The sequence below is a fragment of the Saccopteryx leptura genome, chromosome 6, assembly GCF_036850995.1.
Source record: "Saccopteryx leptura isolate mSacLep1 chromosome 6, mSacLep1_pri_phased_curated, whole genome shotgun sequence".
In the NCBI taxonomy this organism is placed as follows: domain Eukaryota; kingdom Metazoa; phylum Chordata; class Mammalia; order Chiroptera; family Emballonuridae; genus Saccopteryx; species Saccopteryx leptura.
Window position 1 is genome coordinate 191,404,324 of NC_089508.1, and position 284,824 is coordinate 191,689,147.

The 284,824-nt window shown below is 50.4% G+C and overlaps 5 protein-coding genes, 1 long non-coding RNA gene and 1 other non-coding gene across 8 annotated transcripts; 2 read left to right on the forward strand and 5 right to left on the reverse strand.

Moving 5' to 3' along the window:
* The first annotated feature begins 20,714 nt into the window (after positions 1–20,714).
* On the forward strand, positions 20,715–102,232 carry BAIAP2L1 (BAR/IMD domain containing adaptor protein 2 like 1). Its single transcript, XM_066342315.1, has 14 exons — positions 20,715–20,983; positions 49,169–49,244; positions 58,478–58,564; positions 83,992–84,053; positions 84,158–84,229; positions 85,779–85,916; positions 86,562–86,714; positions 88,985–89,152; positions 89,876–89,960; positions 91,901–92,108; positions 92,903–92,980; positions 93,665–93,848; positions 101,451–101,488; positions 101,932–102,232. The coding sequence occupies exons 1-14, from the start codon at positions 20,933–20,935 to the stop codon at positions 102,005–102,007; spliced, it is 1,476 nt and encodes a 491-aa protein (XP_066198412.1). The 5' UTR covers positions 20,715–20,932; the 3' UTR covers positions 102,008–102,232.
* Positions 102,233–104,130: 1,898 nt separating this feature from the next.
* Positions 104,131–112,365, reverse strand: BRI3 (brain protein I3). Its single transcript, XM_066342327.1, has 3 exons — positions 112,038–112,365; positions 111,409–111,511; positions 104,131–104,537 (listed from the first exon to the last, which is right to left on the reverse strand). Exons 1-3 carry the CDS (start codon positions 112,177–112,179, stop codon positions 104,405–104,407), a joined length of 378 nt encoding a protein of 125 aa, XP_066198424.1. The 5' UTR covers positions 112,180–112,365; the 3' UTR covers positions 104,131–104,404.
* Positions 112,366–121,756: 9,391 nt separating this feature from the next.
* LOC136376358 (uncharacterized) lies at positions 121,757–126,498 on the reverse strand. The gene is made up of 3 exons (XR_010746177.1): positions 126,246–126,498; positions 124,638–124,766; positions 121,757–121,893 (listed from the first exon to the last, which is right to left on the reverse strand). It is a non-coding gene; the product is annotated as an uncharacterized lncRNA (long non-coding RNA).
* A 2,765-nt stretch (positions 126,499–129,263) lies between these two features.
* Positions 129,264–156,275, forward strand: TECPR1 (tectonin beta-propeller repeat containing 1). The gene is made up of 25 exons (XM_066342292.1): positions 129,264–130,109; positions 134,497–134,732; positions 135,151–135,333; positions 135,586–135,708; positions 137,082–137,198; positions 138,878–139,052; positions 139,155–139,255; positions 140,273–140,374; positions 141,615–141,760; positions 144,786–145,264; positions 145,588–145,733; positions 146,614–146,769; positions 147,217–147,366; positions 147,470–147,627; positions 148,530–148,657; positions 149,654–149,756; positions 150,357–150,453; positions 150,525–150,604; positions 151,884–151,940; positions 152,450–152,630; positions 152,951–153,086; positions 153,627–153,719; positions 154,428–154,534; positions 154,676–154,795; positions 154,957–156,275. The coding sequence occupies exons 2-25, from the start codon at positions 134,508–134,510 to the stop codon at positions 155,104–155,106; spliced, it is 3,513 nt and encodes a 1,170-aa protein (XP_066198389.1). The 5' UTR covers positions 129,264–130,109; positions 134,497–134,507; the 3' UTR covers positions 155,107–156,275.
* An 84-nt stretch (positions 156,276–156,359) lies between these two features.
* BHLHA15 (basic helix-loop-helix family member a15) lies at positions 156,360–160,193 on the reverse strand. The gene is made up of 2 exons (XM_066343035.1): positions 160,113–160,193; positions 156,360–159,454 (listed from the first exon to the last, which is right to left on the reverse strand). Exon 2 carries the CDS (start codon positions 159,399–159,401, stop codon positions 158,835–158,837), a length of 567 nt encoding a protein of 188 aa, XP_066199132.1. The 5' UTR covers positions 159,402–159,454; positions 160,113–160,193; the 3' UTR covers positions 156,360–158,834.
* A 1,641-nt stretch (positions 160,194–161,834) lies between these two features.
* LMTK2 (lemur tyrosine kinase 2) lies at positions 161,835–235,137 on the reverse strand. Of its 2 annotated transcripts, none has more exons than XM_066342291.1 (14): positions 234,740–235,137; positions 207,504–207,628; positions 207,019–207,163; positions 206,002–206,075; positions 201,081–201,199; positions 198,564–198,651; positions 187,319–187,452; positions 181,014–181,098; positions 179,600–179,721; positions 176,404–176,553; positions 171,791–174,776; positions 167,187–167,319; positions 166,706–166,948; positions 161,835–165,838 (listed from the first exon to the last, which is right to left on the reverse strand). In XM_066342291.1, the coding sequence occupies exons 1-14, from the start codon at positions 234,834–234,836 to the stop codon at positions 165,810–165,812; spliced, it is 4,530 nt and encodes a 1,509-aa protein (XP_066198388.1). In that variant the 5' UTR covers positions 234,837–235,137; the 3' UTR covers positions 161,835–165,809. The 2 variants fall into 2 exon arrangements, with proteins under 2 accessions (XP_066198388.1, XP_066198386.1); XM_066342289.1 differs by having other exon boundaries at positions 234,734–235,137.
* Positions 206,356–206,514, reverse strand: LOC136377692 (U1 spliceosomal RNA). The gene has a single exon (XR_010746368.1). It is a non-coding gene; the product is annotated as a U1 spliceosomal RNA (small nuclear RNA).
* Positions 235,138–284,824: the final 49,687 nt, after the last annotated feature.

Here is a 284,824-nt window from a genome sequence, read left to right on the forward strand (position 1 = left end):
GGGAGAGGGGCGAGCCCGCCGGGCCGCATGGGGCGCCCACCCGCGTGACATCCCTGAGCGTGAGTCTGAAGTGAAGGGAGGCCAGCAGATGGCACGATGCTCCCCACGGATGCTCAGCCACCTGGGTGTGGGAAGATAGGGGCCGGTGTGTGTGTGTGTGTGTGTGTGTGTGTGTGTGTGTGTGTGTGTGTGTCAGCGAGCTGGGGTGTGCTCACAGCGGGGCCCCAGGGCAGGAGAGAGAGGTGAGGGGGTTGATTAAATAAAGGACCGCGGCCCTGGCCGATTGGCTCAGCGGTAGAGCGTCGGCCTAGCGTGCGGGGGACCCGGGTTCGATTCCCGGCCAGGGCACACAGGAGAAGCGCCCATCTGCTTCTCCAGCCCTCCCCCTCCTTCCTCTCTGTCTCTCTCTTCCCCTCCCGCAGCCAAGGCTCCATTGGAGCAAAGATGGCCCGGGCACTGGGGATGGCTCCTTGGCCTCTGCCCCAGGTGCTAGAGTGGCTCTGGTCGCGGCAGAGCGACGCCCTGGAGGGGCAGAGCTTCGCCCCCTGGTGGACAGAGCGTCGCCCCTGGTGGGCGTGCCGGGTGGATCCCGGTCGGGCACATGCGGGAGTCTGTCTGACTGTCTCTCCCCGTTTCCAGCTTCAGAAAAATACAAAAATATAAAAATAAAAATAAATAAAGGACCGCAAGTAAGGAAGGGAGTCATGCAGTGAAGAGATCGTGGGAACTCTGGATGCGGCCAGCGAGCTAGTGGGGGTGGAGGTGGGAGTGGGGGGCTGCTTGGCTCTCTCTTCTAGACCACGAGGGGTCCCGGGTGTGGCCATAGGAAGAGGTGGCCGGTCGGAGTGTTGGAAAGATCACTGGAGGAGAGGAAGGAAGCGAGAGACCAGGGGGTAGGGACGGCCATTCACGTGGGCCACTGAAATAAGACGGGAGGACAAAGGAAACCGTTGGCCAGGAGTGGGAATCTTCAGTGAGTGACCAGAAGACCAACAGATGGCAGTCAGTCACCAAGAGGGACAGCAGGTACATGGCTTGGTTTTGAATGAGAAAGCAAGAAAAATGTCTCAGAAGCAGCCATGAAAAGTATGGAGGATACCAGCCCAGCTCCAATTCTGCAGGTTGGGGAGCGAGACGGGGCTGTAAGGAAAGAAAGGGTCCGCATGGTCACGCGTGGACACGGCGGTGAGCCAGGTACGCGGGAGCGGAACCTCCCAGAAGAGGCCGAGGCTCGAGGGGGCTTGCAGGTCGTAGGTCTCGTACGCCGTCTTTCCAATCTGAGGAGGCGAAAGGGACGGGGGTGTGGGCAGGCGGGTTGAGTCAGATTAGAGGACGTGCAAACCTGGAAAGGGGGGAGGGAACCCATGAGTCGGAGGCTTGATCCTTTGAGGGCGGCGGAGTGAACGGGGCGAGCAAGGCATGATGGGAGTAGCCCTGCGTGGCCGTCGGTGGGAAACCCCGTCATTTCACACTGTGGGAGCTTAAAGCAACGGCTAGGGTGACAGCTCCCCGTGGTGGCCGAGGCGAGTGGAAATGGTCTAGCAGAGTCATCTCCAAACTTGCACCTGGGGAACCGGCGGCAGGCGGCCGAGGCACCGTGTGCCCGCCACTAAAGGGTTGGGGCGGCCCTGACAACAGTAGCCATGACGACAAAGCCCAGGGGCACAACCTGTGCTTTCCCCATTATTGTCACCTGTGGGAAGAGTCCCATAAATTCACTGTCAGGAACAAAACCCAAAACCAGCTCCCAATGTGAGCGACGTAACACCTGTTACCCTTGAGAAAGAAATGTATCTCCCTCCAGTGGTAGAATTTTTAATTTAGGAAAGATCTTGATTTAATCAATGTGGGCAACAAGGTACCGGCATCAGAATTCTCCTCCAACGGTTTATTATAAAATTTTAAATCTTAATAAAAAAAATTGAAAGAATTTTATAGTAAATTCCCATATAACTCACCACCTGGATTCTCCAATTAACATTTTATTATACTCACTTTATTGCATAGCTATCCGACTCTCCTTCCCTCTACCCATCCCACAAGCCATCTCTTTATTTTCTTTCTTTTTTTTTTTTTTTTTTTTTTTTTTCTGAAGCTGGAAACTGGGAGAGACAGTCAGATAGACTCCCGCATGCGCCCCACCGGGATCCACCTGGCACGCCCACCAGGGGCGAGGCTCTGCCCACCAGGGGGCAATGCTCTGCCCCTCCGGGGCGTTCTGTAGTGACCAGAGCCACTCTAGCGCCTGGGGCAGAGGCCAAGGAGCCATCCCCAGCGCCCGGGCCATCTTTGCTCCAATGGAGCCTTGGCTGCGGGAGGGGAAGAGAGAGACAGAGGAGAGGAAGGAGGGGGTCGGGGGTGGAGAAGCAAATGGGCGCTTCTCCTATGTGCCCTGGCCGGGAATCGAACCCGGGTCCCCTGCACGCCAGGCCGACGCTCTACCGCTGAGCCAACCGGTCAGGGCCACATCTCTTTATTTTCGATGCATTTCAAAATGAGTTGTGACATTACTGCCTTTCACCCCCAAACACTTCAGCACAAATATTGACTAGAGTCCAAAATTTGTTTACAGTCCTCTCTTTTCTTTTGAGGTAAGTATGCATGCAATAAAATGCACAAACCTGAAACGTACCATTCAGTAAATTCTGACAAATGCATACCCCTATGCAACCCATATTTACCGTCGAGAGAGAACAGCACCGTCACCCCTGAAATTTCCTTCCTGCCCCTTGCCCATCAATGCACCCCACCTCTTCCCCCCCCCCCCCCCCCAGGCAACCACCATCTCTGACTGTCCCTCCACAGACTAATTTTTGCCTGTTCTAGGTTCATGGAAATAGAACTCTAGCGGATGGGTGCTTTGGTGCAGCAGTGTCTGACTTTGAGAAGCTGCCCACGTGGTTCTGATGAGCCAACAGGGCTGGGAACCACTCAGGCACAGGCCCTTCTCGTGGTACGGATGAGGAAACTGAGACTCAGAGCGATTTGGTGTTAGGTCACAGCTAATGAGTTACAGACCGGTCTCAGAACTCGGGTCTCCTCGCCGACAGCCCCTTGTTTACTGTACAACCACGGGGCTCCAGGGAGAGTGGTTCTCCAACACGGGCATCATCGGAATCCCTGGAGGGCCGTAGCTCTGGGGCGGGGCCCAGGAATCTGCATGTCTAACAAGTTCTCAGGCGAGGGTGATGTTGCTGGTGGAGGGACCATGGTTGAGAACAGCTGTTAAGAAGCCAGGAGTGAAGGTGCCCCGTTGGAAGCCGACCACGCCATTTCCACCGCTGGCCACGATGGGTGAGCATCGGAACAGGTAGGAGGAGCCGGAAGGGAAAGAGATACGGATGGTGACCACAGGGCAGCGGAGTGTCCTCACCCCAAGCTGGCTTTCGGAAGACCTTTCTCAGCGTCTCCATTCAGCAGTCACTCTGAAGGGCTCTGATGGGTGTGTTCCAGCAGAAGTGTCCCCACTTCACCTCATTTCTTTTCTTGAATTGAGGGGGGGAGTGTTCCCCTCTCTCTGCTGAATCATTTGCATGGGCACCTCCCTGAGGCCAGGGCCCTCCTCCCTTCCTTCAGCCTAGTGTATCCAGGTGTATTCAAGACCCACTGGCTACTTCCAAAGGCTGGGAGCAGCCTGGTCTGGAGCTCCCCGCCAGGACAGGACCCCTCGCTTGTTGTATGGGCAGCACGGGGGTTGAGAGGAGCTTCCAAGGGGGGCACACCAGATCACTTTTCATTCTAACACTTACAAATTGCTCTTAATGGGCATTAAGAAAACAGCGAACCTCTGAAATCGCACCGACCGTCTTAGTATTTAAACGGTTACCCTCCTTAAATGCATTGAAGTTTAAAAGAGGAATTGGCTCAAAGAACCGATACGGACAGACCAACGAAGCAGGTATGTGGCAAAGCGAAGGCCTGTGAGGCTGGCTGGCGTCTGAGAAACGCGGCTGGGGTGGACTCCGGGAGAACGCGGGCGCGGAGTCCCGCAGAGCGGCGTGCCCCGCAAGAAAACGCACATCCTTTCTCCTGCAGCCTTGCGATCGAGCGATCGCTCGATCCTTGTGCTCAACACACACACACACTCACACACACACACACACACACACACACACACACACTGTCCTTCTTTTGCATTTGTATTTTGTGGCTTATTTTGCATATTATTCTCAGTATCTTACAATAACTTCTTTCTCTAAAATATGTGAATTTACATATTCGCTGCAATTTTAAAGTGAGGTTTTTACAGCGCTTTGGGAGGAGAATGCTTTGTCCCCGAGGAACACATTTCTCAATATTATAATGAAAGTCAGTTGGAAGATAAGACTCTGCGTTTGGAAAATTGCTTTAGAGACAAATTTTCAATATCTTTTTTTACTTAAAAAAAATGAGTTGTGTTGTTATTAAAAAGCAACTTTATTCAATTATGTTTATTCCTTTTCTTTATTTTACACTCTTTCTCATTTCGTGTAGATTCGAGACGACTTCAGAAATAAAAATTTAAAAAATGAAAACTAGGCATCAGAAGCAGGAAGTCAAGGTGAAGAAAAATAAAAAACGCCAATATGCAGGTTCTACAGACCCAAGTGGTTAATATGTTACTATAGCTGAGTTGAGCATTCAGCTCTGAGCTCCTTGGCAGCTGAAGGAAAAAGAGACACCACCTTTCCTTGACTTCCATTTTGGGAAAAGAGGAAACATATCAGTTCCTCAGGGAAAGCAGAGCCTTCTTGTGGGACTTAGCAAAAGATGAAGTTTATTATGACGGAGGGAGCATTGCATGATGTAATGGACCATGACCTTGACACTCTTAAAGCAAAGAGAACACGATTTCTTCCCTGACACCACACCGTGTTCCATAATGCTCACCTGAAAGTCCTCTGTGCAATGCTGCACTTGAAAGTTTCTATTTACGACCAACCAAAGTGTTTTTTCAAACGTTTAACTGTTGACACCGTCTTCCCAAGAAGGACTCCCAAATTTATATTCTCCCAACTCCAGATTCATATTCTCAATGTGTCCCCACATATCTCTTCTTGGGCTCTAATCCTAACCAAACACACATACTGCAAAAATGTAAGAAGGAGGTTCTTGTGTGTGTGGCAGGGACAGAGAGAGGGATAGAATGACAGGAAAGGAGAGAGATGAGAAGCATCAATTCTTCGTTGCGGCTCCTGTAGTTGTTCATTGATTGCTTTCTCATATGTGCCTTAACTGGGGGGCTACAGCAGACCGAGTGACCCCTTGCTCAAGCCAGCGACCTTGGGGCTCAAGCTGGTGAGCCTTGCTCAAACCGGATGAGCCCGCGCTCAAGCTGGCGACCTCGGGGTCTTGAACCTGGGTCCTCCTCATCCCAATCCGACGCTCTATCCACTGTGCCACCGCCCAGTCAGGATCCTGTGCTATTCTTGAAGCTCATGAAATTATTTCCAAACGTTTTCCAAGGAGAGGTCCCATAGGGTTCCCCAGGTTGCCAAGGTACCTTTAAAACGGATCAAGGACTGATCCATGAAGGTGAAGATGTGGGGGGTGTCAGGTATCACGCCAGAACGCGCAATCAATATTAATGAGGGACTGAAGGATAGCAGGCGAGTCGCTTCACCTCTCCGTGCCTCAGTCTCCTCACCTTGGAACTGGGCTGCCTGTCCCCACAGGCACAATGAACAGGCACTGCCCACGCTGGCAAGGGTCTTACAGAAGAAGCAGCTGGACTCTCCTAGGGGAGGTGTGCCGCTCTCACCTGTGCAGCCAGCGCGCCATCTAGTGGGCACTGAGGGCCGTGAGGGTGGCCAGCATACACACACCTGGCCCTTTCCTGTCCCACGTGGCTCCATGTCTATAGAAACCAGGAAGTCAGACGAGTCTCTCCGTCTTCCGGGCAGGGCAAGGTGGAACTCCAGGGCTGGGCTGCCTGGGGCAACCACCGCCTCTGTCCCTCCATGCCTCACTGGTTCTCAGACAGTGACCCACCAGGGCTGGTTCAGAAGGAACAAGACTGGACAGGTGAGGTGAGCGAGACCCTTGACTCAGCACTAAACCGAAGAGCGTGCCAAATGACTCGGTCATCAAGACATTTTTTAAAAATTTTTTGTTATTGAATTTATGGGGGTGACGTTGGTTCATAAACCCAGATATCTCCCTGTAACATTTTGGAAAAATCCAAATTAGTGCAAAAAAAAAAAGATAACGGTGAACAACATTTCCAATGTTAAAATCAAGGCTGGCTGAGTATTCCCGACCTCTCCATCGGCCCCAGGTTATGATAGGGCCCCCAGGGCAGGGGGACAGATCCTATACCTTGTCACCCTTTGTCACCCTGGCCCTGGCGGGACCAAGAGACTCCTGCCACACCAGCTAGGTGGCCAGGCTGGGCCAGAGCCTGGGGCCCTGCAGCATGCCGAAACCAGGAATGACCCAGGAATGACGTGACCCTGAAGAAACTCCAGTCCCCTGTGGGGACTCAGCGTAGAAGGGGGAGAAGATTGGTTTAAGCTCCTCCTGCAGTGAGGAGGCGCCCACGATGAGAGGGGCCGCCCCTGCCCTCCGGGACCCACTGTCTTTCTGCTGAGACGTACAAGAACAGGAGCAGAGCAGTGGGGACCTCTCTGTCTGGGCTTTGAAAATCAGCGACCCTGGGGAGACAGCGCCCAGCCTCAAGCAGCAAACTGGGTCTCAGGAACAGCTGCCACCTGCCTAGCGGCCCCTTGCGGCAGACAAGAACACACCACCCCCCACCCCACCCCACCCCATCACTGTAGCAAAGTCCCTGAGCCTCCTGGATCCCTTCACAGATGCGTCATCGCATCGTCAGACAAGGTTAACGCCCACGGGCTTGGTGTGCTTTTCCCACCCTGCGGAAGCCCAGCCGGGGCAGGGGGTGGGGGTGAGGGTGGGGGCAGCGGGCAGCCTGTATCTCCAAGGCAAACAGAGCTGCCTCCATACCTGTGACTGGTCATGTTTACCTTACCGATGATATCACCTCCGTGGGGCTTCCTGATCGGTGTGACTCAAGCTGCTGGTCAAGGTGACTCATGCCCTGAGCCACCCAGACAGGCGAGAATCTGGCTGGCTCCGGGGCGGAGGGACCCAGTCTTGGGAGAACCAAGCTGGAGGGAAGCCCAGACAGCAGCTTCTGTCAGGGGAGCATGTGTGTAAATCTCACGGCATCTCATCACCATTTCTCAAGGGCTCCGCACTGGGGGGGGAAGCGTCTTGTCCAAAGACGCACGGCAAGCATCAGGAGGATTTGCTTACTGTCTGGTGGCTCAGGCCGCCAAATCGGGCCAGGAGCCATGACTGCAAAAGGCAGGGAGGTGACAGGGGTACTACTCCAAGGAGAGGCAGGCAAAACTAGGTCGGAAAAAGACCTAGCAGTCCCAAGGTCACAGCATTCCCCTGGCTTTCTCCAACGTAGTCTCCTCCCAATGGTGACCTGGGAGCCCCTGGTGACCCAGGAATAGTGTCTTTCGGCCTGGTCGCCTGACCCAGCTATGGCTGTCCCCTTCTCTACCATAGCAACTGCTAAAGGTGGGTGATTCAGATTGGGTGGGTCACCAAAATGTAATGAATCAACAAGTGTTATAAAGGGTGGAAAAGGTGGAGGGGTTAGGACAGGGGTCGGGAACCTATGGCTCGCGAGCCAGGTGTGGCTCTTTTGATGGCTGCATCTGGCTCACAGACAAATCTTTAATTAAAAATAATAATAATAACATTAAAAATATAAAACATTCTCATGTATTACAATCCATTCATTTCCTACCACTCATGTTCATGGTTGCGAGTGGCTGGAGCCAATCACAGCTGTCCTCCGGGACAACACCAAATTTTTATTGGATAATGCCTAACGTACACGGGTCGGGTCGTTGTATGGCTCTCACAGAATTACATTTTAAAATATGTGACGTTCATGGCTCTCTCAGCCAAAAAGGTTCCCGACCCCTGAGTTAAGAAGTACAAGTTGGTTGTCACAGAATAGTCACAAGGATGTCAAGTACGGCACGGGGAACATATAGTCGGTACTATTGTCACGACTACGTACGGTGTCGGGTGGGTACTAGATTTATCAGGAAGATTACTTAGTGGGCCCTGGCTGGTTGGCTCAGCGGTAGAGCATCGGCCTGGCGTGCGGGGGACCCGGGTTTGATTCCCGGCCAGGGCACATAGGAGAAGCACACATTTGCTTCTCCAACCCCCCCCCCTTCCTCTCTGTCTCTCTCTTCCCCTCCCGCAGCCAAGGCTCCACTGGAGCAAAGATGGCCCAGGCGCTGGGGATGGCTCCTTGGCCTCTGCCCCAGGTGGCAGAGCGACAACCCAGAGGGGCAGAGCATCGCCCCCTGGTGGGCAGAGCGTCGCCCCTGGTCGGCGTGCCGGGTGGATCCCGGTTGGGCGCATGTGGGAGTCTGTCTGACTGTCTCTCCCCATTTCCAGCTTCAGAAAAAAAAAAAGATTACTTAGTGCAGGGGTCCCCAAACTACGGCCCGTGGACCACATGCGGCCCCCTGAGGCCATGCCCCTGCCGCACTTCCAGAAGGGGCACCTCTTTCATTGGTGGTCAGTGAGAGGAGCATAGTTCCCATTGAAATACTGGTCAGTTTGTGATTTAAATTTACTTGTTCTTTATTTTAAATATTCTATTTGTTCCCGTTTTGTTGTTTTACTTTAAAATAAGATATGTGCAGTGTGCGTAGGGATTTGTTCATAGTTTTTTTTTATACTCCGGCCCTCCAACGGTCTGAGGGACAGTGAACTGGCCCCCTGTGTAAAAAGTTTGGGGACCCCTGACTTAGTGGGTTATAGAATGTCTAACAACTGGGGTGTGCACCTGAATCTGATATAACGTATGTCTACTGTAATTGAAAAATAAAAAATTATTTAAATTTTTTTTTAAAAAAAGTGTTACAGAGACTAAGCTGATGGTTGCCAGAAGGTGGAGGGTTGGGAAGGTAAGGAGAAATAAATACCTTATGGGGGAAAATAATATCGGCTTCTGGGATGGCTAGATCCAGGTGAGCCAGAAAGAAAAAGAGAAGTGTTAACTCTGCAAAAAAAAGTGATGGTGATGATGGTGATAATAACAATTACTTGAAATGCATCTGCACAGTAGTTGCGCAACCTGGGAGGAGTGGGGGAATTCCATGTGACTTCACCAACCAGAGGGGTGCCTGAAGGGAGAGGGGGCCGGTGACAGAGCCGGCCAACCAATCCCAGCATGAGCTGTAATCTCTGTTGGCAGGGGAAAAGGGATGGAGTGATCTGGCGATCAAAGGCGGATTCAGAAAGGGGAGGGGCGGGGAACAGGCGGCTGCCTCAGAGAGTAAACCCAGGATCCTCTGGCCGTCTCCACGGAGCCCGCCCAGCCACACCGGGCCGCCTCCTGGCCAGCAACCCCAGGAGCAGGGTGACTGCCCAGCCACACCGGGCCACCTCCTGGCCAGCAACCCCAGGAGCAGGGTGACTGCCCAGCCTGTGTAGCTGCTCATCACCCCTGTGTCTTCTGAGGAGGAGCCTGGCTGGGTGGCTGTGTCTCTGAGCAAGAGCCACCTGGGAGAGCAGGCCCCTCGCTGCCCTCAGGGTCATCTGGGGTACTGTCCACCCCCCCCCACTCCTATTGATCAGGACATGGAGGCTCGGGAACACGATATGACTTGATCCAAGTCACCCAGGGATCGTTTTCACCGAGTGAGAAACTAACTTCACAAGACCTTCACCCTGCCCACTATGTCAGTGTGGGTCAAATCAGTTTGTAAATATGATATATATGTTTGCTCGTAGGGTCGTTACAGCCTAAGGCAGGGGTCCCCAAACTTTTTACACAGGGGGCCAGTTCACTGTCCCTCAGACCGTTGGAGGGCCGGACTATAAAAAAAAACTATGAACAAATCCCTATGCACACTGCACATATCTTATTTTAAAGTAAAAAAACAAAACGGGAACAAATATAATATTTAAAATAAAGAACAAGTAAATTTAAATCAATAAACTGACCAGTATTTCAATGGGAACTATGGGCCTGCTTTTGGCTACTGAGATGGTCACTGGCCGGTTCCATATTTGTCACTGCTAGTAACAAGTGATATGACGCGCTTCCGGAGCCGTGACATGTGCATCCCGCATCACCAGAAGTAGTACTGTACGTGAACGACACTGCGCTTTGCAGCGCCGCCACATACAGTACTCCAGGAGTACTCACTGACCACCAATGAAAGAGGTGCCCCTTCCGGAAGTGTGGCAGGGCCGGATAAATGGCCTCAGGGCCACATGCGGCCCGCAGGCCATAGTTTGGAGACCCCTGGCCTAAGGCTTAGTTTTAACGCTAAGCCTTTCCCACCCTTTTAATACTAAGATCTTCTCAACACTAAGCTTTTCCCCACGCCCTTGACTGTTGCATGATGTGGGGTGGTGCACTCTCATGAGGAATCCCATTATGCCTCAGATAAGTGACTTTGTATCAGAGACTTTCTTGTTTGTATATTGGATTAAAGGTTTTGATTTCTACAATATAAAATGGGTCAGAGGAGCCCATGCTAGAGGAGAGCAGAGAAAGGCCATGTGGAGGAGAGGAGAAGCAGCCAACATGGCGGAGTGCTGAAGGAGAAGCCAGTTTGTGCAGAGTTTGTGCAGAGAGAAGGAGATGGGGAACATAGGTGAATAAGGCTGGTGAGGTAGAAACCTTTGATTCTAGGAAACTCGGATAAGTCAGTGGCTTTGGGAGCCCTGAATGGAAAGGGAAGTGTTTTCCCACTGTGTGTATTTCTTGCCCACCGGTGCGAGCTAGGATTAAATGTAATGGTCCACTAGTTCTTGGTTCCGTTGTTTCATTACAGTCTGTCCGAATCAAATGCAAACCTGCATGGGCCAGGTGGCTGTGATGGTGGCCGTGGATACTGGCTTTACAGTCAGGCACCCTGCCCTCGGGCCCTAACTCATCTCAGTGGTGGAGGAGACCCATCACCAATGCACAAAGGGGACAGACCCCGGAGTATAGGGCTACTCTGATGTCAATGTCACGCTTACCATGGCTTGGAAACGTTACAAAGCACCAATGCTTCCTCCTCCCAGCTGCCATTTCTACCCAGAGGGAGAATTCACTGAGTCTACACTCAAGAGTCTACTCCAAAAAAAAAAAAAAAAGAGTCTACTCCATCACCCAGCATCGAGTTCAATCAGAATGAGAGGAAATGCAAGACACACAAGTGTTTTGTCTGCAGAGTATCGAAGATCCAACCTCTGGAGCTCTGGACGACATGGTGCCATAAAATCTCATCTCCTTTCACGTTTGGGAGAAAACCACTGCGTGAGGAGAAATCTTCCAAGAATTATGAACTCAATTACAGGTCCAGAGACGGGTCATCATTTTAGCTAATAATAACGCAGCAATGCTTTCCTACCCGGCGCCCGTGGGGATACTGTCATTGTTGTTGCTGTTGTTGTTTTGTGGGAACAATAACTGACTCCAAAGCAAAGCGGATGATTAGTCCTTACGAGATTTTTATTTGCCAGGTTTGAAAAATGATCCAGAAACATTTTATTTTCTTGGAAAAGTGGGTGTAAAATGATGTTCTTCAAAAAAAGTAAAATAAGAGTGTTTTTATCAAGTAGCCTAAGGAAATGAACTCACAGATAATCGGAGGTTTTCCCCGGGAGTGTCCCAACGGTAATAACATTCCCCGCTTTGTCTCCATAATTTTATTCTTATTTGGCAGTCCATGGGTCTTTTTGTTTTATCTCCAAAATATGGTTATCTCCCAAATAAAGAAATCGAAATGTATTAAAATTTTAAAGAGCCATCTCTCCCCATTTGGATTTTTCATTGGGAGATTCATTCCATTTGTGTATGTGGACTTCAACACAATCTCACATTCCTCCCAATTTTAATAACAATATATGTCACTCGTGAAGGCTTTCAGCTGCAAAGAACACAAAACGAACGCTGTGCTCTCTGACGCTGTCGGGCTCCCTTCTCTCCCTCTCCACTTACCATTCTCAATTTGTTCATTCCAGCCTTATTCGCTGCTGCTGCTTCCAAGCTTGCAAGGTGGTGGCTACTTCTTCTTCTTTTTTTTTCTTTTTTTTGTATTTTTCCAAAATGAGAAGGGGGGGGGGCTGCAGACAGACAGACTCCTGCATATATGCACAACCAGGATCCACCCGGCATGCCCACCAGGGGGCGTTGCTCCATTGCAACCAGAGCCATTCTAGCACCTGAGGCAGAGGCCATGGAGCCGCCCTTACCGCCCAGGCCAACTTTGCTCCAATGGAGCCTTGGCTGCGGAGGGGGAAAGAGAGAGAGAGAGAGAGAAAGGAGAGAGAGAAGGGTGGAGAAGCAGATGGGCACTTCTCCTGTGTGCCCTGGCCGAGAATTAAACCTGGGACTTCCACACGCTCTACCGCTGAGCCAACTGGCCAGGGCCAAGATGATGGCTACTTCTTACACAGACATCACATCTGCTTCCTAGGAAGTTATTAGGGGGTTGTCTGAACCCAGCTGTCTCACTTTGGATCCTCTCAGCAGACCTTTGTTTACTTTCTCTCTTAGACACAGAATAGAACTATATCTATTCTGCCACTCCCAGCTGCAAGGGAGAACAGGAAAATCATGGGTTTTTTGCTCTCCAGCCCCTACCCGAGGAAAGAGGGATGAAATACCTGCAGTCATAGGTCTGTTGGTTGCCTTACCAAGGCTATACAGCAGCTACAGACTTTAAATGAATCTGAATACAACAACTAGTGCACAGAATGCATGCTTTTCATTGGTCAGTGCACCCTACTGAAGACTATTAAAATAGTGAAGCACTTTCTGCTAGTAAGAGGTGTTAGACCGCGGGCCTTGAGTTCGGCTGAGAAAGAATTCAGAGCTAAGAACTCTAGTGAAAGAGAAAATTTATTTAGGAAGTCAGAGGTAATAGAAATGAGCCCGCTGGGCTGCGTGGACCCAGGACACAAGTCACAGAGGCAAAAGAAGGGCTCGTGGAGCTTAGGAGAAAGAAAGCAAAAGATGCATACCTAAAAGAAGAAGGGGGAAAGGCAGGGGTATGCTCTAGAGAGAGAGAGAGAGAGAGAGCACATACTGGGTTATTTGCCTTAGGGTTTTTATCTGTTTTCTAAAGGCAAGAACCCTAGAGGAAGTTTCAGAAGAGAATATTCATCAGCTTTCCAGCTGTGTTGGTTCATGGTCAGGGTCTCTGCTGACTGGCTGGCACTAGAGTCGAGGGTCAGTGGTCACTGCAGCTGATCCGGAGGTCAGCCATGACATGACTCCATCTGGTTTTGCTGCTTCTCTGGGCCTGGAGCTGAAACACAAAATGAGGCCTAGATGCTATCTCTGGTTTGACCCAAACTCTTTCTTCTCTGTGCTCAACTGACCTGGCTGAGACTTTGTTCCTAAGATCATTTGATGTGGGTCAGAACTCTACTGTCCTGAGGGCTGAATGCTTAAGGGAGAAGGAGGCAAGTGAGTCGGCTTGAATCAGCTGTCTGCCTCAGTTTCCCCATTCCACTTGCCAAGGAATTCTCTTTGCTTCTTACTCTCCTGCTTCATTTCCACCGCGAAGTTGTGATTTCCACTCCCGGGCCCCGCGTGCTGCCTGACATCATAGCCAAATGCACGCTAAAAGTTTTATAGTGATTAGAGACTCATGGGACATTACCACCGGCTTAAGTGGTGAAGCCTGCCTCTCGCACTCAGCAGACTTTCCATTGATTCCTAAGCCTTCTTGGGCTCCCTGCTCAATGTCAATATGTTGGGGACATTTTTAAAGAAAGACATAAATTACCGCTCAAGGCTTTTGCTTAATTATTTATAATTGCATGCATTTGCCTAATGGAAATTTTCATTTCATGCTGAATTTCAAGATCCTCGGGAGCTAATACTTCCCCTTTGAGCAAAAACTCACATTCTCTCATCATGGATTGCTCTCATAGACCCACGGAAATTCAGAGTCAGAGCAGAGAGGCACAGCGACAGACACCGGGAAAGGTTACAGAAGGTCTGAGCTGTTTTCTGGGAAAATTGCACTAGCAATGCCAGAGCCCAACGTTGAAAGGGCTTGCTTGTGTGGTGAGGTGGCACCTGGCAGGTGTATGGACACAAACGCAGGTGTGTGACAGGTGGGAGGTTCAGACAAACAACAACAACAACAATAAAAACGTTCATCAAAGGCCAGCCTTTACTCTCCCTGAAAGAGAAAGTGTTGGAAATCGACTCATCCTCATGGAAAAAGAGTATTTCACTATTTTCCACCCCTTCCCGCCCTCTGCTGTTCACTCTAGGGAACTGCTTGGCAGTCCAGTTTCAGCCTTCACCGCGGTGAGGAAGGCCATAGGGCAGAAAATGAGAATTGTTGCTCCTCAGGCTGAACAGATTTCTGTAGAAGCAATTCGGAGTGTCTTTTCCCAAGTCTTCCCTCTCAAGAAAAGCCCCAGCTGAAGGTAAACGTGTCCCGGAACGTACCGCACCCGTGGATCAAGAAAAAGTATTGGGTACGCTGCGCAATGATTTAAGTGCTATAAAAGAGGAAATTTGCCGATGCGGTCAATGCCTGGAACTTGCTAAATAGAGAAAACAAATCTGCTTAGGAAAGCAAAACCTGGAACTTTCTCTGCTGACGTTTTCCCACGGGGGTAAAAAAAATATCAAGACAAGGCCAACGAAGATTGGCGGGATCCCCTTCCACGCATCGACCGTTTCCCCCCATGAAAGCCAAATCTCCGAGGCGTTTTCAGGACAACAGCCCACCCTGCGTCTCTCCCTTCCTGCCCTTGGAAAAGTGAAGGACGTTCCGGTTATCCTGGCCCCTGGCGAACAGCCTCTCTCCCCAGCGGGTCACCCGCACCCGGAGGTAGACAGCCTTCAGACTCAGTGCTGGGAACAGTGTAAAAAAGACAAAACTTTTTTTTTTTCCTTTAATGTTAAAATTAAAAGTAACTTGAAGACCAGCTACCCTAGCTCAGAGGTGAAAAAACTGGGGCCAAAAAGTGGAAAACGCCTGGCCCGGTCCTACTGCCCGGGTCCCACTTACTGGGTCGAGGCGAACGGGAACACGATCCCCGGCCTCCCGGCCCGGCCCTATCGCTCTAGGCGCTGTCTCAAGTGGAACCGACAAAGGGCCTTTCAGGCTTCTGGGTAGACAGAAAAGGCAGGATTCCTCCGATTACGAGCATTTGAAGTTATGGGTCAGAGGTAACAGAAATATTTTAACACATAGCTGAGTTTGCAAGGAAAAAAAAAAAAAAAAAGGAAACCTCTCCAGTCCAAAAAAATCACAAAGAGGAGAAAAACCAAGCCCTGGAACAGATGATGTGGCCACCTCGGGGGCGCGGATGGCAGGACTGGAGCCGGAAGTGGGCCCAAACGGTTGGACGTTTCAAATGTTACCTGTTTCACGGGTGTAAGGACTTGAGACCTGTGCAAGGTGGAGAGTAGACACTATGGCCCCTTTACACAGGTGGGGGACCTCAGAAGACGGCACGTCAGCCAGTAGGAGGGGCAGGAGGGAAGGACAGAGGAGTTTGACTTAACTGAAGCATTATTAGGAGAAAATAACATCCTAAGAGAACTTGTCTCATTGAGCCTGTGTCAGGGGGGGGGGGGGGGCAGAGTCTATATTTTATACTTCCCCGTGGAATGCCTGCCAGGAAATAATGCAAAACTTTTCTGGAGAAATACTTTACAATTCAGGTCCACAGGGTTCTTCTTACAGAGGAAATGGATCACCACCAAAGGTGGCTTCATGATAACAAGGAGAAGGACGCAATCCACCACGACAGAGAACCAGCAGGCACAACCGTGGCAGAATAACACAACACACGACCAAACAAGATAAAACACACAGAAACCACACAGAGACACCTGGTAGAGACTATAAAAGAATACTGTAAATGATTAAAGAGACGAAGGAATAGGAACCATAAGGAAATAACACTCTGAAAACGAAACAAAGGCCTATATAACAAGAGACTGGATTAGTCATTTAAAACCTTTCCACAAAGCAAAGTTCAAACCTAGATGGCTTCCCTGGTGAATTCTACCAAATACTTGAAGAAAAATAAATACCAGTTCTTCATAAAGTCTTCCCAAAAACAGAGGATAAGGGAACACTTCTCAACCCCTTCTATAGGGCTGCTATTACCCCTAATATCAAAACCAAAGACTCACAAGAGAATAACAGATGACTATTGCTTATAAATATAGACACAGGCATCACCAGCAAAATATAATATTAGCAAACTGAATCCAGCGATAATATAGAGGGATAAATACCATGACTAAGTGGAATTTAATCCAGAAATGGAAGATTGATTCAACAGATGAAAAATCAATCATTGTAATAATATGTCACATCAACAGAATAAAGGACAGAAACCATATGATCATCTCAATAGACACAGAAAAAACATTTGACAAAATCTGATACCCTTTCATGGTAACATTCAGTAAACTAAGAATTGAAAGGAATTTCCATTGTTTCTCGACCTTCTGGCTAAGATGAAGTGTAAAGGGAAATTCCTCAGTCTGGTGACTATTAGAACTAATAAACAAGTTTAGGCCTGACCAGGTGGTGGTGCAGCAGATAGACTGTTGGCCTGGGATGCTGAGGGCCCACATCCAAAACCCTGAGGTTGCTGGCTTGAGCATGGGCTCATCCAGTTTGAACGCAGACTCACAAGCTTGAGTGCAGGATCATAGAGACATGACCTCGTGGTCGCTGGCTTGAAGCCCAGGATTGCTGGCTTGAGCAAGGGGTCACTGGCTTGGCTGGAGCCCTCCAGTGAAGGCACATATGAGAAAGCAATCAATGAAGAACTAAGGTGCCACAACTATGAGTTGTTGCTTCTTATCTCTCTTCCTTCCTGTTCTCTCTCTCTCTCTCTCTCTCTTACTCGCTAAATGCTCACTAAAAAAACAAACAAAAAAAACATGTTTAGCGATGTTGCAGGTTACAAGATCAATATACACAAATCAATTCTATTTCTATACACTCAAAATGAACAATCTGAAAATAAAAATAAGAAAACACTTTCATTAACAATAGCATGAGAAAAATACTTAGGAATAAATTGAACAACAACAACAAAAAAGTGCAAAACATATACTCTAAAAGCTAAAAAAACATTGTTTAAAAAATATGTGAGAAGACCTAAATAAATGGAAGAACATTCATGTTCGTGGACCAGCAGACTTTTGATAAGGATTTTATCTGAGTGATTAGGGCTGAAATCCACATGACCAGAAAAGGCTGTGCTGTGAGGGCGGGAGAGGGGGGTAGAATGTTTTTTAGGCAGAGGCAACAGCTAAGGGAAAAACTGTGCAGCAGAAATGAGCTGGGCATGCTGGAGAAGTTAGTGCTGCCTGGATTGGAAGAAAGTTACAAGAAAGTAAATGAGTGTTCAATTCCCATTTGCTTTTTCATAATAAAAGCACTCCTTCCTGCCTGATAGTTTAGCTGTGTATAGAAATCATGCCTCTCTTTCCCATCCTCTCTCTTAGTATGTTATGTAGGAATGTGCCAAAATGACTGTTATCAGCAGGGACCTCCTTTGTCACAGACAGTAGAATTCTCGTGGACACCCCAGGGTGCCCCTCACGGCAGAGAGCCCCTCAACAGGCCCCACAGTAAGTTCCGAAGAAGACATCAACCTCAAAACCACAGCCTGTTTGGAGCGTGGCTTTTCAAAACCTCACTGATATTATCACCGGCAATTGCGTGTTACAACTTTTGTTAACGTAAACAGGACTTCTGATTATTTCATCTCAAGCAGGATCTAACCGAGGAGGAAAGCAACCTTGGTCGTCGGGCCCGGGGAAGGTGTGCTACCGATTTCCTCTTCTTCAGGTCTGTGTTCTGGGCCATTGGAGAGCTGCTACAGGGCTGTCTCAGCACATAGAGAAGACTGGTTTGTGTTTGCTTGTTAGGTTTTTTTTTTTTTCCCCCTAGTCCGAGGCAGCTTAGGCCCGGCGGGTCAGAGTGTGATGTCACCACATCGATCTGGAGACCTGTTAAAGCCAGAGGCCACTCCTTGCCTTCTCCTGAGTCATTCCGTTCTATTGATTCACTTCCCTTCACTCTGAGCATCATGAAGTCTCAGGACAAAGATGTTGACCTGAAACTCACAAACATACTTTAAAGAACCGCATGCGAGTGGCCTTTTTGAGAGTGCTCCCACCTTGTGACACCTCTAGCACGCCTGACTGCACCTCTGCTGCAGCTGCCATTGCCGTGCCCCTGAAATTCTGCCTCCTGCACACGATATTACGGGCTTGGGTCAAGCCCTGTTCAGTCTGCACTCCTGCGGCCCCAGCAGAGCGCTGGGCACAGACCAGCGTATCAACCCTCACTTGTTCTTTTGTTCAACAAACACCTGCCAGGCATTCGTGTGCCAAGCACTGAGCCGGGGGGGCTGAACGGCACTACCCTTAAGGTCGGTACCAACCAAGAACTGATGCTTCTTGAAGACTTCTAAAGGAGCAGATTGGTCCTGACCAGGAAATTGTTTCTATAAAGGAAGAGTTTTTAAATGGCCAAATGTCTGAAGATTTGCATACCATTATGAACCTGGTCGATCGATCAAATTCCAACTTTGGCAATCAAATCGGGCCATCTGAGATACTTTCCAGTTTTATGGTGGTTTGTTAATCTGTCTCTTCTGGCTCTAAATCACACTGCTGAGCCTTAGGGCGCTAAAGGTTAAGCCTCTGCTCTCTTCCCAGCTCCTCAGGTGACTGCCTGGCAGCTGAGGTCACATGACCCCATCCATCAGAAGGCACAGAGGGAAGTTCTAAAGCAGGGGTCCCCAAACTACGGCCCTGCGGGCCACATGCGGCCCCCTGAGGCCATCTATCCGGCCCCCGCCGCACTTCCAGAAGGGACACCTCTTTCATTGGTGGTCAGTGAGAGGAGCCTAGTTCCTATTGAAATACTGGTCAGTTTGTTGATTTAAATTTACTTGGTCTTTATTTTAAATATTGTATTTGTTCCTGTTTTGTTTTTGTTTTTACTTTAAAATAAGATATGTGCAGTGTGCATAGGGATTTATTCATAGTTTTTTTTTTATAGCCCGGCCCTCCAACGGTCTGAGGGACAGTGAACTGGCCCCCTGTGTAAAAAGTTTGGGGACCCCTGTTCTAAAGGGTGATCTTCAAAGGCAAGGCAGTGATTTTCAAGTTTAAATGAAAATGGAGATTTTTGAGAACCCTAATTCTTAACGGAGGTGATTATAAGGACACAAGTATATCTCCATTGGCAAGTACAAACCCAATTGGCAAATATTATGAGCCTAACGCTAGGAACCTGTTAAAATAGGAGGCAGCTGCTTCAGCTGCCCGAAACCTAGATTGATTTCCCCCAACATCCAAGAACATGTAACCTTTTGGTTGCTAAGCGTGATACATTTTATACCTTGCAAATCTGATAACATCGCCCCGGAGTCCAAGTGTCTGTTTCTGTTCTAAGTCCAGCAGCATCTCATACACTTGGAGTTCTCACCTGGGCCACACAGTGCCTTCTTTGTCTGCATTTCCTAGTGAACTTTATCACAGCAGCAGCTGAGACGCCTCTTATCCTAACAGCCCATAAAAGATGCAATTGCACCCAGATAAGAGTTTTAAAAAATGAGACTATCGCCTCCCACCAAGTTTGTTGAGTGAATGTTTCAGAGGCTAAGTGGTGGTTCCGACTGGGAGACGCCTGGTATAGGGTATAGGCTGGGGCGGGGTAGAGACAGAACAGGAACTGTCAGGAGCCACTGCACCGGCTCAGACTCTTGAGTCCTGAAAGGAGTTGCCTCCACACCTCAGCTCGGCATGGATTTCTGAATCTTGTCAATATCATGGTGAAATTGCACTGAGTTAAAAGGTCGTTCCTAACGTAGAGTTTAAACACGCACTCCCATTCCCGTAACCAGATCTTGGCATTTGTTCATGTTTGACTTTATGAGGAGCTTCCCAAACTGCACATGGTAGGCTCCCTTTCTTCGTCCATGGAAACCCGGGCCATGGGGTCCCTCAGATCTTTGGAGTCAGCGAGAGGGTGGCGCGAGGAGGGGGCAAGAGGGGAAATCCAGGCAAGTGGTGGACGGGGGCCCCTCTCCCCGCGGTCCGCAAAAGGCAGGGCTGGGAGTAGGAAGGGAGAGCCTGCGGAGAGGGTGGTCTCGGGGCCTCCGAGACCGGCTCCGTGCGGGAGCCAAGAGGGTTCTAGGACCACAGAGGTCTGATCGCCCAGCGCTGGATCTGTCCAAGCGGAACTGAGCCCAGGACTTACGGTGTCTGCGCCACCAGGGGCTTCCCGCCGGAAGCGAAAGGGCACAGGTTGGCTGCCTCCTTCTGCCCTCTGCCCGCCTCCGAACCAGAGCGCCACAGGTGAGGGACGCCCCGCCCACGTGGTCCACCGCGCCTCCGCCCCGCCCACCAAGGCCCCGCCCATTGCAGCCGCAGGTGGGACGCCCCGCCCATCCTGGCCGCATCCCCCCAGTGCCGCCCCGCCCACAGGGGCCCCGCCCACGGCCGCCGCCGCAGGTGGGACGCCCCGCCCATCCTGGCCGCACTCCCCCCCGTGCCGCCCCGCCCACAGAGGCCCCGCCCGCCGCCGCCGCCGCAGGTGGGACGCCCCGCCCACCCTGGCCGCGCTCCCCGTGCCGCCCCGCCCACCCCGCCGCTTCAGGTGGGGCGCCCGGCCCGGCCCGGCCCGCCTGTCCAGCTGGCGTCAGGCCGCGCCTCTGCGCTCCTCCGGGTCTTCCGCGGCGACGGCGGCGGGGCGGCGGCGCTGCGAGTTTTTGACATTTCGGCGGCGTAGACGCGCGCCGGCGCTCGCGGGCCCGCGGCTGTGGCGGCGGCCGACCCTCGAGGGCCCCTCCGTCGCGCCCCGGAGCTCCTGCCGTCCCAGGTCGGGCGGCCACGAGGCCCGGCCGCGTCCTGCCCGCGCGCCCGGCGGCCGCAGCCATGTCGAAGGGCCCGGAGGACGTGAACCGGCTCACCGAGAGCACCTACCGGGTACGCGGGCCGGAGCCGGGGCTTGGGGCCGGGGGGTCAGAGGAGCCGGGACGCGGGACGGAGGGTGCACCGGGGCCGGGACGGGGGACGGAAGGTGCACCGGGGCCGGGACGCGGGACCGTGGGTGCAGAGGGGCCGGGACGCGGGACCGTGGGTGCAGAGGGGCCGGGACGCAGAGAGCGCCTCCCCTCCCCGCCCCCCGCTGCAGCCGTCGGAGCCTCGCCGGGAGCTGCTTCGTTTGCCGCCCGGGGGCCTCGGGGGAGGCGGCGGAGGGCGGGCCGGTCGGGGCCGTGTCGGGGGCCGCGCGCGGCTCCCAGCGACTCCTCACAGCCGGGGCAGCACCGGAGCCCGGGACCAGAGTCCCGAACCGGAGCCCCGGGACCGGCGCTGCGCGCGCTTCCCCGGGGCCGCCCCTCCGACCAGCTGCACTCGGCCTTCCGCACGGGCCGTCCCCTAAAGTCCGCGGGGTCGGAGGAACGCCCGAGGGCGCCGTCCCGCTGACCGGACCTCGCGGGGCGCCGTGGTGGCCGTTCTCCGAGCCTGAACAGTCCTCATGACACGACTCTTCCAGTAACAGACAGAGACTTGGGATTAGCGGCCCGCGGAGGAAGTTTTAAGTCCTTCCTAAATGAATTCCCATGGAAATAAGATACGTGTGTAATCATCTGCTATTAATAGAACACAAAACGACTTTTGTTTTACGTGCGGCTTAGGCTCGTGGAACCCCGGAGACTTTTCACCCTTTTCCAAATTTATTTATAGTCCTTTCTGAGGCCCACAGAGTGATCCTTTTTATAGACTTTTTGGTGGTGGTGGTAACCCTAAAACGTGGTGTCTAGATTTGCAAGGTCTGTGTGAATGAATTCCTGAAGGAAGAAGGGTTGGTTGACTTTTGTAGGTTAAGGATTTGGAAAGAGCATGAAAATATATTCATAATCCATCTTGAGAAGTTCCAAGAATTTAATTGCCTTCTTCTGAATAAAAAGAAGTGCTGTAACCTGGGAATTGTAATCTGTAGATACTTGGGCACCGCGGACACAGTATTGTGGGGCTCATGACGTCACTGTGACCAAAATCTTGTTTCTTATGTGTTTCCTTAACAGAGGGGTTTAGAAACCCCGGAAATTAGAATGTTAAAAGTTTTACATTTGTATTGGGGTCGTTAATATTTAACTTCCTGAAGATGCCGGGTCAGGCCGCAGTGGTGCCTTTTCAAGCCGCGTAAATGAAACAGTCTTAGTTAAACTTGGGGGTGGGGAGTAGCAGCTACTCTGATGATTTATCAGTTAAGGAAAAACTGCATGTAATTGAGGAATGCAGATCATTGCAAATTTGAGGCAGAGCCCAAGATTCCGTAGGGCCACCAAAGCTTTAAAAAGTGAGCAGACAGATTCCTCTCCTCCTGGCCCCTCTCCCTCCAAGAATCTGGCACATTATCTTTGCTATCTGAGAGGAGATAATCAACTGGAGACAAGCAGTCAGGTGCTCCGAGGTAACTTGGCTTTGCTTTTCTCCTCCACTTATTCCTGACTTTCACTTTCAGGGATGACTCAGTTATACCCAATTACAGTAGTGCCTCCAATGCCAATCACGTGGGCATGTCACATCACCCAAGGGACTGGGGCAGGAAGGGAAAAGTGTGGGGTTCATGGTTTTGGGTTACTTTACATGTATTTGTAGATGTCAGGCAATGTAAATAGTTTGCATAGTTTGCGAAGTTATCCCACACTGAAGAACAGAGACCAGTACATCCCTCATGGCTGTTCATTCCCGGGTGATTTAAAACATGCTAAACGCTCACAGATGGTTGTTGATGGATTTTTTTTTAATCTTTTACTTTTCTTGATTTTTAGAGAGAGGGGAGAGAGAAAGAGAGAGAGAGAGAGACAGAGAGAAAGGGGAGGAGCAGGAAGCATCAACTCCCATATGTGCCTTGACCAGGCAAGCCCAGGGTTTCGAACCGGCAACCTCAGTGTTCCAGGTCGACGCCTTATCCCACTGCGCCACCACAGGTCAGGCCTATTGATGGATTTAATCGCCATTTCCTTGTTAATATTTTAGGGTCCTTTGTTTTGTGTTGAGATGATGGAATAAGATTTTTCCGTTTACTCTGGCCACGTGGCTCAGTGGATAAAGCTTCTAGCCAGTGCACCAGAAGTCACAGGTTTGACCCCCGGTCAGGGAACAGGGCACATTAGGAGAAGCAATCAATGAGTACACAACTAAATGGGACAACCTAGTGAAACAATGAGCTGATGCTTCTCTTCTGCCCTCTCCCTCTGTTCCTCTCTGAAATCGATGGAAAAAATTTTTTAAATAAATTAAAAAAGAACTTACAGCTCCAGACAAGTGTATATACAATCTGTGACATGAATGCTGCTAGCTAGCTCCTGCTTTGGCTGTGATAGAAGTGCACAGTGAAATTCTACATTCCTGGGTCTAACTGGAAGCCTGACTGACATCTTTCACCTCCTGCTCCTGGGGTTCCTGTTCGCCAGGCCGCTTCCCCACTACCAAAACGGAAAACAGTGTAAGCCTAATATGGTAAAAATCTACTGGCAGTGTGTTCATGAGTCTAGCTAGGTCTTAAAAAAAAGAGGGAGGGAGACTTCCTTCTTTGTTACCTAGCAATCTACAGTGTTTTACTAATTGAACCATAACCTAACCGGGTGTGTTTACAAAAGCCGCCTGCAAATGAGATTTTTATGACTTGCTTGTTTGGTTTTTTTTGTTTTTGTTTTTTAAATACTCAGATTTCTCCAACTTTGAAATAGGGGTAAATTCTTTAGAGAAAAATGGGGATTGTAAAGTAGCGCGATCTTCTGTATGCAGTATTAAATATCTTTAAATATTTACACATTTGCAGAGTTTTCTAAATATATACTTAGACAAATGGTTACTGGAGAGCCACGCTGAATCCCAGGAGGATATGTGTTTTACGGCCTCACAAACAAATGGCATGATAATAAGCCCCAAAATGTCAAGTAATGTTATTGTTGCTAATGAAGAATTAAACCAAAGATTCTTCCCTTTTCCCACACTTCCGTCTGTAGTATATCCCATAATTTGCAGCTTGCTTGTGACTTTGCGTGGTTTTCTGATGAGTATATGTATATGGTTTAGTGGCATGAGAATGATATAAAGTTCAAAAAAAAAAAGTCTTTCATTAAGAGTAACCACAACCTTCCTAGAAGTTAGATTTGGTCAGTCTTAGGAAATTGAGGAGGGATGAGTGTGACATCATCCAGCGATGTCATACCTACATTCCTCTCGCTAAAGCAGCAGTGAAGGGGGAAGATTAAAAGAGAAAGAAGGAACCTTCTTGGGGAGGCCTGCTCAAACAACTGTTTAAAATTGCAGACAGCGAGTGTCATCCATCTTGTGACCCTACCTGACTACCTGTTCCCTCGGAGCTCTTACTGCCTTAGGGTATAATATATTTATTATGTTGGTCTCTCTTCCCACACCAACTAGAATGTGAGCTCCCAAAAGAAAGGGCTTTGTTTCGTTGTATTTGACCACTTAGAGCAGGTCCTGGCACATAGTAGGTGTGCGTGTGTGTTGAATTTATGGACCTTTAGTAAGCACCTATCTTATGCCAAGTTCCCACCCTGCCTTGACACTTTATAGAGTGTTTGTTTCATTCTAAATATACATCTGCTGTCAAGGTCATTTGTTTACCATGGAGAGACTGAGTCCCAAAGCCTGTTTGAGTGGCCAGTGCCCACATGCCATTTACCCTGCCAACCTCTGCCCCTCCTGTTTTTGTCTAGTAATTTAGTTTTTAGAGACTAACAAATGCACAGACCAAATACCTTTTTTTGATGTGGTGATCTCAGATGTCACCCACATTTTCTGTCATTCTGATACTTCATCATCACTGGCATGTTTTCAACAAAACCTTGTTGTTGTTGTTTTAAAGACTTTATTAATTTTACAGAGAGGGGAGAGGGAGTGAGAAGTAGCAAGTCATAGCCGCTTCACTTTAGTTGTTCACTGATTGATTGCTGTATGTCCCTTGACTGGGCAAGCCCAGGGATTCGAACCTGCGACCTCAGTGTTCCAGGTTGACACATGATCCACTGTGCCACCACAGGTCAGGCCTTTCTTTTTTTTTTTTTTTTTTTTTAAGAAAATAGCCCTGGCCGGTTGGCTCAGCGGTAGAGCGTTGGCCTAGCGTGCGGAGGACCCGGGTTCGATTCCCGGCCAGGGCACACAGGAGAAGCGCCCATTTGCTTCTCCACCCCTCCGCCGCGCTTTCCTCTCTGTCTCTCTCTTCCCCTCCCGCAGCCAAGGCTCCATTGGAGCAAAAATGGCCTGGGCGCTGGGGATGGCTCCTTGGCCTCTGCCTCAGGCGCTAGAGTGGCTCTGGTCGCAATATGGCGACGCCCAGGATGGGCAGAGCATCTCCCCCTGGTGGGCAGAGCAACGCCCCTGGTGGGCGTGCCGGGTGGATCCCGGTCAGGCGCATGCGGGAGTCTGTCTGACTGTCTCTCCCTGTTTCCAGCTTCAGAAATGAAAAAAAAAAAGAAAAAAAGAAAAAGAAAATAAGGTCCTTTGGTTTCACTAGATAAAGCAAACAATCTAGGGATGTGTGCTAGGTGTTGTTTATTTGTTTAATGTAAGTGGTTCTCAAACTCTTTGAAGTCGGGGCGTATTTAAAATCCTACAAATAATTGTAGGCACACTATATACAGATGTCTGAGAAATATGTTATAATAACTAAGTCAAATATTAAAGAAAAAAATATAAAGTCCAAGTGTGACTTTATGGTAATTAAATGAAATAAATACGACAAAATTAAATTTATTCTGACATTAAAAAAACATTTTTATGTTACCTTTTTGAGTTATGCTTTTTAGAGTTTGTTTAAAGGAGTTAAAAATTAAAAAACGACAAAAAAGTTATCTTTTTATTTATATAGCTACACTCTTAGTAAGATTTAGTAAATTCGGTTGGTTCCGGTGCAAATGTGTTCAAGTTTTTTCATTCTTATGTTTATGAGAAACATGAGCCTGATGTGTCCTAGCAATTTCTTCAATGTTTGGGCATATATTGAAAGGCAAACTCTCATTTCCTCCCCAATACATTGAAGAATTCCTCTTTTTACTCTTAATTGTGTTGAGTGCAGAAAACCCCCACCATACATATCATCTTAACTTGACACCAAACAAAGGCTAGAAGAAACTTGCCTCCAGTCTTTCTGGGGAACATGGGGGGTAGTGTAAACAATCCAACACCACAACTTAACAGTCTTTTGCAACCTAATCAGGCAAGTGAGGTGGGGGGTTGGGCAAACTGTCAGCTTACAGCTAATTCCCCACACCTCTGTCCCCCAAAAATCTAAACTCCAAAAACTCTGTTGGTTTTTTGGCCCCCAACAGGCACATATTTCTCTGGAATACCACAGGGCACACCAGTGCGCCGTGGCGCACACTTTGAGAACCACTGGTTTGATGGTTCATTTTCTCCACTTGGGTTTAGTTGGGGATGTGTAAGTGACCGTCCCTGCCTGGTTGGTTTCAGTGTGGCCTGTGCTGCACAGGTCTAGCTTTTGAAGCTTAAAATTGCCTGTTAGGTTTATTGTTGGAACTTTACACGATGTCTGATCATCTTCGTCCGTTCCCATCACACTGCTGTCTTCGGGTGTGCTGAAGATAAAATGGGATTTGCAAAAGCCCAGCCACCTTGCTCTTGGCACCATGGTGATTAGAAAAAGGGGGATAGCAAAGTCACGTGCTGGGCACAGGCAGAAAGGCTGCCAGGCACCACTGTTAAGCTGAACGGGCCCCATGTCGTCGCCTTTTGTCTGGGGAAAATGGAAATACAGAGCCAAACAATAGATATCTTTTTCTGTCATAACATTTTTTTCTTGGTTAGAAAGAGGTTTTAGAACTATGATAACATGATTGCCCGGCAGATAGAGCAGCAACCTTTATTACGAAGCCTGGGAGACTGGGACCACTTGGACACATGATACCGTTCGCAAGTGTCAGGTTGCTTCCAAGTTGACATTGGTGACATTATTCCAGTTTTGGGTATGAATTCTTGCCTTGCACGTCTGTTGCAACGAGCCCCTGGGAGACTTGCAAGGGAGTCCTGATGTCTGTGGAATTGCAACAAATTGGATTTTTGTTTTCCTCAGCATTCCACACAGCTGTTTTCCTCTGCAATTCCAAAGTAAAAGTGGTTCTAAAAGCGGCACAAACATTGGCTGCTGTCGGCATTTGCAAAAGTCTTTTTGATTGCTAAGGCTTTATTACACTATAATATACGCACAGAAAGGTGTACTTTGGTGTGTGTGGGTCACTAAATTATCACAAACTGAACACACCTGTGTAACCAGTACCCAGATCAAGAAGCGGACCAGGGCCCTGGCCGGTTGGCTCAGCGGTAGAGCGTAGGCCTAGCCTGCGGAGGACCCGGGGTTCGATTCCCGGCCAGGGCACACAGGAGAAGTGCCCATCTGCTTCTCCACCCCTCCCCCCCTCCTTCCTCTCTGTCTCTCTCTTCCCCTCCCGCAGCCAAGGCTCCATTGGAGCAAAGATGGCCTGGGCGCTGGGGATGGCTCTGTGGCCTCTGCCTCAGGCGCTAGAGTGGCTCTGGTTGCAACATGGCGACGCCCCGGAGGGGCAGAGCATCGACCCCTGGTGGGCAGAGCATCGCCCCTGGTGGGCGTGCCGGGTGGATCCCTGTCGGGCACATGCGGGAGTCTGACTGTCTCTCCCTGTTTCCAGCTTCAGAAAAATGAAAAAAAAAAAAAAAGAAGAAGCGGACCAGGACCAGCTCCGTGGACGCCCCTCACATCCCTCCTTCCCAGTCCCAGCACCCCTCCCAAGGGCGTCTAACTTCTGAGAGCACAGAAATTAGTTTGGCCTGTTTTGTCTGCCTCTTTTCACTCGGTGTGCTCATCGGATTCGTCCATGTTATTGGAGTGATTGTAGTTAGTTCGCTCTTTCTTGCTGGATAGTATTCTGCTATGTGGATAAATCGCACTTTATCTCTTCTCCTGAGAGGCATTCGGATAGTTTTCAGACTCCCCTAGATTTTATGAACATTCTAGTACGTGTCTCCTGGGCATAGGCCTTCCTTTCTCTTGGCCGTATATATAGACGTGGATTTGCTGGGTTATGAGGTATTTGAATGTTTAGCTTTGGTAGGAACGGCCGGGCAGTTTTCCAAAGCGATTGTACCAGTTTACATTCCCATCAGCAGTGTGTCAGAGTGCCTGCTGCTCTCTGCATCCTCGCCAGAAGTTGATATTTTCCTTTTCACTTTGGCCACTCTGATGGGTGGAAGGAAGCAAATGAAAAATTGTAATTGAAAAACAAAACAAACAAAACGGTTTGACCCACGCTTACCAGACATCCGCAACCTCAGCAGAAGCCTGATGTCCGTATGAGTTACTTAATGTCAGAAGGACAGAACCAAGACCTGAGAACGGGGTTCCGAGACAGGCCTACGCTTGTGGTGTTCAGTAGAATGAAACACAAAGTAAACTTTCGTAGACTCTAAACCTATCATAGCTGAACACATCAAAAGGTTTGTGTAAGAGGTGTTGGCGGAGATGAGCCATATTTGAACAAACTGGAATGGCTGGGGGGCATGCAGAGTTAGGTTAATTGAGTTTTCCTCTGTTAATTGAGTATTAATGAAAGTACCTTTTACATTTTCTATGTGACTTTTCTTGACACTGTTCCTACTTTACTGTTAAAGGCATGATCGACTAGTTTTTAAAAAGAACTTTAGTGAGTTGCTGTTGAGTCAGGAAGTTTAAAGGCTAGTACTTTCTAATGTTTTTATTTATCCATTTTGTTTTGTTTTGGGGGGGGGGGTTTGTGCTTTTTTTTTTTTTTTACAGGGACAGAGTCATAGAGAGGGATGGATAGGGACAGACAGACAGGAACAGAGAGAGATGAGAAGCATCAATCATTAGTTTTTCGTTGCAACACCTTAGTTGTTCATTGATTGCTTTCTCATATGTGCCTTGACCGCGGGCCTTCAGCAGACTGAGTAACCCCTTGCTTGAGCCAGTGACCTTGGGTCCAAGCTGGCAAGCTTTTTGCTCAAGCCAGATGAGCCCGCGCTCAAACTGGCAACCTCGGGGTCTCGAACCTTGGTCCTCCGCATCCCAGTCTGATGCTCTACCCACTGCGCCACCGCCTGGTCAGGCCTTTCTAATGTTTTTAATTTGGGACTTCTCCCCACTTAGGTTGTACATACTTGAGAACAGGTCCCCCAAATTATCCCTCTTAGCATTTACAACATTCATATTTTTGTGTGTGTGTTTCGGTTTTAATCTGTTTCTCAAAACCGTATTTTTCTCTGATGCCAGAAAATTTCCAAAATTTCTCTTGAGTATTTATTATGCTGCAAGTAAGTCATGAAACCCACAGCCCAGAGATAACAGTATTCGTTCTTGTTGACCCTCTTTTTAAAATATTTTTCAGTACATCTTTCCATGTCCATCAGTAATTCTGTGCCTTGTTCTGATGGCTCTACAGAACTCCGCTCTTTGTCATAATTTATTGATCCTGTCCTGGGTTGCTCGGCATAAGATCGTTACTGGTACTTTGCTGTTAAAGCACTGCAGGGAACATCATTGCGGGTAAAGCTTTGCACAGATCTGTTGGAGTCTTCCTTAAGCTAAATCCCCAGGAGGGAGTGTGGGTCAGATTGTAGGTACAAGCATGTTTGCTACACAACACAATGCAAAAGTCCCTCCAGAAAACATACCCCAACCAGTGAAGTGGACCTTTTCAAACCACTTCCTTTTCTATAACCCCACGAGGACTTTTGAACAGTAGTAAAACAGGCATACTTGTAACATACAGTAGTTTATGGATGTTGGCCAGGAGAAGACTCGATATTTTGTGTCTACCACTATTGGGTATAATTTCCTCCATAAACTTTGTACGTGTGGACGTGTACAGAGTAATTACAGCTCTCTGACCTTTCAGGCTTATATACTTTTGTTATTTTCCTCAACCTTGACTTGATCTTTCTATTTATGTTTTCCAGACCTTGAGTGTCTTTCTAGTTTATCGTTTTGGGGGGGAACTGTGTTCTGGTTGTAAGGGCTGCCTCAAATCATTGTAGATAAAGTGGAGATGTGTAAATAAGATAAAATGTTGCTGGTTTTTCTCATTCAAAACTAAATGAAAAGTATTTCCGGAATGTGTTTCCCAGCCCAGGGAACAAAAATAAAAGAACACCCCACGGATACCTAACCAAGGGTTCTCAGCCTTCTGTTAGAGAGCTACCTGTGCTTTCGGGGGAGGAGCAGGCAGGAGAAGGTGCTCAGGTGTGTTGCTTTTATTTATTTGGTACTTTGCAGGTTTAAAAGTTCCTACACAATGGCAGTTCCTTCACTAAAACTATCAAAGCATAGTAGTTGTTAACTCCTGAGTTAAAGTTAAAGGAGACTTTACTTCTCACTTGTAGTCTACCTTCTGGAGTATTTACATTTTCTTCTGTGTGTGGATGATTTTTATGTTTAAGTAAGTTTTTTTTTTTTTATCTTATTTATTTTTTTTAGAGAGGAGAGAGAGGGGGAGAGAGACAGAGACAGAGACAGAGAGAGAGGAGAGAGAGACAGGGGGGAGGAGCTGGAAGCATCAACTCCCATATGTGCCTTGACCAGGCAAGCCCAGGGTTTTGAACCGGTGACCTCAGCATTTCCAGGTCAACACTTTATCTACTGCGCCACCACAGGTCAGGCATTAAGTAAGCTTTTAAAAAAACATTGATTTATAGATTCCATTTTAATGGATAAAAAGTTCTAAAAAACTAAACTAAATGGTAATATGTACCATTCCCATTCTCCATTTTGCAAATTAGTATTTCAGAGAGCAACTTAATTTAAAATCTTACCCTTTTAATTTTGACTTGTAGGGAGTGCTTTTTTTTTTTTTCTTTTTTTTTTAAGATTTTATTTATTGATTTTAGAGGCGGGGAGGAGCAGGAAGCATGAGCTTGCAGTAGCTGCTTCTTGTTCGTGCCTTGACCAGGCAAGCCCGGGGTTTCAATCCAGCGACCTCAGCATTCCAGGTCGATGCTTTATCCACTGTGCCGCCAAGCAGCAGTAGCCTCAAAAGGTGCAAAAGCAGTGAAGACAAGGGCAGGAAAAGGCACAGAGGAGTAACAGCCTGCCCAAAGTAAGTAGGGATAAAAGTTCAGCTGATTAGAACACACGGCCCAGAGTAAACATGAGAGAGATTGGGGTTAGGGGTCAGGACAGATCTCAGATGATGAGTCAGCCGTCAGGCACCGGAAGTGCTCCTCTCCCTCCGCCCTTCCCTGGCCCTGGGTTATGAGAAGGGAACCCCCTGCTAATAGCGGGAGGAGAAGGAGAAGTACAGGAGATGGCCCTGGTCACCTTCCTGTGCTTATCTGAGACAGATGCCTGGGACCTGAGCTAACAGACCCGTTCATTTCTGGCTGCAAGAACTCAAGTGGCAAAAGAAAATCAGGAAAATCACAATGATGATTCCTTATACTTAAAGAGCTGTGATTTTTCCTTTTTTTCTTTCTTTTCTTTCTTTTTTTATATAAAACTTGAATGGTTTTAATAGGCTAAATAGCATTTATCACAGCTTGGGCTTCATGGTTAAGGTGCAAGGCACCAACTGTGTCTGACAGTGCTTTGTATTTCAAGATGTGAAAACGACTTGAAACATGCAAGGCATTGCTCCTATTAGACACTCATTCCGGCCCTTTGAGAAGACAACTTCTGCAGCTAGCCGATCCATCCTTCCTGCTATCCCAGATTTTTGTACATACTTGATTAATGTCATATTTCTCCACTTGCCCTTGGGCCCCAATTTTCTTATCCAAAGTAAGGGTGATAACAGTACCCCCCTCCTATGGTGGTTGTGAAGATTAAATATGGTAATACGGGAAAGCACTTAGAGCAGGGTGCCAGATGTTAGCAGGTGGTGGCCTGTGTTTGCTACACTGTAACCACCACAAGAGCATTCGTTTTCATCTGTTTACTGTTTATCCCTGGTATCTCATTCCCGGGGTGACTGACACAGAGGCAGAGCTGAGCAGGCATCAAAGAGTACTGAACAGTTACTGACAGAATTTCCTCTCTGTCAGTGAGCTCTCCACTCCTTGAGAGGTTCTGGGGGTTTCTTTCTTTCTTTTTTTTTTTTTAAGCCTTCATTGTGCTGTTGCACAGTGAGAACTCAACCATCTGTTGAATAAACACTGAAGATCTATGCTTATCACACAGTTGTAACTAAAACCCTCAGCTACTCTGTTGTCATCGGGACTAAGATAGTGCTCACAGTGATAGCTTCCCTGGTTTGAGCACCTGTTACAGATGTGCCTGGCTTATGCCACCTACACTCCTCCTCTCAACATCCTTTGCATCACAGCTGTGCCAAGCGCAGTGGTCACCACTGGGACCCACCCTGCAGGAAAGACAGTCTGTCCTTATGAGAGGACAGCAGGGCCAAATTTTAGTATCTCGGGCCTTTCCACTCCACCTCGGCCTGCCCGGCGCCATCAATTAATTGTGTCCTTGCCCCTGCCCCACCCTCTCTCCCAGATTTCTCTGGACTCTATTTTGTCTCATAATGGAAATACTGTAAGAGAGAAGGAAAGGGATAATATATCAATACATGCAGGTTACGTTCTAAAGGAGGTGTTTTTTTGCCTGACCAGGCGGTGGCGCAGTGGATAGAGCGTCGGACTGGGATGCTGAGGACCCAGGTTTGAGACCCCGAGTTCGCCAGCTTGAGCGTGGGCTCATCTGGTTTGAGCAAAAGTTCACCAGCTTGAACCCAAGGCCACTGGCTTGAGCAAGGGGTTACTCGGTCTGCTGAAGGCCCGCAGTCAAGACACATATGAGAAAGCAATCAATGAACAACTAAGGTGTCGCAATGCGAAACAAAAAACTAATGATTGATGCTTCTCATCTCTCCGTTCCTGTCTGTCTGTCCCTGTCTATCCCTCTCTCTGACTCTCTCTCTCTCTGTCTGTAAAAAACAACAACAAAAAGGAGGTGTTTTTTGGTTTGTTTGTTTTTTAAGGCAATTTGTAAGAAGTCTTCGGCAAGTTGGACAACAACAAAGGAGAATTTTGAAGTTTTGCTTCCCCTTGCTGGTATCTGAGAAATATCAGTAATAAGCTGGACCCATTTTTAAATTATTTTGGGGTTTAGTGCTCAGATAGTAAGGACTATTATTTTCATACAAAGCAGAATGACCCTTCTCATGGAATCTGGTTGAGGGAACTTTTCTAGAGTTATTCCATGTGTTATTATTATTAGAGACATTTGGAAAGAACTGGTGAACTTTAAAAAAACAACAACAATTGGCTCAGTGGTAGAGCGTCGGCCTGGTATGCAGGAGTCCCGGGTTCGATTACCAGCCAGGGCACACAGGAGAAGCGCCCATCTGCTTCTCCACCCCTCCCACTCTTCTTCCTCTCTCTCTCTCTTCCCTTCCCGCAGCCAAGGCTCCATTGGAGCTAAGTTGGCTCGGGCGCTGAGGATGGCTCCATGGCCTCCACCTCAGGTGCTAGAATGGCTGCAGCTGCAACAGAGCAACACCCCAGATAAGCAGAGCATCGCCCCCTGGTGGGCATGCTGGGTGGATCCCAGTCGGGCGCATGCGGGAGTCTGTCTGACTGCCTTCCTGTTTCCAACTTCAGAAAAATACACAAAAAAAAACCACAAAAAACAATGAATGTCACTTGCTATATGAAATCAGCAACTTACTTTGATCTAGGAAAGTTCCTATCACCTGTTACATACATATTTGGGGGCTTTCTAAACAAATGATAGTGCCCGTAAGACATTCTGTCCTGTAAATTCATTGCTTGCTCTTTATTCCGTGACACGCCTTTTAAAAACATCTAGGCAGGCGGGAACCCTTAGCCAAACAGTCTAGTATGCTGCATAGCCTTCAAAGTGTGTGTCTTTTGATAGCTAGTTAAAACCCAGCAACTAAAGTTGCTCTTTCCTTAACCTGTGACATTTGCCTGTGATAAAGTTATGTATTTCTAAGTGATATTCAAGTAAGAAACACTAAAGGTGTTTGCATTTCTTATTTTTGTCACATTAATCTGGATTACCTTGGTATTTTTTTTTTTTTTCACTCCTGTCTCCCTAACAGACCGTGCATTATTTTTCAAGAGCCTGGCCCTGTCCTCATTTATCTTAGTGTGCTCTAGAGCCCGTGCGGGGCTGGACTCGGCTCACTGTAGGTGGACAGTAAAGATTGAACAAGTCTATGTTGTTTCGAAGGCCCAGATGTGAGAAGGACTTGACAGAGATGGTGGAGTGAATTGTAAATGCACAGGTTATCTAGTACTTGCTGTGATCTCATCCGTCCCCTCTCTCTCTCTCTCTCTCTCTCTCTCTCTCTCACACACACACACACACACACACACACACACACACACACACGAAAATACCAGAAAAGAAGCACATTTTCAGATTCTGATGGAAAGTTCTACAGTAGTCGTCGTCCTGGTATGGAGCTGGCTATAGGAAGGATTGTGTTTCCATTCTTTCAAACAAGAACACGTACCTCTATGCACCAAGCAAAAATGGATGCTCGTATTATCAGAGTTGGAATTTGAAGAAGTGGTTTTCACTTCCCTCTCACTATTCTGAAGTTTAAGGTCCAAAAATTGCTTGAATTCTGGGACAGGGTCCCTAAATCTCCTGTCCAGTGGGAGCCAGTGTGGACTGGGTGTTGTTACAATATCTGATATCTTGCTAATTGCTAGGTTTAGGAATGCCTGCATTCAGCCCCAAAGCTTTCTTGGCACTTCCAAGAAATGTGGTGTGTGTGTGTGTGTGTGTGTGTGTGTGTGTGTGTGTATAACTATGTGCAGTCAAAGGACCTGCTGGACTTGGACCCAGTGTAATCGTCTGCACTTAAACTACAAGGAAAAGCAGTTTCAAATGATTCCCCCCTCAGACAACTGTAAAACTTTTGTCTAGTGTTAAAAGTAGAATGAGACTTTCTAGTATTAAACGAGGTTTAGACCATTAGTTTTTCTCCGGGTAATTTTATCAGATGGTCATGAACTCAGATTGCCTGCAATTTAGTTCTCCCTCCCTCATTTAAAAAAAAAAAATAACAATTGAGAACATATATTCTTACACTAATTTACTGGGCGGTGGAGCTCTGGGACTTAATTTTCTAGATACGCTTGATAATTTCTGCCACGAGGTTTGAACAGTTTCTAGGGCACACTTCTTGCTTTTCCCCACCAGTGTGTGGTAGCTGGGCGGAGGGGTGGAGAAGCAAATGGGCGCTTCTCCTGTGTGCCCTGGCCGGGAATCGAACCCGGGTCCTCCGCACGCTAGGCCGACGCTCTACCGCTGAGCCAACCAGCCAGGGCTAAGGAGGTGTTTTTTGGTTTGTTTGTTTTTTAAGGCAATTTGTAAGAAGTCTTCGGCAAGTTGGATAACAACAAAGGAGAATTTTGAAGTTTTGCTTGATTATACTTCTGCTTCAGAATAGTTCCTGCCACCTAAATGAGGAGGGAAGAGGGGAAGTGGAGTGTGTCACAGAAATCTCTTTCTTTAAACAAAGAAGTAAAATGGAGGTGTGCTTTTAGTAGCGTATCGATGTGGCGCTGTACACACCTTTCGGAGTAATCGCACTGGTTCTGATCACTTGGCGGGTATTTAAGGAGCTCAGGATCTCGTAGGTGTTTTCAGAACTCTCTGAGAACACGCTAGGAGAGGGGAAGCCCAAAGAGGTGGCTCTGTGCCTGCTGACCTCTGGCCCAGGGGCCTCTCATGCTCGGTCATGTTGTGAAGGATGGAGCCGTGTAACCCTGCAGGCCTCCTGGCTTCATTTCTAGCATGCCCTTTGCGCTCTGAAGGACCCTTTGGCAGAAATAACATTGTATCAACCAAAGCCTGGGTTATGGGTAAAAGAAAGGAAGAATGAAGGCAGGACAGTGATTAAGTCATGGAAAGTTTTCATGGAGCGTTTTCTCTGGGGGCTGAAGATTTCCTATGAAAGTCTCTTAGCAGGACACAGTAATTACCAAAACTTAATTTATTTCCTGGAGACACATATGCCAAGCTCCTTCCCCTCTCACACCTGGAAAGACAACTGCTAATCCAGCAGGAGATCTGTCTCAAAATAGCTGGGTTATCTTTTTCTACTAATGGGTCCAGTTGATTTTCACCATGGGAGGGAAAGGTGCTGTGATAGCTACCTGGGCATAAATGTTTTTGCAGACCAGGAGCACTTTTTCTGGCAGGTCGAGAAGAAATAGCTTTATTGAGGTATGAGCTATGAATGTAAAATTCATTCATTTTAAATGTACAAGCCACTTGTTTTTAGTATAGTCACAGAATTGTATAACCATCATCACAGTCCAACTTGATAACATTTCCTTCATCCCCCAAAGAAGGTCCTTTGTGCCTGTCTCATTCTCGGCCCCAGGCAATCACTGATACAGTTTTGGTCTCTGTAGAGTTGACTTTTCTAGACATTTCGTAAAACTGGAGTCATACAATTCGTGGTCTCTCGTGACTGGCTTCTTTTACTTAGCACGGTGGAGTTCCTCTGTGCTGGCCGTGTGTGTTAGCTCTGTCTGTTTCCTTTGGTGGCTGGATAATATTCCACGGATGAATGTAGCAACATTTCATCTGTCCACCAGCTGATGGGCATTTAAGTTGTTCCCAACAAGGTACTTTCTAAGGGCCGTATTACTGTCTAATGCCTAAATCATTGAAGTGTCAGCTTGGGAAAACCATAGGGTTGGGAAGCAGAATTCACAAAGGAAAGCTGTGGTGTTTTCAGACGTTGTAAGCCCATTACGACTTCATAGGTCGAGACAGGGCAGAACCTTGCAGCTTTTGTGACCCTTGGTTGGAGCTGTTAAAACGGTGAGCTAATTAAGTTGAAAACGGTGGCCCCATTATGTCATCCCCGATTTTCTTCTTCTTTTTTTTTTTTTAATGTAAATCACTTTTTTTTTTTTTTTTCATTTTTCTGAAGCTGAAAACGGAGAGACAGTCAGACAGACTCCCGCATGCGCCCGACCGGGATCCACCCGGCACGCCCACCATGGGGCGACGCTCTGCCCACCAGGGGGCGATGCTCTGCCCATCCTGGGCGTCGCCATGTTGCGACCAGAGCCACTCTAGCGCCTGAGGTAGAGGCCACAGAGCCATCCCCAGCGCCCGGGCCATCTTTGCTCCAATGGAGCCTTGGCTGCGGGAGGGGAAGAGAGAGACAGAGAGGAAGGCGCGGCGGAGGGGTGGAGAAGCAAATGGGCGCTTCTCCTGTGTGCCCTGGCCGGGAATCAAACCCGGGTCCTCCGCACGCTAGGCCGACGCTCTACCGCTGAGCCAACGGACCAGGGCTTCATCCCCGATTTTCGAGGCTACTTGGCCCCCTGGATGATTGTGTGTGTGGCAGTGTGTTCAGACGAGCTGAAGTCACATCATGCAGCTGATTCATCCATGAGCACGTATGCTACATTTCTTATCTAACTGCGGCTGCTGAGTAAGTGCACTCGGGGCATTCGATGGTTCTTGGTGCTGCCGCTGCAGTGGTCCTTGGCCTTCAAGCACAGGCAGTTCCCACTAAAGACACGGAGTAAACAGATAGTAATATTAGGTGAGGTAGTGACAGGCCTTTTTAAAAAAGAGAAGCATAGAGCAGCGAGAGAGGGGGAGGCTGGAGCTGCCACCCTCCATAGGAGGGGAGGCTGGAGGGAGGTGTCTGTGAGAGGTTTGGAGCCGAGACCCAGCTGGGTGGGTCCCCAGGAGAAGAGCTTTCCCGCGGGAGAGCAGTGTGATGGGCTGGGTTTGGCCTGCTCCCAGAGTACCCCAGAAGGGAGCCCTTGTGCCCGGAGCAGTGATGGGGTGAAGGCCGAGTGGCCACAGCCCAGACCTGCTTGATGGCAAGAAATACCCACCTGTCTTTAAAATGACAAGTCACTGTTGACATCTGTGATAGACATGAGAGTGGAGGATAGCTTTTACAGTCACGCATCGCTTGACAAGGGAACCACAGTGAGAGAGGCATCACTCGGCAGTTTCGTCACCGTGTGCACATCAGTCGCACAGGCCTGTATGATACAGCCTACCACACACCTAGGCTACAGACCCGCACAGCACGTCACTGTACTGCACGTTGTAGGCATTTGGAACCCAAGGGCAAGTATTACATTTGTGTATCTAAGCATATCTAAACATAGAAAAGGTCAGGTAAAAATGCAATATAAAAAAAGATAACAGGTGTGTAAGAGCACTTACCACGGATGGGGTTTGCAGGGCTGGAAGTTGCTGGTGAGTCAGTGAGTGAGTGGTCAGTGAAGGTGAAGGCCTGGGACATTACTGTACACTACTGACTGTAGGCTTTATAAATACCATACACTTGGGCTGACCGGATCGCCCGGTTGGTTAGAGCATTGTCCAGAAGCACAGAGGTTACTGGTTTGCGCCCCGGTCACGGTCCAGAAACAGATGTTCCTGTCTCATGCTCATTCTCTCCCTTCCACTCTCTAAAATCAATAAAAATAAAAATAAAAACATTTAAATTCATTTTTAATAGGGTTATTTTATTCGATAATAAATTAATGTTCGCTTAATGTACCTTTTTTCCCCATTGATTAGGCGGGCGGTGGAGGGAGAGAAGCATCACTCTCGTTCCACTTAGTTGTGTGCTCATTGATTGCTTATTTGTTCCCTGGCTGGAATCGAACCCATGACCTCAGCACGCTCTGTCCACGGAGCAACCGGGCCAGGGCTTAATGTAACTTTTTTACTTGATAAACTTTGCAATTTTTTAAAAAGCTTTTTGACTCTTAGAACACTTAGTTTAAAACAGAAATATATTGTACAGTTGTGTAAAAATTTTTTCTTTATAACCTTATTCTAAAAGCCTTATTCTTATTTTAAAATTTTTTATAACTTTAAACTTTTTTTTGTTAAAAACTAAGACACGCACAGTAACCTAGGCCTACACAGGGTCAGGGTCAGGATCAGGGTCAAGGTCATCGTTATCGCTGTCCTCCACCGTCCACCGTCCACCTCCACACCTTGTCCCACTGGGAGGGCTTCACGGGCAATGACCTGCGGGGAGCTGGCTCCCCTCTGACGGGGCCTTCCTCTGGAATACGTCCTCAGGGGCCCGCCTGAGGGTCGTCAGGAGCAGGTGCCACTCTTCAGAAACCTGTCCTTGGTGCTGGTCGGTTTTGTTCCTTCTTTCAACGTCGACTTGCTGACAAGCAGAAGATTCACCTTGCACATTCCTAGTAGTGAAAACCTTTTTCATGTCGGCGTCCCTGTTTGAAACTTTTTAAGGAGCTTGTTGAGGTCTACAGAAGTTTCTGCTAAACGCTTCACTTGAATTCTCTTGGGGGTTCTTTTTCTTCTGCAGTTTCTGGGATACCATACATAAGTTAGACAGGAATAAAGTCAGTCAGTATGTACTGAGCTGGACAGGTCTCAGAGGCGTAATGTTAAATAAAAAAAGTAAGATGTAAAAGTGAAATTATTACATGATGCCATTTATTAACTGCACAAAGCAACATTATATGTTAATTATGACTAGTATACATGTGTGTATAAAAGTATAAAATACTTCTTGGTAAATTAGAAGGTTAACAGTCTTAATTAGCAGTTCCTTCTGGGGAGAAAAAAAAAGGGTTATGAGACTTGGCTGAGGTGGTTAAAACCTCATGTGGTTTTGTACTATAGTTCTGTAGTATTTTAATTCCTTTTCAGCAAAGGAAATCAGTATGGTTTCCATTATTCTTGTGAGGTAGTCTGGGAATCTTCGTTTTCTTTTCTTCCTCCCCTCCTTGTTTGCCCGGGCCGAATTGGTCCCCTATATTGTGATGCTGTTAGATTAATTAGAGCCATCAAAAGAGCAGGAGCAAGATTACAAGAAAGCTTCTGAAAAGAAAGTATTGTAGACACTCCCCATAATTTCTTACACTGAAATGGTGCTCCATCCTAAGCGTTTTTAGCTCACTTTGCTGCATAGCTCACTTTAAGGCAGTGGTCCTCAACCCCCAGGCTGCAGACCGGTACCGGGCGTGGGCCATTTGGTACCAGTCCGCAGAGAAAAAGAATAAATAACTTACATTATTTCTGTTTTATTTATATTTAAGTCTGAACGATGTTTTAATTTTAAAAAATGACCAGATTCCCTCTGTTACATCCGTCTAAGACTCACTCTTGACGCTTGTCTCGGCCATGTGATACATTTATCCGTCTCACTGTAAAGGCTGGTCCGTGAAAATATTTTCTGACATTAAACTGGTCCGTGGCCCAGAAAAGGTTGGGGACCACTGCTTTAAGGAACATGTACTGAGGCCGAGGGGTGAGTGCAAAGATTCGTAGGAAGGTTCCCCGGGGCCTGACACCGCTCCTGCTGCCTGTGGGACCTCCCGCAAGGCTTTTAGATATAATGCCTCAAAGATTTGGTGTCTGGTCTGTAAAATGGGGATAATAGTAGTCATGTTGTTAGGATCTAGTGAGACAACCCGTGTGAAATAGTAGACTTCGAGCCTGAAACATAGTAGCACCCCTTAAATGTCAAAATGTATCTCAGATGGAAAAAGGAATAAAATGTTCTTAACTGAATAAAGCAGGTAACATTTTCAATGTCCTATGTACTGCCCACTTCTCTAGCGGTTTTTGTATTCATGGTCTCTCTCATCCTAAGGTGACACTTGGAGTGGAAGAGCCAGTGTCATTTGTTTGCATGTTACAGAGCAGAATTTGAGGTGCCTGGAGACATCTGTGGAAACAGGAATGTTCATTCACTTGAAGACTGGACTAACAGTTTAGAGCTCTTGCGGGGATAATTTACTACACCTGATATGGTATGCACTAAGTGTCAAGTGCTTGGAAGAACACATAGGAAGTGCTCCATAAGCATTAGTTATTATCTCATTGAATCCCCGCAGGCCTCATGAAGTAGAAATGATTGTTACTCCCATTTTGTAGGGGAAGAGACTGAGGCTTAATGGGGTGGCTATGTGATTTTGCTCAAGGACTGGAGACCAAAGTTCTTTTTCACGTCGTGTCTCCTTATTCCCCACACCAGCCCCAGGCCCATTGCTTTGGGGATAGCGTGTTACACATTATAGACAATACAGACTGATTTGTAATGCACATTGATAGCTAGTAGCAAAAATATATCCATACAGGCTGAAGGGGAACCAAAACCTTTCTACATTTGACTGATAGGAGACATTTTTGGGGTGTTTATATATTTGAATCCTAGTATTTCTGCCCCAACTTGATATTTCTTCAAACAAAAACCATCTCAGTTGTCTAATTTTCCTTTACTTGGCTTGTGCACCCCATTCAAGATGGGTACGAAAAACACGGCTCTTCTCGCCATCTGTTAGCCCACAAGCTGCTGCCTTTTTGCCACGTTTACTCACTGACATTTTCCCTAAAGGCGGGGACATAATCAAGTATTGACAATGTTAGTCGAGTACAGCGGCTTTCAACTCCACAAGGAAGGAGGAAGTGAGATTTTCTACAAATGAAGTCTACCTAGAGATGTTCTTAAATATGTAATCCTTCTTAGCAGATGGTCTTGTCGCATGCAATTAAATTATGCCTTGATTGGTTTAAGCATTTGCAACATTGCTGAATTAATTTTAATTTGTGTGAGGTTGCATAGAACAAAATAATCTGGAAAGTTTCATGAGTTACACGTACTACCTGAATCAGGTCATAAAACAATATTTATATAGAGAGTCTTAAATCTTTTTTTTTTTTTTAGAGAGTCTTAAATCATTTTTGAAGCTTATGCCAGGGTGAATATTACCCACATTTTTTTTCAACTGAGAAAAATAAAGCACTCAAATATCAAATTATTTGTCCTTGGTTGTAGGGAGAAGTGAAAAAAGAAATAGAGAAAACCAAGTTTTCGAAATTTAAAGTTAGTTCAGTTTAACTGTCTAGCTAGTCATAATTGTATTCATTTATGCTTCATAGCATAAATGAATTGTATTCATTATGCTCTAGGTGGGTACAAGTAACAATTTTTCAAAACTGCAAGAAAAAGTGGTGAGGCCATTAAGGCCATCATAAGATTGTATAATTCATTTTATTTATTTATTTATTTATTTTTAATTTTTTTTTTTTCAGAGACAGAGAGAGGGATAGACAGGGACAGACAGACGGGAATGGAGAGATGAGAAGCATCAATCATTAGTTTTTTGTTGTGCATTGCAACACCTTAGTTGTTCATTGATTGCTTTCTCATATGTGTCTTGACCGTGGGCCTTCAGCAGACCGAGTAACTCCTTGCTCGAACCAGTGACCTTGGGCTCAAGCTGGTGAGGTTTTTTTTAATTTTTCTGAAGCTGGAAACGAGGATAGACAGTCAGACAGACTCCCACATGCGCCCTACCGGGATCCACCCGGCACGCCCACCAGGGGGCGACGCTCTGCCCACCAGGGGGCGATGCTCTGCCCCTCTGGGGCGCTGCTCTGTCGCGACCAGAGCCACTCTAGTGCCTGGGGCAGCGGCCAAGGAGCCATCCCCAGTGCCTGGGCCATCTTTGCTCCAATGGAGCCTCGCTGCGGGAGGGGAAGAGAGAGACAGAGAGGAAGGAGAGGGGGAGGTGTGGAGAAGCAGATGGGCGCTTCTCCTGTGTGCCCTGGCCCGGAATCGAACCCGGGACTTCTGCACGCCAGGCCGATACTCTACCGCTGAGCCAACCGGCCAGGGCTAAGCTGGTGAGTTTTGGCTCAAACCAGATGAATCTGCCCTCAAGCTAGTGACCTCGGGGTCTCGAACCTGGGTCTTCCGCATCCCAGACCAATGCTCTATCCACTGTGCCACCGCCTGGTCAGGCTATATAATTCATTTTAAAATTATGGTCTGTCACTCCACAGAAGTAGAGGGGGGGGGGGAATGCATGAGAGATACGGACCAGCTAGAAACCTGGTGAATAGCGCCTGTAGGATCCCAGTGGCCTGTTGCTCAGCATTTTGTGTGGACTAGCTCCCCGCCGAGTCCCCAGTGCTGGTGAGATTGTGCCATGGAACCAGCCCCTCCTCACGTGAGAACTGGAGAAGGTAGACCGGTCAGGTTGCCAGTCATTTCAGTTCAGTCTAGACTAGCCATATCCTTCTCTGAATGGAAATAACACATTCTGGTTGAAACGAGTTTGGCGAATTACCCTCCCTGCCGGGCAGTAACTAGTGGAATGCATACTAAGCTTTTGTTATTGGGTATAATAATAAAACAGGGCTTCCTGGCCTGTTACTACCTTTTATAATTTATTTTGTTTTTATACTTGGTATCCTAAACCCTTTACTCCTGGTTTAAATTAAAATGGGGTTTGTTCATTACTACTAGTGATTCTCTCTAACTGTTAGTAGGCTCTGTAAAAAATTCAGGTCTTCACAAGCCGTGATACAGCCTGACCTTTGACCCAGCTGCTGTCCTCTCCCCAAAATATGGGACCCGTTCAGTTCACAGACACCCACTGCTGCGATAGAATCTCACAGGTCGCGGAACACGAGGCAGCACTGCTCTTCTGTTTCTGAGTTTAAACATACATGTACTTCAGTTAAAATCACTAAATGAATGGCCAAGAGCCAGCATAGAAATGGATTTTCCACTGTTCAAAGAGGCCAGATTTTTTACAGGGGAAAAATTTCTGTAGCTAAACCTAAATAAGAAAGAATTGACGTATATGTTGAACTTTCCAGCTTAAAAACTCTTGTATTTATTTTCTGTGAACTGATTGTACTCTCAAGTCTTAAACATTTTTTCCCCAGTAGAATCATTTTTAGATAGTGATTTATGCTTGATGTTAATTTTTGAAAGTTATCATTAATTCATTGTTGTTGACATTTTTTAGATAAGTTATATGTCACCATTTCAAGAATTATAGAAATACATCAAATTATATTTTCCCCTTATTTGAATACACTAAACTAAGAATAATCTTAAGACAGAGCAAAGATCTGGGCTTCTTCTTGTGACTTCTTATATGCTAGAAGACAGGGCTAGTTCTGCATCAGTTTCCTCATATTCTTGCCATCCAGACTCAGCCTCATAAGATTATTGTAAGAATTTTAAATGAGGCCCCAGCCCGGTAGCTCAGTTGGTTAAAGTGTTGCCCCAACATGCCGAGGTCTTAGGTTTGGTCCCCAGTCAGGGCATGTACAGGAATCAACCAGTGAATGCATAAATAAGCAAAACAACAAATCATAGTTTCTCCCTCTCCCTCTCTCTGCCTTCCTCTTCCTCCCTTCCTTTCTCCCTCAGATCAATTAAAATTTTTTTTTAATATTTTAAACCTAGCTTTATTTTTTATTAAAACTTATATTCTTGCCTGACCTGTGGTGGCGCAGTGGATAAAGCATCGACCTGGAAATGCTGAGGTCGCCAGTTCAAAACCCTGGGCTTGCCTGGTCAAGGCACATATGGGAGTTGATGCTTCCAGCTCCTCCCCCCTTCTCTTTCTCTGTCTCTCTCTCCTCTCTAAAAATGAAAAAATAAAATAAAAAAACATATTCTTACCCTCTAGACTTGGTCTCATAAGATTATTGTAAGGCTTTTAAGTGAGATATTTGAAAAATAGTTTTATCTTTTCATGATAAAGTAACCATTTTCTAACAAAATTATTAGATTTTAAAAATGTTTGAAATCTCATATATTGCTGGTGGGAATGTAAAACACAGCCACTCTTGAAAATCATGTGGCAGTTTCTTATAAAGTAAAACATATCCCTACCGTATGGCACAGCAATTGAAATCTCAGGTTTATCTCGGAGCTATGAACGCTTACAGTTACACAGAAACCCATTATGTGTGGTTGTCCTATCTGGTTTATTTGAAATTGCCAGAAACTGGAAACCAACCCAAATGTGCAGTGGGTGAAGGGATGGAACTCGTGGTACCTCCTTACTACGGAATACTTCTAGCAAAAAAAAAAAAAAAGGAAAAGGAGGAAACTACTGATACACTCAACGACTTGGATGGTACTTAAGGGCTTTAAGCCAATCTCAAAAGGGCACATGACTCCGTTTATATAACATTTCACAGTGACACCGTCATAGTGGTTGAGATCAGTGGTTGCCAGGGGTGAGGCTTGCTGGGGGTGCTGTGGCTGTGAAGGGAAGAGGATAGAGATGTTTTGTGTTAATGGGACGGTTCTGTGTAATTGTGGTGATGGTTGTACAAATCTGTATATGTGATAAATAGAAACACTGCCTCTCTTTAAAACAAATGAGTGATACAGAAACTGGTAAATCCAAATGAGGTCTGCAGTTTAGTTAACAGCGTACCAGTGTCAGTGTCCTGGTTTTGATACTGTGCGGTGGTTACGTAAGGTATCCTTGGGGGGAGCACACAACAGAACTCTCTGTGCAATTTTTACAACTCCTTATGAATCTTAAACGATTTCAGAATAAAAAGTTCCAAACAAGGAAGTTGAGGAAAGAGGTAGAAGGAGCAGCCGGGGGTGCAGGTTCCGAGTTCAGGTGCAGAGGAGGCCTCCCGTCCGGCAGAGAGGTCGCGAGGCGCTGGCTGCGGGCTTCGCGGCTGCGGGCTTCGCGGCTGCTGTCGTGAGTGAGGCTCGTCAGTTGGCTGGCTCGCCTGACACAGGGTGAGTGGACTTCAGTGCAGCATGGGAGACGGACCATGTGTTATTCTACCCTTTTGTTATGAGAATACGTTAAAATGGTGGCAGAAGAACTTTAAAAATACAACACAAAACCCTGTCAATCCATAGTGTAGAGACCTGAGAAAGAAAATTATCAGTTGACCAAAGGCCTAAAGAAATTTGGGGCGATAGAGAATGGGTAGAGGAGTGGTAACTCCCCTGAGAAAACCCGCGGAGCAGAGCGGAGCCGAGCACTGAGCCTTCACTCTGCAACAGGAGTTGTACAAGGTCGTTCGACTGCCACCTTCCCTTCCCGACCCCAGCCACCACTGCTGCCGGCTGACTGGAGATTTAACCTCAGTACACCGACTGGGAAACACCAGCTGAGTAAAACGCAGGGATTCAGCAAAAATCAGCTCAGTAAGCCCTGGCGGGTTGGCTCAGTGGTAGAGCGTCGGCCTGGCGTGTAGAAGTCCCGGGTTCGATTCCTGGCCAGGGCACACAGGAGAAGCGCCCATCTGCTTCTCCACCCCTCCCCCTCTCCTTCCTCTCTGTCTCTCTCTTCCCCTCCCGCAGCCAAGGCTCCATTGGAGCAAAGATGGCCCGGGCGCTGGGGATGGCTCCTTGGCCTCTGCCCCAGGCGCTAGAGTGGCTCTGGTGGCAACAGAGCGACGCCCCGGAGGGGCAGAGCATTGCCCCCTGGTGGGCAGAGCCTCGCTCCTGGTGGGCGTGCCGGGTGGATCCCGGTCGGGCGTATGCGGGAGTCTGTCTGTCTCTCCCTGTTTCCAGCTTGAGAAAAATACAAAAAAAAAAAAATCAGCGCAGTAAACTGTGGAATTCCCAACCCCCTTCCTGACTGGGAAAGTGGACCTCCTGGTGGTTGCCCCTCCCCCCACCCACCCACTGATTGGGAATTAGAAACATCTCTGGAATGACCCAATGGCCTCTGGTTACTGTTGCATGGCCCGTTTGTCCTCAGCTGACCTGCTGTCCGTCATTCCACATGAAGCCTGTGAGGCCGCAGCCACCCTGCACACGCACCCACACCTGCAAGCTTCCAGCCAGCATTTTAGGGTTTTCTCCTAAACCCCAATTGATCAGGGGCAGCAGGCAGTTGAGGAGACCCTCCAACACAAGAGACAGGTGGATACCAAACAATGAGAAGAAATAAATGAGGGAGGAAGTAGCATGGGGAACTGGAAGAAAATACCCCAAACTACAGTTTATTAAAATAAGAGACAATATTGCATCCATAAAACAAGAACAAGATGCTTTTAAAAAGGAATAATCAAAAATATTTGACAGAGCCCAAATTGAAAATATATCAAAAGTTTTTAAAACATAGGTGAGTTGGAATGTAAACTTGAGGGTATCTGTCAGGGATATAGAATAAAAGGTGGAAAATTGAGAAGGAAAGGAAAAATCCTTGGAGAATAATTCCAGGAGGTGTAAAGTCCTCATCAGAGCTCCATAAAGAATGAAGAGATGAGGAACTACACAGGAACATTTTTCAATCCTGAAGCACATAATTTTCTCTATAAATTAGGGTGTTTTGAGTGCCCAGTAAAATAAATGAAAAAAAATACCTGCACTGAGACCGACCATTACATGGTTTCAGAACACAGGGATAAAGAGAAGGCTTCCAGAGATAAGCTCCCTCCCCCCCCAAAAAAATATATATATAGAAAAAAGAAATGATGGCCTATTTCTTGATAGCAAAACGGGATAGTGGAGCAGCATCTTTAAAATTCTAAGAAAAAATCACTTCACTCTCTAATACCCTTGCCTGCAAAATGTCAATCAGATGTCAAGATAAAGGTAATTTCAGCCACGTGGGTACTCAGACTTACCTCTCACACATCAGTTCTTAGGTCATTGGAGAGTGAGCTCGGGTAAATAGGAGTAAAAGAAAAGAAGATGTGGAATCCAGTTCATGAGACCTCTAGTCCAAGGGACCAGAAGGGGACACGCAAAGCCAGCAGTATAGCAGGGACACTCAGGCCACACTGAGCTCGAGGACGGAGAGTCCTTGGAGGAAGTTCTGGCGGGGGGTGGGGGGGTGAGGTGGATGGAATGGCAGATTGGCTGACAGCTTTGTGTGTTTGAAGAATACTATTGGTAGGCTCTGTCGATAGATCCCGACAGAGTGTGTGGGGAAACTTGAAGGTAGACATACAGAAAACTAAGCATAGGGTGAGGAGGTATTGAGACGGTTGTTGTTCCCAGGAGAAACAAAAAGGCTGGACCAGGAAAGGAACTGTAATCCTCAGTACATTCCTTGCTTTGTTGTAGTGACCAATATTTACAAAGTAATACCAAACCCTGACTATTGACTTACCGGGAAATTGCCGTTTAACTGTGTGGGAAGGACCGGGGAAAGGAGAGCGGGGTGGGGTGAAGAGCCACGTCCGCACCTCCTGCCGCAGAAAGCCTGTAGTTACTGCCCAAAAGCGAGACGTTAGACTACTGCTTAAAATGAAGGCCATAAGTACGAGAAGAACAGCATAGTTGGGAGTACTCTTGGGAGTAAGGCCGGGGGTGGGAGAGGTAAGGGGGGGGGGGGCATTGGTAATGAGCCTTTATCACTGTTTGACAGTGGACCCTTTGTCTCCCGAATAGCCTGTGTCAAGTAGCTGCCCTGTTGAGTGTTGCTTAGTTTTTCATTCTTTTTATCACCTGGTCGTCTCGGGAATGTTACACATTTTGGGAGAGGGGCTGAGGAGACTTGAGTAGTCTGGAATGATTGATACTGTGACGTGAAGCTTGTGGTTCGTAGGTGGAATAAATCTATTCAGTCACTGCGTGTTTGCACTCAAGTCAGAGTCCCTTAGGAATGATTCCTGTCTGGGCTTCAGATTTAGGATATTTTAAATTTAGACTAACATTCTAAATAATTGCCTTATACTTGTCATAGCATTTGTCTCTAAGTTTATGAAAAACGTGACATTTGCAGAGAGCTGTGGCACCATGAAAGCCATGGGGCGGGGGGAGGAACCACGTGTTCCCATCCACTGCTGTGCACGGGACTTCGTGCACAGTGGTTACCCTGTAAGTACCGAATAAAGTGGTTACTGGGGGAAAGCCAGTGACCACCTAAAAGCAAGTATCCTGGAGCTATCAGCCACGCTCTCCCCCACCCCCTCCCCTGGTAGTTTGGCACAGGCAAAATGAGATCTCTGGGAAATTTCTGCCTAGGTGACAGCGGAAGCATTGCCCACGTAATGAAATCCCCACCACTCGAATGACAACCAATGAGCTGCTTAAACCCAAAAAGGCGGCACCAGCTGATGGGCTCACAGCCCCTGCGGGGTCTGCTTTGCAGAGACAGCCTGTCGGCTCCTCGTTCCGTTGACAGTCAGATCTAGGCGACCTGTGGGCAGTTAGAAGACAGCCCGGGGTCAGGGACACCTAGGGAGGGCGAGCACCCTGCCCCGTCCACCAGGAAGGAAGGGCTCTCTTCACTCTCAGGTCAGTATCCATGACCTGTAGGCTGTAAAGCCAAGTGTGCACAGGCATCCCGGGCTACATGGTCAACCATCTAACGTTACTGGGTCTACTGTCCGCTTACTGTATTAATTCGCTTGTTTTGTTTGTTTGTCAGAATGTTATGGAACAATTCAATCCGCGGCTACGGAACTTAATAAACCTAGGGAAAAATTATGAAAAAGCTGTTAATGGTAAGTCTTTCTGTTTTCTAAATTTATAAATATAGAGCACATATAAAAGCCATTCAGTAAATAGTTTACTTAATTATTTTTAAATGCTCAATATTGAATTTTTAAACTATCTTGAAATTGGTGGAAAACATTTACAAATAATTTAATCTACAGAACTTTGCAATAATAGGATGTTAGTATATTTGAAATGAGTAAATTGAATAATAAGCTGCTGTGAGTTATGTATTTTAATTATCAGATCATATTTTATTGACTGATTTGAAATGGTTCGATCTTTAATATCATTGCCATAAACATGTTTTCTTTTTCAACCTAAATATTTATGAACTAATAACATACTTAAAATATTTATGTTAGTATCCTGCAGCATAAGAAGTATTCTCCTTTTATTTGTATAGAAGAGTTTCTTGCCTTAGGATGTATGACTTTGGATAGTAACATGAGCAGTAAAACTCTAGCCTGAATGGAAAACCATCTAAAATAAGGGTTGAACTTAGATTCTCAATTTAGAATGAGTGCTTTCTTTTAAATGAATGTGAACATTGGCTGTTTTCTCTCTTTGAGAACCAGAGGTGTTTGCTAGTTTGAAGAGGTTTCATTTGAGGAGGCTGACACGCATCTACACATGCATTTTCCTACTTAAAGGTGAATGTTGTCGATAATCACCTTAAAAACTTCAGTCACCAAATTCTAACATGGTCAGAACGGTTTTCCCTTGGTAGCAATCATCAGCCCCCAAATACTCAGGTCCTGGTTCACGAAGACCACCGAGGAACAAAAGTAGAACACTTAGGTTTCTAATGGTTAGATTTGAAAAAGCCTTCAGGTCAAGTTTTATGTCTTTTCTATCTCTCTGGTTTTTCTCTCTCACCATGCCCGGCCTTTGGGTGTTCCCTCTTGGTATTTTGAAAATACACTTGTGGCCTCACACTCCTTCCGCAAGAGCATGCCCCAGATTGGGGGGTGGGGGGTGCTGACCTGCCTTGTGATGATGGGTGCCCTATTGTTGCAGTCCTTGGAAAAGCAAACTGCTTATTTACTTCTGGATCTCTGTGCTGTTTGCCAGACGTTTCCAGTGTCAGGAAGTGAACCAGGCCTGGGATTGGTTCTTCCTCGCCCTCCTGCAGTATCAGTGACTTCGGGGACTTCTGCGGGTGCCCCTCCCGCTTCCGAGGAGCCAGCTGACTGCCTTGATATGACGGCTTAGTCACAAGGCTGCAGAGTCATGGCTTCCGATGCCCCTGTGAAGAAAATCATCGTGACCTGCAGTGATTTTTTTTTTTCTTCCTTTCTAGCCTTTGTGCCTCTCTGGGGCAGCGTTTTACAAGGCGACTCAGTGAGTAGCCTGCCGCTTAGCCTCCTGCCGAAAAGGCTTCTCCCTGAGGGTGCTTGTCACTTTAACACCCCTGGGGGACTATTCAGCACTTGGTAAGGTGTTTCCAGAATTTCTGTAGACCATCTGGTCTTTTCACTGAAGCCATTGAGAAATGTAGACAAATGTGTGAAGTCCTTGGTGAGGATTTGTAGGACGGTTAAGGATGCCAGGTGTGCAGTCAGCAGTGAGGTTATAACTCAGGGTGACATGCGCAGCTAAGGAAGAGCGTGGGACGAGCAAGGTCGCTGGAATTGGAGCCGTGGGGATGGCAGGTGAGCAGGCAGGAGGCCTTGTAGGAGCTGCGCGAGTTGACGGATGTTAGGTTTCAGCAGGCAGACGGCTGCGTCCGAGTACTTCAGGCAGAAAGGCCAGTATCCACGCCAGGTGAGCACGGGGGAGAGACTGTTGGGGAATACTAAAATATGTGGTGGAAGAGGGTCAGATTATTAATGCATTTCAGTGTAACATCGTAGGGAACTGCCCGAAACATGGAGGCTTAAGACAACAATAATTTATTATTTCTTAATATCCTGTAAAGGCAATGCCGTTCTCTGGACCCCTCGGTCTCCCCCCTGCAGACATAGCAGGTTTCTTGAAGAGCGCAAGCCCCTGTGGGAGTTAGACTTGCTGGTACCTCATTGGCCAAAGCAAGTCACATGACCAAGCCACCCATTCATGTATAGGGGCTACACAGGCTGGGAACTCTGGGAGGTGTGATTCATTGAAGGCCGTTATGTAAAAATCTGTCATGAATTCTGTGCAGTGTGGGCTTACTGTTCCAGCAGTAGGAAGCCCTTGAAGGTTTTTGAGCAAAACTATAGCCTAATGAAATCCTATTTTAAGGAAAAATTACCTGAGAAATATATACGTAGATTAGACTGATGAAGTACTTGGTCAGCCACTAAAATAGCACTAATATGAGAGTGACCTCAGCATTGTGGCAGAGTAAGAAGACTCCATTGTTTCTCCTCTTAAATTTACAAGTCAGAGAGCTGTTAACAAAGGGTGCCCCATTCAACACCCAGACACCTGAAAGAGTCACGCGTGGGGACAGCTGCAGGCAGGCCTGCCACCGCTGCTCCAGCTGGCACGGCAGCTGAGCAGGAGCTGGGCAGCAGTGTAAGAGCTCCTCTCCCTGAAAAAGGATCTCCCTTCAGTGTTCCTCGTCACAGCGGAATGGGAGAGGTGGCCAGGAATCTGTAGATAACACGGTGATGCCGACAGCCGTGACTGGGAGGGGTCGGGCAGAACCACGAGATCGCAGACATGCCTCCTCTGCCCTACGCACTCCGGCAGAGCCTGGTGAAGCCAAAAACACAGCCGGAAAGGGAGGTGGCTCTGGGAGCTTACAAAACCATTTCCCCACCGCAGTGGTGGTGCCCCCATAACCGAGGTGAGCTGGTCACAGAGAGGACACCGTGATCCCAGAGATGCAAACAGTGCAAGTAAGAGAAAACAAAAACTTGCAATATAGCACCATCTACTGGAAAAACAAAGTACCCTACCTGTCAACCTGCTGCACTGTTGAAGCACAACAGTATCTAGACAAGAGAGCACCACCTCCAGTGCTCAGGCAGAGAAACAGCCCTTCAAATACCGGCAGCAACAGAGGCAACGTGGAAGCATAGCAAAAAATGAAAACTTCCCCGGAAACCAACTCAAAGTCATGGAAGACAGTGATTTAAGTGGCAAAGAACCCAAGATTGCAATTATGAAGAAACTCAAGAATATACAAGAAAACCCAGAAAAGTCGTTTCCTGAACTCAGGAATAAAAATAATGGAAAAAAAAAAATGGAGTACTTCACCAAAGAGATTGAAACTATAAAAAAAAAGAACCAAACAAATCCTGGAGCTGAAGAACTCAATAACTGGAATGAGGAAGGCATCAGAGAGTATTGGAAATAGAGCAGTCCAGGTGGAAGAGAGAATTAGTAAACTCAAAGATATAAACCTAAAGAGGAGCCAGGAGGAAGAAGAGAGCTAGGAGTTTAAGAAAATAAAAGGAAAACCTCGACAGGGACTATCTGATGACACTGGAAAGAGCAACCTGAGGGTAGTGGGTGTATCAGAAAGAGAGGGAGAAAGTGCGCTCAAGGAAATAATTTATGAGAACTTCCCAAGCCTCTGGAAAGAACTGCATTTTAGAATAGAGGAAGCTAAGAGAATATCTAATTATGTCAACACAAAAAGACCTTCTCTAAGATATAAGTTACTCAAACTGTCAAAAATTAATGACTAAGAATTCTCAAGGCAGCCAGGGGAAAAAAAGTACTAAACTACAAAGTAAACTTCGTTCGATTATGATCAGATTTCTCGGTAGACACGTTATAAGACAGGAGAGAGTAGAAGGAAATATTCAAAATATTGAAAGAAAATAACCATCAGCCAAAAATAACATATGCAGCAAAGCTATCCTTGAGCTATGAAGGAGAAAGAAGGTTTCTCCAGACAAATAAAGGCTGAGAGAATTCGCTACCACAAGACCTGCATTACAATAAATGCTAAAAGGAACTCTTCTGCTGGGAAAAAAAAATGTATGAAAAACTTTGAGTAAGATAATTAACAGGGCTCTGGCCAGTTGGCTCAGTGGTAGAGCATGTGGCAGTCCCGGGTTCGATTCCTGGTCAGGGCACACAGGAGAAGTGCCCATCTGCTTCTCCACCCCTCCCCCTCTCCTTCCTCTCTGTTTCTCTCTTCCCCTCCCACAGTCAAGGCTCCATTGGAGCAAAGTTGGCCTGGGCTCTGAGGATGGCTCTGTGGCCTCTGCCTCAGGTGCTAGAATGGCTCTGGCCACAGCAGAGCAACGCCCTAAATGGGCATGTCGGGTGGATCCGGGTCAGTTGCATGCAGGAGTCCGTCTCTCTGCCTCCCCACTTCTCACTTCAGAAACCACCCCCCCAAAAATTAACAGACATTGAGAGAAAACTGCAAATCTTCAAAATAAGTTATTAAACACTTACAATATAAAGGTTAAAGGGGGGAAGGGACATTAAAATAACTACTACAACTTGGTTAATGAATTAACAACATAAAAGGGGAAAATTTATGGCCCTGGCCGGTTTGCTCAGTGGTAGAGCATCGGCCTGGCGTGCGAGAGTCCTGGGTTTGATTCCCGGCCAGGGCACACAGGAGAAGCGCCCATCTGCTTCTCCACCCCGCCCCCTCTCCTTCCTCTCTGTCTCTCTCTTCCCCTCCCGCAGCTGAGGCTCCATTGGAGCAAGGATGGCCCGGGCGCTGGGGATGGCTCCTTGGCCTCTGCCCCAGGCACTAGAGTGGCTCTGGTCACGACAGAGCGACGCCTCGGAGGGGCAGAGCGTTGCCCCCTGGTGGGCGTGCCGGGTGGATCCCGGTCGGGCGCATGCGGGAGTCTGACTGTCTCTTCCGGTTTCCAGCTTCAGAAAAATACAAAAAGAAGGAAAAAAAAGGGGGGGGGGAGAATTTATGACAAAATCATAAAAGGGAGGAAAAGGACTGATCAGTTACAAGTGAATGAAAACAGGCAATCGGAAGAGAAAGGACTAGTGTTCGGATGAGGTATTTCACAACCATAAAACAGAAGTCCAGCATGAGGCCATGAAACATACAAAAAGGAAATGAGAAAAAAAAATCATAGAAACTGCCTAACTAAAACAGCAGACAGAATCACAAGGGAGAAACAGAGCAACCAGAAATGAAAAGATAAAATGGCTGCAGTAAGTCCGCCCTTATCAGTAATCACCCTAAATGTCAATGGACTGGACTCACCAATCAAAAGGTAGAGCAGTGGAATGGATTAAAAAACAAAACCCAATTATTCGTTGCCTGCAAGAGACTCATCTCGGCTCCAAACAAGAACATAGGCTCCAAGTGAAAGGGTGGAAGTTGATACTTCAATTCAAGTAAAATGCACTCACTAAGGAAGCAAGAAAAACGACTAGAAATCAGAAATGAAACAGAAGTTAACAATGGATACTACAGAAGACTAAGAATTATACCAGAACACTGTGAAAGGCGGTATGCCATCAAATCTGGCAACCTGGAAGAAATGGTCGTAGTCTTAGAGCTATAGAACCTTACTGGGCTGAACCAGGTAGAACTGGAAAACCTACGTCGTCTGATTACTGGTAAGGACATTGAAACAGGAATCAGAAACTTCCTGAAAAATACAAGTCTGGAACTGGATGGCTTTCCTGGTGAATTCTACCAATCATTCAAAGAAGAAGATTTACTACCTGTCTTCTCAAACTTTTCCAAAAAATTGAAGAGGGAATACTTCCTAACTCATTATATACATAGAAGGCCAATATAAACGTGACACCCAAACCAGGCAAGTTCAGCACAAAACAAGAAATTACAGGCCAGTATCTATGATGAACATAAATGCAAAAATTCTAAAGAAAATAGTACAAATTGAATACAACAATACATTAAATATATAAGACATCAAGATCAAGTGGGGTTTATTCCAGGGATGCAGGGATGGTTCAGCAGCTGCAAATCAATCTTGTACAACACATTAACAAAATAAAAGCTAATCAGATGATTATATCAATAGATGCAGAAAAAAGCATTTAGCAAGATACAACACCCATTTATGATTAAAATAATAAAATGGGTACAGAAGGAAAGTAGCCCAACATAATGGAGGCCCTAGATGAGAAATGCTTAGCTAATATACTCAGTGGTGGAAAACTGAAAGCTTTTCCCCTAAGATCAGAAACCAGACAAGGACGCCCACTCTTGCCGCTGTGATTGAACGTGGTACTGGAATTTCTAACCAGAGCAATCAGGCAAGAGAAAGAAAAGGCATTAAATTGGGCATGAAGCAATAAAACTGTCACTATTTGCAAATGACATGACTCTATCTAGAAAACCCTTACAACTCCACAAAAAATCCACTGGAAACAATAAACATAAACAAGTTGCAGTATCAAAACAAATATACAGAAATCTATTGTGTTCCTATATACTAACAATAAAATACCAGAAAGAGAAATAAAACAGTTCTATTTATAATTGCAACAAAAAGCATGAAATACCTAGGAATAAACTTAACAGAGAAGGCGAAGACCTGTACTGAAAACTACAGTACATTGTTGGAAGGAATTGAAGAAGATACAAAGAAATGGAAAGGTGTTCCGTGTTTGTGGGTTGGAAGAATTAACATTGTTAAAGTGGCCATATTGCCTAAGTCAATACATAGACTCAGTGTAATCCCCATCAAAATGCCAATGGCATTTTTTCACAGAAATAGAAAAGTACTCAAATCTGTGGAACCACAAAAGACATCAAATAGCAAAAGCAATGCTGAGGAAAAAGAACAAAGCTGGAGGTATCACGCTCCCTGACTTCAAACTATACTACAAAGCTACAGTAAGTAAAACACTATGGTATTGGCAGAAGAACAGACACGAAGTCCAGTGGAAGAGAATTGAGAGCCCAGAAATAAACGTAGACATATATAGGCATCTAATTTTCAACAAAGGAGTCAAAAATATACCGCCGGGAAAAGGAAGTCTCTTGTATAAATGGTGTCGGGAAAACTGAAAAGCCACATGCAAAAGAATGAAACTATACTATTATCTGATACTATGCAAAAAAAATTATCCAAAAAAGGATTAAAGACTGGATGTAGGACCTGAGACAATAAAATACATAGAAGACAACATAGGCACTAAATTATGGAACTTGGGTCTCTGAGGGGTTTTGTGAACTTGACTCCATAGGCCAGGGAAGTAAAGGAAAAAATAAATGAACGGGACTACATCAAACTTAAAAGCTTCTGCATAGCCAAAGAAACGATCAACAAAAATAAATGACAGCCAGCTGATTGGGAGAAGATATTTTCAAACTATATAAAAAATATAAAGAACTCCTACAACTGAACTACAACAAGAAAAGCAATTGATCAAAATTGGGCAGAGGACCCAAACAGACCTTTTTCCGAGGAAGACATCCAGGTGGCCAACTGATAACAGGAAGCGATGCTCAATGTTACTAGTTACAAGGGAAATGCAAATCAAAACACAATGAGATGCCACCTCACACCTTAAAGACTAGAACTACCGTATGACCCACCAATCCCTCTTCTGGGTATCTACCCCCCAAATTTGAAAACGCTTATTTGTAAAAATGTGTGTGCCACTGTGTTTACTGCAGCATTATTCATAATAGCCCAGACACAGCAACAACCTAAGTATCTTTAGAAGATGATTGAATAAAGATGTGGTACATATATGCAATGGAGTACTACTCGGCCATAAAAAAATATGAAATACGCCTGACCTGTGGTGGCGCAGTGGATAAAGCGACGACCTGGAAATGCTGAGGTCGCTGGTTCAAAACCCTGGGCTTGCCGGGTCAAGGCACATATGGGAGTTGATGCTTCCAGCTCCTCCCCCCCCCCCGTCTCTCTCATCTCTCTCTCCCTCCCTCTCTCTCTCCCTCTCTCTCTCCTCTCTAAAAATGAATAAATAAAATTTAAAAAAAATATATGAAATACTACCTTTTACAATAACATAGGTAGATCCTGAGAGGATTAGGCTAAGTGAAATAAGTCAGGTGGGAAAGGGCAAGAACCGAATGATTTTGCTCGAGTGGAATACAAACCAAAAGCAATAAACAAACTCGTAAGTACAGACAACAGCTGAGTGTGTGTGGGGCGGGGGGGGCGGTGGGGGGGGAGGACACATGGTGACACATGGTGACGAAAGGAGACCAGGCTTCAGGTGGTGAGTACACACTGGAGTAGATAGATGTCATATCATGAAGTTGTACGCCTGTCATTTATATCATTTTATTAACCCCCCAAATTTAAATAAATAAAACAGAACTAACAGGCTTCATTTCTTAAAACAATAAGTGGTAGAAAAATATCTTAATGTGTTCACAGAAGGGGCCAAAGTTATGAAAATGTTATTCTATTTATTCTGGATAAGTTGTATGATTTTTTAAAGTTAATTCAACTTTATCATAAAAACAAGGATATTTTACTAGACTTAAGAACGTTAAAGAGTTTCAAATGTAAGTCAACAGATAATGAAAAATTTCACTTCCATGTGTGGGTTCAAACCAAAAATTTTGTTTAAATATTGTGTAATCCTGTCTCCCACAAATTTGTTTTTCAGCTTGTCAGTGCCTTGGCAATTTAAAATCTTCATACTGAAATATTACATATATTAACTTGACAGGGTACTGGCTTCAAGCTTGTTTTTAGGTGGAGTCATCTCTCTTTCAGTTCTCAGGCCAAAGAGTCAAAAAAGAAACACTGTAATTTAGCTGAGGAAATGCGGTACCTGAGCAGGAGGGGTGTGGACTCCCTCTGACTTGCCACTGACCTGGGGATATCTCAGACTATCTCCACTCCCCTCCCCTCGGTGAAGCAGGATAACATCACTGACCCAGGCACTGACCCCCGTCAGTGTTGTCGACTGCTAGACAACTTAAGTGTAGTGACTTGGGAAGTCTACATAAATGCTACTTATTGTTCTTTTTTAATGGTTATACTTTAAGGTTGTCCTCAGCCTTAGGAAATAACTACAATTTCCCACACTTGCATATGTAGAGCATAAAGGCTGTGACTTTCAGATTGGGAACCCACCGCTTCTGGCACTGGCATCAGGAGCAGGCAGGGCCTCCTCTGGGCAGTTCCCCAGCGCTGGTCCGAGACGAAGACCCCACAGCTCACCAGTGGCGGAGGCCTCTGCCCCTGGCACCGCTACCATGCCCCAGCCCTGCCTTCTGAGAGCCACCCCTGTCGCAGCCCAGACCCGGCTGCAGCAGGAGGGACTGAGGGAACCCTGAAAGTAGCATCTGTGTCGCTCCCTCCCTCCCTTCCTTGTCTGAGTGATGATTTTGTGTGTCGCCTTCCCTGTCTAGCTATGATCCTGGCGGGAAAAGCCTACTACGATGGAGTGGCCAAGATCGGTGAGATCGCCACCGGGTCCCTTGTGTCGACAGAGCTGGGTGAGCTGACCGTCATTACGCGTAAACCCGACCTAAGTCGCGTTCCCCGGAGCCTTTCACCCTGGTAGTGCCGGGAAGAGCGTGCGAAGTGGGCCGGAAAGGAGAGCTCGCCCAGCGCTCCAGCATGTCCACTTCCGGCCTGAGTCCTGGGGTGTGTCGTGAGTGGGGCTTAGGGGGCAGCGCAGGGCACAGCTGGTGCCCGGCCCCCGGGTCCCTGGGCAGTGGGCTTCTGCCTCTGAGTCTTGGGCTCCACCCTTCCCCCTTCCCCCTTCCCCCTTCCCTCTTCCCTCTCCCCCCTTCCCCCTGCAGCTCAAAGCCCCGGGATCCTTGACCTACATTCTGAGCTGAAGGAGATGGGGCCGGGCCTCCGGCCCTGGCAGGACTGTCTCCTGTGACTCACCTCACGGAGTCCGAGTCCTTGGCGGTCTGTTCTTGGCTCTCGTGGCTTCCACAGTTGCTCTTGGTTGTGATTTTTCCGGTCTTGCTGGTATGAATTGGTCTCCTGTGCACACGTGGAGGGCAGCCACACCCGCGGCGGTGCCAGCTGCCAGAGAACCTGGGTTTCTATTTACAGAGCCAGTTCTCTCTGTACCATCTCCGAAGGGGGCAAAGGTCCGGGGTTTTTTGTTGTTGTTTTTTTTTAATAGCCCCACACATCACCATCAGTTTTTAAAACTTGTTGACTATGTTTTATTTTGCAAAGGGTAAAAGTTCTGGCTTCAACATGTTCTAACTTGGAAGGTTCAGAAAGCCAGAGGGAGAGGTTGGTAAAGTGTGTGTGGTTCAAGGAAAGTGGGTGTGTCGCCAAGTCAAAGGTGGCAAGGGACAGCCGGGGACGGGCGTAGGAACCTGCACCGGAAGTTCCGGTCATCCACCCCATTCCTACATCCGCCATCTTGAGGACAATTCCTCACCGCCCCGTGGAAGCAGAGGAACACCCGTGCGGTGTGAGCACAGTGCCGGGTCAGAGGCCGGGCTGCCCGGTGTGCTGTGGGTCTGGATGCTCGTTCACCTCAGACAAGTTTTGTGCTTGGAGTATTGATCCGGAGCCTTGAAACCTGTAGACACAGCCTAAGCCTGAAGTGTTGCTTTGGGATGAATAAGTCAGTACTGCGGTATTTAACGGAATCGGCTACACCCAGAACATTTTCAGAACCCTCCCTGACTGGGTCCTGGTGGTGCCGTAACTTCCACGTGTTCTGGGGAGGCCTGACCTAGAACCACTCTGCCTCAGCGGGGTCAGTTTAACGAAGTACACACGGCGACATTTGAGGGATGGCTGAGATGGTTACAGAGTCCCCAAAACACCCAGTTTGCATTGGACACGGTGGGGGGAATGTGTGACCCTGGCATTAAAGCGTTTGGTGCTCTGACTCCTTCCTTCCATATCTCCTTTTTGTCTTATGATTCTTGTCGCTGTTTAAATGAGACCTCTGTTCCTTCCGCACCACGTTGTACTCCGCTGTGAGTTCATAATGTTGATTCGGCTGTTTCCACAGCAACCAGGTTGCTAGGAACACAGGCTTTTAAAACTTCAGTTTCGGTAAGGAAAATGTGTGGCAATGGTGAAGCTTCAGTGGATGTGTATTTTATTCAGAGGGGATGGAAATGAGTTTTAGAGGTCTAAACTTTTGCGTTGCTTAGTTGTTTGTTTTTGTTTTTTTATTAAAGTGTAGACTAAAATACCCTATATCCATTTAAATTCCATGTATGGAACTGGAGTGGGCAGTTCATAGCAAAAGAGGTAGATATATGGTAAATTGTGTTTTTCTTATTTTTCAAGAAGATTTGATTGAGTTACTGACTCTTGGTGTTGGTATGCATAACCTTTCTTATGAAACAAGTGATACATTCCATTGGATAAAACTGTGAAAGAGGTCTTACATATGTGAAGATGAGTCATTTAAAAATGGTCATTCCTTAAGAGTGCTGTCTCTGGAAAGGACATTGTTTACCTGCACAGGAAGACCCTATCATTTAAATTTTTTTTGTTTAAAAATATGACCCTAGATGAAGAATGGGATGCTGAAGAATTCCTATCATTTCTAAAACTTGGATTTTGAAAGTAGTTTTTATTTTGATGTGAATTAATTTTTTTTTTTTTTACAGAGACAGAGTCAGAGAGAGGGATAGAGGGATAGACAGACAGGAACGGGGAGAGATGAGAAGCATCAATCATCCGTTTTTCGTTGCGACACCTTAGTTGTTCATTGATTGCTTTCTCATATGTGCCTTGACCATGGGCCTTCAGCAGACCAAGTGACCCCTTGCTTGAGCCAGCAACCGTGGGTCCAAGATGGTGATCTTTGCTCAAACCTGATGAGCCCACACTCAAGCTGGCGACCTCGGGGTCTCGAACCTGGGTCCTCCGCATCCCAGTCCGATGCTCTATCCACTGCGCCACCGCCTGGTCAGGCTGAATTAAAATATTTTTAATGTTACTATAGAACACATAACATTTCTTATACAGATTTTTACATGAAACTTCTGTTGAATTCTGATATTTTTGTACTTTGGGAGAAGGTGAAGAAAATAGACTCTGAGTGAAATATTTACTTACTTCATAGAAATCTGTAGAGGATTCAACTTGGGAAACTTGGCCAAATACATTGTGAATGTTGGTCAAGGCGGCCAAGCTAAGTGTTTGTCTCTTCCTGCTTGGACAGGGTGGTTAAACACTGCCGGAGGAAACAGACTGGGCTTTTCCTTTGTCTTGTGGCTCAGCCTAGTGAGGCGGCTGCGGCAGTTATATCTCCGATTTCTAGTTCTGGGTGTTTCCCATGAGATACCCGGCTTTCAGCATCCGCTCACCCGATGATATGTGAACAATTTAAGATGTTTTTGCCCAAAAGTAACAAAATACCCAACTAATAGTAGTTTAAGCAATAAAGATGTCTTCATTATCCCACATAAATAAAAGCCGTTTGTTTGTGAACAGCTTTCTTGAGATAGTTAACATACAATACAGTTCTCCCATTTAAAGTGCACAGTTCAGTGGTTTTTATTATACTCACAAGATTTAAAATTACTACCACAATCAGCTTTAGATTATTTTCACCATCCTCAGAAGAAATACGATAGCTGTTAGCAGTCCCTTCCCGCTCACCCCCAATGCCAGCCATAGGCCACCATTAATTGCCTCTTTAGATTAGCTTATGCTGGACGTTTCATATAAATGGAATCGTACGTAGGATATGTGGTCTTTAGTGACGGGTGCCTTTCACTTAGAATAATGGTTTCAGGGTTCATTCATGCTGTGGCGGTGGCATGGATCGGCACTTCCTTTCTGTTTGTGGATGGTTAGTGTTCCACTGTATCTGTACAACACATTTGGTGTATCCATTTATCCTCCCTTTAGCTACTTGGGTTGGTTGTTTCCACCCTTTAGCTATTAGAAATAATGCTGCCATCAACATTCATATACAGCAGGGGTCCCGGGCTGCATGCGGCCCCCCGGTGGCCATTTATCCGGCCCCCGCCGCACTTCCGGAAGGTGGTCATTGGTGGTCAGTGAGAGGAACACTGTATGTGGCGGCGCCGCGAAGCACGGGCGTCTCTCGTGTACAGTACTACTTCCGGTGACGAGGGACTCGCGCGTCACGGCTCCGGAAGTGCGTCATAACGCTCCTTACGGCTAGCAGTGACAAATATGGAACCTGACATTGACCATCTCATTAGCCAAAATAGGCCCATAGTTCCCATTGAAATACTGGTCAGTTTGTTGATTTAAATTTACTTGTTCTTTGTTTTAAATATTGTATTTGTTACCGTTTTGTTTTGTTTTTTACTTTAAAATAAGATATGTGTAGTGTGCATAGGGATTTATTCATAGTTTTTTTTATTTTTATTTTTTTATTTATTCATTTTTAGAGAGGAGAGAGAGACAGAGAGGGAGAGAGAGGAGAGAGAGACAGAGAGGGAGAGAGAGGAGAGAGAGACAGAGAGGGAGAGAGAGGAGAGAGAAACAGAAAGAGAGAAGGGGGGAGGAGCTGGAAGCATCAACTCCCATATGTGCCTTGACCAGGCAAGCCAGGGTTTCGAACCGGCGACCTCAGCATTCCAGGTCGACGCTTTATCCACTGCACCACCACAGGTCAGGCTTCATAGTTTTTTTTTTATAGTCCGGCCCTCCAACGGTCTGAGGGACAGTGAACTGGCCCCCTGTGTAAAAAGTTTGGGGACCCCTGATGTACAGCTTCTGTGAGTACCTATGCTTTTCTCTTTCTCTTGGTTATATACTTAGGAGTGGAATTGCTGGCTCATGGGGTGACTAAATTGAACCTTTTGAGGAACTGCCAGACATTTCCAGAGTGAGTGCACCATTTTACATTCCCACAGCAGAGTGAGGGTTCCAGTTTCTCTGCATCCTTGCTGTTGTCTGCCCTTTTCCTTCGTCATCTGAGTGAGGTGAAGTAATACCTCATTTGAATATTGTCTCCCATTTCCCTAGTGGCTGATGATCTCGAGCCTCTCTTCACGTTCTTACTGGCCATTGCATATCTTCTTTGGAGAAATGTCTGTTCACAACCTTTGCTAGTTTTTTATTGGGTTATCTTTGAATTATTTTTATTTTATTTTATTTATTCATTTTTATTAGAGAGAGGGGGGGGGAGAGATAGAGAGAAAACAGGGGGAGGAGCAGGAAGCATCAACTCCCATATGTGCCTTGACCAGGCAAGCCAGGGTTTCGAACTGGCGACCTCAGCATTCCAGGTCGACGCTTTATCCACTGTGCCACCACAGGTCAGGCTATCTTTGAATTATTGAAGTTGCAAGTTAACTTTTTTTTTTTCTTTTTTGTATTTTTCTGAAGCTGGAAACGGGGAGAGACAGTCAGACAGACTCCCGCATGCACCCGACTGGGATTCACCTGGCACGCCCACCAGGGGGCGACGCTCTGCCCACCAGAGGGCGATGCTCTGCCCCTCCAGGGGGTCGCTCTGTTGTGACCAGAGCCACTCTAGCGCCTGGGGCAGAGGCCAAGGAGCCATTCCCAGCGCCCGGGCCATCTTTGCTCCAATGGATCCCGGCTGCGGGAGGGGAAGAGAGAGACAGAGAGGAAGGAGAGGGGGAGGGGTGGAGAAGCAGATGGGCGTTTCTCTTGTGTGCCCTGGCTGGGAATCGAACCCGGGACTTCTGCACGCCAGGCCGACACTCTACCACTGAGCCAACCGGCCAGGGCCTGCAAGTTAACTTTTAATGTAGTTTTGCTTTTATGGTTTGATTCCTTTTATGGTTTATGCAGTAGTTCCATTGCATGAAGTTCTTTAGGGCCTGAAATTCAGATGATGCTATCTATTATTGTACCTCCTGATTCTCATTCTTGAAGTATTCTTCCTGTAAGGGTTTCATTGTCATCTTATTGTTCTCTTCCGTGTTGGGGGTCATCTGTGGAGGGTGTTAAAGTTTTGCTATTGGAAGTTACCAAGAAATGAAAACGGAACATACCAAGCAATGGTGCGGCTTCTCCAGTTTAAATAATATAGTTTACTTCTTAAAAAATAAAAATAATTGATGTCCTATGGCTTGCCATTTGATAAAATTCTTGTAAATTATTTAGAATTTGCACAGCAGTAGAAATGGCCCCTTTATTTTCTTTTGTCTCCATATGAACAAAGGCATTCCGAAAGTTTTGCAGGGAAAGTGATTCAGACTTTATGGAAAATACTTTAAAAATCTAAAATTTATAAGTCATTCTAATTACCTGAAAGTTAAGAAATAAAGGCAGGTTTTCATTTTCTATAAACCTTCCAGATACACAAGCTTCCCCCAAAATAGTCATTTCATGATCGTTTTCTCTTAAAAATAAAAGGTCCTTTATGAGTAAGTAGTCTGTTCCATTTTGTAGAGAATATTCAGAAAATGTATCATTGCTTTTTTTTTTCAACTATAATTAAAAGTGATAGGAAAATATTAATGATTCAAGAGAAATACCAAATTCTAGTCGTTTATATGCTGGAGACTACAGTAGGAATTGACATACATTTTGAAATCTCCTTCAAATTTATTTTGCTACAGCATCACCTTGTATCAGTTGCACTTTAACTGAGGAATGAGCAAACTAGAGCCAGGGGGCTGGCCAGCACCTGTCTGCATATAAAATTGTATGCCCAGAACGTGGCCATTTGTTCATGTGTTGTCTATGGCCGCTTTCAGACTACAGTACAGAGCTGAGTGGTTGTAACAGAATTTTAGCCCTAAGGCCTAAACTATAGAAGACCTGGCCCGTTACAGGTCCTTACCGTGATGGTGGAAGACCGTTAGTGTCATACAAAATCTCAAATGTGAAGACTGAGTGATCTTGTGAGGGATTTGATAATCTTTTTTCTCCAAAGACAAAGCAGTTTCTTCCCACCTGCAGTCTAGGTGCTTCGGTATGATATACATGAACAGTATGATCCTAACAACCACGGTGGTATAAGATCAGGCCCTGGCCGGTTGGCTCAGTGGTAGAGCATCGGCCTGGCGTGCAGAAGTCCCGGGTTCGATTCCCGGCCAGGGCACACAGGAGCGCCCATCTGCTTCTCCACCCCTCCCCCTCTCCTTCCTCTCTGTCTCTCTCCCACAGCCAAGGCTCCACTGGAGCAAAGATGGCCCGGGCGCTGGGGATGGCTCCTCGGCCTCTGCCCCAGGCGCTAGAGTGGCTCTGGTCGCAACAGAGTGACCTCCCGGAGGGGCAGAGCATTGCCCCCTGGTGGGCAGAGCGTCGCCCCATGGTGGGTGTGCCAGGTGGATCCCCGTCGGGCGCATGCGGGAGTCTGTCTGTCTCTCCCCGTTTCCGGCTTCAGAAATATACAGGGGAAAAAAAAAAGAAGAAGATCAAGAGTTAAACCGTCTTGCCTGACCAGGCGGTGGCGCAGTGGATAGAGAATCAGACTGGGAAGCAGAGGACCCAGGTTCGAAACTGCGTGGTCGCCAGCTTGAGCGCAGGCTCATCCAGCTTGAGCACGGAGTCACTGGCTTGAGTGTGGGATCATAGACATAATGCCATGGTTGCTGGCTTGAGTCCAAAGGTCATTGGCTTGAGCCCAAGGTCACTGGCTTGAGCAAGGGGTCACTCGATCCCCCCACCAAGGCACAGATGAGAAAGCAATAGCGAACAACTAAGGGGCCACAATGAAGAATTGATGCTTCTCATCTCTCTCCCTTCCTGTCTGTCCTTATCTGTCCCTCTCTCTGTCTCTGTCACAAAAAAACCCACAAAACCAAAATCATCTTGCCTTGTTGGGAGCAGTGAACAAACAACAAAGAGACAGAAACCAGAGGTCTGTAGTCAGGATTTGGCAGGTAAAATATTTTAACCCACGGTGTTTTAACTGTTAAATAATACGGCATAGGAATAATAATTCACGTGACTCAGGTTGTCAGGGTGTGTGCCTGTTGTCACACACATAAATCTTATCACATGTGCACAGTTCAACGCAAGGAACTGTACTCATTTAAAAGAGGAAACTGAAATTTGTGCAAAACTTCCAGTTTTGTCCCCAAATCAAACAACATTTATTTTTAAAAACTTCAAAAATATTGAAGAGGTAGAAAAGAAAAACACATGGTCAGGGAAAATGTTTTGGCAAAATATTTAAAAGAAGCTTTGAACCTGATTTAACATCTTTAAAGCATAGGAAAATAAAGCTTGTTCTCATTTATTTCTCAAGTAATAACAGGAGACTTTCTTTGGGGAGTTTACAGATTTGCTTTGAGGTCCTTACGGCTCACCATTACATAAATTTAGACTGTTATTTTGTCCCTGTTTAGTCAACCATTACATTATTTTGAATCAATTATTAAATTGCTTGGGCCATTTTCTTAAATTGGGCCCAAAACAGAAGATTTTTATTCCCTCACCACCAGGGAACATAGGAAATCATAGGTTTTCTTTTGTTATTGATAGACTATTTATAGGTCATGCAATTTTTAAAAATATTTATAGTTTTGCCTTATTGATACAATTCAGCTTGTCAGTCCTTAGGTCTTAAAAGTAAGAGAAAAAAATCTGAAATATTTCAAAAGAAGTGTTAAGAAGTCACAAAAACATTACAAATATATTCTTAAGGTCTAGATAAAATAAAAGAATTCATACCGGAGTTGATGAGAGAGCTAAGTTGAGCCAAAGCAGTTATTACTGGCCAAAACCATTTATGTTTTAGTTGCAAGTTGGACTCACTTTAAGTGGATTAAAATTCATTCTGCAAAAACAGAAAACAGTCAATAGGGAATTTATTTTATTTGCTGAACACAGCCCCTGCCAGCTGCCAGGCACTGGTCTAAGCACCTAACAGATATTAACTCCTCCACTTATCGTTACAGCCTTGTGAAGTACCTACTACAGTGTGTCCAGGTCCGTAAAGTCATGGTGCACTTTTGACCGGTCACAGGAAAGCAACAAAAGACGATAGAAATGTGAAATCTGCACCAAATAAAAGGAAAACTCTCCCAGTTTCATACCTATTCAGTGCAGTTCGATGTGGCCTCACGCACAGATTTTTTAGGGCTCCCGTATAGCCTGTACAGACTCGTCACTGACTGATGGCCTACCAGAACGGGGTTTCTCCACCAAACTGCCGGTTTCCTTCAACTGCTTATCCCACCGAGTAATGTTATTCCTATGTGGTGGCGCTTTGTTATAAATGCACCGATATTCATGTTACTCTTTGGTCACGGATTCGAATATAGCGAGCCACAGAACACACTGAACTTTCTCTGTACCGTCCACATCGCGACTGGCATGGCTGTGGGCTGCTCCGCTTAATTGTCTACCTGTCGGAACGATGTGCTTCTTCTTCTTTTTTTTTTTTTTTTTTTGTATTTTTCTGAAGCTGGAAACAGGGAGAGACAGTCAGACAGACTCCCGCATGCGCCCGACCGGGATCCACCCGGCACGCCCACCAGGGGCCATGCTCTGCCCACCAGGGGGCGATGCTCTGCCCCTCCAGGGCGTCGCTCTGCTGCGACCAGAGCCACTCTAGCGCCTGGGGCAGAGGCCAAGGAGCCATCCTCAGCGCCCGGGCCATCTTTGCTCCAATGGAGCCTCGGCTGCGGGAGGGGAAGAGAGAGACAGAGAGGAAGGAGAGGGGGGTGGAGAAGCAGATGGGCGCTTCTCCTATGTGCCCTGGCCAGGAATCGAACCCGGGTCCCCCACATGCCAGGCCAACGCTCTACCGCTGAGCCAACCGGCCAGGGCCAATGTGCTGCTTCTGACATGCTTTATTTTGAGGCAGTCAGGGTAATCCTGCCCACTGTCGTTTAGCGGATAAAAGATCATGTAAATAGCACAGCATCATGTAGTCTGAAACTGACTTAACATGTATTAGTCAGTATTTTGTGTTTCCTTCAGACATAATCATGAGTTGTTAAAAGAAAAGCACTCCTCTCAGCTTTGAAGTAACTAAATGTGGAAATGATGTACTATAATTAGTTTAAAAAAGTACTAGGGATGTAAAAGCTAAGTTGCCAAATCGACATTAGTCAGGTTAACATTTATTGCTTCCCGACGACATGATGGACACATCCTGAGTGTAACCTGCTGTGTTGCTGCCTGTTTTTCTTGTTACAGTTTATTGTACTTGCCCGTTCTCTTAACTCGGAATTTTGAAGTGCATGAAGAGCCAATGATCTTGTTTAAACCCAGTTTTCACAATTATTTAAATTGGTCTTTCTTCTTGAAGGATATCAAGTGTCCTGTCAACTCGAGACGGGGAGGCTGTAGGGGGTCCTTGTTCTCATGCTGTCAGCCATTCCACAGAACAGCTGGTCATGGGTGGGGGGGTGGCTCAGGGGACGCAAGGGACTCGGCCTCACCACCGCCACCGTCTCTGTTCACGAGAGCCACTCTCATCCTCTTACAAGTGTGCAGTCTCCTGTTTTATGTGTGGCACTGTGCCAGGCCTTCAAGTATGTGTCAGAAGTAAAACCGCGGAGTTCCAGCACAAACACAGGCCGGCAGGGGGCCTGAAAGCATGCCAGGAGAGGGATGTGGCCCCGTGACAGGCTGAGGAAGGGGGACACGCCAAAGATCAGGAGAGGTTAGAATCGGGACGTGAGTGAGGCCTGTCTAGGCACACCCCCCCAAGCCCGCCGTGATGTCATAGAGGACGGTGACGGCCTCGGCTGGGACGAGGTGGATTCCTTGTTGGTGCAAGTGGAGCTCTGGAAGCTGGAGGAGTGGATGCGCTTCCTCTGGTCCTCTTTCCTGGAGAGTTATTGAAAGTGAAGACGCCGATGGGCACATGAAAAGATGCTCAACGCTGTCGGCCGTTAGGGAAATGCAAATCCTAAGCATAGTGGGGCACCGGTGCACACCCCGCAGAGCGACTGCAGTTACAAAGACGGACAGTAACCAGTGTCGACAGAGAGAGATTGGAACCCGCAGGCCTCGCCGGCAGGAATGTAAGAGGGAGCCTGGCAGTTAGTTAGTCCCTCTGAATTTGAACCGAGGTGCCGTACCCAGCAACGTCATTTCTTAGATTCTGTTCAAGAGGCATGACAGGACCTGGTCAGTTGGCTCAGTGGTAGAGCGTCGGCCTGGCATGCAGGAGTCCCGGGTTCGATTCCCGGCCAGGGCACACAGGAGAAGCGCCCATCTGCTTCTCCACCCCTCCCCCTCTCCTTCCTCTCTGTCTCTCTCTTCCCCTCCCGCAGCCGAGGCTCCATTGGAGCAAAGTTTGCCCGGGCGCTGGGGATGGCTCTGTGGAGCCTCTGCCTCAGGTGCTAGAGCAGCGGTTCTCAACCTGTGGGTCGCGACCCCGGCGGGGTCACGACCCACAGGTTGAGAACCACTGCGCTAGAGTGACTCTGCCACAGAGCGACGCCCCCTGGTGGGCGTGCCAGGTAGATCCTGGTCGGGCGCATGCAGGAGTCTGACTGCATCCCTGTTTCCAACTTCAGAAAAATACCAATAAATAAATAAATAAAAATAAAAAGTACAAAAACAATAAAAAATAAAAAGAGGCATGGCAGCTGCACCCGTACAGACTCAGCAGCACTAGTCACAGTCGCCGAAAGGTGTTAACAAGCCCTGGGTCCAGCAGCTGATAGAAAAGGTAGTGTATCCACACATGGAGAAATGAAGTACTGACGATACACGTTGCGACATCCTCGGGGAAAGCAGCCAGATTTAAAAGGTCACGTACTGTATGACTCCCATTTATATGGAATTTCCAGAGTCATCAAATCCTTAAGGGACAGGAGGCAGCTTGGTGACTGCCAGGGGCAGGGCAGGTAGAGAATGGGAAGTGACTGCTCAGAGGGTCAGGCTGTCCAGTTTGGGGGGTGGAAATGTGTGACCTGGACACTGGTGACGGTTGTACGGCATTGTGCGTGTACTAAATGTCACTATTGGTACATTAGGTTATGCGTGTTCTGTCACAACCCTGCCCACACACACACAAAACCTTAAGTGTGCCCCCTTTGAGAAGTTCCCAATACGCAGTGTGTAAGTGAGTTCACACTAACTACATTAGTAGAGAATGTCCCAGTTCAGGGGGCCCGTTCCCCCGCCTCCCCGCCCCCTAGCACGTGCACTGGGCCAGCAGCCGTGTTACCGACATCCCAGCCTGACCTTCTCCTCTGCTCTCCAGCGCAGGAGAAATCCAAACACCTGGATTGGAGCCCAGGCTGCTCAGAACTCCTGGCCACACAGGTGGCTCTGGGCTTTATAGCACGTCCCACCCGTGCCACCTTACGTCCTCAGCACAACCCCGTGCAGAGGATTCGCTGGCCCGACTCGGCATGAGCAACGCAGTAAATGTTGGTATTACTGGAAATACAGAATTCAGGAGTCTGACTTAGTTCTCACAGCGGTCCTCTGGGGTGGGGGGTGCGGTCCTTTCGCAGCGTCTGTTGTAGGGGTGCTCCAGAGGGTGGGGTGGTAGCAGCTATAGCAGATGTGCTGTCCCTGCCCCGCGCAGTGACACTTTTGGTGAGACAAGGACGTGAGGGACAGATTTGGAATGTTGTTGATCGACTAAATGAGTATGTCAGATGAGAGCATCAGATTCTTCCATTCTAACTCTGAACAAGGTTTCTCTAGTCTCTCTTGAAGCCATGGCTGTCATTTACAGCATGAATAAACTTGGTCCCCACCTTCAAGATACCTGCCACAGCCTGGCCAGGTGGTGGTGCAGTGGATAGAGCATCGGACTGGGATGCGGAGGACCCAGGTTCGAGACCCCGAGGTCGCCAGCTTGAGCGTGGACTCATCTGGTTTCAGCAAAGCTCACCAACTTGGACCCAAGGTCGCTGGCTTGAGCAAGGAGTCACTCGGTCTGCTGTAGCCCCACGGTCAAGACACAGGAGAAATCAATCAATGAACAACTAAGGTGCTGCAACGAAGACTTGATGCTTCTCATCTCTCTCCCTTCCTGTCTGTCTGTCTGTCTCTCTGACTCTCTCTGTCTCTGCCACACACACACACACAAAAGACACCTGCAACATGCATAGTGAGGGCGAGGGAGATTATGAAAATGTACACATACATGGCTTAACACGGGACCACAGGCCAGGGGAGAGGCACAGAGACTACAGGGTGTCACGGGAACAGATGACCACCCCGCACATAGGGTGGAGGAGGTCAGAGGAGGCTTTACCATTCCTGACGGTCAGCATTGCAGGCCGAAAGGATGGTTTTCTCCGGTGGAGGGAACAGAAAGAGGACAGGACATTTCAGTTTGCCTGAGATTTAGGACTCATGAAAGGGGTGGTGAGAGGTGACAGGTGCAGAGTCAAACCGGAGCCTTGTGATGTTGAGTGCTGAGGCTGCGGATTCTGTTTGCATGTCTCATTTCAAGCAAGAATTTGTATGGTTAGGACTGAAAGGTTCTGAGTTACTATAAGCTGACTAATATTTTAGGAGCATGGGTTCAGATGAAGTAACGATTACAAGGTGACTACCGAGGCAAATTACCTGGCAGGCTCCTGACGACTACAAACTGGACTCACACAGTCCAGAGTGAGCCCGCCCCTGTAACTCCTGAGAGCGGCAAAGCTGGTGTGTGTGGGGCAGGTATTTATGACACAGGCCCTGGCCGGCAGGCCGCGGCTCCCGTGGTGGTACCGACAGGAATGTGTGACTCACTGAGGTCCCTCTTGTCTCTGCACAGATATGTGAGTAAGTATCTTCACCTTCTCTGCTTTTAGGCTCTGCCTAATCCTGCCCAGCTTCCCACTGCATGTTCATATTTTGAAATAGCTTCTAGTCCTTTATGAAGTCTAGAACTGTACTTTCATTCTATAATCAGTATTAAAATTTATTTTGTTTTTTTTTTAATGAACCTAATAAACAGTTTCATACGATATATTACGTTGTTACATAATTAACACCTGTGGTTGTACAAAAACTTGTGCATTGCTTTTTAAAATTTAGCTATTTGTGCATATTTATTTGATTTCATAAGTAATTCATTTACTTATTATTTTTGACAGCTACCTACATTTCACTTCTTTGAATTTTTCCTCTGTTGGTACTAAGGTGGAGTCCCTGTTCTGGTGAAGGGGTGAATTAATAGAGTTTGTCTCTTCTTAGCTTTTTTTTTTTTTTTTTTTTTTTGAGAAATTGCTCCTTAACTGGAAAAACAAAAGTCATTCTATGGTATTCTGAAAAGCACGTAAAACTAAATATTCAGTAATCAAAGGATTGCAGTAATTTTTCTTTCCTCATTTAAATTATGCTATTCATTCACATGAGCACCTACTACCTGAGAATCACTGTTCTAGTCACTACAGATAAATCAGTACATCAAAGTCCCTGCTCCCTAAGGTGCAGGTGGGGCCCAGTTTGGGTAGAGCGGTCAGAGACACGCAGTAGGGAGGGAGCGATGTCTGGGGAGACCGTTCCTGTGGGGGCTGGCAGTGCAAAGGCCCTGAGGCCTCCTCAGCTTGGGTCACAGCATGGAAGCCAGTTGAGATGTAGTTAAGAAGGGAAGAGAGGGGGCGATGAGTCCTTGAGGCAGAGCAGGCTCAAGGTGGGGGCAGGTCTCATAGTAGGGCCTTGTGGCTCATGGTAGGATGGTTGCCTGGGTGGGGTTGGGGGGCCTCTGAAGGTTTTGAGCTCAGGAGTGCTGTGGTTTGACTTAACATTTTATTAAAAGGTTCTTCCTGGCTGCTGGTGGAAAGAGGGAGACGGGTTGGGAGGTGGCTGTGGCTGTTGCAGTCCCAGTGAGAAGGAATGATGGGAGGGAAGGGGGAGACAGCTGGGCTTGCTGGGCGTTGATGTCAGGCGTGGAGGAGGGAGGACAGTGGTGTTGGGTCAGCAGGCTTTGCTTTCAGACGTGTTAGGTTTGGGGTGCCCGTTAGACTGAGTGGAAGCGTCGATGTGGCAGCTGGAAATGTGAGTCTGGCGTCCATTGTGTGAACGTGTAGCTCTCTGTCCCTGGGAACAAGACGGGCCCTGCTCTGCTTGCCCAGCGACACTGATACTTAACTCTCCGTGCCCTGTGGCTTCCCTCAGCCCCAAACCAGCAGTTACTCAGGGTCACATCAGGTCAGATGCTTCACTTCTGCGTTCTCATTTCATCCTCGCCGGGTCCTATGAGGGGCTATCAGTTTACATGACCATCTTCCAGATGTGGGGAGGCCTACACCCAGCCCTCCCCGCCCCAGGGAGCAGGGCCCGCCGGTCAGAGGCAGCCCAGCCCTCCCCCTGTGCCCCTTCTCCAGTGGGAGTTACATGTATGCCAGGCAGTGGGGCTCCCTGCCATCTGGACTGGGTCATCATGGTTTTTAATATTTTATTTATTGTTTTCAGAGAGAGGAGAGAGAGAGGGATGAGGAGGAGCAGGAAGCATCAGCTCGTTGCTTCTCGTATGTTCCTTGACCGGGCCAGCCCTGGGTTTCGAACCAGCAACCCCAGCACTCCAGGTCGACACTTGATCCACTGCGCCACCCCAGGTCAAGGCTAGATAATCACGTGTTGATGCCTCCTTACTTCCTGTAGTGTTTCAGAATTTCAGGTTCATCCAGCCAGGTGCCCCTGGACCACTCTGTCTGACTTGGAGTTAATTCCTCTCTCTGTGTCAGCGGGCCAGGACAGGTGGGCCGCAGAGGGACTGGTTTTCACGGGTCTGGTACTTTGGGGAGTAGTCTCACCACCTTGGTGTGACTTCCTGCCAGACCCAAACACACTGGGCTGAAATGGCCTAGTGACTGGGCCGGCCCTCAGCCGATGGACTCATGCCTCTGATGCTGCCCAGCCCCACAGGTGGCCGTTCCCTTTGAAAGCAGCCCTGATAGTTCAAGTGTTCTAGCCAATGAACACTCTAATTGAGTAGACATCCCTTCCTTGTGAATCGCATATACTGGGCATCATTCCATCCTCGGGCGCCAGGTAGAGAAAGTTAGATTTCCTTTCCTCAGGGTTTTCCTTCGCACATGTGATCGAGGCTGCAGAGTGGTTGAAAGGGCAGGCTCGGGATCAGATGTGGGTTCAGATTCGGACCGCACCGCCTGGATGTGTGTAACCTTGGGAAAGTCACCGGAACACCTCAGTCCCCTCCTCTGCGTGAGGAGAGGGATAGCACCCTCCCTCTTAGGCCGTGAGGACTGACTGAGGTCGTCTCCGTACGGCAGGCAGGCAGCACAGCGCTGGGCATGGGAGGAGCAGGTCCCTGCCAGCTGTCGCTCCCTTTCGGGACCCCACAGGGTCGTGCTGGTGCCAGTCTGTCATCTTCCGCTCTGAGGGGGAAGGAGGATGGCGTTTGAACTGGGCGACAGCACAGGGCTACTCTGTTTGTTCTTGGTCTGTGTGTCAGTTGTCAGTGTGGAGTAAGAAATGTAAGCTCTGACCTGTGGTGGTGCAGTGGGTAAAGCATCGACCTAGAACCCTGAGGTCGCCAGTTCGAAACCCGGGCTTGCCTGGTCAAGGCACATATGGGAGTTGATGCTTCCAGCTCCTCCCCACCTTCTCTCTCTGTCTCTCTCTCTCTCTCTCTCTCTCTCCTCTCTCTCTAATAATAAAAATGAATAAATAAAATTTCAAAAAAAGAAATGTAATACTAAAAATGGATACTAAAGCTTGTGGAATCTCCCCTAAATCCACATCAGAAGAGGATCACCCAATGTTTACGTGGGGGGTATGGTCTTAGATCAAAGGAAAAAAATAACTTTTGACTGAAAGTTGGAATCTGTAGCCTTGTTTTGTTCTTAAACTTGTTCAAGTAGAAGGGATTGATTTAAATAAAACAACAAAAGAAACCATAGTTTGGTTGAAAAAGTTCTTCACTTAAAATATGTAAGATGGGCCCTGTCTGGATGGCTAGATTGGTTAGAGCATCGTCCCGAAGCACAGAGGTTGCCGGTTCGGTCCCTGGTCAGGGCACATAGAGGGCCAGACTGATGTTCCTGTGTCTCTCTTCTCTCCTCTCTCAAAAATCAATAAAATAAACATTAAATTTTTTATTAGTACGTAAGATGGTTTTACTCAGTAACACTGAACTGAAACTCGCTTAGGACCCTCTCTCCCTGTGCACTGTCTGCGTCTTGGTGACTTCGGGTCCTCTTTAACATTCATGACGAACTTTTCAAATTCCAAATGTAGCAGTTTTAAGCTTGAATGGAAATGTTAATTAGTGATACCATAAGGAATAACTAGTTACCGGCCTTATTCATTATTAGTATCTCTGCTTTCATTTCTGTTAGTATCAAAATGGTTATATTTTAGCCTTAGTCTACTAATCACTGACAAAGGAAGATGAATTATTAATGTTAACCTACCTCACTTGGTATAATAGCTTGTAGAATTAATCTTTTAGTGCTGTATTTTACATTCAGATGTAAATAAAACAATCACTTGCAATTTCTATAGGGATGTAAAACTGATAAATTATTTCTGTGTGTTATATAATTGATAAATTTGAATAAGTCGGCATTGTCCTTTTAGCTAAGAGTAGTACATCAGAGTCCTGCTTGGGAAGTAATTGTTCTTCATTGCAAATCCTGTACTTGAACTTGAAGGCACTGGCGTACAGCCGGCAGGCTAAATTAGTTTGCTAGTAAGCAAAACTGAAATGGTAATAAACGTTTCATTTGTTCTCCGAATCAATTTGTCATTATTAATGACAGGATCATCACCTGAGCCCTGAGTCTCCGGGCTCCTTGACATGACATTTAGTTACAGTTTCCAGAGAGCACCTCTACTAGGTATCCACCATGGGTATAGAAAGGCTAGATCTCGGTTACTCTACACTTGTGCTCTACCCGGCTGACAAGACTTGATTTGATAATATCCAGAATATTTTATTTTTAAAGCGTTTCTTGCATACAGATTAAGAATTCATATGTCGGCCCTGGCCGGTTGGCTCTGTGGTAGAGCGTCGGCCTGGCGTGCAGGAGTCCCAGGTTCGATTCCCGGCCAGGGCACACAGGAGAGGCACCCATCTGCTTCTCCACCCCTCCCCCTCTCCTTCCTCTCTGTCTCTCTCTTCCCCTCCCGCAGCCGAGGCTCCATTGGAGCAAAGTTTGCCTGGCCGCTGAGGATGGCTCTGTGGCCTCTGCCTCAGGTGCTGGAATGGCTGTGATTGTGGCAGAGTGTCGCCCTAGATGGGCAGGGCATCGCCCCCTGGTGGACATGCCGGGTGGATCCCAGTCAGGCGCATGCGGGAGTCTGTCTGACTGCCTCCCCGTTTCCAACTTAAGAAAAAGAAAAAAAAAAGAATTCATATGTCAGTCACACAGGGTTTGCTGGTTTTCATTCTTCCCTCAAACCTCAAGTCATCCCCTTTCTTAAAGAAAAGAGAGAGTTGACTGTTGCTGTCTGGCTACCTCCTTACGTCACTTCTCTCTGATGGCCAGACTTGCGGAAGAAGTGGTCTAGACGCGCCAGCTTGGTCCTTTCTGCTTCTCCTCTCCCCTCCTCTCCCACTTTGCACAGGAAACCGGGGACTGGAAGGGCTCGGACACTGGGCGTCTGTGTGTGTCCGCTCTTGGCCTGGCTCCCTTGCTCGGACTCGTAATCCTCGCAGCGCGGGCTGCCAAGCCCCCAGTGCTGCACCCACACCGCCTGGTCTCGTAGCCTCTTGTTTGGCAAACTGAACATTTTGTAAACAAAAATGTCACTTGTTTCATTTTTGGTTTTTTGTTTTTTGAATTATCCTGTTTGTGATTCAGGATCCTCTGAGACTGGACCTCTGTGTCAGTAAACCTTGGTTAAGTAAGAGCTGCCAGGAATTTGTTCCCAACGACTCCGAGGCTGGAAACCGCTCCGTGCGGGTGCCGGTCCTGCCTGGGGGCTCGCTTGGCGGGCCCCCGGGTCACGTGGACAGATGCCGGGCGCCCACACGCCAAAGGCTGTCTCACAGAAGCCTCTCTCTTCACCTAAAAATAGCTGTTTCGGTGGGGGAGGGAAAGGATGGCAAAGGGATGACCGGGCATTCAGGTTCAACAGAAGTAACTTGTCCTGTAGCAATTTCTATTGGTAAATATCGTATTTACTACAGCAACAACAAAAATACGATATTTATTACAGAAATAAAATCGGTACTACAAATGTCACCTTTGGAGGGGTCGGGCTTTTGCTGGAGTTTTTTTGAACTGCTGCCCCTGTACTTGATCCTGTTCACTGCGGTTACCCTTTCGTTCATTTGTTCCGTGTATTTATTTACTGACCAGACTTTTAAGACCTGTCATATGCCAGACCGGCACTGGGGGCACACAGGGAACTAAGAATCACATTGAGTTCTTGTCCAGGGATAACTTCCAGAAACATCAAGCACTGCGTGTTTTGTCCCCAGAGCAAGGGGCTGGCTCCTCATTGCTGCCAGTTGCAGATGGCTGCTGGGATGTTTGTTGCTGTTGTTAGTTCACCGTGTTTATTTATTTAGAGCAGTCATCGGTTTATAGAAAATTGAGCAGAGCTTCCCCGGAATTCCCACACACTCTTCTCTCCCTCCAGTCTCCCCTGTTCTTAGTATCTGGCACTGGTGTCATGTATTTGTTATCAGTGAAGAACCAATATCAATACATTATTATCAACTAACATCTGTAGTTTACATTAGGGTTTACTCTTTGTGTTCTGTGAATTGACAGATGTTTAATGACATGCACCTACCATTATATTATAATATCCACTCCCCACCTCCCCCCATGCTTGGCAACTGTCTTGAGAATGTCATTGTCTGTAGTTCTGAGAATGTCATGTTGTAAGTATGTCACCTTTTCGGACTGGCTTCTTTCACTAAGCGTGCACTTAAGTTTCCTCCATGTCTTTTTGTGGCTTCACAGTTCGTTTCTTTTTTACCTCTGAACACTATTCAGTTGCATGGCTATACCATCGTTTGCTTATCCATTCATCTCGGTTGCTTAATTTTGGCAATATGGATAAAACTGCTATAAACATTCTCATACATGTTTTCCTCTGGACATAAGATTTCAGGTGATTCAGGTAATGGTAAGACTGCCTTTGTAAGAAACTGCCAGACTGCCTTGCAGAGTGGGCGCCCCATTTCTCATTCCCACCAGCAATAACTGTGAGTTCCTAGTGCTCCACATCCTAGTCTGCAATTGATGTCGTCTGTTTTATGGAGCTTAGCCGTTCTGATAGGTAAGTACTGACATTTCATAGTTGTTTTCGTTTCCAGTTCCCAATGGCATGTGATGTAGACCCATCTTTTCACATGCTTATTGCCATCTGTATGTCTTTTTTGGTGAGGTAATCTATTCAGATCTTTTGCTCTTTTTTAATTGTTTGCTTTCTTATTGTTTGAGTTTTAAGAGTCCTTTATATATTTTGGGTACAAGTCCTTTATTGGTTGTGTTGTAAATATTTTCTCCCAGTTCATGATTTGTCTGCCGTATATCTTACTCCATTCTCTCCCTTTCAACCGTTCTGTGTCTGTATTTAAGATATCTTGAAAGCAGAATAAAGTTGGGTATTGTTGCTTTTTTAATCCTAATCTTCATCTTTTAATTGGACTGTAATTTATTACATTTTTGCTTTCTATTCTCTTTTGTTCATTTCTTCTCATCCTCTTTTTGCCGCCCCCCCCCCCCGCCCCCCATTAGCTTGGTAGTTTGTTCTTTTAGGTACTGCCCTGGAGGTTTTCAATGTGTGTCCTTTCTTTTTTTTTTTTTAATTTTTATTTTTTTTTATTTTTTACAGAGACAGAGAGTGAGTCAGAGAGAGGGATAGACAGGGACAGACAGACAGGAATGGAGAGAGATGAGAAGCATCAATCATTAGTTTTTCATTGCACGTTGCAACACCTTAGTTGTTCATTGATTGCTTTCTCATATGTGCCTTGACCGTGGGCCTTCAGCAGACTGAGTAACCCCTTGCTGGAGCCAGCGACCCTGGGTTCACGCTGGTGGGCTTTTACTCAAGCCAGATGAGCCCGCGCTTAAGTTGGTGACCTCGGGGTCTCGAACCTGGGTCTTCCGCATCCCAGTCCGATGCTCTATCCACTGCGCCACCGTCTGGTCAGGCGTGTGTCCTTTCTTATCAAGGTCAGGTGTTAGTGGCACTCTGCCTCCACCTCAGACCACGAAGGAACCTTAGAACACCACGTAATCGTAATTCTGTTGTGTGACTCCTGTCTGTCCCACTTGTTTTCATAAGATGGGCTACATCGGGATCCCTGGCAGAATAGCAGTAGTCTGAGCACAGGGCGTTAACTAGACCTGGTGCTGCAGTCGGTTAAGTCAGAGGCCGGACCTCTGGAGGAGTGTTCTGCGGTGCTCCCCTACGACGTGTTTAGGGTGCTCCCCTACGACGTAGTCCGCGGTGCACCCCTACGATGTATCCGCAGTGCTCCCCTATGACGTATTCGCGGTGCTCCCCTACGAAGTATCCGCGGTGCTCCCCTACGACGTAGCCGCGGTGCTCCCCTATGACTTGCTTGGCGTTCTCCCTTCATGCCGCACGTCATTGACTGGTACAGTGTCAACACAGACCAGAGGAGGGCACCTCCGATTCCATCTGGGGACTGAGTTTAAATAGCCACTGGGAGCTATTCTTAGGTGCTGGCAAAGCCTTTTCAAGCTGGGTCATATGTCCGTGACATAGTCTGCCTCTGTACTAATTCCAGGTTGGTGACTCTAATCTGTAGACCACATACGTGTGTCTTTAACATCTCCCATCTGTGTGCAGTTAGCTCTTGTTTCCATTCTCTCTTCTCCTCATCACATTTCTATTGGGGAAGTTGTCAGAAAAGAGTATATCCTCTGACACGTTGGGTCAGTTCTGCTTTAATCCGTACAGTATAACTTCAGGCCGGGTTGACCTCCACCCTGTCATGTTAGTGTCTGATTCTACTTGAAGTGACATGAGGAAGTAGCATGTGGCTCCGTCATGGCACTGCGCTCTCTTGAGACAATAAAAGCATCCTGATTACCCATGATCAGGAAAGAAACACTGATGTCTTTGTGTGCAGCATGTGTTCTGGGGTCCTGGGGTCCATGAGGAGTAGTCTCCGCTCAGTTCCTCTACGTTTATACGTTTATACTGTGAATTAATGAGGAAGTGGGTGATAGATTAATTGTCCAATGACTAAGCTATATCTCAGATGAAAACTATGTGTTTATACCAATAGTCATTTAATTTTCATTTGAATTTAAGTCCACACTGCCTATTATCTGAATATATACCTTTAATACTATATTGTTAAAAATGTTGGGGCCTGACCTGTGTTGGCGCAGTGGATAAAGCGTCAACCTGGAAATGCTGAGGTCGCCGGTTCGAAACCCTGGGTTTGCCTGGTCAAGGCACATACGGGAGTTGATGCTTCCAGCTCCTCCCCCTCTTCTCTCTCTTCTCTCTCTCTCCTTTCTAAAATGAATAAATAAATAAAAAAAAATAAAAAAAATGTTGGACAGATTTGTTCCTAGTTTCTAAAATTAGTTATTATTTATATGACTTTTAGGGGAAAGTTGGTGGCAGATAATTGACTTTTAATTACATCAAGTTCATGATTTTAAAATACATATTTAAGTTCCTGTAATATTGCTATTTAAGAATATAATATGTTCAGATTGAGTCACATTACTGTTCGTACGACGAGTTTCTTCCCAAAATGTTTTTCCCAGGAGGGGAAAAGGGAAATGGTAGATTCAGTACCGACGGCGCTGTGACCTCTGGGACCAGCACGTTAACTCCTGTTGGGGTGTGTATTTAGTTCTGTTCCATTAGAATCTGGGCTCTGCTTTCTCAACTCCACCCATTTTTTTTTTCAAAAAAAAAATTTTTTTACTTAAATGTAATTTATGAAAATTACAGGTCTTTTCATTATGAAATTATGAAAAAGTAGGTTACAGGGCTGAGAGTAAACAATTGTGTGTGATACCAGCTTCAGACATAAAGTGACACGAGGTGTTGAAGAATAAACTTCTGTAGGTTAAACGTAAAGACCGTTTTAATTTTCTGTGTCAAGACACACTTCTGGCAGTTTGCATAGTCACAGCAAGGATGTTTTTTAATCCTTCTTATGGCCAAGGGCTCAGTGGCCGCTGCCAGGAGGTTGGCGTTGTAAGTTCCGGGCGTGGTGCGGGGCAGGAATAACAAGGCCAGGGTCAGGTGGTCTGTCCTGCTGCAGAGTGAACGGGCTTTTCACCGCGCAGCCTGCTGGGAGGAGCTGGGGTGGAAGGGCTGAGAGTGACAGGGTTGGGGTGGGGGGCATGCGGAGGGGGGGCCTCTAGGCCAGAGCACCCAGTTCAGCAGCGCCCACACTGGCACATGCTTCTGAGAGATCCACCTTATTATTAGATGGTCGAAATCAAGCTCATGATGGAAGGAAAACGTGGGAATGCCTTGGTTCTAGCTCTTAACTCACTCTGACAGATTTAAGCAGAAATTTTTAAGTAGATCCAGTTTGCCAAGAATAGAATGCTTGCTTGATCTTCAGATCATTGAAGTGGGCTTTTTGTTGTTTCTCTTCTCCAAGCAGGAGTTCTTTATGGGTCTAAAACAAATGTTCAAGTAACTGAGATGATTTCAATGTCTGAAATGACTAAATGATCTAAAGCAATATTAATGTAATTATATTCTTGGTCAGGCGAGGGCTTCCTTTGTGAAGCACTTTGTTTCATGTTGAACTTTAGGAGAACTTAGTTGTGGGATAAATGAAGTCAGTATTAATGAGGATGGAGAGGGGGTATTTTGATAACTTGGCAAGGGGGCCCGAGTGATGGAGATATGTCTGCCCTCCCTCTCAGTTACCCAGCAGGCTCCTCTGTGAGAGGTTCCCGGAAGCACACCATGCTTCCAGTTATAGGCTATGTTCCTATAACCTTAGAAGGTTATATCTTTAGAGGAGCTTGATTTTTTTTTTTTCCATTGATGGGGGAGAGAAAGAGAAGCATCAACTCATTCCACTTAGTTCTTCCATTTAATTATGCACTCACTAGCCTGACCTGTGGTGGCGCAGTGGATAAAGCGTCGACCTGGAAATGCTGAGGTCGCCGGTTCGAAACCCTGGGCTTGCCTGGTCAAGGCACATATGGGAGTTGATGCTTCCAGCTCCTCCCCCCTTCTCTCTCTCTGTCTCTCCTCTCTCTCTCTTTCTCTGTCTTTCCCTCTCCTCTCTAAAATGAATAAATAAAAAATTTAAAAAAAAAAAGAAAGAAAGAATTATGCACTCACTGCTTCTCCTATGTGCCCCGACCAGGGATCGAACCCATGACGTTAGTTCACCAGGACGACGCTCTGTCCACTGAGCAACCTAGCCAGGGCCTGCCATGATTATTTGAAGCAGCGCTATTCACAGTGGGCTGGCTTCATGCTGAGGAGTTGTTTATCTGGGACACACAGGGAGGGGTCTGGGGGAGTGACAGGTTACATTGCATTTGGAAAGATCCCTGGCATCTGTTAGGAAGAAAGTCCAGAACAGAACGAGCTGGGAGCCAAGAGAAATGACAAGAGCGTAGATGGGGAAGGGGCTCCTTAGAGGTCCGGCTGGCGGGTTCCAGTGTGTTGAAGGTGGGCAGACTGGGGAGAGTCCTCCACCTCTCGTGGAACATAGACTGCCCGTGTCCTTCTCTCCTGGGTGGGGAAGGGCAGGCACGTTGGTTACCCAAGGCAGCAGGATGAGTAAGGGGCATGGTTCTACCCTAGAAGTGGCCCAGACGATGGCAGCACCCGAACAAAGGAAAGAGTCCTTGTCATTGGGTGTCACACCGGCATGACTGGCTGGCAGGCAGCCAAGAGCTGGGGCTGGAAATGAGGGAGAGTTTACTTTTAGATGAGGTGCCTATTAGGACATCCAAGCAGACGTGTCCAGAAAGGGGTTGAATTTCTGAGACTGAAGATGAGGGAGAGATTGGACTAGTCGTTTCAAAGTCAGGTGAATTAAAAGGTCTGGAGGACAGGGCATAGTAGAGTCACCATCTGAGGTGGGAGGTGGCTGGAGTCACCGTCCAATCAGATTCTCTCTCCTTCCTCTTGTCCTGCTGCCCTTGTCGTGTTACCTCTCCCTCAGGTGCAACCTTTGTTTCACCTGAAGAATCCCTTTCCATCTGTCCCCTGGACCGTGGGGTGGTCTGCCCGGCACATTGTGTGGATTGGTATGGTCTGGTGGTTGTCCCGTATGATCCTCTGGTTCTCCCAGTTCTTCGCTATCGGACCTGTTTGGTTCCTGTGGATAAACTGGCAGCAAGAGGTTCTCGTCCACCTTTATCAGAGTTCAGGAGGCAGAGCTTTTTTTTTTTTTTTTTTCTGAAACTGGAAACGGGGAGAGACAGACAGACTCTCGCATGCACCCGACCGACCGGGATCCACCCGGCACGCCCACCAGGGGGCGACGCTCTGCCCACCAGGGGACGTCGCTCTGTCGGGACCAGAGCCACTCTAGCGCCTGGGGCAGAGGCCAAGGAGCCATCCCCAGCGCCCGGGCCATCTTTGCTCCAATGGAGCCTCGGCTGCGGGAGGGGAAGAGAGAGACAGAGAGGAAGGAGAGGGGGAGGGGTGGAGAAGCAGATGGACGCTTCTCCTGTGTGCCCTGGCCGGGAATCGAACCTGGGACTTCTCGGAGGCAGAGCTTTGCTTTGCAGATAAAGTGGTCATCTTGCTGCTTTTTTGGAATAAGGCTCTTTGGTCTTGGAACATTGTCTTCTGTCATGTGAGATGTCCCGAGTATTGGCGTGGTCCCAGGAGACGCGAGGCAGAGAAGTCATTTGTTCCTATAGATCGTAACTGTAATGACCAAGAGAACTTTTTGTAAGCAATTTTAAAAATTAAACCAGGTCAAGTTGGCTCAGGGAATGAGTGAACATAGAACAATGAGTCCTACTATGAAGTTGGCATTCTTTTGATGACTGATGTTGTGGAGTGAGTTTGGTATCAGCTACAACCCTCTGGCATCCACCCCCACTGTGGGGACGCGGTCTGGGTGTCGGGGACGGGACGCTGACAGGCTCTGAGGGCAGCAATGGGCTGGACTTCACTGCTTTACTTTGTCTCTTAACAAAAACCGCAAGGTGGCTTTTCCCCTAACATCTGGTTTTGTTCCCAGGCCATGTCCTCATAGAGATTTCAAGTACCCACCAGAAACTTGATGAGAGTTTTAAAGAAAATGTATGTGAACTCTTTTTATATTTACAAGATGTGTTTATTTTTAAATTTTATTTCACTTAAAGTCTCAACTCTGGTATTAGTTTTTTATCATCTGTTGTTAACAGTTCAAAACATTCCATAAAGAGATTATACAAGAGCTGGAGAAGAAGACAGAACTTGATGTGAAATACATGAACGTGAGTACCTGGTTCTGTCCTGCCTCCGTGGGTGGGGCTGGGGGGCGGGGCAAGGGGCTGTGCTGGCCTGGTCTTGCCTGGTGCTGAGCCCGAAGGGACCTTCCCCACGGTGTGAGCAGATACGGATGGAACTTGGTGTTGAGTGTGGACACAGATGCACATGGCTAACAAGGTCCCCTGGGGTTGAGTGGGCTTGTTTTTGCTAACACTTGGGATCTTTATTGAAAAACATAGAACAAATATTGGAAGGAATCAGACCACTTCTGGAAAGCATTGCTCTCAGAGAACACACGCACGTTGGTGGCATCTGAGCCTGTATTGGGCAGCTGTTGCACACGATGGGGGGAGGGGCTTGGGAGGACACCGTCTGGGGCTCGAGGTCTGGCTGTCAGAGACCGCTCCAGCTGGGTCTCCTGCTGCCGCCTGGCACTGTCAGTTCCAGCGGTTTTCTCCTGCCACCTGCCCCTTGCCCCAGCACACAGGGCTCTTGCCAGCCCCCCCCCCCCCAGTGCCACCCAGGGCCCCCTTTCCTCTCGGGAGGCCGCCCGGTGGCAGTAAGCCACGCCCCGCATGCGCATGCGCTGTGTACCTGGAGGAAGGCTGCAGGACCGCCTGTCACTACTGCGGGCAGTGATGCCAGGCATTTGACACGCACCGTCAGATCTGTGTCCTTACGGAAACTGTCGTGGAGGTGTCGTGTTATCCTCCCTGTAGAGAGTAGAGGGCAAAGATGGACCTCAGGGGAATTAGTGATTGCTGAGGTCACATGGGAAGTGAGGGAAGAACCCATATTGTAACCCAGGTCTCTTAGGCTCCAAAAAACGGTTGCACAGCACCCAGATAACCAGAAGTGGTTGTACCTACTCATTTTCTGTCTTGAAATGGTAAGTCATAAAACAGGAATATGAGATTTGATATTGTCGGTTTATTCACCAAAGCACTTACCACCCAATGTCCAAGCGCCTTTGAGGCCAGAAGAAAAAAGAGAAGGAAAGGCGTTGTTGTCCTCTGGGAGCTGCCCTTCTGGGCAGGAGCCCGCCGTGGGACCAGAACTGTAGGACAGAGCAGCGCGCCTGAGAGATGAAGGGAGGGGGGTGTGAGGCGGGGTGTGCGGGGCTGCGCCTGGTGAGGGGGTGTGGGGTGTGAGGCGGGGTGTGCGGGGCTGCGCCTGGTGAGGGGGTGTGGGGTGTGAGGCGGGTTGTGTAGATCCTGCCAGGTGAGGGGCGGGGTAGGCAGGGTGTGCAGGGGCCGTGCCAGGTGAGGGCGGGGGATGCAGGGTGTGCAGGGGCCACGCCAGGTGAGGGCGGGGGATGCAGGGTGTGCAGGGGCCACGCCAGGTGAGGGCGGGGGATGCAGGGTGTGCAGGGGCCGTGCCAGGTGATGGGTGGGGTGAGGTGCGGGGGATCACGCCAGATGACGGGGGTGGGGAGGGTGAAGGGGTGAAGAGTGGGGGTGCGTGCCAGCCACGCCCAGTGGAAATGTAACACACCTCTGCCTGGGGGTTCCTATCGGCCGCTGCAGTGAAGTGAGTGCAACATTTAACTTGCAGGCCACTCTGAAAAGATACCAAACAGAGCACAGGAATAAGTTAGATTCTTTGGAGAAATCTCAAGCCGAACTGAAGAAGATCAGAAGGAAAAGTCAAGGAGGACGCAATGCACTCAAATACGAACACAAAGAAATTGAGGTGAGCTCTTCGCCGACTTGGTTTTGTCGCTGATGGTCTGTGCCGTCTACCGGGAAGCAGGCCCCTCAGTCAGCCCCTCTGTATCCACTTAGTGCTGGGCTGCCCCTGAAGCTAGAAATAAGCATTTTGACCTAGTCTGAGCTGCTGCAGTTTCCCAGAGGTAAGGAGAATCAGTCCGTGTCCTCCTGAAAACAGGCATTTTCTCCTCACTCGGGGAGGAAGCCTGGGTGTCCCCACGTTGCAGCTAGAGAAATGGGGCTCCGGGTCAGTCATACGGTTGACACTTGGAGCTGGGGTTTGAACTCGAAGTTTCCGGTTTCCAAGCCCACAGCTTTCCAGTAGAACACGATCTTACCCGAGGACCAAGTAGTAGTTTGTGCAGATTGCCCAGTGGAATGTAAGGCCTCTGGCGTTACAGAGCGGCCCCATAAACCCCATGTGTGAGTCAGGGTTCCTAACGAGAAGGATGCTGCCTGCTTAGGTCAGGTTACACCTTTGTTATTTCTGTCTAATGTTTATCTGCGCTTAGTCGTGGCTCCTCTGTCAAAATAAACCAACTTTACAGGTGGGAGGAGATAAATGTCAGGCTGTGTAGCTGTTTGATTCCTCACGTCACACTTGTGTAATTATTATCTCTTTTCCTAGTACATAGAAACCGTTACTTCTCGCCAGAGTGAGATTCAGAAATTCATTGCGGATGGCTGCAAAGAAGCGCTGCTGGAGGAGAAGAGGCGCTTCTGCTTCCTAGTGGACAAGCACTGCAGCGTGGCCGGCCTGCTGCAGCGCCACCACGTGCAGGTGGGCGCGGCCGCGTGCCTCGGGGTCCTGTTGTCTGGGCGCCCTTGCGATGGCCCCGCCCCCGCCCCGCTCCCCCCCCCCCCCCCCCCCCCCCCCCCCCCGCACGCCCCAGCGGGAAGATTTCAAACACATAGTATCTGGCCAGCTTGAACACGTAAACTTTTAGAAATGTAGATGAAATGTCAAATGGCAGCTTTTATCATATTTAATTAGTTTAGAATACATCCATTTTGAAAATCTTTCAGAAAATAGCATTGAATGATTGAGAAAGGGCACTTTTTCCCTCTTCTCCCCCGGGAGTCTGCTCTTCTCCGGCTCTCCGGAACGCGCCTTGGGCTTAGGCTTTGTGAGAAGCACAGAGTGAGTGTCCCCCCAGAGGTCTGAGGTGCTTGCTCCCCTTGAGGGTCCCTGTCTGTGGTGTCACTGGAAACTGTGTCCAGGCCACAAACCCCAGCTGTCACGGCTTCGGGACAGCTGGCCGGAGCTTCCGGTCTGCCTCTTCAAGGTGGCCACAGTCTCGCAGCTGGGCACCTGGCTTCACTGCCCTCCTTCAGCTTGTGTGGCCGTGAGCTCCCGTCCCCAGAAACCTCTACCAAACGGGCTAAGTTTCCATTCCTCCCTTTGAAGAAATAAGTTTGTTAGGCTGATGTAAACACCCGGAAGCAGCCCTAATGGACGTAGATTATTCATTGTTATTCATCACAATGTGTGTGGACAGTGCTCTGTGATCCCGGATGCTGTGTGAGAGCCTGAGTATAAGGCAGCTTCCTGGCCTTGTACGTATGCTGTTACGTAATCTATCAAGATTTTTGCAACTTTGAAGAATATTCTGCCACCACATTACCTAGATCTAAACTTGTTATAGGAAAGACTGCTGTCAGAGGCGACCCCTTTTGTCGGAAGCGTGGGTGTGCTGGTTGCTGTGGTGAGGGTGTCTGCTGGGGGGGTGTCGGCCTTTTGTCGGAAGTGCGGGTGTGCTGGTTGCAGTGGTGAGGGTGTCTGCTGGGGGGGTGTCGGCCTTTTGTCGGAAGTGCGGGTGTGCTGGTTGCAGTGGTGAGGGTGTCTGCTGGGGGGGTGTCGGCCTTTTGTCGGAAGTGCGGGTGTGCTGGTTGCCGTGGTGAGGGTGTCTGCTGGGGGGGTGTCGGCCTTTTGTCGGAAAGTGCGGGTGTGCTGGTTGCCGTGGTGAGGGTGTCCCGCTGGGGGGTGTAGGAGGAGCCCTGAAGCCTTGTCCTCTGGCGACACCCTGTCGGCACTGGAGCGCCCACCTTGTCGTGAGGCAGCCTGGCCGATTCCCCAAGAGCCCCAGCTGTTGGCAGTCTTTTCTCCCACGGAGCCCTGGGCCCCACTGAGGCTTTGTAGAGTGGTACAAACCAAATCTGCGTCTTTCTGTACTCAAGTCTGAAAATCCCATTGTGCCTCCTCTTACCTCTGCTGACACACCCTAGCCCTTCCAGTGGCTCCTGGGTAGAGCAGGCCAAGCACTGGGGGTGTCGGGGTGACAGGCAGGACTGAAAGGGTTTAGGGGAGGCGCTTTGCCCTTGCTTCGGATTTCCATCAACACCCCCAGCCCACACCTGATGAACACAGAACGGTGTGGTTGCTATGGAAACAGCTTCAGGAAAGGCTCCCTACTTCCCTTTCCCAACCAGATGGCTGCCTTGGAAACCAGGGTGCCCTGAAAGGCATTTGGGGAACCCCCAGTGGTGAGGAGCAGCGCCTCTGCTGCCAGGGCATGGGACACAGCCCAGCCCCTCTGCAGAGCCCGGGGGTGCCAGCCCGGAGGACCAGAGCGTCCCCTCGGCTCGGCTAGTCCCTCGGTCCCAGCACAGGTCTGAGTCACTGCCCGAACACGTCAGCCCAGTCCTCCTGCGTCTGAGTCCGCCCCCGCCCTGTGGCCCCGTGGAGGCGCCTCTTACAGGAGTGGGAGGGAGCAGGTGCTGGCTGGCATTTCTTGGGCCCCAGGGAAAGCAGTGGTTAATACAGATTGCTCCGCCCTTCCTTTTTAGTTTTTGAACTTGTTCTTAATCATTGACTATCCTTGTATTAGTCATAAACTCTATTCACACAGAGGAAGAGGATAAATGCTTCTAGAACAGAAGCCTGCATCCTTCTCAGCAAATAGCAGATACTCCGAGATGCTTAAACTGCTCACTGAACTTAACTCCAGTCCTTCTGGTGATACGTGATCAGTGATACTATTTGATGGCATTTTTGTCAGCTCTTTAAACAGTATGCATTTGTCTTCAGTTTTGTTTCCTTTGGATTTACAGTCTGCAGAATTACTCAATTCCAAACTGCCCAGGTGGCAGAAAACTTGTTGCGATGCCACCAAAGTACCAGAGGAAATCATCAACATGATAGAAGAAATAAAGACCCCTCTCCCCACCCCAGCCTCCTGGACGCCGCAGCCTTCCCCAATGACCGAGAGAAGCAATGTGGTAGGAGCCGGTTATCTGAGGTTTCAGTTGTGTATTTACAATACGATCTGCGTGCCGGGCCAAGGCTGCCTTTGTTAGTGGGAGCCACGGTCCCCCTGTATTCGCAGGCCAGCTCTCCTCACTTAGTGCAGTCGGGATTAGCTGTGCAGATGCTTCCTACTATGTGCAGCTCTGTCCTCTTTTGTTTTAGAAACTTTATTGTTACTGTTCTGAATTGTAATGATTCCAGCTTCCCAAGTTTAACCTCAGTGAAGGACATAACAGGTGTCTTAGAGAATAGATTTGCAGAACTCTGATCATATAAGGCACTTCAGGGGGGGAAAAAGTCACCAAAATAGTGGGTCTGAGCGGTTTGCTCTTCTGTGAACCTGAGCGTTAGTACGCTCCACGCTTTTAGGTGGAGATACTAAAAGCCGTAGAAACAGACATCAGTGGTTGCCAGGGGGCGAGAGGGTGGGGGAGTCACTGCTTTGTTTTTTAAAGATAACTGCTTTAAAAAAAAAAAAGACAAAAATGGGGGAAAAAGTGGTATTCTTAAAATAATTCAGAACGGGTACAGCCCTCCAGTCACTAAGAGAACCTGGGGGAAAGGGGCGGTGAAAGCCTGTACCGCAGACGGTCCGGGGAGCTGTGATCCCGCTGCTGTCTCGTGCTCATACTAGGCTGATGGGGACCGCACGGGCTGGGAAAGGTCGTGACCCTCCATCTACATGTTCCCCCAAGGTGCCCCCAGCGCCGTCAGCCAGAGCGAACACCAGCCCTTTGATCGATATGTTTAATAACCCAGCAACAGTTGCACAGAATTCAGGTAAGACATTCCTTTTAAAATAACTTGAAAATTTTTAAATATTTTAGATACATGTATCGAGAGGTAGAGATAAATGCACGTGTGTGTGTGTGGCTCACGTCATGTGTGTGGCACGCGTCCGGCATTGGCGTGGGCAGGCTCAGACCCCAGAGCCAATGAAGGTCAGCGTTTATGGTAAAACTCTGAGACGTTGTGCCAGTGACGCGCTTCTGACACATACTCATTCTCTGTACTGATGGGTGTGTACAGGAGGAAGTAGTCTATTGAAAGGTGTTATTTTAAAAATAGAACATAATGTGCAGAGAGCCTCCCACTGTGTCCCGTATTTGGTGTCAATTGTAAATAAAGTGTCTTTTTTTTTTCTTCAATATAACAAGTTGTAAAAGTTCAGGTGACAAAATTACGGTTATTAATCTTACTAGTTGGCTCAGTTTGAATTGCAATCAGTGACTTTCATCTTCTCGAACAGCGGCACATTGTGCTTTCTGGCAGCGTAAGTTGTAACTGCTTAAGTTTCTGAACTCCGTTGATTATATTTCAATGTATTGAGACCAGTTATTTTTTTTTTTATTTTTTTTTTTTCATTTTTCTGAAGCTGGAAACAGGGAGAGACAGACAGACTCCCACATGCGCCCGACCGGGATCCACCCGGCACGCCCACCATGGGGCGACGCTCTGCCCACCAGGGGGCGATGCTCTGCCCATCCTGGGCGTTGCCATGTTGCAACCAGAGCCACTCTAGCGCCTGAGGCAGAGGCCACAGAGCCATCCCCAGCGCCCGGGCCATCTTTTGCTCCAATGGAGCCTTGGCTGCAGGAGGGGAAGAGAGAGACAGAGAGGAAAGCGCGGCAGAGGGGTGGAGAAGCAAATGGGCGCTTCTCCTGTGTGCCCTGGCCGGGAATCGAACCCGGGTCCTCCGCACGCTAGGCCGACGCTCTACCGCTGAGCCAACCGGCCAGGGCCGAGACCAGTTATTGTTTGCAGACATTTCAAAGGGTTTGGTCAGACTAAGCTCTGCCTACAGCAGAGTCCCTGGCACCCGGGACCCTGGGGACTGTCTTGGTGGCCAGCCTGTCTCCATCTGCGGTGTCTCCCAGGGCCCTGCGTGTGAAAGCCATGGCATCTGAGCTTGTGCTGGAGACCCCGAGTCACCCACATGCAGCTGTTGGGGGAGAGAGACTGCTGAGTGGCAGCTGGGAAGATAATCTGTAGTCATTTGCCTTTGAAGGAAGGACTACAAGTTACTTGCAACATAAAGTTAAAATAGATAATGTTGCACGCATCCCAGTCACTCACATGATTCTTTTCGGTAAAAGCGAAATAAAACACTGGTGGATTCGGCACCGCTCAGGTAACTAGAGAGCAGTGCGAGAAAGCAGGTTATGTTGTCAGTAAGACTGCAGGAAGGAGGCAGAAGGAGATCTTTTGCTGTAAATACTAGGTTTGCAAAATCGGACCGGAATCAAGTAGCTCCGTGCCAGTTTCTGTGGGAGCGGCAGGTGTCAGTCAGTATTTGAATGGAGACACAGTGCAAAACAGAACGGAGCGCCTCACACACTGGCCGGGGTGCCAGGCCGCCTGCTGCGGGTGCCCGGCTCTGCCCCGTGCCGGCAGCCCGCGGAGGCTTGAGAGCGTGGGCCGGTCACTGGGGTCTCCATGCAGGTGCCCGTGCTCACGGCAGCGCTCCCAGCTGCCTGCTGCTTTTTGTGGCCCGGGTCGGGTGGGCCCCCGCCTGCGGTTTGTGGGGGAGGGTCCCCTGAGCGTCCTGCGAGGCCGAGTGCGGGTGGCGCTTGCAGCCCCTGTGTGACCTCTCGCGGAAGGATCCCCGGGGGAGGCCCCGGGCCGGGCTCCGCCTGTGCTCTGTGCAGTCCCTGCCCGGCTGGGCTGGGCTGGGCTGTCACTCAATAGAGAGCCGTCCCTGCCACGTTCGTTTCCGGCAGCTGCTTCGGAGGACCCCAGTCTGCAGCGGTCAGTTTCTGTCGCCACTGGACTGAACATGATGAAGAAGCAGAAGGTGAGAACCATCTTCCCACACACGGCCGGCACCAACCAGACCCTGCTGAGCTTCGCGCAGGGCGACATCCTCACCGTGCTCATCGCCGAGGACAAGGACGGCTGGCTCTACGGGGAGAACGACGCCACCAGAGCGTGAGTCTCAGGCGGCCGCGTCCCGGTCCGTCTGTCTGTCCCAGGCTGTCCCCGGCACGTGCGCGAGTATAGGGAAGGCTGGTGCACGAACAGAGCATCAGATCCTGAGGTCGCCTCGGAAAGGAGGTTAACTGTCCTCTGATGTTTCGTTTTATTCTTTTAACTTGAACCCGCAACCGCGGCAGCCTGGGATGACGCTCTATCCACTGACACCAGACAGGGCCAATTTTGATTTTTGTTTGTTTGTTTAAAAAAAAAAAAGTGAATGTCTGACCTATGGTGGCACAATGGATAAAGCGCCACCTGGAATGCTGAGGTCACCGGTCAGAAGCCAAAGCTTGCCGGGTCAACGCAGATACGATAAGCAACTACAAGTTGATGCTTCCCACTACCACCCCCTTTCCTCTCTCTCCTCCCTAAAATCAGTACCTAAATCTTTTTACCAATCAGTAAATAAAAGGTGGCTGATTTCTCCAGGATGTTCTGCAGATCAGATGTACTTTGGGACGTAGCATGTAGTTTAAATGCATCCTGAATTCAACCATGACTGTGTGCACAGTATGTTAAATTGATTTTCTGTGTAGATTATTCATCTATTAAATAAGACCAATACAGAGGGCAAACGATAAAGGGAATCCAAATAAAATTAACACTATATATATTGATAAAATACACATTGTGTCACGTGGTGAAAATGGACCCGTCAGCCCCTGGGTTGTCCTGGGTGTGTGTACTGTTCACTGGTCTGCGGCTGATGGCACACCCAGCTCTTGTTTCTCGCCCCTCACGCGTAGGAGGGGCTGGTTCCCGTCCTCCTACACGAAGCCGCTGGAAGAAAACGCGGAGGAGACAGTGAGAGCGCCCTCGCCGAGGTAGGCCCGGACTGTGGCTCGCGTTGCCCAGCAACAGGAAGCTCAGCCTGCTGTTCTCAGGACCCTTTCTGTGTCTGTGGGAAAGCCCTGATCACGGGACCAAGCGGGAGGCTGCCACTCCTCTCTCACTCCTAGAGATTCTGTCCCACGGGCTTCACTGAGGCCACGGGGAAGTCACACCCCAGACCCACCGGCCAGCCCTCGGGAGGCCCCACAACCCACGTGGCCTCCAGGCCCACCTTTCCCTCAGGGCCATACAGCCTGTGACCCTGGGGACACGCTGCTGACACGCCTTCGGGGTTTCCTGGCCTGGCCCTCTGTTTTCTTCTGCCTCCCCAGCCTCCCCCTCGAGCTCCTTATGGGCCCCTCCTGCCAGCCGTTGGCACACAGCTGTTCCCGGGTCCCTCGTCAGTCCTTCCCTCCCTCTGCTTCCCGGGCCGGCCGGCCTGCTCCGTGCTTTGAACTACATGGGCGGGTAGAGCCCCCTGAGCACCTCTGCCTGATAGCCCCTAAATCTGGGCCCCCCTCCAGATGGTAACTGTCACACGGTGTGTGTGCTGTAACCTCCGCCCTCACTCACCCTTCCGGGCTCAGTCTGCCGTAGTTGTGATCGGGAGGTGTGCTGGGTCTCTGTGTCCGGCGGCGGGATCCGCCCTGACTGTGTCCTCTGGTCTGGGCTGGCAGCCCCGCCCCAGTGAGGAGCGTGAGCACGGTGGACTTGTCCGAGAAGGTGTCCGCGGCCGTGGCCATCCCGCCGCCGGACTACCTGGAGTGCCTGTCCGCAAGAACAGCTGCGGAGAAGGGAGATGTTTCCAGGGCTACTTCCACCTTCAAAGCCCCAGTGTCCGGGCCGGAAACCACACCTCCTGTGAGTAGAGCCAATGTCCCGTGGACCCAGGTCCCGTGTAGGGGTCTGGGGGCGTGGTCGTTCCCGCCGGAGCGTGGAGGCGGGGTTTCTGCTGCTCCCGGAGACCCCCTTCACTGGCATACGGCCCTGCCACTCCCCGCTCCGGACCCCCGGCTTCTGCCTGACCCATCAGCCGCCACTGACGCTCAGCAGGTGCCCGGTTTGCCAGCTTGTATCAGGCCTTACTCTTGCCTCGCTTGTGGTCATGGCTGCAATCCCTTCGTCGCGTAAGTCACCTTTTTCTGCACTTTCTAAAATGTCCCTGTTACTCTCTGAAGGAAGGTTTAAGGTTAAACGTGGTGACCTCACATCTGCATGTTGAAGAAGTGTTTGCTTGGTGCCGCGTGCTGTGTGGGCATCACATGTGTGTCAGCTCTCATCCTGAGCGGCCCTGTAAGCGCGTCAGGGGACAGCTGTCATTCCTTTGACAGCGGTGTCTGAGTGCCAGGCCTGGGCGGGCTCCAGATGTTGTGAACAGAGGGCCACATGCCAGCAGCACCCCTGCAGCCGGGAGTCAGTCCCTCAGCCCTGAGACAGGGGGGCGTGCTACAGCAGAGGCTTTCTGAGAGGGTGACCCTGTAGCTGACGCCTGCATGGCAGGGAGCCCCCCGACAGGTCAAGAAGACGAGCTTCCAGACGGAAGGAATAGATTTAACACTCCCGAGCAGGGCACGTGCTGGGTGCTTTTTGCGATGTACACTGCACAGTAGAGGCGGCAGCTCGGAGGCGAGGGTGGCTCAGGGCAGACTGGGGGCGCCCGCCTGACAGTGCCCGTTTGCTTGGCGGGGGGGGGGGGGCGGGGCGGGGAGGGTGGCTAAGGGCAGACTGGGGGGCGCCCGCCTGACAGTGCCCGTGTGCTTGGCGGGGGAGTGCGGGGCGGGGAGGGTGGCTAAGGGCAGACTGGGGGCGCCCGCCTGACAGTGCCCGTGTGCTTGGCGGGGGAGTGCGGGGCGGGGAGGGTGGCTAAGGGCAGACTGGGGGCGCCCGCCTGACAGTGCCCGTGTGCTTGGCGGGGGGGGGCGGGGCGGGGAGGGTGGCTCAGGGCAGACGGGGGGCGCCCGCCTGACAGTGCCCGTGTGCTTGGCGGGGAGTGCGGGGCGGGCAGACTTAGTGCTGAGCAAGTGTGAGGACAAACACCGGTCAGGTCGGCGTTCTGAAGGGTAAGGAAGGGAGCCTGCTTGCGGGGCTGAGGCCAAGGGCTCATTTACAGTTGGGGGTCAAGGCCCTGGCCAGTTAGCTCAGTGGTAGAGTGTCGGCCTGGCGTGCGGGAGTCCCGGGTTCGATCCCCAGCCAGGGCACACAGGAGAAGCGCCCATCTGCTTCTCCACCCCTCCCCCTCTCCTTCCTCTCTGTCTCTCTCTTCCCCTCCCGCAGCCAAGGCTCCATTGAAGCAAAGTTGGCCAGGGCGCTGAGGATGGCTCTGTGGCCTCTGCCTCAGGTGCTGGAATGGCTCTGATTGCGGCAGAGCGTCGCCCCCTGGTGGGCGTGCTGGGTGGATCCCGGTCCGGCACATGCGGAAGTCTGTCTGACTGCCTCCCCGTTTCCAGCTTCAGAAAAATATAGTTGGGGGTCAAGATCTAACAGGAAGCCAGCCCATGCGCTGGTGCCCCGGCCTGGTGCAGCTGCTCTGCTAGAGCTCAGGGGTCAGGGAGGGGGTGGAGGTCAGGGGGCAGGTGGCCACCGCACCCAGCCTGCCAGCCTTCCTCCGGAAACACGCCCAGGGCACCGTCCGAAGTCCAGTTGGTGTGGTAACTGCGTTTTGTTTCGGTTGTGGTGTGGCCCTCTCTGCAGAGCATGTGGTAGCCATCACCCTGCTTCTCATGGGGGGGGGGGGCCTGACCTGTGGTGGCGCAGTGGATAAAGCATCGACCTGGAATGCTGAGGTCGCTGGTTCGAAACCCTGGGCCTACCTGGTCAAGGCACATATGGGAATTGATGCTTCCAGCTCCTCCCCTCTTCTCTCTCTTTCTCTCTCTCTCTCTACTCCTTCTCTCCTCTCTAAAATGAATAAAGTCTTAAAATAAATAAATAAAAATTCATGGGGGGAGCTGCACAGCTCTGTCCTCACTGTCACCACTACTGGTAGTCTTGGTTCATCTGTGAGCGCTGCACAGGGGGACTCTCGGAGCAGGAGCCGTCCTAAAAACGTGGCCTGTTTCCACGTGAGCTAGCACATGTGATCACTACGAGTCAGCAGGAGGTCCAGGCTGCTGCAGGGAGGACAGACCAGTTCTCCAACGAGATCACCCGGGGGAAGGTGAACCGTGTCTTTCATAGCCTCAGGCAGCAGCAGCGGGAGGCACCCAGTCTCCTGCATGGCAGGGAGCAGGAGTGACAGCAAGGGCTTCTTCACAAATGACATTGGAGAATTATGGGTCAGACAGAAATGTCCCAGAACTGCCCCGTCCAGGACAGGAGCCACTGAGCACAGGGGCAGCTGAGCACCGGAAAAGTCAGTAGTGCAACTGAGGGGCGGCATTTTTATTTGGTATTTCTTGTGAGAGAGATGGGGAGCGTGATGAGAAGCATGGACTCATAGTTGTATCACTTTAGTTGTTCCTTGATCACTTCTCATACGTGCCCTGCCTGGGGGGCTCCTGCCAAGCCAGTGACCCTTTGCTCAAACAAGTGACCATGGGATCATGTCGATCCCATGCTCAAGCCAGCGACCTCAGGGTTTTGAACCTGGGACCTCAGTGTCCCAGGTCAACGTTCTCTCCACTGTGCCATTACTGGTCAGGCCAGAATTTTTCATTTTAAATTTGTTTAAGTGTAATCTGGTCATACAGCTAGTGGTTGCCATGAGTTAGGTGTAGATCACACAAACGAGAGCAGTGTTCCATTGAAAAACCGGATTCAGAGCAAGGTGGCCGGGAAGTACAGACCGCGCGGGAACCCTGCCCAGGAGCCCTCGAGGGCGGGGGACACAGCCCTGGAATTTTGTATCTCAAAAGTTCTTCCACCCAACGGGACTGATCGTTTCTTTCCTAAACTGAAATGTTTAAACCAGCTGATGATGTTGGCGAAAAGTATGCTCTCTCTCAGCCAAATGCAGGGAGTCCTGGGAGCCAGCAAAGTATTTTTACGTGTCGCTTTTACATATAAGCAACTGTCAGTTACTCTCAGTTACACATTGTTTTGTTTAGACAGCAGGTCATTTAGACTTCAGTACACTAAACACCCCATACCGTGGGATGGAGCATTCCTAAACCCACCAGCCTAGCCAGCGCTCCCAGCTGCCCTGTGACCTGGGACAGTCTTCTCCCTCCGGGCCTGAAGCACGTTGTTCTCTGTATGCTGTGTAAAATGATCAGATAACGGGGCTCTGAAAGGCTGTTGAACAACTAAGCCCTCCTTCGTTTCAAAGCGTGCCTGTGCTGAGCCGGACGGGCGAAGTTCTGCCTGCGTGCGGGCCCTGTGAGCCGCCTCGTTTGTGTCTACTCTGCTCCGTGAAGTGGGCACCTTGGTCTCAGAAAGAGCCTGTGACCCAGCCAGGGCAGTCGGCTTTTCTCTGGCTGGGCGTCTGTCCTCAGTTTAAGAAGGTCAGAGGTTCTGAACTGGGAGGTGAGTCCAGCCCACAGCTGGGAACTGGCATCTGCGGTCATGTTTAGAACGAGCGTTCGGGCTGCTCCTGTTGCAGATAACAGCTGACCTCTGGCCAGCTGCAGAGAGGAGGAGGCAGCAGTCCAGGGAGGACCGGCAGCAAGCATGCTCTCAGGGCCGACTCGGCACCAGCCCGGCCCTCTGCAGAGTGGGGGCCCACCTCACCCTGACTGGGGGCCGTAGAGGTCCCTCTTCCTGAGTGTCTGCCTGCCCCCTGGGGAGTGGGCTGTGCTGGGTGATCTGAGCTGACCGGGACCTGTAAGCTGGGACCAGCTGGTACCCTTCAAGGCCGGTGGGCCTGTGATGGGCCCCCATGCAGAAACCTGGGTGGAATAGAGATACCGTGTGAGTCAGCAACTCGGGCTGAGGGGGTGGGGGTAGGGGAAACCACAAGGTGTCCTTCATTCTGCCTGTCCCTGCTTGGCCACCGTCAGCGGCTGTGGGTGGTCTTGCTGTGTGGTGCCAAGGCCTTCACTGTCCTTACTGTCCCATGAGTGGCCCGTCCCACTCTCCTAACAACATGCCTGGTCTCCATCGGCACCTGGTTTTGTGCCCTGGTGATCTCTTGTGGGGACACAGAACGTGTACCAGGCCGTGCCCACGTCCGCAGGTGTGGGCCCAGCCAGAGGGCCCAGCACCTCCAAGCCTTGCTTTGTCAAATGTGAGCACGTGCAAGCGAGGACTGGGAGCGAGGACCTGGGGGCGTGCACGCGGGGGCGAGGACGCGGGGGCGAGCACACGGGGGTGAGGACGTGGGGGCGAGGATGTGGGAGCGAGCACGTGCAGGCGAGGATGTGGGGGCAAGGACGCGGGAGGAGGACGTGGGAGCGAGCACGTGCAGGCGAGGATGTGGGGGCAAGGACGCGGGGGCGAGGATGTGGGAGCGAGCACGTGCAGGCGAGGATGTGGGGGGAGGACCTGGGGGCGAGGATGTGGGGGGAGGACCTGGGAGCGAGCACGTGCAGGTGAGGATGTGGGGGGAGGACGTGGGGCGAGGACGCGGGGGCGAGGATGTGGGAGCGAGCACGTGCGGGCGAGGATGTGGGAGCGAGCACGTGCGGGCGAGGATGTGGGGGCGAGGACGCGGGGGCGAGGATGTGGGAGCGAGCACGTGCAGGCGAGGATGTGGGGGCGAGGACGCGGGGGCGAGGATGTGGGAGCGAGCACGTGCAGGCGAGGATGTGGGGGCGTGCACGCGGGGGCGAGGACGCGGGGGCGAGCACACGGGGGTGAGGACGTGGGGGGAGGACGCGGGGGCGAGGATGTGGGAGCGCGCACGTGCAGGCGAGGATGTGGGGGCGAGCACGTGCAGGCGAGGACGTCAGGCGAGCACCTGCGCTGCCCGCTGGGGGAAGGCCTGTGGCGTGTGCAGGATCGGTTTTCCTGCCCACTGGCTGCGCGGCCTTGAGCAGCAGCTCCACTGGTGTGGCTGAGGCACGTGCTGTGGGGACAGGGACGAGCGGTGGCTCCTGGACCCAGCAGGAGGCATACGGAGCCAGCTAGGTCCAGGGACAGAGCACCAGGAAGGACCTATGGAAAGAAACCCTTCCTGCTGGTCACGGCAGCTTTCGCCAGACAACGGAGGGTGAGACCAGATCAGGGGGTGCAGAAACCAGGACACCCCGAACCCTGCTGACGGCCTGAGGGACACTGTTGGGGGGGGGCTCAGACCAGAACTTGAGGCAGCAGATGGGCCGGGTGTCCCTCCGAGGGCTCCCTGAGTCAGCTGGGAGCAGGCGGGTTGGGCTGTGCTGTGCTCAGGTTTGGGAGTGGAGGGTGGGGGGCTGACGACACGCCGGCTCTAACACGAGCTTTCCTCGCTGATCGCAGAGGGCAGTGCCGTGTCCAGTGTGGGGGGGGGCCTTGAGGGGGAGAGGAGAGAGAGCAGGCAGGCCTGGGGACCGTGCAGAGGGACTTCACAGAGCTGGGACCAGCTCCAGATGAGAACCAGAACATGACCCTGTGCTCAGCCCCACACTGGGCGGCTTCAGGCTGTCAGCTTAGGTTACTTAGTCCTCGGCACTGTTACTTCTTGTCGCTTTCCTTCGAGATAGACTAGTGTTTCTTGTCCACCTTTGTTCCTCTCCAACGCTCTTCTCTGAGCAGCTGTTCTCTAAGCAGCTGTTCTCTAAGCAGCCCGCTGACACAAGGCTCCTAAACCTGTTCTAAAGCTCCGTGGGGGTGGGGCCTCTGGGAACAAGCCGAGGCTCTGCCTTGGTGCTCAGACGGTGGGGTTCTGGCTGCTAGATCAGGGCAGAGCCCCCCTCAGACGTGACACCCATGGGAGACGGTCCCGCAGACGACGTGGTTCCCAGTGTGTCACGGCGAGACCAAGCCTGGGGACCCAGTTTGGCAGGGAGTGCACTTCCCAGGCCGAGAGGACTCAGCTGCCCCTCCTCCTGCCCCGGGACCTCCGCACGTGGGGCTCCCCGGCCTGGGCCCGGGCCCCGCTCTGGGCTTTCTGCTCAGGCAGTCCTTTTGAGCACGAGTGGGATTGTGTGACACAGGCATCCTGGTGTGTTTTGCTCCCTAAATCGTCATGTCATATGCACGCTACACCAGGAATGCTGGCTCCGGCCGGCGGGGGGCCGCACGTGCCCTGTGGGAGACCCCGTTCAGAGCCGGCTGCGTGCGCTCAGCAGGCCGCTCCTCGGTGCTGTAGTGAGGAAGGCGGAGTCTCTGGACTCTGCCTCCGGGTGCTGGCGCTCCCTGTCAGGATGACCTTGCTGGCCCTGGGGTTCAAGGTCAAGGTGTGAGGTCCTCAGAGGCCCATGGACAGCAGGCCCAGTGTCCCTAGCCCTCAGCCCTGAGAGCCGGTAGGTCCAAAACCCAGTAGACTCTCCCAAGGAGCCCTGGTCCGGGCTTCCTTCTGGCACCGTGAAGTCCAAGCTCAGTGGTCTGGACCCCGACCACAGGGGGTCCTGAGCTCTCGGGATGGTCAGGTCGCCTGGCGCCCCTTGGTCAGACAGCGGCACGCTGCCCTCTCTTGGGCAGCCGTCAGAGCAAGCCCTGCGGGCTCAGACCAGCTGTGAGGTGGATTCCTAAAGCCTGCGAGCTGTTTGGAGTGAGGGCAAGAGGCGCCACACCTGGTCCCTGGCCCCGTGGGAGGTGAGGCCCAGTGCTGGTGAGGGCGGCTGGGCACCTGCAGGGCTCAGGTGGCCCCTGGAGACAGAGACAGCGTGGACTCGTTCGCCTCCTCTCTTCCTCACTTTGTGGACGTGCCTGCAGGACCGCTGGGTGGCAGGCGGCACCAGCCCGTGGGCACGGAAGCCCACAAGGTTTTCTTACTCAGTTTTTCACGGCTTCACCCAGGATGGCCCCCAGGTTCTGCACCTGGAAGGCCGTGGCGAGGAGCAGCAGGCCCTGTCCCCTCCAGGTCTGAGATGTCCCAACACGTAGGAGGGTCTCTCGCCATCTTTTAAAATGTTTTCTGTTCTTGATACTAATTCTTTCAAGTGAATGTAGATATGCAGATAAAGGAATTGAGACTCCAGGAAACCTTTCAACACTTGTAACTTAAGAGTCCTTAGTGGTTTAGATGCCTTTACCTTCGGGTCTTATTTAAAATGAGCCTTCCGGCCTGACCAGGCGGTAGCGCAGTGGGTAGAGCGTCAGACTGGGATGCAGAGGACCCAGTTTCGAGACCCGAGGTCGCCAGCCTGAGTGCCGGCTCATCTGGTTTGAGCAAAAAGCTCACCAGCTTGGACCCAAGGTCGCTGGCTCGAGCAAGGGACTGGTCTGCTGAAGGCCTGTAGTCAAGGCACATATGAGAAAGCAATCAATGAACAACTAAGGTGTCGCAATGCGCAACAAAAAAACTGATGATTGATGCTTCTCATCTCTCTCCATTCCTGTCTGTCCCTGTCTATCCCTCTTTCTGACTCTCTCTCTGTCCCTGTAAAAAATAAAAAATAAAATAAAATGAGCCTTCCGTAAACTCCACCTTTCTCTTTCTCACAGGATAATACAAATGGGACTGCAAAGCATCCCTTCCTCAGGTATGTTCACTCTCTCCAGGAAACCCTGCCAAGCTGCCCTCCCTGCTGCTCAGCGACCTGGCAGTGGTGTCCCCAGGAGGCCAGGCCTGTGGGGTCAGGAGAATGTGGCCACCTTGTTCCCATCACAGTCTACAAAGGCGTCTCTCTGGACCCGGAAGGGCAGTCTCCTGATCACATGCTGCACTTAGCAACTTAATCCAGGCCTGGCCCAGGTGGCTGTCCTACCTGACTCTCCCATAGAGGACTGCAGAGACCTAAGCTCTCCTGTGTCCAAAATGTTTGCACTTTCGGACAGCTCTCTACTAGGTGGCTTAGTTAGAAAATGCTATCTGAATTTACATAAGGAATATAATCTTAGAGAACAGGAACAATAGTTTTTAGCTCCTTTAAAGCCTAATTCCCCATGTGATATTTCTGCAGACATTTTTCCTTCTTCCCCACAGTGGAGAAAACCCCTTTGCTACTGTGAAACTCCGACCAACGGTGACAAATGATCGATCAGCACCAATCATTCGATGAAAACATGGCCAAGGAATTCTTCTGGATCTTCTAATGTTAAGTTCTCACTTGCAAAATGATAGGTTGGTTTTTGCTGTAACTGTTGTAACACTTCACCAGAGGGTGCCTGATTTTAAATGTATTCTACCTGAGCAATCAATATGCAGTTTCACATAGTTGGGTTTATACATTTCTGTCTTTAAGATAAATCAAGTGACCAACTCAATCATTTAAAGTATTTTCTTCCTATTCTGTTCAAAAAGCCGTAAGTTTGGTTCCAGTCCTTACTGGATCGTTCTTTAAATATCCTATGATTATTTTTTAAATAGAATACGGGATAGTCTGCTTTCATGACTGGCTTTCTGCACCTGAATGCAAAAGAGAACAGTTGCACCTGCTCTTAAGTATCATTATGATGTTTATCTGAAGAATAATCTTAAGCTATATAAATTATGAGGATATTATATAAAATTTAATTTTTAACTTTTGCATAGTGAAACGCAGAGCTCCCCAGGATGGAGAGATCCCCTCTGGTTTAGACTCGGCTGTAGCGCTGAGACGTCTCCCTGTCACAGCTGTAATACCTAGTATTCGATCGTGCCCGAGAGCTGCTGACCTTGATGGTTCTGAGTAACCAACCAGAGTGACCCGTGGAAACCCACCAGGCCATGACACACAAGCCTGGCTCATAGGGTCACACGTGCACCTAAGGAGTCCACGTGTGGAGACCAGGGTGCTCTCGCTAAGCTAGGGGACGAAAGCTGCCACTGTCACCGACCTACCCTGACACCTTCCCATCAGGTACCAACACACAAGCAGTGCCCCTAAAGCCAGGAGGCTCCCCGGGAATCTGGTGGCTGGGAGGGTCCGCGTTGAGCTCTGCTGTCCCGCGTCGGGCCCCGGGCTTCTCGGGGAGGGGACTCGGGGCAGGTGGCCCGGTGCACCAGTGGCCGTTAGGGATCAGGCTCTGTTTTGGAGGAGTGGTGAATCCTGAGTAAAAGTCACACCAGGCCACTTGCTGTGCGGGCCGGGAAGGGGGCTTGCTGCTCACAGAGGTCCTTTGGTCTTACCGTAAATGATAGCATCTTTCTGTAAGCTTGAAGTGGGCCAGACAACTACAGGTAAAAGCAGTGTGAGACTTTAGGGTCATTGTCCTATCCTCATCCTGGCTGGGTCACCAAGGAGGGCGATGACCCCGATAGTCCCCCAGGACTCAGGCAGTGCAGTGTCAGGCAACACCTGTCTTGAGAAGATGCTCCATCCAGCCAGCAAAGAAACCACATTCAAACTCAGTAAGCGGCCTGCTGCTCCTCCCACCATTTAGGGAAGAAGAGCGCTCACAGAAGCCTGTCTGTTGCCTGACCAGGCACTGGCGCAGTGGATAGGGCATCGGACTGGGATGTGGAAGACCCAGGTTCGAAACCTCGAGGTTGCCGGCTCGAGCGCAGCTCATCTGCCTTGAGCTAAGGCTCGCTGGCTTGAGCAAGAGCATAGGGGTCAGTCTGCTGTAGCCCCCGGTCACGGCACATGATGAAGGCCAATTCAAGGCATAAGGCACATATGATTCTCATAACCAAGAAAGTGCCGCCAACAAGGAATTGATGCTTCTCAACTCTCTCCTCAACTCTCTCCTCAACCCTCCCGTCCATCATCCCCTGATCCCGATCCCTGTCCCTTCCCTCCCACCCATCCATCCTGCCTGTCCCCTCCCATCCCTCGTCTGTCCTCTCTATCAAAAAATGAAGCCTATCAGAAGGGGAATGGGATACAGGACCCCACACAGGTTTTTAGAGGCCCCGCCCCACCTCTACCTTCTGGCTTGTTACAGGGATGTGTAGGCCCACTGACTCCCCCACCCTTCACAGAAGGGACTCCAGTGGTCACTTCCCGGCCGCACACAGGACGGGAGGGGAGGGCTAGCCTTGTCCTTGGCACTGAGGTGCATCTCTGTAAATGTCAAGGTATTATGTTTCATTATAATAAAATATAGACTTAAAAACATTTTTGAGCTACAAACGCTGTCAAGAAATAACAGAACAGAACCACGCTGCAGCTGATGACGGGTATGTTGTCTAGTCCCTGGTTTCTCCTAACAAAACTCTGTAAGCGGCAGTGTGCAGACACTAAATAAGCAGAACCCGGTGAACAATGGTATGAATCTCATTTATTTAAAACAGTATTTCTCACCTTTCTCAAACTGAAGACTGCAAAAAAATAAAAGCAGTGCTTTATTGAGTTGTCGTTAATCCTGGGAGCAGTGTCGCTGTGTCCACACTCCGTGACCCGTACCCGTGAACCCCTCGCAGGCCAAACCCGTCCCGCCTCCCTTTACAAAACAGTCCTGAAGCTTCATCAGCTAGAGCTATGCACACGACATTTACACTAGAAAAGGCCGTGGGTGGGGAGCCGGCCGCTCCTTCAGGTGAAGTTGGCTCCGCAGTTGGGGCATCTCCGCTTCCTCAAGGCGAAGCAGCAGATGAAGCCGAAGGGGAACAGGACGATGGCCAGGAAGATGCCCAGGAAGGTGAAGGAGTCCTCCAGCACCCCGACTCTGCAGAGAGAGAGAGAGAGAGAGGAGGGCCCCCAGGTTAGGGCCCCGCACACCTCCCTGTGCAGAGAGGACAGGCCTGCCACCAGCCACCACCCAGAACGGGAGGAGGGCTCCGTATAATCTACAAAAGCAGCAGCACATACTGGTTTTATAAAAAATTCTTGCATCTCTGAAAACAACTAAGTATATTTTCTGTGTAGAAGTTTTCTAGCCCTTACAGAGAAATTTCAAAAATAGGGATAGTGTTAGAATCTTGATTTTTATATTGGGAGGGGGACAACAGGTTTTAGTGAAAGACTAAAATCAACCACATTCACACAATTCTGAAAGACCACTTATCTTCAAATATTTCATCTCAAAGCTTCTTGTTTCAAAGAAGAGTCGCGTTGACCTTAAATGTACACAATATGTAATTCTTAAACCACCTTAAGGAGATACCACCCAAATCATGTGCCAGTGACTACAGGTCAGAGACCTAAAGCCACCACTCAGATTCAAGGGTCCTTTTCAAAGGCCCCAAAAGTGGAAGTAACCCTGGCCGGTTGGCTCAGTGGTAGAGTGTCGGCCTGGCATGCAGGAGTCCCGGGTTCAATTCCCAGCCAGGGCACACAGGAGAAGCGCCCATCTGTTTCTCCACCCCTCCCCTTCCTCTCTGTCTCTCTTCCCCTCCCGCAGCCAAGGCTCCATGGCCTCTGCCTCAGGCGCTAGAATGGCCCTGGATGCAACAGAGCAACAGCCCAGATGGGCAGAGCATCACCCCCTGGTGGGCGTGCCAGGTGGATCCAGGTCAGGCGCATGCGGGAGTCTGTCTGACTGCCTCCCTGTTTCCAACTTCAGAAAAATACAAAAAAAAAAAGTGGAAGTAAGCTGTGTGCTCAGCGCCACCTCTACCCTTCAGGCTACTTTTGAAAGTTCTGGACATGCCTTGAAATTAAAATAAGTACAATAGCCAGCTCAGCTTCAAGAAGAAATGCTTCACTCCCACCAGACAGACCTGGCAGCCAGAGCAAGCTCACAGGACCCAGCTGCTCCCTGGGAACCCGGGCACCTCCAGCCTCGCCCAACACGCCAAGGTCACCTGCAGGTGGGGAGGACGTGTCACAGGCCCCTCAACACCCCTTCTTGTGCCCCTTCCCCGCATGCCACCCCAGCCTCCCTGGTCCGTCTCAAGTCCCCTTCCCGCCCCTCAGCCCGCTGTTGGCGAATACTAAGATTTCCTGTGCCCTCCACACTCGGAAGCGCCACCTTGTGTGGAGAGGACGAAGCTTTAAACAGAAGAGCAAACAACTGTCAAGGTGAAAAGTGCCAGAACAGGGCTCCCACCCCTCAAAATGCCCGAGCTGCTGCAGCCCCGAGTCACAGGCCAACGTGAGGGCTGCCACCGTGCACAGCTGCCGGCCAGCGCGGCCTGCACAACCCCAGCGCTTGCTTCCTGCAACACGGAGTCGGGAAGAACTATGCCAGACTGGAAAAGAAATACATGCTGCTCACAAAACTAGGATATTTCAGAAGGAATACGAAGTGATCAAGTATCCCCTAACTTGTGTGAGCAGTGTGTATACACACACACCAGGCTAAGAGGAAGTCTGGTTTTTAGGTTTTTAATAGCAAGAAGTCACACTCAGTCCCCACCTCCCTCCCACCTGCTCAGGAGGGCGTGTTGGCAGTTCCTATGTCTTGTATTCTGAGTACTACAAAGGCTGGCCCTGGTCCCTCAGCCCTCCTGGTGGCTGGCCCTGCCCCTGAGGGTCCAGACCCCCAACTGAGCAGCACCACACCACGCGGCCCAGCCTCAGGACCCTCACGGACCACGAGTCAGGACAGGCAGCACAAGAGCCAGCTGAAAAAGCACCTCAGGCCCATTGCCCAAGGAAGGGATGAGGGCTTCAGGCAAGTCCTGCCCACCAGCTGTGTCCCCACACACAGCTGGACACACACCTCTGTCCTCAGTCATGGCCAACAGTGCCTACAACTAATGATGCAAATCGGGCCCATCCCAGAGCAGCTGGAGGTGGCCCGCCAGCCTCGGCCCACTCAGCGCTGGCCCCCCGTGCAAACTCCACATCCCTGCTGTGTTCCCCCAAGAGCACGGGAGAAGCGGAGGGCAAAGCAAACCAGGCCTCCCGCCTGAGCACCCTGCGCCAGCCAAGGACCTTTCAGAGGGGACGCTTGCCCAGCACCCCCTCCAGGGCAACGAGGCCCAGAGGACTGTGACGACCTGGCCAAGTGCCCACCTGTACTGGACATGCTATGTCAGCTCACATGACAATCATAACTGTTAGGAGGTGGAGCCTAGAACCCAGTGTGTCCCCTCTGCCTTCCAGCTTGCTGTGGTCTCCCCGTGACCCCGCCCACGTGCACTGTCCAGTTGACTGGTTGCCGCTGTTCTCTTCGGTCAAACATCCAAGGTGGCAGCCCCCACCTGCCTCTTCCCTCTTTCTCTATCCAGACCCCAAACCGAGGTCAGTCCTCAGGTGCCAGCCCTGCGGCCCGGGCCTACACATCTCACCCACCATTCCAAACACCAAAACGCTCTGAAAGACTGCTCTCCTAAGTTTCCAGCAAACTCACCAGCAGCCACGTGATCTGCACTGATCTATCCGCTTAATTTGAATATTTGTACCCTGCTACAGAAATATTCATGTTTTGACTACAAGCACCGACTGCCCCAGACCTCAAAAGCAGTATTGGTGTCGTTTACAGCTTTTTAAAATCCGGAACACTCTGAACTGAGAAACAGTCTGGTCTCGAGGCCAATCCTGATGCAACATGCGGGTGCCTGGTGCTGTGGGGACCCCATGTGGGAGGGAACTCCCAGCTCAGGCCTGGGGTGGGGAGACCCTTGCCCGGGGAAGACATGCTGCCCCCTATCGGCCTCACAACCCACTCTTCCTTTCCAAAACCCAGAAGCCCCCAGCAGCCCTAGATGGGTGAGTGTCTCAGCTGGCTCAGACACACTGCACAGGAGGCTTCCACTGGGGCCGAACCCCACCCCCACCCCCTGTGAGCTGTGTGGGGGAAGTGGGCACAGGGGAGGGTCTGGAAGCTGGAGAATTGGAGAACTCCTGAAAACGCTCATTTAACTCCTGACTGACCTTCCGGAGAAAGCGGCCACTTGATTCCACTGACAAGCACGCAGATCGGGCCTGGGTGGGCCCCAAGGTGAAGAGGAGGCGGCCCTGCAGGCCACATGTCCCCAGAACACCCCAAGGCCAGGCACCCAAGGAAGAACATTGTCCTTCCCACCTGAGTCCCCACAGCAGCCCACCAGGTACCTTCCCTGGGCCCCTTGCAGGAAGCTGGAGCCCAGAGGAAGGAGGGCCCGGTCCTGTCCGGGCACCCACTGGTGGAACGGGGCCAGCCCCCAGGGCCGCCCACCCCTGCGCCTGAGCAGCCCTCACACAAGGACAGCCCCCAGGAGGCCTTCCTCCAGGTGGCCCAAAGCCAGTCCCTTCAGAGACCAGGTCCCATGTCCCCTGTGCCCGGAGGGGCAGTGCTCAGGACCAGAGAGCAGCCAGCCACTCCGGGCAGCTGGGGACAAGCCCAGTGACCAGGGAACCTCAGAGCCGAGTCCGGGCCTGGCCAGGACAGGAGCCACGGGATCGTCTGCCCCCTGACCTCCCAAGGATGCCGGGCACAGCTCTGCGTGAAGGGGGACCTGTGGGGCACACCGGACAGCGGGGTTGGCCTCTCGCTGTGGGCCACCCAGGCTCGGTCCAGGGGCAGCCAGGCCTGGAGGACCAGCAGGGGACAGCCGGCCCTGGACCACAGTCTGCACAGCCCGGAACAGGAGTCCAGGCTTCTGTGTCTGCTGCTGCCCCGCAGGCCAGGCCAGCCCTCAGGGCTGTGACAGGGGCAGGGCACATCCCGGCCATCTGTGTTCTAGCTGGTCCAGCCACAGCCAGCTCCCCAAGGCTCTGTCCCAGGCCCCTCCTCTCGGCCTTCCACCGTCCGCCCTGCCAGCCCGTGCCCTGTGTCACGTGCTCGCGGCCGCCTCTGCTCCCAGAACTCTCCCAGGGTCACCAGAGTGCCCTTGCTGACCGCCCAGAGCCACCATCCTGGACCCTGAGAGCTGTTCCTTGAGCCTCTGACTTGGTTTCCAAGATCCCACTTGTTCCTGGATTCCCTCCTACCCCTATGGTCACCCCCAAAACTAAATACCCAATGACATCCAGCAGGGGGGGCGCAGGCCATGCCCCACACCTGCTGCTCCCGCCCCATCCCAGCCCCTGACCCCTGCTCAGCAGGTGGAAAGCCCAGGGTGAACCCACCTTGCCAGGCCCAGATCCCCGGCCCACGGTGCTGCCCCTCCTCCTGCCTCTAGGAGGCGCCACATCCCCACGGGAGGACCAGTTCAAAGAGGCCCAGGGGCCTGGCAGCCGATGGGGTGAGATGAGGCGCACACTCATCTTTTGGAATCTACAGGAATGCTCATGCAGTCGGCTAAAAAGAGAAGACGGGAGTCAGGCTGCCTGAGGGAAGGCTAGACATGGCAGAGTGACAAGCAGCACCTCGCACACAGACCTCACTCAGAGGAAGTCAGCCGTGTGACTTCAGCGAATTCCTGCCAAGCTGCCAAGGAGGGAAAGGGACGGAGCTTGGCGGGCTGGACGGAAAGGGAGGCAGCGGTGTGGTCACTGAGAAGTGGCCCGTCTCCCAGCCTTCCGATGCCAGGCAGACAGTGGCCGCATGGCCGGCGCCCAGGGGAACCTCTCCCTTCTCCCGGAGGACTGGCATGCGCACCCCCACACCACTGCAGAGAGAGCGCAGCCTCGGGACCCAGCTGTGGAGAAACCAGCGGCAGGCAGGCCCCTCACTGCTGGCACCCAGCTTCTCCCCCAGCAGGAGGGCCCCAGGAGGACAGGCCTCAGAGGGAGTCAGTGTTTGCTCCCAGCTCGGTCCCCCAAACTTGTTCTCAGAGCACCCACCCCCCTCACTGCCTGCCCCCTGCCCCCTGCCCCGAGGCAGGAAGATGGTGATTCCAACCTGCAAGAACCCTGGTTCCAAACGCAGCCCCTGCCCTCAGCCAGCTCCAGACCCTCCCCAGAGAGGAGGGCACAGCCCGACCGCGGCCCTGACTCGGACTGACGGGGCTCAGGGCAGAAGGCATAGGCCTCCCACCCTCGGGGAGGGGAGCTATCAGGAAATGCTCCCCCTCCCAACAGCCCAGCCAGTGTCCTAGACCCTTCGCGGCCCTGGGGACATCTCAACCTTGGCTCCCGGCCTCCACCGGCCACTAGGGCCTTGTTGCTGGTTTCCACTCCTCTGAACTCAGGGGCTTGGGCCAAACCAGAACCTCACAGACCAACCACCCTCAGACATCCCCACCTCCCAGGTGGAGAAACAGGCCCAGCTAGTGACCGGGGGGCCGGGATCTGTACCCAGCTCCTCGGGAAGCACTGCTGGGAGGCAGTGGTCAGACATGGTGGGGACACGCTGAAATCCCAGCCAGGGCCCTCTGCTTTGGGCCTTCCTGATCCTCCCTGCAACGCCAGCCTGCACTCCTGCTTAAAATGGGAGGTTGCTTGAACACCCTTCCCTCCCTCCAAAAAACAGGCCCTCGAATCCTCCTGCTAGACTCAGTGGCAGCAGAAGAGCTGTGAGCACACCAGGGCTGAGCACCCAGGGCCACCCTCCGCCAAACACAGCGGGTTTCCCGTCACCCACCTTTTTGTGCAACTTCCCAAGATTCCAGATGGCTCTGTACAAGGGACCAGGCCTCAGCTCTTGCCCTGCCCCGCCTTGTATGACCAGCCTCCCAGTCCATGCCCCTCCAGTCTACCCACATCCCTTCAAACCTCAACAGCTCTGACGCCCCCTGGTGCCACACAGAGCGAGGTGCATTCAGGAGACGGAATACCTGCCTTCCCCACCCTCCACCTCCCCCTTCACCTTCTCTAAAGGCCTAAGTTTCCCCAGCTGCCTCAGAAGACCCCCTTCCTGAGTTTACAAATGGGGTCCTGTGGCAGGCACACAGCTCCAGGGGCTCTCCCTGCCCACAGTCCCCCTTCATCAGGCACACGGTTCACTGAGGGGGTCCAGTCTCTTGCCCCCATCTCGGCCACACCGCTGTCCCAATTGACTCCGATATCATTAATGTCCCTTTGATTCCATTCCGGGCCTTCTACATATGCTTTTGAAATTAAGTCTAAGTGTAAACCAGGGTTTCTCAATCCCATTTCAGAGACTTGAACTTCCTCCTCCCAGACAGAAAACAAACAGTCAGTCCTTGCACCGACTTTCTAAACTGTCCAAGCACTCGAAGCAACCAAGGGCAGGGACCAGGTCGTATCTCAGTCTGAAACCTCAGGACCCACGTGGAACAAGCATCTAGCCAGCTGTACTTCAGGCCCCACCGAAACTGTCATGAGAAGACTGGGAGGCTCCACTTCAGGACATGAAATACTACTCCTGCCCAGGAGAAAGAACCACGGGTTTCCATCCCGATTCAGCTAACAGCCCTGCCGAGCACGAAGCAGCGCTGAGAGCTGTCCCTCCCTCGGACCACCAGCTCTTGAACATGCCACCAGAGTCGGGGCTCCCCTGCACACACGCTTCAAATAACCCCTTCCTGGGAAAAGGAAACCTTCCGCCACCTTCCAGAGAACCAGGGATGAGAGACTGTCAGAACTGTTAACATTTCTGTACCCCATTCACTCCAGACACAATGACTCAACTCTCCAAGAAACGGAACCCACCCGGCTGCCCTGGAAACACATTCAGACTCAGGAAGACTGGGCCCACTCTTGCCCACCACAGTTTCTCTCAAGTCCAGACTGAGCACCCCAATGACTTTGCCTTTACGGGACTGTGTGTGTGTGCGCGCGTTCTCAGAGGCTTCTGGGTGCCTGCCCCCAGGCCTGTGACATACCTGCAGACCGGGCAGCCTCCGACGACAACGATGGAATTGGCAGGGTACCTGGTGACGTTCCGACTGTGGATGTTGTAGACCCTGGGGTGGTGGGTAGGTATCCCTACGGGCAGAAAGGCACGTCAGCAGAGGGTCGGGAGAAAACACGGGAGCTGGAGAACCACTCCTGCCCTTCCTTCCTCCCCCGCCACAAAACCCTCTCCTTTTCAAAATCAAGACAACAGCTGCCCCCACTCAGGGCTTCCTAGGCGTTTTATCAGGTGCTAACGTGCAGACAGAGCCTCGTTAATCAAGTTCATCTGAAACGGGGCTGGGAGGCTTCCCGGGAAGAGCGGGCCTCCGGCGTGCAGCCCCCCGCCCCCCCCAAGTGGGCTGCGGGCGCTCGGGCAGAGCCCAGACGCAGGGGCCCAACAGGCTTCCCGGTGCGGGCGCCTTCCCCGACCCTCGCCCGAGCCTGCGGCTCCGCGTTCCCCGAACCGCGCGCAGGTCCCGGGCAGCGCCCGGAGAAAAGTTGGTGTGGGGTTAAAGGTCGCCGGAGGACTCGGCCCCAAGTTGGCTCCCGGGGCGCCCTGCGCGCTCAGCCTGCCCCGCTCCCCGGAGCACGGCGCCCCGGCCCGGCCCCGGCCCACCTGTGACGAGGTAGGGGTAGGGCGGCGGCGGGGGCGCGGCGGGGATGGCGCCGTAGCCGTGCGGGCCGCACGCGAAGTCGCCCTGGCCGGCCTCCAGGTTGTAGGCGGGCGGCCGCTCCTGCAGCAGGGGCTTGTGGTCCATGGCGGGCGGCGCCCACCGCGCCCGGCCCGGCTCCCTCTCCGGCTCCCTGTCCGGCGCCGACTCGCGGGGACGCCCGGACGGCGCAGCGGCGGATCCCGCTCCGGGCGGGCGGCGGCGGCGGCGGGGATGGCCCCTAGCGCGGGCGGCGGGCGGGCTTCCCCTCCGCGCCTCCCCCCGCCAGTCACAAGACCCGGGTCACGTGGCACGGCTGCGGGCGGGGGAGCAGCGCCCGGCGGAACAGCGTCTTAAAGGGGCCGCCCGGGACCTCCCTGCAGGCCACCTGTTGGCGGTCACCCTAGTGCCTGGTCTCCCTGCCTGGCATCCACGACTCCCAGACCTCCCACCGTGATGTGGAGCGCGCACGCAGACGCTGCCCTAGGGTCATGATGACCTTTATGGCCCGCTGACACTCAGCCCAGCGCGAGGGCCGCCCACCTATCTCCGAGGGCCGGGCCCACCCACCACGGGTCAGGAGCCTGGGGCCGGGAGGGCCTGGAGAAGAATACTGGCTACTCGAGTACCCCCGCCGCCCTGTGAATGTCACCGCCCCAGCCGAGGTACCAGGGCTTCGCATACTTAGTCACACGGGATCCCAATAAGGGTGTGGCCAGAGTCAGTGGAGCAAACTCCTGCAGGAAAAAGGCCGGCGTGTATCGGAACCCGGCCTGCTCCCACTCAACTGGGGTTTGTTTCTTGACAAACGGTGGTTTCCAATACAGATTACAAATAACTCCCGTTCTGTTAGGACAAAAACCCCAAATACAGTACTGGGCTCCTACTGTGTGACAAGCACTGTCCCATTGTTGTTTCTCAATTTTGCTAATTTTCACAGCAACTCAGGAGTTATTCCTAATTTACACACCAGAGACAGGTTCAGAAGAGGGGACCTACCGTATTTCCCCATGTATAAGACGCACTTAATTTGGGGGCCCGAAATTTGAAAAAAATAATGTAGTACATAAAGTTATTGAACTCAACTTTTATTCATCTATAACCATGAACGCAAAAACAAGTGCGAAGAGGCAGGAAATGCAAGTAAAAAAATCTACAACTGTATAAGACGTACCCAGTTCTTAGCCCCCAAATTTTTCCAAAAAATGTGCGTCTTACACATGGGAAAATACAGTAACACACATTTCAGGAGAAGACTGTCAGGCTCCCTCACTGAAGCTTTTTTTTTTTTTTTTTTTTTTCTTTAAGCAAAAGAGACAGAAGACAGTAAGGAAGAGAGAAATGAGAAACATCATAGTTCCGGCACCTTAGTTGTTCATTGATTGCTTTCTCCTATGTGCCTGGGGGGGTGGGGGGGGGAGCCTCCAGCTGAGCCATTGACCCTTTGCTCAAGCCAGCAACCTTGGGCTCAAGCCAATGATCATGGGGTCGTGTCTATGATCCCACGCTGAAACCAGGGACCCTGTACTCAACCAGGCCAACGCTCTATCCACTGCACCACCACCTGCTCAGGCAAAGCCTTTTTGTTGTCACACCTAATGCTTAATTGGTTTGTAATAACACTTAAAAAAAGATCTGCAAGCTTCACGCCCCTCACCTTACTAGCTGAAAGCTCACGGCTTAAAGCTAATTTATATAGAAGTTCCCACCCACCCCCATCCCCGATTGGTCCATTTTCATGCAAATTAGGACTCCAGATCTTCAGTTTGACTGGTCCAAAAGAGCACTGTCCCGATTGGTTGGATGGAGTTGCAGATTGCTCAGCTGAAAATGCTAATAAGGATACAGCTGCGCAGCTCTGATTGGATGGAGAAAGTCTCAGTCCTATTGGTCCAATTTTGATCCGAGGTGCTCTCTTAGGAGGATCAGCCCAGCTGGGCTAAGAAGACACAGCAGGAGACCTGGAAGACCAGTCTGTAGCTTTTTCCCTGAAATGCAGGGCGTGTGAGGGACCTTGATGTAACAGTGGCTGCTAGACTTGGGTTATTAATTTGATCCCAATTAACCATGAAGAGTCCTTTTTGGCAGGATCAACATCGTCATATTTCTTTATTACAAGGTTAGCTCCTAAAAGCCCATTCCCGCCTGACCAGGTGATGGCATAGTGGATGGAGCATCCGACTGGGATGCAGAGGACCCAGGTTCGAGACCCCAAGGTCACCGGCTTGAGTGCAAGCTCATCTGGTTTGAGCAAAAGCCCACCAGCTTGGACCCAAGGTCACTGGCTCCAGCAAGGGGTTACTCGGTCTGCTGAAGGCCCATGGTCAAGGCACATATGAGAAAGCAATCGATGAACAACTAAGGTGTTGCAACACGCAACGAAAAACTAATGATTGATGCTTCTCATCTCTCTCTGTTCCTGTCTGTCTGTCCCTGTCTATCCCTCTCTCTGACTCACTGTCTCTATAAAAAAAAATAATTATTTTAAAAAGCCCATTCCCACCATCCTGCCAATCCTGGGGGTGAGGAATGAGGGGTGGACCCAGTAAGGGTGTGGCTAGCATTCCAGGGAGAGCCAGGTCAAGAACAGAGACTGGCTGAGAGTGGCTAAGGCGTTCAGGGTCGGGCAAGGGCCTGGCCTGGAGTGGCGTGGCCCTGGGCTCCTTGGAGCAATTGTGAGACATGAATCATAGGGTCAAAGCAGCTGAAGGTGAGAGCCCCTGCCAGCGAAAACTGGGGTGCAACCCCATGCCATACCTCACTAGCCAGTGAGGAAAAGTGGGCTTGAGTCAGACCTCCTAACACCGGCACAGCTGTGGACACCCACATGGGAGCCCGTTCTTCCCTGCCTTGCAAACTGCTAACAAGCAGCATCAGCTAGCCCAGTGATGTTCTGCCCTGTCAAACTAAATAAATGTAAGTTGGCAGCTCTCCCTTCAGTTTCATGGTTAATTTCCCCTTCCTCACAGGCCTATGTTTGCTAATCAAACTCCACAAAATCTGTAGCCTCTGGCTCCCTTCTCTTCCAAAAATTGATCTCCCCACCCCGTCCCAGAGGGGCCCCCAGGCTGGAAATCCTTATTAGTGAATGACACAGTGAGGCTTGGGGCTTTCCCAACACCACTTTGACAGTGACTGCTAAATGACAGAGCAGGATGCTCCCCTTCATTCATCCAGCAAACTGAGTGTCACCTGCTATCCCTGGTTCCACCATGACAGGCCTGGTGGAGAGAGAGATGACTGACCGGGAACACAAAAAAAGGAGCCTGGTAGGGAATCGGACAATAAGCGCACGACATTGGTGCAGAGAGAGGGTCAGAGGCGCCTATGAGCCCCGGGAATCTGAGAGTGCCACAGAGGAAGCCCTCCCTGCCTGGAGGGCCGGTGGTGACTTGGCCTGGGAGACCGAGGGATAAGCATTCTGAGCAGAGTGAACTGCAGCCCCAAAGGGTATGCCGCAGCCCACGGCCTGCCAAGACTCTGAGTCACTTGGTGTGGCTGGAGCCCAGGGAGCATGTGCAGGAGGCCAGGGTGAGGCCGGATGGGGGAGGCAGGTCCAGATACTGGGGGTGGGGTGGCATCCTATAAAAGCTTATAGCAGAACTGCAGTTTAAACGGGAAGAAGAGCCTGACCTGTGGTGGCACAGTGCATAAAGCATAGATCGACCTGGAAATCCTGAGGTCGCTGGTTCGAAACCCTGGGCTTGCCTGGTCAAGGCACATATGGGAGTTGATGCTTCTAGCTCCTCCCCCTTTCTCTCTCTCTGTCTCTCCTCTCTCTGTCTCTCCCTCTCCTCTCTAAAATGAACAAACAAAAAATAAATAAAAATTTATAAACGGGGAGAAGAAGCATCAGAACAGTGACTTTGGCCGCAGTGTAAGGAGTAAAGAAATGGGGGGTGGGTCAAGGAGAAGGGGCAGCTGCAGAGATGGAGAGGAGGGAAGGTGTGGAAGAGGCGAAGGACCCACTCAGACTTGATGGCCTCCTGGGTGGACTGGAAGACTCAGGATGCTCAGGTTACAGCGGTGCCGGAGCCAGGGTGTAGATCAGAAGAGGCAGGCTGAAGGGGGAGGAAGGAGGCCGAGTTCGCACCTGCTACTTGGAGCGTGCGTTATCCAGAAGTGGTACCTAACCCAAGGGCTGCCACGCAGGAAGGCACCTGTGAAGGATCAACCTACGATAAAAGGTCCGAGACAATCTCAGTCACTTACAGCCGTTCACCCACTCGACAAATATTTTGGAGCACATATTTTGCCTGAGATGCAACAAAACTGGCGACATTCTGCCTTGTGGAAGCCACGCTTTAACGGGGTGGGCAGTACTGGAGAGCAGTAGGGCTGGGGGAGGGGTAGAATAAGCAGGGGCCAGGGCGAACAGAGTAAGGCAGACAAGGTGGTGGGTGGCATTTGATGTTTCCGTGTGTGTGACAGAGACAGAGAGGGACAGATAGGGACAGACAGATAGGAAGGGAGAGAGATGAGAAGCATCAACTCTTTGTTGCGGCACCTCAATTGTTCAATGATTGCTTCTCATATGTGCCTTGACCAGGGGGCTACAGCAGACCGAGTGACCCCTTGCTCGAGCCAGCGACCTTGGTTGGGCTCAAGCTGGTGAGCCTTGCTCAAACCAGATGAGCCGGCGCTCAAGCCGGCGACCTCAGGGTTTCGACCTGGGTCCTCCGTGTCCCAGTCTGACGCCCTATCCACTGCGCCAGCGCCTGGTCAGACTGATTTTTACATCGGTGCCAGAGTGGGCAAGTGGAGGTGAGCAGAGCCGTGAGGCCAGGGGGACCAGCTTCTGTGTGTGTTTGCTAGTTTGTTTTAGGAGGTGGGAAAGGTAACAGTCTGTTGACAAGCTGGTGGGAACAATCCGATCCAGAAGAGGAAGAGGACAGGAGGCGGCAAAAGGGGGCGGGGTCTAGACCGGGAGGAAGTGACGCTTGGGCACCACCCGGTGCTGGTAGGTGGCTGACAGGAGGGGCTGCTCTCTCCTGATGGCTTGTTTTCTGTATGAAATGGGAAGCAGGTCAGCACCTGAGACTGGGAACAGAAGAGGAAGGGGTTTGAGAAGAGGGGAGGTATGAAAGTCAGCGAGGAGAAGGGTGCTCACCCAGGCTAGAGAGCCAGGATTCCCGGTGTAAGAGCTGACTGAGGTTGGCCATGCTCACTGCACAGGGAGACCAGGATAACCTCGCCTACAGCATGCTTTCTTCTTTTTTTTTTTTTTTCTTTTTTCTGAAGCTGGAAACAGGGAGAGACAGTCAGACAGACTCCCGCATGCGCCCGACCGGGATCCACCCGGCACGCCCACCAGGGGCGACGCTCTGCCCACCAGGGGGCGATGCTCTGCCCATCCTGGGCGTCGCCATGTTGCGACCAGAGCCACTCTAGCGCCTGAGGCAGAGGCCACAGAGCCATCCCCAGCGCCCGGGCCATCTTTGCTCCAATGGAGCCTTGGCTGCGGGAGGGGAAGAGAGAGACAGAGAGGAAAGCGCGGCGGAGGGGTGGAGAAGCAAATGGGCGCTTCTCCTGTGTGCCCTGGCCGGGAATCGAACCCGGGTCCTCCGCACGCTAGGCCGACGCTCTACCGCTGAGCCAACCGGCCAGGGCTAGCATGCTTTCTATCTCAGTTCGTCCTCCGGCCGTCCCATGAAGTAGGCATTGACATCCCCCAATGGCTTGATAAGGAAACTGAGGCACAGAGATGACTCCCAGCCAGGAAAGGTGGCTCTTCAGAACCCAGCACCAGCACACGGGCCGGACCCTAACGATCACAGTGTACTGACTGCTTCCATGCAAGGTGCACAAGAAAAGTCAGCCACCATTTGCCATTTTAACAGAAATACATTTTTTTTTCTTTTTTTGGTATTTTTCCAAAGCTAGAAGTGGGGAGACAAAGAAACAGACTCCCCCATGTGCCCGCCCAGGATCCACCTGGCATGCCCACCAGGGGGCGATGCTCTGCCTATCTGAGGCGTTGCTCCGTTGGAACCGGTGTCATTCTAGTGCCTGAGGTGGAGGCCATGGAGCCATCCTCAGCACCCCTGAGCCAACTTTGCTCCAATGGAGCCTTGGCTGCAGGAGGGGAAGAGAGAGACAGAGAGGAAGGAGAGGGGGAAGGGTGGAGAAGCAGATGGGCGCTTCTCCTGTGTGCCCTGACCAGGAATCAAACCCGGGACTTCCACACACCAGGCTGATGCTCTACCACTGAGCAAACCGGCCAGGGCCCAGAAATACATTCTTCTTTTTTTTTTTTTTTTCCTTTTTGTATTTTTCTGAAGCTGGAAACGGGGAGAGACAGTCAGACAGACTCCCACATGCGCCCAACCGGGATCCACCCGGCATGCCCACCAGGGGCGACGCTCTGCCCACCAGGGGGTGATGCTCTGCCCCTCCGGGGCATCGCTCTGCTGCGACCAGAGCCACTCTAGCGCCTAGGGCAGAGGCCAAGGAGCCATCCCCAGCACCCGGGCCATCTTTGCTCCAATGGAGCCTTGGCTGCGGGAGGGGAAGAGAGAGACAGAGAGGAAGGAGGGGGGGGATGGAGAAGCAAATGGGCGCTTCTTCTATGTGCCCTGGCTGGGAATCGAACCCGGGTCCCCCGCACGCCAGGCCAACGCTCTACCGCTGAGCCAACCGGCCAGGGTCGAAATACATTCTTCTTGAAGCCCTGGAACATACCTTCCTCTGACCATATTTTTTTGTTAGCTCAAATTCTGCTCTTCATCTATTTTTATACCATGCCTCCATTAAAAGAAATTTTGGTATTGCCATTTCCATTAAAGTGAATATGATTTAAGTGCCACGTGTACGTGTTTCTGCTAAGAGCACTCAGCAGGGGACCTGGCGGGGCAGTGGAGCCAGAGGAAACCCACACAAGGAGCGTGCCCTTCCCGGCAGGCTCGAGGAGGGCTAATAACCCATCACATGAGCTTCTTGCGCATATAAGCTAGCATCTCACATGGCTGGGATTGTGGCAAAAAAAAAAAAAGGAAGCAAATATTATTTCAAAATCTAAGGCTGTAACCAATTATAAGTGCCCAACTCAGAGAAAGGTCTCACCAAATATTTGCTGAATGTTTGCTAAATGTTTACCTTAGACAAACACTGAGTTTTAAGTTTTATAGTAAGCCTATGGTAAGCCTTACAATTCTATTAGGCAAATATTTCTAAATATTTTATAAGTTTAAGCACAGACATTTCTACGTGACATACAACTTCATGCCAAGTCACAAGGTAAGTCTTATCACAAGTAATATATATGTTACTACGTTAAAATCAATAGTACACCCTCCATTCTCTAAGAAGTGATCCGCGCTATAATTCTGCCCATAGACCGCACTACTTGTGCAATAAAACCTAGAAATCATCTCCTTAGGTCAACATTTGCTAGCAATTCTCACAAAAACAGAGAGTAAATTGAGGATGGCAAGTTCCTGGCTGAGTAAGTTTCCAAGCAGCTGTACTCAAAGCCCTGAAGAGCCCTGCAGTATTCATAGGTGTACTGACGTCATACAGACTAGTAAGAGGCTAAAACATGGAAGACAACACGTTTGCCGCAACCACACACAAAATTAATTTAAACACCTTTTATCTCTGTCATATTCAGAGTAACAGTACAGGGTGCTTTTCCAAGACCTTGTGATTGGAGGCAGGGGGAGTCCCAAGAAAACCTCAGCTAAATTTGGATATTGAGGCATAAAAAGCAAGTGGCTTGTGGTTGGAACGACACCTGGTTCCCATCTGGATTGTTCTACAAACTCCCTGTGTGACTTGAGCAAGTCACTTTTCCTCTACGAGCCACAGTTCTTACACCAAGATTTCAACATCCTTTCAGAACTGCGTCTCCTCAGAGGAGGCACTTTTACCTCTTCACCTTCCAGAATGACAGAATCCCCGTTTCTAAACAGAACTTCAAGGGAGAAACTGCCAGGCTTGGACACTGCCGTGTTGGACACTGTGTAGCTCTCTTATCAGGGCCACGGCAGTCAGATATTATTGCCCCAGATTTACAGGTGAGTTAAGAGCCCACATCCCCTCTGCATCAGGTCCAGCGATTCCCCCTGTAGGCCAGGATAGTGTCTTATCTCTGTATCCCCAATGCCTGGAACACTGTAGCTATTCAGTAACTAACTATCTAATTGCCCAGGGTCATTTGGCTAGCGAGTGAGGACTCAAGCCTAGGTCCTCCCGCCTCCAGACTTGAGCTCTGGCCCATAGACTGTGAAGTGTCCTTCCTTAGGCTAAAAATAGGTGGCCATTCCCAGTCTTAAATAAACCTTGAGTGCCCAGATCCTAGGGAAGATGCCCATGGAGGCTGACTAATGTTCTTTGGGATCTCACGCTGTGGTGGTTGTGATCACGGAGTATCGCTCAGGGGAAGTGTGCTGCAACTGAAACTTTTCTTCCCTCTGTCAATGGAAGTTACTCAGATTTACAGAAGGTAATTCCCTTTGAAATCTGTCACCATGGCTTATGACAGAACCCACGGTGAACTTGAAGTGACCTTGTTACAATTCACAGAGCACTGAATTTGGTGACAACCAGGCATCTTCTTTGGTTGGGGGAAGCAAATGCTCACTGCCAGGTTGAGATGGAAAGGTCACCCCCTGGGTAAGACCTGTGTAAACCACCCCCAGATGGTGATTTCCACAGGGCCCCGGCCGGCCCTCCTTCTCTCAGCCCTTCGTCTACTTTGCAGCAACAGGCAGAACTCAGCTCTCCTGCAGGACGCAGAGTGAAGCAGGGAACCGAGGCTCTGGGTAGTGCTTCATAGAGCCTGGGGTTCAGAAAACTGCCGTGGACAGGAGTCCTCAGGAAGAAGAGAGGCCACCTCTGCTCCCAGGGCCTCCTCCTGTCCCCTCGTCCCTTCTCCTCCTCTCAGATCCCTTCCTTCTCTCCCCTGTCCAGGACCACCCTGCCCACCCTCCCTGGCCCTGTCCGATGGCTCCTACCTGCTGCTTGCACTGTGGACATAGCTGGCTTCAGTGTGCCGCCCCTGGGCGGAGAGCGGGAGCCTGAGGACCCAACTGGGAAAAGCCCTCTCACGCTCCAGCCAAAGACAAGCAGAAGCCAACGACATGAAGGAGTGAAGGAGGAAAGAGCCACGGGAGAGGAGCCATCTCGGGCGGGTGGGGTGGCCTAGAAGGAACTGGGCAGGGCCCGGCCTCCCGGCCTCCCGGGGGACAGAATGCAGCCTCACAATCTGCCCTGCTGCGAAGATTCTCAGGTTCTGAGCCTGGAGTCCCACCGCCAGGAGGAGTCTCACGGCGCCACCTACCGGATTTCACTCGGGGAGCTGGAAAGTTTCGGGGAAATTACTCATTTAATACCACTGCCAAGGGGATCCTTGATAAAAACTGTAACCATCAGAGGTAGGGACAATGGGGACAGCCAGGTGAGGACAAAATTTAACAGGCACCAAAGACAAAGTCCCAGTGTCAGGTTTTCCCTACGTCCCTAAAAACCGTCAGCAGAAACAAGTGGGGGTGAGGACTGCAGCCCTGTCTATGACTTGGCAAGAAAGACCCCCTGGATTCCACAGACCAAGCCCCCCTCAAATGAAACCATCATGCACGCGTCTGCTTTTGTGGGTCATTTCCCTGACTTTCCAGGACAAGTTCCTTCTGCGCTTCCAAAGGAGCCCTAAGAAAAGGGGAAGCTCGGTTCTGTACCTCTGCCCGGAGGAAGCAGGTGCCCAGGCGCCGTGTGTAGAGGGGGTGTCCGCGCCTGCGCCCAGAGAAGCAAGGGCTTGTGGGAGGGGCCGGCGGGGTCTCCTCTGTGGGCTTCTGCTCCCCGGCTGGCAGTCCTTCAGGGTGGCCGCTGCAGGTTCAAAATCGGAACAGGTGTGAAATGCAGAAGAGTTCTCAACTGCAGGCTACATACTATACACACTGCCTGAGGAATCCGCTTCCAAATCTGAGCTATCACCCGAGTTCACGATTACAAGTAAACTTCGGTCAGCAACCTTCGGCCCTCGTTAGTTTCAGTGAAAACATACGCCCTTCCTATATTTCTACATATGGGAACCGGGACCGGTAGTTTGTTCTTTGTCTTCATTTTTTAAACAGCCTTATTGAGGTGTCGTTGTGCATTCTGCCTTTTAAAGGCGACACAGCCTTCCTTTCCAGCTTGTGACTGCAGGTCCTGGTCTCTGTCATATCCAGTCTCTCTGAAACCACTTCACACCAACTATCAGAAGAATCCTCTTTCAGAGCCATTAGCTCAGCCCTGCTTCACAGCACTCCCTGCTTAGAACCCTCAGTGCTCTCCGCTGCCCGCAGTATCAAGTCCACACCCCTCTGTGTACCAGCCGAGATCCCGTGCCCCTGTGAGAGGCACCCTTCCCACCCTGCTCTGAACTCCCATACCCCTCACTTGGCACGTTTCCACGGGAGCCTGAGTTCACTGGTGTTGAGGCAGAGAGGGGGGAAGGGCCCTCCCACAGCGTTCTGATTCAGCCTAGGCTCCAGGAGGCCAGGCTGCCTGGGTTCTAGTCTTCCATGTCCTTGACCTACCAACGAGGAGACCCGTGATGCAGTCTCCTCTTCTAGAAGATGGGGCAGTCACTGCAGCTCCTTCAGTGGATTTTTGTCAGGGGCAAACAGGGCAGTGGGTGGCTCCTGCCTCTGGGTACCAAGTGTCTGCATGAGGTAAAACTTGAGAGTCCCCTGCCCCTCCACAGCTGTCACAGGGAAGGCTCTAGCGTGGATCTTGTCACTGTTTTCCATTAGTTACATGTATATGCAATTTACTAGGATGGACTTTCTCCCCATATGGGATCACACCATGTTTTGTTGTACGATTTGCTTTTCTCATTTGGTAATTTTTGCAAACCCATCCAGATACCAAGGTGCCAAGATGCTGATGATCTGTCTTCTGTCTTATTACCATGTAAAAGATGTCCACCAGCTGGAAGGCCAGATCCTCCACGCAGATCCCAGAGCCCCCTTCTTGGTTGACTAGGTTACGAACTGTCCCAGGAGCATCTGGTACAGAGAGGACATCCACAATCCCTGTACTGTTTAATGCTCGATTTAAGCTCTTAGGCCTAATGAACCAAATTTTACAAATCTTTGTGGGATCTTCCTGCACATCTAAATAACAATTGCAAATATATTAAAGTAACTCTTTTTTTTTTTTTTTTTTTTTTTTTACAGAGACAGAGAGTCAGAGAGAGGGATAGGTAGGGACAGACAGACAGGAACAGAGAGAGATGAGAAGTATCAATCGTCAGTTTTTCATTGCAACACCTTAGTTGTTCATTGATTGCTTTCTCATATGTGCCTTGACCGTGGGCCTTCAGCAGACAGAGTGACCTCTTGCTCGAGCCAGCGACCTTGGGTCCGCTGGTGAGCTTTTTTGCTCAAACCAGATGAGCCTGCACTCAAACTGGCAATCTTGGGGTCTCGAACCTGGGTCCTCTGCATCCCAGTCCGACGCTCTATCCACTGCGCCACCGCTTGGTCAGGCTAAAGTAACTCTCTTAAATGACACAACCCACAGTGATAAATATGGCATGTTTGCTTCTTCTGAGCATTGCAAACACCTTAGAAAGCACAGAGAGCATTAACAAAGCCAATTTCTTACTCTAAATATCAACATCATGGATTTAATTGACATGGTGGTCATTATTTCCTCTACTTTTTAAAAAATACCTTTTTTAGGTTACAGCTATATATACATATATGTACTTCGAAGATTTTCCAGGTTGAAGGCCCCAAAGAAAAAGAATACCATCCCTAACCACCTGAATCAAGGCATTTTGGTGACAGATGGGCTGATTCTTGGCTAGGGCTGTGTCTAGTTTGCTCTTCCCAACACTATCAGATTAAAGATGTTCTAAGCTTAAACCCTTCACATAGGTTTCGTTCTCTACAATTTTGTGTCTCCCCTAAAATGATGCATTTTAAAAGTCTAGCTTGGCGGTATTACATAACCCATCTTTGGGTTTTTATGATTGATTAACCCAGTCTTATCTCTGTAAATAGTGACTTGATCTGTTAGTATTATTAAAAATTTGTGCTTGCCAGCCCTGGCTGGGTGGCTAAGTGCATCGAGATTGTCCTGGAGCACCAGGTCACGGGTTCGATCCCTGGTCAGGGCACGTGTGAGAAGCACTCAGACAGTGCACAATTAAATGGAACAACTAAGTGGAATGAGTCAATGCTTCTCTCTCTCCCTCCCCACCTTCTTCTCTCTCTAAAATCAATAGAAAAAAAACTTTTTTTTAAATTATGTTTGCCTTCTTAGTATTGTATTAAAATTAGCAAGGCTTCCCCGGCTAGATAGCTCAGTTGGTTAGAGCATCATCCTGAAACACGAAAGTTGCAAGTTTGATTCCCAATCTGGGCATTTACAAAAACAGGTCGATGTTTCTGTCTTTCTCCCTTCCTCTCTCTAAAATCAATAAATAATTTTTTTTAAATAATAATAAAATAAGCAAGGACCTCTAAAAATCTATCGCCAAGAAATGAAGGATTCCGTTTCTGGGTTATGTCTTCTCTTGCGGACATCCGGGCAGTGTACGAGCTGAGAACACAGTGCTCACTCAACCTGCGCATTACCTGGCCTTTGTGTGTGAGCGCTGGGGCGGGCATCTCTGGTTCTTAAAAGTAACCACCAGTGCTGACAGTCCCTGCTTGTTCTGGGGCCACTGGCTTTGTTTCCTGGTCCCACGCGTTCACCTGTTTTTACTTACAGACAGAAACACATACACAGCATCACTTTATCATCAGGGAAAACAACATACCCATATGTTCATAATCTCCTACTGTATTAGTTTCCTAAGCTACACAACAAATTACTGCAGATCTAGCAGATTAAAACAATGCACATTTATTATCACAATGTCTGTGGGTCAGCAGTCAGCATGGCTTACTCAGCTGGTCTTGCACTCAGGGTCTCACAAAACTGCAATCCAGGAGTCCACCCAGCCCTGGCCGGGTAGCTCAGTTGGTTAGAGCATTGTCTCCATATGCCAAGGTTGTGGGTTCGATCCCCAGTCAGGGCACATAACAAGAATTAACCAATGAATGCATAAATAAGTGGAATAACAAGTCGATGTTCCTCTCTCTAAAATCAGTAGATGAAAACAGAAGGAGCGGGCAGACTGCGTTCTCGCCGGGAGGTGGGAGGGGAAGAATCTGCTGTCAGCCCCACTCACGCTGTCGGCAGGACTCGGTTCCCTGAAGCCGATGACTCTGTTCTGTCTGTGATACTTCATAGATACTTTGCCCTCTGGCCTCCACTTCCACAGTAAGAGAGGCGCTGAATTAGGAGCTCTCCATGGTCCCTGCCCTGCTCCTGTGCTGTGACGAAGTTCAATACCAGCTGTCCGGAATTCAGGGTCTGTCATGGAAGACCCAGAGAGGGACCCTTGTTCCTCTCCCATACCTCCCCCCCTCACCAATGCCCTATCCTTTCAGACTCTGGAGAGTTGACTTTCTTCAATTGTTGTCAGGAGACCTGTTTTTCTGCCCTTTCCACAACTGATAATCCTCATTCCCACTTCTGCTTTTTTTATTTTAACCTTTACTTCTTGTTTCTTCTCCATCCTAACCTTGCCACTTCTCGCCCAGGCCAGGCAGAGGCCCAGGCCAGCTCCGTCGCTTACAACGTGAGTCACTCAACCTCTGAGCCTGTGCCCTCCCCTGTGGAATGAATGGCAGGGGGGATGAGGTGAGAAGGCACGTACACATACAGTACTGCCAATGGTGCTGGCTCCCCGTGGGCACTCACATATCACTAGTATCTGTACTATGATCTCTGCTTCTTTGGGTTTGGGGCACTTGACCATGTATACTGCTGCTCAGAGTTCCAGAAACATTTCAGAAACACTGGGTTCAGCACTATTCCATGATTGACAGGGGGCTGCTTTCAGGACGACAGATGTCACTGTATGTATCTTCAGTGTTTAGGACAGAGGGCTGGCTGGGCTGCCGCCAGGCTGGGCTGCCCAGAGCTCCGTGGTCAGCCACAGGACAGAGCTCTGGCCTCTCCCCACCTGACTCTGCCTCCCTTGGGAGTCTCACTTCTGCTGCAGCTCCCATGCGCCTTTACGCTTCAGCCTCGGCAGGACTCACCGCTGCAGGCCCCCCTCTGCTCCAGCGGACTCCTCCACAGCCACACCTCATCCCCCACCCAGTCCCCACTATCCCACGTGTCCTACCCACCTTCCTTCTTCCACTGTCCATTCTCATTCAGCCTCAGATGAAGGTGACTCTTCCTGAACCAAGGGCAAGTCGCCCCAGGCCTCTGTGCTCTCCTCCTCTGCACGCTCCCCGCTCGAACCCCTCACATGCTGTGTTGTAACTGTTTTCTCAGCTGTCTTCCTGGCCACGCTGTGAGATCTCTGAGAGAGTGACTTACTCAGACCGAATTTCCAGAGCTTAACGACTGCCTAACACATGACAGGTCCTCACTCTGTATCAGTGGACTGAATACCCCCCCTCAGCTCCCCAGATCACAGTGAAGGCAGCAACCGGCAGGGTTGGCCTGCACACGCATCTCCCCATCTCCACTCCGCCCCCACCCCCACTAGCGACCTGTGTGCCACGGTGGCTCTCCTAAAGCCGCTGCCAGGGGCTCTCGCGCATTCAACGGAGGAGGTGAGGTCATCCCTGACCTCTTTCTGGTGGCATCTATCTTTGCTAACCACTGTCCATTTTGAACTTTTTCTGTAGAATCGCTTATTCACTGGACGTGAACTCCTCATCGCAAGTGGCTCATGGTCTCTTTACTTTGAATCTGCTTATAGTCACCCTTGTTGGCAAAGCCCAGGAGCCAGTGTCCAGGGGTGAGCCTGCTGCGCCTTGCTCCTTGGCCTCAGCTACCCCTCTCACCACTCAGCCAGGAGTGACCGACTCCCACGGTGGTCCCCACAGTACAAAGCTCCTTCCTTACAACCCGCTGATTAAACTGATTTCAGAACTTACTTTTCCTTGTGATACTTAAGGTGGTAGATGAAGCAGCTAAAAATGTGATGTTTCCCTCCCTCTCCCCCATCTTTGGCAGAGGGCAACTTGCAGCAACTGTAGACGAGTGAGACACAAAGTTCATGTGCACGTCCAGATCCACATGTTTAAATACAGGCAGCACGTCATGAAGTAAAAAAGCAATATTTTTGTTTCTAAGAGAAAAAACTGTAAAAACCCCCCAAACCTAAAACACAGACAAACAATGGGCTCAGCCTGGAAGTCAATGACAGTCACCCATGCCTGAGACACAGCTGTCGGAGCTCCGCCTGGTTACACAAAGCCATGCAAACACAGTGAGGCCAGCGTTCCTTCACCAAACATTTACGGAGCGCTTGCTGTGTTTTGGGTTCGACACTGGCACTGTTGGGAATTCAGATTGGCCAAGAGACCTTTACCCCTGGAGCAGAAAAGGTTCAATGGAGGAGACAGATAGTTAGAGGGCAGGGAAGACTGTAACCCAGTGGTTTTCCACCACTGGTCCACGGACCGCCGTCAGTCCGCCAGAAGTTTTGTGCTGATCTGCAAAATAGCTTAACCACCCTGATATTCTATCCAGCTTTCACAGTCTGGCAGTTGAAAAACAGTGCTGCAAGCCATCTGGGTTTATTTGAGTTGTATCATTAGGAGTGAAGGAGGATAAACTGATGTCAGCAGTAAAGTACAAGGGCCAGGAATAGATAAGAGAGCCCAGGTTAATTTGTTGAACATAAACTATGCTCCAGGAAGCCAAATAAAACTTGCATTCATACCTTTAATTTAAGCCCTAACATTTCTGTACCAGGAGGCATAGGGGGCCTAGGTATTGATCTCGTGGGCCAGGAGCCTCTCAGACAGGACCCACCTTCCCTTGCTTTGTGCATTACTCTGCACTGCGCCATGTGACGGCTACTGGTTGGTTTGAGGAGCTTCTACTGACAGTAAACTCGAACAGTATGTTCATAACCAAGTATAATCTGTGCAATATCCGTACGTAAAAGGAACATACTACAGCCCCGGCTGGTTAGCTCAGCTGGTTGGAGCATTATCCCAGCATGCCGAGGTTGTGGGTTCAATCCCTGGTCAAGGCACATACAAGAATCAAACAATGAATGCATAAATAAGTGGAACAACAAATCAACGTTTCTCTCTCTCTCTCGCCCTCTCTGAAATCAGTAAGAATGAATCAATTGGCCCTGGCCAGTTGGCTCAGTGGTAGAGCATACGCCTGGCGTCAGGAGTCCCAGGTTCGATTCCCGGCTAGGGCACACAGGAGAAGCGCCCATCTGCTTCTCCACCCCTCCCCCTCTCCTTCCTCTCTGTCTCTCTTCCCCTCCCGCAGCCAAGGCTCCACTGGAGCAAAGTTTGCCCGGGCGCTTTGGATGGCTCTGTGGCCTCTGCCTCAGGCGCTAGAATGGCTCTGATTGCAGCAGAGCGACGCCCCAAGATGGGCAGAACATCGCCCCCTGGTGGGCATGCCGGGTGGATCCCGGTCAGGCGCATGCGGGAGTCTGTCTGACTGCCTCCCCGTTTCCAACTTCAGAAAAATAAAAAAAAAAAAAAAAAAAAAAAAAAAAAGAATCAATTAATTAATAACTAGTTAATTTAGATTTTGGCTCCAGAAATATAACCTGCCAAACAAACCTATCATACCTAAAATGTCTTTCATTGTGTTTTACAGTCATTTATTTACACACAGGAAGTTTATTATTCACCTACTCCAGAGGGATGTTCCCTGTCCCAAACCCTCAGCTCTCCTCCCAACACAGAAACAGAGCTCCCCTGACCGCTGCCACAGAAGGATCTGCCTGGGTAGGAACCACTGAAGCAGGTCCCAGCCGCTGCTCTGCTGAGCTCACCACAGCTCTCCCAGGGGACAGGGCACCAAGGATGGATGTCACCTCCCCCGTCGGTGTGCAAGTTGGGCGCAGAGCCGGCTCTGCCACAGCGCCCTCATATGTTCCTCACACCCACCATTCCAAAAGCCAGCAATCTACCCCGGCCAGAATCAGAACCAGCCAAGATGTGCTATTCGCTCTTCCCCTAGAAGAGAAAGCTTAGGGAAATTTTACAGACACTTTTGAGAGTAAATGGGATGAAGCTGGCTGGACAGATGCCAGGACCAGAGGCATGAACCCAGACAAGGCCCCTCTAATTACAGATCTGAGAGTGAAAGACAAAACAAACGCCTCTGGAAGATGATATCCCTAAGACCTTGAGAGGATTTCTACAGAAAAAAAAAAAAGGAAAAAATACAATTCAAGTACTTTAAAATCAAGAACTTCTCTTTATCAGGACACCATTTCATGCAACACCCAAGACCAACAAAGGACTGGGACCCAGAATATAGAAAGAACTACAATCGGTAAAAAAACAAAAACAAAAACAAAGGACAACTATCTAACGAAGAGACACTTGAGAAAACAGGAAGTGCAACTGGCCTAATAAGGTCATGAAGAAGTGACCTCAGCACTAATCAGGGACACGCAGTGAACCCTCCTAGACACGGGAAGTGGAAGCCCGGCGTCTTCTAGGGAAGTGGGGACCGGACAGTGCGTGGGCAGCACGCCAGACACCAGGGCCCCGCAGGACTCTGCGCTTCTGCCCAGGTCACAGAGCGGCCACTCCGAGCACACCACCCAGACGGCGGCTTCTGCCCCGGCCGCGCCCCGCTCCCTGCCTGCCGGCTCCGGGGCGACTGGCGGGTCGGGTCCCGAGGGGAAAAGGGCCAGGACCTGGGGGGTTGGCGGATTGGGACCTGACGGAAGGAGGGCCAGCACCCGAGGGGGGACTGGCGGAGACCTCGGGCGAGCACAGCCGGGTCCTGCGTGGCTCCTCGCTTCTCCGAACGCAGGCGGCCGAGCTCGCTGCCCCGAACCTCCCTGCACCGACCTCCACGCCACCCCGCCGCGACCCCAAGACCGGCCAGTGACGCAACGCGCCTCAGCCAATGGCGAGAGCCCTGCCTGTGCGTCACGGTGAAGCCAGCCAATAGGCGTGGGCCCGGCTGCCGCTTCCTCCATGCCGGCTCTCGGGTCTGCGGAGGAAAGATCGGAGCGACCCTGCACGCCCGCCCTGGCCCAGGTGAGTGGAGCAGTGGCGCCCCAGTCACTGCGGACAGATCGGGGCAGCGCCTCCTCCCCCGGCGGCTGCGATGGCCCCGACAGCAGACCGGAGGGAGGGACGGAGGGGCGGGCTGCGCCCTTACTCAGGGGTTCGTTCCAGCACCGGGGTTCGGGCGCCGCCCCCGCCCCCGGGACGCAGGGCCAGGTGATGCCCCCACGCCAGCCTGTGTCCTGGAGTGACATGTGAGAAGAGAGAGGGCTGCTGGAGCCTGGGGGGTTCAGAGGCTCGCACTGGGAGGAGCCCGCCTTCCCTCCTCTGGGCAGTGGTGGGAGCAAATCTTGTCGTGGGATTAGCGCAGGCAGATGGTCAGGGCCCGGAGCTCCCACGGCGCTACTGGTAGCCGGGCAGGGTGCCCACCTGTCGCCCAAGTGCACGGAACCGGAATGCAACCAGCTGACCCACCCGCGGCGCTAGGGATGGGGTTGCGGGGAAGGCGCTCCTGCCCCAGGATCTGGGCGGACCCTGCTCCACAGGACGGATTCTTACTACCATGCATGTCCTGCTGTTTTCTCCCGCCTTTTTGGACCCTGATGTCGCCTTCCAACAGCCCCTGCAATTGGCAGGCAGTAAGCGACTTTAGCTGCCAGGACTCTTGTTTGCCCAGGGGGTGGGATTGACGGGGTGTAATAGGAAAACAAACCAGTAGACAACCGTTCAGGTAGAATTCTAAGACAGAGACTCCCGGAAGTAAATGTTCCAGGAGCTTCGTTGGAAACGGTGATCCTGCTCCCCCACCCCACCTACTCCCTCCCTTAAGACACTTTTGGTCTCTGAAGAGATCTCTTCATCTGAGGGTGGTGAGCAGAACTGACTGAACTCCACTGGAGGTCACTGTGCCAAAGTCCTCAGTGAACCCGAAGTTGCTTTCTTGAAAGATGTCCACTCCATCCCTTCACCCTTATAAAACAAAGCAATGACAGGACCCCAGAATGCTCGAACCATTCTTTCAAGAGTTCTCCGACCCAGTGACCCAAGGTCCTCCTGACAGGTTACCCGATCAGCTCACATCCAGGTAATGGCCTGTGAGGAGTTGGGGTGGCACCCTAAGGGCCTGCAGTCGACCTAGGTAGGATGTCCCTCCCCCCTCATCTTCAGCTGGGGAGGGACTGAAGCCCAGGCTCCACTCTGAAGGGAGTTTACAAACACAACCCCCACCGTCCTTTCTTTGCAGTAGTCTTCCATTAGGTGCCCTGAAGGTTCAATTATGTCTGTATGGCAATTACTGCTTAGTCATTTCTCTGAGGGAAAGTGTATCAAATACAAGTCAGTTACCATTCATTCAGCTCAATCTGCAGCATAAGCCTGACCCAAATAGTCATGTAATACAGTGAACTGTCAGCTAAGAGGTATCTTTAAAAACTGGATTTATATTAAAATTGCTTCTCACCCTGGCCAGCTGGCTCAGCAGTAGAGCCTCGGCCCGGTTTGTGGAAGTCCCGGGTTCGATCCTGGCCAGGGCACACAGAAGAAGCACCCATCTGCTTCTCCACCCTTCCCCCTCTCCTTTCTCTCTCTCTCTATCTCTCTTTTCCCTTCCTGCAGCCAAGGCTCCATGGGAGCAATGTTGGCCCGGGCACTGTGGACGACTCCATGGCCTCCGCCTCAGGCGCTAGAATAGTTCCAGGGGCAAGGAGCAACGCCCCAGATGGGCAGAGCATCGCCCCCTAGTGGGCATGCCCAGTGTATCCCAATCAGGCGCATGAGGGAGTCTGACTGCCTCCCTGCTTCTCAGTTCAGAAAATTACAAAAAAAAAAATTGCCTCTCCACATTTTGGTTAAGATCAAGTGTGGATTTATATTAAAATAACACCATAGGAACCAACATTCCCCCCCCAAAAAACACCTTTTTTCCCCAACAATGTATGATGAGGATTTTCAAGCATACAACCAAGGGGAAAGAATTACACAGTAAACACCTACACACTCACCATGTAGATTCTACTACTGATATCTTACGATATTTGCTTTCTCACATACCTGTCCACCTATTATGACCTGACTGCTAACCTTAAGAAAGAAAAGGATTATTTACTTAAACTTAAGTGATGTTTGTCTTCCCTGGAGCAGTATTTCCGTTTCAGCTCCGGGAGTTGGCAGTGTGGTGGCTGTAGGTAGCGGTAGTTATCTGTAACTTCAGTTGGAGACCCCCTGTGTTGGAGACCCAGGAAGTGAAGAGGCTGAAGACTCAGGCTGACCAGAAAAGGACTTGGGATGTTTTGTTTTGTTTTGAAGAGATAGAAGATAAGTGGCAATTTGTGGTAGCAAATGCCAAGTAATGACATCGGTAACACTCATTGAGTTCCTGCTGGGTACTGAGCGCTATTATACACTCTGTAGCTGTATTATCTCATTTAATTCTCACAACCATGTAAATTGGTCACGTTTCCTTTTTGCCTTTTACAGCTCAGGATACTGAGGCACAGAGAAGTTAGTGGACTTTTGATGATGCTGGAAAGAGGTGTGGCCAGGACCCAAATTCCCAGTCTGAGTCCGGGGCGGTTCTGGGCACTCAGCCATGGTGTAGATGCCAGCAGGGAGATCGAGGACCCCTGGGGGAAGGGTAAAGGGGTACCTGGGCATTGCCACAGCTCTTCCAGGGGACCCAGCTCAGGCACTGGACTCGGGTGCCAGTCTTCAGATGGCTCCAGAAATCTGGTGTTCCAACTTCCCGTGTGTGTGACCGGGCGCCGGTGCCCTGGGCAGACAGACAGCAGTTCTGCGTCAGCGCCCCTGGGGCATGTGTGCTCCGTTCAGCTGGTCAGGCTCCCTCCTGGGTCCTCCCTCCACTTCCTGTCCTGATGTTTCTCACGCTTGGCTCCTGTCCCTTCTGTTCCTTATCCTTTCGTCACATCTTTTGCAACTTGTCACTTTTTTTTCTTCACTTCTCTTTCTTGGGGTTTGTAAGACACTTTATTCCCAAAGAGCCTATTTGCCTGTGGCGGGCGCCCTTGTTTTCAGACATTGCCCATCTCATGTTGACATTCGAGCCACTGGAGCTCCGGAAGCACCCACAGGCATCGCGTGCCGCAGGAGCAGCCTGTGCCGGCTCGCGGTGCCAGACTCTGTCTCCTGGTGGCTCTGGTTCCCAAACCAGACTGGCTGTGTCCTCACCTTCGGGCTCTTCCCTCCATCCTGGCCCAGGGGTAGGCTTAGTCTTATGCGGAAGAGCTTCCCACTGCGGTGTCCCCTGCCACCCTTGTCCCGCCGCTCTGTTTGGCTGCCGTGGGTCTGGCCATGTGGCCCTACCACGGTGGGGGACTCATCCCTTCCAGAAGCCAAGGTTGCAGGAGTTACACCCCAGGATTAGCAGCACAGGCAGCCTGGGGCGTGTGGGTGGCCAGCGGCAGAATGCAGTGGTTGCCTCGCCCACACCCTGCCAAGCAGAAAGGGGACGATAGAAAAAGGAACAGGAATGAAGAATGGCAGAAAGAGAGGAATGGGAAAGCGAGGGAGGTCACACACAGAGAGCAGAGACGGGACCCTCACACCCCTGCCACGGCCGCAGGGCTCCTGCTGGACTGAGAATCTGGCTGGGGTGCCGGGCTCATTCGTGGTCGCCCCCACCAGACACATATAGGAAGGTCTAAGGCAGGGGTCCCCAAACTTTTTACACAGGGGGCCAGTTCACTGTCCCTCAGACCATTAGAGGGCCAGACTATAAAAAACACTATGAACAAATCCCTGTGCACACTGCACAGATCTTATTTTAAAGTAAAAAAACAAAACGGGAACAAATACAATATTTAAAATAAAGAACTAGTAAATTTAAATCAACAAACTGACCAGTATTTCAATGGGAACTATGCTCCTCTCACTGACCACCAATGAAAGAGGTGCCCCTTCCAGAAGTGCGGAGGGGGCTGCATGCAGCCCGCGGGCCGTAGTGTGGGGACCCCTGGTCTAAGGGAACCAGCATGAGCAAGGGGACCTCCACTGTGAGGCAGAGGCCTCCTGGGGAGGCATCGGGACACATGTATGTTTGGGATTCATCTAAAATCTATGACTTCTCATTTGTCCCTTGACATGAAAGACCTGAAGGCAAAATGACCAAATAATAATATTCATTAAATTTTGGAGGGTTACTTTTTTTCTGTGTACTTTTTTGTATATTTGAAAGCAGCCCTCATAATTAGAGAGAAAGAAAAGCAAAGAACAGAAAAGGGCCCCAGACTGGAAGCTGAGCCCTGGCTGTGATTTGTGGAGTACGTGCCCCTCTGTTGTCTGGACTGCGTTTTGCCACCTGTGGCAGGAGCCAGGCTGGGCTGGGAGTCTCTGGGGCTGGGAGCCTGGAGCTGGCTGTGGACACGACACTGACCCTTGCCCGCCACCTCTGGTTTTCCTGCAGCCGCCACAGCCATGCCCAGCTCGGTGCTGTGGGCAGTGGATCTCTTCGGGAGGGTGTACACGCTGTCCACGGCCGGGCAGTCCTGGGAGCTCTGCAGGGACACCCAGCTGGAGTTCAAGCGGGTCAGCGCGGCCACGCAGTGCTGCTGGGGCATCGCCTGCGACAACCAGGTCTACGTGTACGTGTGTGCCAGTGAAGTCCCCATTCGCCGCCAAGAGGAGGCCTACGAGAACCAGGTGGGCGACGCGTTTGGGTTGCTGAGTTGGTTGGTTGGCTAGGAAACAAAGCCTCCGCACCCCTGACTCCAGCCAGTTCCCACATTCTGCTAAAGATCCGAGTTGTGCAGTATCCGGGGTCCTTGAGACCAGAGCCTCTGTCATCGCCAAGACAGGCTGGGTAGGTTCACACAAGGGTACGGGGTGTCCCGGAGCCCAGGACAGGCCACGCCCTCCACTGCTTGCCCCTTGAGGCACTGTGTCCTGTATCCGGTTCTCTGTCTCTGGGGTCAGGACGATGGGCTGGCCGATCCCTGAGTTCTGGGCAGGCCCTTTGCTCACATCCCACGTGGAGAAGGGCCAGAGGGCCCTGTTGGCAGGGGCCTGGCCTCCCCAGCCACCTGCAGGCCTGACGCCCGTGCCTGCCTCCCGCCCTCAGCGCTGGAACCCTGTGGGTGGCTTCTGTGAGAAGCTCCTGCCTAGTGACCGCTGGCCGTGGAGCGACGTGAGTGGGCTCCAGCACCGGCCGCTGGACGGGGTGGCACTGCCCTCGCCGCACTGGGAGTGGGAGTGCGACTGGTACGTGGACGAGAGCTTTGCAGGGGAACCCACCGAGAAAGGGGTAGGTGAACTCGGTTCCGCGCAGCTGCCCCGTGGGAGGGAACGCTTTAGGCCCCGCCCCCCTCAGTGCTGTGCCCAGCGTCCTGTGGCGGCCAGCCCCGGCCTGCGCCCTGCTTGCTCCCCACTTTCTGCACAGCACTCACTGGTGGGGATCCGTGCTCTTCCTCTCTCCACCTGCTCCCCGCTTCCCCGGCCGATCACTTCCTTCCCGCAGGACTTTATAGAGCCCCCCTCCCTGCGCCCTGTCCTTCAGGGGTGGACATACGCCATTGACTTCCCTGCCACCTACACGAGAGACAAGAAGTGGAATTCCTGTGTGCGGCGGCGGAGGTGGATCCGGTACAGGAGATACAAGTCCCGGGACGCCTGGGCCAAGGTCAGAGCCTGCGTGTGGCCTGGGGGCGGGGCCTGCAGCGCTCCTGCTGTGGGGAGGATCCCACTAACCCCCACTTCTGTCCTCCGACCTACGCACAGGGAATGCCACCCCACTCTGGGAACAGTGTGGCGTTGCAAGTCCCTTCAGCTGGGAGAGGGCCAGAGGGAGGCAGGCCAGACTGGCCCAGGACAGCGCAGAACTTGTCCTGACCCTGGTCCCTCCACTGCCCGATCCCAGATGGGGCTCACTCTCTGCACTTCTTCCTTCCTCACCGCCGGATGAGCCATGCTGGCTCTTGTATGGTTTCCACGACCCAGACAAACCTCCCAACGTAGGGACACGAGGCTTAGACTGGGGTCCGACATGGCCTTAAGTGAGGGGAAGGCCTCGAGCCCTCACCAGACCTTTCTGGAGCGTCCACGCACCTCAGGCTTGGAGTAGCCCAGAGTTCAGGGTGACAGCCCACATCACGGAGGGCTTACACCACAGGGCCACGCTCTGTGATCGCCCCCCTTCTAGGTGTGGGACAGTCACAGCGGTCAGGTCACTGCACACAGAGCCATGGGCCACGCTCTGTGATCGCCCCCCTGCTAGGTGTGGGACAGTCACAGCGGTCAGGGCACTGCACACAGACCCATGGGCCACGCTCTGTGATCGCCCCCCTGCTAGGTGTGGGACAGTCACAGCGGTCAGGGCACTGCACACAGACCCATGGGCCACGCTCTGTGATCGCCCCCCTGCTAGGTGTGGGACAGTCACAGCGGTCAGGTCACTGCACACAGAGCCATGGGCCACGCTCTGTGATCGCCCCCCTTCTAGGTGTGGGACAGAGTCACAGCGGTCAGGTCACTGCACACAGAGCCATGGGCCACGCTCTGTGATCGCCCCCCTTCTAGGTGTGGGACAGTCACAGCGGTCAGGTCACTGCACACAGAGCCAAGACCCTGGGTGTGCCTCTGCCTCTCGTGCTGGGGCAGCAGTAACCACTTGGGGACAGCAGCTCGGGCCTGTGGCTGACAGAGGGAGTACAGGGTGGAGGGGACCCAGGGGCACACAGAGCCAAGACCCTGGGTGTGCATCTGCCTCTCGTGCCGGGGCAGCAGTAACCACTTGGGGACAGCAGCTCGGGCCTGTGGCTGACAGAGGGAGTGCAGGGTGGAGGGGACCCAGGGGCGGGAACCCTCTGTTCTGATGTGCGTGCTGTGAAGTCAGGCAGTTGTGCACTGAGCTGGAGAATGAACGGCAGCATGCCCAGGGCTGGAGAGGGCACACCCCGCTGCAGGGCGGGTGTCCACCCGGGAGGAGCAGCGCCATCTACTGGCCCAAGCGCCCACAGGCACTGACCGCCACCGCCTCGCACCTGTTTGTTTCAGATCCCTTTAAAGGACGACCCCAAAGAACCCTTCAACGACCTCTCTGTAGGGGGGTGGGAGGTCACAGACGAGCCCGTGGGCCACCTGTCCGTGTGGGCAGTGTCTCTGCAGGGAAAGGTAAGGCCTGTGCTCTCCTGCGCCTTGGGCGGGAGGTGGCTGAGGGAGGGGTGGCCACCGTCAGGAGTGGGGAAAGAGAGAAGCTGACCTTCCGTTGTCCTCCCAGAGGTGGAGGAGGAATAGAGCTGCCCGAGACCTCCGTGCCTCCTGTCCCCACAGCCGGGGTTAGCCTGAGTTGGGGGCATGTTGCCTGGGTCCCCAAAGTCACCCTTTCTGTGAAGCTTTCTTTCCTGTTGACCCACTGGGTCCTGCTCCTTCCAGAAGCCTCTGACCTCGCATTCTCTGCCTTGTTCCGGCCTGCCTCTCCTCTGCGCCCCTAAAGCACTGATCAGTGCCCACCCTCGGCTAGGATGCCATCAATACTGTCTCCTCAGACCGATTCAGAGTTCCCTGCCACCTCCCTGTGGCACCTCTCCACAGCAGTGTCTGGAAGTATTGTTTGTGGGTGGGTGAATGGGGACAGGTAATTGGGAATGGATGGATGGGTGGGTGAATGGATGTTTGGAGAGGTCCTTTTCTCAGAGCATTTATAAATTAAAAGGAATAAAACCAACCCCGGACAGCAGCAGCAACGTGGATGGTCCCGAGTGCAGTGATAGAGTGTGCTTTGTGACGAATCAATATTCTTGACCACAAATTGACCAAAATTCTCTGGTTGGCTTTGGAGCAGTCACCGCAGGTTTTTACCAGGCTTACCTCTGGGGTCCTGTTGGGCCCGGGGCTTAGGTCAACCACGATTTTCTGTGAGCCACGTGGCATGATGGTGGGGAGCTGGCCTGGCACAGAGCCCCCACCGAGGGGCCGCGACCACCTGGAAGCAGAGAGGAGGGAGAACAGGGGCTCAGGAGCGGTGTCTGTGGTGACCACAGGCCGGCTGTGGGCCTGCGCGGCCCTGCCCCAGTCCTGCGGTCCATAAAAGGTGTGACCAGGACCCTGGGCCCCAGGAGGAGCTGGGGAGACAGGCCCCCAAACCAAACCAGCAGGGAGCAGAAGGGAGGTTTAGACCTGGGTCTGCAGTGCGGACCGTAGGGGTGAGGAGGGTTGGGAGTCCATGGTCCCCAGTATGGAGACAGCTCCCAGAGGGACCCCCAGACTTCCTGGACCACACAGCAACGTGTGGCCCCTCCAGATGCAGTGAGCCAGACAGTGCGGACAATATGAACACATGGCAGAGTCTTAACTGTCTGATTATGCTTGTTGTCTTCGTGTTAAAGAGAAAGGAAGTGGACATTTTAGACATTTGTGACTGGCCAGTGGTTTTCCTATGTAAATCACCGAGGTCAGCTTCCCCTCCGGCCAGGTGTTCTGAGAGTGGTCACCACTAGGGGGTGCAGGACACCCAAGCTGGAGCAGAGTTCTCACTGGACACTCGGGTGAGTGAGGAGGGGGCTCTCACAGCAGATGAAGGGAGCCGGTCTGTCCCCTAGGACGTCAGAAAGCGAGGCGTCGCACTGTTTAGCCGCAGTGAGGGGTCATCTCATCCGGCCCGAGGATCCCGAAGGCAGTTAGTTGGGGCAGGGTGAGGTCAGAGTGAAGTCAGGGCAGCCTGGCCCCTGTTCTCCCAAGACCCCACGCTCGGCCTGTGCACGTGCTGATGCAGGTGAGATTGAGCCCTGGTTCCTCCAGAGCCCTGGCCTGACCCCACCGGACCCTGCCTGTGGGTTTCTCTCGCCTCCCAGGTGTGGTACAGAGAGGATGTTAGCCACCCCAACCCGGAAGGCTCATCATGGTCCATCGTGGACACCCCAGGGGAGGTGGTCCAGATCAGCTGTGGGCCCCACGACCTCCTGTGGGCTACGCTCTGGGAGGGGCAGGCCTTGGTTCGGGAAGGAATCAACAGGAACAACCCCAGAGGTGGGAGCCACACGCCCCATACCGGGAGAGGCGGGGGGTGCTTGGCGTCTCCCCCGCGCGCTTGCTGATGAGGACCCCGCACTTCCTTCTGGGGCTGGGTAGGAAATTCCTGGGACGTAGTGGAGCCTCCCACCGCTGAAAATGGGATCATGCACGTCTCGGCGGGAGTGGGCGTGGTCTGGGCCGTCACCAAGGACCGGAGGGTAAGATGGGGTTCCCGGGGGGCTGGGCCCCGAGGCTCCATTTCACGTTGAGGGTGGTGTGGGGTTTTGGGGGTTTTTTTTGTTGTTGTTCTTATGGTCTGAACCCTTGAGAACAAGACTGGGAAGCTGATTTTCTGAAACCCTCGGCTAGCTGATTGCCTCCCCTTGCTCCTGTCCAGTGCCTGCCATTTCTATTTTATCAGAGGCAAGGCCAACAAAATAAGCTGATTTCAGGTTGCTTACAAGTTCTCTCTCCAACCCCACCCACTTCAAGGGCATCCCCTAACATCGAGCGGGACGGGTCACCCACACATGTGACCCACCTCCAGTGCTAAAAACCTGAGAAAGTGCAGATCGACTGCCTCTCAGGGGCCCCCACGCACTGCCCCCCTCTGAGAGCAACAGATTAAACGCACAGCACATGATTAATATGAGCCGTTTGCTCAGTGATAAAACAAATATTTGGTTATGCACGAGCTAAGGTGGGGTTCACACAGAGGTGCACAGGGAACGGGGCGTCGCCATCAGGCTCATAGGTCAGAGTCTGGATTTGAGATGCCACATGTGTCGTTTGCCACCACCACGGCCACCACACCCGCCCACGAGCCGTCCCCATCTGCTGGCTCTCACTGCAGGGAAACAGCCGCCACCTGCTGCTCCAGCCTGGTACCAGCAGATGCCACTGGTGTCTGAACCAGTGGGGAAAAGGTTCTAGAAAGATTCAGGCAGCCCTGTCTCCTGGGGAGATAACGCTCCATGCCCACAGCCAGAGAATGGACAGGAAGCCACCAGGACAAGCATGACTCGGGGCAGGTGACCCTCAGCCCAGAGGGGCATGTGGCAAGGGTGCGGAGAAAAGGCACATGGGTCGACATGTCCTTCCTCAAAGATGTGATGTGCTCACGGGTGGCCTGAACCCGAGGATCAAGTTACTCATTTGTTCCTGCGCTTTTGTTAAAACAAAACAAAAGAACCACTCCGAGGCACCCCAGGGAGGCGTCTGTTTCTGCCTTCCAGGTGTGGTTCCGAAGAGGCGTCAACTCGCACAATCCCTGCGGCACCAGCTGGATCCAGATGGTCGGGGAGATGACGATGGTCAACGTGGGGCTCAACGACCAGGTACGCGCGTGGCTCCACGCCCTGCTCTCTCAGGTGGGTCCCAGAATGGGGGCTCCTGAGGCTTCCCGCCATCCCGTCGGAGTGACATCAAAGGCAGAGAGTCCCAGTGCCTCCAGTCTCGCCCAGCCTTTGAGGGCACCCAGGGGGCTGGTTCCGCCTGGATCCCAGAGCCCCCGCCTGTCTTGGGCCGCACCCCCAAGGGGCCCCCAGAGCAGTGGCAGTGAGCAGAGGGATCCAGGGGAGGGACATGCATCCTGCAGACAGGAAGAGTTTTGTTGAGAAGTATTTGGGGGAGATTAGCTCACCAGGCGAAGGACGGAACTGATCTTCCTGATGTCCTAGACACTGCATCTCAAACAAACATCACCCGTGTGGTTCATGCGGCGTAGCCTTCTCCTGGTAAACAATGAGGGTTGGCCATTTTTGAGACACAACGTGTGAAGGTGACACGTCCCCCTGTTGCACGGTGACAGAAGCTTTTCCCAAGTGGCACTGGCCTTCCTCCCAGCTGTAGTCAGGGGCCAGACAGGCGCCAGCTGGTGTGCTCAGGGCCTGCCGGCTGGCCAGGGCCAAGTAACCATGGTCCCGAAGCCCTCCCAGCAAGGCCACCAGGCACCACGGCTCCATCAGTCTCTGGGCCAGCTGGAGCCCCTTCAGGCTCCCCAAGGCTGGGCTGGAATGGGTTGATTCCCAGACCCCTGCCCTGGGCCCATCAGCTGTCCAGCACACCTTCTTCAGTGCCCAGAGGCAGAGGGGAGGAGGCCTCCTGGCCATCTTCCCAAGGAAAATGAGGTCAGAATGAAGAAGGCTGTTTTGTTTCTTAAGAAAGACAAGGACCACCCTCTGGGCTCACTGGGGAACAGCTTCCTCCCCACCAGAGACAATACAGGGACATGGGTGCGCTTCATGTCCTAGCATAGCACCCACACCACCGCCTCCGGCCCCCGGTTGCCTTAAAGGCCAGGTCTGCCCCGGGCCGGGGAGCGGACAGGCCCTGCCCTCCCCCCCCACGACCCTCTGTGCTCTGCTTCCTGCATCTGACCCTTGTCACCCCCGCCATAGCCATGCCATCCACCATGTAGCCCTAACACACAGCAGGATGCACGCGTCCTACTGCGGGTTCAGACGTGCCCTCCAGCCTTGGGGTGTCTCCTCCACCCCTTCCGCCACCTGCACCGCCCGAGGCAGGGGGCCCCCAGGTCTGGCTCCGGCCTTCCCCCTAGCAGCACCTCTGTTCCAGGTCTGGGGCATCGGCTGTGAGGACCGGGCCGTGTACTTCCGTCAGGGCGTCACCCCGAGCGAGCTCAGCGGGAAGACGTGGAAGGCCATTGTCGCCAGCCGCGAGTGGGACCGGTCACACTCCGGCAGCTCCTCCAGTCTCCTCAGGTGATCCCGGGGCAGCCGGGCATGGACGCGTCTGCTTGGGGTAGGGCCGTCCGGGGCCTCGGTGGGCAGTGTCTGGAGGGGGCTTCTGCCCAGCCTCTCAGCAGGGCCCTGGACCTCGTCCCAGGCAGGAAAAGCCACAGCCCGGGGGGCCTGCCCTTCCGGTGCCTGCGGTCCAAGCTTGTCCCCGGGGGTGGGCAGTGGGGGGCGACAGGTGAGCAAGGCCGCAGGTCTGTCTGTGTCGGCGCCCTGGGCTGGCCCAGAGCAGGACTGGCCCGTTGGTTCTGAAGTCTCAAGGTCTTTGCAGGGCGGGTGCTCAGGGAAGAAGATGGACGCTCCCTCTTCCCTGGAGTTGGGGCCTGAGACCTGGGCGCGCCCCAGAATCCTCTGCGGGCTTGTTCCCTCGTGTTCCCCAGGCCCCGCCCCCCAGCTTCCGTTTCCGCCTGTCTGGTCGGCCGAGAGCTTGCGTTTCTTGTGAGGGCCCAGGTGTTCTGCTGCGGCTGCTGCTGCAGGTGCAGCTGCAGCTCCGGGGTCGCACGTGGAGATCCTTGGGTCTAGCGTGCACAAGTCCCAGCTTTGCCCACCAGCCGTGAGAGTGCGGGCAGGTGACTTAGCGTCCCCGGGAGTCGCCTCGGTTCCCCAGGGGAGTACCCACAGTGCTGACCTGCCTGGTTGTGCAGCACATGGGACCCCGGCCTGGTGCTCCGCAGCCCACCACACTCCTGTCTCCATCTGGGCCCCCCACCCCACCCCTCCTGGTGGTCATCATGTCGTTATACCACCAGCTCAGACAGCCAGAGGCCAGCTGGGCAGGGTTTGCTCCCAGTTACCTGAGTCTTCAGTCGTCTCAGCTGGTTCTTCTCAAGCTGAGCAGCACGTTGGAATCAGCTGAGACGCTACTGAAGCTACCAGTGCCCCACATCTGCATGACCTTGGAATGGGCAGTAGCTTCTTTAAAAAAAATTTTTTTTATTTATTGACTTTAGAGAGAGAGAAACATGGATCTGTTGTTCCACTTATTTATGCATTCATTGGTTAATTCTTGTATGTGCCCTGACCGAGGATTGAACCAGCAGCCCCGGCCCATGGAGACGACACTCCAACCAACTGAGCCACCCGGCCAGAGCAGACAATGGTTCCCTAAATACGACACCAAAAGCACAAGAAACAAAAGTAAAGATAGATTGGACTTCATCAAACAAAATGAAAAGTTTTGTGCATCAAAGAACACAAGAAAGTAAAAAGAGGCCCTGGCCAGTTAGCTCCATTAGAGCATTATCCCCGAAACACCAAAGTTATGGCTTTGGTCCCCGGTTGGGGCACATACAGGAAGAGACCAATGAATGCACAACTAAGTGGAATGGCAAATGAATATTCCCCCACCCCTTTCTCTCTCTCTCTCTCTCTCAAATCAATCAATAAAAATTAAAAGTGAAAAAAACAGAAAGTGAAAGATAGTCCAATGGGAGAAAGTATTTGCAAATCATATATTTGACAAGGGCTTAGTTAGTATCTAGAATACACATAAGGAACTCTTACAACTTGATAACAACAAAAAGACCACCCAATTTAAAAAGGGCAAAGGTCGCCCTGGCCGGTTGGCTCAGCGGTAGAGCGTCGACCTGGCGTGCGGGGGACCCGGGTTCGATTCCCGGCCAGGGCACATAGGAGAGACGCCCATTTGCTTCTCCACCACCCCCCTCCTTCCTCTCTGTCTCTCTCTTCCCCTCCCGCAACGCAGCCAAGGCTCCATTGGAGCAAAGATGGCCCGGGCGCTGGGGACGGCTCCTTGGCCTCTGCCCCAGGTGCTAGAGTGGCTCTGGTCTCGGCAGAGCAACACCCCGGAGGGGCGGAGCATCCCCCCTGGTGGGCAGAGCTTCGCCCCTGGTGGGCATGCCGGGTAGATCCCGGTCGGGCGCATGCGGGAGTCTGTCTGACTGTCTCTCCCCGTTTCCAGCTTCAGAAAAATACAAAAAAAAAAAAAAAAAAAGGGCAAGGGTCTCGCATAGACACTTCTCCAAAGCAGATATGTGCATGGCCAGTGAGCACAGAAAAAGATACGTAATGTCATTAATCCCTGGGGAAATTTCAAATCAAGATAAAAAATGAGATGCCACAGCATACCCACCAGAACAGCTGTAATCAGAAACTATCAAAGCGCCGACAAGATACGGAGAAACGGGAACTCTGGCCGCTGCTGGCAGAAATGTAAGCTTTGGAAAACAGGTGGGCAGTTCCTCGTGACCGTGCGGTTTCAGTCCTGGATACACACCTGAAAGAACTGAAAACGGGTGCTCAAACAAAAACACGTACGTGAGGGTTTATAGAAGCAAGCATAGAAGCAAGGGTTATTCACCATTGCCAAAAGGTGGGAACCACCCGAAATGTCTATCGGTGTACGAATGGATCAGTAAAATGTGGTTTCGCCGCACAAGAAGATATTACTCAGCTATAAAAAGGAATGGAGTACCGGCACCTGCCCCCACACGGGTGAACCTGGACATCGTCATAATAAGTGAAAGAAGCCAGTCACAGAAGGTCACACAGTGTGTGATACCATTTATATGAAGTGTCCAGAATGAGCAAATCCATAGAGACGGAAAGCAAATGAGTGGTTGCCAGGAGGCCGAGCAAGGGGAGGGAGGGTAGTGTTTCCATTTGGGCTGATGAGAAGTTTATGGAACTAGTAATCGTGGTGGTGGCACGTGATGAATATACTGAATGCCACTGCACTGTGTGATTTAAAATGGTAAAGTTTGCATCACATATATTTTGCCACAATAAAAAAAAAAAAAGTGATATTACTGCCAGATCTCCACCTCCAGCTATATTGATTTGATTGGTATGGGTCTAGCCCAGGTGTTGGGACTGTTCAAAGCTCCCTGTGTTGCACAGAGAGGCTGTGACTTGCCCAGGGGTCACACAGGTTCTCAGGGGTGGAGCAGATGAGCCAGGCCTGCTGACAGCCGCAGGTACATACGTGTTCCTCCCTCCGGGGAGTCACAGCTCTGCCCTCTTCTGTCCCCAGCGCTGGCTGCTTCTTTGGCGACGAGGTGAGGGGCAGTGGCGATTCCTGTGCACCGAGCGACACGGATGCCTCCTTGGATGCTGAGAGACCAGGGCCTGACCAGCCTGTCCCTGCAGAGTCTCTGGACAGTCCCAGGAACCCCAGGGGCAGCTCAGCCTCAGGCCCAGGTCCAGGCAAGACGACAGGGCATGCCTCGGAGGGCACCAGCCCTGCCAATCAGACCCCAAGGCCCGACCCTCACCCTGGCACAGCCACCACCCCTGCCGAGCTGCCCTGGACCAATATCGACCTGAAAGAGTCCAAGAAAGCGGGCAGCCACTCTGCTGCCGAGACTACTGGCCTCTCCTCGCTGGGACTGTGCCCACTGGGCTTGGAGGAGCCATATGGCGCGGAAGACCACCTGCTGTGGGGCTGGGTGTCAGGAGGAGGCTGCTCTGTGGAGGCTCATGCTGCGCTCAAGTGGTTCACCGCCCCGTCGGGTAAGGGTGGGCATCAGTGGGGGCCAGCGCCCCAGAGGTGCTCCTGGGGAGGGGAACAGACCCATGCCCTGTGCTTTCACAGTCTGTCTAGCCTCCAAGACTAGTGCCCACTCCCCTGTCCCTGTCCCTGTCCCAGCAGAGGTGGCCATTTGAACAGGGAGACAACCGGGGTGAACGGCATGGGGAAAGCTCTTGGGCATTTTATAGAGACCATAGCTTTCTAACAAGAAAGGGCTGATTTAAAAACAAAAACGGAACTCCAGCCTGCTGTCCAGCTGTGGGCGGGCCGAACACCTGGCCCTGATGCTCTGGCCGGCCAGCAGGCCTGGCCCCCTCCGTGCAGACGCTGTCCCTGTCCATCACGCCGGCCCAGACTGCCGCCTGGCGGAAGCAGATCTTCCAGCAGCTCACGGAAAGGACCAAGCGGGAGCTGGAGAACTTTCAACACTATGAGCAGGCCGTGGAGCAGGTGGGTAGTCCCTGGGCACACTTGTTCCCAGCAGGCATTTATTGAGTGCCTGCTGTACACCAGCCCCGAGGTGAGGTGGCTAAGACAGACAGAAGAATGCAGCATCCCTCTGTCCACCCGCCTCCGAGGGGAAGCTGCCCCTTCCAGGTCCTTACAGGTTCCAGAATGAAAGGATAAGCCCCTCCCTTACTCTTTTTGGGCCCCACTGCATTGAAGGGCAGTGTAAGCCCTGGGACCAGAGACCACAGCACCTCAGTGGGAGGTGCAGGGAGGTGGGGAACCACACAGTGCAGGGAGGTGGGGAACCACACAGTGCCTCCTGCCCTGCCGCAGGGGGGGGGGGGTCCCCACGTGCCAGGGTGGTGCCGTGTTTCATTGAGAATGGAGGACAGGGTTGAGGGTGGTCTCCCAGCCCCCAGGAGCCCAATCAGGTTGGGAGGCCGACGTTCCATGAAGCACACGGCTGGGCTCATTCAGGGGCGAGGCTGGGTTGGCTGTTGACACAGAAGTCTCACCGGTGGCTCAGCACGGGGCCCCCAAGATAGGCCGGGTGGGGGCGCCAGCTCTGACTCGCCGTGGGACACAGGGCCAGGCACAGAACCTCCCCAAGACTCAGTTTACCCACCCAGAACAAGGGGCAGCTGCGGACCCCACAGGCTGTACCGCGTCAGTGGCATCGGGTGTGTCCTGACCCCACCCACTGTCACTAGGGTGAAGTGGGGGAGCTGGGAGCGCCAGGGGGGAGTCCCCCAGGAGGCAGCGGAAGGACCGGGGCCAGGGTGGCCCCGGGTGCTGGGTCCTGGGCACACACAGGGCCCAGGGTCGGAGAGCGGGGGGCCTGCCTGTGACCGTCCCGTGGCCTCCGGGGCCCGTGCCGCAGTCGGTGTGGGTGAAGACAGGGAGCCTACAGTGGTGGTGCGACTGGAAGCCCCACAAGTGGGTGGACGTCCGCGTGGCCCTGGAGCAGTTTACGGGACACGACGGTGCCCGGGACAGCATCCTCTTCATCTACTACATGGTCCACGAGGAGAAGAAGGTGCTGTGGCAGGCAGGGTGCGACGGGTGCGGGTGCCCAGCGGGGGGAGCAGGAACGGGCCCGGGACACCAGCCCCGAGGTCCTCCCCCCAGGACTGTGTCTGGCCCCTGGTGACAGAGTCCTCGTCATTGGCAGGCAGCTGTGTGGCAGTCCCAGAAAGCCATCTCCTGGGTATGCGCCACTGACAGGCTGGTGTTTCATGAGAAACCAGTCGCAGGGAGATAAAGCCACTCCCCCCTCCGGGGGCTGGGGTTCGAGCCCAGTCAGCCCCGTCATCTTCAACCAGGCATTTGCTCGTGAACTAGACTTTCCCACGGGAACTTGCAGAGCCTAGCGCTGAAACCTGCAGGCCAGGGCCCCGAGGACTGGCTCTGCGGCCCCCGGGGGTGAACCAGGCCACCCCTGTCCCTCCCTGCTGACAGCCTTGCTGTCCGCCCTCTCGCACAGTACCTGCACGTGTTTCTCAACGAGGTGACAGTCCTGGTCCCCGTGCTCAATGAGGCCAAGCACTCCTTCGCTCTATACACCCCGGAGAGGACCCGGCAGAGGTGGCCAGTGCGTCTGGCCGCCGTCACCGAGCAGGATATGAACGACTGGGTGAGTGGGCAGTGCTCCCCACAGGCCAGGGGTCAAGGGGCAGCCCCGCTTTGGCCTGCTGCCCGGCCCTTCCCAGTGGTGACTGGCCATCTGCCCATGCCAGCTGGCCCTGCTCAACCTGTCCTGCTGTGAGAGCCGGAGGGTCCACGGCCGCCCCTCGTCGCAGGCCATCTGGTCCATCACCTGCAAGGGGGACATCTTCGTGAGTGAGCCCAGCCCAGACCTGGAGGCCCCTGAGCACCTGATGCCCTGCGAGCAGATGTGAGTGGCTGTGCCTCCGGCCGGCAGGGCCCTGGCCACGCCCACCCCTGCTGCCAGAGTTGTGGTTCCATCCAGAAGGGCCCCAGGAGGACGACACAGGGCCTTGCTTCCTGCTGGCCAGGCACAGGCCCCAAGTCTTCAGGGCCTGGGCAAAGACCCTCAAAAGGGACGAACCCTGGCTGGGCTCAGGGCAGGTCACCCCACCCACCAGTTGCTGTGTATTGGGGTAAGGGGGGCATGGCTCTGTCAGGGGCATTTAAAACCAGTGGGTGGAGTGAGGCTGCCCACTGCGGGCAGAGCATTTAAAACCAGTGGGTGGAGTGAGGCTGCCCGCTGCGGGCAGAGCATTTAAAACCAGTGGGTGGAGTGAGGCTGTCCACTGCGGGCAGAGCATTTAAAACCAGTGGGTGGAGTGAGGCTGCCCGCTGCGGGCAGCTGTCCTGAGGCACCGACCACTTTGATGGGGAAGCAGAGGAGGGCCCTGCAGGTGACATGTGCTCCCCGTACTGCTCCCAGAAGGTCACCCAGTGCCCATGAGCGCCAAGGAGACAGACATGAGTCCAGGAGGTCCTGTCCAGGAGGGGACTGGCCGTGTCTGTCTGCCCTTCAGTCATTGGCTCTCGGAGGCCCTGTGTGCCCGCGCCCAGTTGGAACTGTCAGACCCCCTCTGGTGACAGTGGCAGGGCTTTGGCCATGGCAGGTTGACCTAGATGGCAGCCGCACCCTGCACTCCGCCCACCCAGAGGACCTCGCTGTCACTGTTGGGTGCCGGCTGTCGCTGGCTCCTGAGCTGACCCCGCTCCCTGCTGGGACGTGCCCATCCGAGGCCCCCAGGGCTCCAGGGGGGAGGGCCAGAGGCCCTGCCGGGACCCCTTCTCCAGCCCTCTCTCTCCTCCTCCCAGGTTCTGGCGGCAGATGGGAGGCCACCTTCGGGTGGTGGAGGCCAGCGGCCGGGGTGTGGTGTGGGGCATCGGCTACAACGGCACAGCCTGGGTGTACACGGGCGGCCACGGCGGAGGCTGCTTCCCAGGTGAGGGTGGCCCGCGCCCCAAGGTTGGCAGGACCGGCTGCCCACCCTGCCAAAGCCTTCCCAGCAGTTCCCTCTAATCCCTCCGGCTTCCTCGCCCCGTGCCAGGGCCGCTGTCTCAGTGTTGACACTCAGTTGGCAGCCGGCTGACAGGTGACCTTTGTCACTGCCATCCTCTGCAGAGGACGGGTCCCGGGGCCAACCCACCAGGCGTGTGAGCCCGGACCCTGGGCCTCGCCTCCCACGTGCCTTCCCGGCCTTGAAGGCTCTAGAAAGGCAGCAACCAAGGCCTCTGCCGTGTCTAAGGCCTCGTTTCGCAGGGGAGGCCTCTGTGGGGCAGCCCAGGCCCCGGGCCTCCTGAGCCTCTAGGTCCTCATTAGGTTGCACCTTGGAGGATGAGAGCCCTTTTGGAAGGCAGGACCCTGTGGTCTCCTATTGGGAAGCGGAGGCAGAAGCAAGCCCTGAAACTGGGCATTCCGTGCCCCATGCTCCCCTTTGGAGGGTGGGTAATCCTGTGGAGCTGTGGTCCACTGAGACCACGGGGACGTAACATTGCTCAGAAACAACAGCTTCGAGGTCTGTGAGGCGGGAATGACCTCTGTCCCCATTTCACAAATGGGGAAATGGGGGCCCGTGGAGGTGACTGAGGGTTAATAAGGAGTGAGCTGGTTGCGCCTCACACCTGCGCGGTGTCAGGCAAGGGGGATGGCGAGGGGGGAAGAGGAGGAGCCAGAACAGAGGGTGAGATGGAGGAGCTGGGGTGGGGGTGTGGCTGGGAGGCTTACTGCACAGCCGGCTCTTCTCATCAAGGTTTCGCAAACCCAGATTAATCAGAGAAACCCCAGCCCGGCCTGCCCCTGCGAGACGAGCTGTGAACCCCTCTCAGCTGACCCCCACACCTGCCTCTGCGGCGTTTGGTGCTTCAGACAGCAGCCTGAGTCCCCAGTGGGCAGGTGCAGCCCGGGTCCTGGCAGCCCCCTCTCCCCCCCCCCACCCCAGGCCTGGCCAGCGGTACCGGTAACATCTACACCCAGTGGGACGTGAAGTGCGTGTACATCTATGAGAACCAGCGCTGGAACCCTGTCACAGGCTACACCAGCAGGTGAGCGTGCAGTGTGGACTCTGCACCCAGCCGCTGTGGAGGCTTCGGGGGCTACCCGGCGCAGGCCACAGTCCCGACAGAGCTAGCTGGACAGCTACATCCCGCCCCGTGTCAGTGTGGGGCGTGGGAGCTGGCATCTGGCCCCCAGCGTGGACCTCACAGGGTCTTACTGCTTGCAGGGGCTTTTTCTCCTTGAGTCTTGAAGTGTAATGTGTATTTTAAAAAACTCATGTATTGAGAGGTATAATATACATAAAACACAAGACATAAATGTGTATACAGGGAGGCAGACATCAGTGTGTGCGTGCAGATAGATTGGCACGTGGATAAGTGTAGATAGCGAGGTGAGCTCCCAGCCCTCGCTGCGGCTGCGGTGACCCAGGGTGGGTTGCGGTCCAGGGTCCTCGTGATGTCGGGTCACGCCCAGTGTGGCCCCAGACCTACAGCAGTCCACCTCTTCAGACATGCAGTAGTCCCAGTGCATGTGTCTGTCACTGGCCAGTGCCTCTCCTGAGCCGGTCACATGCATGCGCACATGCACACACACACGTGTACACACACACACAGACACACACACACACCCCGCCTCATCCTGCACAGGGGTCTGCCCACCGACCGGTACATGTGGAGCGATGCCACGGGGCTGCAGGAGTGCACCAAGGCCGGCACGAAGCCCCCCTCCCTCCAGTGGACCTGGGTGAGTCCAGGCTGCGGGTGAGTGGGGACGGCAGTGGGGGATCTGCCTGCACTGACCTGCCCCTTCCCCAGGTGTCTGACTGGTTTGTGGACTTCAGCGTTCCTGGGGGCACCGACCAGGAGGGGTGGCAGTACGCCAGTGACTTCCCTTCGTAAGCATCTCTCTCCCTCCCTCTCCCTCTCTCCCTCTCTCTCCCTTTCCCTCTCCCTCTCCCTCTCTCCCTCTCTCCCTCTCTCCCTCTCTCCCTCTCTCCCTCTCTCTCCCTCCCTCTCCCTCTCCTTCTCCCTCTCCCTCCCTCTCCCTCCCTCTCTCTCTCTCCCCCTCTCTCCCTCTCTCTCCCTCTCCCTCCCCTCCCCCTCCCCTTCCCCCTCCCTCTCCCTCTCCCTCTCTCTCTCCCCCTCCCTCTCCCTCTCTCTCCCTCTTTCTCTCCCCCTCCCCCTACCCTTCCCCCTCCCCCTCCCTCTCCTAGCATCAGGAGCCCCTCACAGGGCTGCCCTGAGCGGCAGAACTGGGAGGGTGGCCCAGCAGGCCGCTACTGCCCAGCATGGCCGCAAACCCCCCCCCCTCGCCCCCTCAAGCCCTGGGAGTGCTGAAGAGCAGGCTCTGTGTACGGCCTCAGCTCCAGCAGGGCGTGGGGCCTGCTAGAGAGGTGGGGAGCGGCCCAGGGGGTTCCGGCCAGCACGCCCGGCCTCCTCAGGTAGCTGGGTTCAGGGAGGACACCGTGGCTCCTTCGACACCTGCTGTGTCCCCACACTGCCGGACCATGGTTGCGAGAGAGCCAGCCAGGACCTGGTGCCCTGGGCTGAGGGCCTGGGGGAGCTTTGGGCTGGGCCCTGGGTGATGAGCCCGGGGGGCCCAACATGAGGGGGGTGGGGAGGTGAAGGGTCAGCCGAACGCAGCACAGAGTGAGGTCGGCGCCATGTGGGCAGCCGGAGGCCGAGGGTGCCTGTGGAGCTAGGCGTCCCCCCGGCCGGCCGTGGTGCATGGCGCTGGGCGGCACGGCAACACGGTGCACGAGCCACATTCGAATGGGAGACGGAGTCAGGAGAGCCCCAGCCAGGGCCTGAGACGCAGCTCTGGGCTTCTGAGCTGACCCGGGAGGTGACAGGTGTCGGAGGCCTCGGGCACTCAGCTCGACTGTTCCCTGGAAGGGCTGTGGTCGGGCCTGGGGTGGCAAGCATTCAGAGCCCCCTTAGCTGGAACCTGCCAGCTGGGCAGCTGCCTCATCCGGGCCCCAGGAGAGCCCGGCCAGGCTAGAGGCATTTGAAGGATGAGCCTCGCGCCCCGTGACACCTGCTGCCCGTGGAGCCCACTCCGCAGCCCACGGGGGCTCCTTGCCCAGAAAGGCGGAGAAGGAAGGAATGTGCGTACGCGTCACTTTCCACAAGCTCCCAGGAAGCGGTCTTGATTTCAGCATCTTCCTCTTGCAGCTCATACCATGGGTACAAAACCATGAGGGATTTTGTCAGGAGAAGGTGTTGGGCCAGGTAAAGACTGAGCACAAGGTAACTGGGGGGTGTGGCCTGGCCCCTCCTACCGGGTCCTCCCCGGCCCCCGACATCCTCGCTGGCCCCTGACCTCAGTCCCAGTAGAAGGAACCGGGAGGCCAAGGGGAGGAGAAACGGAATCAAAGTAAATGTCAGCCCAGGAAGTGCCCGCGGGCTCCCAACGCTCTCTTGTTTCTGAAGAGTTTGCTTTCAAGAACAAATAAGAGAAATGTCATTGGCAGCCTCTTCTTGTAAGCAGGACTGGCAGGGCAGGGGGCCCGGCTGGGGGCAGGGAGCAGGGCAGGGGTGGAGCCACCCACCCTGGAAGGGGTGCCCACCTAGGGCCGGGGTGGGCAGGGGTGTCCTGGCCTTCCCCAGGGCCCCCCAAGGCCACCTTGGGGAGCAGGGATCCGACCGCCACCTTCTGCAGCCCCATGTGTCTGGGGCGGCTGGCCCGAGGCTGGCAGTAGCACCTGGGTGCCCAGAGCTGTGCTCTCCCTGCCACACAGAAAATGCAAGCTGGTGACCAGTGGGCCCTGGCTGGAGGTGGCCCCCATCGCCCTCAGGGACGTGTCCATCATCCCCGAGAGCCCAGGCGCCAACGGGAGTGAGCAGAGCATCGCCCTCTGGGCCGTCAGCGACAAGGGAGACGTCCTATGCCGCCTGGGTGTGTCCGAGCTCAACCCTGCGGTGAGCACCCCCCCGGCTCTGCCTCTGGGGACCTGTGGGCCTACCCACCCCGTGGTCACCCCCAGGGCTCCGACAGAGTCTTCCAGAAATAGGACTCCTGCTGTGGCGGTGGGCCAGGGAGGTCACTGGGCTCCGTGGGTAGTTGGAGAAGCTGAGGATAAGGTTGGCGGACGTGAGGAGCAGCCGTAGGTAGTTGGAGAAGCTGAGGATGAGTTTGGCGGATGGGAGGAGCAGCCGGCTCCCGGAACCTGGGGCTGGGGGGTGGGTGGCCGAGGCTGAGCCCAGGCAACCCTCAGGGTCCCTCCCTACTCGTTCTCCAGGGCTCCTCCTGGCTGCACGTTGGCACCGACCAGCCCTTCACCTCGGTCTCCATCGGGGGCTGCTCCCAGGTGTGGGCGGTGGCAAGGGACGGCTCTGCCTTCTACAGGGGCTCCGTGTCCCCCTCCCAGCCAGCTGGTGAGCGCCACCTGCAGGAGGACCCCCACCCAGTGCCACCAAGCCACATGACCCACTTCACGGTGGCCACTCTGGCTACTCCCGGAGGCAGGCCAGGTTGGCCTGTTCTTGGCTGGATGTCTAGACAGTGTCCGGCATGGGGGAGGCGGCTCAGGAACAGACAGGCGAGTGGGCGGCTGCTGGGGCCTCGTGCCCTCCACACGGGGCTGGGGGCCTGGGTTTGCAGAGTGGCCACAGGGGCTGGCTCTCCACCGCATGCTGGGCTGGGCACCTTCGTGTCCCTGTTCATGAGATCGGCACCTCCAGCCCCACCCTCGGGAAACCTATCACGGCCTCTTTTGTGCCTTGGGAGACGCCAGGATGTTGGAGGTTGGCAGGGCACAGGTCAGCTCTGCTTGGCGCTCAGCTCACCACAGAGGTCGGGGCACCCCACCCCCACCCCCACACCCGCAAGCTGCAGAGGAGGCCACAAGCTCCCAAGCGTGTGGGGTTGCAGGTGTGGTGTCCCGGCCTCATCCGAGTCCTACCCTCCCGTTGCAGGTGATGGCTGGTACCTCATCCCATCTCCTCCCAAGCAGAGGTTAAAGCAGGTGTCCGTGGGCCAGACGTCCGTGTTCGCTGTGGATGAGAATGGCAAGTTGTTCCTGATCCCCAGTGGTCAGTGGGGGAGGTTTGGGGCTCCCTGAGTACCCTGATGGGCGAGACTCTCCCCAGCCCCCAGGTCCCTGACATGAGATCTTCTTAAGCCGCCATGAGAGGCCACCCAGCCAGGGTCAGCCTCCAAACAGGTCCCTCCCCCCACGTTCTGCAGGGTGGGGCACACCAGCCCCCCACAGGTGGTCAGCCCTGCCCAGGCCTGGGGCATAGGGCACAGACCCATGGCCTGGGAGCCACTGCAGGCAACTGGGGGCTGGAGAGGTGGCCCTGCGGTGTGGCCTCAGGCCTTCTCTGTCCCACCTCCCCTCCCATCCTGCTGGGCAGTTGTCAGGCCTGAGCAAGGCGAGGAAGGGAAGGTACAGGATGGGGACCCAGGGCTCTGGTTCCAGCCCCGTCCTCTCTTTTTGTATAAAGAATTCCTTGTCCTCAGTTTCTCATGCGTAGAAAGCAGACATGGATGCCAGCCCAGCCCAGGGGTGCGGGTGGCATTGAGTGGGGAGGGGCGGGCAGAGAGGTCCCTCTAGCCCCCCCCCCCCCCCCTCTCTCTCTCTCTCTCGCTGTGGGTCAGCAAAGCCCCAGCGAGCCTGGAGACGCAGAGGAGGGCCGTCAGAGCACCGTCTGCGCGGACCCTTTGGTGGGTCCCAGTGCCCTGGCCTCACCACAGTCGCACCCTTCTCTCCCCAGGAAACCTGTGGTACCGCCAGGGGGTCGCGCCCAGCTACCCGCAGGGCTCCAGCTGGGAGCACGTGTCCAACAACGTGCGCCGCGTGTCCGTGGGGCCCCTGGACCAGGTCTGGGGCCCAGGGGACAGAGGGCGGAGGCTCGCGCTGGGGTTGGAGACTCGGGCCCGGGGTTCCTGCTCTGGTTTCCCTGTGGCCGTTCCCACGCCGCCCGCCCAGCCGGGCCGGGCCTTCAGCCGGTCTGCATTCTAGGTCTGGGTCATCGCCAACAAAGTGCAGGGGAGCCACAGCCTGAGCCGGGGAACCGTGTGCCATCGCACAGGCGTGCAGCCCCCGGAGCCCAAGGGGCAGGGCTGGGACTACGGTATCGGGGTGAGCAAGCCAGGCAGGGGGGTCACCTCGGCCCAGGGCTGCGCGGTCACGATGCGCATGCGTGGGCACGTTGCGCATGCGTGGGTCCCAGCTGTCTGGAAGGATGGTCTCTGCCCCCTGACCCCCTCTGAAGCCCCAGTGACATGGTTCTCTCCTTCTAGGGAGGCTGGGATCACGTCTCCATCCGGGCCAATGCCACAAGGGCCCCCAGGAGCACAGCCCAGGAGCCAGCAGGCGAGCAGGGCCTCCACAGCGGGCCCTCGAGTGCGGCCAGTGCCGCGCAGGAAGCCGTGGGCCCTGTCTGCTGCTGAGGTCACCTCCCTCACCTGGAAGCAGGTGTGGTGTCCAGTCGGAAGGGTCAGCGTTGGTCCGTGAGCCCTCCCCTCAGAGGGAGCCATTTAGTGCTGCAAGGTGGACGCTGGCCGTGAACCGAGGGGACCAGGGGAGAGGTCGTGGCCTCGGAGGCTCTAGGAGCAGCCCAGAAATGTGAAGCCTCGGGGATGTTCCTCACACTCGTCCCTATCAGCCAGGAGGACGCTGGGGGTGGAGTGGGGGCCCGCCCCCTGGCCTCGCCTGCCCATCCTTGCCCCCCTCCGCCTCTCGCCTTTCCAGGACAAGAACCGAGAGCCTGGAACCTTCCAGGAACTCTGGCCCCTGGGACCACAGAGCCCATGGAGGGGCCCCCTGAGCCCTAGGCATCCCCACACAGAACAATGGCGGTGGGCTCAGGCCACTGCCCATGCTGAGAGCGTTTCTCAGAACGGGACTTGCAAATAGGGTACAAGGCCCAGAGCTAAGGAAGGAGCTGGCTGGTTGAAAATAAATGCTGGTGGACCTCTTCTTCCCCAGGTGGGCGTGCCCCCCCCCCCCCCCCCGCGGATGGAGAACTGAGCCCGCCCCTCCCCCTCCTTGGGTGCCTCAGCCGGCCCCTCCCCAGATGTGGTGGGGGATAGGGGCATCCTAACCTCTGCTCGTGCTGCAGGGGGGCTAGGCGGGTAGGACGGCACCCCCCCCCCAAGCAGCCCCCTCCTCTTCTGCAGCTTCAGGGCTGCTTTTTAAAATCCGACGATACCCCATTTGGTGACGTTTGCTTTCCTACAACCAGACACTGCCTGGGAGCTTCCCCGCACACCTGGCGGGAGAGTTCAGTACCCCTTCTCTTTGGGGGTGCCCTCCCGAGGGGCATCTGAGGGAGCCAGCGGTCTCTGTGTGTGCAGGTGGGACCAGGGGGCGTGACTGTGGGCCCAGGGCCCAGGCGGACCGTGTGGGGTTGGCGGTCTCTGTCCTCGTCCTTCCGTCGGGTCTTCCGCCTGGGCGGGAAGGGTTTATTCTACAGCAGCCTCCTGTCCCTTTGCTGTGACTGTTGCTGGTCTCACCCTGACCTTTTTCCCAGGGACACTGTCCCGTTCCTGCTGAGCACCAGCTGTCACTGAACCATCTCTATTCCCCAGATGCTTTCTTTGTTCAATAAAAACTTACACCGGAGTGTAGATGACCAGACCTTTTTTTTTTTTTTTTTTTTTGCTACATTATGATTGAAACGTGCAGTTCCCCCTGCTAGAGTGCATGGGGCAAAAGTAGCAACTGCCTGCTGTGGAATCTTTTATTTTCATTTTGTGACATGGCATCTGATTTCATGAGTACTTTGAAAGGGGCCATTAGGAAAAATAAAAAGCAAATTTGGGTCATTTAAGAAACATTTTCACCACCATCACAGCTGGGGCACTGGCCATTCAGTCCCAGGGAGGTTTTCCCGGACAGAGAAGTTGCCGCTCTGGTTTCTCTGCTCTCCGGATGGGATCTCTGCCACCGTGGGAGCTCCCTCGGAGATCTGGTCTGCTGGCCGGTCCGTGGCCCCAGGCGGGGGCCCGGCAATCCGGGCTCAGGGCCCCTGAGGGACTCTGACATTAGGACTCCTTGAAGGACAGAAAAGTCCCACTGGGCTTGGGGTTCAAGACGTGAGTCGAGGGAGCAGACTCAGCAGCAGCAGGCCTCCCCAGCCTGTCACAGACCTTCCCCGCGCCGCGCTCCCCATACCTAACATCCTGAGAGAGAGACTGAGGCCTCCAAGGGTCCTTCATGATGTGGCCACAGGACAAGCAGAAGCCCTCCAGCCCTGGGTGAAAGATTACTGGACATCTGGGCCAAAGCAGAGGAGGTGCAGGTGCAAGTCCGAGAGAGAAGGAGCCCCCACGGCTGTCACCTACCACGTGGTGACCACCAGGCACTCCTGCCACCTCTGGTCACTGGGCGTGGCCTCTGGCCAGAGCCTCTGCTGTGCTTTTTGCTCAGTGTTTTGGTTCACTCAGCAAGTTCAGGGACATGGCTGCGCCCTGCTCCGGCCTTGGCTCAGCCAGAACAAGAGCCACCAGGTGTGTGGGCCTCACCTTTCTGTGCTCAGTCAGGAGGCCACCCAAGCAGGGGTCGCATGAGTTCCGTCTTGAGCTGTTCTCAACCTCAGCTCCCATTGGTGGGTTGTCCTGACCACTACTAACCTTCCAGAGTGGCCATGCCTGAGGGGCTGTCCCTAAGCACCTGGGGCCCCCGCCTGACCCATGCTGAAGGACAGCTCAGACGGTGGGGCTGGGACCGCACCAGGCCTCCCAGGGCCACTTTCCAGAGGGGTCTGCCCTGGGGCCCAGGGAGGGCCCCACCAGCATCTGACCAGGTAAGTTAGGACTGAAGGGGCGAATGGCTGTTCCAAGGGGTGCCACCTGCTGTCCTGATGGCACCAGGGCTGACACACGGCCCAGACACACATGAGATGGCTGGGCCCGGGACCATCATGGTCGAGACGGTGAGGCCACAGAGGAACAGCCCGCGGCTGTGACAGCCCCACTCCCAGTCCAGGTCATCGCCCACGCACAATGCCCAGTAGGACCTCTGGGAAAGCTGTGGGTACAGGGCACCGAGCCCCATGTGCCAGGCCGACTGTACCCTCACCACAGCCCCTGTCACCATAGTTTCTGCCTGAGGCTGCCACGGGCCCTGTCCCCTCCCCACATTGGCTGTGGGCAGAGGGACAAGGGAGGGAGGGAGAGGCCAGCTAGTTGAGAGCAAAGTCGCCGAGCCTGTCGAAGCCAGCGGGGCAGGAACACAGCAGAAGGAAGCTTGCTTGGCCCAAGGCTGCGGAGACCTGCCAAGATGCCAGGCCTGCTCTGTGGAAGGGCACCGGGAGGGGGAGGGGAGCTCTTGCCACCGTAGACCCTTCCCGGCCGAGAGCCCCATAGGGCCCCACATCCTAAAGCCCTGTCAGACCATCCAGTCAGTGACGGCTATGACAGTGAGCAGCAAACCCGGGTGGGACCCTAACGGAGGCCTGGGGACCTTTAGAGCCTTTCCCTGAAAGGCCAGGGCCAAGAGTCCCAGCTACTCAGGGGAACCAGAGCCTCGGGTCCTCTCTCCTCGTTCTGTCTGCAGCCTCCTCAGCACCAGGCCGCAGGCCCTCTGACCCACCCAGCTCAGTCCCTCCACGGTCAGGGGCACCCAACACAAGAGGAAGCCGGATAATAGCCCCCAGCCCCTCCGGGACCTCTAAAGGTCCCTTTCGAATTCATCTGAAGTCATCTGACTAGGATTTCTATCTGCCAGATGCTGAATGATAGACACGTCTACCATCTCAGCTCAGCCACAGTCCCGGAGTGGCCGTGAGCTTTGTTCGCTCCGTGCATCCCCAGAGGAGGAGGCTCTGATGCAGGTTGGAGGAGGTCTCTTCCTGGGCCTGGGTCTTAGGAGGAACTGGGGAAACTTACCAGGGACACCTTTTCCTGGAATCTCCCTTGCCTCAGGAGGGAGTCAGGAGTAAAGAGAATTTAGTTATAAAAGCTTGTCAACTCCTGCCTGGTCATGGGACCTACACAGAGGTCTGGGCCTCATGCTGCCCAGGGCCATCAGGGCCTCCGCCAGGTTTTGTACCTTGGGGGCCAGGACGTGGTCCAGAAAGGCAGCTGAGTGTTCAGGGGAAATGAAGCCACTGGGGCCATGTCCACGTGGGGTGTCACCACCAGTCTGGGGCTCTTGGTGGGACCAGGGCCAGACGCTAGGAGCCCTCTCGGAAGCTGTGGATCTGTGTGGAGTACTTCTGCAGGTGGCCCTCAGGCTGGGCCTCAGTGGCACCCAGCGCTCCGCCCGCGGCTGTCTGCTGCTGCTGGTAGTGCTGGTAGAGCTTAGGGCTCGGCCCGTCCAAGCCCGGGAGACGACCGCTGGACATGGTCAGGATGGTGGCCGTCAGCGACTTGATGTAGTTTTTGGCCAGCGTGAGGGTCTCGATCTTGGAGAGCTTCTTGTCGGCCCGCACGTGGGGGATGACCTCCCGCAGCGCCTGGAAGGCGTTGTTCAGCGTGTGCATGCGCTGCCGCTCGCGCTCGTTGCTCTCCAGCCGCCGCTGAACGCTGCTCTCCCGCCAGCCGGCCGACCGGGATAACCCCGGCCGCCGGCGCCCACTCTCCGCCCGTGCCTCCTGTGCCCGCGCAGTCCTGCTTCTCAGGCCTTTGGCCAGCTGGGCCCCAGAGCCCGGCTGGGGCCTGTCGGGGGTCTGATCCCCCGGGGTGGCCTCTGTGTTCTGTGGAGGCACCCGGCGCCTGGAGGGCCGGTTCTTGGTCTTCATGATTTCAGACTGGTCGTCCCAGGGCGTGGCGGCTCTGAGGGGGGTCCTTGGAGCTGAAATCCAGAACACAGGCCACCCCGCGGTCACTCAACAGGCCGGTGGACACTCAAGGCAGCTACCCAAGAGAGCCTCCGCCCTGCCCAATGGCAGGGGACCGCTTGGTGCACAGTGACCCCCAGGGTGCTTCCCACTGACGCACAGAGCCCGGGGCTGCCCCCTGCACACCTCCCCCGCACAGTCTGATCTCCTGCTGACGCCGCAGAACATCCCCCTCCCTCTGGCTGAGGTGTTCTGACCGCGGGACTTTTGTCTGGCGCCATGCTTCTCACCGCCCCCACACCGAGTGCCTCCTGAGCTCAGGTGGCCTTGGACACTTTGCTCCGGCCATCCGGGGATGCAGTCCCATCCTAGCCCCAGGTCAGCCCCTCTGTTTGCCCTGTTGGACTGGCGCCCATTCCGGCCACCGCACTGACCGTGCCGCCCCGCTGGACGTGCCATGTAGGGACAACATTGAGACAAAACTGCCGTGGATATGGGTCAGCAGAGGCTGACAGTGGCCAGAGCCTGCAGCAGCCCCCGAAGCTCAACCGTGGATGGTCCCAGTCGGAGAGACAAACCCCAGACCTGTCAGCCAGGTTTCTCCCCTGACCCCACCTGGTCCCGACCCCGGGCTCTGCGGTACCCCCCTCCCCCGAACCCCAGACCCATTACCTGGCGATCCGTGGTCGCACGCGCCAGGGCTGCCCACGGGGGACAAGGACACGTCGCTTTAGCAGCCCCAGGCGGGGCCGCGGCCACATGTAAATGAGCCCGCGGGGCGGGGCCGGGGTGGGACCGGCGTCCGTGGGGGCGGGGCGCACCTGCGGACCCCAGCCGGGCCGCGCCCCCGTGGGCAGCCGTCTGCCCGGCGGAGCCCGAGCCGCCGCGAGGGAGACGCGGGCCTTCCTGCGAGCCCTTCTGCGCGGGAAGGAAGCCCACGCACCGCACCTGACATCGGGGTTAAGGCTCGGAACACGGGGCCAGCCAGGAAGGAGAATTGTTTCTTAAAGCGGCAGCGGCCACGTCCCGAACCGGTAACCCTTGTTCCGGCGGACCGGGCAGCGCCGGGGGGGGGCTTTAGGATAGCCGCACCCGCTGCACCGCAGGCGCGGGTCTAGGTGCACCCGGGTGACCGCCTGCGTCCAAGTCACTGGGAAAGAAATCACTGGTTTTAGGTCTCCAGGGGCAGCAGGCAGCTTCGGCTCACACCCGCCCCGCCACCTACGTGCTTGACTTCATCGCGATCTGCCCGTTTCCTCGCCGTTTCCAGGCACAATAAAGGGTGTTAAAAGCATCTGGCTCAGGGGTTCCTGAGGGCTGATAGGCCGCACCTGGGGCGCAGTGAGACCCCGCGGTCCGCGGCACCTACGTCTGGGCTCCCGTCACTGTGTCCCGCAGGACCAGGGGCATCTCTGAAGCGGGGGTTCACAGGTCTCCGTCGACTCCCTGAGGATCGAAGAGGGAGCCCCTGTAACCTGAGTTGGGGCCAGGCATGGTTAGTCTTGGTAAGAGCCTGTTAGGCTCTTGGCAGCTCGGACCGGAAGGGCAAGGACAGGGCACTGGGGGACGGGGTCGCTCAGGGCATAGAAAAGGCTGGTTTTGAGCTGATTAGCCTCTTGGCTTAGAGCTCATTTGATGCTGGACTTCAGGAATTAAAATGCTTCTGGAACTCAAGTGCGAAGTTTTCGGATTACAGATAACACTTCTAGCAGCACAAAGATTACATAAAAGTTTGGTTTTCCAGTGACTCTACAATCTTTTGTGTTCTCAGGAGCTTGGGGATTTAGACTTGTCATGGAAAAGGGCATCGGGAGACCAGGGTGGTGCCAGGCCACCCACCCTGGACTTTAGTGTTAAAAAGACAGAAGAGCCTGACCTGGGGTGGCGCAGTGGATAAAGCATCAACTCAGAATGCTGAGGTTGCCGGTTTGAAGCCTCGGGCTTGTCAGGTCAAGGCACATAGAAGCAACTACAGTTGATCTTTCCCACCCCCACCCTTCTCTCTATCCTCTCTCTATAAATAAAATCTTTAAGCCCTGGCTGGTTAGCTCACTCGGTTAAGAGTGTCCAACATTGCAGGTTCAATCCCTGGTCAGGGCACACAAGGGAAGCAAAAAAAATAAATAAAAATGCACAGCTGAGTGGAACAGCAAATCTTTCCCTTCCCCTACCCCTCTCTCTTTCTATAAATCAATAAAAATTAAGCCCTGGCAGGACAGCTTGGCTGGTTGGAGAGTCCTCCTGGAGCACGGCGGTGGCTGGTTCAATTCCTCGGTCAGAGCATATGCAGGACCAGCTTGATGTTCTGGTCTCTCCCTCTCCCTGCCTCTCTCAAAATAAATAAAATAAAAGTCTTTAAAAACACAAAATAAGCACAGCAACAGAATTTATAAATATATAACTATATTTATTTCGAATATTAAATATTTTTTAAATTACAAGCAATTTATTGAATCACACTATGCATCAATATACAGTAAAAATCTTACAATTTAAAAATGTACACCATTTAAACGGAGAGTTCATTAACTGTTACATTACCGTGAATGTAACTCTTATGACTGTGTTAAAGTAAACAGGGAAACTTCACAGGTGTGACTGCTCCTTGGGTCCTCCTCTGTGGACGGAACTGAACAGTGGATACACAGGTCCATCACTAAGACCTATCTAGGCTTGTGCGAACTTGAACTGAGGCATGTTCAAGCCATTCAAATAACAGGTTGTTGGTAATTCAATACTGTCAACACATCCTTAAGAATTTATACACTAAAATTTTTTTAAGATTTACTCAATTTTTTTCTTAGAGATTGGAAAGAGAAAGAGAGAGAGAATGGGGGGGGGGGGGAACAGGAAGCATTAATTCCTGTATGTGCCTTGACCAGGCAAGCCCGGGGTTTCAAATCGGCGACCTCAGCGTTCCAGGTCGATGCTTTATCCACTGCGCCACCACAGGTCAGGCACTACATTGTCTTTTTTAATAATCGAAACTTGAGCCAACCCCACCACAACTTAGGAATATTGTTTTTGACATTCAGATCTGAAAGAACCCTGTACAGCCATTCTTATTTTAAAGGATACTTCTCACAAGGCTAATAATGTCCTGAAGCCCAACATCTGGAGCCTGACCTGGGGTTTGCTTATGGAATTTTCAGATGACCAGCTGAGTCAAGTAAAACCAGGAGCTGCCTTCCTCACGCCTGGGCTCTCAGGACAACATGCAGCAAGTCATCAGCCCTACTAATACCCCACAGGAAAGAATACTAAAAGGAAAAGGGTTTTTTTAAAGATGATTTATGGCAGCAAGACATACAAAGACTTGTCTTAAATATAACTCCTATCTATAGAAACAGTCTCCAGCACATTTGAAAATAGCATGAATGAATGTCTGTTATCATCTCAGCGTTGTTGACCTTCTTCACCCTTAAGATGAATGGCTTAACACCCCCCCCCCCCCCTCAGACCACAGTCCAAGTTTCACAAGGAGCCCAGGAGCACTTCTGCAATTATCTTTCTGAATTAAAAAAGAGTCGCTTGGTAACACAAAACATCTAGCTAGGAATGAATTGAAGGTTAGATTTATTTTTATTATGGGATTTAAAATACCTAAACTCCATTAAATTAGGACTAATTAAAACCTGATTATCGGTGCCGAGGGAGGCCAGAGATTGTCGTTGTCAGCCAGGTGTTTCAAACCTCACACATACCACCTAGAGAATCTACTGGTTCACTTCATGGCATAACTTAGAGCAAGTGCTGTTTGAAATCCCACTACTGCTAATCAAGTAAAAAAAACTCCAAAACTAAAAAACAACAAAGCACATGCTGACATTTCAAAACTGGGTTGAAAATTTTAATGTACATAATTTATTTCCTGTGTATTGCTTGAAATTTCCAAAGAACATGTTCACTCACGTGTTTATTATAAATATAAAATCTTCCCTCCCATGCAACCCCACACTAAGATCTACTACTCCAACCCCCCACCCCCAGCTCAGTGTATAAAATGCTTTTTTTTTTGGCAATTAATTATGAGAGTGATACAGACTTAAATTAAAAGAGAATTGCGTTGTTAAATTCTCCTTTATCATAGTGAAAAATGGACAACCCCAGAATATCAAATTCAGCCTGGGATGGCTGTGTAAGAAGACTATCTATTCTAGGAATCTGCTCAATTTTAGTCATTAAATATGAACCCCTTATACCTATATGTTTTGAAAAAACTAGTATAATCACCTCATTTCTCTCTAAATCAAGTTGGAAGTTAGATGTAAAAATTCGGAAAACTCAGGAAGTCTCCACAGTAAGAAATTCAGAGTTTGGCAATTTTGGCAAAACCACCTTCTAACGACCCATTAACTTGTCAAAGTGCACACCACAGGGTCCAGCTCGCAAGAGTGCCCCCGCCCCCGCCCCGCCCCGCCCCCTGCCCCGTGGTGCTCGTGTTCACAGCAAGCGGAGGCTAAAGGGGGCTCTTTCTCCGTTCCGAATTTTCTTGCTCTGGAAAGTTATTGCTAGTATAAAAAGTTAGTGGGGTGAACCAGAACTGGTAATCAAGTTCACAACTTCCTAGGGAAACTCTAGCCAGTACACACATCTGCATCTCACCCTAGGACTGAGTTCTATGATTTGTCTGACGCAGCCCCCGCCAGGGCCCGGCCAGTCAGCCTGGGCTGGACCCCGGGAGGCACTGCGGCTCCGGAGCACCCCTGGGGGAGCACCCCTGGGGAAGCGCCCGCCGGGGGGCGGGGGACTGCAGGCTGGCTTCAGACGGACACGCCGAGACCCTCTCAGCACAGTGCTGCTAGGCTGCGCTAGCCCCTGGAAACTGCCCGACATCAGAGCAGAACCCAGGGACTGTGGAAAAGGAGTTGCCAACATTATGGAGTTGTGCTGGATACGCTGGGCCCCATTCCAAGCAAGGGGAGAACTTGGTGCTTCATGCAGGAGGAAGGGTCGGGGCAGGTGCACCCGGAGGGGTGCAGCGGCGTCTGGGGACGCGGCCATGCCGGGCCGCCCAGGTTCCGACCAGGAGGCCATGCCAGCCGCAGAGGCCCCGATGCTGTCCCCAGTCACTCCTCACAGTGCAGGGTGCAGGGCATCTCCTCGGCTGCAGACACCAGCCACCCCTGGCCATGGCATGACTGAGCGGGGCTGAGGGAAAATCCAGCTCTGGGGTTAGTAAAGCTTCACAGCCAGGCTGTGCGTTTCCATGTAGGATCGGTCCCTCCGCCCGGTGCTGCCAGGGCCCTGGTGGGGCAGCTCCTCCCTCCGAGCCCCCTCCTTTCCGAGGAGGGAGTTCCAAGGACACTGAAGCCACAGCAGTCTGTGCTTCTAGACATCAGGCAGGCATCAAGGGGATGCATTGCTGGCTTGGAGGGCAGTCCCTCTGGGCCACACTCGGCGCCCGGGGGCAGAGGCAGGGGAGCTGCACAGTCTAACCCGCACTGAGTTCTGGGGGGTACCACCTGTCGAGTTTTACTAAAAGGGGTTTTAAAAATTGGGGGGTGGGGTGGGAGAATCAGAGAGAGAGGCTGCAAGGCCTCTGCTCCTCAGAGAAGCCTCATCTGCTACAGGGAAATCACTTTATAGGGAAGGACCACAGGTTTCAGTCAATCAACAAAAGAGCAATCTTTTGGGACTCATCAAAAATATTTCCTATAAGGACATGAAACACTAACATTCGGAATCATTTGTCATTTACAAAAGAGTACCATATGTACAACTCCAACAATTCTAAGGACTGCATAACATTCAAAATATTTAAGCTATACAAGTACCATGCAGAGCAGACAAACTATAAAACAGAAAAAAAAATCAAACTAGTGGGTAGCACCAGCTTGACCTGCCTTATTTTCCTTGAATAATTTAAGATTCTGTACAATATCAGGGACTCTTAGAACATTTATCCACAGTGCAATTACAGAAAGCAATTAGTGATTTCTTTAACAATAATAAATATGGCTCACTGGTGCTGAGTCCTGCCGTGCGTCCTCTGGGCCCCTGTACACAGACGGGACACACAGGTGTGGGCGCAGAGAACACCACGTGGAAACCAGGAACACCAGGAGCCCACAGTCCCCATGCACCCGAGCAGGGCCCGCCCTCCCCACAGACGCCCTGACCCGAGTGTCCTCATAGGCTGAGGGCGGCTGCAGGCACACAGCTGCTGGGGCAGCAGACCGCACCAGACAGGACCACACCGCCCAGGTGGGCCTCCGGCCGTGGGCACCTGGCCGGCTCCCTCTTCGCCTCCTGAGTCCTTCTCCCTGTCCCGTGTCAGCAGACGTCACGTGGACGGCGTGGCTCGGCCAGCAGCGCAGGACTGCCCTAAAGAGGCAGCCTGGGGCCCGAGAGTGCGTCAGCATCCAGCTAATCTTTTTCTCCATCTTCGCTGCTTCCTGTTTAGGAGAGAGCAAGGGCAAAGCTGGGTTTTCTAAATGACTAGCACAGGTAACAACAGTCGGGACAGCGTCAGACCTGCGCGGCAGAAGGACTGCAGCGCCACTGTGGGCCCCGCCGCCTGCCGAGCCATGCCAGGCTCGCAAACACATCTGCTCAGCTCCCACGCTGGGTCAGCGTCACGGCTGTGGGCACCGGAGAAAATCGGCTCTGAGCGGCACACATCTGCCCCTCTGACAGAACGTCGGGTCATGGGCATTATCTAATCGGCACAATTAGGCCCCACACAAACACAAACAAAAGCTCTTTGTATTTCCTAGTTATTATTTGATCTGTAAACTTCAAATAAAAAAATGTACCTATTAACATTTATCTCCCAATCTAGTTATGGGGACAAAAGGGTCCATATGTTCAGATAATACGACTTCAAATGTGCCCTGCCTGGGACCTCCCACCACCCAGGCCTGCTGGTATCGCACGAAGACCAAGGCTTAATGGCAAAATCAACATTCCTAAAAAAAGCTATGGTGCATTTGGGCTCAATCCCAAAACCAGGGCCGAGGGTTCTCAAGAGCATAAGCTTCTGGAAGAGCTGCTTTTCTAGGGGAGAGAGAACTGGAGGGGCCGGGGGCCCGCATGCAGGGCAAGTCCTGCCGCCCAGGCCGCCCAGCCCTGCAGGCAGAACTGAGCTTGCGGAGTGCTGGGCCTGGAGGGGGGAATGTGGCCCTGAGAGCACACTTTCGAGATGGTGAGAGCTTCAGGAAGGATTTTTAACCCTCTGCCCAGCCAGGAAAGCATCAGGTTCACACGCATTCAGATCGAGTGGGCCGCGTCTCCCAGACCGGCCCCACCCCAGCACCGCTCACCTCCTGGCTCGATGTCCGAGTCGGTGAGGTGCGTGAGAGAAAAGCTGGCGATGCTGGCAGGGGAAATGGAGAACCGGGAGCAGGGGGCCGTGTGCGGCCAGCTCTGCTCCACGCTCCGGGGCGGCGGCGGCGGGGAGAAGTACTTCGACGTCTGCAGGGAAGGCTTGGAACCAAGAAGGTTACTCGTGGTCTTGGACATAAAAGGGTCTGGGGAGAAGTCGTCATCCCATTCAAAGCCTCCACCTACGAGTATAAAACAAGACATCATTCTCCTTTGATCTTTTCCCGATCAAGAGCAGAAAGCAAACACACAGGTGCGCTCTGCAGATCAGCAAACAGCGAGGCAGGCCTGACAGGTGTCGGAGCGGCTCCCCGTGTGTGACAGGCTCATCTACAGCAGGAGGTGACGTTATCCTCACAGTTACACAGTTCACAATGCACTCATTCTGTTTCTTTTTAACCCGTCTGTGAAATGAAATACCTTCTTCATCGGTTGAGCTCTCGGAGTTGATGCACCTGCTCAGGTAGGGGGCACCTGCCGCCAGGGCCGGGCTGCTCCGCTCAGGGCCGTGTGCTTCTGCACCACCGTGTCCCAGCTCTTTGGTCGGCGTCTCCTGAAAAACCAAGCAAACAGTCCATCAGCAAACGCCTGGTCCAGGGCGACGAGGGGGACACAGCAGAGGCCGCGCGTGTCTGAGTGTCCAGCTGTGACACGTTCATCCTAAAGGCAGGAGGGTTCTGGTCCTGGGAGGCGGCACAGGAGCACACGGCCTGTCTCTGCCACTGAACGCAGCCCTAAAGCCCGCACAAGGCACAAAGCAGCAATCTGGGGCCTCCGAGGAGTAAATAGCAGGCTGGTTGGGGAAGAAGGCCGGAACTCAAAGACCACACCAGCAGTGAGTGGCGACCTCTCCCCCCTGCCCCACAGCTCTTGGCCTGGGCTCCTGACCCTGTCCTGTGCGTGTGCACCCACCAGCCAGACTGGGCCTTGGGGTGGCAGCTCAGGTCTCAGAGCTTCAGTGCACTGTTTCGGGCCAGCGCTGCCAGACCTGCTCAGAAACAACTTCCTGGGGTTGCTTTTCTGAGCTCCTCACTCTCTGGTGTCCCTGACACTTCCTGATGGATGTCTTGGGCCTGCCCTTTATGTTCCTCCAGCAAGAAAGCCGGGCCTTCCGTCACCCCACTCCACTGCGCACATTCTGCAGCTCCACCCGGAGCCGAGACCATGAAGAGTGGGGGTTCTGCTCGCCCCAGGGGATCACACCCTCCCACAATCACACCAGCTGCTGCCCCCGGGGCTAGGAGCAGGAGAGAAGGGATTCCTTCCCTCTCTCTGGGTGTCAGAAGATACCCCCCCTTCTAGAACGAGAGCCAGAGTCCCTGGAGCTCTCTAGCCACCCAGGCCCACTCTGCATTTCACGCGACACTGAGTTCAAACAGGACCGCAACAACTCTGAAGGGAAATCCCCAACCCACAGAAGGCGTGAAAATTTTGTATTTATAAATAATCTATGGGTCAAAGAGGAAGCCTTGAGGAAAACTAGAAAATATTTTGAACTGAATGAAAATACGTTAAAATTTGTGGAACAGAGCTCAAGTAGTACACGGAGAGGAACTGATAACATTAAATGCTAATATCAGAAAGAAAAAGTCTAAATTCTAGGCATTTTCCTTAAAGGTCTAGAAAGAGAAGAGCAAAATAAACCTAAACCAAGCAGAAGGAAAGAAATAATAAAGGTAAAGCAGGCCCTGGCTGGTTGGGTCAGCGGTAGAGCGTCGGCCTGGCGTGCGGGGGACCTGGGTTCGATTCCCAGCCAGGGCACACAGGAGAAGTGCCCATTTGCTTCTCCACCCCCACCCCCTCTTTCCTCTCTGTCTCTCTCTTCCCCTCCTGCAGCCAAGGCTCCATTGGAGCAAAGATGGCCCGGGCATTGGGGATGGCTCCTTGGCCTCTGCCCCAGGCGCTAGAGTGGCTCTGGTTGCGGCAGAGCGTTGCCCCGGAGGGGCAGAGTGTCGCCCTTGGTGGGCGTGCCGGGTGGATCCCGGTAGGGTGCATGCGGGAGTCTGTCTGACTGTCTCTCCCCATTTCCAGCTTCAGAAAAATACAAAAAAATAATAATAATAATAATAAAAAAAAAAGGTAAAGCAGAAATCAATAAAGCTGAAATAAAATGAAGAAAAAGACACTCCATGAAACCAAAAGCAGTTCTTTAAAAAGATCACAAATCTACACAATCTCCCCTAGAAAGATGAGAAAATATTCCCCAACTTATTTTATGAGACCAGCATCACCATGATACCAAAACCAAAGACAGTGCCAAAAATAATAACCAAAAAAAACCCCCAAAAACAAAAATGAAAAAAAACCCCTCAACCAGCCAAACAAGCAAACAACCCCCCCCCAAAAAAAAAAAAAACCCACTACAGACCCATCAATACATGTCATGAACACAGACACAAATACCCTCATCAACAAACCAGCAAACCAAATCCAGCAACATTCTGGATTTTATTCTGACGAGAATAAAACTTTGCAATCAAGTGGGCTTCATGCCGGGAAGTCAAGGCTGACTATAATTGATAATCGATGTCCGCTACCATATTAACATAGTAACAGAAGAGCCACATGTTACTATCCACCCGATGTATAAAATGCATTTGACAAAATTCAATATCTACTTAGGGTAAAAACTCTCTGAAACTAAGATGAGAAGAGAACCTTCCTAATTTGTTAAACAGCATCTACTAAAACCCTATATCATAATCAATAATCAAAGACTGAGTGCTTTCCTCCTAAGATCGGGTTCAAAGTCAGTGTATCACTTCCATTCAACACTGCACTGGAAGTCCCAGCTACTGCGATATGGTAGGAAAAAGAAAGAAGAGGCATCCAGAGGGGAAACGAAACAATAAACCTGTCCCTCTATGTAGACAACATGACTGACTGCGTAGAAATGTATTAAGGAATTTGAAAGACAAACAAAAACAAAAAACCTCTCCCAGTCAGGCTCATATCTCGAATTTATTTTAAAAAAATTCTCAAAACTGCCTGACCAGGCAGTGGTGCAGTGGATAGAGTGTCAGACTGGGATGCGGAGGGCCCAGGTTCAAGACCCCGAGGTCGCCAGCTTGAGCGCAGGCTCATCTGGTTTGAGCAAAGCTCACCAGCTTGGACCCAAGGTCGGTGGCTCGAGCAAGGGGTTGCTCGGTCTGCTGAAGGCCCGCGGTCAAGGCACATATGAGAAAGCAATCACTGAACTGAGGTGTCGCAATGAAAAACTAATGATTGATGCTTCTCATCTCTCTCCATTCCTGTCTGTCTGTCCCTATCTATCCCTCTCTCTGATTTCTGTCTCTGTAAAAAAATAAAATAAAATAAAAAATAAAAGAATTCTCAAAACTCAAAACAGAGAATCCAGTTAGAAAAAGGGCAAAGATGAGATATTTCACTGAAGAGACACACAGATAGCAAATAAGGACGTGAAGTAAACCAACAGGGAAATGTGATTTAAGATCACAACTGAGATGTAAGTCACTTCACACCTATTAGAAAAGCTAAAATAAAAAAGAATGACAGCACACAATGCTGGCAAAGATAAGGATAAACTCAGTCTCTTCTACATTGTTGGTGGAGATGTACAATGGTACAGCTACTGTGGGAAACAGTTTATTTCCTTTAAAAAACTAAACACAGAAGCTTACCATACAGCCTAGCAATCACTCCTGGGTGCTTATCCTCCCCAAGAAAATCTGTGTCCACACCAAAACCTGCACACAATCATTCCAAAGGACCTTTATTTGTAATAACTCCAAAGTGGAAAAACCAAACTGTCCTTCAGCGGGTAAATGCCCAGATGGCTGAGGCACACCCATACCATGGAACGCGCTCAGCAATAAAAAGGCAGGCACCAACGATCCATGCAATTTGGATGGGTCTCAAAGGAATTACACGCTGAGGGGAAAAAGCCGGCCTCGAAAGGTTATATGTTATGTGAGTCCATTTAAATGTTCTTGAAAAGACAAAAGTAGCCTGCAGAACAGAGCCCATGAGGCACATGCTGAACAAGAGGCTGTGACAGTCTCTGTTCCAAGGACTAACACAAAGGGAGGGCTATGGACGCCTGCACCTTCTGGAACATAAAAGGATCCCACACAGATGTGCCTGTGGCTGAGCTTTACTTATAATCCAGCCGATTCAAGAAGCAAATTCAACGACTACAGAGACTAGTCCTATAAGTGAGAAGAGAGAAGACAGCAAAACAGACTCCCGCATGTTCCCTGACCAGGGTGCACCCAGCAACCCCCATCTTGGGCCAATGTTTGAATCAATCAAGCTATTTTTAGCACCTGAGGCTGATGGACTCAGACCAACCAAGCTATCCCCAGCACCCGGGGCTGAAGTTCAAACCAGTCGAGCCACTGGTTGCCGGAAGGGAAGAGGGAGAGAAGGGGGAGAGAAGCAGATAGTTGCTTCTCCTGTGTGACAGAGAATCAAACCTGGGACTTCCATATGCTGAGTTGACGCTCTACCCACTGAGCCAAATGAGTAGGGCACAAATAAATTTTTTTTTAAATGTTCAAATTATACATTGGTTCATTTTTCAAAAAGGCCAAGTCTGGGCCCACTGAGTAGGGCACAGCAGGCCACCTGCTCCACAGCGGGAAGGCGGGCAGGAGGGCCACAGACCCTGCTGCTGCCCCACAGGCACTGTCTCTGCTCTGTCTCCAGGGCTACTCAGGAGCCAGGCACTTCCAGCTTGTAGCTGTGTGTGGGTATTACTGCCAACTGTCAGATTATAAAAATCTGGTCTGGGAAGGGTAACCGTCAGCAGGGCTCTGCAGGGAGACCAAAGAAGAGCACATGGATGTCTTTCCTTAATTTAATAGGAGTTCCCTGTGCAAACTACATTTCTGCATATTCTGGAATTGTCATGGCAACCAACCACAAATTAAATTTTTCTTTTTTTTTTGAATATTCAAAAAGCAAACTGTGGCCTCAAAATGAGAGTTAGGAAAACAGAGCACGCTCAATTTCTTACCACATTTTGGAATTCTCTAATATGACAATTTGGAGGCAACACATACCTGGTCAAACAGGTAGACTGTGACATCATCAAAAAACGTCACTGCCTTCTTTTCCTTTTTCCAGTCGTCGGGTAGCTGGTCGAGGGCCTCGCTGGGCGGGGGTTTCAGCAGGCTCCGCAGGTGCCTCCCGTCCTCGCTGCTGAGGATCACGGGAACGGGGTGCTCGGTCTCATCCTCCGACTCGGAGCTGAGGCTGTGCAGGTTGAACGCCCGCAGGTCCTCGTCCGAGTCGTCACTGTTCTCGTCCTCCTCGTCCGCGTCGATCCCGTCTTCGGAGAGGTCGAGCGGCCCGGACACACCGAGTCTCCCCAGGTACTTCCCTTCCATGTCCGGCTCCTTCAGCCTGGGGCTCTCCGGGTGGCTGGAGAAGGGCTTTTCCGCCGTCTGGTCAGAAGGGCTGCCGCAGCAGAGGGTGGAAGTGGCAAAGGCACGGAGCTCGTTGGTGTTGGTCCCAGTGGACGCGATCGCGCAGGGACGCTCCTCCTGCACCTCAAAGTCATCCCCGCTGCTCGGCTCCGAGCTCAGCAAACTCGAGGGACTGCCAGCCTCGTCTTCAGGAGCATGCAGCTCTTCAGAAACATCAGCCGGTGCTGGTTCCGATGTTTCTCTCGATTCCAGCAGACTGGAGTTTTGCAAAGTGGACAGACAACTTTGGTGTGGCTGGCTATTTCTGGTTTCCAGACGACTGTCCTCGGCACCAGGACTTGGTTCATGGATGACTGGCTCAGGCAGGGGCTGGTCTGTGACCAGTGCCAAGGCGGCCACCGAGGTTCCTTGGACCCCCTCTGACTTCTTATCAGGTTCAGAATCATTATCTGAGAAGTAAGCCGAGTCCCGGTATGAACTCTGAGAGCCCAATGCAAACGTTTGTGAGGTCACTTCGGTTCCTCTGTGGCCATCGGCTGCATCTGAGACGACAATGACAGGGGTAGGAGGTAAGTCGCCGTGACCACTGTCACCTGCTGTGGCCACGTCTGAGGCTGAGGCACCATCAGGGGCAGGGGGCAGCGTCCATTCAGGCGACTCCAAGTTCTCGGTCTCGTACCCACTGTCTGCGGGCTTGTCAGGGGGCAAGAGGCTCTGAGGAGTGTGAGAGTCTAAGGAACCCAACAGAGCCTCGTGCACGTCCACTGAGTCCAGAGAGTCCGGGGTCTCCGCCGACGGTTCTGAGGGTGGGACGGGCACTGACAAGCTGTCTTCTAACAGGCTGTCCTGACTGGTGGAGTCTGAAGACAGGGCGGACACCGAGCCCCCCTCCTTTGGAGCATCTTTACAGGTCAGCTGAGTCAAAGTGCCCACAGCTTCCAAGTCCTTCTCCGGTGGATCACTGTTACTGTGATGGTCTTCTGAGGGCAGCCGGCGTTGAAGGTTCTGTCTCAGTTCTGGAAGATGACTCCCCACACTCGCTTTACTGGCAAAAACGTCATCGACAAAAACCGAGTCATTCTGGGTGAGTCTTGAGGCCTCCTCACTCTGGTGGGTCAAGTCCTGCGACCTGTGGCCAAAGCCAGGTGTTTTGGCATAAGAAGAGGGGATTTCAGTTGGAGCAGTCACAGGATCTAACTCCGTTTCTTGGCAGAGACAGTCGTCATGGACACTGACATCCGAATGCCCGGGCACAGTTTCACCCTGCGTGAGGAGCGTTTCCGGAGGCACACTGCGAGGCGTTCCTTCTACTTCGAGGGAGGCAGGAAGCACCTGCACCTCTGGGGAAGATGGCAGTGAGGCGCTCAAAGGGTGGTCCTCGAGCACAACGCCCGAATCTTGACCCTTTGCGCTTACGTTTTCCCGCAACAAAGAAAAGCCTGGTTTATCTTCAGCAAACTTAGGCTCGGTATCTAAAGCATTTCTACGCGGAGTTTCTAATATAGTTTCAGTAAAGCCGGCATTTTTAAGTTCTGTTTGAAGATCATTTATATGTTCTTTGCTAGACAATGAATCTTTTAGTAAGTTCTTCTCTTGAAGAAATAAAAAGTTTTCTGACAGTTCTTGCACATTCAGTGGATCAAGATTATCTTGGTGCGTAAGGTTTTCCGATAAGCAAAGAGGCTCACAGTCAAAAAGCTTCCGTGGCTTTTCTTTCGTAGAGTGGCCTGTTATCACTGAGTCTTTGGGGTCCTCCAAACTGAAAGTGGTTGGCTTAAAGTCGGCTTGAACTCCATTTAGTTCCATTAAGTCAAATATTTTTTGGTGACTGGGCAGATCCTCCGATTTGTCAAGATCATTAAATATGTTGTTGAAAGGGCTCTCGGGGCCCCGGGCAGCATGCATGTCTTCAGGGACGCTGGGGTCTCTGGGGTCTGTACTGCTTTGGAAAAAGTCCTCATCTGTACTGGACTCCTCAAATTCAAGACTCCTGAGTGTCAGAAACTGGGGTGCCTCTTCACTTGTCCTTTCTGGATTCTCCATCTCAGTTGTTAGCAGTGCAGGAGGGTAATCCAGCTCCAAGTTGCTACCACTTTTCTCTTCTAATTGGATGTAATAGTCGCTTCCAACAGAAAGGTTGTGGGCATCAAACACGGGAACCACTCCAGGGGCTCTGACAGGGACTTCCTGGCCACTGTCGTCCTGTTTCCCGGGCCCGGGATCCGACAGTGAGCTCTCGAACACTTCGACTGGAAAGAAGATGCTCGTGTAGGACAAGGCTTCGTCGGGGGGACCCCGGCCGCGCTCATCGAAGTGATCGTGCTTGGCTGCCTCCCAGACATACTCAAAGCTCAGGCCCTGGCTGGTTTCCGTTACAGTGAGGACTTCCTCCATCTCACGACCAAGCCGATCTCTGGTAAAGTGGTCAAGAATTGGGAAGGCAGCGTTGTTGGAAGCGTCTCTGCTGTTTGTATTTGGTTTAAGAGCATTCCACTGCTGTTCAAAGTCAACCTCCGAGTCCCTTTGGCTTTGCATACGCAGGTAGGTGAGCAGTCTGTGCACATCTTCTGCAGCTGGCCTCTTGTCTGGTGACAACCAACAGAACTGTAAGACTTCATACCTGAGTGACACAAGAGAGGTAGTTAACAGACTGATGATAAATGGTTTTTAAAATAAGAAAAGGCTCTAAAGGAACCCCTAAGCCAACTCAATACCCCAGAAGTTTCTACACTTTATCACTGCTGACCCCAAGAAGGTGCTCAGTTCATGGCGAGGCACGGTGAAGGAGAAAATGAAAAAAATCCTACGTCTGACCACTAATTCTTGTGTTCTCAGGACATTTCCAAGGATGGCTGTAATTCTTTTGCCCCGTTGTCTGTTCCTGTGCTGTTTAACCAGAAACTATCTGCTGAATGTAGAAAAAGCAGTTTTAACATGCGCCCTCTGAGAACAGCCCCGCAGGGATCTGGTGTGGAGAGAAGGCACTTGCCTTGAACACACAGATTTACGCCCTTTAGTTAGAGAATTCACATGGACAAGCGCTGTTGTGACACCTCTAATTACCCCCATAAACAGTAACACTACATCTTCTGCAGCACATGGTGTCCTTGGATCATAAAAGGAGCTGAAGGCGGAGGGAAAAGAGAGAATGAAGCTCAAAGAAGAGGCCACCAGGAACTGGGTCTTCCAAGGATCGGCCAAATGTGCCAACTGTCGCCCGCACAGACAGGAAGGCGAAGACAACTTTAAAGTATTAAACTTATAGCATATACGTCAAGTTATTCCGGGTGCAATGGTCCTAGCAATCGGGGAAGCTGAGCATTGCCCATGTGCGGGGGCCCAGCCAGGCACACGGGGTGCAGACTGAAGAGAGATGACCCCAACCCTAGTTGGAAATGGAGTAAGAACTGGCCCTGGCCGGTTGGCTCAGCGGTAGAGCGTCGGCCTAGCGTGCGGAGGACCTGGGTTCGATTCCCGGCCAGGGCACATAGGAGAAGTGCCCATTTGCTTCTCCACCCCTCCGCCGCGCTTTCCTCTCTATCTCTCTCTTCCCCTCCCGCAGCCGAGGCTCCATTGGAGCAAAGATAGCCCGGGCGCTGGGGATGGCTCTGTGGCCTCTGCCCCAGGTGCTAGAGTGGCTCTGGTCGCAATATGGCGACGCCCGGGATGGGCAGAGCATCGCCCCCTGGTGGGCAGAGCGTCGCCCCTGGTGGGCGTGCCGGGTGGATCCCGGTCGGGCGCATGCGGGAGTCTGTCTGACTGTCTCTCCCTGTTTCCAGCTTCAGAAAAATGGAAAAACAAAAAACAAAAAACAAAAAACAAACAAAAAAAAAGAAATGGAGTAAGAACTGGTACAAAGATTCCCTAGTTTCAACTGCCAATTTAAATAGTATCATTTCTATGCTTTTTTTCTCATAGTAGATATCAATTATATAAACAGCCTCATTTGAAAACAATTCCACAATAGCAAACTTCCTTACTGTGGACATTTCCGAGTTCAGACTTCACATTTTTTTTTTATTAAATGTAATACATATACATATATCCCTGCTTGTTCTATACATTTTTCAAAAGTAACATTAAATTGTAAAAAATAGTTAATTATAAAAAAAGTCATGAATAATGTACAAATGATAGTTTTTTTATAACATTTATTATTTAAAAACAGGGACTATCTAACTAAAACCCATGGAAACAGGATTTCCTTCTCTCCTGAAGACAGCAAGACAAAAGAGGAAGTCACCAACCATCTATCTGAGTAAGGCTGCTCCAGCTGCGGCTCGGGTAGTGTTGTGTCTCTCTCCCGGATCACCTGGTTAAGAACATCCAAGTCGGAAAGGTTGGAATACGGCTGAGCAGCATTATCAAAAAGTTCCCAGAGAGTCACACCCAGGGACCTGTGGAGGAAAGAAAGTGGTTATCTCTTTCTCCCTTTAGATGTTGATTTTTTAACATCCACATTTTTATTTGTACAGTCATTAGGAACTTTAAGGACAAGGTATGCACTGAAAAGGTTATTAAAGATCGCTCTTGAACATGATTTTAAAGAATACTCATTGAAATGAGGACCACAGCAAGCATGCCTCCTCTTATCTACTGACGGATGACTCTTATAGCTGTGGCCAACACACATATACACACACACACACAAATAGGGGTGAAACAGATAAAAGGCACAATTACAGGGAGGAGCTAATATGATGATCAACTTCAAAAATCAAGAAATTATTTGAAACATCATTTAAATAATTCGAGTTTTATGGTAGAAAAAAATGTTATGGTAGGTAAAAAAAATCAAATGTATCTAAAAGAAATCTTTACATAAACAACTCTTCCCTGTTTGATCCCTACATTTCTTTCTTTTCTTTTTTTTTTTAAGTCAATTTCAGAGAGAGAGAAGGAAGGGAAGGAGAAAGGGAAGAAGAGAAGAAGAGAAGGAGAGAAGGAAGAGGGAAAGAAGGAGAGGGAGAGAGAAGGGGAGGAGAGAGGGGGAGAGAAAGGGGGAGGAGGAGAGAAACATCGATCTGTTTCTGTATGTGCCCTGACCCAGGAATCAAACCAGCAACCTCTGCATGTTGAGACAATGCTTTAACTAACCGAGCTACCTGGCCAGGGGGACCCCTACATCTCTTGCAGTTACTTTTGAGTAGTTTGGGCTATGTCGCTATTATAAAGGGATTTCCCTCCAATACTCTTCCAGCTCTCTGTGTGCTAGGAGGGGCCACCTGCCTAGCCTCTCAGTGACTCCAGGTGTGCAGCTGTTACCAAAGGCAGGAATGCCCCTTCTCTCTACTGGTCCCACTCATTCCCATGCCCAGTGCCCTGTCCCCATGGAAGTGGCCTCTACTGCTCAAGTCAGACAGACATGTACTCTTCATCTCCTCTACTTGGTCTCTGTTTCTTTCCCACCATTTCCTGCAATGGTTCCAGAACCTGGCTGACCATCTGTGTCAACTGGGCAGCTTTAAACAAACACAATGGTATATAGGACACACCCCCAAGGACTCTTAGCTGGCACGTGCCGGTGTGGCCCAGGAAACAGTCTTTCTAAAAAGATTCCTACTGACTGATATCCAGCCAGGTCTGGGTACTGACAGTTTACACGATTTTGATCAATGCCCACCAGAATACTTGTTTGAATAGTAAACTGTATTGAATAAGTTTATTAGCTGATGTTGTATAATATAAATTAAATTCTCTTATACTAATAGCACAAAAAAAGTGGAAAAAATCAGCATATTCAGTGTCTAAGCCGACAAATCGTTCCTATCAAAGGAAATAAAAGGACCCACAGTTCTCGGTCCAGTTTAGGACGTAAGAGGCGCCTTCTCCCTGGCACAGAACCGCTAGGGGCCTGCGGCAGAGGGCGTGGGGGATACAGAAGAAATTTAAGACCCTGTGAGGACCCTGGAAACCTAGCATGGAGGAGCGCTCCTCCAGAGAAGGCCACCTCTGTGGGCACCTGGGTGTTCTGCACGTCAGGGCACTTCACTAGCCCAGGGCTTTGTGTACTCGGCGTGAGATCTTTTGGACTGCTCGGATGGTGTGAATCTGAGCCGCAGATCCAAGGGCCAGCTCTGTGCTTACAGTTTCTTGGGGACGACCCCTCATGCACATCCTCCTACACTCACACACAACATGCATGCACATTCACGCATGTACATATACACACGCTAACAAAGCATCTCAGTGCCAAAGCAGCTTGCCCCAAATCTACAGATCTAAGCAGAAAAGCATAGGAAATTCACATCCATTTATATAAATCATAGTGAAACTATAAAAAAAAAAAGATGAAGAGTTTAAAAGCTGCCATAGAGAAAAAGTCACATTACTTTCCAAGAGCTTAGGTGGACTTAGAGCTGACTTCTCAGGAGCAACAATGGCAGCCAGAAGACAGCAGAATGACACCTTCAATATGCTGACGGAAAAGGACTGTCATCATGTGAGAATATATTCAGAGAAGAGGACAAAAAAGTATGTTCAGACCCTCAAACAGCTGAGAGTCTGTTAGCAGTAGACCTGCACTGAATGAAGTTCTGAAGGACATACTTCAGGCAAATGAGGAGTAACCCCAGATGGAAAGTCTGAGATTGAAAGGAGAAAGGAGGGGAATGAAGAACTATACAAACACTGATGCTAAAAACCAGTATTCGGAAATCCTTACATTATTCAGAAACAGAGCCGAGACATGAACTAACATCAGACTAAGGTAAGTGAAGTGTACAAGTTATAATTTCTAGCGAAACCAATAAAAGGGTAGGGATAGAGTATACATCTCCCAAACAAAGAGGAATAAAACAGTTTTAAAAATATCTAAAAGAAGGCAGGAGGAGAAAAAGAAAAAATTTAAAAGCAGGACAATAGCACAAAAAAAATATAGATCTAAATTTAGAAAGCTGTTATAGAAATTGTTAGTCCTAGATGTAGATACATTTTTTCAACTTCCATTTAACTGCCCTCCTGTACACTGTAGTATAACACAACCGTTCAAAGCCCCCTCTGTGGTTTCATCATTCACATCAACAAATACTATTTATTACACATATATCATACTGACAGTTTACACGATTTTGATCAATGCCCACCAGAATACCTGTTTGAATAGTAAACTGTATTGAATAAGTTTATTATCTGATGTTGTATAATACAATATAACATGAATTAAATTCTCTTTCATATATCCAGGCCCTGTCGTAGGCACAGAAAATGGACCTGGATCTCGTTTTTGGGGAGCTTATTATTGTCAACTAGGTAAGAGGCAGTATTCAAAAAGTTAATTACATTGCGGCACTGTGACTACGGCCGTGTCAGTAACTGCCTTTTTCACACCATCAGGCACTGTGTCCCCACATCTTATTCAGTGACTTGTCTTGACGAAAGTACTCCAGGAGGGTTAGGACTTTGCTACACAAAAGCCTAATAGAATGGAAAATCGATACATACCAAATGTTACTATACTTAGTTTGATCTGCAGTTAGTAGTCTGTCTTGAAAGCTGGTTACTAATTCTGGAGCAGTCCATCGCAGAGGGAAAACTTTTTTATCATCTGTTTCAATATAATCCTCCTGTTTTGTTAGAAAGCACACAGAATTTTGAATTCTATTATACTTTTTAATGAGCTCAATGATTTAGTTCCAGGTCATTTTCGGAAAAAACATAGTCAATCCAAAAGAAAGTGGGCGTGAAGAGAGGCTCTCTGGGCAGAAGGTGGGTGTGAGGGTTTCTCCGAAGCCTCCCGGGCCTCACGAGCTGGTGCCTGAGCCTCAAACACTCGCTCAGTCACCCTTCCTGGAAGAGGAGGGTGCACTGCATCTGAGGCACAGGACGCAGACTCAGCGAATCGCTGGCCGTTACGCCCCGAAGAGTGGCGTGGCGCCAGTTAATAAGGGCGCAGGCTTCAGAATCTGACAGGCGGGGTTGTGAGCCCGTGTTCAACCACTACCAGCTACCGGACTCTGGGCAGGAAACAGGCTGGGCCTACCTCCTCATCTGTAAAATGAGGTAATACAGTACCGACTTGTAATAAAAGACAAGTCACAGTAACACTGTGATCCTCACAGTACCTCTGGTGAGGATCAAATGAGATCATGCAAGCAGGTACCTCAGAGTGCTTGGTACACAGCAACTAGAGCTACTCTGTAGACAAATGGCAACTTATATTGCATACTACTTTCTGGTTACAAAGTACTGTGAAATATGGCCCCTCCGGTGCATCCCGCGCACCCTGTAACACAGAACAGATATTACCCTCGTGTTGGCGCTTAGGAAAAGAAGGCCCAGTGGCTTAGCCAAGGCCTCCTGACAGCGTGCCGCCAGGACAGCCACCTTCTGCGCCCGCATCACACATCACAGGGTGGCCTTCCACGGGGCTACACGCACACACACTAAGGGCCTCATCTACCTCTTGCTGCCTCTGGGGCTATGTTTATGACAGTTTAAAAACCTAAATCCCAACCTTACTGAATTTGAGCCAAAATTTTACTGAACATATAATGGAGAAATACTTATGTGACACATATATTTTATTAGATACATGGTAATAAATAAATATATTGCACATGTGCATGGTAACATTACAAACATCAAACCACATCAATTATACTCACTGTACCTCTTAAAGCATCTGGAAAGCTGTCACCAGACCTCGGGCACACAGCCACTGATTTAGGAAAACCACACATCAGAAGCCAACCCACCCACTAAAATAACTGGAACCAACCCCTCTCCAAAAAGACAACACCACCAAGATTCTTATCCCTCTTCCAAAAACACAAAGTGCTGTCCTGCGATATTATCACCTCAGGACTATGAAGAAGTAAATCAGACTAAGGAGAGAACCTTTGAACCTCTGGCTTACCTTGTACCTGCTGAATCCTATTCCATAATCGCCCACTTTCACATTTAAGTCCGAGGTAAGGAAACAATTCCGCAAGGCTAAGTCACTGCAAACAGAAAGAGCGGAGTGAACCCCAGAACCAGGGCAATCTACAACCAGAACACACGACGGGCCACTGCTGTGGAAGAAGGCTTTCTCTAGTCCTCTGAGTAGCAATGGAGCTCTCTGCTGAATAAATGCTGTTTCAAAATTCTCTCATTACAAAAAAAGGATTATAGATCATATCCTTAGATGACTTAAATAATGCAGATGACCAGGCAGTTTTGTAAATAACTATAACTGCTAAGGTTAAGCACTGACCATATCTGTACTTTGACCAGCATTAATACCAGATTGATGGCTCATCTAGTATTCTAAGAGTGACCAAGGAAGAATTCTAAAATGCTATTGTCTAACTGCCAGAATATTTCTCATAATAATTTGTATTACTTGAGTCTAGTAAAGATTAATAAAGTTACAGCTTCAAGGCCCTCCCCATTGACATTTATTAAAAATGTTTGTTTTTAACTCCTTTTTCAAAGATGTGCAGGCATTATAAGGAGGCCCTTTTCGAATTACTTCCATTTCTTCCAAACTCGACTTTTCCAGAAGGGAGGTAAAGAGCCTATTTTCAAGAGTTACTTAAAATAACTTACTTATATAGTTTATTTAAGAACAAGCTGATTTTCAAAAACACATAATTTGAAAAGAAAAAATTACTTTTCTTAAAGAAACTTCCTATACAGACAACAGCTTAAAATGTTTTTATTTTCACTTTAACCCTTAGAATTTTTAAAATCATCAACTGGCATATAAATAAAAGGCCACTAAATTAAAACAGAAAAGGACACCTAATTGATAGCTTTAAATCATAAATAAGAGTCATCAAAAACTGAATTTCTATAGTCCAAAATTTAAAATATTTGTCTTGATGTGACTATAAAAGACCAAAATCTTAAACTAATTCTTAAATTCTTACTTTCAAAGATTTTCATTTCCAAAGTCATGTCTGGAATACACTGAGAATAACAGCAATAACCTTGAAGCAACGCAACGGGAGCAGATGCAATTATATAACAACAGCTAATATTTATTTTACACAAAGCACTTACTTTACACAAGAAGTTTCTCTGAGCGCTTTACCTGTGCTATTGGCTCATTCAATCTCCACAACACAGCTGACGTGGGGACTATCACCTTCCCCACTCAGTGACAGGAACACGCAGGCCCAGAGAACAGGAGGAACTATGTTGGGGGACAAGACGGCGACTGGTCTCAGCAGCACCCTCACCCTTCACCACCAGGAACTGTCAGTGGCAACACATCAACAGTCAGAGCACTGTGCCTGCCTGTGGCTGCCCCTCCACACACGTGTGCTGATCTGAACTTCCAATTAATTTCCCCTTAGTGACATTCAATTCCTCTCCACACATTCTGTTTATACACCGTGACTTTCAGTGAGAAGCCTTCAGGCCTGAGGACGTGCCCCAGGGAAACCTGTCCACCCTGACGCCACTGTGACAAACCACAGAGAGACTTCCGGTCTCAAGAAGAGAATCAGCCCCTATTCTTTAGAATGAAGGGGAAAAAGGAGGGAGGGGGCAGGAGTGGTTCGCCATTTGATGGCACAAACATGAAAACGCTTTAGGGTGGGCAGTCTGCCCACTGGACCGACAGCTGCACCTGGACAGTGTGTAGGTTTTGCCCACAGAGGTTCTGTGACTGAGCACCAGCAAGGAGCACTTCTAGTCTCTATACACACACCCTTCTCACCTTCCCCACCCCTGCCTCCTCTGGGACAATGGTCTAGCAACTGAGCTACCCAGCCAGGCCCACCCCCACCTCCAAAGACAAGCACTCCGACGGGGGGGGGGGGGTGTCCTCTCGGCCCGAGGCCAGCTGCAGCCCCTGCAAGAGCCTGGCACCTTTTCCTTGGGCCCTTCAAGCACCTCCTGGACCGCCCAGCATCCTCCCTCCTGTTTAGATTTCAGATGTGAAGGTCAGGAGCAGATGGGAAGGTACGTGCACAAGGCCTTCAGCTCACATTATAAAAGGCATTATGAAACTCGAATACCATTCACTAATAATCTGCGGGAAGGGAAACTGAAACCAGAGGTGACGAGGAAGAAGACACTGGTAAACCTGGGGGAATGGCTGCTGAGCCAGCTCCCTACCTCCACCCTAAGCCACCCTGTCACCACAGACAGACTGAGGCTAGTCTCAGCTCCACCGCGTAAGAACTGCAACTCTGGGCAGTCACCTAACCCAACCGAGTCTCAGTGTCCTCACAAAAACAGCAGGGGTGTACCTGTAAGGACTAATTCACAAGGTTTCTACAAGAATAAAATAAAAATACACAGGAAATGTTTTCAAAATGTTGAAGTGTTATCCAGATTCAAGATGATGATGATATAAGTTGATTCAAAATTGGTAAAAATAAATAGTCTCTTAAGCCTAAGCCATGCAAAGCTAAAGATGAGAAAAACACAAGGTGTAAGTGCTTAACAGCAGAGGTAACTCTTGACGTCAATGGCTGGTTTTGGTCAGGAAATACAAATATACCCAGTGTATTCTTCCTCCAAGTAGAAAAACAGGTCTGCCGGGGTGGCTGCCAGCAGTCGGCCCTGAAAGGCCCTCTCAGACTGGCTCACTCCCCAGGGCCGGCCGGCAGCACCGGTTGTGACCTCGGCTGTCAGTGGCTGCACATGACTCAGCCGCGAGAGCGGGGCTGATGGACACAGGAGTTGGGAGTCCGCGGGTCTAAAGAGACCCTGCTCCAATTCCCAAGGAAGCGTCACCACTGTCCTCCACTCCCACCCTAACTGGAGCTTAACCCTCTGCAGAGGGACTGCGCTGACAGACAGCTCAATGTCACCGCAGCCATTTTCAAATTCCCGAAAAACCTGAATTCCTGGTAACAAATGGCAAGATCTATAACTGAAGGTCACGTGTCCGACTTCAACACTGCAGGCTACCTAAGTCCCAGGCAGAGGACTCTTCTTAAACAATGAGTAAAAATAAAATTTAATCGGGGGTGCTATCAGTTTTCAAAGGTAGGTAACAGCTTTCAGTAGGACATGTGCGCTGTATTATTTAACCAACACAGAAAGTCTGACTTTGAGATAGCCAATAAATATTCTAAATTCCAACTTTAAAATATACTCTACAGCAGGGGTCCCCAAACAACGACCCACAGGCCACATGCGGCCCTCTGAGGCCATTTATCCTGCCCCGCCACACTTCCAGAAGGGGCACCTCTTTCATTGGTGGTATATACACAGTATTCCTGGAGTACTGTATGTGGCGGCGCTGCAAAGCATGGCGTCGCTCACGTACAGTACTACTTCCGGTGACGCAGGACGCACGCATCACAGCTCCGGAAGCACATCATATCACTTTTTACGGCTAGCAGTGACAAATATGGAACAGGACATTGACCATCTCATTAGCCAAAAGCAGGCCTATAGTTCCCATTGAAATACTGGTCAGTTTGATTTAAATTTACTTGTTCTTTATTTTAAATACTGTATTTGTTCCCGTTTTGTTTTTTTACTTTAAAATAAGATATGTGCAGTGTGCATAGGGACTTGTTCATAGTTTTTTTATAGTCCGGCCCTCCAACGGTCTGAGGGACAGTGAACTGGCCCCCTGTGTAAAAAGTTTAGGTATCCCTGCTCTACAGCCTGACCAGGCAGTGGTGTAGTGGACAGAGTGTCAGACTGGGATGCAGAGATCCCAGGTTTGAGACCCCGAGGTTGCCAGCTTGAGCGCAGGCTCATCTGGTTTGAGCAACGCTCACCAGGTTGGACCCAAGGTCGCTGGCTCAAGCAAGGGGGTTACTTGGTCTGCTGTAGCCCCGCGGTCAAGGCACATACAAGAAAGCAAGCAATGAACAACTAAGGTGTAGCAATGAAAAACTGATGATTGATGCTTCTCATCTCTCTCCGTTCCTGTCTGTCTGTCCCTATCCCTCTCTCTGTAAAAAGAAAAAAAAAAAAAAAGCTCTACAGTGTGCTACCACCACCACCGGGAAAAAACATAAAAAACTAAAAGTCCAAAATTTTGCCCCAAATGGAAATTTTACATGAAATATGGTTCCTTTTTAAAACAAGATGAAGCAGTTGTCAATGATTTCAAGAATCTTTCCCTTGAATTTTTGTACCTGAAAAAAATCCAAACCATGTGATTGAATTTATCATTTTTATTTGTTCTAAAGTTCACAAGATTCTCAATAAAGTAAAACTGTAACCTGAAAAAACTCACAGGGAAATAATTTCATCTGACATCTTTGCCAATTTTTAAAATACAATACTCAAAACGTACTTGGGCTTTACACACAATTTCTAGCTTTTTGACAACTTAGGTTGCTGATTCTGATATGATACTTTTTAAATTTTATTTTACTGATTTGAGAGAGAGAGAGAGAGAGAGAGAGACAGGAACATCGATCTGTTCCTGTATGTGCTCTGACCAGGGATGGAACCAGCAACCTCTGCATATTAGGACAATGCTCTAACCAACTGGGCTAACTGGCCAGGGTCAATATGGTAACTCTTTTCAATGATCTGTTTTTCCAAAATCTAAAAACTCCTAAACCAGGTATTAGGTAATCATCATCTGTGTTTTACAAAAGATTAACAATACAAATACGCTATGTATTACCTGCCCTACGAGATTAAAAACAAAACATAAGATTTCTCCATTACAAAACAAATAGGTCTTTATATTTTGAAGTTTCATGTAAAGGATTCTACCTTGGGCTTGAAGAAATCTATATTCTTTTGGGTCTTTTAAAAAGCACTTTTTCAGGCCCTGGCCGGTTAGCTCAGTGGTAGAGCGTTGGCCTGGCGTGCGGGAGTCCCGGGTTCGATTCCCTGCCAGGAGAAGCGCCATCTGCTTCTCCACCCCTCCCCCTCTCCTTCCTCTCTGTCTCTCTCTTCCCCTCCCGCAGCCAAGGCTCCATTAGAGCAAAGTTGGCCTGGGTGCTGAGGATGGCTCCATGGCCTCTGCCTCAGGCGCTAGAATGGTTCTGGTTGCGACAGAGCTACGCCCCAGATGGGCAGAGCATCGCCCCCTGGTGGGCGTGCCGAGTGGATCCCGGTCGGGCGCATGCGGGAGTCTGTCTGACTGTCTCTCCATTTCCAACCTCAGAAAAATACAAAAAAAAAAAAAGCACTTTTTCAGAATGATCTCAGTATGCAAGTCAAACAAAATACAGATATGTAAGAAAAATGTTAACAATGTTCCTTATTACCTACTATGAAGTAATGTTGAGAATCTGACAGGTACTTTTCTGTATCTGTTCACATACACACCTCTCTACAAATACAACCAACTGTTTCCTTATTTTAAAAAAGTAGAGTCATTTATAAATATATCCCAGTCCAACCTGCCTTTTAAAAAAACATAGTTAGTTTATAGACATTCCTTCACGTCAATACACATAGGTATTCCTTTTCAGGTCTTTATAAGAGTTAAATGATTTAATTAAACTCAACTAAAGAGAAACCACCTGGTTTCCTGGGAGAACCGAGAAATAACTAAATATATTTAAACATAAATCAGAGCTCCAGAGGCTAGAGGAGAACAAGCAGCAACCTCCCTTTGGATTCACAGAACCATCATCTCAGGCAGGACTCAGAGCCTTTTGTTGTTGTAATTACAAAAAGTACATCAGTGCTCCAAAATGAACAAAATACAATGTGCTCCAAGGAGCTGCAGCTATTTGAGTAGAACCAGAAATGTGTTCACTGGTCGCTGTGCTGCTCGCTGTGCTGCTCGCATACCCCCCGACCCTACAGCCCAGTGGGGCAGGCCTCTCGGAGCGCTGGCCAGGAAGCAACGCTGGGGCCTTAGACAAAAAGATGACGTGAGCTCTCAGGACCTTTCCTCTCCCAGGAAAACAGCAAGGCCACACCGTGAGATCTGGCAGCTAGAACCGGAACCCAAAGGTGATGTGAAAAGGACACAAGGAGAGATGCCAGGAGGCAGACTGTGACTGTTATCCTCAGCGCTGAGCAATGTACAACTACGTATCTTCTTTGAAATTTGGAAAACAATTCTAGACCTTAGGCTGTATTAAGACATTCTGTTCCCCAGTGTTGGTTTAAATGAAGCCCAACTCAACCCTCATGCTGACACCGGGTAGCATATGACAGCTTCTACGTTTCAAACCGAGAGTGGACTCCGCAGCCTGTGTTCCAGAGCCTCTCGCGGGCCCTTGGACAAACTGCACGGCCTCTCTGGTCCCACGCGCGACCTGCGAGGCGCAGCGCGGACGCACCCACCTGTGCAGGAAGTGCAGCCGGTGCATGGCGGCCAGCCCCGCGGCGATCTCGCACGCCATCCTCTGCAGCAGCATGGTCTGCGAGTCCCCCCGCACGTGCTCCTGCTCGTTGCGCAGGTAGGCCTTCAGATCACCCTGCAGAGATCAGGCCAGTGTGGTTGAGAAAGCAGACAACAAACGGGCCACAAAACGGGCCTTAACTGACTTCAGTTCTTAAGACTGTCTGTTAGAAATCACTTAGATTTAGCTTGATAAAGAATCTCAGACTGAACAAGTTTCAAATTACAAAATTCTTCAACCAAATACTTCCAAGGTATAGAAAACACTATTCACCTTTTAGGATCATTTTAACTAAACATTAGTGTTATCTTTGTTATATAAACACTTGTAAAATAAAACAGTAAAAAAAAAAAAAAAAAAAAGGTTATTTTGCAATGATGTACAATTTAAACTAAGTGCAGAAGTACAAAAAGTTCCAGGCACTAAGAGATAACAGAGGAAAAGAAACGGTGCCACTCACTCTGCCTCGGAGACACATGGTCAGAGAGCATCACACACGGTGAGGGCCACTGCCCAAGCGCCCATCAGCAAGGGGGAGGGAGAGAACAGAGGGAACAGGGGAAGGAGGGACAAGTATGTGCAGTGTGGTACCACGCCTCAGCTGTCTGCCAGCCTCCCCTGGGCCCCGTGCTGCACAGAGACCATCGTGAGAAAGAACGTCCCAATCCCTGCAGAGAACCTCACAAGGTAGGCAGCCTGTCAAAGGCGAGCGGCGTGGCAGGAAAAGAGCAGTGCAGACACACTACATGTACATTCAACACTGAGCTCCAGGGCCTCCGGCACGGCTGCCCCATGGACTGTCTTCTATTTCACGGCTTCAACTCACTCTGACTCAGGACTGTGTGTTTTGGGAATTCACTTTTGAGGAAATAAATCTTCTGTACTCTCCTTACCATCTGATCTAATATTTATTGATGTGAGTCAATTCCAAATTAAAGCTTTATATACTCAGTTAATAAAATTTAGAAAGCAAGCTAATAGCTTCCCATTTTCTTTATATCTGAGTCAAGAAAAGACTCCCAAGGAAGTTTCCTTGACCAATTAAAGAATACATTTCTTATAACTATTACCAAAGATAGTAAATTTATCAAATTCCTTCCAGAATAAAATTTTAAAACACAATATCCCTTCAGAAACATCTGCCCACATTTAATACCAAGTGCATTCTATGTAGCTTCCAGGTCCCTCCAAGAATTGAGTTGTCTCCATTCCCAGTTTCGATGCTCTTTACATGAGTGATCATGTTGACACTAATGAATCAGCACCACTGGGGTGGTGAGCAGTGTGCCAAGCACTGTGCTAGTTGTTACACTTGTGACCTCAAATAATTCTTATCCACATTTTCCAGATGTGGAACTGAGGCTTAGGGAGGTTAAGAAATTTGCCCAAAGCCACAGAACTAATAAATGGTGGGGCTGCACTTCTTTTCAGTTGACCAACTTATCAAGAAAGTTCTATTTGGTGAGTGAATTAAATCGGTATGCAAATCACACTGACTTATTTGGTAAGAATGAACGTAAATGACGTCATCACAGGGAATGCAGGGTCCTCCCAGTCTTCAGGGAACTTCTCTGGGGGGAAGCACCTGCTCCCTCAGGACCAGCATGTGTGCTCACCACGTCTACTCCTCCCTAAACACGGCGCTTCCTCTTCTGTTCCCACTGCAACCGCAAGCTGCTCCACAGTAGAAATGGACACCTTTCTTCCCTTTAAAAATACACGCCCTCCCCCTTCACCCAGGCTAAACTCTATCCAGCGTGGGAGTGGCAGGAATGAAGACAGACTTGGATGACAATTCAATTAACCTAGAAAAATTCCAGCAAAACGCTCCAGGCTTACCAGGGATGGGGTTTTTATAAGGTAGACCACATGGAAACTAAATATGAAAATAAATAGCTTAATTTATTCATATTACTAGTGAAATGGCAACTTAAATTCACTTATCTAATCCCTTTCCAGAAATATCCATCTAAGGTAAATATTGCCCTCACACAAAAGCAGATTATGCTGTGCCGTGTCTGGCTGGCTCTCAGAACAAACAGAAGCGGCTGGCACACACACACTCCACCAGTGCTCTGACCAGGGAGGCAGACGAGCAGCAGAGTGGGTGCAGTTATCCTTCAAGGTCATCTAAAGGATATTCATCACCACTCCCTGCTCTTAAAAGATCTTCTCTCCACAACTGAGTCCACTCCCCACATTTCATTAGAAGACAAACATAACCCACAGAAGATTTTGCTCTCTAATGTTAACATGCCTCTGTTTCTAGCTGGCGGAACAGAAAGCCCTTCCGCAGCCCATCGCAGGGTCCGATGGAGCCAGCACACTGCAGGAAAACCACCTCCCACCAGGGTGAGTGAGGGTCAGCACCAGCACTTACTAAGCAGCGGAGCCTGTGGCTCATAGGGAGACCTGGGATGGATCGTGCAGAGTGCACGGTTAAATTTATGTTCTAGAAAGATCCTTGAGAGCTCTCCATTTAAAAGAAAAATCAGCTAAAACCTTTAATTACAATAAAAATGTTCATATTAAATTAGTACTAAAAATTGATTCATTCTATCTAAAACAAAGGGGCATTTAGGCATCTGGTTTGTTTTATGGTTTAGTGATGTTTAGTGAGAAGACAGGGATTTCTGCTTTGCTCTGCTATTTAAAAAAAATAAAACAAAACACTTAAGGACAGAAAAATAATCTGAAAAATAATTTCCATTATCTAAGTTTTAAAAATGTCTCAGGGCCTGACCTGTGGTGGTGCCGTGGATAAGCACTGGCCTGGAACACTGGGGTCGCTGGTTCAACACCCTGAGCTTGCCTGGTCAAGGCACATACAAGAAGCAACCACTATAGTTAATGCTTCCTGCTCCTCCCCCTTTCTCTCTCTCCTGTCTCTAAATCAATAAAATAAAATAAGTAAAATAAAATGTCTCAGATCCTCCCCCAACACGCCTCCCCCCAAAAACATCAAAAAGAAAAAATTATGACACTAGATGGCAGCAAAATGCTATACTAAGAACTCAGATAACAACAGCAACTTGAACAGATCACTTTGAATGAGTCACTCAATGAGTAATAGACCTTTAAATGGGTTACTCACAAGTATCCTCTTAAATTCCAACATAAACTGCCATCAGAGTTTTATCCAGGTTTTTGCAGGATACTAAGAACAATGAATTCATTTCAATACAATATAAAAATAAAACAAATAGCTTTCTAACTGAAAATTTAGTTCTCTGTGTTTAACAGGATGATTTGGAGGGAAAAGTTACACTTTTTAAACAAAAATTTGAATGAAAGAATGAATCACTGGCCTCAACCGCCACCTCTGCAGCATCACTGAGATGAAAGGCCCACAGCACAGGGCAGCCCCCGGGACCCTGTCCCTGCCCCTCGACTTGAGGCTGCGTCTCCCCCCAGTTCTGCACATACTTCCTTCCCACCACCACCCAGGCGCCCTGTCTCTACCCACCCTTCCTTCAGTGCCTTCACTGTTGTTCCGGATTCATCACCCTGGTGCCCTCCTAAACTCAATCTTTTTTTTTTTTTTCTTTTTTACACAGAGAGAGAGTGAGAGAGAGGGATAGACAGGGACAGACAGACAGGAACGGAGAGAGATGAGAAGCATCAATCATCAGTTTTTCATTGCGGCTCCTTAGTTGTTCATTGATTGCTTTCTCATATGTGCCTTGACCGTGGGCCTTCAGCAGACCAAGTAACTCCTTGCTCAAGCCAGCAACCTTGGGTCCAAGCTGGTGAGCTTTGCTCAAACCAGATGAGCCCATGCTCAAGCTGGCAACCTCGAACCTGGGTCCTCGGCATCCCAGGTGGTGGCACAGTGGATAAACTCAATCTCTTGGTGAGCCCATTCCTGTCTTTCAAATGCTAATATGCCGCTCAGGTGAATCCAACAAAGAACCAAACCAGCCTCCTCTGCCCCTCCTCTCGGGCCACCATCCCGTCCTCCTCTCCTCCCAGACAACCTCCCCAACCGCCTGCCTGTGCTGGCTGGCCCACCTCCCGGCCTCCCTCTCCTGTGAATCTGTCGTCCCCCAGCTCACTGCTCCGTCTCTCCCCCACGGCACCACCCCTTGCCTGGGTCTTCCTCCTCTCACTAATCTATGTACGTGCTGGCACACCCTCCGGCTCAGTCCTCCGTCCTCACCAATGTCACACTCATTCCTGGGTGATTCTACCCGCCCATGGCTTGGGATAAAAAACAATCCCTCAAATACATTTCCTGGCCCTCCATCTCCTGAGCCCTAGACTCATCTGTCCAGTTGCTGACTTGACACCCTTTCCCGGAAAACCTAAGAAGCACTTCAAATCTCACACACTGAGAGACACCACCATTCTGCGCGTCTCAGACGTGCGCCTCCTTCCCAGGGACGCGGACCAAAGCCAGGACGCCATTCATGAGTCTGCTCTGCCTCTAGACGCCAACGTTCAGCCGTCGCCAAGCCCTGGTTCTATTTTCACACTGAATTCAGAATCACACTGCCTTTTCACAGACTCCACTGCAGTCACACGAGCCCCAGGCACCATCCTCTCCCGTGCAAAGTACCACAACAGTCCTGTGCGGTCTTCCTGCCTCCTCCCTGACCCCAGGTCCTCCTGCCATTTTATTTGTTTGCCTCTCTGTCCTGCCCAGTGGAAAAAAGGTACATGAGGCTGGGACTCAGTCCAGTTCTGCGTCTCTAGAACCTAGAACGGAATGAGTTTGGCAAATAGAGTTCTCCTTTATAGCCCACATTCCCCATCTGTAGGTTTAACCAATCACAGATCAAAAAATGTTCAGAGCCCTGGCCGGTTGGCTCAGCGGTAGAGCGTCGGCCTAGCGTGCGGAGGACCCGGGTTCGATTCCGGCCAGGGCACACAGGAGAAGCGCCCATTTGCTTCTCCACCCCTCCGCTGCACCTTCCTCTCTGTCTCTCTCTTCCCCTCCCACAGCCAAGGCTCCATTGGAGCAAAGATGGCCTGGGCGCTGGGGATGGCTCTGTGGCCTCTGCCCCAGGCGCTAGAGTGGCTCTGGTCGCAACATGGCGATGCCCAGGATGGGCAGAGCATCGCCCCTGGTGGGCAGAGCATCGCCCCTGATGGGCGTGCCGGGTGGATCCCGGTCGGGCGCATGCGGGAGTCTGTCTGACTGTCTCTCCCTGTTTCCAGCTTCATAAAAAAAAAAAAAAAAAAAAAAGAAAAAAAAAATGTTCAGAAAAAAAGTTATTGCTGACATGTACTATGTAGTTAGGCCCACGATGGCTGCACTGAGTATGTAGATTTTCTTCTCGTTATTATTCTCAAAACCACACAGTATAACAGCTATTCATACAACATTTACGTTGTGTTGGGTATTATAAGTAATCTAGAGACAACTTAAAGTATACAGAAGGATGTGCATGGGTTATATGCAAATACTACACCATATTTATAAGGTCTTGAGCATCTGTTTATTTTGGTATCTGCGGGAGGTCCTGGAATATCAAGGGACAACTGTAATTATTTAATGAGTGGGAAAAAAAGGAAAAAAATTGGCCCTGGCCAATTGGCTCAGCGGTAGAGCATCGGCCTGGCGTGCGGGGGACCCGGGTTCGATTCCCGGCCAGGGCACATAGGAGAAATGCCCATTTGCTTCTCCACCCCCACCCCCTCCTTCCTCTCTGTCTCTCTCTTCTCCTCCCACAGCCAAGGCTCCATTGGAGCAAAGATGGCCCGGGCACTGGGGATGGCTCCTTGGCCTCTGCCCCAGGTGCTAGAGTGGCTCTGGTCGCGGCAGAGCGACGCCCCGGAGGGGCAGAGCATCGCCCCCTGGTGGGCAGAGCATTGTCTCTGGTGGGCGTGCTGGGTGGATCCCGGTCGGGCGCATGTGGGAGTCTGTCTGTCTCTCCCCGTTTCCAGCTTCAGAAAAGTATAAAAAAAAAAATTATTACAGGTTCTAAAAGATGTCCTCCCAAATAAAGTTGGGAGAACCATTTTCCCCAGAGCAGTCCCATCTTATTTCAACTTAACAACTAATAATGAGTTTTGGAGAAAATCTGTAGTTTCAAAGTTTTAGTGGGCTCTATATTTATTATTTCATTACTTTGCACATTAAAGCTAGTCAAAGACAGTTAATGTGGGAAGACTTTTACTTTAAGTACAATCTAACTGACTATGCTCAAGGTTTTCTTTAAGCAGGAAATGAAACATTTGACTTCAGGGACGGGGAGTGTGGATCGTTCTGAAGTTCACTCAGAGCACAGTCACTTGGATCTCAGAACACGTGTCTCCGAGACACACTATAGAGCAGAGCTGTCCAACAGAAACAACGCAAGCCACATCTATAGCTTTATAATTTCTAGGAGCAGTATCAAAACTCTTGTGTTCACCCTGAGCACCAACTCCCAGTGGGCACTCCAGTGCCCCCGCAGTGATGACCTGACCTGAGAGAGGACACAGCATCTGCTACAGAGAGTAGGTGGGCAGTACCATGAGGTAAGCAGCCTCAGGAAAGCCAGCGTGGAGTGAAGCAGGCATCAGGGAGGGCAGGAAGGGCCTGGCATCAAGCAATCGGGACAGCCTGCTAGCAAAGAGCCAGGGCCGTGGGCCCAGGGCAGGAGCCAGGCGGGGCAAGGGAGAAACACTAAGATGGAGACAACTTAATCTACATCCTCTACCACCTCAGCTGGCAGTGTGGTTTCCAAAGTGGTTTGTGGTTGCTTCTCACCCACCTGCTCCTTCCCAGCAGATGCCAACCTATCTCCTCATCCACACGCCACCCGCCTCCCAGACTCCCCTGCCCGCCTCACACTGTGTCCCGACTCCTTTCCTGCGGAGGGAGTCCAGTCGCTCACTCCCACACTCAGATCAAACGCACTTCCTCCGCAAAGCCTTCCCAACGGGTCTGGCTAGGGTTTCTAGTTAGATTTCTACCATACACGCTACTCAAACCTCAACTCAACAGTCAGTGAAGATCAACAGATGAGTGAACTTAACTAAAAATGAAAAAGAATAGCTATTATTTCCTGGGCACTCACTATATGCCCAGCAATTTATGCTCATCATCTTATTAGTGGTCAGAGCAGTGTGTGGGGCAGGCAGTATTATGCCCACTTTAGAGATTTCTAAGGGAGGACTAAGAGATGAGGTGACTCTCGTAGGTGACAAACAAGGAAGCGGCAGACCGAGCACCCGAAGGCAGGCCGCCCGGCTCTGCAGGCAGAAGAGGCAGGGCTCAGGTGACTCACCCGTGCTCCGGGGCACTGCCCAGCGCTCTGTACTTAATAGGTGCTTGATATGTTTTTGTTGAATGAGGGATCCTTACCCAAAAACAACCTCCTTGCCTCCCTGCTCATGTGACAGCACTGTGTACCCCCTATGGCAACAGTTACACACAACACCCCGACGGGGGCTCCTCGCACGAACACCCCCACGGGGGCTCCTCGCACGAACACCGCACCACCGGCACTGCGTATCGCTGGCTGTGGGCCCGCTGCCAGACTCCCTCAGAAGAGTTTTCATTTTCTTTCATAAAAATTCTAAGATAAAGTGTTTTTGAAAACAGACTGGTAATTCCATCTTACAAGGAATTACTTAAGTAAGTGCAGAAATATTCTCCCCTTTCTACTTAAAAGATGTTATCGCTGAACACGATCACTGCCCGGTGACGAGTGAAAGGCCCTGTTCATTCAATCGCTCCTGACCTACTGAGAACACGGAGATAGTGGCTCCTTTCACTGCGCTGCAGCTGCTCACTCCCGGCAGACGGGCTCTTCCGCTCTGTCCTCTGGGCCCTCGCCAGTGGGTGGTTTTGTTTTGGGTGATGCCCCTCTGCCCGGCAGGTCCCCTCTGGCTCACTGGGCTGACCCTGTGCAACCACTCCTGACAGTAGTCTCTGCACGCTGAGCCGGACACCCAGACTTCAGTGCCAGTGCCCTGTCGCGGCCCCAGTCCTGCTGCAGACCTTTGACACTGACTAGGGCCTAGAGCTGATGAGCACAGCACTGCCCACGGAGACCAATGTGACCTCTCACTACTGGGCACGGCAATGGGATCCCTGGATTAAAGGCCTTCACTCTGACATGAGTCCCGCCATTCCAAGCACTGACAGACAGACTTCCCAAGGAAATCTGGGAATTTCTAGACTTTTCCTAATGTAGGTAATACCTGGTACAGCACCTTAAATAATAGGTAATTATCAATGTTTTAAAAACTGTAGCCATTTCTAAGTGCAGTTCAGGGGCATTAAGTACATTTACACTGTTGTGCACCCATCAGCACCGCCATTATCCAACAGAACTCTTCGTCTTGGCAAACTGAGACTCTGTCCCCATTAAATACCAACCCCCCCACTCCCCCAGCACCAGGCAAGCACCCTACAAATTTCTGTCTTTGAATTTGACTATTTTAGATACCTCACATAGTGGAATCAAACAGTATTTGTCTTTTTGTGACTAGGCTTATTTCACTTAGCAAGGTAGAATAATATCCCATTGTATGGACAGACCCAATTTTGTTCATTATTATCCTTTGATTGACATCTAAGTTGACGCTATCTCTTGGCTACTGTGAATAATGCTGCTATGAACATGGGCATGCAAAAATCTCTTTTAAGATCCTGCTTTCAATTCTATGTACCTAGAAGTAAAATTGCTAGATTATGTAGTAATTCTATTTTAATTTTTTGAGAAGCAATTACTGTTTTATAAATTTTATTGTAGATCAATGTACCACTGGATGGTGAACTTCCTTGAAAACAGTCATGGACTCTACCAATGAAAGCTTCGGGTGGGGACAAGGGTGTTTCCAAATGTTCAGCTTTTAGGAGTAAACCCTCTCCCAATATTACTGAGGAGAGTCACATAAAATACGTGTTTCAACCATAAAAATCCCAGAAGAAAACAGTAAAATCTGATATTTCTTGTACCAAAATTTTTTCTGGTATATCTCTTCAGGTAAAGTCTTGCAGAGCAAAGGAAACTATCAACAAAATGAAAGAACCACCCAGTGAATGGGAGGACATATTCTCCAATGACACATCTGATAAAGGGTTAAAATCCAAAATTCATAAAGACCTCATACAACTCAACACCAAAAAACCCCCAAACAATCCAACTTTAAAAAATGGGCAAAGGACTCAAATACACTTCTCCAAAGACGACACACCGATGGCCAGCAGACATATGAAAAGATGATCCACATTGATAATAATCAGAGAGATGCAAATTACAACCATAAAGAGAGATTACTTCACACCTGTCAGAGAGGCTATCATCAATGAATCAGTGCTGGCGAGGATGGAGAAAAGGGAACCCTCGTGCACTGTTGCTGAGGAAATGCAGGGAATGCAGACTGGTGCCGTTCCTACGGGAAACAGTATGGAGTTTCCTCAAAACTTTGTAAGTGGGCCTGACCTGTGGTGGCGCAGTGGGCAGAGCCTGGAATGCTGAGGTCGCCGGTCTGAAACCCCAGGCCTGCCTGCTCAAGGCACAGACAAGAAGCAACTAGTAGGAGTTGATGCTTCCTACCTCCCCCACACACACTTTCTATCTCTCTCCTCTAAAAAAATTTTGATGGCCTGACCTGTGGTGGTGCAGTGGATAAAGCATCAATCTGAAACACTGAGGTCACTGGTTCAAAACCCTGGGCCTGCCTGGTTAAGGCACATATGGGAGTTGATGCTTCCTGCTTCTCCCTCCTTTCTCTCTCTCTCTTTTCTAAAATGAATAAATAAAGATTTTAAAAAATAATAATAAAAAAAATAAAAATAAAAAAATTTTGATGGAACTGTCTTATGACCCCATGATGCCACTTCAGAATATATCTGAAAAAACCCAAAATTAGAAAACCTAATTCGGAAGAATATACACACCCCTATGTTCACTGCAGCATTCTTCACAATAGCCAAGATCTGGAAGCAGCCCAAGTGCCCACCCACAGACGAGTGGAGAAAACCAGTGGTGTGTTGGATGGAGAGTATCATGCTAAGTGAAATAAGCCAGTCAGAGAATGACAAATGCCGTATGATTTCACTTATATGTGGAATAGAATGAACAAAACAGAAACAGACTCACAGACACAGAGAACAGACTGACCGCTGTCAGAGGGAAGGAGGGTGGGATGCTGGGTGAGAGAGTCAAGGGGTCGGGCAAAAACCAAACCAAACCAAACTCGGAGACACAGACAAGAATATGATGGTCACCCAAGAAAAGGTGGGTGGGGAGGTAGAAGAGAGCAAAGGGGGGAATAAATGGTGATGGAAGGAGACTTGATTTTGGGTGGTGAACAAATAACATAATATACAGTTGATCTATTACAGAACTGTGCTCTTGAAACCTACACAGTTTTATTAACCACTATCACAAAGTCAGCCCTGCAACTAAGAATAGCAGTCAAATGATATTTAGGAATTAAAACAAAAATTCACAATGTTTACTGCTGTCTTTCAATTTTACCAGCTGAAAAATATTCTGAATTAACAGGGGATTAATTTTAGCTATACTCCCACTTTTCTGAACATGATTAAGGAAGTTCAACATTCTGAAAACTAAGATGATACAAAAATAAATTAATCAAAACCTAAATTTAAAAAATATGTTTATAGGAAATGTTCACATAAAAATTATTATTCATAAAAAAACTGCACAAAGAATAATCTTTCCAAATATAAATCAGAACAAATTAATAAGCAATGCTATATTATGCTAAGAAACTAGGCTATTTAATTTTAGGTTAAGAAAATAAACCATCTAATTATTTAAAAACGTAAATGTTATATACATTCACTATTTCCAAAACCTGAGACAGGTCACGGGTACCCAACAGGTTAGGAGACTCCGAGCCCCGCAGTGGGGAAGGTGTTTAAATGCCTAGTTGGAGTTAAGACCTCAGCTCTCAAGAAGGCAAAGCTAGGTCCAAGCTCGGCTCTGCCAGATACTTGATATACATTTTCTTCATTTCCATGGGTTTTATTTTAATCACACCTAAACTGAGGTGAAATATGACTCAATGTGGTAATGCATGCAAATAGCTAGGCAAAGGGATAGAATATAAAACAAACTAATACTATTATCAAAGGTAATAAATGGATACTTCCTAAAGTTCTTAAAATGGGGGACAGAAGTGAAAGCACTCCCTCATCCAACATTTCTAGCTATCAAAAATACTTAGGTATAACCTTTTGAAGGTCTGCCCTTGCATTTCTACTAAACACTTACCAGGTCACAGAACTCAAACACCAGAAGATAGGGAATTGCTTCTACACACTGTCCAACACACTGAAGAATATTTGGATGCTGAAGAATACTGGGGGGAAAAATAGTCACAGAGCCTGTTAGCAAAACTGTCTAAACAGTAATCCCAATTTTAACATTCATAATGATTTAAATATGATAAGCCGCCCTGGTCAGTTGGCTCAGCAGTAGAGAGTTGGGCCAGCATGTGCAAGTACTGGGTTTGATTCCTGGTCAGGGCACATAGGAGAAGCAACCATCTGCTTCTCAACCCTCTCTCCTTTCTCTCTCTCTTTTCCTCTCTCTGTCTCTCCTCCCCTCTCACAGCCATGGCTCAAATGGTTCAAGCAATCTGGCCCTGGGCATTGAGGATGACTCCATGGCCTTGCCTCAGGTGCTGAAATAGCACAGTTGCTGAGCAACAGAGCAGTGGCCCCAGATGGGCAGAACATTGCCCTGTAGGGGGCTTGCCAGGTGGATTCCAGTCAGGGTGCATGCGAAAGTCTGTCTCTCTGCCTCCCCACCTCTCATTTAATATAAATAAATAAATAAGCCAAAAATAGTACATTAACTTAACAGGTTTATTGTTATCTTATGACTAAGTAATTCAAAGCCGATCAGGTGAATGTTTTCAAAAATCAAAACAGAACTCCTATCAGAAGAACCTCTAATTTTAGTAATTTAAACTTATAAATTATCACTTTGAAGCATTTTTAAAAAGGCAAGCTATATATACAACTTAATATGCATTTCAATCCATATATTAAATAACCCAGCTATTCCTCAGCCTATCCAGCTTATATACTATTTCTGTAAAATTTCCACAGCATATACAAACTTTTTGAAAAATATTTAGTTCAAAAGAGTTAAAAAGAAAAATGTCAAAATAATTGTTTTAAAAGCTGTTTATTGGTTGTTTCCATGTCTTGGCCACTGTGAACAGTGCTGCAATGAACATGGGGCTACATGTGTCTTCACGTATCAATGTTTCTGAGGTTTTGGGGTATATACCCAGTAGAGGGATTGCTGGGTCATAAGGTAGTTCTATTTGCAGTTTTTTGAGGAACCACCATACTTTCCTCCAACCAAAAAGCCCTTCAATAGAAGACTGGATAAAGAAGATGTGGCACATATACACTATGGAATACTACTCAGCAATAAGAAATGATGACATCAGATCATTTACAGCAAAATGGTGGGATCTTGATAACATTATAAGGAGTGAAATAAGTAAATCAGAAAAAAACAAGAAATACATGATTCCATACATTGGTGGAACATAAAAATGAGACTAAGAGACATGGACAAGTGTGTGGTGGTTACCAGGGGTGAAGGGAGGGAGGACAGGGGGAGAGTTAGGGGGAGGGGGAGGGGCACAGAGAACTAGATAGAGGGTGGCGAAGGACAATCTGACTTTGGGCGAGGGGTATGCAACATAATTTAATGACAAGGTAACCTAGACATGTTTTCTTTGAATATATGTACCCTGATTTATTAATGTCATCCCATTACCATTAATAAAAATTTATTTAAAAAAAAAAATTAAAAAAGCTGTTTATTTTGAAACAATTATGAACAAAATGTATCTGTATCTTTTCTTTTTTAAGTGAGAAGAGGGGAGATACAGAGACTCCCGCATGCAACCTGACTGGAAACCATCTGGCAACCCCCTATCTGGGGCCGATGCTCTGTCCATCTAGGGCCATTCTTGCAAAGGAGCCATTTTTAGTGCCTAAAGTGGAGGCTCCACGAAGCCATCCTCAGCACCTGGAACGGATGCGCTCAAATCAATCAAGCCCTGGCGGCAGGAGGGGAAGAAGGGGTGGGGCAGAGAAGCAGATGATTACTTCTCCTTTGTGCCCTGACCAGGAATTGAACCCAAAACATCCACACACCAGGCCGACACCCTACCACTGAGCCCACCGCCAAGGCCAAAATGCATCTGTATCTTGCTGATATACCTCAATCTTTCATTCTCCCTTAGGGTCACAAAATCAATTTGTTGCCAAGAACCTTGACAATCTTGTTCTATTTCTTAACTTTTGGGATTAGAATGCCATCATTTTCCTGCCCAGAAACTCTTGTGTTCTATAGCTCCCTTTGATTTTTTTTAAAATTTAAGTATAATTGGCATACAATATTATATTAGTTTCAGGTGTACAATACAGCGATTCAACATTTATATACTTACTATGTAATTCTGAAGTATTATTAATTTTTTAAATTTTTCCACTGAGAGAGAGAGAGAGAGAGAGAGAGAGAGAGAGAGAGAAGTACTGTATTAACTTGTTGTTCTACTGGGTTGTTCTATTTAGTTGTATACTCACTGACTGCTTCTCATACATGATCTGACCGGGGATCGATCCACGACCTCGGTGCATTGGGACAACACTTTAGTCACTGAACCATCCCATCCGGTCAGTGACAAAAGTATTTTGAAACATATGATTTTTCAAAAGACTATGAACTACATTCACAGAACATCTATTAACGGTTACTTACTAGTAAGGTTCTCCATTTTTCAAAAAAGTATCTTGTTCCTTCGGGCTTGCACTCGCTTTCAACTCCTTCACTATCACTCTTGCTACACTAGTGCCCGTGTAAATCTCTCCCAGCAGGACCTAAAACCAAAGAGCAGTTTCTCATTTCACTTCCGTTAAAATGGTAAAGAAGTGTGTCTCGTTTACTAGGAAATGGAATACAGGAAAATAACAAGCAAATGGCCTTCTATTATTTTAAATACTACCTTACAAAAAGCTTGGAAAAGTACTTCAGTTTTAAACCATCCATCAAGTATTTACAACATTCATATATTTATGTGTATTTCTTTTCTATTTACTTAAAAATGTATTACTTTCATGGAAATTATCAGTAGTATTACAAAAGAGTAAATTATAAGGTCAGTTCAAACATAACTTAGATGTTTCTCAAAAACACTTCAACTGAGTTTTGTTATTTTTGTCTTCTTCACATATGAGAAGGTAAACTGAAAATAGCCAATGTAGTACAAACAATCATTGCATTATAATGCTAAAAATGCATGGCATTCCAATTATACCAGGCTTTTATCTTGTACTAAAGCCTTAGTCAAAACTCAGGGGGGGAAATATCACACTGAAATTAACAGAACACAAAACAAGAATAAAAATAATAACGAGTTACACATGAATATTAAATATGATATAGAACGATGTGAAGGCATTCCAAAATACAATTTCTAAACTTAAAATAATAAGGAAGTGAAAGTTTTTATTTAATTCAAGAATGATCAAAATTAAAGGCTTCCTTCTAAAATAGTTTATCTTTTTATAAAATAGATTCATTTTAATGCCCTGGAAATAGAGAGTAAAATCTTGAACAGAATGAACAGAGCAAGAACTTCTGATAATTAACTAAGTCATATTTTTTATTTCAAAGAGCCAAAATTATGCTAATATAGTAAGCCTAACATTCAAAAGATGACAATTTTAAAAAGGAGGAAGAATAATAGAACACTATTGCAATAATCTGGCTCACCGTTTCTCTTTCAACCACCACTGTTACCATTCTTGGTATTCAATAGACTCAGGGACACGTCCTTCAACACTGTGACCTCTCTGTTCTTTGACCACACTTCCAATACAGGGGGTCCTCAGGTTCGACAGTCTCAACATACACTTCGAATTTACAACGCTCACTCCCATAAAAACTTAGTACAGGTAGAATCATCTCCAGCGTCTCCTGTGTGCTCCTTAGGCAATCCTGATTCCCCTGACCCAGTGTCTCCAGCACCTTCTGCAGGTTCTCCTGCCTCTCCAGCTTCCCCCTCCCAACAGGTCACTCTCTCCCACCTTGCAATGCCCCTTCCAGTGTGCAAGCCAACCACAGGAATAAAGGATTTTTTTTACCCTCATTTTTGGTCATTTTTTCTGTTACTACAGTACAGTGTACAGTGCAGTATATTTATGTCCTTTTCCTTTCTCTGTGACTTAGTTGTGTTTGTATGTTCTAGATCAGTGGTAGTCAACCTGGTCCCTACCGTCCACTAGTGGGCGTTCCAGCTTTCACGGTGGGCGGTAGCAGAGCAACCAAAGTATAAATAAAAAGAGAGATTGAACTATAGTAAGTTGTTTTATAAAGATTTATTCTGCCAAACTTAGCGAAAATCCGACATAAAGTACTTGGTAAGTAATTATTATTATATGCTTTAACTTGCTGTAACTCTGCTTTATAAATTTTATAAAGTTACTTCCCTACTTTATAAATCACCATTACTGTGGAACAGGTGGGCGATTAGAAAATGTTACTACTAACAGAGATACAAAAGTGGGCAGTAGGTATAAAAAGGTTGACCACCCCTGTTCTAGATTATGATTTTACAACTGTGTTACAATGGGTAAATGACTTAAGCTAGGGTTTGTTTCGACTTACACCAAAATTTGGGTTACATCACTGTCATAGGAACGGAGCTGTGTGGTAACCCGACGACACCCTGTAATCTTTTTCTATGACCCCCCATCTCAGCTAACACTCTCATAGGTCTAGACCTTGCTAATAATTATATTATGGCCCAAATCTTGAATTTTAACTTCTCTGCCAATCCTTTGATTTCTAGCTCACTGACCTCCAACAGTAACCCAACCACTGTCCAGCTTGTCCTCTGAATCTATTCACGACACCACTCCTCTGCCGTCTTGGTTTTCCCAAAGAGCTCCTGTTTCATGTCTCTGTTCTTTTAGAGTGAACCTGCTCAACAGAGTCATCCAAACATGCCATTTCCACTTTCTCCCGTGAGCCCCCTCCAAGCGAGACTACGCCCCCTAAATGCTTCTTCTTGAGGATACCACGGATCTCACATTGCTTGGACGCTAATTCTCCCGGTATTCACCGCACTCGGTCTGTCAGCCACACAGACTAGACGTCATCTCCTTGGACTCCTGCTCCACTGACTGCATCTCTTCCTCTCATTGGCTGGTTCTTCTCAGCCGTCCTCTCTGGTCCCTCTCTGTGCTTCAGAGCCTCAGGGCTCAGTCCTAGGCTCACATCCTCCATGATCTCATTTAGTCTTATACCTTTATTTATTTTTTTTTAAAGATTTTATTTATTCATTTTAGAGAAGGGGGAGGAGGGGAGACAGAAGGGGGAGGAGCAGGAAGCATCAACTCCCATATGTGCCTTGACTGGGCAAGCCCAGGGTTTCGAACCGGCGATCTCAGCATTCCAGGTCGACGCTTTATCCACAGGTCAGGCCTAGTCTCACTCCTTTAAATACTATCTATATACTGAGCTCTCCACACTGCAGTCTCCAGTGTGGAACCTCTCTCTTGAACCCCAGATCTGCATTTCTGACTGCCTACTTGATATCTCCCTCTGGATGCCGAAGAGTATCTCACACCCAGCACATCCAAAGGCGAGCTCCTGACTCCCGGCTCCACACCTGCTTCTCCTCAGCCTCTGCCACTTCAGACTGACCAAACGACATCCTTCACAACAACAGCCATGAGTGATCACCCCTGACTCCCCTGTCTCTGGACTCCACATCAGATCCGTCCTAGTGCTGTGCACGCTCCTTTGACAGCCCAGCTTGGGCTGCACCTCTTCTCATCACCGCATGCTGGCCACCCTCAGCCCGGCTCCTACTATCCTAGTGCTGTGTATGCTCCCTTGACAGCCCAGCTGGGGCCGCGCCTCTTCTCATCACCGCATGCTGGCCACCCTCAGCCCGGCTCCTGCTATCCTAGTGCTGTGCACGCTCCCTTGACAGCCCAGCTGGGGCCACGCCTCTTCTCATCACCGCATGCTGGCCACCCTCAGCCCGGCTCCTGCTATCCTAGTGCTGTGCACGCTCCCTTGACAGCCCAGCTGGGGCCGCGCCTCTTCTCATCACCGCATGCTGGCCACCCTCAGCCCGGCTCCTGCTATCCTAGTGCTGTGCACGCTCCCTTGACAGCCCAGCTGGGGCCACACCTCTTCTCATCACCGCATGCTGGCCACCCTCAGCCCGGCTCCTGCTATCCTAGTGCTGTGCACGCTCCCTTGACAGCCCAGCTTGGGCTGCACCTCTTCTCATCACCGCATGCTGGCCACCCTCAGCCCGGCTCCTACTGTCCTAGTGCTGTGCACGCTCCCTTGACAGCCCAGCTGGGGCCGCACCTCTTCTCATCACCGCATGCTGGCCACCCTCAGCCCGGCTCCTACTATCCTAGTGCTGTGCACGCTCCCCTGACAACCCAGCTTGGGCTGCGCCTCTTCTCATCACCGCATGCTGGCCACCCTCAGCCCGGCTCCTACTGTCCTAGTGCTGTGCACGCTCCCTTGACAGCCCAGCTGGGGCCGCACCTCTTCTCATCACCGCATGCTGGCCACCCTCAGCCCGGCTCCTACTATCCTAGTGCTGTGCACGCTCCCCTGACAACCCAGCTTGGGCTGCGCCTCTTCTCATCACCGCATGCTGGCCACCCTCAGCCCGGCTCCTACTATCCTAGTGCTGTGTACGCTCCCTTGACAGCCCAGCTGGGGCCGCACCTCTTCTCATCACAGCATGCTGGCCACCCTCAGCCCGGCTCCTACTGCTGGCTGGTGACTGTCTGGCCACCCCCACACTACAACACTCAGCTTTGCCAGGACACGGGTTCTATTTCGTTTGCTGCCACAGTCCCAGCATGACACAGGCCAGGCCTCTCCCCATCTTCCTCCACATCAAACCCAAGCACGGTACGTGTGATATGTAAACGGTTTTGCTAAATGGCTTAGAGGACTCGGTAACTAATAAAGTTTGTATGACATGAAAGCGGCAGGCCTGACAGACACTCTGCATGGAAAGACAAGAAGCACGAGATGTTTCAGTACAGAGCACACACATCTTCCCGTCCTGACCATCCTGCTTTTATGATGCAATCATTGCTCAACTGGGAACCAGCTACAGAGAATGACTGCTACATCGTGGAAACAGTTGTTATAATAAAATTATTCCTTCTGAACACTCTGGTAAAAAAGCAACAAAATGCTGTTACTACAGGTCACTATGAGAAACAGAAAACAGTTCTTTGAGATGGTCCCCATTATAATAATACTTTCCATTTGCACTTACAAAATGGTTTAAATGTCATAAGGAGAAAAGGGAAAAAAAAAAACACAAATAGTTTAACTTGTGGAGGATAAAAAGCTTCTAAAATGCCTGTGTCTTTACCCTTCTTACTGTTCTTATGCCAACAATTAGGAAAATCTCTGACATATAAGTAAACAACCTTCTTGGAAGAACTTACCGACCAGGAATGTTGAAGCCCACATGCCCGTGAGGGTTCAGGGGGCAATGGGGAAAGTCAATCGGGACTAGAATGTCTAGAGAGAACATGGAATGTCACACAGCACAATTCTTAATCAGCTTTAAGTTCTAAGCAGTACAAGTAAGAGGGGAAAAAAATAAAAGTGAACGACACTTTACCTTTCCAAACCAGCCATTTCCAATTTCCTGAATATAGTTTAGGCTGTGGCGGGCAACTTGAGACTTCAAACCTTCTGTAGGAGAAAAGAAAAGAACATTACAAACTAAATGTAAGTATTCAACTGAAATAAATTAAATATTAAGTATTTAATCTAATACAGCCTGTAAAGTACAACACCAACATAAAGTTAATGCTTGTGCTAATAAAGGGAGAAATGAATACATAAAACATCTCTTTAAAACTAACAATGCCAAAATGGCTGCAAGTTTTAAAGCTGACCATATTTTTGAATGAGGATCCCGCCCTGGTTCTTGAACGCCTTGCACTGTTCTATTATTTCTTTCTTTTTCTCGAGGGGAAGAGCGTGAACGCAGCCCCCCACGACCACATTCTGCAGTCGAGTTTCCCACACTTAGGGCGATCGCAGGGCCGGCATACCCGGAGCACGAGGACACGCCTCGCCCGGGAAGACCACCCTCGTGATCACGGGATCTCCCCGGCCACCTCAGCACTGCGCTGTTTCTTTCCGACCCCAGCCACTCTACTGCAACCTCTAGTCACCACCCCGCCGGCCTTCGCTGAGTCCTGTCTCATGGTGGAGTAGGAAACCCCAGGGACTGTCCCTCCCTGTCTTGGGATAAAAAGTTCACCTGATTAACAAATCCAAACACAGCCCTCCTCCCAAACACAGGCCATCCCAGGAGATGGCAGTGTCCACCCAGCAGAGGCCAGCAGACAAGCCTGCCTACTAATACAAAGGCAGGGGCCCCGTCTGAGCATTCCATCTGAACGGACTGAGGAGGCCAGTCCCCTCTTGTAACGAATCCAGCTTCCAAAAGCAAAGGGCTCAGCTTTTGCAGAAAAGCAAGGGGCCTGACCGTTCAGCCTCAGCAGGGGGCAGAAGAGAAACGAGCCCACAGAGGAGACAGTCCGCTTGCTTTATGATCAGCAGCAAGGTTCCCAGCCTCACTTCTCAGAAATGACTCAGGAAGACATGACAGGTAGACAGGTCTTACCTACGGAAGGCTGGAACTGGGATGGGGCTGGCAGCGAGACATTCGGTACTGACAGTGTGAACACTTCCGCTGGGGACTGAACAGAGGGCGTATCTTCTGCCGGTGGTGTGAAATCTATCTCATCATCAAAGTTATCTTCAAATTCCTAAAATCAAAAAAAGCAATATTGTATCTAATAGACCAGTTTGAGAGCAATCCTAAAACACATTGGCTAACATCTATGATATGAACATTTATTTACTCATTTGGAACATGTGGCCATAATTTCTTTCTCAATTCATACTTATTTCAAGTAAAAAGCATATATAATTGTGTTCTCCAACTCCAAATAGTAGCATAAATAAGATTTAAAAATAAGTCATACATATTTATGTAACTTTTTAAACTGATAGCTTGAAGTTAAATGTAAAATTTTCAATAGTGAACAGGGAACTTAAAATGGAAATACTCTTCTAGGTTCAAAATTTTACTTTCAAGGTGCTCACCTTAAAGTCTATTTCTGGATCTTTACAGCAGGATACACAATTTGCAATTAACGTGATTAATACAATGAAACTGCACACAGACAGGATCACAAAAGAGGAGGAAACGTCTGCAGCAGGTGACTCTCCTAGAAAGAGAAATTAGTACTATTAACATCATAAACATCCCAAAGTCAGCTTTCATAAATGAATCAATATATTTCCACCAAGTGTAAATGGAACCAAGGCTTAGTAAAATAATGCTTAAATGCTCAAGACAAAGCTGATAACCAATCCAGGATAAGAAGTTAGGGTTTTTAAAGATCTTGTTTTGAAACCATCTTAGATTGGCAGGAGAGTTCCAGAGCCGATCCAGAGTGCCCATAACCCCTGCTTCCAGGACCATTAGCATGGCTTTCCCATGCGCATTTATCCGAGCTGAGACAGTAACACTGGTCACCACCACTAACTCAACCTAGACTGTCTTCGGATTTTACCAGTTTTCCCATTAATATCCTTTTGCTTTTCCAGATTCAACCCAGGCTACCAACGCTACATTTCATCATCATGTCCCCTTCATCTTTTCCAATCAGTCTTTGTGTTTCATAACTGACACTTTGGGAGAGATTTGATCAGTTATTTTGTAGAATATTCCATAATTTGGGTTGTCTCATGATGGGACTGAATTATGGATATGTCAGAAGAATCCAGAATAGCACAGGGTGAACGGCCCTTCTCGTCCCATCATACCAAGGGCACATGATGTTGGCATGACTTGTTCCTGGGCACATGAACCTTGATCACTCGGCCCAGGTGGTTTCTGCTGGGTTTCACCACTGTCAAGTTACCACTTTTTCCTTAAAAGTGGGTCCCAAAGTCCAGTGCACACTTACAGGGAAGGGAAGTAAGCTTCCTGGAGGGAGAACATCACAGAATTTGTAGATACATGTTAAAACTATCACATTTAATTGTCATTTGGGGGGAGACACACTGAGACTGTGCAAATACTCGGTGTCTGCACACCAGTTTTCTCATTTGTTACTGCATCTTGCCTGCAGCCATTAATACTATGATGTTCTAATGGATTTTCTATTTCCCTCATTCCTTCCACATTTATTAATTGCAATTCTTCTGACAGAAAGATCTGCTCCTTCTCCCTCACTTACGTAGTTATGGACTCACAGATATCTGGTTTACAGTCTTGGGGTTATAATTCAGTATTATCATCATTTTGTCACTCAAATTGCTTCAGCTTTGGCCCTGAGAGCTCGTTCCGGTTGACTACCGGGCCTCCTGGACACCCCGCATCCTCTTCTTTATGCCCCACACTTCTTCACTGGCTGGCATTAGTTAGCTCCAGGCTCTTCTTGTACTCTCCTTACTCCAGCGTTAGAAGCAGCCACTTCTCCGAGGAGCCTTGGTCGTAATCAGGAGCTTTCCTACTAGATCAGGGTCTGCAAACCCTACCTGCGGCCTCTTCCTGCACGGCAGTGTCATGGGGCCAGGGGCACCCAAGAATGATTTTTATATCTTTAAAGGACTGTTAAAACAAGAACAACAATATGCAACACATTGCTTGTGGGCCACAAAGCCTAACATATTTCACTATCTAACCTTTTTTAGAAAAGGTATATAGTTCCGAGCTAGAGCATTTTACATTTCACTTTCAAAGGGGAGTTATCTGGAAAACATCTTACCCAACTAGGGCTTTTTTATTTATTTATTTTTTTGTATTTTTCTGAAGCTGGAAACGGGGAGAGACAGTCAGACAGATTCCTGCATGCGCCCGACCGGGATCCACCCGGCATGCCCACCAGGGGCGACGCTCTGCCCACCAGGGGGCGATGCTCTGCCCCTCCGGGGCGTCGCTCTGCCACAACCAGAGCCACTCTAGCGCCTGGGGCAGAGGCTAAGGAGCCACCCCAGCGCCCAGGCCATCTTTGCTCCAATGGAGCCTCGGCTGCAGGAGGGGAAGAGAGAGACAGAGAGGAAGGAGGGGGGGGTGGAGAAGCAAATGGGCGCTTCTATGTGCCCTGGCCGGGAATTGAACCCGGGTCCCCCACGCGCCAGGCCGATGCTCTACAGCTGAGCCAACCGGCCAGGGCTTAAGCATTTTGTTTGTTAAGGCAAACTATCTACTTGTGTTTTACTAAGAAATAAACATTTCCCAAGCTTTATTGAGCTATAACTGACATATAACATGATGTCAGTTTAAGGCGTATGATGTAATGTTTTGATACACATACACATTATGAAGTGATCCCCACGGTTAAGGTCAAAAACGCTTTTCCTTAAAATCCTCATCTACATCTAATTATGTGTTCAAATGCACCAAGGGGGTGGCATGAAAACAAGTTAATGAACGATGCCACCGCTTTTCTCCAAACTGTAGTACTGAAGAAAAAAACTGATCCAAACTCCTACGTGAGCAAAACACATTCTTGAATATGAAATGACTTCAGTTGAGAGCAGAGAGGTCTAAAATCAAGTGTAAACAGAACTAAGTTCCTTTTCAATAACAAAAGGTCTATTTGTGAATGCAATGTTGAAACAGGCATTGTTACAAGTAGGGCTCAGACTCGGAGCTAACAAATAATATAGGTTAACAAAGGGTTATTAAGAATCTGCAAGTTCTAAACCAACACTATCTAAAACAGGAAAATCCATACCCTGAACACAAAGTGACGTGGTGATTCATCTCAAAAGCCAATCTTGAGGGACGTCAACTTTCAGGGAGAAAGAATTCCTTAACTCTAGACCGGGGGTCAGGAACCTTTTTGGCTGAGAGAGCCATATTTTAAAATGTAATTCCGTGAGAGCCATACAATGACCCGTGTACGTAACACATTATCCAATAAAAATTTGGTGTTGTCCCAGAGGACAGCTGTGATTGGCTTCAGCCACCCGCAACCATGAACATGAGCAGTAGGAAATAAATGCATTGTAATACATGAGAATGTTTTATATTTTTAACATTATTTTTTTTTTATTAAAGATTTGTCTGTGAGCCAGATGCAGCCATCAAAAGAGCCACATCTGGCTCACAAGCCATAGGTTCCCAACCCCTGATCTAGACGCTGGGTACATTTCTAAACTAAACTACATGAGGCCCGAGAGCCAACTTTCTAACAGTGGAGAGGACCCAGAAAGATCACTTCATTCTCTCTCTTCTCCCGGTTCTCCCAGCTACTCTGGCCTGTGAGTTCACACTGGTATTTATTCTCATAACTTTGTTTTCCTGCCAGCTCATACAACAAAAGTTAAATAGGACTCCTGAGGCTTATTATAGTGAAGCACTTTCATATACACTGTATTTTACTTATTTTTAAAATGTAGTTTGTCCACCGCATTTTAACATCCCTGAATTAGGTGCATCTTACACTGGAAAGTTAATTGTCATTGGCAGAGTTTCTTCTTGTTTACTGACACAGAAATATAGGTGTGTCATAACCGATCATATCTGAGCTTTGATAAAACACAACAGTATGATTTCATTTGATCGCCACAACATCTGTGAGGGAATGTGGCCAGCTCCGCATCACAGAGAAGGGCAGATAAGTGGAAAAGTGGCCCCAGACTCCAGGTTCAGGGGCACTGAGTGTAAACTCCCCCACTTCCCAGGACACCAAATTGTTCTGCCTCAATGAGGTTAACTTTTAACACTTAAAAACAGCCTAACTAACCTAAGTACTCTGAACCAACCAAAGTCCATCACCGTTAATTAAGACAATTCACACTTCTGGGGCTCTCCTCCAAACTCCACATAGCAAATATTAAATTACTTTTCCCTCCCTTCCATAAATTTTTTTATCATCATACACTATTTATTGTCAAGTTTGATCAGAACTGCCTGAAGGCATCTCAATTAACTGATTCATAAGACTGTCTCCTGTGAGTCACTAGGCATGAAAAATACCCGTGTTAAAAACAATGGGTTATGCCAAGTTCTGCCCTACCTTTTACTTCAGGGGTCGGGAACCTATGGCTTGTGAGCCAGATGTGGCTCTTTTGATGGCTGCATCTGGCTCTCAGACAAATCTTTAATAAAAAATAATAACATTAAAAATATAAAACATTCTCATGTATTACAATGCATTTATTTCCTACCGCTCATGTTCACGGTTGCGGGTGGCTGGAGCCAATCACAGCTGTCCTCCGGGACAACACCAAATTTTTATTGGATAATGCATAACGTACATGGGTCATTGTATGGCTCTACAGAATTACATTTTAAAATATGTGGCATTCATGGCTCTCTCAGCCAAAAAGGTTCCCGACCCGTTTTACTTATTTGCTCTACGTACATCCTTATCTCTGTTAAGATACCACAATGGCATCTGCTGCTCTATATTCAGATTTCCTCAATGTATACAAGGGTCTACTCTACCTTAGTGTCCACCAGTCCCACTGAAAGGATTCTACAAATGACTGCCTGAAAAGGAACTTACTAGGTAGCATTAAGTAAAAATGTTTACAGTTTTACCCCTTTCAAAAACTATTTACCACATTTTTCTCTTGATTAGTGTCAAGTGCTGTACTTGCTGGCCAGTTGCATCAGTGGTAGAGTGTCAGCCCAGCATGCAGATGTCCCAGGTGTTGGGGACCGAAATATAAACAGGGTTTTTTATATCCTGGGGACAGGTGCTGGGCCTAACCACCCATCTCGCCTGCCCAGTTAACAGAGAGCTATACCTGATTATTGCTTGTCCCACCCATGTTCTCCAGAAGAGGCTAGAAGCTAGTTTCTTGGTGTAAAGTTAGATCTAACTGGTATGGTGGGGGTTGTCTTTCAGTTGTCTTGGAAACAATTGAGTTGCTAACGGACCCCTTTTTTTCCCTGAATAAAGACAGATGTGCTTCTGGGGGCGCCATTGCATTGGCTTAGGAGTAGTAGAGACTGCTCACCGTATGGTCCTCCCGAACCCATCTTTATGTATATATCTTTAATTCTATCATTTATTTAATTCCATACCTTTTCCTGTTCGAGGACCCCATAACAGACTTGTCGTGGCTGGACCGCGACACCCAGGCACATGGGAGAAGTGCCCATCTGCTTCTCCACCTTTCCCCCTCTCGCTTCTCTCTCTCGCTTTCTCCTCCTGCAGACATGGGTCAATTGGAGGGAGTTGGCCCCAGGAGCGGAGGATGGCTCCAAGGCCTCTGCCTCAGGCACTAAGAAGAGTTTGGTTGCTGAGCAACGGAGCAACACCCCAGATGGGCAGAGCATGGCACCCTAGTGGGATTCCCCGGGGGAATCCCGGTCGGGAAGCATGTGGGAATCTGTCTCTGCCTTTCCTCCTTTTACTGAATAAAAAAACAAAAACCTCTATATACATACCAATGAAGAAAAACCCATGAAATGAAGAACTACAACCAACCTAGCATAGGCTGAAGGTAAGGTGGGTTTGCATAAGCCACAGAGAGGAAGTACGTTCTAGCCATGAGGAGCTACTGCTAAAATCCCCATGCTCCCGCGGTCAAACTACCGAGTCCCAGGAGGGTTCCCGATAACAACTGTTAGGAAACCACGAAGCAAGACAGTTCTCCTTTAACACTCTCCGTGTACCACATTCAGAAATGCATCAGTCAAACCAACTGTCTACTAAAGAAAAACACCAACAATCATAGGAATGTCTCATTTAGGCAGCTTTACCCATTGCAAACTGGGAACAAGGGTAACTAGAGGTTTGGGGTACATAGTATGCTTCCCCTAGACCCCAATTAAAACATCCTTAGCATCTCTAAAACACATTCTATCAGCTGCCATTTTACAGTTTCAAACCATCTTAAAAGATATCTAATACTTGATTTAATAAGCAGAAAACCTGAGAAACTCAAAGAGGTAGATAGCTATTATCTGTTTTATAGACAGGTAATCTGGAGCATGCAGTTTCTTGGTAATGACTCAGAGTGAGTCAGGAGTACCACCTGATTATTAATTCAACCATTATAAATCCCTTCCTAGAACCTCTTTTAGAACTTGAACACATATGTAATTAACTAAAGAGTCATCTGTAAAGCCATTTTTGGATTAAATAATTTTAAAGTCCCTAGATAAAAAAGAAATGATCAATGCTCGATCTATTAGAGATCACAAAATGCTGATATTCTAATTTTGTCATTCCTTCAGTCAGTTACTTGATTTACTTTTATAAAGAGAAACTTCCTCATATTTACTCTTTGGTTACCAAGTGATTCAAGTCACAAGGGGTAAGGCTGAAAGTTCGAACCCTCTAATCACAAGGTAGGTTTCTCTGGCCACCAGCCATCCTAAAGCTATCTGGGGTCCACCTAGAGTCACGTCATTAGCATAAATTCAGGTATGGTTGATAGGGGCTTGTTACCCCTATTACTCAGGCAATTCCAAGGGATTTAGGACCTCTGTGCCAGGAAAGAGGGACAAAGACCAAATATGTATTTCCCATTACGTCACAGATATTTTCACCCTCCCCTACCAGGAAACTACCCCATTGACACACCCCTCCACTAATTCCTCCTCACCATTCAGATTTCAACTTAGAAACTGTTCCCACAGGTTAGAGCCCCTTCCTTGCCTTTGGACCCATAATATGCCCTGTATTTCCCCGTCAGGGAGGTTATCACACCAGTGCCTTACATGCCCCATATGCCCCATATGTCTTCCCCACGAGGCCACAAGCTAAACGGGGTGGGGACCAGGCTTGTATAACACTCCACCAGTGACTCCCAGGGCCCAGCACAAAGCCTGGCATTCAATCAGAAGTGGGGAGAAAAGAAGGGAAGGAAAAGAAAAAAGTGAGAGAGACATTGACAAAGAAAGGAGCTCTAGCAAGGGAGGGAAGACAGCAAGTGGGGAGGGGAGACAGCAAGAGGGGAGGGGAGACAGCAAGTGGGAAGGGGAGACAGCAAGAGGGGAGGGGAGACAGCTAGTGGGGAGGGGAGACAGCTAATGGGGAGGGGAGACAGCAAGAGGGGAGGGGAGAAAGCAAGAGGGGAGGGGAGACAGCAAGAGGGGAGGGGAGACAGCAAGAGGGGAGGGGAGACAGCAAGTGGGGAGGGGAGACAGCTAGTGGGGAGGGGAGACAGCTAATGGGGAGGGGAGACAGCAAGAGGGGAGGGGAGAAAGCAAGAGGGGAGGGGAGACAGCAAGAGGGGAGGGGAGACAGCAAGAGGGGAGGGGAGACAGCAAGTGGGGAGGGGAGACAGCTAGTGGGGAGGGGAGACAGCAAGAGGGGAGGGGAGACAGCAAGAGGGGAGGGGAGACAGCAAGTGGGGAGGGGAGACAGCAAGAGGGGAGGGGAGACAGCAAGAGGGGAGGGGAGATAGCAAGTGGGGAGGGGAGACAGCAAGAGGGGAGGGGAGACAGCAAGAGGGGAGGGGAGATAGTAAGAGGGGAGGGGAGACAGCTAGTGGGGAGGGGAGACAGCAAGTGGGGAGGGGAGACAGCAAGAGGGGAGGGGAGACAGCTAGTGGGGAGGGGGAACCTCATAATTCATCTCCTGGTTAACCAAACTGAGGCTTCCAGGGTCAAACAACATTATAAAAGTATCTCTCCTTTGATAATTTTATGCTCTTACTCAACAAATATTTTCCTCCTATTACTCATCATCCCTAATGCACACTGTTTGGGTGGTTCTGCTCTTCCTAGTCTTAATATACTGCTCATAAAAATTAGGGGACATTTCAAAATAAATATGAAGCTATAAAATATCCCCTAATTTATTTTTATTTTTTTGTATTTTTTCCGAAGCTGGAAACGGGGAGGAGTCAGACAGACTCCCGCATGCGCCAGACTGGGATCCACCCGGCATGCCCAGGGGGCGATGCTCTGCCCATCTGGGGCGTTGCTCTGTTGCAACCAGAGCCATTCTAGCACCTGAGGCAGAGGCCATGGAGCCATCCTCAGCGACTGGGCCAACTTTGCTCCAATGGAGCCTTGGCTGCGGGAGGGGAAGAGAGAGACAGAGAGGAAGGAGAGGGGGAGGGGTGGAGAAGCAGATGGGCGTTTCTCCTGTGTGCCCTGGCTGGGAATTGAACCCGGGACTCCTGCACGCCAGGCCGACGCTCTACCACTGAGCCAAATATCCCCTAATTTTTGTGAGCAGTAGTTGATCACTTATTCCTGAGGACTCAGAGAATTCCCACAAACATTCTTTTTTTTTTTTTTTTTTTAAAGGGCACAAGAGAGAGAGACAGGAAGGGAGAGAGATGAGAAGTATCAATTCTTCACAGTGGCACCTTACTTGTTCATTGATTGCTTTTTCATGTGCCAAGACTGGGGGGCTACAGCAGACCGAGTGACCCCTTGTGCAAGCCAGCGACCCTTGGGCTTACGCCAGTGACCCTGTACTCAAGCTGGTGAGCCCGCGCTCAAGTAGGTGACCTCAGGATTTCAAGCCTGGGTCCTCAGCATCCCAGGCCAATGCTTTATCCACCATGTCACCGCCTGGTTAGGCCCACAAACATTTTTTTTTTTTTTTTTTACAGAAACAGAGAGAGTCAGAGAGAGGGACAGATAGGGACAGACAAGACAGGAACAGAGAGAGATGAGAAGCATCATTCATCAGTTTTTCATTGTGACACCTTACTTGTTCATTGATTACTTTCTCATATGTGCCTTGACTGTGGGCCTTCAGTAGATCGAGTAACCCCTCGCTTGAGCCAGCAACCTTGGGTCCAAGCTGGTGGGCTTTGCTCAAACCAGATGAGCCCGCATTCAAGCTGGCAACGTTGGGGTCTCGAACCTGGGTCCTCCGCATCCCAGTCCAACACTCTATCCACTGCACTACCGCCTGGTCAGGCCACAAACATTTTTAATATACCCATTTTACAATTCATGTTTAGCAGTATAATTACTGTTGTTGTTTTTTAAAATAAGTGGGTTTCCTGGTCTCCTGTGATAACAAGTATTCATTCACACACCACATTGTCCACGTCATCTCACTCCACCGGAAGCTGGTGGGCAGATTCACTCTGTGCCGGCAAAGCAAAAACCCAAAGTCGTCCCTTTCTCCTAAGAGCCCAGGACATGCTGGGCTGCGGAGATGGGCTCCACTGCGGACTGGCCAAGGCCACGGGCCATCACTACGAAACTGGTAAAGAAAGGAACCTTAGTAGACGCTTTCTAAGCTGTGACTGTTTGTGGCAGCCTGAACACTGTGAGTCAGTCTGCTCAGGCTGCCATGACAAAATACCATGCACTGGGTGACAACCAACAGAAAGCTACTTTCTCACAGCTCTGGAGACTGGAAGTCCACGGTCAAGGTGCTGACAGGGTTGGCTCCTCCTGAGACCCCTCTGGCTTTTAGGTGGCTTCCTCTCACTGTGTCCTCACACGGTCTTTTCTCAAGTGAGCACATCCCTGATGTCTCTGTGCATCCAAATTTCCTCTTCTTATAAAGACACAAGTCATATTGGATTAGCAACTAAGGAACTTCTTTAAAGGCCTCATCTCCAAAGACAGGTACCTTCTGAGGAGGGGTTATGCAGGGTGACCCAATGCATCCCTTAACACTGTAAGGTTACTAATTTAGGAACACAATCCCCACTGGTAGGGATCCTTCCTCGATGGTGCCAGGGACACAGGGACAGTACATGTGGCCTTCCTCTTCCTCTGCCCAGAACACAGTAGTGTGGGAACAGAAAAGGACTGTACGACTGTTACCGCAAGTCAGATACGTTAAGTCTTCTGTCTTCTCTTTTCTCCAGCCTCTTGGCTCAGGAAATTCACATGAGAGATTCATGTATCTACTTGACAATGAAAACTGGTGGCCACTGGGCTGACTAGACAAAGGAAATTTGATAGAACGCAGGGAAGCTAAGGACCAGCAATCTTCCAAATTGGTCTTGACCTCAAGTCCACCTCTAAAATAGATTGTTTTAGCTTTTTTTTAAAGGGTAGGACCAATAAGTCTATTGTCCTTTCCAACATGCTGACAAGTAGCTTTACATCCCAGAGACTTAATCACACTACTTGGGAGAAAAAAACAATCACTGCAGACCACACATTTCTATTTAACACTTCAAAATTAAAAAATCACCTAGCACAAAGGTTTCCCATACAAAGAATCTTAAGTCACTAAATGTTTTCCTTGCCTCCTAATGTCATAATACATCTATGTTAAATAATCTAGACTGTCCCTGATGTGTTCTAATATTAGAAAGAAAAAATGGAGAACAGCACTAAATATACCCAACCAGACAGAAAACAGTACTCTAATCAGAAAACAGTAATCTAATCTTGGTCAGGGGTTGGGAACCTATGGCTCGCAAGCCAGATGTGGCTCTTTTGATGGCTACATCTGGCTCACAGACAAATTTTTTAAAAAACAAAAAACCAAAAAAACACCTGACCTGTGGTGGCGCAGTGGATAAAGCATCGACCTGGAAATGCTGAGGTCGCCGGTTCGAAACCCTGGGCTTGCCTGGTCAAGGCACATATGGGAGTTGATGCTTCCAGCTCCTCCCCCCTTCTCTCTCTCTCTCTCTCTCTCTCTCTCTCTCTCTCCCTCTCCTCTCTAAAATGAATAAAAAAAATTAAAAAAAACCCGTTAAAAATATAAAACATTCTCATGTATTACAATCCATTCATTTCCTACCGATCATGTTCATGGTTGCGGGTGGCTGGAGCCAATCACAGTTGTCCTCCGGGACAACATCCAATTTTTATTGAATAATGCGTAACGAACATAGGTCGTTGTATGGCTCTCACGGAATTACATCTTTATTATATGTGGCTTAAGTGTCTGTCGCCGATAGCTTATTGGTTGCTTGCGTAACTGTACTAGTGAATGGGGTGAAGTTGCTACGGCTGAACACAAATTGAGTGGGTCAGGAGGAAGGTGAACATTTGTTTGCATTGGCAATCATCTGTTTTACATAAAAACTACGTCTTAACGTAATTTCTTTTAAGAATGCCTCCTAGAAAATACAGCACTGAAGAGGAGAGAAAAGGAGCTAAAGCTGCACAAAAACGGCTTTCTCGACAAAAAGAAACCACTGAGCAGAGAAAGACAAGGCTTGCTTCAGTGGCAGAGCAAATGCGTCTTTCAATTGAGACGTACACAATTTCCTGTAAAACTTGTCTTTGCTACGACCATCAATAAGTCTCAGGGCCAAACGAAATAGCAGTTTAAGCGTGTTGGCATTTTTTTTACCTGAGCCTGCATTTGGACACGGTCAACTTTATGTTGCCTGTTCAAGAGTTCGTGAAAGAACGGACGTAAAATTAAAAATAATTGATGGTCCTCTGCAAGGTGAGCTTAAAAATGATGGAAAGATCTACACAAGAAATGTTGTATACAAAGAGATCTTTGACATGTGAATTAACATTTTATTATTTAAATCACCTTTATTTATTGAGCTAGCGGTGGCTCTTAAGAAATGTACCACCAGTGGTTTCCTTCATTGCACTCTACTTTAAGCAATTAAGCAAGTAGAAAGGGGAAACCCTGTGGGGCAGTAAGCAAAGGGGTATCCTCGCCGCCTGCCCTGGGTAATTCAGTTTGAATTAGCAGACACCTTTGCACAACTCATTTTAATTACAATTTATAATATCTAGAACAGCGGTCATTTCGTATGACCACCGGGCTTTCTAGTTTTAAAATATGTGGCGTTCATGGCTCTCTCAGCCAAAAAGGTTCCCGACCCCTGATCTAAGTGATAAATCAGAAATTACAAAGACCCCTAAGCCAAAGTGTCAACAGCCTAGAACACCAAACTGCATTGTGTGCTAATCAGTGTTCTGTTCAAAAGTGATTTTCAAGGTCAGCCAACTCACTCTGCAGAAAGGTTCTATAATCTCAGTGCTGACTGAATAACTGTGAATGAGATTATTTCATGTGCAACTGCCATTTCTCTCAGTCTATTCCACGAAACTTTGTTATCTAAGGTTCGCTTCATCCCAATTTTAAAAACACTAACTAGGATGGAAGCTACCATAGAAGAGCTCTCATCTAAAGAGGTGCAGTTTGGCTGAAGGAATGTCAGATTTAGATGACTTTTGTCAGACGACTGCCCCACACCCTGGGAAAATGATGGCAGAGACAGTACTTTATGAACTAGACTCTGAAGCTGAAGGCACAGGTACGCTGGGGAGTGACCCCACACTGTGCTCATGTGCTGGCGGCAGCTTTGAATCAGAGCTTCCTGTAGTCCAGGAAGCCAGGTCAGGAACAGGCAGCCTCTGGTCCCAGAAGAACCTCACAGCCGGTTCCCAGGGCTTCTGCCCCGACACTGGACACGTCGGTGCACTGCTACTGTCTGGGGGAGACAACATTCTGTCTTTCCACACAACGTCCCATGGAAATCTGTACAAACGTGCAAGCAAATCAAGGGCAGAACTGGAGTCACCACACAGCGTCAGCCCAAACAATGTCTGCACGCAGGGCCAGAGGCCAGGAGAACCTAGATGAGTGCGCCTTACTTCCCAGGTAGGACAGACCCCAAGTTCTAGAAAAACATGTCTCACTTTTTTTTTTTTAATTTCCTACACCACCTTGATAGTCTATGATCTCAGAAGCTTTCTAGCTTCCTAAGGTTAAGTAAGGTCTAAGTTAAATTCTTGCTAATATGACTGAACTATAGTCTTAGGCAATGTATCTTTCAAAAGTTTTCTCTTCAGAGAGGAAGTCAATCCACATGGACACAGCTGAACTGACCACAGAGATGGCTGGGTCCGGGGGATGTGTGCAGAGAATTCACAGTCAAGTTTTCTTTTTTAAGTACTATCTTCATAACTAAGCCAGAAGCTGCTTACAATACTGACCTCGACAAGGTTCTAGAGCACACAGTGACAGGTTTACTAGGGTGTCATGATAATGCTCCACTTATGTGTCTTCATATTATACATAAAAACAGACCCAATGACAACTTAATCCAACATAACTAAGTCTTCCAGACACTCAGATGTCCAGCCCAAGATAAGAGACCTACAGGTAATAAAAGCGCCACAGGGCAGGTGTGTCTCACTCAACTGGCTGCCGCATCACCCCACTGTCAACAAGTCCCGGCCACAGCAGTCCTCCCTGCCCCAAACGTTTACCAAGCGTCCTTGTGAAACAGGCGTTACCACAGGCTCTGGGCACCTGGAAGTGGGGAAACGGCTCCAGGCTCGCAGAGAGACAGACAGTAAGGAAGGAAACAAACAGACGGCGCTCAGAGGCTGATAAGCCGTGTGGAAAAATAAGGCAGGAGATGGGGACTTAGTTATTTCACATGGAGTGATCGGAAAACGCATTTCTGATATTACCCAAACTTCATGCAAGAAATGGGGCGGGGGGGGGGGGGCTGCTCCTCTGCCCTGGCTGCAGAACGGGCTGGTCACAAGGGAAAGACAGCGCTGCCACCCTTCTACCTGCAGCGCCTGCCACCACGTGCACAGCATCACAGCGAGGTAACAAACCCCGGTGTCCAAAGCGAAAGGTGGACGCCATGGGAGGGAGCAGCGGCCGGGGAGGATGCTGTCCCAGCTGCGGAGCCCTGTCCCAGACGCGGGAATCCTCGTGCCTATCTGCTCCATGCAGCTCTGGCCCTGCTCTGCAGACGAGCCAGTGCCCCGTCTCCAAGGGCTGTGTTCTCAGGGTGGACCCCGCCGGAGGGAGCGGGCCAGGCCAGCCCGGTCGCGTCCGTTCACCTTATCCTGCTCGTCCAGCCTTTACATTTACTGGGCAATTAACATTCTTTTACCATCAACCAACACAGTTTGCACAACTAATAAAGTAAAATTTATTAATTTAGTAAAAAAAAAAAAAAGGAATGATGGTGGCTTGGCCCAGGTGATTATACAAATAAATAATACCTGAATGGTGCTTACCATGTGCCAGGCTCTATTCTAAACTCACCCAATCCCACAAACTTTTGAGGTATGTTCTATTATTAACCCCATTTAAAAATGAAGAGACTGAGCAGTGGAGGGGACGGCGCCTCTCCAAGGTCACACAGCTCCTGCGTGATGCACACAGGGTGCACGCGCCTATGCTCAACAACAGCAGAGGGGTGAGAGCAGAGTGTGCCCGGGACTTGGTGGCAGATGTGAGATGGAGTGTGGCATGAGAGGACAACTCCCATCGCTGTCCCGCACTCCTACACATGAGCAGACTTCCAAAGGATCGTCTGACATATAGGGGAGAAACACCCTCTTTAAAAAAGTTACAAGTGACTAACCCAAAGGTACTTGAAGGAAGCAGACAATACAGGGATTTTTAAAAAAAAAAAAAAAGAAAAGAAACACTATACGTAATATCCTCAGAAATAAGAGGAGTTATTATATTCATGAGAAGATGCTATTTTAAAACTGAGTGTGTCTGTGTGTGTGGAGAGGAGGAAAGCCTGGAAATAAAATGTAACAAAAAAAATAAAGGCTTTTCCATAGTAGAATGAAGAGACAAAAATGAACAAAAAGAGAGCTCATTTCAAGAAAGCCACCATTCAACTAAAAGACATCCTAGAAAGAAAAAATGTTTACAAGTGAATATCTACACATTTATCATTACAATTTTTTAAAAATCAGAAATATATTTCACCACCTTTAAACAGTGCAACTTCATTTCACATGTGCAAACGAAATTACTCTTATAGACTAAAAAAAGTTAAAAACAAATGGTTTATTTTAGCCTAATCATAGGAGCAGGGCTTCAGCTTCTTCAATTTCACTACAGAATTACCTTCAATACTTCAAGAAACAACTATATGACAACTGTGTTTGAACTTTATCTCACTGTTTTCAGAGAGCAAACAGAATTCATCCAGAAGAGAAATGACTGGAATTTGTGTGGCAATCACACCAATGAGAGTATTCTCAACAGTGCGAGGCAGTGGACTTGGTGGACAGGGCGGCTGAACGTTAGGACCCCGAATTCTACAATCAGTCTGCCACTGACTGGCGGGATGGGACTGAATCAGCTACGCCCCTCCTCTGGGCTGCAGTTCCTTCACCTGTGAACTGGTATCTCCGCTCTCAAGTTCTATCTTAAAGGATTTATAATTCCAAAATTTTATGAGTCTAGCAAGTGCCTATATCAGTGGTAGTCAACCTGGTCCCTACCGCCCACTAGTGGGCGTTCCAGCTTTCATGGTGGGCAGGAGCGGAGCAACCAAAGTATAAATAAAAAGATTTAACTATAGTAAGTTTTTTGTTTGTTTGTTTTTTTACAGAGACAGAGAGTGAGTCAGAGAGAGGGATAGACAGGGACAGACAGACAGGAACAGGGAGAGATGAGAAGCATCAATCGTTAGTTTTTCATTGCGCGTTGCTACACCTTAGTTGTTCACTGATTGCTTTCTCATATGTACCTTGACCACGGGCGGGCCTTCAGCAGACCGAGTAGCCCCTTGCTGAAGCCAGCGACCTTGGGTTCAAGCTGGTGGGCTTTTTGCTCAAACCAGATGAGCCCACGCTCAAGCTGGCGACCTCGGAGTCTCGAACCTGGGTCCTCTGCATCCCAGTCCGACGCTTTATCCACTGCACCACCGCCTGGTCAGGCAGTAAGTTGTTTTATAAAGATTTATTCTGCCAAACTTAGCGAAAATCCGACATAAAGTACTTGGTAAGTAATTATTATTATATGCTTAAACTTGCTGGAACTCTGCTTTATAAATTTTATAAAGTAAAGTTACTTCCCTACTTTATAAATCACCATTACTGTGGAACCGGTGGGCGGTTAGAAAATTTTACTACTGACAGAGATACAAAAGTGGACGGTAGGTATAAAAAGGTGACTACCCCTGGCCTATATGATTAATACTGGTAATCAGATCTTTTGTTCAAGTTAATTTTTTTCTCAAAAGAATAAGTTAAATTATAGATTTCTGGACTAGACCCTGGCAGCAGGCCTCTGGTCAAGTGTTCCCAGAGAACTATTTTGGTAAGTTTGTTATTTTTCAGTGTCTCACTAGCAATCAGTGTCCAGGTGTTGGGTTTTAATAATAGTCTGATGTCAGAGTCAAGTGCAACTCCAGACTGTAACTGGCAGGCTGGATCCCTGGAAAGTAACAGTTGCTACAGACACAAAGAACCACTCTAGAGAAGTACAGGACCAAGAAGAATTTCTTCCTCTTAAAGGGAATACAGGTTAACTTTACTGAGGGCTCCCAGGAAGAATTTGCAATGTAAAAAATATATAAAACTTAAATTTAGAGGCTTATCTGAGAGGTAGCCAATAGATTGCAACACCTATTTTGCAATCAAAACTGAAACTATGAAATGTCACAATTACTAGTTGGTTAAAATAGATATTTTTAAGTGAGCAAAATGATTGCAACCTCATTTTCCTCTATCTTCTAAGTCCAAGATGTCTTAGACCTTTAATTTCCTAAATTTAAAGTTGCAATTACATCATATCAAACTCAAGTCTGCTGTTTTCTATTGTAAAAAAGGTCATAAAAGAGGTTTTCAGGATGAACTTTGAACATGGAGAACAGAGGGAGAAAAAAAGAGCTTTTAAAAATTAAATTATAGTGGTTTCACTTTGGGATAAGAACTATTTCTTTCTCAAAGTTTTCTATCATAGATGCTTTTAACTAAATTGTTTTCTCCTATTCAAAGCATATGTATTTCCAAAAATGAGTCCTGAATTATCTGTACTAGTATATAAGCCTATTATGTTCTCAATCAAACCCAGCTGATTTTATAATCATTTTAATGTAGCAGTTTCAGAGATACAGTAGTTTACTTCTTTAGCTAATCATAAGAACATTTTGTACATCACCACAAACATCAAAATACATCTGCTAGTTTGTTTGTTTTTTAAGTATTAGTTGAAATATATGATATAGGCTACAAATCCTAGACTTTTCCCAAATCAACTAGCTTGAAGAAATGAACTTTTAAAAACCCAACATGTAGCCTGAACAGGTGGTGGCACTGTAGATAGAGCATTGGCCTGGGACACTGAGGACCCAGGTTCGAAACCCTGAGGTCACCAACTTCAGCAAGGGATCACAGACATGACCCCACGGTCGCTGGCTTGAGCAAGGGGTCACTGACTCGGCTGGAGCCCCAGTCAAGGCACGTATGAGGAGGCAATCAATGAACAACTATGGTGCCACAACTATGAGTTGATGCTTCTTATCTCTTTCCCTTCCCGTCTCTCTGTCCCCTTCTCTCTTGCAAAACAAAACAAAAAAACAACCCGAAGATGTGAACATGATATTGTCCTGGGAAAAAAAATAACCTTGTAAGCTAGTGAACAGGTCAAGACCCAGGCTCCTCCGTGGCAGTGTGCACACATACGGCCTGGGGGATCAGGAATGTCACCGAGTTACATCTGCTCTAGCGGAGACTCCTTGCAAGGCCGGGCTGCAGTGGGTGGGCGGCCAGCATGTCTACAACACTAGGTTCTCTGCTCCCAGTGCCCACATCTGACTGTCAGGCGACCAGGTCACGGTTTTTCCTGATTATTTATACCAGATATTTATAAAACATAAAGAGGTTATTATTTATACTGACTTCCAAAGGGGATGAAGTTAAAAAAAAAAAAAAAATCAAAGGTATTTAGAGCTGTAAGGGTGTTCTTCCCTGGAGTGTTTAAATTCCTTTGTGATTACAGAACAGGTACTTTTCACGGGAAGATTCTTCAGAATCATATTCCTGTACAGCGGTCAGGAACAATGACCTCACCTCTTCAGGTTTTAAGCATTAACATTAATTTAAATTTTTTAAATTTTACATTGTTCTTCCTTCCTTGAATCTCACTATTTACACAAGCCAACAGATTTATATTAAATAACTGCTATTACTTTCGTCTCTAGTAGAAGACAAAATATTTGTGTAGTGGGGGCAGAGAAATCACCAGAAAAGTATTATAAATGCAGATTTCCAAGGCCCTGGCCGGTTGGCTCAGCGGTAGAGCGTCGGCCTAGTGTGCGGAGGACCCGGGTTCGATTCCCGGCCAGGGCACACAGGAGAAGCGCCCATTTGCTTCTCCACCCCTCCGGCGCGCTTTCCTCTCTGTCTCTCTCTTCCCCTTCCGCAGCCAAGGCTCCATTGGAGCAAAGATGGCCCGGGCGCTGGGGATGGCTCTGTGGCCTCTGCCTCAGGCGCTAGAGTGGCTCCAGTCGCAACATGGCGACGCCCAGGATGGGCAGAGCATCGCCCCCTGGTGGGCAGAGCGTCGCCCCATGGTGGGCGTGCCGGGTGGATCCCGGTCGTGCGCATGCGGGAGTCTGTCTGACTGTCTCTCCCTGTTTCCAGCTTCAGAAAAATGGAAAAAAAAAATTTAAAAAAAAATGCAGATTTCCAGGCCAGCCTCCAGAATTCCGATCCAGTTGATGTGTTTGGAGCTCCAAAACCTGCACTCCTACAAATCCTTAGGTGATCTTGAGGAAGTGATCCTGTTTTATAAAAACATCTTTACTGTGTCCCCGAAACATTTTCAGCTGAACTGATAACATAGCTGGGGTTTACATGAAAACAGTGGGTTCTGAGCCAGTGGGAAGGGTACAGGCGAGCAACACACCCACAAATCAAAAATTGTTGATGTTGGGTGATGGGTACATGAGGGTGCATTATGTTATTTCCTCTACTTTTGTGTATGTTTGAAACTTTTCATAATAAAAGAGAGAGAGGGAGAAAAGCTCTGTAAAAAATTCAAAACACGTCTCCCACCCATGCTCATCCAGAGACCTGCCATCAGACATTTGATCTTAACTTTCACCTACTTAAGGAGCTGCCCACAATCCCTTTCAACAATTTCCAAAACTGACAGACCCCCTAAAATAACTTCAAATTCTTAAGTCTAAGAGGTTTTCTTCATATTCTTGAGATTAGGCTACTCTTGGAGAGAGTAAAGCTAATCTACCTTGTAAACAGTCATTGCTCGAAAATTAAAACTTCCAGTCAATATCATTATATCTCAAACATGGGATGTGGAGTATTCGTGGTGGTGTTAGCTGATTAACAGGGGGTCGGGTGACAGACAGGAAACGTGAGCACGGCCCTTCCAAGTCACCTGTCTTTAAAAGGTCCTTTGTCCCTCCAAAAATCTCTCACTCACTCTCTCTTTTCACAACACCTAGGATTAGACTTAGGAAACAGAGATTTAAACCCTACTATAAGAGTCCCTGTAGCAGTGAGCAAATCCAGTGTGCAGATCTTGGTTTCTAATATCCTTCTCCATCCAATAAAACAGGGGTCCCCAAACTTTTTACACAGGGGGCCAGTTCACTGTCACTCAGACCATTGGAGGGCCGGACTATTAAAAAAACTATGAACAAATCCCTATGCACACTGCACATATCTTATTTTAAAGTAAAAAAACAAAACGGGAACAAATACAATATTTAAAATAAAGAACAAGTAAATTTAAATCAACAAACTGACCAGTATTTCAATGGGGACTATGCTCCTCTCACTGACCACCAATGAAAGAGGTGCCCCTTCCGGAAGTGCGGTGGGGGCCGGATAAATGGCCTCAGGGGGCTGCATGTGGCCCACGGGCCATAGTTTGGGGACCCCTGCAATAAAAGGAACAGTTTGGCCCTGGCTGATAGCTCGGTTGGTTACAGCATTGTCCCGAAGTGCAGAGGTTGCCAGTTTTTTGTTTTGTTTTGTTTAAAAAGAGATACAGACAGAAAGAGAGCATCAACTCGTAGTTGTGGCACTTCACTTGTTCACTGATTGCTACTCATACATGCCTTGACTGGGGGGCTCCAGGCAAGCCCGTGGCCCCATGCTCAAGTCAGCGACCTTGGACTCAAACCAGCGACCTTTGGGCTCAAGTTAGTAACCGTGGGATCATGCCGATGATCCCACGCTCAAGCTGGCGACCCTGCACTCGAGCTGGTGAGCCTGTGCTGTAGCTGAATGAGTCCGTGCTCAAGCCATCACCCTTGTGGTTTCCAACCTGGGTCCTCAGCATCCCAGGTCAATGCTCTATCCACGGTGCCACCACCAAGCAAACTAGGTTGCTGGTTTGGTCCCCAGCAGGACACATACAGGAACAGATTAATGTTCCTATCTCCCTCCCTATCCCTTCCTCTTTCTAAAATCAAAACAAACAAACAAAAAGGAACAGTTTGGAGAAGTAGATGATTCTTGGGCTGGAGCAGGGAGCATGCAAGACGATCCTATGGCTTCCTGTAGTACCAGAGTGTACGGAGGTGCTTAAAAAAAAAAACAAAAAAAATAAACACAGGACAAAGGAGCCAACTGAAGGAGCTCCCAGTGGTCAACGCTGGTACAAATTAGGCAGCAAAATAAATAACACAGTACTGGAGGTGGGATGTATAACCCATCACCATGTAAGTGTGGGCCGTGCACACAACAGTCTAGCGAAGGGAGGAAAAAGTCACTTTACCGTGGAGAAAGCTGACAAAAAACACACATCTGCCCGATGATCACGTGAAGGGAAACCTCTCAGGCTTAAGAATACAGTCAGAGGGTCTGGGAATTGTTGAGAGGGAGTAGAAGCACCTCCTTTAGCTGGTGAAAGTTCAGATAACATGTCCGATGGCAATCATGTTGAAAGCATGTAACCGTGATATGATGTGATGAGAACAGCATTTTCACTCTGTGGTGTTCCTCCCAGAACATACAGCCCCCGTCTAATCATGACGAATGCATCAAATAAATGCCAGCAGAGGGATATTCTACAAAATGCCCTACCAGTACTTCTCAAAACCGCCAAGACCATCAAATAAAGAACAGACTGGAGGAGCCTCAGGGGACACAACAACTAAATGTAATGTGTCCTCGAACAGAAACAGGACTTAGGGAAACACTACAGAAATCTGAATCAAGGATGGACTTTAGTTAACAACAACGTGTTAGTAATAATAGCTCCTGCTTGAGACAAATGTACTACACACTAAAGTTACATGCTATCAATAGGGAAGTCTGAGAAAGGATATACAGGAATTCTCTGTCCCACATTTGCAACTTTTCTGTAAGTCTAAAATTGTTCTAAAATAAAAAGTTTATTGTGAAAAAAGTAAAACAACTATAAAGTACCTCACATATCAGTGGACATTCACAGCTGGATGAAAAACAAGGTTCACAGAAGAATTATAGGCTCTAAACTTACACCCTCTCCTTTTAACACACACACACACACACACACACACACACACACACACACACACACACACACACACACACAAACACCTGGTCTGTGAACTCACATCTTGATCATCCTCAGCCACAAACTTTCATTGATCATCTGCAAACTGTGAGATACCGTGCAGACACTAGAAATACTAAGGATGTTATTATACACAGTCCTTGTAACCTGGGTGAAGAAAGAGGCAGAACTTAAAGAAACAAGAGGTATTCGCTAAACGCGAACTGTAGACTACTATAATGAATCCAACCTTTTTGGATCACACAGCCCACCCATCAGTCAATTCTCTTTACATGCCTTCCATTTCATGTAAATTTATTTATTTACAAACCACAAAAATGTTGGTGTACCAATATATTCTATACCTTAAAAAGTCACATAAGCCAAAATTTTTAAAAGGTGAAAATAAATATAATTAAGTTCCAGTGTTTCCACCCTACACCCCAAGGAACATCCTATCCCACAAGTAAGCTCTCTAGAAGTTCCCTAGGGGAGGGATCTCTAAGGACTAGGCAAGAGGAAAGGTCTTAGGGAAACTGAGGCGGCAAAGAGCTCTCAGGCAGCTGAGACATTTGGCATCAACAGTTCTCACTTTCCCCACATGAATTACAACAAAGTCAAATGAAATCTGGGATCTCTGCACTGTGCTAATCTTTGCCAAAAAATTTTTTTTGTTTTCTGAAATAGTGAGGTTATTTTTCTGATACACCTGTCCTTTTTGGCAAATAACTGTAAAGGTAAGGCATGGTTCTAAATTAGTCACCTGCTATAATTTAAAAATACTTCATTCCAATATTTTGCTCTGACAGACCAGTTTTACCATATTTCTTCAGTTTTCTCTTATAGCAGTCTCTTCATATGAAGATTCACAGAAAGGTTGGGAATCAAATCTAAAAATAACCCAAGATACGGCAGCTTGTTTTAGACCAGGAATATCTGTCCAGCTTCTTTCTATAATATTCCTTTCCTTACGTCTGAGCAACAAACGTCTGTGTTAAAAAGAATAAAACACAGCTAGGAAACTGCAAAAATACATGACTTTAAAAGAGAGGACGAGATACTTATAGTTATCTCTCCAAATGACATTTTCTAAGGGAAGCCTCAGTCCTGTGCTGGTCCGGTTGACTGGCTGCCTTTAAGGGTGCTTTATGCGAGTACATAATTTTGTTTAGAATCAACTGAACTTAGAGTGCGCCCAGTTTCGTTAAATTAAAACCAGCAACTGCTCACATGAAATTTGCTTTAGTCATCTTGATGTTTAAAACCAGGTTTATTACATAAAAGTAGACTAATCCAGATCATCTTTAAAATTTCTACTGTAATTCCCCAACATTATGAATTTCAAGAAGTAACAATACCAGGCCCTGGATGGTAGAGCATCATCCCAATATGCCAATGTTGTGGGTTCGATCCCCAGTCAGGGCACATACAAGTATCAACCAATGATGGTATGAATTAGTGGAACAACCAATTGATGTTTCTTTCTTTCTCACTCTCTCCTTCCTTATTTCTCCCTCTCTCTGCCCCCCCTTTCCCTCTAAAAATCAATTTAAAAAAAGTAACAATATCGTTTATATATCATTCTTAAGCTGGATTTAAAGGGTCTCTTCTTCACCCACCATATTTGAGTAACAAAGGTTTTTTAATCCAGCAAGTTCTAGGCATTCCACTTTGAGTTCCTTTTTTGAAGCCATACCACCCACCATCAGTCAATTCTATGATAATCCCCCAAATTTACAAATCAGAACAAAAGAATAAATCCATGTTGCTGACTGCCCAACGTGTCATACCACTGTGACTCTACCTCACCTGCCCAACAACCCTGTAGGTAATTACTATCACCATCCTATTTCAATAACTGAGATCTAAGAAGCAAGTAAGTGGCCCAAGGTCGTCAAGCTGTTGAAGTGGCACAGGAAGGCTCACACCCAGACCGACTCCAAAGTCCAAGTTCTGTCTATAATACCTGCTCTTCCCATGACTGGTTCGTGACTTTTACTCTCAACTAGACTGAAAAACTAGATTCTTTTAACATGTCCATCTACAAGAACTTTTTTGAGGACTTCTTTAACTGTTTCAGAACCCTGGCCATCCCTTATTTACACAACAAAGTCTCTTTTTATTATATGTATAGCTCTTATCTAAGTGACACAGCCCACAGAGGACACAGAGGGCCCAAGGACTCTAAATTTCAAGAGCTGCATAAACAGCACATTGGTATCAGCAAAACTGTAGGGATTTGATAACTTCAATGCTAATCGGCTACAAAACTGTTGGACAGACTTCCTATTAATGTGCAAATGAGCATATTTAGTTAACCCCAAAATATCACCAAATGAAAGCAATTACAACATTCCAACCTGAATCAAATCTTAAGCCTATACTCCCAAATCCTGAAATAATCTGCATGGAAAGCTTATTGAAAAAACTTTTTTTATTTCTCAGAAGCTGTTACAATAAACACAAAAATTCACACTTTAGAAAGCACTACCTTTACTTCAGACATCTTTTTCAAAATACAAGTCTGTTTGCTTAATCTAATATGAGAGTCAGTCCCGGTTTCACAAGCTGCTGTTTAATCAGGAGCTGAGTCCCCACCGGCTTCACAGACTTCCGTGAGGTCCTTTATCTGGAACTGCTAAAAGCTTCCTCTGTACTCTGTGACCTAATATGCCACAGAACAATACAAGTTGTTTCCTTGTCTAACTGCTTACTACCCTAATATTAATAAACTGGACTGAGAGGAATGCCTGCACACATACCAGATCTTTCTTCATGATGTGAATCTGGAGAATCTTCTAAAAGACACATAAATGTTTCTTAAGAATCATCTGTGTCTATGATCTGTAGAAAAGAATGTACCTGTAATCTTAGGTTAGTAATTTAACTGTGTGAAAACAGTAGACTTTCTCCCCTATGGAAGCTTCCTAGTGAGAGGGCCACTAAGATCTCAGTGTGCATCATCACAAGGGCCCTTGCAGAAATACAGATCCTCGGGAAAAGAGGCTCCCAGAGAGACGAGAGGCCCAAAATAAAATTCCACCAAGAAATGCCTTCTTGCTCTTAATGGACAAAGGCAATCAACACATTTACAAAGCTTTATTATGATTAAATGGGTAAATACTTGTTTCAACTTCTAAACCCAGAAATGATATTGGATGACAAAGAAACTCTGGATAAATGAATTTCTATTTAAATGCTGAACTTTAGTAAACTGCCTCATTTCTTTCCCCAGGCAAATGGGCTGGCAAAGGATAAAATTCAAGTATTTTTTTTCCAACCTGTGTCTGATAAGCCATGCTTTCTTCAAGGTGCTATGAACCAGTTTGAACTTTAAGTAGAAAGAGAACGGCCAATGAGGCAAAAAAAGCTATGCAATGGTCTACCTTTAATTTGACAATGGCCAGCCCTACCTTCACATGGAGTACAGAACACCAGGTAATTAAAAGCTTGAGCTTTATTATGTTTTAACATTTAACTGCTCTTTTATCTACCATATATGTTCAAAGGGGTTCCTCTCTCTTGACCAGTGAGCTCACTTGCCAGGATTACTCAAAGGTTTCTTTCTTCTCCTTGGTCTAGAATCCATCTCCACTACCAGGATTAATAATTTCTTCTAGATGGAAATACAAACGCCCAAATCTATGTGCGAATGTGCATCTTTTCCACAGAATTTAATTCTACTCACCTGTCATCAGCCACATGTCTAACCATACTCTTTTCAAGTAACAGAATACGAACGGAAACCTGCAAAAAGCAGCTATAAATCACCAAATATTTCTTTATGCTTTACTTATGTCAAGATTTGATATTTCACCCTGGCCAGGCAGCTCAGTTGATGAGGGCCCTGGTTGGCAAACTGCGGCTCACATGCGGCTCTTTGGCCCCTTGAGTGTGGCTCTTCCACAAAATACCACATGCGGGGGGGTGCTACCTCGATAAGGAATGTTCCTACCTATATAGTTTAAGTTTAAAAAATTTGGCTCTCAAAAGAAATGTCAATCGTTGTACTGTTGATATTTGGCTCTGTTGACTAATGAGTTTGCCGACCACTGGATTAGGGGATCATTCCAATATTCCAAAAGTTGCAGGTTTGATCCCTGGGCAGGGCACATACAAAAATCAACCAATGAATGCATAAACAGTGGAACAACAAATCGATGTTTCCCCTATCTCTCTCTCTCAAATCAATCAATCAATAAAAATTTTAAAGAAGAGTTCATATTTCTATTTATGAAAGAATTTTCCTGATTGTTTTACAGCACTCCAAGAAACTTAGATTTTATGATTTATACATCCATAAAATAGTAAAAGAATGAAATTTAAAAAATGTTAAGAGGTTTACAGGAAAGCATAGTTCTATAGGTGCCTACACAGAATCTGTTTTCTCAAAGTATATAAATATTCAATTAAGTACAAAGCCATCTGGAAACTTCTTGAATCCCTTCCACTCTTTACCCACTATCCTACCCCAGAGCTAATTTTCAATTCCATCATCAATATCTCCCAATACCAACATCAACACCTTTACATATAGTCTTTTATAACTTCCCAGATACTTTCTGTGACTCTTACCTGAGGTGCCTATACATCAGTGGTCCCCAACCTTTTTTGGGCCAAGGACCGGTTTAATGTCAGAAAATAATTTCACGGACTGGCCTTTAGGGTGGGACAGATAAATGTATCACGTGACTGAGACAAGTGTCAAGAGTGAGTCTTAGACAGATGTAACAGAGGGAATCTGGTCATTTTTTAAAAATAAAACATCGTTCAGACTTAAATATAAATAAAACGGATATAATGTAAGTTATTTATTCTTTCTCTGCGAACCGGTACCAGTCCACGGCCTGGGGTTGGAGACCACTGCTATACATCTCTAATAATACTCACTCTTCTTATCAGATCAGAAAACAGAATTCACCTTACAAATATTTGGTCTAAGGGAGTGGCAGAAATTTAGCAATGCATTATATGGTACGATAACAGTTAATACTCAACTAAAGGGCACTCAATGACATAACCTGGTGTAGCTCTAGAAATAATTACATAGTTTTCATTGCAGATGTGTTTGAAAAATATGTGTTTTCTGGGGACAGTAACTGCCACATTCTGTACCCAATTAACAACATCCTAAAATAACCCTTGACTTCAAGAGCATTCCTAAACAGTTAAAAGGCTTGAATTACACAACCAGGTAGATCTAAGGCCCAGGTTTTAGCTATGACACTGCCTACAATTCAGCTGTCACCTTGGGTAGGGTCATTTGACACCCCCCCACACACACACACACACAGCCTCAATGTCTTCAACTGAAAATGAAGAAATTGAACTAAATTTTCTGTTCCAACTCGAAAATTTTATAACTATATGAAATTCCAGTCTCTCTTCATTTCAAAAATAAGCAGATGATAACTACAAATAAGCCTAGTTTTTGGGGTTTTTTTCCTTTAATAAAAAATGACCCATCTCGGGATGCTTTCTGGGGTTGGTGTTTTATCGCGTCTAGGAAAATAAACCGCAAATACAAACGATATTGATACAATGCAAAGAAAGAAAAGAAAAGCATACTGATTTAGCTAAAATAGAAACTTCAATCCCACTTGGGTCATTCTGTCAATAGTTATTCAAAGGCCGCTACTCTCATAACTGGCTTCCTAAAATAGAAATATTTATAGTAGTGTTTCCTTCTCATCCCCAGAGATACAATCCGGATAAAAAGCACAGCGTCTAAAAACCGATGCACATATAACTTCAGAATAAGTCGCAGGGAACGAAGGAAAGTCGGAAGAGCTCTCCCATCACCATGTGCATTTCAGGATGATCAGAGCTGAGAAATGGTTCTCAGTATAAGACGTGAGAAACTCACAGGAGGCAGGTGACATCTGGAAAGGGATGCAGAACTGCCGGGAAAGGGATGTGGGTTGAGGACCTCCAGGCAACAGGTCCAGAGCCAGTACCGCAGTCCAGCCGGGGCGGGGGTCGGTCCCGGCCCCGACCGCACCGCATCGCCTCGCCCCCGCTTGGGCCCCGGAGAGGCAGCTGGTCCCTGCGGCAGAACCCTCCCTCCTCGCTGGCTTCCCCCGGCCGCCCGGCCCGGCGGCCCGCCGATCCCTCGGCGCCGAGGCCGGACCCGGCCTACTGCCTCCCCCTCGACCCCCCGGTCGCCGCGGTCCCGCAGCCCGGTCCCCGCCGCCCGGTCCCCGCCGCGGGCCCGCTCACCTGCACCTGTTTGCGGAAGTGGCGCAGCCCAGGCATTGCCGGCGTCCAGGAGCAGCAGCAGCAGCAGCGGCAGCGGCAGCGGCGACGCCGGGGGCCCCGGCATCTCGCCCACCGCGCGGCCCCGGGGCCGGCTCTCGGGTCGCCTTCAGCCCGTCGCTCCCGCCTCCCTACACAGCCTCAGCGGCGCCCGCGCCCAATGCTCCAGAGCGCCCGCCGCCTCGGCCAAACCTCAGCCCGGCTTCTGGTCCGCACCCGCCGCTCAGTCCACGGAAACACCATCCTTCCCGCCCGCCAGCCCGCCCGCGCCGCCGCTGCCGCCGCCGCCGCCGCCTCTCAACAGCAGCAACAGCAGCAGCCCTGCGGAACCGCGGGCCCGGGCAGCCGCGATCCCGACGCCATGATGGGCCGCGTCATGTGACGTAAGGGGGGCGGGAAGCCGTGATAGACAGCCCAGCTGGTCAATCGTCAGTTCCACAGAGCCCGGGAGGCCCCGCCCATTTTTCTGGCGGAGGGAGGGTGTCGGCGGCTGCGCCCCCTGCAGACAGAGGAGTGCGTGGGCAGGAGGTAATACCGGCAATTATTTTAAATTCAGAAAGACAGGGAGGTGTAAAAAAGACAATAAAAAGCATCCAGAATCCACCGTAAATTTTTTGCTCAATATTTTAAAACATTTAAAGTAGGCCTGTTTTGTCTTCTGCCTTTTTCACGTGTCAGAGTTTTAGGATCTTCTCCTTAGGTTGACCTTATACATCCTATCAGCCACCAAGGGGCTTTGGGGTTTTTTATTTCAACTTAACAAGAATAGAATCCCTCTCCCCTCACACCCACTGACTCAGCTCCTGAGCTCAGGCCATTCCCTTCGCCAAGAATGCCCCTTCCTGTCCCGTCTTGACCACCTGGCCCTCTTCCTTCCATAGGTCACGACTCACCTGAGGATGACGTCATCCAGGAAGGCCGCTCCCCAACCCCAGGAGAAATGACTAACGTCTCCTGTTGCCCCGCCCCCGCCCTGGGTAGACTGCTGTCCCAGATACCATATTTTATTGTTTCTGTCACTGTAAGCTCCCTGAGGACAAGAACTGTGCCTGTGTCAGCTGGGGTTTCCAAGGGGCTGGCTCCGGGCCTGGCTCCGAATAGGGATTCTCCAGAGGAAGGGTGCCACCTGTTCCTGGTCCTGGTCCTGGGTGGCAGGGCGGAGCAGCTCCCAGGTGTCGACCTCTCCCCACCAAGAGACAAGGTCCAAACAACAGGTGGAAAGAGAGAAGAAACCACTTTCTAGGCAGAAGTAACATAATGACGGGAGGTCTGGAGGTTGGGGAATTGTTGGGCTTTTCTAGAAAATACGCTCTAGCCCAGGAGAGGAAGTGATTTGAAGCTAATCAGATGGGGCTCTACCAACTGGCAGCAGGGGAGCCCCCTCAATTCTCCAGATTCCTCAAATGTCCATATTAATGCCAGCTTTCTGTGGGGCTGACCCAGCCCTGGACACACAGCATATATGCCCAGGGAATATTTGTTGAATGATTAAGGCAAGCCAGTAGACACCTAAATAAACAAATAACTGGAATGGGAAATGCTGAGTTACAGCTCCATGGCTATCTGCTGATCTCTACGTGGGAACCAAACAGAAGGCAAAGTTCTAGGAAAGAGACACAATCACCCTGTTGTGCTTCGACATCCATCAGGAAGCTGGAACTTGGAGTCTGAGGAAGCCAGGGAATGCTCTGGCTGTGCACCAGGAGGAGTCAACTGCTTGTTTGCAGTGCGTCGTAATTGAAGTACACCACCACCACCACAACATGTCAGAGCACAGTCCCAAAGCAGCTTTCATTATTATTTGGGCAAGCCCCCAATTTTTTTTTTAAACAGACCCCCCCCCCCGCCACTTCACAGAATAGGGGTTAAGGTACACATTCCTCAGAGGGTATCTAATGGCAACCTTCGCCCCACCACCCATCTCACCACTCACACCTTTGTCCAGTGCTTCTGTTGAAGACTTCCAGAATTTATAAAGCAAGTGAAAAACGGTTTGCTTTGTTTAGTTTCAGCTAGATCAGAAAACAGCCTTTGGCACAAATTTGGGATTGAATCCCAAACGGTGACAGTACAAGGAACTGTAACACATTTTACTGTTATCTATGCTTTCGGATTATTTATATCTATTGCAGTTGTATAGTAGAAATATTATATTATGCTGTACTTCTGCACACCTCTTACCAACTTCAACTTCAGTGACATCATGTGTGTAGCTTGAAATAAACCCTAATGTGATTATTTACACTGAGGAAATTGGCAAACAGTACTAACCAGGGCTCTTTTCCTCCCAGAGAGCCGCCTGTTCTGCAGTCTGGTGGTCTTGCTGTAGGGCACCCTCCATAGGGTCTCAGTGACTGCCCCTTGCTGACTTGAACCCTTTCTGTGGTTTCATTACTTTACTTCAGCCTTAGGCAAATAAGAGGACCGTGCAGATTGGAAGTCAGTCTTTCCCTTGTTCTCTGCCAATCAAAGGTCTCATACCTCATCCTAACTCTCCTCCTAAATGCTTTTCTATGAAGTCCTTGCCTTTTGTTGTCTTCTGGATCCTCTGTCTAAAACTCTCTGAGCCAAGGACAGCTAGCTCACCAGGTGTGTTTGCCTTTCAGAGCCCTGAGCCACCTCTCATTTTCGGGGGGCACACCTAATATGGTAAAAATATGAAAGAGTGAATGAATGAATGGAAATAAGAAATGCTGAAGCAAGGCTCAAATTTTTGTTAATGTTTAAGTCTAACAAATGAACTCTTTTAATATAGTACATAATTTATAATGCAATCTAATGATGCTATCCACAATATAATTGCAGGGTTTATAAAATGTACACAACATGCCCTGATCGGTTAGCTCAGTTTGTTAGAGCATCTTCCCCATACACCAAGGTTGTGGTTCGATCCTGGGTCAGAGCACATACAAGAATCAACCAATAAATACATAAATGGGTGGAACAACAAATCGATGTTTCTCTTTCTCTCTCTATCCCTTCCCTTCTCTCTAAAATAAATTTAAAACTTTTTAAAAAGTACACAACAGACATCGAGATTCTGCAAAGGGCTTGCACTTTAAAATTGTATTATGAACATGTCCTTTCCAAGCTTGTCTGTGTGTACGCCTTCATTGGGAAGGGAGTTCTATTTGACAACGACTTAAAAATCACTTTCTATGTGTCAGGCACCGCTCTAAGCACTTTATGAGTAATAACTCTTTAAACTTTACCTAATTATAAAATATTTTCATCATTCCCCAAAGTCTATACTGATCGGCAGTCTCTCTCCACTTCCCTTCTCCTCCTGGCCCTTGTCAAACATTAATCTTTATTTTTGTCTCTATGAACTGACCTAACCTGGACATTTCCTATAAATGGAATTAAACAATATGTGGCTTTTCGTGACTGGCTTAAGCTACTTTTCCCATTTTACAGGTGAGGAAACTGAGAAACACAGAGGTTAAGTACTTTGGCCAAGGTCATATGGCACAGGTGGGACCCAAACTCAGGCAGGCTGGCTCAAGTCCTTGCTAAGTCTCAACATCAAAACTGACCAGGCCCTGGCCGGTTGGCTCAGCGGTAGAGCGTCGGCCTGGCGTGCGGGGGGACCCGGGTTCGATTCCCGGCCAGGGCACATAGGAGAAGCGCCCATTTGCTTCTCCACCCCCCCCCTCCTTCCTCTCTGTCTCTCTTTTCCCCTCCCGCAGCCAAGGCTCCATTGGAGCAAAGATGGCCCGGGCACTGGGGATGGCTCCTTGGCCTCTGCCCCAGGCGCTAGAGTGGCTCTGGTCGCGGCAGAGCGACGCCCCGGAGGGGCAGAGCATCGCCCCCTGGTGGGCAGAACATCGCCCCTGGTGGGCGTGCCGGTCGGGCGCATGCGGGAGTCTGACTGACTCTCCCCGTTTCCAGCTTCAGAAAAATACAAAAAAGAAAAAAAAAAAAGAAAAAAGAAAAAACTGACCAATGTCAGGCCCTGGCTGGTTAGCTCAGCGGTAGAGAGTCAGCCCGGCGTGTGGAAATCCTGGGTTCAGTTCCTGGCCAGGGCACACAGGAGAAGCACCCATCTGCTTCTCCACCCCTCCCCCTCTCCTTTCTCTCTGTCTCTCTCTTCCCCTCCCACAGCCAAGGGTCCATTGGAGCAAAGATGGGCCAGGCGCTGAGGATGGCTCCATGGCCTCCACCTCAGGCGCTAGAATGGCTCTGGTTGCAATAGGGCAGGGGTCAGGAACCTTTTTGGCTGAGACAGCCATGAACGCCACATATTTTAAAATGTAATTCTGTGAGAGCCATACAACAACCCGTGCACAGTATACATTATCCAATAAAAATTTGGTGTTGTCCCGGAGGACAGCTGTGATTGGCTCCAGCCACCTGCAACCATGAACATGAGAGGTAGAAAATGAATGGATTATAATACATGAGAATGTCTTAATATTTTTAACATTAAAATTATTATTATTTTAAGATTTTATTTATTCATGATAGAGAGGGGAGAGAAAGAGAGAAGGAGGAGGAACAGGAAGCATCAACTTCATATGTGCCTTGGCCAGGCAGGCCCAGGGTTTTGAACCAGCAACCTCAGCATTTTCAGGTTGACGCTTTATCCACTGCGCCACCACAGGTCAGGCCCAACATTATTTTTTTAATTGAAGATTCATCTGCAAGCTAGATGCAGCCATCAAAAGAGCCACATCTGGCTCGCGAGCCATAGGTTCCCTACCCCTGCAATAGAGCAACGCCCCAGATGGGCCAAGCATCACTTCCTGATGGGCATGCTGGGTGGGTCCCGGTTGGGCGCATGTGGAGTCTATCTGCCTCCCTGCTTCTCACTTCAAAAAAATACAACTCCCTCCCCCCCCAAAAAAAAACTGACCGATGTCAAAGCATTCATTGAAGGCTTTCTGTGAATTCAAGGCATGGGCCAAAATGCCCCGTGTGCGCCCCTCAGGTGAGAGGCCCTGTGAAGGGTTGCCTTCTAGTGGGGACAGAGGAGAATAGAGAGAAGAGGCAGACAGAGGTGGAGATGGAGAAACAGACACTCTCCTGAAGGCAACAGTTGCTCAATCAAGTACATTTTTCCGTTGTGAAAGACAGGTCGTCCTGAAATGAGCACTTGCATTTCCCCCCCTTTGGTCTGCCCAGCAGCTGAACCCCTCACGTACTGAGAAAGCCCCATGATGTGAATCTTGATAGTGGGAAGGTCACCCTCCTGCTATGAAGACTTGGGGTCAGATATGCCATCGGGGGGCCCCAGGAGGGGGTGCATAGGTATCCTTTTAAGTCCAGAATGGTGCCAGATGCTGAGTCATCCTAGCACACGGTTCCCAAGGTGGGGCTGGTGACCTCCCCACTGTCCAGTCCCCTCACAGTGGCTCTTTTTTTTTTTCATTTTTCTGAAGCTGGAAACAGGGAGAGACAGTCAGACAGACTCCCGCATGCGCCCGACCGGGATCCACCCGGCACGCCCACCAGGGGCGAAGCTCTGCCCACCAGGGGGCGATGCTCTGCCCATCCTGGGCGTCACCATATTGCGACCAGAGCCACTCTAGCGCCTGAGGCAGAGGCCACAGAGCCATCCCCAGCGCCCGGGCCATCTTTGCTCCAATGGAGCCTTGGCTGCGGGAGGGGAAGAGAGAGACAGAGAGGAAAGCGCGGCGGAGGGGTGGAGAAACAAATGGGCGCTTCTCCTATGTGCCCTGGCCAGGAATCGAACCCGGGTCCTCTGCACGCTAGGCCGACGCTCTACTGCTGAGCCAACCGGCCAGGGCCCTCACAGTGGCTCTTTATGTCCTGAGCCCACGTGCCCAGCTCTTCTGTGGCTGTCCATGGCTCTTCACCCACTTCTCAGCCCTGCTCTCAGCCTCTTGAAGATCAGAAGATGTCCCACAACCAGCCCTGGCCGGGTAGCTCAGTCGGTTAGAGCGTTGATCCCATGTGCCAAGGTTGAGAGTTCGATTCCCAGTCAGGGCACATACAAGAATCAATCAATGAATACATAAATAAGTGGAACAACAGATCCATGTTTCCCTCTCCCCCTTCCTCCCCCTTCCTCTGTCTCTTTAAAATCAATCAATTCAAAAAAAAAGAAGAAGAAGATGCTTACAACTAACTCAGCTACTGCAAGCTTCTGCAGAGACCCTTGGCCGCTCCTGATGAGCGCAGCCAGCTCCGCAGGGGGCTGCCCCCCGACCAGGCCTCACCGTTCATCAGCCCTCACCTGTGCGTCAATCACTGCTGGGCCCCGGAGATGCTGTTGCTGCCCAAGACAGACGCAGTCCTTGCCCTCCCGGCACTTGTGCTCATCGGGTGCAGAAACTGTACCGCGGATGACACAATTCATTGTGAATGTACTGTTGTGATGGTGCAAGGTTGTGAAAAGTGTGCGTGCCACGCAGCCTTCACCAGCCCGGGAGATCCAGGAAGGCTTCTCTCAGGAGGGGACGCTTATGCAGCCACCCCAAGGATAAACAGAAGGTAGTTTAATAAAGGGATGAAGGAAGGAACCTGGGTTCTGATGTTTTATCACTGGTTTTTCAAAGTGGAGGCCATTGCTGTCTGACAGAAGGACCCCGGACAGGTTAGTCTTAATGGGAAGAGGTAAGAGTCTGGTGCACCTCACGGGGGTTAGGGGAGAACACGGGAGTGTGGCGGGGTCAGCCCCCTGAGCGTGGTGGCGACCCAGGACTTGGGAAGACGTGGGCGGGTGGCTGGGAGGGGCCCTGATCGCTCCCATTTCTCCCTTGGGAATGGGGTCAGGGGAGCTTGATTTCCGTTTCTGGCTGTAGGGCAAACCCACACACTTCACAGGGACAGTTCCCTGCAGACTGTCATGTCCTTCCCTCCGTGAATGTGCCTTTCACTGGAGTTAGGCTCCTGGCAGCTCGTCAAACACCCCACCCAGCCCCCTCCTCAGCGCCCCCAACACTGGAGTGCCACCCCCACCTCTGCTTGTCGGCTTCCTCAGGTCCAGATATCCTCAGAGGGGCCCCCCCGGCCCCCCCGGCCCTGTCTGACCTCTACTCGATGGCATCGTCCCTCAGAGCTCTTTCCCCTCTCAGCCTGTCCCCCTCCGGCAGAACGGAAGTCCCAGGAAGGGAACCCGCCTGTAGAGTGTGTGGTCACATCCCCGCCGCTAGGAAGTGCGGCACCAGCAGGATCTCAGGCAGCCCCTGGGGAGCGGCCGTGGGTGCAAGGAGGGCCGGGACCCGGGTGGGCTGATGCCCGTGTGCCTGACCGACGCCCCCCTCACAGTCTGCAGCGTGGGGCTAGGGCAGGGCACCTGTCTCAGTCACATCTGCTCCTCACCAATCATTCGACGATGATTTCAACAAACACAGGAGGTGGCTGTGATGTGTTGGGCTACATTCCAGGCGCTGGGGTGAACAAGAAAATGAGGTCCTTGCTCTCAGGGAGTGGCATTCAAGACTGTTTCTGGGCCCTGGCCGGTTGGCTCAGTGGTAGAGCGTTGGCCTGGCGTGAGAAAGTCCCGGGTTCGATTCCCAGCCAGGGCACACAGGAGAGGTGCCCATCTGCTTCTCCACCCCCCCCCCTCTCGCTTTCCTCTCTGTCTCTCTCTTCCTCTCCCACAGCCAAGGCTCCATTGGAGCAAAAGATGGCCCAGGCGCTGGGGATGGCTCCTTGGCCTCTGCCCCAGGCACTAGAGTGGCTCTGGTCGCGACAGAGCGACGCCCCGGAGGGGCAGAGCATCGCCCCCTGGTGGGCAGAGCGTCGCCCCTGGTGGGCGTGCCGGGTGGATCCCGGTCGGGCGCATGCGGGAGTCTGTCTGACTGCCTCCCCGTTTCCAGCTTCAGAAAAAATAATAATAATTAAAAAAAAAAAAAGACTGTGTTTGGAAAGTCCTGCCTGGCTCAGCGTCCCTGCCAGTCACGAGACCCTTGCCCCGAGCCTGTAAAACCGAGGCTGGTTTCCAGGGTAACCTCCCTCGTCAGTCCCTGTGGGCCAGCCGGGGCAGGCTGGGCGGCGGGTGCCAGGCGGCCTGCCTGTGCAGGTGGGAGTCTCACTAGGGTGGGGCTGGCACGTGGGCCCAGGGCGGCTGGGCAGGGCAGGCAGGGGCCTGTGGGCTCGCCCCCACCAGTCAGCCGGCGCTGCGCCATGCTCTGGCCTCTCCTTGGCACTGGGCCGGAGGAGGATCTCGAGACTTGAGGCCCGGAATCTCTGAATCAGAGGGAACCCTAGGAAGGCCCCTCCGGCAAGGCCTGCCTGGGCTGCTCCACCTCCTTCCACCATGCCACCCTGTCTGGTCTGACTGTCGTCCGTGGTGTCCCAATGGAGGCAACCGGAAAGAGGGCTTATCCTTTTCCATCTGTCCCCAAACGTCAGGGAAACAAATGCTGCGTGTGACTCCAAAGACACTGAGTGAGGAAATGACTCCTCTCGACTCCGCCACTCAGAACCTGGGGTCAGTCACTGTTGGGTTGGTGCCTGGCCCTGACTGTGGCTCCGTGCCCAGCAGGAAGCTGCGCCTTCCCGGCAGCACTCCCCGCACCCGCACGGGCACCTGCACCCCAGCTGCTGGGGCCCGAGTCAGGGAGGCCCGGTGACTTCCTGCACCTCCCTGTGCCTCACCTGCTTGTGCCCGGAGCTGTTGAGGGTGGTTCCACCATCTGCCAACAGGTTCATCCAGAACGTGTGGTTCCTTCTCTAATGCCCAGTGGATTTAGTATTTTATGGCAGAGAGGGGTGTGTGGCTATTTCTTTTAATCACAAAATTTTATTAGAAATGGGCTTTTTTTATTTTTATTTTTTGCATTTTTCTGAAGCTGGAAACAGGGAGAGACAGTCAGACAGACTCCCGCATGCGCCCGACCGGGATCCTCCCGGCACGCCCACCAGGGGGCGACGCTCTGCCCACCAGGGGGCGATGCTCTGCCCCTCCAGGGCGTCGCCATGTTGCGACCAGGGCCACTCCAGCGCCTGAGGCAGAGGCCACAGAGCCAACCCCAGCGCCCGGGCCATTTTTGCTCCAATGGAGCCTTGGCTGCGGGAGGGGAAGAGAGAGACAGAGAGGAAGGCACGGCGGAGGGGTGGAGAAGCAAATGGGCGCTTCTCCTGTGTGCCCTGGCCGGGAATCGAACCTGGGTCCTCCGCACGCTAGGCCGACGCTCTACTGCTGAGCCAACCGGCCAGGGCCTAGAAATGGGCTTTTTCACTGTTCCGTGCATGTGCGGGTGGCAGCCCCAAACCACAGCTCTTCCAGGAGGCTGAGTGTGCGTGTCCCTCTCACAGATTTTCGGGGACAGAGCACACACCATTCCAGACTGTGTCCAGGATGCTCAGACATGTGCCCTGTGCAGGTGACACCCAGGCACATTCCAAGCTCTACTTTGTTACTCCCCAGGATAACCCCCTGGCGTTGGCACTGTGTACCCTGTACAGACACAGCTTTGTTTCTCCCAAGGGTGATGGGGTGCGGGCGGTAAGTGACTGGCAGCAGAAAGGTCATGAGGAGGCTGACCTTGTAAGTCGGACTCCACTTGAGCCACACACTTCCCTCCCCACGCCTGTGGGGGAGATTGGCTTTGTCCCACCTGCTCCCCTCTCCTTGTGAAGGGCTGAAGCTGCCACTAGTGAACAGGTAAGGCTCATCCCAGTCCAGGTGGGATGGCGGAGATGGGGCAGTGGAGCCCTGGGGCAGTGGAGACCTGGGGCAGTGGAGACCTGGGCAGCAGGACTGTCTGTCCCAGGTCTTTCTTTTTTTTTTTTTTACAGAGACAGAGAGAGAGAGAGAGTCAGAGAGAGGGATAGACAGGGGCGGAGAGATGAGAAGCATCAATCATTAGTTTTTCGTTGCGACACCTTAGTTGTTCATTGATTGCTTTCTCATATGTGCCTTGACCACGGGCCTTCAGCAGACCAAGTAACCCCTTGCTCGAGCCAGCGACCTTGGATACAAGCTGGTGAGCTTTTTGCTCAAACCAGATGAGCCCGCACTCAAGCTGGCGACCTCAGAGTCTCGAACCTGGGTCTTCCGCATCCCAGTCCGACGCTCTGTGAGAAGACAGAAGACCTCAACTAGCCCTTCCATGGAGAATGGGGACAGTACAGTGTGGGGGACATCCCTGGGACTCCCTGGACACAGCCTCGTCCACCTCTGCTGGCACCGTGTGTACACGGGTCTGGTGCCACCACGGCCCAGATTCCTTTGAGAACAGCCCCCTGTGGCTTTCTTCCTGAGATGGCCGAGGAATGGAAACCATGTGGGCTAATGACTCTTACGGGCAGAACTGACGGCAAATTCCTTCACACCTCAAACAAACAACTTCATGGAAAAGATACAGGGGCCTCACGAGCCGCTTAAACCGAGGCTGGTAGCGAGTGGCGGCTGTCTGCAGAGGCTGCCTTGGAGGGCAGGAGTGCTGGCCGGGGACCTGGGTCCCCAGAAGGGCTTAATGGCCCTGCACGGGCGCCAGCACAGGAACTCTAGTGGAGAGGAAAATCACACGGCAATGAGCAGGGTGAGAAAGGGAAGTGCCCGGCAGGCAGGAGAGATAGTCCAGCCAAAGGTCAGAGGCCAGAGGCCCTGGAAGGTAGGAAAGGGGAGTCATGCAAACGACCAGGCCGGGAGTGACCATGTCACAAGTGAAAAGGCCGTGTCACCAGGCTAAGTAAAAGGGGCCAGCATGATCCCATGTTCACATTCATTCAGATTCACAAGGAATAGAAGGAAATCACCAGAAGTTAGAATGAGAACGTGGTGATCTCTCCGAACGGTTAGGCGACGGATGTGTCTTCCTCTGTTCTTTCCTTTCTGTATTTTCTCACTTTTCTATAATGAGCCTGAGTTCATCTATAGGTAACAGGAGGGCTTTTTCTTCATCGTGTGCTTATTTTTTTTTTGCATTTTTCTGGAGCTGGAAACAGGGAGAGACAGTCAGACAGACTCCCGCATGCGCCCGACCGGGATCCACCCAGCACGCCCACCAGGGGCGACGCTCTGCCCACCAGGGGGCGATGCTCTGCCCATCCTGGGCGTCGCCATGTTGCGACCAGAGCCACTCTAGCGCCTGGGGCAGAGGCCACAGAGCCATCCCCAGCACCCGGGCCATCTTTGCTCCAGTGGAGCCTTGGCTGCGGGAGGGGAAGAGAGAGACAGAGAGGAAGGTGCGGCGGAGGGGTGGAGAAGCAAATGGGCGCTTCTCCTGTGTGCCCTGGCCGGGAATCGAACCCGGGTCCTCCGCACGCTAGGCCGACGCTCTACCGCTGAGCCAACCGGCCAGGGCCTCGTGTGCTTATTTTTTGTGTTTTAAACTGGTGGTGGATTTCACAGACTCAACTCGGAACAATAGCGTGTCAAGAACAGAGACTTTGTCAGCAGCACAGCTTGGCAATTAGAGAATCACCAAGAATTTCTTTTCAATATGCTTTCCATGGCGGGCAATATTCCAGATGGTACCAAACGGGTGATAGCCATCTCTAAACCCGGGGAAGCATGGCGCTGGGGCACCCCGCTCTGGCCGAGCCAGTCCGTGTTTTATTTTACACGTTGGGATCTGGCTGCCTGCTTGTGCGCTCTGATCCTCACCAGCCGAATCTGCTGCCTGCTGGGAGGTGTTAAAAAAAAAAAAAAAAAAAAAAAAAAAGCCCTTTTTTAGAGAGATAATTGAATCTGCTTAGGAGAGTGGAGTGTTTTATTTTTGGTGGGGATGCTTGGCCAAAGTCCATGGATTCTCTTTCCATTTTACTTGAAAGATTGTGACTGTTTGGTGTTGGCTGGTGTGGCTCTTGGGTCTTGTTCCTCGGCTCTCTTTTTGAGCAAGGTAGCGAGGTGACGTGGAGACGCCACTCCATTGGTTGTGCCTCTGTTACAATCTGGGGTGTGTGCCCACGTTCAGAAGGAAGCTGGGGCCATTAGCTGGCTTATTTGGGGGCGAGACACGCTATGTGATTTCAGAACATCAAAGCGGAGTCAGCACCTGCCCTAAGGTCAGGTTTGATGGCCCAGGTCTCCCGGCCAGTCAATACGCGCTGGCTCTTTTAGATAAGAACAGAGCAAAGGATTGTGTGGTTGTGCCCTCTGTATCGATTACTATTATCAGTGACCTGAGTGAGCTGATGAGATGTTCTGACACGTTACTTATTTAGTCCGGCCAAAAGTCTTTGAAGACACTGGGCTCGGAGCAAGCAGACATTTTCAAATTATTATTATGGTAACATATTAATATACATAATATATATATATATAACACATGTATAATATACAATGTACCACATTAACAATTCTCTATTAATTTTACTTCTTTAGGTACTTCAAACAAATGGAAACATAATAACCATCCTTTGGTGACTGGCTTCTTTTTTTTTTTTTTTTTTTTTTTCATTTTTCTGAAGCTGGAAACGGGGAGAGACAGTCAGACAGACTCCCGTGTGCGCCCGACCGGGATCCACCCGGCACGCCCACCATGGGGCGACGCTCTGCCCACCAGGGGGCGATGCTCTGCCCATCCTGGGCGTTGCCATATTGTGACCAGAGCCACTCTAGCGCCTGGGGCAGAGGCCACAGAGCCATCCCCAGCGCCCGGGCCATCTTTGCTCCAATGGAGCCTTGGCTGCGGGAGGGGAAGAGAGAGACAGAGAGGAAGGTGCGGCGGAGGGGTGGAGAAGCAAATGGGCGCTTCTCCTGTGTGCCCTGGCCGGGAATCGAACCCGGGTCCTCCGCACACTAGGCCGACGCTCTACCGCTGAGCCAACCGGCCAGGGCTGGCTTCTTTTACTTAGCTTAACATCCTCAAAGTCAGTCCATGTTGTAGCACGTGTCAGAATCTCTTTCCTTTTGAAAGCTGGATAATAGTCCCTTGTACAGATAGACTGCTCTTGCTTATGCATTTGTTCATCCATAGACACTTGGGTTGTTTCCACCCTTTGGATAGTGTGAATAATACTACCAGGAACACGGGGGTGCAAATACCTGCCAAAGTCCCTGCGTTCAGTTCTTCTGAGTGTGGACCCAGAAGTGGAATTGCTGAGCAAGCAGACATTTTAATAAAAATGGAAATGAGGCCAATTGCAAAGTTTTCCGGCTCCCTAGGAGCCTGAGGTCAACACCCGCATCCTGAAGAGACCCCAGAAAGATCAGAAGATGCAGCAACATCAAACCCCGGAACATCGGTTTCAGCTGGAACGGTTGGTCTTCAGAAGCACAGAGCTCCAAGCTCTCTCTTTGTGGATGATGACTCTACATAGAGCCCAAGTCTTGCAGGAGATAGTTCCCCTGTCCTGGTCATGAAGCCTAGGACCTGTTCCTCTTGGGGATAAGGCAACAGGAAGCTGCAACTCTGGAGCAGGTGTTGTAGGGGGAATTTTCTACTGGGTCAGAAACTACTTGCTCCCCAAGGCCAGCCGGCTCTACCTGCATATTCTTTTCCTCAAGGTGGGGGGGAGGGCTTTTCAAGAGGCACCACACTGACTTTTTTTTTTTTTTTTCTTTTTACAGAGACAGAGAGAGAGATAGACAGGGACAGACAGACAGGAACGGAGAGATGAGAAGCATCAATCATTAGTTTTTCATTACGCGTTGCAACACCTTAGTTGTTCATTGATTGCCCTCCCATATGTGCCTTGACTGCGGGCCTTCAGCAGACCGAGTAACCCCTTGCTTGAGCCAGGGACCTTGGGCTCAAGCTGGTGAACTTTTTTGCTCAAACCAGATAAGCCCGGCCTGACCAGGCAGTGGCGCAGTGGATAAAGCATCGGACTGGGATGCGGAAGACCCAGGTTCGAGACCCCGAGGTCACCAGCTTGAGCGTGGGCTCATCTGGTTTGAGCAAAAACCCCACCAGCTTGAAACCAAGGTCGCTGGCTCCAGCAAGGGGTTACTTGGTCTGCTGAAGGCCCGCGGTCAAGGCACATGAGAAAGCAATCAATGAACAACTAAAGTGTTGCAACGCGCAATGAAAAACTAATGATTGATGCTTCTCATCTCTCTCCGTTCCTGTCTATCCCTCTCTCTGACTCACTCTCTGTCTCTGTTAAAAAAAAAAAAAAAAAAGCCAGATGAGCCCGCACTCAAACCGGCGACCTCGGGGTCTCGAACCTGGGTCTTCCGCATCCCAGTCCAACGCTTTACCCACTGAGCCACCGCCTGGTCAGGCCACACTGACTCTTCACATCCAAAGTGCCAGGCAATATAATACATTAAAAGGTGCCGCTGGTTAAGTCCAGGAGATGAGCTGCTGTCCATCAGAGATTTCCTCCACGTGAACATGAACCAGAGGCTCAGTTCAGCAAACAGCCATCAGAGATTCTGCTTTGGCAATGGCCGTGGGAAATGCCAGAGGCGGCATTTCAGGATCCAAAAGAAAAGTTGTATTGAAACAGCCATGGCCATTTGTTCATGTGGAGTCCACGGCTACTTTTGTGCAGCAGAAGGTCCAGGTTCGTAGCATCTGCCAATTTCCAGGATGTAAATACTCTCACCAGGGCCCAGTCACTGAACTCAGAGCTGGGAGAAGGGCGCACCGTCAGTCAGCGGCTCCAGCACGTGGCTGCCCACACCTCTTGTTCAGTTAACGACACAAGATGTGCACTTTTTGCTTAAGTTAGCTTATTTTCGTCTTTCTGTTACAGAAGGAGCCCTGATACAGGTGCCATTAGAAAAATAACACTGCCCTGGCTGGTTGGCTCAGCGGTAGAGCATCGGCCTAGCGTGCGGAGGACCCGGGTTCGATTCCCGGCCAGGGCACACAGGAGAAGCGCCCATTTGCTTCTCCACCCCTCCGCCGCGCTTTCCTCTCTGTCTCTCTCTTCCCCTCCCGCAGCCAAGGCTCCATTGGAGCAAAGATGGCCTGGGCGCTGGGGATGGCTCTGTGGCCTCTGCCTCAGGCGCTAGAGTGGCTCTGGTAGCAACATGGCGACGCCCAGGATGGGCAGAGCATCGCCCCCTGGTGGGCAGAGCGTCGCCCCTGGTGGGCGTGCCGGGTGGATCCCGGTCGGGCGCATGCGGGAGTCTGTCTGACTGTCTCTCCCTGTTTCCAGCTTCAGAAAAATGAAAAAATGGAAAAAAAAAAAGAAAAAAAGAAAAATAACACTAACACACGTGACACTGCTGTTGTGACTGTGATAAGGTACCAAAGAACTGTAAAACTTAGTGTCGGCAACGCCATTTTAAAGAGGAAGAGTCAGGCTTCTTGCCCCTCCTTTCTTTAGAGAATGGAGGAAGAAGGATGTGGGTGCTTCCTGGCTAACAAGGGTGACTGGGTCATTTAGTTTAACTATAGCTCTCTGAAAGAATAAAGTGTATCTGAAGAACTTCCTTTCCCTTTCAATAAGAGACAATATTTACATACCCTACACTGATTTTAACTCTTCCTCCCTTCCTGGAGTCCTGAGAGTAACATATACCTCTAGACAAAGGGATGAGGAGATAGACACTAAAAGATTTGTGAATGTCTTTGATATGTAAAACGACATCACTATTGTGTTACCTTGTAAGTTTTAATATGTAGGAATGTTTTTTTAGATCCTATAGACGAATGTTGTAAGCTGATTGTGTCATGCTCCCCCTCCTTTTCCCCCAACCTGTATGTGATCAAGTCTATATAACTAGCTTCAGGGCTATTTTGCACACACACGATTCAGCTCAGCTATACCCCGTGTAAGTCATATATATGCAGCTGGCTTATTATTATTATTATTTTTTTACAGAGGCAGAGATAGACAGGGACAGACAGACAGGAACGGAGAGAGATGAGAAGCATCAATCATCAGTTTCTCGTTGCATGTGGCGACTTCTTAGTTGTTCATTGATTGCTTTCTCACATGTGCCTTGACCGAGGGCCTTCAGCAGACCGAGTAACCCCCTGCTGGAGCCAGCGACCTTGGGTCCAAGCTGGTGAACTCTTTGCTCAAGCCAGATGAGCCTGCGCTCAAGCTGGTGACCTCGGGGTCTCAAACCTGGGTCCTTCCGCATCCCAGTCCAACGCTCTATCCACTGCGCCACCACCTGGTCAGGCATGCAGCCGGCTTATTAATAAATCTCCTCCTAAAAATTCTTCTGTATCCTGCCTTGGTGTCTCTACGTAACCCGTGGAATTAAGGTACACTACTTTATAACATGGCCGGCACCTTTCCAAGGAGAGGGGCATGAGAGAGCTCACCAGGCGGTGCTTACCAAGGCCCGATGGGGGAAGGGATGCCCATACACCCAGTGAATGAGAGGCCTGGGAGACAGGTGCCCAGAGCCTGGGCCAGCCTAGGAGAGGGGTGGGGGAGGGCGGGCAAATACTGGGGACTTTTAACAAAAGAATATTCAGCCACATCAAACTAAAAAGCTTCTGCACAGCAAAGGAAACTGTCAACAAAATGGAAAGGCAACGAAAGGAATGGGAGAAAGTATTTGCAAGTCGTATACCTGATAAGGAATGAATATTTAAAATATATAAAGAACACATACAACTCAATAGCAAAAAAAAAAAAAAAAAAAAAAAATTCCAATTAAAAAGTGGGCACAGGAACTGAAGAGACACTCTCCCAAAGAAGACATACAAACGGCCAGCAGGAACATGAAAAGGCGCTCAACATCTCTAATCGCCAGGGACATGCAAATCAAAACCATAGCGAGCTATATCACCTTGCACCTGTTAGGATGCCTATTATCAGAAAGACAAGAGATAAGTGTTGGTGAGGACGTGGAGAAAAGGGAGCCCTTGTGCATTGTGTGTAGGAATGTAAATTGGTGCGGCCACTATGGAAAACAGTGTGGAGGGTCCTCAGAAAATGAAAATTAGCATTCCCATACGGCCCAGCAGCCCCTCTGCGGCTGGGTGTTTACCCAAAGGAAAGGAAATCGCTGTCTCAGAAAGACATGTGGACAGGGGGAAGGACAGGTGTCAGGAGGGAGAGCACAGGTCATTCAGGCGGAAAATGGTGGGCAAAGGGGGTGCAGGCAGAGACCACCAGAGATGGGCGGACTGCGGAAAGACGTCCTAGGTGGAACCACAGAATGCGGGCACGGTTACAGAGGCAGAGCCGCAGGGAACCGCGTAGGGCAGCCTCTGAGTGTGGGGTTGGCTGGTGCACCACTGCCGCTGCCAGCAGCCAGCCCTGTGCTGTGTGTGGCCCACCTCTTAACTCATTTTATCATCACATCAACCCAGAGAGGTAGGTATGATTGCCACCTTGATTTTGCAGATGAGGAAACAAAAGTACAGAGGGATTAAATAACTTTCCCCGGAGTCACAGGGCAGGTGAGGGTCTGGGAATCCCAGCCAGGCAGTTGGCTCCCGCAGTCTTAAAGCTACACCGATGTTCTGTAGTAAAACCCAGGGAAAGACGGGAAATTCCTTTATCACCTTAGGATATGGCTAACTAACCCTGGGAGGGGCCAGCTGGCCTTTCACATGCAGACCAACCAGCTCAGTGCCCACACAGTCTATGGGGCTGTTACTCTCTGGGCCACTGTCCCCCTGCCTGCATCTCCCATGACTGAACACCACACACACACCCCCGGAGAGACCCTGTGTCCCAGAGCCTTCTGAAGTAATCCAAACCAGCCGGTGCCCAGCCGGCTCGCCCTGCCTCGCCTGTTCCTTCCAGAGAAACTGTAATAAAGGCTCTCCTGCCTTCTGGCCGACTCTGTGTGACCCTGAATGGCATGGTGTGCCCCCCCTTTGGGAACTGTGAATAACAAACTGTTTTTTTTCGATGGCCTCCTATTCTGCTGGCCTTGCTACACCCCACATTTTCTACTGATACTTAAAACACGGTTTCGAGCCGGAGAGTGTGGCGTGTGGATCACGTGTTTTAGGAAAACCGTTCGGCTGGCCTCCAGAGGCCTCCGCTTGGGTGCAGTCTTCTACCTTAACGATTGAGGCCTGGGTTTCAGGGAGTTCCGGCTACCCCAAACACCTGGGGCGCCAACCCAGACCTGCCACCTCCAGCCGTGTGACTTTGGGTGGGCGTGTCGCTCCACTTCTCCCAGCCTCTGTCTCCCCCTCTGTAAACAGGGATTCTCAGGACCCAGCTCTTTGGACTGTTGTGAGGACTAAATGCAATAAAGGAGCCTCAATCCGAGCACCTAGCCCAGGCACCTGAGCTAAGCACACTGGGGCCGCTCTCCCAGGGGAGGCGGGCGGGGCCACCGGCTTGAGTTCCCCGAGGGCTGGCCACTCAGCCTGCCTTTTGGTGTCCGCGCAGCAATTACTGACCCGATTGCAACAGAATTCTCACCTAATTACAGCAAAAATGAACATCCACCCCCCTTGGGGACAAAACCCACAGTTAACCAGGGAGGGGTGGCAGCAGCATTCAGGTCTCTGCTCACCCTCCTGTAAAACCTTAGGCCTGGAGATGGGTCCCCCTACCCCCTAAATGTCTTCCTTTCGTTTTTTACTTAACCACCAAAAACTCTTGTGGAGGAAGGCCCCCTAATCAAGATGCCCAGGGCGTCACTGATGGCCAAGCTCAAGCAAAGGTGATGAGAGGGCCATGGATGTGGCCCCCAGCCCTGCCCCAGATGTTTCTGGGGGACTCAGTTTGGGTTTTTTGGACCTGCCTTTTTTTTTTTTCTGATCTTTCTTTGGCTTAGTGTTTCCAAGGGCCTCCAAAGACAGCTGTTAGGACTGACCTCGCCCAAAGCAAGGACTGGCCTTTGCCCTGGGCTCCTGGGAGATATCTCTACGCCCTCTATGTGTCCTACCTGATAAGAATGTCTTTATTTCGCTGGGGCCTTGGGCAGCCCACACTGGACAGTCAAACACTGTGATTTATGGTGGGGACTTTGATCCATACAGTATTACTCGGCCTCTGGAGGAACTGGACATTGTTGAGTTCAGCCACGGAGTCAGCCACGTCCTTCTGATGGAGCCCCGGTAAAGACTTGGGACACCGGCCCTGGCCGGTTGGCTCAGCGGTAGAGCGTCGGCCTAGTGTGCAGAGGACCCGGGTTCGATTCCCGGCCAGGGCACACAGGAGAAGCGCCCATTTGCTTCTCCACCCCTCCACCGCGCTTTCCTCTCTGTCTCTCTCTTCCCCTCCCGCAGCCAAGGCTCCATTGGAGCAAAGATGGCCCGGGCGCTGGGGATGGCTCTGTGGCCTCTGCCCCAGGTGCTAGAGTGGCTCTGGTCGCAACATGGCGACGCCCAGGATGGGCAGAGCATCGCCCCCTGGTGGGCAGAGCGTCGTCCCCTGGTGGGCGTGCCGGGTGGATCCCGGTCGGGCGCATGCGGGAGTCTGTCTGACTGTCTCTCCCTGTTTCCAGCTTCAGAAAAATGAAAAAAAAAAAGACTTGGGACACTAAGTTCAGGGGACTTCCCTAGTTGGCGTCCAGAGTCTTTCCTGGGGTGCCACCTGTTTCCCTGTGTATTGTCACATGTGGCTGGGAGAGGGTAGCACGGTCCACGCCTCCATGGGGAGGCGACAACGGGAAGCTCCACACATGGAAACCTCCTGGACCCCTCCCACGAGTCTCTGCCATTGTCTGGCTTTACTCTGTCTCCTTTGTTGCACTAAAACCACAGCTGCGGCCCTGGCCGGTTGGCTCAGTGGTAGAGTGTCGGGCCTGGCGTGCAGGGGTCCCAGGTTCGATTCCCGGCCAGGGCACATAGGAGAAGCGCCCATCTGCTTCTCCACCCCTCCCTCTCTCCTTCCTCTCTGTCTCCCTCTTCCCCTCCCGCAGCGAGGCTCCATTGGAGCAAAGATGGCCCAGGCGCTGGGGATGGCTCCTTGGCTGCTGCCCCAGGCGCTAGAGTGGCTCTGGTCGCGGCAGAGCGACGCCCCGGAGGAGCAGAGCATCGCCCCCTGGTGGGCGGAGCGTCGCCCCCTGGTGGGCGTGCCGGGTGGATCCCGGTCGGGCGCATGTGGGAGTCTGTCTGACTGTCTCTCCCCGTTTCCAGCTTCAGAAAAATGCAAAAAAAAAAAAACCAAAAAAAAAAAAACAGCCACGAGTGGGACAGCTCTCAGTGAGTTCTGTGAACCCTTCTGGCTAATCATCAGATCTGAGGGTGGTCCTGGGAAAGCCTTGCACAGGCAGACATGGTGACAGAGGGCGGCCTTGGGGACCTCTGAACTTGGCAGTTGACAACAGAGGTGGGAATGGTCTGGGGGACCCCCAGACTTTGCATCCTGACTCTCTCTTTCAAGTGAAGGCAGACCCAGTGAGGAAGTTGGATGAGGCTGTCCCCTGTGATAAGTGACCCGAAGAAGAGAGAGAGCAAACCCTTGTGAGGGGCACCCCTGTTCACACTCAGTGGCCGCCTGTCTAAGGAAGGCTGGAGTGTCGCACCTTCCTTTCACTGAGGATCTGAAACCCAGGTGTGATGGCTACTCCCCAACATCTATTCCCACCTTCCTCCTCCTTCCGGTCAGACTCCACTACTCCCCAACATCCATTCCCACCTTCCTCCTCCTTCCGGTCAGACTCCACTACTCCCCAACATCCATTCCCACCTTCCTCCTCCTTCCGGTCAGACTCCACTACTCCCCAACATCTATTCCCACCTTCCTCCTCCTTCCGGTCAGACTCCACTACTCCCCAACATCTATTCCCACCTTCCTCCTCCTTCCGGTCAGACTCCACTACTCCCCAACATCTATTCCCACCTTCCTCCTCCTTCCGGTCAGACTCCACTACTCCCCAACATCCATTCCCACCTTCCTCCTCCTTCCGGTCAGACTCCACTACTCCCCAACATCCATTCCCACCTTCCTCCTCCTTCCGGTCAGACTCCACTACTCCCCAACATCCATTCCCACCTTCCTCCTCCTTCCGGTCAGACTCCACTACTCCCCAACATCAATTCCCACCTTCCTCCTCCTTCCGGTCAGACTCCACTACTCCCCAACATCCATTCCCACCTTCCTCCTCCTTCCGGTCAGACTCCACTACTCCCCAACATCCATTCCCACCTTCCTCCTCCTTCCGGTCAGACTCCACTACTCCCCAACATCTATTTCCACCTTCCTCCTCCTTCCGGTCAGACTCCACTACTCCCCAACATCCATTCCCACCTTCCTCCTCCTTCCGGTCAGACTCCACTACTCCCCAACATCCATTCCCACCTTCCTCCTCCTTCCGGTCAGACTCCACTACTCCCCAACATCTATTCCCACCTTCCTCCTCCTTCCAGTCAGACTCCACTTTTTATTCAGGTATTCATTGGATTCTAGACCGGGGGGGGGAGCCCCAATACCAGCCCTAGTTCCACCAGATGGATTCTGATTAGTCTCTACCAGTCATAGAATTCCAGCGTCCCTGCCAGTGATTGGCTCACACACGGCCGTGTGGTGTCATCCTGCGCGACGAGATGTCTTATTCCTAAGGGACATTCAGCAGAAAAAAATAGACTATCTGAGAAAGGTACGCGTCTGGAAGGGACACTCAAAGGGCATCAGCCGTCTCAGAACCACTCGTGGAGCCTGCCTGAGGTCCAACCAACCCACTGGCCCTGGCAGCGCTGGCGGACAGCGGGACACGACCATTTATCCCCCTCCAGACGCCTTGTTCTGTGAGATTGAGACCTTCATGGTTAAACCCAACTTGGGCTCAGGTGTTCTTTTCTTTCCAGCAGAACACATCCTGGTCAGCCAGGTGACCGAGACTCCTGGGGACCAGCTGTGACATGGGCATAATCACCCCTGCATTATGATGGGGGCCACCGAGGAGAGCTATTTCTATGGGGATGCAAGTAGCATACACCCCACGGAGACGGCTCAAACAAAGAACGGGGTTCTGCGGAAACACAGGACCCACCCGAGTCACAACCAACATCACTCGCTCCCGGTGGGTGGCACCAACGCACCCTTTCTCTTTTTTTTTTTTTTTTTAAATTTTTGTTTTGTTTTTGTTTTTTTTTAATTTTCTGAAGCTGGAAACGGGGAGGCAGTCAGACAGACTCCCGCATGCGCCCGACCGGGATCCACCCGGCACGCCCACCAGGGGGCGTCGCTCTGTCACGACCAGAGCCACTCTAGCGCCTGGGGCAGAGGCCAAGGAGCTATGCCCAGCGCCCGGGCCATCTTTGCTCCAATGGAGCCTCAGCTGCGGGAGGGGAAGAGAGAGACAGAGAGGAAGGAGGGGGGGAGTGGAGAAGCAGATGGGCGCTTCTCCTGTGTGCCCTGGCCGGGAATCGAACCCAGGACTTCCGCATGCCAGGCCGACGCTCTACCACTGAGCCAACCAGCCAGGGCCTAACGCACCCTTTCTCATGTGCCCCTGCCCTCCTCCTGGCCCTGCCCACTCCCCACTCCACCCTCACCCTGACCTCTCCTTGCCAGTTTCACCTCTTTGCCCCAGGCCTGCTGGCAGGGTGGGGTCCCCACCCACTCCTGGCCCTAATTGTCACACCAGAGGGACCTTGGGTGGGAGCGAGCCTTCCTGCTGGTGGAGCTTCCTTCCTGGAGGTTACACCCCACTCCCAGGAGGACTGAGGCTCTGGGCACGGGGGAGGGGCACGCCACGAACACCCGGGCCCATTTGCCAGCGATGCCCCAATATGCCCACTAGGACGGGGGAGCCGGGCCCTCGGTCTAGTTTCTGTAGAGAACAAAAACCCTCCATTGACCAAAACCTGAAAAACCAGCCCAGCCCTGCGCCGGCTGTCCGGGGCGGCATGCGCAGGAAGGCCGGAGGCATTCTTCTGTTCTGCTCTTGGCCCAGAGATAAAAAGGCTCCTAATCTTTGTTCCTGAAGAAACATGCTCCCAGGAGAGCTTCAGGAGGAAGGCTGAAGTTAGGGACCACAGTGTGCTTTCTCAGAAACTTCCCAGCTCAGGAGACCCCAGGGTGCTGGGGGAAGGGAGGGGCAGGTGCCCCAACACAGCACTGGGTCCCTGAAGGGAGAAGGGTGGCCCTGACCCCCCCGGGCCTGTGGAGGCCGACTCCTGCCCATGGTAAGGACGTGTTGTGGGGCAAGGCCTGGGCCTGGGCGCCAAACACAGGCACGGCATGGCCAGTCAGACGTGGTGATGTCTGCTGTGTAAAGCGCCTGGCCTGCCCATGGCTTTCCATCTGCTTGGTGCCCCGTGGCCCAGGCCCCACCAATTCTTGTCTGAAGACAGCAGCAGCCCCCTCTGCCTCCTCAACAGTACCCCCTCCAGTTTACCTCCCCCTGAACCTCACCATGTCACCTTCTTTGGAAATGGGGTCTTCGCCGACATCATTAGAGAAGGATCTGGAGCCAGAGTCATCCTGGACTTCGGGTGGGCCCTAAAATCCAATGATGGTGTCCTTATAAGACAGTGGTAGTCAACCTGGTCCCTACCGCCCACTAGTGGGCGTTCCAGCTTTCATGGTGGGCGGTAGTGGAGCAACCAAAGTATAAATAAAAAGATAGATTTTAACTATAGTAAGTTGTTTTATAAAGATTTATTCTGCCAAACTTAGCAAAAATCTGACATAAAGTACTTGGTAAGTAATTATTATTATATGCTTTAACTTGCTATAACTCTGCTTCATAAATTTTATAAAGTAAAGTTACTTTCCTACTTTATAAATCACCATGACTGTGGAACCAGTGGGCGGTTAGAAAATTTTACTACTAACAGAGATACAAAAGTGGGCAGTAGGTATAAAAAGGTTGACTACCCCTGTTATAAGAAGAGGAGAGGACACAGAAAGACACGTGGAAGGAGGCCATGTGACAATGGAGGCAGAGATTGGAGTGACAGGGCCACAAGCCAGGGCACAGGTGCCCGGGGCCACCAGAAGCTGGAAGAGGCAGGGAGGGCTCGTCCTCTGAGGCCTCAGATGGCCCGCGGTCCCACCCACACCTTCACTCTTGGTCTTCTGGCTCCAGAGCGAGAGGATCCATTTCTGTTGTTTTGAGCCACCCAGCCTGTGGGCACTTGTTCCAGCAGCCCCAGGATTCTCGTCCCCCAGTCCATGCCCACCCCCCACCCCCCACCCCCCAGCCCCAGCCTCTGGAGGGACCTTTCAGGTCAGGCCACATTCCACCCCTTCCCTCCGTGGTCAGAAGAAAGCCCGGCACTTGCGACAGCCGTGGACCGGCCCCTGCCTGCCTCTCTGCTCATCTCCTCCCTCACTGGACTCCACCCAGGACCTGTCATTTCCTTGAAAACTTCCATTTCTGGAAACTTCTGTTCCCAGAACACCGGCCTGGCTTGTTCCCACCTCAGCGCTGTCATGTTTGTTGTGCCCCGTTCCAGGAACGCCGTCCGCCACCTGGGTGGTTTTGCCTCCCGGGGGACACCTTGGTGATGTCTGCAGACATTTTTGGTCATCACAACTTGGGGGAATGAAGGAAGGTGCCACAGGCATCTCGTAGGGAGGTAGAGGCCATGGAGACTGCTCCTCACCCCACAAGGCGCAGGACCGTGCTCCCGGCAAAGAATGGTGCTGCCCGACCGGCCCGTCGTGCTGAGGTCTACATACACTGCTCTAGATCTTTCCAGAACTCTGCCCTCCTGACTCTCAGGCCTCAGCTCAAACACTCCCTCTTCAAAGAGCCACCCCCACCACCTTGTCACATCACGTGGCTGCCCTTTCTTTGGGGCCCCATCATTACTGGAAGCCACGTCGCCCATTTGGTCTTTCTTGTCGTAGGCTCCCCTGCCCAGGCACCCCGGAGGCCCTCCCCGGCCACCGCAGGTGGGAATGGCACTGCTGGCCATCTCCCCGCAGTCCTCACCCCTCCAGCTCCCGGGGACTCATTCATTGAAGGTTTGTTCCTTTCTGTTTGGCCAACAGACGTTTTCCCCTCTCCCGGGCCTGTGTGTGGAGGTGGGCGCTGCCGGCCCGGACCTGTCCGAACCGCCGTCACTTTGCACAGTTTTGCCGGCGCTCTCTGGTCCTGCCCAGGCTCAGGGGCGCTGCGCCGTCAGGAGGCCGCAGCCCGGGCGGAACGGGCTGGTCTCCCTCATCGCACCTCAACGACCCGGTGGTTCCTCCGGGTCCAGACACGCAGCCCGAGAGCCAGGAGATGCTGGAACCGCCATCCCGGGGCAGACCTACAGCTCTGCTTATTTCAGAATTAGAACCCCACACTAACAGGATGGGGGGCTGCCGGGGCTGAATGCTGTCCCCCCCCCCCATCCCCACCCGAGTCTGAGTGTTGGAGTCCTAATGCCCAGTACTCAGCATGGGTCTGTTTCCCGGGCTGATTAAGTTAAATGAGGTCAGGCTGGCGGGCCCAACCCATCACGACTGCTGTCCTTCTTCTTTTTTGGGGGATTTTTCTTAAGCTGGAAACGGGGAGAGACAGACAGACTCCCGCATGCGCCCGACCGGGATCCACCCGGCACGCCCACCAGGGGGTGATGCTCTGCCCCTCCGGGGCGTCGCTCTGCCTCGACCAGAGCCACTCTAGCGCCTGGGGCAGAGGCCAAGGAGCCATCCCCAGCGCCCGGGCCATCTTTGCTCCAATGGAGCCTTGGCTGCAGGAGGGGAAGAGAGAGACAGAGAGGAAGGGGGGGGGGGTGGAGAAGCAAATGGGCGCTTCTCCTATGTGCCCTGGCCGGGAATCGAACCCGGGTCCCCCGCACGCCAGGCCGACGCTCTACCACTGAGCCAACCGGCCAGGGCCACGACTGCTGTCCTTCTAAGAGGCGACTGGGACACAGACATGCACCGGGGGAGGACCCGGTGAGGACACAGGGGAGAAGATGCCAGTATTTTTTTTAGTGGCAAACTACACATATGAAAACTTATTTTAACCACTTCCGGTGTAAGCACATTCACACTGTTGTGCGACCACGTCCACTATCTATTTCCAGAACTTTCTCCTCATCGCGAACAGAAACTCTGCACTCTTTAAACAATCGTTTTCCCCGTCCTCCTTGCTCCTCGACGTCTGTGTCCTCAGCTGGAATTCTGGGGACTGGACAGCCGGGGGCCGGAATCATCTTATCCGCTCACGGGTCTGCCAGTAGATACTGGCCGGAGCGTCTGAAATCTTAGCTGGGGCTGGGGCCGGAACACCCACGTGTGGCCCGGGTTTCTCAAAAACAAAACAAAACAAAACAAAAAAAGAACTCCAAAAGGCCAGCATTGGGGTGAGGGAGGGAGAGAGAGAGATTGCCAAGTAGAGCTGTTTCATTTTTCTGACCTCATCTCGGAAGACACACAGCGTCACCCTGGCTGTGCTCCGTTGGACAGGGCAGCCACAAGGTCCTGACTCGTGGGGAGGGCACACAGACTCCACCCGTCCGCGGAGGCAAGCCAGTCCGTTTCTGCAGGAAGAGCACGCAGGATGGTACATATATCGGCGAGGCCCTCTTTGGAAGACAGTCTGCTGCGCACGAGGAGGCTGAATACATCAGTGTGAGAGCTTCCCGAGTATGGACGTGACCGCGGAGGGATACGGCTGAGCGTGGGGAACGTGAGTTTGGGGCTCATGGGAATCTAGGATCGTTCAGGGATGGGAAGAGAGAGCAAAGACAGTCAGCGCAGGCTGGAGAACAGCCCGGGGCTTGGTGACTCCTGCTTGACGTGCGTGGCAGGTGCTGTACGGTTAGCTTCCCACAGGACTCAACAAAGGGATGCCTCGCGGCCACCGGAGCCATGAACGAATCCAGCACGTGGACGTGGGGGCCAGAGAGCGAGCCCAGTGGAGAGCCAGCACGGAGACAGGCTGAGAGTCAACCAAAGAGGGTCCAGCCCGTCACTGAGGAGAGACCGGCGCGCAGATAAAGGAGGCTGGGACAACGGGTTAGGCTACTGTGAAAGAAGACTAAAATCAGACTTCTCGGTTCTCACTGTGTGGTATCAAAATACGGTTCAAATGGATTCAAGCATCCAGTTAAAAATATGGAGCCCTAAGAAACTAGACACATTGAGGGGGTTGTTCATCTGATCCCGAGGAGGGGAGGATCTTCCTGAACATAAAGGTGAAGGAATCACCAATAAAGGAAACAACTCCCAGAAATGCCCTGCGTCTAAAGAGGAACAGTGAGGAACCTTCGAATCCAAAGGAGGTTAAACGAGTTATTGGACGCAGCCATCGGTGGGAATATGAGATCGTTAAGAATGATGTTCTTAGCCCTGGCCGGTTGGCTCAGCGGTAGAGCGTCGGCCTGGTGTGCGGGGGACCCGGGTTCGATTCCCGGCCAGGGCACACAGGAGAAGCGCCCATCTGCTTCTCCACCCCTCCCCCTCTCCTTCCTCTCTGTCTCTCTCTTCCCCTCCTGCAGCCAAGGCTCCATTGGAGCAAGGGTGGCCCGGGCGCTGGGGATGGCTCCTCGGACTCTGCCCCAGGCGCTAGAGTGGCTCTGGTCGCAACAGAGCGCCCCCCCCCCCCGGAGGGGCAGGGCATTGCCCCCTGGTGGGCATGCCAGGTGGATCCCGGTCGGGTGCATGCGGGAGTCTGTCTGACTGCCTCCCCATTTCCAGCTTCGGAAAAATGGAAAAAAAAAAAAAAAAAAAAAGAATGATGTTCTTAGGAACCGAGTGTGAGATAACGGAAAATATTTCCCGGTCTCTGTTCTGGGTTCCTGGCACGGGGTTCCCAGGCCCCTAAGTAACAAGAGCACCAGGAGCACCTCTCCTTCTAATAAGGAGACTCTGGGTGGGCTCCTCGATGGCTCTTAGATGGGGCCGGTCACCAGAAAGGCCAACCCATCACTAAAAGCTTAGAATTTCCAACCCCCCCACACCCCTCCCCAGAGAGGGGAGAGGGGCTGGAAACGGAGTTAACGACCGATCACGTCTACGCGATGAAACCGCCATGAAATAACTGCTTATTGTTGGGGAAAACCTCCACACAGTCAGTGGGCAGACTTTCAGAAGTGAAGTGTTTTCTGTGAGTAGGAGAGTGAGATCACAGGTGAAAGAAAAGACTAAGTTTTCCTCTACATGGGAAAGACGCTCTTGTTGTGCTAAGTGACGAAAGGGGGTTGCAACATGTCATAATTGTACCATGCTATACTTCGCTGACATTCTGCTGCTTACTATGAATTCGGCTAAGAGTTTTTGTTTTGGGGGGTTTTTTTGTTGGTTTTTTTTTTTTTTTGTATTTTTCCGAAGCTGGAAAAGGGGAGGCAGTCAGACTCCCGCATGTGCCCGACCGGGATCCACCCAGCATGCCCACCAGGGGGCGATGCTCTGCCCATCTTGGGGCGTCGCTCTGCCGCAATCAGAGCCATTCTAGTGCCTGAGGCAGAGGCCACAGAGCCATCCTCAGCGCCCGGGCCAACTTTGCTCCAGTGGAGCCTCGGCTGCAGGAGGGGAAGAGAGAGACAGAGAGGAAGGAGAGGGGGAGGGGTGGAGAAGCAGATGGGCGCTTCTCCTGTGTGCCCTGGCCGGGAATTGAACCCGGGACTCCTGCATGCCAGGCCGACGCTCTACCACTGAGCCAATCGGCCAGGGCCTGGCTAAGAGTTTTATATGCATCAGATCATTGAAAATTTCCCAATGACCCTACAAGGTAGGCGGAGTTAATATTCCCATTTTACAGGTTAGAAGACTGAGCTTAGAGAAATTCATTCATTTGCCCACAATGGCAATTAAGCAGAAGAGCTGGGTTTGCAAACCCAGGTCCTGGCAGAAAATCACTCTGGTTTTGTAAGAAACTAACCCCTAAAAACTGAATAGAACAGGGATGTATTGGGAGGGTAAAGACCCAAATGTCAGTTCTGGTTATGTGGGAGCAGAGATGATTCTACAAATGTATGTTACTTTTGGGGTAAAACAAATTTATGAGACATACAGAAGAATTGGCTTATGCTATATGCTATATCAAAGTCCACACTGGCATGTTATAAAGCCCTCTCCTCTCTAGGGGTTTCCAAGTGCTTTGTAACTGCGAGCTCTGGGGGTTCCAATAAAGATATACTCCTAAATGCCCAGAGCATTGTGGGACATCAGGAGACGCCAGCAAACCCTTGATGGTCGATGGTTGCAGCCGAAAGTTAATGAAAGCGTTTTCTGAAATGAATGGCCATTGCCCTAATGGCAGCAAGTGCAGCTACAAGGGTCCGGGGGCCACCCGACAATGCTGCGCTTTATAGGTTGGTAAGGAGCGCCCGCCAAAGCGGTCCCTCTGACTCAGTGGTCCCCAACCCTTGGGCCGCGGATTATTTTTATTTTTAAAAAATGATCAGATTCCCTCTGTTACATCCATCTAAGACTCACTCTTGATGCTTGTCTCGGTCACGTGATACATTTATCCATCCTACCCTAAAGGCCGGTCTGTGAAAATATTTTCTGACATTAAACCGGTACACGGTGGGGGGGAGGGAGTGGGGAGTGGGGTGGAGGTGGGAGGGTGGTTGGGGACCACTGCTCTAACTCACACCTGGGACCTCTCCCAGAGCATGCCACCACAAGGGCCACCAGGTGGCGCCCAGGAGCCTGGTTTGACGACTGGCCCATCCACACGACTTCGGTTGCCCTGGCCTCAAAACAGATGTATGAGTCCGCTTATACAGGTCTCTAGAGCAGTCCAATTCTTAGAGACAGAAAGTAGATGGGGTGGGTGCCAGGGTCTGGGGAAGGAGTTAGTGTTTAATGGGCTCAGGGTTTCAGTTTGGGGAAGATGAAAAAGCTCTGGAGGTGGACAATGGTTGTACAACAATGCGAATGAACTTGATGCCACGAAACTGTACTTGCAATAAATGGCTAAAACGATCAGTTTTTATGTTAGGTCTATGGTGCCATAATCAAAACCAATGGCAGAAATATCCCACTTGTCTAGAATCTAGGCGGGGCATGTTTCACGCTGGGGGAAACGCAGGTGCAGATAGATGGCAGCGTGAGATCTGTCCCAGAGCTACACATCCCCCCTCAGAGGACCCCAGCCCCCGTGTGCAGAGTCTGCAGACACTGGGGAGCCCCCGTCGCCCTCCCTGCAGAGCCGCTCGCCTTGGGAGGCTCTGCACTTTCCCCCTCCGTCTGTCAATTGCATCACTTACACAAAGGGCGAAACAAAGAAGAATCGTCCACACCAGCTCTACGCTGTCCTACGTTCTGTCCACTCTTTGCCCACCTGCAGGTGTGTGTTTACATAGTTCTAGTCAGCACAGACACAGTTTTTCAGTTCTGCTTATTTCACTTTAAATGCTGTGGACATTTGCTATACATTGCTGCAGTGCTCATGGCTGTTATTTTTAAGAGCTGCGTAACATCCCAGCTGGTAGATGTACCATCATTTATTTTGACATTCTCCTCCTTTTGGACGTGTGGCCTGTTTTTAGTCTTCCACAACTTTCAGGAGTGGCCTGGCCAGCCAAGCACTTTGATGTGTCAAAATTTTGTCCTCAGATCTTTTTACAGAGACAGAGAGAGAGTCAGAGAGAGGGATAGATAGGGACAGACAGACAGGAACGGAGAGAGATGAGAAGCATCAATCATCAGTTTTTAGTTGCGACACCTTAGTTGTTCATTGATTGCTTTCTCATATGTGCCTTGACCGTGAGCCTTCAGCAGACAGAGTGACCCCTTGCTCGAGCCAGTGACCTTGGGTCCAAGCTGGTGAGCTTTTGCTCAAACCAGATGAGCCCGCACTCAAGCTGGCGACCTCGGGGTCTTGAACCTGGGTCCTCTGCATCCCAGTCCGACGCTCTATCCACTGCGCCACCGCCTGGTCAGGCTGTCCTCAGATCTCAAGCCAGCATAGGAAGGTGCACCCTGGCCACCTCCCGGATGGTCTCCCAGAGCCCCATGAGATGGAGCAGAAGACTAAATAACTATGGTTGGGGGAGACCTGGGACCGTTAGTGGACCCCGAAAGGCAGGCAGAAGAAAGCACAGATACCCACACAGGCTACATAAGTTGCTGCCAATCTTTAGCAAAAAATAAATTCAAGATTAAAGGACCCCTGACCCGCTTCAAATTCAATAATTTGACAGAAGAACTCAACAAAGCCGTACGCCAATGGTGGGACACGCAGATACCTGGGGAAGCACTCCAGGAGAGGGAACGGCATGTGCAAAGGCCCCGAGTGCAGGTCAGATACCGCAGATACCTGGGGAAACACTCCAGGAGAGGGAACGGCATGTGCAAAGGCCCCGAGTGCAGGTCAGATACCGCAGATACCTGGGGAAGCACTCCAGGAGAAGGAATGGCACGTGCAAAGGCCCCGAGTGCAGGTGCCCTTAGTCCACCAGAAGAAGAGCAAAGTGACCCATGTGGTTTGATGAGTAAGTTAGGAGGAGGAGGAGGAGGCAGGTCACTAAGGGCCTGGTCAGGTTAAAATTTCAGCTCAGGAAGGCGTTGATATCAGGCAAAGCTTCCATTAAAAAAAATAAAAACCAGGCCCTGGCCGGTTGGCTCAGCGGTAGAGCGTCGGCCTGGCGTGCGGGGGACCCGGGTTCGATTCCCGGCCAGGGCACATAGGAGAAGTGCCCATTTGCTTCTCCACCCCCCCTCCTTCCTCTCTGTCTCTCTCTTCCCCTCCCGCAGTCAAGGCTCCATTGGAGCAAAGATGGCCCGGGCGCTGGGGATGGCTCCTTGGCCTCTGCCCCAGACGCTAGAGTGGCTCTGGTCGCCGCAGAGCGACGCCCCAGAGGGGCAGAGCATCGCCTCCTGGTGGGCGTGCCGGGTGGATCCTGGTCCGGCGCATGCGGGAGTCTGTCTGACTGTCTCTCCCCTTTTCCAGCTTCAGGAAAATACAAAAAATAAATAAATAAATAAATAAAACCCAGCTTTATTGAAATATAATTCATGTACCATACAAGTCATCCATTTAAACTGTTCAAGACAAAGGGTTTTAGTACATTATTGATTGTTTTTAAGTGGTAAAATATATATAACATAAAATTTGCCACTTTAGCTATCCTTAAGTGTAGAATTCAGCATCATTCATTATATTCAATATCTTACAACAATCTCCACCATTGTTGGTCAAATAAGTTTGTAAAATGTGATTTATATGTTTGCTCCCTTATAGTTTGCATTGGGGGCTGGCAGTGTCAGGTATATGTGGTCTGTGAAATTGCAAATTACCTTCCTGCTTGGGAAGGGCCATTGTTTTGCTAATGTTTGCTGGAGGAGAGGTTTTGGAGCCAGAAAGTTTTGAAAAAGGAGAGCAGAAGGAGAGAAGAAGAAGGAAGCCATGTTTGCGGAGAGAGAGAACAGAGAGAATGCAGAGTGCTGAGGAAGAAGCCAGTTTGTGCAGAGAGGAGAACGTGTGCAGATGGGGAACCAGAGCTGAGGGGCCTTGATTCTAGGAGAAACCAGAGAAGATTCTCCTGGTTGTGGAACCAGAGAACGCGTCAGTGGCTTTGGGAGCTCTGAGTGAAAGGGAAGTGTTTCCCTGTGTGTTGCTCATCGGCCGGTGGAAGACTTGAATAAAGGAATGGCCCACCATTTGTTGGCTCCACTGTTTCTTTACCTTCTGCCTGAACCCAATGGGAACCTGCATGTGCGTGGCCACGATGGCAGCCCCTCACCATACAACCATCTATGATGTAAAGTCAGTAGCCACGGCCACCATCACAGCTGCCTGGCCCATGTAGCTTCTCATTGGATTTGGACAGACGGTAACGAAACAACAGAGCCACGAACTGGTGGGCCATTATCTTTAATCCTAGCTTGCCCCCGGCAGGCAAGTAAAAACACACACTGGGCCCCCAAACCCACCCATTCAGCACTCACAAAGCTACTGACTTATCCAAGTTTCCTAGAATCAAAGGTTTCTAGCTCACTAGCCTCATTCTCCTTTGTTCCCCATCTCCTTCTCTCTGCACAAACTCTGCACTGACTGGCTTCTCTTTCAGCACTCCACCACTTGGCTGCCTCTCCTCTCCTCCACATGGCCTTACTCTGCTCTTCAACCTTCTCTCTGCTCTAATGCTAATCTCAGGAACTGCGAGAGCAAGCTCCCAGTCTGTCCCTCTTTATAGTGTAGAAATCCAAACCTTTAATCCATTATACAAATAGGGAAGTCTCTAATACAAAGTCACTTATCTGAGGTATGATGGGATTCCTCATCAGAGTGCACCACCCCACATCAAAAAGGGTGGGAAAGGCTTAGTCCTAAAACCAAGCCCCAGGCTACAAGGATCCTACCTGCCCACAGCCCGCCCCCAACATACATTAATATAATCACGCCCATCCCAAGCAATCACCTGGGCTATGGGCTTCCATGTGGGCAGTGCCATCTTTAACAAAGTAAGCATAATATATTTTATCTGTCCAACATATGTCCAAAAAATTTTCACCCCTGACAGGGAGATGAAATAACCCTAGTGATTTAAGCTTCTCCTCCATCTCATGGGGCTCTGGGAGACCATCTGGGAGGTGGCCAGGGTGCACCCTCCCATGCTGGCTTGAGATTGAAGGACAAAATTTTGATGCATTAAACTGCACCCATTAAACAATAACTCCCCTATGCCTGTCTCTATCCCAGCACCTGGCAACCTCTATCCTACTTTCTGTGGATGAATTCCTCTATTCTAGATATTTTATATAAATGGGATCACACACTGTTTGTCCTCTCTTGCTCAACAGAATGTTTTCATGCTGTTTCCATGGTGTTGCATGAATCAGAACTTCATTCCAAGGCTTCTGTTTTTAAAAGGACATCTGGCTGCCATGTGAGCTGCCGTGTGACAGAGCCTGGGAGACGAGGCGGGAAGAGGTGGCAGCAGGGGACTGGTGAGGGAGTTACTGCTGGCATCCCGGTGGAAGGGGAAGAAAATAGCTCTTTAAAAATTAAGCAAAACCACATGGCCCTGGCCGGTTGGCTCAGCGGTAGAACGTCAGCCTGGCATGCAGGAGTCCCAGGTTCGATTCCCAGCCAGGGCACACAGGAGAGGTGTCCATCTGCTTCTCCACCCCTCCCCCTCTCCTTTCTCTTTGTCTCTCTCTTCTCCTCCCGGAGCAAGGCTCCACAGGAGCAGAGTTGGCCCGGGCGCTGAGGATGGCTCCATGGCCTCCACCTCAGGTGCTAGAATGGCTCCAGTTGCAACAGTGCAACACCCCAGATGGGCAGAGCATCGCCCCCTGGTGGGCATGCCGGGTGGATCCCAGTTGGGCACATGAGGGAGTCTGTTTGACTGCCTCCCCACTTCTCACTTCGGAAAAATACAAAAATAATAAATAAATAATAAAAGTTAAGAAAACCACAGCCCCAGCCTGACCAGGTGGTGGCGCAGTGGATAGAGCGTCAGACTGGGATGCAGAAGGACCCAGGTTCGAGACCCTGAGGTCGCCAGCTTGAGCGCGGGCTCATCTGGCTTTAGCAAAAAAAAAAAAAAAAGCTCACCAGCTTGGACCCAAGGTCGCTGGCTCCAGCAAGGGGTTACTCGGTCTGCTGAAGGCCCGCGGTCAAGGCACATATGAGAAAGCAATCAATGAACAACTAAGAAGTCACAACGTGCAACGAAAAACTAATGATTGATGCTTCTCACCTCTCTCCATTCCTGTCTGTCTGTCTGTCCCTGTCTATCTCTGCCTCTGTAAAAAAAAAAACAAAAAAAAAAAACCACAGCCCCAAAGGAAAAAAATGGATACACTGGAATACTTCAAAATTAAAAACTTTTGTGCATTAAAGGATGTTATCAGCAGAGTGAAAAGGCAACTCATGGAATAGGGAAATATTTGCAAATCATGCACATGATAGGGGTTAATATCCAGAATATATAAAGAACTCCTACAATTCAATAACAAAACAAAAAACAAAACAAAAAATAAACTCCAATCTGATTAAAAATGGGCAAAGAACTTGAATAGGCCTCTCTCCAAAGAAGATATATACATGACCAATAGGCACATGAAAAATACTCAATGCTAATCAGTAGCAAAATGCAAATTCAAAACCACAATGAGCTAACACTTCATACCCATTAGGATGGTTACTGTATTTAATTTTTTTTTCTTTGCTTAATCTCATCATCTTTTTTTTTTTTTTTTTTTTTTCTGGCAGAGACAGAGAGAGTCAGAGAGAGGGACAGATAGGGACAGGCAGGCAGGAAGGGAGAGAGATGAGAAACATCAATTCTTTGTTGTGGTTCCTTAGTTGTTCATTGATTGCTTTCTCATATGTGCCTTGACCGGGGTGCTCCAGCAGACTGAGTGACCCCTTGTTTGAGCCAGTGACCTTAGGCTCAAGCTGGTGAGCCTTGCTCAAACCTGATGAGCCCACAGTCAAGCTGGCAACCTCGGAGCCTTGAACCTGGGTCCTCCACATCCCAGTCCGACACTCTATCCACTGTGCCACCACCCGGTCAGGCTGGTTACTGTATTTAAAAGGAAAAACAGAAAATGACAAGTTGTTGGTGAGGATGTAGAGACACTGGGATCCTGGGCACTGTGTGGTTCAGCACTATGGAAAACAGTGTGTTCCTCAAAAGATTACAAATAGAATTACCATATGACCCAGTAGTTCCTCTGCTGGGTATATACTCAAAAGACTTAAAAGCAGGTTCTCCGAGAGATACTTGTATACACACGTTCAGAGCAGTGTTATTCACAACAGGTAAAACGGGGAAGCGATACAAATGTTCATGGGTGAAGGAATGGATAAGCAAACTGTGATGTATGCAGACAATGGGGTAGGACTCAGCCTTAAAAGGAAGGAAATTCTGACACATGGATGAACTTTGAAGACATTATGCTAAGCGAGTAAGATACAGAGTGTCAGTCAGCCTAGCGTGCGGAGGACCCGGGTTCGATTCCCGGCCAGGGCACACAGGAGAAGCGCCCATTTGCTTCTCCACCCCTCCGCCGCGCTTTCCTCTCTGTCTCTCTCTTCCCCTCCCGCAGCCAAGGCTCCATTGGAGCAAAGATGGCCCGGGTGCTGGGGATGGCTCTGTGGCCTCTGCCTCAGGCGCTAGAGTGGCTCTGGTCGCAACATGGCGACGCCCAGGATGGGCAGAGCATCGCCCCCTGGTGGGCAGAGCGTCGCCCCTGGTGGGCATGCCGGGTGGATCCCGGTCGGGCGCATGCGAGAGTCTGTCTGACTGTCTCTCCCTGTTTCCAGCTTCAGAAAAATGAAAAAAAAAAAAAAAAAAGATACAGAGTGTCAGATCTACAAGAGCTATGAGGATAAACGGTGGTAATGGCTGTGAGCATTGTTCACACCACGGAACTAACTGTGGACTTTGAAAGTGATTAAGATGGCAACTTTTATGGTATATGTATTTAAACATAATTCAAAAGAAAAAAAATTTTAAATAACAGAAACCTCTGAACTACAAAAATTAAGCGCAAGATTCCCTTTCATAAAGCCAATGTTAAACTGGCAATCGCCAACCCAAGGATGAGTAAGAAACTTCAGGGGTGGACAGGGGCAGCCATTCATGGGGGCTTCGAGAGTCAGGACTCCCCCTTCTTCTGACAAAGAGGGAACAGATCAGGGAACCCCCGCCTTTAATTGTTCTTTCCTTAATTTTCCACTTCCAAAGATCATACAACACTGATCTTTTTTTTTTTTTTTTTTTTTTTTTTTGCATTTTTCCGAAGCTGGAAACGGGGAGGCAGTCAGACAGACTCCCGCATGCGCCCGACCAGTATCCACCCGGCATGCCCACCAGGGGGTGATGCTCTGCCCATCGGGGCATCGCTCTGTTGCAACCAGAGCCATTCTAGCACCTGAGGCAGAGGCCATGGAGCCATCCTCAGCGACTGGGCCAACTTTGCTCCAATGGAGCCTTGGCTGCGGGAGGGGAAGAGAGAGACAGAGAGGAAGGAGAGGGGGAGGGGTGGAGAAGCAGATGGGCGCTTCTCCTGTGTGCCCTGGCCGGGAATCGAACCTGAGACTCCTGCATGCCAGGCCGATGCTCTACCACTGAGCCAACCGGCCAGGGCCAACAACACTGATCTTTTTCCTGTTCATTTTCCCAGAAACAAAGCCTGAGCCGCACAGCGCAGGGCTGTTTCTTCCCCAGGCGCTGTCTGCACGCAGCGGGAACACGTTAGCAAGTCTCCCTGGCCCTCCGCTCCCCGCTGCTGCTGGCGGGTCAGCTTGGCTCGCTGGCCTGCGTCCTGGGGCACAGCCGAGCACTTGTCTTTTGTCCTTGGCTCTGGGCTTGAGGAGAAGTTTAAGCTTTCTGCTTAAATCATAAGAAATTCAGCCTGGCTCTGCACATTCCCCAGAGTTAACCACTTAGCTTGTTTTGTTTGCTAAAACATATATGCATTTTCTCAAGATAAAAATAGCAAGAAGTGATGAATCCAGGGGTCCGTCTAACGCCGGCCCAATTTGGATGCCAGGTCTGGGGTCTGTATATAGACTTGGCTTACATTGTGGAAAAGTGGGAAATCCCACAGCACAGGGCACCTGGCTCCTTGAACACCCGTGGGGCCCCACCCAGGAGCACCCAAAGGTAAGCTTGGGTATCTCACCGTGTTTCTCAAGGAGGATCTTGAAGGCCAAGTTATGATGCCAGCAACGTGGAGGTAAGTGGTTTTGAATGTCAAGCCCCTGAGAGTGCGGGGACTAACCGGAGGGCGGGGCCAGGGTGGACCTGAGCACCGCAAGGGGCCCTTTCTTGGTGAGCTCAGGACTCCCTCCCAGATGAGCTGGGAGAAACAGCCCCTGCAGACACAGCCTGCACGGGTGCACTGCCTCCCTCCCTCACAGGTGCAGCGTGCCTGTGGAGCAGTCAACAAGCTCACCTTGCCAGATCACTAAGTTCGAGACCTATCTGAGTCCTGTCTTTAAAACCAGCTATTGCCTGACCAGGTGGTGGCGCAGTGGATAGAGCGTCGGACTGGGATGCTGAGGACCCAGGTTCGAGACCCGGAGGTCGCCAGCTTGAGTGCAGGCTCATCTGGTTTGAGCAAAGCTCACCAGCTTGGACCCAAGGTCACTGGCTTGAGCAAGGGGTTACTCGGTCTGCTGTAGCCCCCCCCCCCCAGTCAAGGCACATATGAGAAAGCAATCAATGAACAACTAAGGTGTCACAACGAAAAACTAATGATTGATGCTTCTCATCTCTCTCTGTCTGTCCCTATCTCTGACTCTCTCTGTCTCTGTAAAAATAAATAAATAAATTTAAAAAAAAATAAAAATCCTTTAAAAAAACAAACAAACAAAAAAAAAAAAACCCAGCTATTTGCCAGTCCAGGTGGTGGCGCAGTGGATAGAGCGTCGGACTGGGATGCACAGGACCCAGGTTTGAGGCCCCCAAGGTCACTGGCTTGAACCCAAGCTTGCTGGGGGTCACTCACTCTCTGCCGGAGCCCCCGGGTCAAGGTACATATAAGAAAACAATCATTGCCTGACCTGTGGTGGTGCAGTGGATAAAGCGTCAACCTGGAAACACTGAGGTTGCCGGTTCAAAACCCTGGCTTGCCTGGTCAAGGCACATATGGGAGTTGATGCTTCCTGCTCCTCCCCCTTCTCTCTCTCTCTCTCTCTCTCTTTCTCTCTCTCTATCTCCCCCCTCCTCTCTAAAATGAATTAAAAAAAAAAGAAAGAAAGCAATCATTGAACAACTAAAGAGCTGCAACAAAGAATTGATGCTTCTCATCTCTCTCCTTTCCTATCTGTCTGTCCCTATGTGTCCTCTCTGTCTCTGTCAAATGGCTAAGTGACTGATTGAACTCCTGGTGGCCGTGACCTTGAGCAAGTCATCTCATCTCTCTGGGCCTGAGCTCCTCATCTATCAGATGGGGTATTTATAGGAATCGTCCCTCCTGGTGTCTGCGGTGATGTTTAAATGCGTTAATTTACATACACAACACTTAGAATGATGCCTGGCACTGAATAAATTCTGTATCATGTTATTATTGTTACATTCCTAACGAATGGAGACAGACACTCTCCCAACCCCAAGTGAACCAATACTGAAGATAATTTCAATGACCTTAATTGATGAAGAAAACAAACTGAAGAACACAGTAACCTGACAATCGGGACATCCCTGAGGTCTGTAGGGGGAAAACCATGTTTTTCAACTGAGTGGTCTTTTAAGAATTAAGATGTAATTGCCCAAGGAATAGCCGTGTTAGTTCCCCATAATACCTTCTCCATATAAAAATGTGAAGCACCTCACCTTTGGCTTACCTGAAGCAGACCCGGAGAGGGGAGCGGCGGCCCCAGGACCCCTCCCTCATCCTGTCCCCCCCTTCGCATTCATTCCTGCCTGCAGCGTGGTTTGTCCCCAGGGATGCGCCGTAGTTTACTGTAGAAAAGAGGACTTTGCCCTGGCCACACACACAAAGGGATTTGTAAGTTCTCTAACGTGTTAACGAGATAAGTTCTTTTGAGTTCCACAAAAAGGCCACGTTGAGACCTGCTCTCTGGGGGGACCCTTGCCATTCCCAGGCAGAACCCCTGTTCCCTGCATGGCTATTTCTGGCTTCCTGTGAAGGGAGTCACAATGACAAGGCAGAAAAGCTTTTCCTCCCCCCCCCCCCGCCCCCCCACCCCCACCGTGGCTGCCAGCCTGGCCCCTATTTCCAAAGCATTAGCTCAGCGTGGCGTCAGCGAGGTCCAGGGATCCACTCTTCTTGATTAAACAGAGAATGCACCTGCCGACCAGAACGGATGGATTCCAGCCTCGGTGCTGGACTAGGTTCAGAGTCTGTGGGGGCCCTCCTGGCAGGGGGGGGCCAGTGCAAGTCAGCCCCTGGGATGGTGACCAAGAGCGCATTTCCTGTCCCCAGACCACGTGTATGGGTGTGCCAGCACAGCGATGGACAGGCCCCGAGGGTGAGGCTTGCTCCCCTCCTTCCCTTGTCTGTTTCTGAAGACGCCTCCCTCATCACCAAACCGCAGACTCTCCGGCTTGGCTTTGGTTTCGACTGTTCGCAGGGCAGGTTGAAGACTCCAGGACAAGGACTCATATGTGCTTGTTACTTCTTAGCCTAGCCACAGAGATGATCGATACCATCTCCCCAAAGGACATCGACGCTGCTCTGTCGGGTGCAAAAGTGAGGGGGTCTACTCTTTTTCCCAGTTGGGGAGTGTCCTGGGGTGTCAGAGCAGATGTGGCTTAGGTCACTCAGTCCAATCCTTCTGCTTTCAGATGAGGAAACTGAGGCTCAGAGGGGATGCTTACCAGGGCCAACGCTGGGCTCCCAGACTCTCAGGTCCTGCTCCCTACACAGAGACCGTGGCTCCTCTTGTAGCATCCGGGATGTAAGGGAGCACATCGTATCAAGAGGTAGCAAAGGGTCCTGGTCATGTGCAAAGGCCCTGGGCTCAGACTGCTCAAGTTCAGCCTCTGCTTGGCCACTCACCAACTCTAGGACATGGAACAGCCACTTAACTCCCATTAAATAGCCATTTAGCTTCATGGAATTTATTTGTAAAATGGAGATAAAAATAGAAGTCACTTCTACAATAGATGCCCAATCGCTATCTGACATGGGGTTAAGCACTCAATAAATTCTATATACTATTATTATGAACACTGACATCTTTAATTGCAACTTCTTTGTAAATTAGAGAAAGTTTCTATTCTGGCAAAAGAAGTGAGGTTCCTTTGTTATCTGTGGCCAGGTCTGCAGCATGTCTTGCTTAGGGTTGCTGTTAGCATCCAATCATGTCTAAAGATAGCATATACATTTTAAAGACTATATGTGATGGCTACTTCCAGTCCTAGACACTTTGACTCATCTAGAAGATGATACTTGATATGATTTCCTTAATGACTATATGCCATTACATCCTATAAAAGCCCCGCGTCCCTTCATGCCCACTAGGACGGCTATAATTCTAAAAACAGAAAGGAGCAGCTGTTGGCGAGGATGTGACTTTCACTTCATGCATTGCTGGTGTTGGTGGGAATGTAAAATGGTGCAGCCACCGTGGGAAACGGTTTGGCAGTTCCTCAAAAAGTTAAATATAGAATTACCATATGACCCAGCAATTCCACTTCTAGGTATGTACCCCAAAGAATTGAAAACCGGCTCTCAAATGAACACTTGTACGCAAACGTTCAGAGGAGCATTATTCACAATAGCACAAAAGTAGAAAGAACTCAAATGCCCACCCCTGGATGAATGGAAAAACAAAATGCGGTATATATATACTATAAAATAGTATTCAGCCACGAAAAGGAGTAAAGTACTGACTTGTATGACAACATGGAAGAACCTTGAAAATATTATGCTGGCCCTGGCCAGCTGGCTCAGTTGGTTAGGGAGTCGTGCTGATGCACCAAGGTTGTGGGTTTGATCTCTGGTCAGCGTACATACAAGAATCAACTGCTGAATGCATAGATGAGCGGGACCACAAAGCACTGTTTCTCTCTGTCTCTGTCGCCCTTATCTTTCTCTCTAAAAATTAAATTAAATTAAAAATTTAAAAGAAAACATGCTAAGTGAAGGAAACAGGTCACAAAAGGACAACTATTGTATAAATCTATGTATATATAGTCAGAATAGGCAAGTCCTAAATATAGAGAGTAGAGTGGGGGTTGTCAGGGGAGAGAGAAGGGGGTAATGGGGAACAACAGCTTACTGGTACGGGGTTTCCTTTTGGGGGGACGAAAATGGTTTGGGACTGGATGCAGGCAGAGCTTGTACAACACTGTGAATGTACTAAATGCCATAGAATTGTACACTTTAAAATGTTTAATATTATGTTAGGTGAATTTTTACCCCAATAAAAACACATACACACACACACACACACACACACACACACACACACACACACACACCCCTATAACCCATTTACAAGGACTTTCTTGGAGACGGCAGAGGTCAGGGCTCCTGGTTTTGGGTTGGGCCACATCTCAAGTTAAAAACAAAAGAAAAAAAAAAAAACCCTTAAAGATCTCTGTATCTTGTAGAACTTGGCAGCTTCAACCACAAAGCTTTCTTCTCCCAAGTGGGCTTATCCAGCAAGAACATTGACCTTGTCAGGAAAGCATTTGCGATCTTAGACCAGGACAAGAGCCACTTCAGTGAAGCAGAAAAACCTGTCTTTTCCAACATGCTATTGGGTGAGGGGGGGGGGGTGATAAATCCGGGAGCTAAAGGTCCCTGGGGCAGTGACGCCAGCAGGGATCTGAAGACAGCTCCCTGTGTCCCAGACTCTCAGTCAGGTGACTTGTTTTCCCAGCCCTCTCTCAGCACTGTCTGGGTCTCCATCCTGCCCTCCCTGGTCAGGCCCCCTTCACCGTGCCTTGTTCCTATAGGCTGATCCAGAAGCTCTCTCCAGTCTACCCTGGTCCTGACCAATAAGGAGCTAGGCTTTTCCTTGAGGCAGGGGACTTGGATGGAGATGGCAAGAAGGGATTGGAGCCCTGGCTGGGTGGCTCAGTGGTAGAGCATCGGCCTGGTGTGCAGGAGTCCCGGGTTCGATTCCCGGCCAGGGCACACATGAGAAGCATCCATCTGCTTCTCCACCCCTCCCCCTCTCCTTCCTCTCTGTCTCTCTCTTCCCCTCCCGCAGCCAAGGCTCCATTGGAGCAAAGTTGGCCCGGGCGCTGAGGATGGCTCCATGGCCTCTGCCTCAGGCACTAGAATGGCTCTGGTTGCAACAGAGCAACGGCCCAGATGGGTGGAGCATCGCCCCCTGGTGGGCATGCCAGGTGGATCCCAGTCGGGCGCATGCGGGAGTCTGTCTGACTGCCTCCCCGTTTCCAACTTCAGAAAAATAAAAAAAAAATAAAAAATAAAAAAATAAAAAAGAAGGGATTGGACCAGGAGAGGCTGGAACCCTTCCTCCTAGAGCACGTGCCCCCGCCCACCCTGCCTGCCCAGGCCTTCCTGGCTCCCTACAGTGTGCACCGCCCTTGCTGCCAACCCCAGCCCCCTTCTTTATAATTGTAGTAATTCCTGCTTATCCACGCTTTTCCTTTCCACGGCTTCAGTCACCCACAGTCAACCACAGTCCGAACCTGTGAAGTGAAACGTTACAGAAATAAACACTTTGTAAGTTTTAAACACTGTGCCATTTTGAGTAGTGTGATGAAATTTCACGCTGTCTCACTCACTCCCTCCCTCCTGGGATATGAATCACCCGTCTTGGTTATCAGATCACCTGTCACCGTATGACAGTGCTTTTTGTTCACATAACCCTTATTTTACTTAATAATGGACCCAAAGCTCAGGAGTGGTGATCCTAGCAGTTCAAATATGCCAACGAGATGCCGTAAAGTGCTCCTATCTGGGCAGTGTTGTCCTATCTGGGCACGTCTATAGTTGTCACAACTGGGGGGAGACTGAGAGATAGGGTCATCTAGTGGGCGGGGGCCAGAGATACTGGTCAATACCCTACAATGCACAGGATGGCCCCCACAATAAAGAATGATCCTGGCCCTGGCCAGTTGGCTCACCGGTGGAGCGTCAGCCTGGCGTGCGGGGGACCCGGGTTCGGTTCCGGCCAGGGCACGTGGGGGAGGCGCCCATTTGCTTCTCCACCCCCCCCCCTCCTTCCTCTCTGTCTCTCTCTTCTCCTTCCGCAGCCGGGGCTCCATTGGAGCAAAGATGGCCCGGGTGCTGGGGATGGCTCCTTGGCCTCTGCCCCAGGCGCTGTAGTGGCTTTGGTCGCGGTGGAGCGACACCCCGGAGGGGCAGGGCATCGCCCCCTGGTGGGCGGAGCGTCGCCCCTGGTGGGCGTGCCGGGTGGATCCCGGTCGGGCGCATGCGGGAGTCTGTCTGGCTGTCTCTCCCCGTTTCCAGCTTCAGAGAAATGCAGAAAAAAAGGAAGAAAAAAAAAAAAAAAAAGAATGATCCTGCCTCAAATGTCAACAGCCCTGAGGTTGAGAAGCCCTGTGTAGGGGAGCAGTGGTTTGTATGTGTTGGAGTTTTGGCTGTTGTGGTGAAGAGAACAGAGATCCCATCCCCTTGGCTTCCCTCCAGAACTGACACCCATCAGGCTCCCCCCCTCGTATCTGAAGAAAGAGACTTCAGCGACACTCGGGCTGTGTTTCTCCCTTCTCCGCAAGACTGAGGGCTCTTCCCACAACTAGATTAGACCGGGGATACGAAGTAGGTGGGGCACTGGTCTTGAGCTCCATTCCTTGGGATTGGCAAGGGGAATGAATCCCTTTCCTCGATTGGATGTCAAATTTCAGAATCATGAAAAATGCTGCTGTGATTAACCTCGTTTGTTTTGAGCAGTTCTGTTTCTAAAATTCAACGGTAGTGATTTAAGGGGTGTGCGCGTGTTGGTGCGGGCACTCACGTGTGCTTTCAGCTCTTTGGGGAGCTGCAGAGAGAGAGAATCGGCATTATTTTGCCCTTGGCTATATCATCCTTGTTACAATTGGACTTGGTTCATTCCACGGATGTTAAGTCTGGGGTGTGTGTGTGGGGGAGGGTAAATGTGCCAGGGAGAGCTGCTCTCTGCATTTCACACTCCCAAATTGGGGGGCGGGGTTACTTCCTTAGGATGACTTGACCCAGCTGCCTGCTTGGGGTCAGAAGCAAAGACAAACTGGACCTCCACAAGAAGTGTTGTCCCCTAGTACACACGGTGGGGCGGGGGCAGAGTGTCTGGCTCCTTACTGCATGCAGACATCAGCCCAGCGTGTGAAATCCCCTTTCAGCGCCTTCCGAGGCCCTCTGCCAAGCACATCTATTTTGGAGCCCGCAGCCATGATCACACTCACGGGGTGGGTGTGAAGAGCATCAGGGACATTCTGACCCAACGCTCAGGGACACTCTTTCCTCCCAGGCCTGGCTCTGGTTCCTGTTGTTGAGCTGTGAGGACAGGTCCTCCCCCGCCCCTCAGAAGGACTGCACGAGGTTGACCTTTCTCGGGATGGTGGCACCATCAGCAGGCCAACTTGATGTTTCTTGGGGGCGACAGACAAAAGATACCACCCCATTGGAGAAGTCAGGACTCTGGGCCGTCCCTCACCAAAGAGCACCTGGGCAGCTGAAACCCCGGTCTTCCTCATGGCCCATGCCACAGCGTATTCGCCATCGGCCACTGACCAGGGTCTGTAACAAGACTCCATCAGAGGCTACAAGCCAGCGCCCACGGGCCCCGACCCGCCTGGAGAGTTCTGACAGCTGCACACAGTTTGAAAAACATGATAACTGCCCACATCGAGAATGTTGGAGATTTTGTATGAAAAAAAATCTGCACGTTCAGAGTCTCTTGAAGAGTCCAAGCGTCTGGCCCCACTGAGCCCCCATTCGGACCTGGCAAGCGACCCTGGACTCAGCTTCAAGAGGAGCTGTCCCCCACCTTTAGAGTGGGCCACAGTGACCATGGGCCTCTCCCTCCCGCGGCCACGACAGCTCAGGCCCTGTGGACGCTTACCACGCTCCATTCCTGCTCAGAAACCGCAAACGTTCCCGCAGGGCATTCAAACCGAGGAAGGAACCCCCAGGTCCCGGGTCTCAGACTCACTACAGCGGCCCCGCTCAGGGCCACACCTGAGCTCTGGAAAAAGCCTTCGAGAGGGAAATAGGACACGGCAATTACCTGCAGCAGGAGGTCATTTGGGCCTTATTAATATGCCAACGTGGTGGTCTGAAATTCCTGTGGGAGGAACCCCCACCCCCACCCCCACCCCAGGGATGAGGCACACGTCATCCGATGAGATGAGCTGGCCCGGATAATTCGGGAACTTCTTGTTGCTGAGTTAAAGCAATGGCACAGGAAGACCAATGGAGCTGGACAGTAAGGAGGGACTGAGTGGACGACAGAGCTGGAGGTCTTTCGCTGACGGCTGAGGGCAAAATGATTGGGAGCCGGTGGACGGTGGAGGCGGGAGGCCGGCCTCGCGCTGCCAGGATTCAGCACCGCGGACAGCGGCGACCCCTGGTGGACGGTGGACGCATGCGTCCCCTTTCTCTGATTTTTACAGCCGACGTCCCTGTCTTGTTCCTGACCTTAAACGCTTGCCGTTTATGCCCATTGAGTATGATGTCGGCTATGGGTTTGTCATAGATGGCCTTTATTACGTTGAGCTATGTATTCCCAATTCCCACTTTTAAGAGTTTCTAACATAAACGATTGCTGGATTTTATCAAATATTTTTTCTACATTGATTGCTAGGATTGTGTGATTTTTATTTACCCTTCATTCTGTTTATGTGGTGTATCAAAAACAAGGCAAATCCTGACCAGGCAGTGGCACAGTGGATAGAGCATCAGACTGGGATGCGGAAGACCCAGATTTGAGACCCCGAGGTCGCCAGCTTGAGCAAGGGCTTATCTGGTTTGAGCAAAAGCTCACCAGCTTGAGCCCAAGGTCGCTAGCTCAAGCAAGGGGTTACTCTGTCTGCTGAAGGCCCACGGTCAAGGCACATATGAGAAAGCAATCAATGAACAACTAAGGTGTCGCAACGAAAAACTGATGATTGATGCTTCTCATCTCTTCATTCCTGTCTGTCTGTCCCTGTCTATCCCTCTCTCTGACTCTCTCTGTCTCTGTAAAAAAAAAAAAAAAAAAAAAAAAACAAGGCAAAAAATGGTTGAAAGCTGGGTAGGCACCAGGCATTGTCCAGTATACAAAGTGTGTAATTTGAAATAGCTCTCAAAATAATCCTGTCATCACTACTATTATCATCCTTATCTCTTTTCACAGTTGAAGAAAACTGGGTTCTGGTAGGTTGGGCTTCTCACACCCCAAATCTGCACCAGGATTAGAGTGAAGGCAGCCCGGTGTGCCACCCTTGCTGACCCACCTCAAAAACAAAAGCAGATGCAGCAAGTCCGCCCCTGGACGATGGGATATTATTCAGCCTTAAAAAGGAAGGAAATTCCGACACCTGCTACAACATGGATGAACCTTGAGGACATGTGTTAAGTGAAACAAGCTAGAAATAAATGGCAAATACGTGATTCCATTAACACGAGGTCCCTGGAGTCGTTTACTTTATAAACAGAAAGTAGAATGGTGGTCGCAGGGGTGTGTGTGGGGGGGGAGCAATGGGAGAGTTGGTGCTTAATGGGGACAGAGTTTCAGTTTGGGCTGGTAAGAGCTCTGGAGATGAGCCTGACCAGGCGGTGGTGCAGTGGATACAGCATTGGACTGGGACGCAGAGGACACAGGTTTGAAACCCTGAAGTCGCCGGCTGAAGCATGAGCTCACTAGCTTGAGTGCAGGATCACAGACATGACCCCATGGTCGCTGGCTTGAACCCAAAGGTCACTGGCTTGAGTAAGAGGTCACTTGCTCTGCTGTACTCCAGTCAAGGCACATATGAGAAAGCTATCAATGAACAACTAAGGAGCTGCAATGAAGAATTGATGCTTCTCATCTCTCTCCCTTCCTGTCTGTCTGTCCCCCTCTCTCTCTCTCTCTCTCTGTCACACACAAAAAAGAGTTCTGGAGATGATGGTGGTGATGGTGGCAAAACAATGGGAATGTACTTAATCCACAAAACTGTACATTTAAAATAATTAAGATGACAAATTTAATGTTATGTATATTTACCACAATTTTTAAAAAGTGAAGAAAAAAAAAAGATCGCCTCCCTGCTGGGCCTCTGTCCCTGCCCTGGACCCACTGGGGAGGAAGGTAGTCTTCCGTGAGGAGAGAACTGGCCCGAGCCTGTCCACGGCCATTCCCTGCACCCTCCTGTCTCTCAGATCTTCATCGTTGATCCACATCCTGCCTCGGCCACACCTCCCATTGCCAAGCGGACACCTGCCGACTGGGGTTTTGACATCACACTCGCTTCCTCGGCTCTGGCCGAATGGACCTTCTGTCGGCCACCTCCCTCATTTCTGAGTGTCTGGAGGGGTGGCCCATGCATTCTGCACCTTTGCCATGGTTCCTGGGGTCACCCCCCCACCTAAACTATTTGCACTCGATCTTTATTGTTGAGTCTGCTTTGGGGGGGGGGGGTCCCAAACAAAGACAAAAGAATAAAGGAAAGGATGAGCCAGAAAGGATGGACAGTGGGTGAGAGGCCTGGACGATGGGGCCATGCTGTCCTCTCATCTCCATTCTGCTGACATTTTTTTAATTGATTTTTTTTGAGAGAGAGTGAGAGACGGGAAGAAAAAGAGATGAGATGCATTAACTCATAGTTGTATCACCTTAGTGGTTCATTGATTGCTTCTCATACGTGCCTTGACTGGGGGGCTCAAGCCAAGCCAGTGACCCCTTGCTCAAGCCAGCGACCCTGCACCTGCACACAAACCAACAACCTTGGGGTTTTGAACCGGGGACCTCAGCATTCCGGGTCAATGCTCTCTTCACTGCGTCACCACATGTCAGGCTGCTGTGCAGCCATTTCCCATTCTTTGTTAACATTTGGAAGGCTTAAGAGTTCTGGCACTGGAGTCAGACTTCTTTTTTTTTCTTTCTTTTTTTGTATTTTTCTGAAGTGATTAGTGGGGAGGCAGAGAGGCAGACTCCCGCATGCGCCCGACCAGGATCCACCCGGCATCCCCACCAGGGGGTGATGCTCTGCCCATCTGGGCTGTTGCTCCATTGCAACTGGAGCCATTCTAGCCCCTGAGGTGGAGGCCATGAAGCCATCCTCAGCACCTGGGCCAACTTTGCTCCACTGGAGCCTTGGCTGCGGGACAGGAAGAGAGAGACAGAGAGAAAGGGTGGAGAAGCAGATAGGAGCTTCTCCTGTGTGCCCTGGCTGGGAATCGAACCTGGGACTTCCACACGCCGGGCTGACGCTCTATAGCTGAGCTAGCTGGCCAAGGCCTGGAGCCAGACGTCTTTGACTCTAATCTCAGCTCTAGTACTTCCTGCTAAGTGACATGCTTCAGTTTCCTCATTTGAAAAGCAAGGATAATGCCAACTCCTCCCTCTGTGGAGGACTGCAAGGCCAATGCACCTAAAGCACTCAGAACAGGTGGTATAAGAAACAGCCGGTTAAAGTTAGCTGTTGTTATTGTCATTGGAAACGCTGAATGCTCACTGGGCTTTAGTGTTACCGTCTATGATTATTCAGTGGCCTGGCAGGTAGAGAGAGTCGGTGCTGCATTCTAGTGCCCGCTCTGCCTCTAAGCAGTATGATACAGATTTGCTTAATTATTTACATATTTGTGACTCAAGTGTGTTCAGAAATGGATTCACAGTGTCTTACAGCCTACAGCTTAAATTCGAAGTAGGAAAGAAAACAGGAAAACAGAGGTTAGGACAAAAAATGGAGCTAGGAATGAGGATAAAAGATATATCACTGACTGTAACATAATCTCTCTTCCCCCAGAGTTCAGCTTAGGGTAAAATTTCCCACAGATTTACTTGCTCTGCCATTCAGACATGCCAGGCCCTCTGGGTAGACAAGTGCAATGAGAAAGCACCCATTTAAATGAAAGCATCTGGCCTGACCAGGCGGTGGCGCAGTGGATAGAACGTCAGACTGGGACGCAGAGGACCCAGGTTCGAAACCCCAAGGTCTCCGCCTTGAGCGCGAGCTCATCTGGTTTGAGCAAGGTCGTTTGGCTCTGCTGTAGCCCCCCAGTCAAGGCATATATGAGAAGGCAATCAATGAACAACTAAGGTGCTGCAATGAAGAACTGATGCTTCTCATCTCTCTGTCTTCCTGTCTGTCTGTCCCTCTCTCTGTCTCTTTCTGTCCCTGTCACAATAACTAACTAACTAACTAAAATAAGTAAATAAATCAATGGAAGCATCTGTCTTTTCAAGTGTATTCCAGGATGAAGACACTCCCCTGTACCTCAGCTTTTCCGGCCACGCCCTTGTCACCGGCATTCGAGCGTCACCGTGCCACAGTAAAACTAGCTCTTTCATGGAGCACCAACCCACTATGGGAGGCCTCCAGCAAGTCCCCCGGTCACTCGGGGCCTGCACTGAGAGGACAACACTAGATGCTCTCCAAGGGGGGGGGGCTTTTCAACCGTGACTGTGGTTAGGGTACTGACCGCTGCCCACGGCTTTCCACGGGCGGCCTTCAGAGCCCACCTGGAGGGCGAGGGAGAGAGTGGGGGAGGAATTGTTCTCTGGGTGGATGCTACAGTGGTCAGAGCAATAACAGTGACATCCAAGGCTGAACATGATGGCCCCTGGGCAGCGGGACTGGGCCTCACCCCAGATGAAATGACATCCGACTGTACTACACCGAAAGGCCCTCTCTCTCCTCATCGCTGCCTCCCGGGGGCCCACAGCGGACGCTTCCCCTTCCGGCCCCACACTGCTCCCCTGGAATGCCTGCGGGCAGCCCCCGCTCCCACGGCCCAAGTGACCCCACTGAGCCTTGCTCCAGGCCTACTGCCCTGCCCTGCCCTGGAAAATGGGGTGCAGAACAGCAGCCTCACAGGGTTGCTGCGAAGATGACCATAGTTCCCCATCTGTCAGATGCTCCCATGTCTAAAACGCACCTGAATTTGGGGGCCCACAATTTTTAAAAGATGTCTTACATAAGTTATCGAACT

What these genes read in the sequence shown, in the direction of transcription:
- TECPR1 (XM_066342292.1), top strand. Translation starts at nt 134,508, where the DNA reads ATGCCCAGCTCGGTGCTGTGGGCAGTGGATCTCTTCGGGAGGGTGTAC. An exon ending in AGGAGGCCTACGAGAACCAG is followed by an intron (nt 134,733 to 135,150) that starts GTGGGCGACGCG and finishes TCCCGCCCTCAG; the next exon opens with CGCTGGAACCCTGTGGGTGG. An exon ending in TGTCCGAGCTCAACCCTGCG is followed by an intron (nt 152,631 to 152,950) that starts GTGAGCACCCCC and finishes CTCGTTCTCCAG; the next exon opens with GGCTCCTCCTGGCTGCACGT.
- BHLHA15 (XM_066343035.1), bottom strand. Translation starts at nt 159,401, where the DNA reads ATGAAGACCAAGAACCGGCCCTCCAGGCGCCGGGTGCCTCCACAGAAC.
- BRI3 (XM_066342327.1), bottom strand. Translation starts at nt 112,179, where the DNA reads ATGGACCACAAGCCCCTGCTGCAGGAGCGGCCGCCCGCCTACAACCTG. An exon ending in CTACCCCTACCTCGTCACAG is followed by an intron (nt 111,512 to 112,037) that starts GTGGGCCGGGGC and finishes TTCTGCCCGTAG; the next exon opens with GGATACCTACCCACCACCCC. An exon ending in GGAGGCTGCCCGGTCTGCAG is followed by an intron (nt 104,538 to 111,408) that starts GTATGTCACAGG and finishes CTCTCTCTGCAG; the next exon opens with AGTCGGGGTGCTGGAGGACT.
- BAIAP2L1 (XM_066342315.1), top strand. Translation starts at nt 20,933, where the DNA reads ATGTCGAAGGGCCCGGAGGACGTGAACCGGCTCACCGAGAGCACCTAC. An exon ending in AACAGTTGCACAGAATTCAG is followed by an intron (nt 89,961 to 91,900) that starts GTAAGACATTCC and finishes CGTTTCCGGCAG; the next exon opens with CTGCTTCGGAGGACCCCAGT. An exon ending in GCAAAGCATCCCTTCCTCAG is followed by an intron (nt 101,489 to 101,931) that starts GTATGTTCACTC and finishes TCTTCCCCACAG; the next exon opens with TGGAGAAAACCCCTTTGCTA.
- LMTK2 (XM_066342289.1), bottom strand. Translation starts at nt 234,836, where the DNA reads ATGCCGGGGCCCCCGGCGTCGCCGCTGCCGCTGCCGCTGCTGCTGCTG. An exon ending in AAAAATGGAGAACCTTACTA is followed by an intron (nt 198,652 to 201,080) that starts GTAAGTAACCGT and finishes TTTTCCCCCCAG; the next exon opens with TATTCTTCAGCATCCAAATA. An exon ending in CTCGGACATCGAGCCAGGAG is followed by an intron (nt 165,839 to 166,705) that starts GTGAGCGGTGCT and finishes TCTCCTAAACAG; the next exon opens with GAAGCAGCGAAGATGGAGAA.